General features: G+C 43.1%; 1 protein-coding gene and 1 pseudogene across 5 annotated transcripts; both read right to left on the reverse strand.

Annotated features, from left to right (window-relative positions):
• Window positions 1–6,398: 6,398 nt before the first annotated feature.
• On the reverse strand, window positions 6,399–233,366 carry LOC144504557 (unconventional myosin-VI). Of its 5 annotated transcripts, none has more exons than XM_078230065.1 (35): window positions 233,240–233,366; window positions 148,162–148,307; window positions 128,980–129,049; window positions 119,093–119,166; window positions 110,284–110,413; window positions 107,155–107,260; window positions 105,827–105,882; window positions 105,191–105,288; window positions 104,928–105,092; window positions 99,335–99,415; window positions 94,738–94,918; window positions 93,307–93,451; window positions 83,389–83,546; window positions 82,819–82,910; window positions 77,155–77,227; window positions 76,131–76,258; window positions 70,269–70,364; window positions 67,312–67,482; window positions 59,424–59,462; window positions 57,572–57,665; window positions 54,006–54,136; window positions 52,892–52,969; window positions 46,872–47,001; window positions 43,998–44,088; window positions 43,297–43,447; window positions 41,572–41,780; window positions 40,896–40,974; window positions 37,119–37,279; window positions 36,974–37,015; window positions 36,621–36,650; window positions 27,989–28,027; window positions 24,693–24,796; window positions 15,163–15,294; window positions 12,948–13,163; window positions 6,399–8,234 (listed from the first exon to the last, which is right to left on the reverse strand). In XM_078230065.1, the coding sequence occupies exons 2-35, from the start codon at window positions 148,276–148,278 to the stop codon at window positions 8,035–8,037; spliced, it is 3,867 nt and encodes a 1,288-aa protein (XP_078086191.1). In that variant the 5' UTR covers window positions 148,279–148,307; window positions 233,240–233,366; the 3' UTR covers window positions 6,399–8,034. The 5 variants fall into 5 exon arrangements, 4 of the variants coding, with proteins under 4 accessions (XP_078086191.1, XP_078086192.1, XP_078086193.1 ...); XM_078230066.1 differs by lacking the exon at window positions 233,240–233,366 and adding an exon at window positions 163,583–163,694; XM_078230067.1 differs by lacking the exons at window positions 36,621–36,650; window positions 36,974–37,015.
• On the reverse strand, window positions 152,802–152,987 carry LOC144504834 (large ribosomal subunit protein bL33m pseudogene; annotated as a pseudogene).
• Window positions 233,367–272,044: the final 38,678 nt, after the last annotated feature.

The raw sequence follows: 272,044 nt of genomic DNA on the forward strand, positions 1-272,044 counted from the left end.
TGTAAAAAAACTTACCTTGCACATCTCCTCTAAACTTTTCCCAATGCACCCTAAACCTATGTCCCCTAGTACTCAACTTTTCTACCCTAGGAAAGCGTATCTGATTATCCACTTTGTCCATGCCACTCAATCTTGTAGACCTCTATCAGGTCACCCCTCAACCTCCATCCAGAGAGAACAAACCGAGTTTATCCAACCTCTCTTCATAGCTAATACCATCCAGACCAGGCAACAACCTGGTAAACCTCTTATTTACCCTCTTCAAAGCATCCACATCCTTCTGGTAGTATGGCGAGCAGAATTGTACACAATATTCTAAATGAGGCTTAACTAAGGTTCTGTACAGCTGCAGCATGACCCACAAATTTTTATACTCGGTGCCCCGACCGATGAAGGCAAGCATGCAGTATGCTTTCTTGACTACCTTATCCACCTGCGTTGCCACTTTGTGATCGGTGGACATGTACACCAAAATCTCTCTGCCTGTCAATACTTCTAAGGGTTCTACCATTTATTGTATAATTCCTAAATGCATTGGACCTTCCAAAATGCATTATCTCACACTTGTCCGGATTAAACTCCATTTGCCATTTCTCCGCCCAAGTGTCCAACCGGTATATATCTTGCTGTATCCTCTGACAATCCTCTTCATTATCTGCAACTCCACCAATTTTTGTGTCGTTTGCGAACTTACAAATCAGACCAGCTACATTTTCCTCCAAATCATTTATATATACTACGAACAACAAAAGGTCCCAGAATGGATTCCCGCTAGTCACAGCCTTCCATTCAGAAAAATGCCCCTCTACTGCTACCCTCTGTCTTCTATGGCCATTTATTAGGGTTGCTGAAGTCCCCAGCTATCACTGCCCTATTGTTTATGCATTCAGAAATGTGCTTACGTATTTGCTCTTCTATCTCCCACTCACTTCTTGGGGTCTATCGTACACTCCTGTGGTGTTGCTGCCTCTTTTGTATTTCTGACCTCAAACCATCTCGCCTCATTTGATGATTAATTTAGTATATCATCGCAGCTGCAATCGATTCCAGTAATGCTGCACCTCCACCTTTTTATCCCCCTCCCTATCCTGCCCGATTTATCCAGGGATGTTGAGCTGCCATTTAGCCCCTCCTTAAGTCAAGTTTCCGTTATAGTAATGATATCCTGCTGCCATGCATCTCTGTGCCCTCAGCTCATCGCTTTGTTTGCAATATTCTCTAAGTTTAAATAAACACCGTTGAACTCATCTGGAATGGTGCAGGATCAAGAGGTAAGAGGAGGAAGGGGGAGATGATGCCGAACAGAGAGGTTCCTCTGCTGAGAGACAGGGTGACCCTCCTCCTGCCACCCTCTCCTCTGCCTCGTGCTACATGTCCTGTGGCATCTCGCTTCCCACTGGAGAAGTGGAAGGTTTTAGCGTAAACACAGATCTGTCCCTCAGGACCAGCCTCGGTGACGGATGTTGTGAGGTCTCTGAGTCCCACACTTGAACTGACCCATTTCTATTGCCGGCCCCAGTGGCTCTGATTGGACAGGAAATCTATTCTCACATCAACTATAAGGAGTCAGCCAGCTGAGAATGTGCTTCCCATCAGAGGCAGGTTGTTGACCGCAGACCCAGCTCCTGTTTCTCATGTCCACTGTGAAAGACCAGCCCTCTATGTTAAGTAAACATTTCCAAGATTTCCCTCTCCCACCTTTTATAAACAGCAGAGAAACACGAGCAATTTTCTAATCTAAGGAAACAGTTCCCAACTCGAGAAAACTTTGGAAGGTTATGGTTAGTATGTCTGCAGTGTTCTCACCTACTTGTAGTACCTGGTGTAAGTCAATGTTCTCTGCAGAAGGCTTTCAGTCAGCAACTACATCCAAGTGAGTCTTTGGTCAAAATGGCTCAGTCCATTTCTCATCTTAAGCTCTAGGGAACATGAAGCTAGGAGAACCTGTTTAAGGTCATTTTTCTCTTACTCAAGAGTGAGATTTTTTAAAAATTATTTTTCGATGCAAGGAGATCACTATTCATATCCACGATCATCCCCAATTTTTTTTCAGTCTTAACCTCGCCAGGAAGAAAGGGCTTGTGCTTAGTGGTGACCTCACCCCACCCCCACCCCACAACGATGGTCCTTCATCATTCTTCCTGCGCCGCTCCCCCCCATCCCTCCAAACCTAAACCATTCCTGTAGATGTCACCTCAGACAACCACATGCACCAGCATTTCCTTCTTGCATGGGAGAGGCAGAGTAGTGTTGGTGGGTGTGGGGGAGGCTTCACATCTATATTGCCACAGCAAGGTCCCAGGTCATCTACTCTGCTTTTGAAGACAGCATAATACACCTACCTGCTGTTCACAGATTTATGCCTGAAGCTGTTGGACTTTAGCTCATCACAGGACATGGTCTTCAGGAGAGTTTGGGAGTGGTGGGTACAAGAAAGAAGTAATCAGAAAAAGGATTGAGAGATAAAGCAGCAAATTATTTATAATGGAATAGAAGAGGAAAGAGACTATCCTTTTTCTCAGTTACAAGTTGGAGAAGTTATTGTGTGTTCAACCTATTTCTTTAAAAAGATTGAATATTTCAGAGCCCAAAAGCTGTGGGCAGGTGAGTCATCATCTTCCACAGTTTATTTCACAGACAACAAAACTATATTTTTCTTCAGTTATAGTCAGCATTTTAGTCATGTAGTCAGTTATCTGAAGGAAATAAGCAATTTACTGTTCTTGTTTTTTAAGCATATGCTATTTTGATTGGTTATGCATTGTGTTTAGTTGATAAAATATTGGTCTGAATTAACTTACATCCAGGGGGTAGCATGCTATTAACTAAAGAAAACTTGTCCTTCATTGCAGCCAGAGTGACATTCTGATTGTTTTTCCAGATGAGAGGCTATCGCATAAATGAATGGCATTTTAGAATGCCAAGTACTCAATGAGCTGAAGCCCTTCTGATTGCTTAATCATTTTGCCAGTTTTAGAACTTTTGACCAGAGAATAAAAGGAGTGACAATTGTCATCAAGCACAATGACAACAGTGTGAAGGTATCTTGTGTTCCATTACAGAATTGTTTCACTGAATGTCACAGTGTAAAGGGTTTAGCAGGGGTGGATTTCTTGAAATGTATCCAGGGGAGTTTCTTGTATCAATATTTAGAAGAGCCAACAAGGCATAGAGCAGTGCTGGATCTGGTTCTGGGGAACATAGCCGGACAATTGTTCAATGTGACAGTGGGGGAGCATTTTAGTGATAGTGACCACAACACAGTATGGTTCAGGTTCGTTATGGACAAGGAGAAAGATGGCCTGCAAAAGATGGCTTTGGATTGGGGGACGGCAGATTTTATTATAATAAGGTAGGATCTGGCCAAAGTTGACTGGAAAAGGCTTCTTGTGTGCAAGTCTACAGCAGAACAGTGGGGGGTATTCAAAAAGGAAATGGGGAGAGTACATGTCCAACACGTTCCTATAAAGGGGAAATGTAGGAGCAATAAGTTCAGGAAACCCTGGGTATCTCGGACTAAGTAAGAAGTTTAACAACACCAGGTTAAAGTCCAACAGGTTTATTTGGTAGCAAAAGCCACACAAGCTTTCGGAGCTGCAAGCCCCTTCTTCAGGTGAGTGGGAATTCTGTTCACAAGCAGAGCATATAAAGACACAAACTCAATTTACATGAATAATGGTTGGAATGCGAATACTTACAACTAATCAAGTCTTTAAGAAACAAAACAATGTGAGTGGAGAGAGCAATATACCTTTATATGCTCTGTTTGTGAACAGAATTCCCACTCACCTGAAGAAGGGGCTTGCAGCTCCGAAAGCTTGTGTGGCTTTTGCTACCAAATAAACCTGTTGGACTTTAACCTGGCGTTGTTAAACTTCTTACTGTGTTTACCCCAGTCCAACGCCGGCATCTCCACATCATATCTCGGACTACTCAGCTCTGGATGAGGAAGATGATAAATGCTTTTAGCAAGTCCAAAGGCAGCAATTCAGCTGCGGACCCCAAGAAATAGAGGAAGTGTACAAAGGAACTTAAAAAAACAATTAGAAGAGAAAAAGGGGGCATGAAAAATGACTTGTGAACAAGATTAGGGAGAATCCTAAAAATACTCCATAAATACATTGAGAATAAATTAACAAGGGAAAGAGTAGAACCCGCTCACAGCAATGTATGTGTGAAGCCACAGGAAATTTGAAGGGGGTTAAATGAATATTCCTCATCAGTAGTCACTCAGGTAAGGGAGAAAATAGGTAGAGAACTCAGGAAAAGGGACTGTGGGAACCTTGAGCAGTTTAACATAGGAAATGAGGAGGTATTGGAGGCTTTGATTAACTTAAAAATGGACAAATCCCCTGGCCCAGGTTGATTCCCCAGGCTGCTGTGGGAGGCAAAGCAGGAAATTGCAGGCACTCTGACACAAATTTTTAATTCTTCTCTGGCCATGGAGAAAGTCATGATGTGGAGATGCCGGCGTTGAACTGGGGTGATCACAGTAAGAAGTCTCACAACACCAGGTTAAAGTGTCAGAGGACTGGAGGACAGCTAATGTGGTTCCACTTTTCAAGAAGGGTGGTAGAGATGAGCCAGGGAATTAGACCGGTGAGTTTCACGTCAGTGGTAGGAAAACTACTGGAGAAAATTCCAAAGGAGAGAATTGATATCCACTTGGAATAGCACGGGTTGATTAAGGATGGGTTCATCAAATGGGCAAAGCATTGGCAGATGGTATTTAACCTTGATAAGTATGGGGTGATGCACATTGGAAGAAGGAACAAGACAAGGAAGTATTCAACGAATGGCAGGACTCTAGTAAGCTCATGGGAACATATGGATCTTGGGGTACTTATTCACTAATCCCTGAAGATGGCAGAACAGGTGAATAAGATAGTTAAGAAGGCACATGGGACACTTGCTTTTATCAATCGTGGCATAAAGTATAAGAGCATGGAGGTTATGTGGAGCTGTACACATTATTGGTTAAGTCACAGCTGGAGTACTGCGTGCAGTTCTGGTCACCTCACTATAGGAAAGATGTGATTGCACCAGAGGGGATACAGAGGAGATTCATCAGGATGTTGCCTGGGATGGAGCATTTGAGTTACAAGGAGATATTGGATAGGCTTGGATTGTTTTATTTAGAGCAGAGAACGCTGAAGGGTGAATAGGAAGCAACTGTTTCCCTTGGTTCAGGGGGCAATCACAAGGGGCAGAGTTTTAGGGTGAGGGGCAGGAGATTCAGAGGGGATTTGCGAAAAGGATTTTTCACTCAAAGGGTGGTGGGTATCTGGAATGCATTGCCTGGGAAGGTAGTGGAGGCCGGAAACCTTACAACCTTTACAAAGAATTTGGTCGAGGACTTGAAATATCATAACATTCAGGGAAATGAGACAAGTGGTGGAAAATGGGATTCGCACGACTTTAGTGGTAGCTATTGGTGGTGTAGGCTCAATGGGCCAAAGGGCCTTTTCTGCGCTATATGACTATGAATCTATAAGAAACAAAAGGTCCTCTAAAGTAAAATAGGAAAATTACACCAAATGGGATTTTTTCTAAAAATCATTGTTTTCCCCAAGTGGTAATAAATTGTAATAAATCACACAACAACAATTCAATCGAAGGTTATCGAGAGAGGCAGAATGTGAAGTTGAGGCCACAATCAGGTCAGTCATTATCCCATCTGATGGCCGGGAAGCTGGAGGAGTTGAATGGTCTTCTCCTGCTCCTCATTTAAATGTTGGTAAATGAAATATATTAATCCAAAATCAATGTACTGAAGTTAGAAAGGTGCAGTTAATAATCAATTCATAGCCTTCTCTTGTCTACATTGAACAACAAGGAAAGCATATCTGTTAGCTTGGAAACTACCTGAGACATAAGGATTATGCAGAGAGAGAGAGACAGGAGAGCAAAGATCCCCCAATACCCCTGATCCTTTGATAAGATCACCGGAAAGACAAGAATGGCTTGAATCAGATATCATGTGTGGAATGATATCACAATGCTGGTGGAAAAATAGATATCAACTACAGCACAACATGAAATGGTTAAGGCTCTGGTACAGTGAGAGATCTTCTCAAATCAAGGCACTGACACATACTCCAGAGAAACTGACTTTGAAACGACGAGTTAGAGTTAAACACAATGGTACTTTTTTGTGCTACACATGTGATTACCCAATAATGAATTAAGCAATTTGAATTATTAATAGATATAGACCTGCATGGAGCCAAGTTATCCACTGAGTGATGCTATCAAAACAGCACGCATTGACAGAAAAGTGTACGGTGTGTTATCTATTCAAACCTTCTTAGCTTCATAAGAGGATGCAATAAACATTTGACCAGAAGAGCTGGCACCATTAACAAAGAGATGAAAGCATAAAGATGCCCCAAAACATTAGATAAGGAATGTGTTTATTTTCTGCATCTCACCAGTTGAAAACAGATAATTCAAAATCAAATGGTAAAACTGTAAATCCTAAGAGGTTTGGTCGGAGTGGTTTAGGAAGTATCATGAAAACATCAACTGCTTCCAGGTGGGACTTGCAGATCAGATTATTAGAGAATCACGTGCACATTTGAAATTATAAATAAATAACCAGTCTACTTACAGCAACTTCCACATCACATTCAGTTATCAAGTTAGATTTTGTCAAATATAGGCTGGGATAATACGGGTCCCACAAAATTGACACCTGTCAGGCAGTGCAGGACTACTCAGGTCAACTTTTTGAGGCTGACCTTTTTCTCACTCCCCTGTCCAAGTCTGCTCAACACAAATCCCTTCTGCACACATTCTGTGTTTTCTTTTAGCAGTTATGAAAGGATAAAAATTGTACACAAAAAGAGCCAAAAGGTTCTATCTTTCAGACCTGAAAGTTGGTTTTATCCAAAAGCCAATCGGTCACCATTAACCTCACCAGGAAGGAATTTCTAAGTATGGCTTTAAGTCAGCTGGATGGTGAGAGGAGTGAGATCAGGGTGTACTGGCAGATATTAGGAAAAAGCTGTACAACTGCTCAATCCTCAAGGAGCATGCTTCCTTCAGGAGAAGCTGGAAAAGATGCACCCCAACATGTTAAATAACCAATGTTAATGCACGGTCCACAAAATGTTTCCAGGAACTGATTGTTTGAATTGGTGACAGTGTCACAATTCCAGTTTTAAGACACAATTTCACTGCAAAAACAGTGTTTACAGATGGTGCGAGTATTCAGTTATCAGAGTGCACAAAAAAAGGACTTCACTGCACAAAGGTAACGTCATAGAAATTAGGAATGAACAAAACAAAGCTCTACAATTAACAAAATCCATTTATGTCAAATAGGTACAACATGATTATATTTATTTGAAACTGCAGGGCTTGAAATAATCTTCTGCAATAACCCAATATTGGGTCCCACTAGGGTGAAAGTATCTAAGCAGGGTCGCAGGTTATTTCATAGTTCCTGAAAGTAAAACTTTACAATCCAGTTGCAAAATGCTATATCAGTGTTTTAACCTGTTGATTTGGGGTTTGTAAAATGTTGGGTCTGGGGAATGGTAACTGCTCAGATTAAGGACTTTCACCAAGCAATAATTAAATAACATCCAACTATTCAATCCAAGGTGATAATTTGCAAGTTCTGAAACTACTCCAGGGTGATGCCGTATGTTTCCTAACAGATGTTATTTTGAAAAAACTAACACCATGCAAAACAGCCACCTTCACTCTTTACCTAAGTAATGTCATGGTGGCTCCTTCGCCTAAACTATGATTCACTTTAAATCTTTTATATTTGATTGTTTACCACACAATTTTAATGAAATAGGGACAATCTCACTAAATATTATTCCTAATTTTACTCCATTGGTTTTACTAATTACTGTTGCATAGCATAGTGCTCATGAGTTCTGGAAGTTAAAAAAAAACATTTATTTCAAGCTCTGAGATATTTAGTTTTTGTCAGGGAGGAGCATTCTTCCCTTTGTTCCAGTTACCAGTCTTTTTTTTCTACACAACTCTCTCTAGTTAGGACAGAAACTATAACACATTCTAATGTAGAAGGTTCTGCAGCATTGCTGTGGCATAGGTGGGCCTGGCCTGCTTGCTCTCGATTGCGTTGCGCAGATACGTGACTCCACCACAGCGCTCCCACACCTCTTCAAACTGCCGCGGCAGGATCTCAGCTCCACGCTTTCGAGTGAGGCCCGTCTCATCCAGGTTTAGCTCACACATCTCCATATCATCCTTACCTAAAATAGAAATCAGAAGACATCAAGTAAGTCAGCAGGAAAGGAATAAAGCCTTTCCCTCTACTACAGGGATGTCAGATGCTGACAGTAAATATTAAGAACAGTAACGCACAAGGCTCTCGAGGCCTTGAACATATTATCATTTGACAATAAATCACCATATGCAAAAGCCTCTCCATTGGCCAAGCGCCAGCATCTCAATAAAGTAGCCAGGGATAATCATCTTACATCTAGTGTTTAATAGTGAACCCTGACCTTGTATCAGGCCTCCATGTGGGAGAATATCTGGGCAATAATGATCATAAGATTCAATTGGTTGGGGCAACTAAAGGCATTGAAAACAAGAGGTTAGTTTGCTAACCTGACTGGATGATGATGACACTAGCAGAATTGGAAAGCTTCTGAAGGATATTAAAAAATGTGGAAAATAGACATGTACTGAAAGTTAAAAGGTACAGTAACGCTCCATTTTAAGTAATTTTGCTTTAACATTGGTCAGTAAATGATGCCCACCTTTGCGTTTAGCACTGCAACTTTGGTTTTAAAGTCACTTCAAGCCAAATCTGACACTGGGCCATGTGATCAGATTGGTTCCATTTTGGAGCAGTTACTACCACTCTATGACCCCCCCCTCTTGCTGCCAACCCTCCAGTTCACTGTCACTGCCACTCCCTGACCGTTCCTCCAGCTTAACTCTTGCAAGTCCAAGTTGCTATTCCAGATTCTCACCACTCATCTCCAGGGCCCTCGCTATGATGAGAGTTCAGGAGCGGAAAGTGTGAATGAGAGAGGTGAGGAACAGGAGGTTTGGCAAGAGGAAGAGTTCAGTGACTCTGAGGGTCATGGAACGGCAAAAGCTATGATCTGCGGAGGATCCCCAGTGACAGGGAGGATCAGGAAGCAACAGACACTGTGAACCAGAGGGTCAGCAGACAGAGGGAGGGTCAGGGAGTGCAAGCTGGGGAGTTTAAGGTAGGAAGGGTTCACAGCAATAAGGAGGGTTAGGGAGTGGGATGTGTGGCAGGTGGGAGGTTTGACAAAGGTTCATCCAGACTCGAAATGTTAGCTCTATTCTCTCTCCACAGATGCTGTCAGACCTGCTGAGATTTTCCAGCATTTTCTGTTTTGATTTCAGATTCCAGCATCCACAGTAATTTGCTTTTATCTTGATGGTTTTATGGGCTTCATTAGACTTCCAGTTCCAGATTGTTTTGAATCCAAATTTCAAATCCCAATTTAAAGCAGGAATTTCTGGAGCTGGGCTGGAAGCTGAGAGCCAAGACGAAACATGTGGTCATCTCTGGTACGTTGCCGGTACCACGTGATAGCGAGTTGAGGAACAGGGAGAGAGTGCAGTTAAATATGTGGTTGCAGGGATGGTGTAGGAGGGAGGGTTTCAGATACGTGGATAATTGGAACACGTTCTGGGGAAGGTGGGACCTGTACAAACAGGACGGGGTGCACCTGAACCAGAGGGGCACCAATATCCTCGGAGGGAAATTTGTTACGGCTCTTCAGGGGGGTTTAAACTAATTTGTCAGGGGAGTGGGAAAGGGAGTTGTAGTCCAGAAGTCAGTGAGGGTGGTGAGGTATTGGGGAAGGTATCAGGGTCAAGGGTGGGTACTGGTAGACAGGAAGGTGGGTTGAAGTGTGTCTACTTCAATGCAAGGAGCATCCGGAACAAGGTAGATGAACTTGGGGCGTGGATTGGTACTTGGGACTACGATGTTGTGGCCATTACGGAGACGTGGGTAGAACAAGGACAGGAATGGTTGTTGGACGTTCCGGGGTATAGATGTTTCACTAAGTGTAGGGAAGCTGGTAAAAGAGGTGGAGGAGTGGCATTGTTAATCAAGGATAGTTTAACGGCTGCGGAAAGGCACTTCGTGGGGGATCTGCACACTGAGGTAATATGGGCTGAAGTTAGAAATAGGAAAGGAGCGGTCACGTTGCTAGGAGTTTACTATAGGCCCCCAAATAGTAATAGAGATGTGGAGGAAGAAATTGCTAAGCAGATTATGGATATGTGTGGGGGTCACAGGGTAGTTGTCATGGGGGACTTTAACTTTCCAAATATTGATTGGAACCTTTGTAGGTCAAATAGTTTGGATGGGGCAGTTTTTGTGCAGTGTGTGCGGGAGGGTTTCCTGACGCAATATGTGGATGGGCCGACTAGAGGTGAGGCCACATTGGATTTGGTACTGGGAAATGAACCGGGCCAAGTGTTAGATTTGGTTGTGGGAGAGCAATTTGGAGATAGTGACCACAATTCGGTGTCTTTTGTTATTGCAATGGAGAGGGATAGGGCCGTACGGCAGGGCAAGGTTTACAATTGGGGGAGGGGTAATTATGATGCGATTAGGCAAGAATTAGGGGGCATAAGTTGGGAACAGAAACTGTCAGAGAAAGGAACTAATGAAAAGTGGAACTTTTTCAAGGAACAAATACTGGATGTCCTTGATAGGTATGTTCCTGTCAGGCAGGGAGGAAATGGCCGAGTGAGGGAACCATGGTTCACAAAAGAGGTGGAATGTCTTGTGAAAAGGAAGAGGGAAGCTTATGTAGGGATGAGGAAACAAGGTTCAGATGGCTCGATTGAGGGTTACACGTTAGCAAGGAATGAGCTGAAAAAGGGGCTTAGGAGAGGACATGAGAAGTCCTTGGCGGGTCGGATCAAGGAAAACCCCAAGGCTTTTTACTCTTATGTGAGGAATAAAAGAATGACCAGGGTGAGGTTAGGGCCGGTCAAGGACAGTAGTGGGAACTTGTGTATGGAGTCAGTAGAGATAGGCGAGGTGATGAATGAATACTTTTCTTCAGTGTTCACCAAGGAGAGGGGCCATGTTTTTGAGGAAGAGAAGGTGTTACAGGCTAATAGGCTGGAGGAAATAGATGTTCGGAGGGAGGATGTCTTGGCAGTTTTGAATAAACTGAAGGTCGATAAGTCCCCTGGGCCTGATGAAATGTATCCTAGGATTCTGTGGGAGGCAAGGGATGAGATTGCAGAGCCTTTGGCGTTGATCTTTGGGTCCTCGCTGTCCACGGGGATGGTGCCAGAGGACTGGAGAATGGCGAATGTTGTTCCTCTGTTTAAGAAAGGGAATAGAAATGACCCTGGTAATTATAGACCGGTTAGTCTTACTTCGGTGGTTGGTAAATTGATGGAAAGGGTCCTTAGGGATGGGATTTACGACCATTTAGAAAGATGCGGATTAATCCGAGATAGTCAGCACGCATTCGTGAAGGGCAAGTCGTGCCTCACAAATTTGATAGAATTTTTTGAGGAGGTAACTAAGTGTGTTGATGAAGGTAGGGCAGTTGATGTCATATAGATGGATTTTAGTAAGGCGTTTGATAAGGTCCCCCATGGTCGGCTTATGATGAAAGTGAGGAGGTGTGGGATAGAGGGAAAGTTGGCCGATTGGATAGGTAACTGGCTGTCTGACCGAAGACAGAGGGTGGTGGTCGATGGAAAATTTTCGGATTGGAGGCAGGTTGCTAGCGGTGTGCTGCAGGGATCAGTGCTTGGTCCTCTGCTCTTTGTGATTTTTATTAATGACTTAGAGGAGGGGGCTGAAGGGTGGATCAGTAAATTTGCTGATGACACCAAGATTAGTGGAGTAGTGGATGAGGTGGAGGGGTGTTGTAGGCTGCAAAGAGACATAGATAGGATGCAAAGCTGGGCTGAAAAATGGCAAATGGAGTTTAACCCTGATAAATGTGAGGTGATTCATTTTGGTAGGACAAATTTAAATGTGGATTACAGGGTCAAAGGTAGGGTTCTGAAGACTGTGGAGGAACAGAGAGATCTTGGGGTCCATATCCACAGATCTCTAAAGGTTGCCAGTCAAGTGGATAGAGCTGTGAAGAAGGCCTATAGTGTGTTAGCTTTTATTAACAGGGGGTTGGAGTTTAAGAGCCGTGGGGTTATGCTGCAACTGTACAGGACCTTGGTGAGACCACATTTGGAATATTGTGTGCAGTTCTGGTCACCTCACTATAAGAAGGATGTGGAAGCGCTGGAAAGAGTGCAGAGGAGATTTACCAGGATGCTGCCTGGTTTGGAGGGTAGGTCATATGAGGAAAGGTTGAGGGAGCTAGGGCTGTTCTCTCTGGAGCGGAGGAGGCTGAGGGGAGACTTAATAGAGGTGTATAAAATGATGAAGGGGATAGATAGAGTGAACGTTCAAAGACTATTTCCTCGGGTGGATGGAGCTATTACAAGGGGGCATAACTATAGGGTTCGTGGTGGGAGATACAGGACGGATATCAGAGGTAGGTTCTTTACGCAAAGAGTGGTTGGGGTGTGGAATGGACTGCCTGCAGTGATAGTGGAGTCAGACACTTTAGAAACATTTAAGCGGTTATTGGATAGGCACATGGAGCACACCAGGATGATAGGGAGTGGGATAGCTTGATCTTGGTTTCAGATAAAGCTCGGCACAACATCGTGGGCCGAAGGGCCTGTTCTGTGCTGTACTGTTCTATGTTCTATCTGCCATGGTGGAATTCGAACCCAGGTCCCCAGAGCACTTCTCTGGTCTCTGGAATTCTAGTCCAGTGAAAATACCGCTCTGCCATAAACTTCAATATGTCAAATGGATTAGTGATGAGGTTTCACCATGAAAAGATCAAAGGCGTGCAATACATAATGCTCATGCACATAACTCTCAGAAGAACACAGCAGGAAGTGTTAACAGGAGGTGCACCTACCAGCTACCAGTAGTATAGGCGCTTTGTCTGGGTGGAGTTCCATTTGACGTGCAATCCATGGTCCATCAAAATGGGCGTACCACCAGCCTTTTTTCTTGTTCTGGGGGTCCTTGTACTGGTCAGCCGGGCGAATGAATGGGATGCGGAAATAGCGCTGTGCCCGATTCTGAGCAATCTCCTGCTGTCTAGCCTGTAACTGCGGGGGGTTCTGCTGAGCTATTGCAAATCAATAAGAATCTTTCATGAGGATATGAATCAGACATAGCTTTCAGAATTAAACAGGCAGCTGTAACCAAGTGAGCAGAATCTTCAATAATGTAGTCGTCAGGCTTCCCTGCCTTCACAAACAATACCAAATGCATGCTTTTCAAAAGTTAAATTAACATATTTTTTATAGTGTCTGCATGGCAAAACTGTCCCAAACTGCTTTACAGAAAAGAGTGGACCAACAACAGGTATGAAAACCAGTCATTTTCTATATGAAAAGTTAACACAATAAATAAAATTCCACTTCCTATTCTTTTCATGATCTTCCAAAGTCAAAGTTTTCCAGTCAATTAATTTATTTCAAAGTGCAGTCACTGCTGTAGTGTGGGAAACACCAAGTGACAATTTTACAGGGTGGCACGGTGATACAGTGGTTAGCACTGCTGCCCCTCAGCTCCAGGGACCTGGGTTCAATTCCAGCCTTGGTCACTGTGTGTGTGGAGTTTGCATGCTCTCCACATGTCTGCGTGGATGTCCTCCGGGTGCTCAGATTTCCTCCCACAGTCCAAAGATGTGCAGGTTAGGTTGATTGGCCATGCTAAATTGTCCCTTAGTGCCAGGGGGACCAGAAGGGTAAATACATGGGGTTAAGGGGGTAGGGCCTGGGTGGGATTGTGCTTGGAGCAGACTCGATGGGCCGACTGGGCTCCTTCTGCAATGCAGGGATTCGATGATTTACACCCGACAAACAACAATGAGCAGATATTTGTTCTCTCTTTAAAGTGATATTTATTGAGAAATAAATGTTGGCCAGGGGACTGGGGAAAACTTCCCTGATCCAGATCCAAAGTAGGAACAAGAACGGGGAGAATGGGAAGCAAAGAGATTGGGAAATCCAAAAACGGACAGGGTCACGTCCGGAAGATATACAAACTAATAATCAAAAAGCCACATGTGCTAACATAACCTGCATACTGATAAATTCAGATCTCTTACCACTATCGTTTGTTCTGTTACTCTAAATCACAGACCACAATCAGTAAAGATAAGCAACAACACCACCTCCACGATCATCCTCAACACCAGTGCCCCACAAGGCTGTGTTCTCAGCCCCCTACTATACTCTTCACACACCTATGACTGAGACACCAAATTCCCCTCCAATTCGATTTTCAAGTTTGCTGACGACACCACCGTAGTGGGTTGGATCTCAAACAATGACGAGACAGAGTACAGGAATGAGATACAGAATCTGGTGAACTGGTACGGCAACAATAACCTCTCCCTCAATGTCAACAAAACGAAGGAGGTTGTCATCGACTTTAGGAAGCGTAAAGGAGAACATGCCCCTGTCTACATCAATGGGGACGAAGTAGAAAGGGTTGAGAGCTTCAAGTTTTTAGATGTCCAGATCACCAACAACCTGTCTTGGTCCCCCCATGCCGACACTATAGTTAAGAAAGCCCACCAATGCCTCTACTTTCTCAGAAGACTAAGGAAATTTGGCATGTCAGCTACGATTCTCACCAACTTTTACAGATGCACCATAGAAAGCATTCTTTCTGGTTGTATGGCTCCTGCTCTGCCCAAGACAGCAAGGTCGTGAATGTAGCCCAATCCATCACGCAAACCTCCCATCCATTGACTCTGTCTACACTTCCCGCTGCCTTAGCAAAGCAGCCAGCATAATTAAGGCCCCCGCGCACCCCAGACGTTCTCTCTTCCACCTTTTTCCTTCGGGAAGAAGATGCAAAAGTCTGAGGACAGTACCAGCCGACTCGAGAACAGCTTCTTCCCTGCTGCTGTCAGACTTTTGAATGGACTTAGCTCGCATTAAATCGATCTTTCTTTACACCCTAGCTATGACTGTAACACTACATTCTGCACTCTCTCATTTCCTGCTCTATGAACGGTATGCTTTGTCTGTATAGTGTGCAAGAAACAATACTTTTCACTGTATGTTAATACATGGGACAATAATAAATCAATTCAAAAATCTTGTTCCTACCATAATCAGTGATTGATTTGGGAGCACGTTGGTCTGCTTCAGCGTTACGCTTTTTGTTCCTGGATTTCCAGGCATGGTAAACTTTCAGTCGCCGATGGAACTCCTCCCTGCAGGCTGCCAGCAGTTCAATATCTGCAGTAATACAACACAACTGAGTAGAGTAGAGTAGAGTAGAGTCAGCTTCTTCTAGGAAGGACTCAGGACCTGTGTCTTCAGTGAATCCCTCATTCTTCAAGGAAGATTTCTCTTGTTAGTCATTTCCAGAAGGCGTAATAATCAAAGAGAAATTTTCCCAAAAATGAGGAGGCTGATCGCACTTGCCTAACCTAATCACATTGCGTAAATAAAATTTCACGATTACTGCCCATCCTCTCAGGCAGGAACACTTTGTGACTGTGATTTAGGAGAAAACATTTACAGAAAGTAGATTAAATAAGCAATAGCTGAGACACTGCCACAGTTATGGATATCAACGCAAGTTATTCCTCCTACACCCACCCACCCCCCCGCCCCTCCCAATTATTCTTCCTCTTCTCATGACATCCACACATGCCTCAACAATGTTGGCTGCCCTCTGTCACTTTGTCCAAGTCTCTATTCTTTATTTACAAACTCAGGTGTTAGAAGTTGGAAATCTGTTTAGTCCCAGCTGGGCCTCACCATGTGCTCACTGATAATCACATTCACACATTTTCCAGGGGATTATATCAGGCGCAGAAAACTTCTCTTTTTTTGCTTTATTCTTTCATGGGACGTGGGTATCACCGACTGGGCCAGCATTTGTTGCCCATCCCTAATTGCCCTTCAACTGTGGCCATTTCGGGGCAGTTAAGAGTTGCTGTGGGTCTGGAGACGTATGTAGGCCTGACCAGGTAAGGGTGGCAGATTTCTATTGTGAAAGAGGTGCATTTTTACAATTGATGATAGCTGTCACGGTTACCGTTACTGAGATATATTCCAGATTTATTAATAGAATTAAAATTTCACCAGCAGCCACGGCTGAATCTGAACTCATGTCTTCAGAGCCTTAGCCTGGGCCTCTAGATTACTAATCCAGTGATATTACCACTATGCCACCATTTCCCCCAGTTTATGTTCCATAGACCGGACAGATAATGCTAATTATAACAGCCTTAAAGTAGACAAACTTTCCAGCAGTATCAGACAGAAATACACCGACAGACAACGAATGAGGGATTAATAGGGATGCCTAAAAATTTGATCAAATAAATGAGTCTTAAAGGGCGAAAGGGAGATGGTGAGGTGCAGCAGCTTAGGGATGAAATCTCAGCACATACGACCTAGATAGTTGAAGGCACAATTGCTAACGGTGGGGCAAAACAAGGTACGTGGGATGCACCAGTGGTCAGATATGGAAAGTTTGGGGGTTGGTAATTTGCAGAACTGGACAGGGTTACAACAAGATGGAGGGCACGGCCATGAAGGAATGCAAACACAACAAGGCTTCTAACACAAAAACTGAAAATATTCATCAGGCCTGGCAGCATATGTGGAGAGAGATACTATCAGACCAGCTGAACATTTCCAGCATTTTCTGCTTTTATTTTAGAGAAGAATTTTAAATTTGAGACAATGAGGAATTGGGAAACCACATAGAGCAGTGAGAGGGGTGGTGGGTGAGTGGGACTTGGTGCGAGATATACAGAAAGTGGGGAATAAGATACTAGCCTGGAGAGCATAGCAATAGTTGAAACTTGAGGGAATAAAATACAGATGAGGACATAAGCCTCGGATAAAATGCAGCCGTGGTTGAAGTGAGTGATGTTATCGGAAGGAGGTGACTTATTTAATGAAGAGGGAATTTCAGTTTGGATGCCGAGATTGTGAACAGTATAGTTCAGCATGAGAATAGAGTGTGGAGGGAACAGAATCAGCAGCGAGTGCACTGAGAGAGAGGAGCCAGGCCTCAGTTCTCCCAATGAAACTGAAGCTCATCCAAGATTGCACGTATGAATCTGATAGAGCAGAAACCGTGGAGGTGGTCAGAAAAATGGGTGGAAGTGGCTGTCAACAGACCTGTGGAACTTAATCCCATGTAGAATCATAGAAGAATCATAGAATCCCTACAGTACAGAAACAGTACTGTTGGGGGGGACAGCCCGTCTGGGGGAAGCAGCAGTGGCCGTGTCTCCGGGGTGGAGTCCGGCCCTGTAACTCAGAGGGCTAAAGAAAAGAGGAGGAAGGCAGTATTAATCGGGGACAGTCAGGGGGACGGACAGGCGATTTTGCGGGGGCAGGCGGGAGTCTCGCATGGTGGTCTGCCTCCCTGGGGCTGGGATCCAGGATGTCGCTGGGCGAGTCCCAGAAATCCTGAGGTGGGAGGGAGAGGAGCCGGAGGTAGCTGTACATATTGGTACCGCTGATGTGGGTAGGAAGGGGGAAGGGGTCATGAAAAGAGAGTATAGGGAATTAGGGAGACAGCTGAGAAAGAGGAAAGCAAAGGTAGTAATCTCAGGATTGCTGCCGGTGCCACGGGAGGGTGAGGGCAGGAATGGAGTGAGGTGGAGGATGAATATGTGGCTGAGGGACTGGTGCAGGGGGCAGGGATTCAGGTTCCTGGACCATTGGGACCTCTTCAGAAACAAATGTGACCTGTACACAAAAAACAGGTGGCACTTGAATCCCAGGAGGACCAATATCCTGGCAGGAAGGTTGGCTAAGGCTACTGGGGAGAGTTTAAACTAGATAGGTTGGGGGGAGGGGATCAAAATGAGGTGACAGAGTGAGGAAGGTAGCTCGCAAACAGAGAAGGGTTATAGGCAGTGCAAGAGGGCGGATGGACAGGGAATAGAGAAGGGGAGAACTCAGACCAAAGGATTGAGATTTGTTTACTTTAATGTTAGGAGTATAGTGAATAAAGGGGATGAGCTCAGAGCGTGGATCGATGCCTGGAAGTATGATATGGTGGCCATTACGGAGACTTGGATGTCTCAGGGACAGGACTGGATACTCCAGGTGCTGGGATTCAGATGTTTCAGGAAGGACAGAGAGGGAGGCAAGAGAGGGGGTGGAGTGGCACTGCTGATCAGGGATAGTGTCACAGCTGTAGAGAAGGTGTGTGCTGTGGAGGGATTGTCCACCGAGTCTCTGTGGGTGGAAGTTCGGAGTGGGAAGGGGCTGGTCACTTTGCTGGGAGTTTTCTATAGGCTGCCCAATAGTAACAGGGAGGTGGAGGAGCAGATAGGGAAACAGATCCTGGAGAGATGCAGTAATAGCAGAGTTGTTGTGATGGGAGACTTTAATTTCCCAAACATAGATTGGAATATCCCTAGGGTAAGGGGATTGGATGGGGACGGGTTCGTTAGGTGTGTTCAGGGGGGTTTCCTGACACAGCATGTGGACAAGCCTACAAGAGGAGAGGCTGCACTTGATCTGATACTGACCAAGGAACCTGGACAGGTGTCAGATCTCTCAGTGGGAGAGCATCTTGGGGATAGCGATCATAACTCTATCTCCTTTAGGCTTGCATTGGAAAAAGAGAGGATCAGGCAAGCGAGGAAAGTGTTTATATGGAGTCAGGGGAAATATGAAGACATTAGACAGCAAATTAGAGGAGTAAATTGGAAGGAGGTATTCTCGTGGAAATGTACTAAAGAGAGGTGACAGTTTTTCAAGGAATGTCTGTCTAGAGTTCTACAGGACAATGTTCCGAGCAGACAGGGAGGTGTTGGTCGGTTAAAGGAACCGTGGTGCACGAAAGCCGTGCGGGACCGAGTCGAGAAGAAAAGGAAAGCGTACAAAAGGTTCAGAGAGCTTGGCGAAGATAGGGATTTAGAAGAGTATACGGCTTGTAGGAAGGGACTAAAGAAGGAAATTAGGAGAGCCAGAAGGGGTCACGAGAAGGCCCTGGCAGGTAGGATTAAGGAGAGCCCTAAGGCGTTCTATAAATATGTGAAGGGTAAAAGGATGAGACGTGATGGAATAGGGCCTATAAAAGGTGAAGGCGGGAAAGTCTGTACGGAACCAGTAGAAATGGCAGAGGTGCTTAATGAGTATTTTGCCTCGGTTTTCACAGAGAAGGACCTGGGTGGATGTACTGCGGGCTTGCGGTGGACTGAAAGGATCGAGTATGTGGACTTTAACAAAGAGGTTGTGCTGGAATCTTTGAATGGCATCAAGATAGATAAGTCGCCTGGTCCGGATGGGATGTACCCCAGGTTACTGTGGGAGGCGAGGGAGGAGATTGCAGAGCCTCTGGCGATGATCTTTGCGTCGTCGATGGAGACGGGAGAGGTGCCGGAGGATTGGAGGATTGCGGATGTGGTTCCTATTTTCAAGGGGAATAGGGATAGCCCAGGTAATTACCGACCGGTGAGTCTAACCTCAGTGGTTGGTAAACTGATGGAGAAGATCCTGAGGGACAGGATATATGAGCATTTAGAGAGGTTTAGTATGCTCAAGAATACTCAGCATGGCTTTGTCAAGGGCAGATCGTGCCTTACGAGCCTGGTGGAGTTCTTCAAAAATGTGACTAAACACATTGACGAAGGGAAGGCGGTAGATGTGGTTTATATGGATTTTAACAAGGCGTTCGATAAGGTCCCCCATGCAAGGCTTCTAGAAAAAGTGAGAGGGCATGGGATCCAAGTGAGAGGGCATGCTGTCCGGTGGATCCAGAACTGGCTTGCCCAAAGGAAGCAGAGAGTGGGTATAGATGGGTCTTTTTCTAAATGGAGGTCGGTCACCAGTGGTGTGCCCCAGGGATCTGTTCTGGGACCCTTGCTGTTTGTCATTTTCATAAATGACCAGGATGAGGAAGCGGAGGGATGGGTTGGTAAGTTTGCCGACGACACGAAGGTTGGTGGGTTGTGGATAGTCTGGAGGGATGTCAGAGGTTACAGAGGGACACAGATAGGATGCAAGACTGGGCGGACAAGTGGCAGATGGACTTCAATCCAGATAAATGCGTCGTGGTCCATTTTGGTAGGACAAATGGGATGAAGGAGTACAATATAAAGGGAAAGACTCTTAGTACGGCAGAGGATCAGAAGGACCTTGGGGTCCGGGTCCATAGGACTCTAAAATCGGCCCCGCAGGTGGAGGAGGTGGTTAGGAAGGCGTATGGTGTGCTGGCCTTTATCAATCAAGGGGATTGAGTTTAGGAGTCCGGGGATAATGATGCAGCTATATAAGACCCTCGTCAGACCCCACGTGGAGTACTGTGCTCAGTTCTGGTCGCCTCACTATAGGAAGGATGTGGAAAAGATTGAAAGGGTGCAGGGGGGATTTACAAGGATGTTGCCAAGATTGAGTGGCATGCCTTATGAGGATAGGCTGAGGGAGCTCGGTCTTTTCTCCTTGGAGAGACGAAGGATGAGAGGAGACCTAATAGAGGTGTATAAGATGTTGAGAGGCATAGATCGGGTGGACTCTTAGAGGCTTTTTCCCAGGGTGGAAATGTCTGCTACGAGAGGACACAGGTTTAAGGTGCTGGGGGGTAGGTACAGGGGAGATGTTAGGGGTACGTTTTTCACACTGAGGGTGGTGGGCGAGTGGAATCGGCTGCCGTCAGGGGTGGTGGAGGCGAACTCAATAGGGTCTTTTAAGAGACTCCTGGATGAGTACATGGAGCTTAATAGGATGGAGGGTTATAGGTAGGTCTAGAAGGTAGGGATGTGTTCGGCACAACTTGTGGGCCGAAGGGCCTGTTTGTGCTGTAGTTTTTCTATGTTTCTAGGTTTCTACAGTGGCCATTCAGCCCATTGAGTCTGCACCGACCACAATCCCACCTAGGCCCTACCCCCACATCCCTACATATTTATCCACTAATCCCTCTAACCTACACATCTCAGGACATTAAGGGCAATTTTTTAGCATGGCCAATCAACCTAACCCGCACATCTTTGGACTGTGGGAGGAAACCGGAGCACCCGGAGGAAACCCACGCAGACACGAGGAGAATGTGCAAACTCCACACAGACAGTGACCCAAGCCAGGAATCGAACCCAGGTCCCTGGAGCTGTGAAGCAGCAGTGCTAACCACTGTGCTACCGGGCCGCCCCTGCAGATCTCATCACAAAGGAGCACCTTGTAAATGGGGAAGAGGAAGGAGGCCAAAAGACAGATCCTTGTGGGACCCAGGAGACAATGGGGAAGCTGTGGCTCTGTCTGGACAGTTGACAGTGGAACCAAACAAGGAGTAGTCAGTTCCATTTATCCAGACAGGAGGTGGAAGATGATGTAGTGGCTGCAGAGAGGATGAAATGAGGGTGGAGAATGCTCCCCTCAGTCACAGGCCTCATTTGTCACTTCCATTAGGGCCACTTGGATGCTGTTGCAGAGATGGAAATGTGATTGGTGAGACTGAAACAAAATGATGGAAAAGGTGGGCATGGTTTTGGGGCATTTCACAGAAGGACTTGAGGGGAAAGGGAGATTGGAGGTGGGGCAGTAGTTTCCAAGAACAAGGGTTTTTGAGGAGATTGAAGTTTTAAAGTTTATTTATTAGTGTCACAAGTAGGCTTGCATTAACACTGCAGTGACGTTACTGTGTGAAAATCCCCTAGTTGCCACACTCCGGTACCTGTTCGGGTACACTGAGGGAGAATTTAGCATGGCCAACGCACCTAACCAGCACGACTTTCGGACTGTAGGAGGAAACTGGAACACCCGAAGGAAACCCCATGCAAACACGGGGAGAACATGCAGACTCCACACAGTCAGTGACCCAAGCCGGGAATTGAACCCAGGTCCCCGGTGCTATGAAGCAGCATTGCTAACCACTGTGCTGCCCCAAGTTGGGTTGATGACGATGGTTTTGAAAGCAAGGAACAGTACCAGAAAGAAGTGGGAAGGTCAGAATAGATTTGAGTAGGTGGTGCATCTCGTGGGTAAAATGAGCTTAGTGAGGACATGAACGTAAATAGAGGAGAAACTGGAGAAAAGCAAATTCTGATCTAGAGTGAGGGGAGTCTTTGGGAGTGTTAAAGAAGCTCTTCACATTTGGTGCTGGAGGTTAAGATAGGTTGGGAGCAGGAAAATGGAGGGCAGGAGAATGGAGCTTAAGGCAGCAGGGAGAGCAAAGCCTTTGCTCATCATGACAACTTGAGTAGTGTGCAGATTTCACAAAGGACAACGCGGCCTAATACCAGATCTTGTGATGTTGTGTGTCAGATACCTTCAAGGGTGCACCCCTTGCACATGAAGATGATATGGTGGAGAAGCATCCAGGAGCTCGATTGGGGCAGAGGCATCAAACATGGGCACGATTATACTGATTAAGCAGACTGACAGCTGCATCCACATTGTGGCAAATAGAGGGTCAAAAGATATTGGGAATCTAGAAAGTGCTAGTGTACAAAATTTAGAACAGTTTTTTTTTGCAGGGATAAACAGAAGAACACAAGTGAAGAGGGGATTCAGTAAAGTGCAGACTTCCGTCATACACTTCCTTGAGGTTTTTGACTACCTGGTTGATGCTCGGTGACTACATAGTTGAAAAAATACATCTTTTTTATTAACAGTATCCATCTCATTGAGGGGGCTTCAAGACAATCTACATCCAACAACCTGCTGTGAAAACTCCGCTCACATATTGACAGCTTTGACAAATTTTACCATAGCAGCTGAGACAATCCATAACCTTCTAAAACAGCCAACAATGTTCTAAATAAAACTGACAACATTCTAGAAGAAAAAGTGAATCCACTCTATCTCCCAATGGTAAATGATCCTGCCCTCCATTTACTTGCTCCCAATCTATTTTAACCTTGTATTATTGAAATCCACCTATTATTTTTGGATATATATTGCTTACAAACAAACAGGAGAGAGTAAATATATTATCTCCGAATGAGGGAACTAAATGTATTATCTCCATAATCTGCAGATGATACAAAGTTGGGAGGGTGAGCTGCGAGGAGGATGCACAGATACTTCAGAGTGATTTGGACAGGCTGTGTGTGTGGGCATTTGCACGGCAGATGCAATTTAATGTGGAAAAATGTGAGGTTATCCACTTAAGTAGCAATAATAGGGAGACAGATTATTACTTGAATGGGTGTAAATTGAGAGAGGTAGATACTCAGCGAGACTTTGGTGTCCTTGTGCATCAGTTGCTGAAAGTAAGTACGCAGGTACAGCAGACAATGAAGGCGGCAAATGGCATGTTGGCCTTCATAGCGAGAGGAGTTGAGTATAGGGATAGGGATGTTTTGCTGCAATTGTACAGGACATTGGTGAGGCCACACCTGGAGTATTGTGTGTAGTGTTGGTGTTCTTATCTGAGGAAGGATGTCCTTGCTATAGAGGGAGTACAGCGAAGGTTTACCAGGCTGATTCCTGGGATGGTAGGTCTGCCATTTGAGGAGAGAGTAAGTCGGTTAGGATTATATTCACTGGAGTTTAGAAGAATGAGAGGGGATCTCATAGAAGGTTATAAAATTCTAACAGGATTAGACAGGATAGATTCAGAAAGAATGTTCCCATCATTGGTGGGAAGTCCAGAACTAGGGGTCATAGTTTGAGGATAAGGGGTAAACCTTTTAGAATTGAGGTGAGGAGAAATTTCTTCACCCAGAGAGTGGTGAATGTGTGGAATTCACTACCACAGAAAGTAGTTGAGGCCAAAACATTGTGTGATTTCAAGAAGAAATTAGATATAGCTCTTGGGGCTAAAGGGATCAAGGGATATGGGGGAGGGGGAATCAGGATATTGAATTTGAAACCATGATCAAAATGAATGGCGGAGCAGGCTCTCGAAGGGCCGAATGGCCTCCTTCTGCTTCTAGTTTCTACGTTTCAATATTACCTCCGCCTGCCTTCACTGGTGGATCAAACGATATAACAATATTATGTAGGGTGGAGATGACAAACTGCAATCGTAGGAAGGAGAGATGAAACGGAGGGAGATTTGGTGAAGCCAGCCAGTAAATAAGACAAAGAAAACAGAGGGGAAAATGAAGTCATTGCCCAACCTTATGAATTAGCATTTTTTAAATTTGTGAATTTGAGAGTATTTCTTTGTGGACAGTAATGAAGTCTGGAGTTCTCAACGGGATCATTCTGTCTGCAGCTAGATACAGATCCTCTACAGTATGTTTGGCTTGTCTTTAGTCAAACTCTCCTCTCTCAAAGACCATCTTACCGTATGAAATTAGTGATCTGTGCACACCAGATTTTCTGGCTTCTGCACATGATCATTGCATCTGCCCTCTAATAGACCTGCCCATTCCATCACATCATTCAACCATACTCTTCTCTTTTAATCTATTACCATCAATGGTTTCAGACTGAAACAACACAAACTGTGACTCCTGAAGAATAAGCCCCCAGTATATTATTCTACAACCTAGATGACTGAACCAAGCTAAGCTCAAGCTATGTTTCAGATACTATATAATACTGACTAAATAACGATCCATATCAACATTAAATAAACAGAAAGACATAATTCTATCTTTAGGTGGACACCACTCTCACAAATGAAAAGACTTGAATCTATTTTGAACAGGCTTGCGCCATGAATCAAAGCCAGTAGGGTAACTTTGTCAGATTGAACGGCTTCTTACCACAGGAGGTATTGATGACGTCTCGCAGTTCAGCATATTTCCATTTGCCGAGATCATATTTCTTTGTGCCAGCAGCAGCCTTGGTTGCCTGGACTTCAGGGCTTCTGTTGGAAAGAGGAAGGGCAGTGAGATAACTTGGCAGAGGAGCCAATCTAGCACCACCTATTGGCATATAATCCATAGATAATGGGGAAAGGCATGAAAACTTAATCTCAAAGGGAATTTGTGCGTGTGGCACGGCTAGACAATCTGCAACCAAACATCGAGATACGTCTCCAACCAGAGCTGATGATCTTACTCTCTATACCTGTTAATGATTTATTAAACATAGGAAATAAAGAAAATGTGTACCAAATTTGTTCATGACATAGCTCATGTAAATGGATCTCCAACATCCACAATTCTCAATATTTACTGAAGTCAGTCTAACAAGAGCTAACCAATTATAGAATCCTTACAGTACAGAAGGAGGCCATTCGGCCCATCAAGTCCACACCAACCATAATGCCACCCAGGCTCTATTCCCATAACCTCATGTATTGACCCTGTTAATCTCCCTGACACTAAGGGACAATTTAGCATGACCAATCCACCTAACCTGCACATCCTTGGATTGAGGGGGGAAACCGGAGAACCCAGAGAGCAGACATGGGGAGAATGTGCAAATTCCACACAGACAGTGACTAGAGGCCAGAATTGAACCCGGGTCCCTGGCGCTGTGAGGCAGCAGTGCTAACTACTGTGCCACCGTGCCGTCCAAACTCAATGTCTTGCGTGTGGATATAGACATGTCTATTGATCTGACAGAAAGTACAACCAGATATTAGAGAAATTCTGCCTCCACTAACACATCACAATCACACGACAGTCCTCCTCAATGAATCCACCATAAGCCAGATACAAAGTAAGAACACAAGTGAAAGGTACCAAAGATGATCCGAATCCACCTAAAAACAAGAATGCTAAAGAAACAAATCTGTGCTGCATAGTCTTACATACATTACAAAGGTAAACCTTGGCCTCTTCATTAGAGAGAAAGGTTAGAACTATCTCAAAAGCAGTTCCAAAAAGTTATTACGCAATGCTATGACTGCCCACACAACAGGATTTCATGAATGTCCATGAGATGAACGGCCAGTTATTCTTCTTGGGTGGCTGCTATTTAAGAGATGAATGTTGCCGAGGACAGCTCCCCACTCCCTCCCACAGCCTTTAAATTCTCCGTAGGATTCATAATAGCCAGCTGAACCAGGCTAGCAGGCTCTGGTTCAATGCCAAATCCATTCCGCGGTAGTAATACTTGCAGTAAACAGGATTTCTCCATTTTAATGCGAAGCTGTGCTCTGTTTTCAGGACAGTTAACACAAATAAATAGCAACTAGAGAGGCTTTACCAAATGCTTAAATGAATTTAACTAGGAGCGCTGACAGTAAAGAGATTTGTCCCAACAAAGATTATCCCATTCTAACCTTATTCTGTTTAAATCCTCGGGAGTTGCTTAAATTAGCTCCTCTGTTCTCAACTTTCAAAATTAAGGCTCAGACTGTCCGAACAATCTATGGCAATTAAGTCTATTTCCCACACAATGTCAACAGCATTGTAGCAATCCGCTTGACAGATTTACGTGATCCACTGCATTAGCTCTGTGTTGCTCATTTCTCAACAATGAGACAGCTGGCATACTTCGACACCTCACTTTCAAGAGCACCATGTTTAATTCCCATTGTGCAACATTTGCTCAGATTACACTGCGAGCAGATTTGGCAACAGTGGAATATCTTCACATGTGCAAGGTTTTCCAGGTCTTATTGTGGAAACTGGATGTCAGGAGAGCTTGAAATTCTGCCCTGCCTTTCCTCAATTTAACTTCGGAGCAGCAGACAGGAGGCAAACTCATATTTTCCACAGATAAGCAATGCTCTGTATACCCAGTAAAACTGGAAAGAGAAAAGCACCACCCACTCTACCAACTCAAATGAGGGAAGAATCAATCCAATATTCCTTAAACCCAGACCTACGTAGAAACTTTTTTTCTCAAATTCACTTCCTGGTAGTTGAACTTCTAACATTCAATAAACACACAAAAAGCAAAGTGAGTTGAGTACCTGCTCCAATTTCACCATCAAATCAAGTTCTCACTCAGTAAGGAAACTCAATCTTTGATTGAAATTTGAAAATGAAAAAGAATTGCTGTGGGGAAGAAACGGGGGAGTGGGGGTAATTGTGTAGCTCTTTCAAAGAGCTGCCACATGCACAATGGACACGTATTGTAAGATTCTATGAAATCACTGGATCAAACAGCAGACTCATGACTCATTCCAGCTCCAGACCTGAAGATGCAACAACCTCAACAGAAGAGGTCAGCAGTTCCAATAAGATCAGCTCCAGTAACATTTGTATCCATTATAAACGAGCAATAGCAGTTGGTTGCACAATTTTAAAATTGCACCAAGACAAATTCTTCAATGAGGATATAACATCTTGCTTGATAACCTCTGGGGCAATTACAAATTCAGATTATTTTTAAATTGCAAACTGATCATTCTGTCTCCACGTAAACTAATTATTCAACTGCTTCTCCCCATCCAAATGCCAGGAAAGGGTCAGGGGCTCAAGCACTTGCTCTGGCAACGCATCGCAGTATCCTTCATGAGTAGCAATGGACAGAAGTATAAAGCTGCACAATTAAGTCGGCTGCTGTGTTCTGTGGTGCAATGGTAAGCACTCTAGGTTGTGAATCCAGCCATCGGACTTCAAATCTTGCTGGGACCTTACTTGTAAGGGCGACACGGTGGTACAATGGCAAGCACTGCTGCCTCACAGCACCAGGGACCTGGGCTCAATTCTGGCCTCTGGTCACTGTGTGGAGTCTGCACATTCTCCTCGTGTCTGCGTGGGTTTCCTCCGGATGCTCCGGTTTCCTCCCACACGCCAAAGATGTGCGGGTTAGGTTGATTGACCATGTTAAATTGCCCGTTAGTGTTAGGGGGATGTCAGGGAGATTAGGAGGGTAGATATATGGGGTAACTGGGATAGGGCCTGAGTGGCATTGTTGTCGGGGCAAGTTCAATGGGCCAAATGGCCTCCTTCTACACTGTAGGGATTCTATGATTCTATCTCATCAGTAAAATTTTATTTGCACTTTCAGTAAATAGCCCCAGGCCAGGAATAGGTTTACCTCAATTATATAGTCGGTTAACTAAAATTTACCGTGTGTTAATGCACAAATCTAAATAAGTAATTGAGTGAGCTGTTGATATTTCAATGCACATTTCAAGCAGTAATGTGTTACCTACCTAGCCAGATAGTCCGACATTTCTTTGGCCATTTCTTCCCTGTAACATAACAAGTATGCGCATAAGTAATCGGTGGTATGATTATTGTGTATCAAAATATTTCAGGCAAGTACACAAGGTTTGACAATAACAGCAGGTAAGAAGTGAAAAGTGCATTTAGTTCAAAGATAATATTTAGTAATACACAAAAGCAAAAAGTGATCATTCACTCAGACAGGTAGCTCAGGGAAGTCCGGAACACAAACGCTGTGAATCAAGAAAATGGAAACCCAATATGTTTGCAGAAACAATGATATTTGAAAGCTGGCAGCAGAATTCTCAGTATTTCCGCAGCATTTTAACAAGGTGTAGCAGTGGTACACTGTACCACTGTGTAGCTGTAGAGCAACTGTGACACAAGTACCCTTCGATGCTCAGACCATTGTCAGCTCTTACATCTTCTGGACTGTCGCTGAATTCTAAAACAGAGCTAGAAATATAGAAGGAATGTAAAAAGGTAATGTATTATGGGGAACAAAAGTTAATTTGAATAAGAATTTTAAAAGAAACATGTTTCAATTAATCAAATCAGTGCCATTCTGTCTGCCACCCTAACAGCCCTTTAAAAAAGGGGCTGAATTTCTTTAGAGTTGTATTTTTTATAATGAACGCTGGCAATATGAAACTCCATTGAATCCCAACCCTCAGAGCTACACACAAAGTATACTAATTAGCAGCAACCCTTCCAGGTTCAGATGTGTGGATGCAAACAGTTTGGTATTTACAATCTGGATTCCGATTGGCTGGAAATCGTCCTTGTTAGCTAATGAAACAACACCCCACCCCCCCCTCCCCCACACCACCTCCCAAGGAAGGACAGAGGAAACAAGATGATAAATTAAAAGGAAATTTATGTGAAGAGAAACAAATGTAGTTAACATAGAATACATTAAACAGAAGGAAAGAAAATTCGAGGATAAAAAAAACATTAATGGAAAAGAACAGGACACAGAATCAGGGCAGAAGGGCAAGGTGAGGTGAAAGGTTTATCTGATTTCATTTTTAGTATTTATTCTGCAATTCTACAACTAGTACTAGAGTGATAAAGGTACTCTTGGCATGTGGAAAGTTTGATAATTGTAACGTTCTTGGAAATTAGGTTTTATAAGATGGGTTTTGGGACTGTCTTAATTTAGGGTAAAATGATGAAGGTTTTGTGACCTTTGCTGAAGTCTTCCTCAGAACAGGTTTGGGTGACGGGGTTGTTAAAGGCTAAAGTAAGGCCCAGTTTGTTTTGCTGGGAAGGAAGTGTAAGACTTGGAGACAGTGGCGGTAGTATCTCTGTTTACAATGGCTAACAGGTTTATTTGGTAGCACAAGCCACTAGCTTTCGGAGCGCTGCTCCTTCGTCAGGTGAGTGGGAGTTCTGTTCACAAACAGGGCATATAAAGACACAAACTCAATTTACAAAATAATGATTGGAATGCGAGTCTTTACAGGTAATCAAGTCTTAAAGGTCCAGACAATGTGAGTGGAGAGTGTTAAGCACAGGTTAAAGAGATGTGTATTGTCTCTAGACAGGACAGTTAGTGAGGTTTTGCAACCCCAGGCAAGTCGTGGGGGTTACAGATAGTGTGACATGAGTCCAAGATCCCGGTTGAGGCTGTCCTCATGTGTGCGGAGCTTGGCTATCAGTCTCTGCTCAGCAACTCTGCGCTATCGTGTGTCGTGAAGGCCTGAGACGAACATCTCGCCAAGGCCATCCCCACACCCCCACTTCTTGCCTTCAAACAAGCGCACAACCTCAAACAGACCATTGTCCGCAGCAAACTACCCAGCCTTCAGGAGAACAGTGACCACGACATCACACAACCCTGCCACAGCAACCTTTGCAAGACGTGCCAGATCATCGACATGGATGCCATCATCTCACATGAGAACACCATCCACCAGGTACACGGTACATACACTTGCAACTCGGCCAACATTGTCCACCTGATACGCTGCAGGAAAGGATGTCCCGAGGCCTTTACATTGGTACATCGGGGAGACCATGCAGACGCTATGACAACGGATGAATGAACACCACTCGACAATCACCAGGCAAGAGTGTTCTCTTCCTGTTGGGGAACACTTCAGCAGTCATGGGCATTCGGCCTCTGATCTTCGGGTAAGCGTTCTCCAAGGCGGCCTTCATGACACACGACAACGCAGTCGCTGAGCAGAGACTGATAGCCAAGTTCCGCACACATGAGGACGGCCTCAACCGGCATCTTGGGTTTATGCCACACTATCTGTAACCCCCTCGACTTGCCTGGGCTTGCAAAATCTCACTAACAGTCCTGGCTGGAGACAATACACATCTCTTTAACCCGTGCTTAACCCTTTTTCCACTCACGTTGTCTGTACCTTTAAGACTTGATTAAGTGTAAAGACTCGCATTCCAACCATTATTTTGTAAAGTGAGTTTGTGTCTTTATATGCCCTGTTTGTGAACAGAACTCCCACTCACCTGATGAAGGGGCAGCGCTCCGAAAGCTTGTGGCTTGTGCTACCAAATATTCCAGTTGGTCTTTAACCTGGTGTTGAGACACTTCTTACTGTGTTTATCCTAGTCCAACATCGGCATCTCCACATCATACAATGGCTAGATCAGCAGTTTCTGGAGTGCCAGGAAGATGTTGAGAATATTGGGTTGTAAACTTTTATGCTTTAACATGTCCATTTGCTTCCAACATAGAATAGAGTTGGGGTTCTCAAAGATAACTAATCAGCATTCCTACCTGGTTACAAGACCAATGTGATTCACGTCATAGAGATATGTTTTGAGTGGTGTAGAACCCTTCAGAAATCATTGAGAGATCAGATCCGAGAGAGAGTTGGAGGTCAAACACATCAATGGTACACCATGCAGGGATGTGGGTGGGAGCTCACACTCAGATTGGAAAGACTAAATTTGTGAGGATTTAAAATAAGACTGGAAGATTTGGCCAGCTTGTGCTAGAGGAAGAATCTCCAGGGAAAAGAACTTCAGTGAAAGGCAGTTCTGAGATTAAAAGTTACAATGCTGAGAAAATAAAAAAGCAGTAGTAAACTCTCAGAAATTAAGATTCACTTTAGACTGGCTCCAGGAGAACTGAATATCTACTTTAAGGACAGTGGAAAGAATGCTTTGAAATGTCTTTTTGCTTGTGCTAAAAGTAAATGGGGGAAGTTCTATTCTGTGGTTTAAAGTACAAGTGGTTTACACATAGTTAGTGTTTAATCTTTTGTTACAGTATAAGTCTTAAGAACACAAACTCTTGCCATGTTATCCTTGAGGTTTTAACTGGAAGTTCTCATTTCTTTTTAAAGGTCATCAGCCTCCACAATGATCGTAACAATATTAGCACTTCATTATCTAAGTGAGTACTAATAGAACAGTTAGCTGAACAAGATTGCTATTTCCTGAGAATCTATCAAAGTGTAAGGATTAATAAAGGAGACTGTGCTTGGAAACCAGATCCATTATGTGGTTCATAAATTTGCAAAAAAAAAAATGCCACGCAAGTATCCCTGCGAGTTCAGTAACTCTGCTACAAAATTATTTTGCTTAGATGGTATGTTTTGTGACTTTACAGACTACAGGCATCAGTATTTAAATATGGAGTGCTCTTCATTAAATAGAAGAGTTAGTATTTATGTTACTCATCTCTTTTCAGTGGGCTAGGATTAGATTGACAATTATAAATATCCTTAATGTTGATCAATGCCGTGTGTTATAGGTGTTGAGCCATACTTAATGGTGAAATGTTTGATTAGTTACCCAATGTATTGATCTTTTACAAACATGAATAGTTAACCTCCTGCGCTGTCTCATGTGCAAAGTTAAGACCAAGTGTAAACTTCACACGAAATGTATAAAGTTGACAGGCAACACATTTTTATCACAAGGTAAACAATCAGTACTGTATACTTTTAAAAAAATACAGCAGACCAACGCAACAGAATCACACAGGGGTTCAAGTTTGGATTTTACCCAATGCAAGGTCATAGAGAGTTAACATTTCAGGTCTTTCTCTCTCTGGAGGTGCTGCCAGACCCTGCTGAGTACTTCCAGACTTTTCTGTTTATACTTTAGTTTTCTAGCATCCACAGTGTTTTACTTTTGTTTCAGTTTTACTCTGAGCAGGTCAAAGGATTGCAAATTGACTCTTTGTCTGCAAAGTCTTATGGGGAGGTGACGGCCTAGTGGTATTATCGCTAGAGTTTTAATCCAGAAACTAAGCTGATGTTTTGGGGACCCGGTTTTAGAACATAGAACATTACAGCGCAGTAGAGGCCCTTCGGCCCTCGATGTTGCGCCGACCAGTGAAACCAATCTAAAGCCCATCTAACCTACACTATTCCAATATCATCCATATGTTTATCCAATGACCATTTAAATGCCCTTAAAGTTGGCGAGTCCACCACTGCTGCAGGCAGGGCATTCCACGCCCTTACTACTCTCTGAGTGAAGAACCTACCTCTGACATCTGTCCTATATCTATCACCCCTCAATTTAAAGCTATGTCCCCTCGTGCTAGCTATCACCATCCGAGGAAAAAGGCTCTCACTATCCACCCTATCTAATCCTCTGATCATCTTGTATGCCTCTATTAAGTCACCTCTTAACCTTCTTCTCTCTAACGAAAACAACCTCAAGTCCCTCAGCCTTTCCTCATAAGACCTTCCCACCATACCAGGCAACATCCTGGTAAATCTCCTCTGCACCCTTTCCAATGCTTCCACATCCTTCCTATAATGCGGCGACCAGAACTGTACGCAATACTCCAAGTGCAGCCACACCAGAGTTTTGTACAGCTGCAACATGACCTCCTGGCTCCGAAACTCAATCCCTCTACCAATAAAAGCTAACACTCCGTACGCCTTCTTAACAACCCTATCAACCTGGGTGCCAACTTTCAGGGATCTATGCACATGGACACCGAGATCTCTCTGCTCATCCACACTACCAAGTATCTTACCATTAGCCCAGTACTCTGTATTCCTGTTACTCCTTCCAAAGTGAATCACCTCACACTTTTCCGCATTAAACTCCATTTGCCACCTCTCAGCCCAGCTCTGCAGCTTATCTATGTCCCTCTGTAACCTGCAACAACCTTCCGCACTGTCCACAACTCCACCGACTTTAGTGTCATCCGCAAATTTACTAACCCATCCTGCTACGCCCTTATAAAAATGTCAAACAGTAGTGACCCCAAAACAGGTCCTTGTGGTACACCACTAGTAACTGAACTCCAGGATGAACATTTCCCATCAACCACCACCCTCTGTCCTCTTACAGCTAGCCAATTCCTGACCAAACCGCTAAATCACCCTCAATCCCATGCGTCCGTATTTTCTGCAATAGCTTACCACGGGGAACATTATCAAATGCTTTACTGAAATCCATATACACCACATCAACTGTTTTTCCCTCATTCACCTCTTTGGTCACCTTCTCAAAGAACTCAATAAGGTTTGTGAGGCACGACCTACCCTTCACAAAACCGTGTTGACTATCCCTAATCAAATTATTCCTTTCCAGATGATTATAAATCCTATCTCTTATAATCCTTTCCAAAACTTTGCCCACAACAGAAGTAAGGCTCACTGGTCTATAATTACCAGGGTTGTCTCTACTCCCCTTCTTGAACAAGGGGACAACATTTGCTATCCTCCAGTCTTCTGGCACTATTCCTGTAGACAATGACGACATAAAAATCAATACCAAAGGCTCTGCAATCTCCTCCCTAGCCTCCCAGAGAATCCTAGCATAAATCCCATCCAGCCCAGAGGACTTATCTATTTTCACACTTTCCAGAATTGCTAACACCTCCTCCTTATGAACCTCAATCCCGTGTAGTCCAATAGCCTGTATCTCAGTATTCTCCTCGACAACATTGTCTTTTTCCTGCGTGAATACTGACGAAAAATATTCATTAGCGCCTCTCCTATCTCTTCAGACTCCATGCACAACTTCCCACTACTGTCCTTGACTGGCCCTAATCTTACCCGAGTCATTCTTTTATTCCTGACATACCAATAGAAAGCTTTAGGGTTTTCCTTGATCCTACCTGCCAAAGACTTCTCATGTCCCCTCATGCTCTTCTTAGCTCTCTCTTTAGGTCCTTCCTGGCTAACTTGTAACTCTCAAGCACCCTAACTGAGCCTTCACGTCTCATCTTTACATAAGTCTCCTTCTTCCTCTTCACAAGAGATTCAACTTCTTTAGTAAACCACGGTTCCCTTGCTCGACCACTTCCTCCCTGCCTGACAGGTACATACTTATCAAGGACACGCAGTAGCTGTTCCTTGAACAAGCTCCACATTTCAATTGTGCCCATCCCCTGCAGTTTCCTTCTCCAACCTATGCCACCTAAATCTCGCCTAATTGCATCATAATTTCCTTTCCCCCCTATAACTCTTGCCCTTCGGTATATACCTATCCCTTTCCATTTCTAAAGTAAACGTAACCGAATTGTGGTCACTATCACCAAAGTGCTCACCTACCTCCAAATCTAACACCTGGTCTAGTTCATTACCCAGTACCAAATCCAATGTGGCCTCGCCTCTTGTTGGCCTATCTACATACTGTGTCAGGAAACCCTCCTGCACACATTGGACAAAAACTGACCCCTCTAAAGTACTCGAACTATAGCTTTTCCAGTCAATATTTGTAAAGTTAAAGTCCCCCATAACAACTACCCTGTTACTTTCACTCCTATCCAGAATCATCTTTGCAATCCTTTCCCCTACATCTCTGGAACTTTTCGGAGGCCTATAGAAAACTCCCAACAGGGTGACCTCCTTTCCTGTTTCTAACCTCAGCCCATACTACCTCAGTAGACGAGTCCTCATCAAATGTCCTTTCTGCCACCGTAATACTGTCCTTGACTAAGAATGTCACACCTCCCCCTCTTTTACCACCTTCCCTGCTCTTACTGAAACAGCTAAACCCTGGAACCTGCAACAACCATTCCTGTCCCTGCTCTATCCATGTCTCCGAGATGGCCACAACATCGAAGTCCCAGGTACCAACCCATGCTGCAAGTTCACCCACCTTATTCCGGATGCTCCTGGCATTGAAGTATGCACACTTCAAACCACCTTCCTGCCTGCCGGTACACTCCTGCGACCTTGAAACCTTATCCATGACCTCACTACTCTCAACCTCCTGTACACTGGAGCTACAATTCAGGTACCCTTCCCCTGCTGAATTAGTTGAAACACTCCCGAAGAGCATTAGCAAATTTCACCCCCCCCCCCCCCCCCCCAGGATATTGGTACCCCTCTGGTTCAGGTGTAGACCATCCCATTTGTAGAGATCTCACCTACCCCAGAATGAGCCCCAATTGTCCAGGTATTGGAATCCTTCCCTCCTGCACCATCCCTGTAGCCACATGTTCAACTGCTCTCTCTCCCTATTCCTCTCCTCACTATCACGTGGCACGGGTAACAAACCAGAGATAACAATCTGGTTTTGAATCCTACCACAGTAGGTGGTGGAATTTAAAATCAATAAAAATATTTTGAATTAAGAATCTACTGTTGACCATTGTTGATTGTCAGGAAAAACCCACCTGGTTCGCTAATGTCTTTTAGGGAAGGAAATCTGCCGTCCTTACTTGGTCCGGCCTACATGTGACTCCAGAGCCACAGCAATGTGATTGACCCGTGACTGAAATGGCCTAGCATGCCACTCAGTTCAAGGGCAACTAGGGATGGACAATAAATGCTGACCAGCTAGCGACGCCCATGCCCCACGAATAAATAAAAGGGGCTGCAGAGGTCTTTTTGAAGTGTGAAGGACTGGAGCCATTAGTGACAATTCTCGGAACCGGAGCAGGGGAGGGGGCATGTAACCCATGATAAAAATATCTGAGGTAACACATTTTCACTCTTCTCTTCACCAATCCCTTTATTTGTTGTACCCATGGAACAGAGCATAAAGCAGATAATATCAAGATAGAAATAAACTGTGATCTAAAAGTTTGTGATACAATTTGTAGGATGGGGGGGGGGGGGGGGGGGGGGGGGTGCGCGGAGATGCTTTTCATTTCAGATGTTCATATCAGCACCAAGCAGTCCAAAGGTTAGTTATAGCAGCTTGATGCAGGGTAAACTTTCCTTCATTCAGTCTCAATAATATACTGCAACCCAACTCTCATTACAGCAGAGTGGTGCACTGGCATGATACTTCTCCATTTCTCACACATGCCATCATGCATCTTCCCAGTCTAAATTTAGTGCCGGTTAGCGTATATATCCATGTTTTGGCCTCACTCTCAGAACTGAATTGAAGCCACCTAAACTCACAGCCAGCAAGTAGATAGGTAGGCAGGCAATCCACCAATCTGGGTTGGAGACTTGATAGTTATAAACCATTGTCATTCCCACTGATATAGCAAGCAAAGAGGAACAACTCTCAAGGCTAGCAATAATCAATGAAAATGTGTTGAATTGGAACAGTCAGGTTAAGAACAGTTAAGTGTAGTTTTAACTTTGTTTTTCTTTAAAAGGCCAGGGGAAGACAAATGTACCATCACCAATATCAAAGTCAATAATATCCGCCGCGTCACCAATGCCCAATAGTGTTAATAAAAGAAATGAAATAACAGAAAACTCATACATTGTCATTTTGGATTGTGGTCCACCAGATCTGGAAATAGAACACACTTTAGTTAGATTCTGCTTAGCACATAAACCCCACATCTCTCCACAAGCAGACAGCTTGCGGTAACTCTGTGCATGCATTTAATTGGAGTTCCATTAATTTTATTCTTTTCAGACAAAAAATAATCTGAATTCATGCAAAAATGATGATTAGAAAGTCTCAGCATAAAATCATCTTGATTATTAATTTGTGCAATTCTTTGCACGGGAATCTGTGTGGGAATTCTAGAATTAATATAGTATAATTATTATACAGAGGGGGTGATTTACTAAAGGTGTAAGACAGAAGTGCAGGTTATGTATCCATACTTAGCAGCAGCTGCAACTGGACGGATGTGTTTAACTTCAACACTGTGGAAGAAAAGACATTTATTATTAAGCTTCCAGCACAAAACGTCAGAGGAATTGGGGACAAAGACAATAGAATGAACTTTCAAACGCTTTTCGCCCCCACCTCTTGATTCCTGCATCCATTGGCGATTCATCATTGATGAGCTCAGACTCACTCCGCGCGATCCTCATGGCAAGCTCCCGGTCACGTCGCTCTTGCTCAAGCAACGTCTGTTTATGAGCTTCCTCCTCACGCTCCAAAGCAAGCTGAGCCTCCATTGCAGCCTGAAAACACAAAAGGTGTATAAACCGAGGCAACTATTTAGTTAGCTCTTGATATTGGTGAGGCTATTCACTGCCATTACAGACAAGCAAATGGGCAATATCTCCTGGACACACACAGTTCATTATTTTAAAGATTTTATAATTGATTATATTGACAAAGGTAGATTGCCAGACCAGCATTCTTGAATGTCTGACAGAAAGCAAATTCACTTCATCTACTAACTTCATCAAGTTTTTCCTGCAGTGTTAAAGCTAACAGTATGAAAAAGTTGATGGAGATGTTGAAAGATTGGGGCCATACCAGAGCAAATGACTGAGATAGGAGACAGTGAAAACTTTATTGAGGATAAGCACTCAAAAGTGGAAGAGAGAAAGGTGTTGTGCAAATCAACAGCTATTTATTGATGGTGGGGACGGGTGGCCAAAGGTCAGGCAGTTGGTAATTTGGAAAGTACTGCTGGTAAACAAGTGAAGGATGGCTTTTGTCTTAGTTTGTTCAGAATGGGCCACAAGAACAGTTGATCAAGAGGTTCAAACTAAGAGTGAAAAGAAAACGAGGTAAGCTAAAGTTCAGGAAATTGCATTGAATTCAGTGATAGAATTTTTTTCAGTATGGATTGTTGCTAAATTATCAGACTGCTTATCTGATATCCAGGCTGGACGAGCAGAAATTTCCTCCAATTAAACACTGGGTCAACTGAAACCATGTCTTTGTTCCTGTTCCAGACTCTGTTCCCTTGTGACTAGCTCTGTCCTTCTTCCTGGCAACTGTTTAAGACTGAATCAGACTCTGCACATCACTGGTGTCATATCTTATCCCAAGATGAGTTTCCAGCCTCATTTCTGTGTAATTACTAAGAGAGTCTTTTCCATTTCCAAACACTGCCTGACTTCATCACTGCCTGAGCTCACCTGGTGCTAAAATGCTCATTCATGATTTGTTACTGCGACATTCAAATATTCAATGCCCTCCGACACTCTAAATGCCATGACCTCGAGGTTATCCAAAACCCTCCCACACCGAGTCCTGTTCACCTGTCACCCGTGATTGCTACCCTACTTGGGTTTCTGGGTAAGCATCCCTTCACTTTTAAAATACTCATCTTATTTTCAAATCCCTCACCTCTCTTTATCTCCGTAATTTCCTCCAGCCCCCATAACCACTGAGATATCCACACTCATCTAATTCTGGTCTCGACTCAACTCTGCTTTCAATTGCTCCTGATGTGGAGATGCCGGCGTTGGACTGGGGTAAACACAGTAAGAAGTTTAACAACACCAGGTTAAAGTCCAACAGGTTTATTTGGTAGCAGAAGCTTGTGTGGCTTTTGCTACCAAATAAACCTGTTGGACTTTAACCTGGTGTTGTTAAACTTCTTACTGTATTCAATTGCTCCACCATTGGTGGCTGTACCTTCAGCTGCCTAGGCCCTAAAAGCTCCGGACTTTCCTCCCTGAACTTCCCATTTCTTCCTTTAAGATCTATCTCTTTGACCAAGATTTTTGCCATCATAATATCTCCTAAATTGGCTTAGTGTGAAATTTTGCTTCAAAATCCTCCTAAGACAGTCTGGGAAGGTCTATGCTCAATGCGCTATATAAATTATTGCTGTTCACTACAAATTCAAAAGGTGTAAATGAATGTGTGGGAAGAATAAATTAGGAGTGAGAAGACACGCCAGATGTAGCAGAAGACATTGGCAATTATGTAGGACTTGAGATGCACACCTTAAATGTCACAGTTAATTCATCCAAGGGGATGAAGCCAGATCAACATAAGTGAAAAATCAGCTTTAGCCCAACTACAACCCCTTTCTGGGAATAGGGAGGCACAAGTCCAATCACGACTACCTGACTTCAATTGTAAGCACACAATTGTTATCAAGTTACAAGTTATGCTACAATAGCAAAGTGTCATCATCGTGATTGTAACTCTGAAACTGAACTACAAGTTATGGTAAATTAAGCTGAACCCATCTAAGGCTGCTGCAAGTCTGCACCACGAAAGAAGTCCACACAAAGTTGAATGAAACCATTTAAACCTATTGTTCTTCTACATCCAAATTATTTTACTATTACAAAAAACATGTTCTTTCCAAAAGTAGGACTAGGAAGATGATACTCTATTGCTTTTCACTTAATCATATCTGGTGAGACAAGAATCAAATAATTTCCAAACTGATATTGATTTGATTTATATGATGAAACAGAGTATTTTTCTATTCAGTGGGACAATGGAATGCTATACAAATTCAGCACTTGAATAAGATCAAGATAATTCCTTGTGCAGCTCCCAGACACATTGCAGTGTCAGATGTTTGCACCTATTACTCCCTTTGTGTTTGAAACATGCAAAACCTGGACAACACACCCACTGTTTATTCAGCATGTTCCACTGATTCAGTCTATGTCAGGACGTTCAGCATCAGAACCTGTCTTATCTACATTCAGACTGTGGGAACTGTCCTTCAGACAGACCACATTCTCTCTCAGTCACTGCAAATTATCAGAGATATGTAGTTTCACTCAGCCCTGCAAAGCTAGCTGAAGAAAGAAGGATTTTCCATTTATTAGCACCCATGCCTAGCAGCAATAAAACTTCAAAAGAAATGCTGTGAAGGAGAGTACTTAATGGGTCTCTGGATGATAAAGACTCTACACACTTTCTCGAAAAGCCTGAAGTAACACTGTTCTAATAATTCAGATCAAAATACAAACATTAGGAACAAGAAATAGGACATTCAGCACCTCCAGCCTTCTCCACCATTTTATTAGATAATAAACTCTATTTTTCTGGCCAAGTTGTCTACCCTTGGATACGCTTATCTGACAAGAATCTATTGATCCAAGTTCCAAACCTTTGACTTAATCAGTACACCCAGCTGTTGGAAATAAATTCCAGATTTTTACTACCCTGAGAGTGAGATAAAATTCTTTTCCATTAGACTCCTAAGTGACCTAGCTCTAATTTTGATATCATAATCTCTTTGCAATCCATCAGAGAAAATAGCTTCTCTGTATCTCACCTACCAAATCCTTTTAACATTTTGCACACTTCCATAGAATCTCTACAGTGCAGGAGGACAACATTCGGCCCATCGAGTCTGCACCGACAACAATCTCACCCAAGCCCTTTCCCCGTAACCCTGCTTATATACACAGCTAATTCCTCTAACTTACGCATCTCAGGACACTAAGGGGCAATTTAGCATGGCCAATGCACCTAACCCGCACATCTTTGGAGTGTTTTAGGAAACCGGTGCATCCGGAGCAAACCCACTCAGACACGGGGAGGATGTGTAGACTTGACACAGACAGTGATTGAAGCTGGGAATCAAACCCGGGTCCCTGGCGCTGTGGGCAGCAGTGCTAACCACTGTACCGCCCTTTCTCAGATCATTGCTCAAACCTTCTAAACTCACTCTTCTATAACTCAATAGATTCTATCCTGTCAAGTAAAACTTAAACATTGCTCATTATCTAACATTGTCCATGGAGAAAAAGTTGAACTAGCATTCGTTTTTGTTGAACCTCCAGATCAACTCAACAGAATCGCTCTGAGGCCTTTACCGCGACTGACGAACACCATTTTACACATATCTTGAAAAATTCAAACCTGCAGTCGTCGCTTTTCTTCCTCCCCTTTCTTCCTCTCCTCCTCCTCCTGTTTCCTCTTCAACTCCATTTCAGCTTTCCTAGTGAAAACAGGAGAGGGTGATGAGTAAGTTAAAGGCCTCATCGCTGCATGAGGAGCTAGAGCAAGATCATTAAAAATGCAGCAAGGAATTCTGTTAGAACGAGTTACTATTGGAGAAATTCCTGCAAGAAATGTTTTAGGGCATCATAACACAAATCGGGTACTTTGTAGATTCATTATTGAAAAGCCACATGCACCTAATTCAATCAACGTTAAATGCGCATCCAACATATCAGCATTCATAAAATCAAGTGGTCGCAAACTATTCTGATATAATCAGGTCACTTCGGGTTTCCTTTAACTTGACAGACACAGCAAGAAATAGCCCATAATTATTGGTATTCACAATGCCCGAGTGAGTGAGCAAGGTGGACATGCCAGCGGGTGAACATGGTGGCAAGGTTGGGGGTGGGGGGGGGTGATCAATGATTTTTTTTTCCCGAATGCACACAAGAACCATTCTTATTGCCTCAGGAAGACTGGCGATTAAAAACAATTCTCAGTCACATGCTGTGACGTTAAACCTGTACAGATTCAAATACACAGATAATTGTGTACACTGATAGAATACACACACTCTCGCACACAGACTTACAGCCGGCGTTCTTCCTCCTCTTGCTTGCGGCGTCGCTCCTCCTCCTCATGCTGCTTCTGTTCTCTCTCCATTTCTTCTTGGATGACTCGCAGCCGCTCAGCTTCCTCCTCCTCTTGTTTCTTCTTCTGGAGCGTGCTGAGAAGCTGCTCTGATCGTTTCACCAGAGCAGCATACTCCTTATCAATCTGATCCCTGGTCATTATAACGTTCTACGATGGAAAGCAAAGACCGAGGAAGAGACTATCACAAGTCAACTAGTTTTTCTCAGAGTGTTCAGAACCAGTACCCCAGCAATGCATGTTTCTGCACCCTCTCCTTTCCTTCTCCCCTATGGACTCTATGAACGGTATGTTTTGGCTGTATAGTGCGCAAGAAACAATACTTTTCACTGTATCCCAATACATGTGACAATAATAAATCAATTCAATTCATTCAAAACAAGGGCAGGATGTCCATCTTCTCATGACCCTAATATCTTTGGCTTGTTTTTATTCCGCCATTTCTAGCAAAGTGATTTGCTGAAACTCCATCGTTCTAGGAGTGACTGGGGAAAAGCAAAAGGGAACAAAGAAAGCCTGACACTTCTCAGCTGTTCCTAAGTGGAATATGGGGAGAGCCAAAGCACTGCAGGATGGTCAGGTGGACAGGTCTGCAGTCCATCATTCCATCCTCCTACCTACAAACAGTGACAAGTTATTAAAATAGAAAATAAAGTGAGGATGGGATTTTGATGCATTCCCATTATTCAACAGCCTTCCAGTAATCACTGGACAGAATCACAGGTAAAGAATAATCTCGTCAGCAAGATACCGATACTCTAATAACACTAGGACTTCAACAAAGAAAATAAGTCAGAAAATGGCATTTGCCATTATTTTTGTACAATGAGGAAGACGATTCCTGTGATAGACAAACTAATATGGTCATTTTCTTTTTATTTGGTGCAACTTGATATTTGGATTTTTTGCCTCAAATTTCAAAATTTGAAGCAGTTTCTGAGGGGAGTCATTAGTGATACCTCAAATATGTTTGTTGCCCCAGATGGGGGATGCAGAAGGGAGGGATAAGAGCAGAAGAAATAGGTGGCAAAATAACTCAAACTGTTTTTTTGTGATATTCACACTCCACATATTCATTTTGAAGACATTCAAGTATGTACACAAGATGGCGGCATGGTGACACAGTAGTTAGCACTGCTACCTCACAGCGCCAGGGACCCAGGTTCAATTCTGGCCTCAGGTGACTGACTGTGTGGAGTTTGCACGTTCCGCCCTTCCTCCCCCCCCCCCCCCCCCCGAGTCTGCGTGGGTTTCCTCCAGGTGCTCCGGTTTCCTCCCACACTCCAAAGATGTGCAGTTAGGTGGATTGGCTATATTAATGTCCAAAGAAGTGTACATCAGATGGATTATTCATGGTAATCGTGTGGGGTTATGGGGGTGGACCTGGATAAGATGCTATCTCAGAGAGTCGGTGCATTCTCGATGGGCTGAATGGCCCCCTTCTGCACTGTAGGGACTCTGTGATTTTATGAAGCTTCAGCAGGAGTATTGGAAATGTTCCATTCAGTGGCACGTGACAAGAGCATCAATGTTTTATTCACAAAGAGCTGCCATTCTCCCGCTTCGGTATAATTAGAGTGAAAAGTTATCACACTGAATTTTGAGCATTAGGAGAAAAATTAAAACTGTTATAAGTTTGTTCAAACCTGCTTAGCCTCACACGTACCTTAATTTTGGTCACAAGAGCATTAATTGATGAATCCAGATCCTGGACTTGCTTACTCATTTCAGCCTTTCCCTCCCTTAGGGCCTTCACCACCTCAGTCATTCTGTTCACTCGCTGCTTGAGTGATTTCACTTTCACCAGACCATCAATGCTGTGGGGAAGGAAACTCGATTACAATCAGCAAAGATATTCTCAATTATGTATAAAGGAGCATGTGCATCAGCTGGGAAAATAGAGGAGTCAGTCAGGATGAACACGAAAACTGAGCAAAACCAGACTCAGAAGCAACAGCTATGCGGTAAGCCATTCATAAATGGATTTTGCCTTTGGAGAGCAAATAAATCTTGAGTGAGATATAACAATTATGATTCCATCAGCACCACGATCCAGCCTGAAATAACATACGTTGAACAAGATCCAACCTTTTCCAATTGTGCTGCCACAGAGGCCTGGGAGGCAGCAGCAAGACTGTGGCCTCCTGTCTTACATTAGTTATTTCAAGAAAGCTGTGCTGAGCTCCATTACAGACATATTTCCTTTTTCCCCAAGGGACATGGCATTCAGGAGGAATACTGATGGACCTGGATATCAGAATGGCTCCACAAACAATCCGGCACAGTTCACCTATCAGGAGCCACGTGCAACTGGTCACTGCCATTGCCAGAACTACTTAAAGAGTGACCAACATCCGCACCACTCACCGTGGTTTATGTTTCTTCTTGCATAACCACATGCGGACAGTCTTCTGCATCTTGATACAAGCAGCAGCTCGGTACTTCATCTTGTTCTTCACTGTGGAAATAAATTATGGAAACAGTTCTCAACATATCATGCTTTTGTTCTTTTATTTATGAGGAGAGAGTAAAGAATCACAACGGTCAACATATTATAGCTTGGATTTTACCCAATTGTAACCAGCCAAAGCATGAATATTGACATTTCTCACAACATAATCACACAATATAGGGATGGGTAACACAGCAAAATAAACATCAACCCTTTAATGTCAGTGTTACAAACCAAAGCAGATTGATGAGTAAAAATGTTCTTTGTTCACCGATCTCAAATATTCTATGCAAAACGAATCTGGGAAGGTGCAAACGCGCTCCTGCGATCAGTGGTTCTCAAGGTGAGATAGCGTTACCCCAGGGCATACGGGAGATGTCTCAAGGGGTACGTTTCTCCAAATTCTGCAATGGTGGATTTTTCAGCCTCCACCTCTCCATAGTGCGGGGATTCCCGAATGCAAGCGTCTCTGGCATTCAGACTAACGTCCACACTCCTGCATGCTGTTCCTTCATTTACACTTTGTTTCTCTCCCGCATTTGCGGCAGACAGACACAACACTGAAATGCAGGCAAAACTATAAGCAGCAAACACAGAATAGAATCACTCTGTGATTGGTAGAGCAGACAGCAGCAGGGTAACTGAGACACGTGGAGGGAGCAGGCGACAGCAGCGGCTGACGGCAGGGGCGGGTAGCGGGGGGCAGGGGCGGGGGCGGCGGGGACGGGGGCAGGCGGCGGGGGCGATGGAGGGCAGGGGAGGGTGGCGGGGGGCAGGGGCAGAGGGATGGGGGCAGGGGCGGGCGGCGGTGGGCAGGGGCAGGGGCGCAGCGGAGGGCAGGGGCAGGGGCGCAGCGGGGGCGGGCGAGGGTAGGTAGGGGCGCAGTGGGAGCGGGCGAGGGTAGGGTAGGGGTGCGGCGCAGCGGGGGCGGTCGAGGGTAGGGTCGGGACGCAGTGGAAGTGGACGAGGGTAGAGGCTCAGCGGGAGCGGGCGAAAGTAGGGTGGGGTCGCAGCGGGGGCGGGTGAGGAGAGGGTAGGGGCGCAGTGGGGGTGGGCGAGGAGAGGATAGGGTAGGGGCGCAGTGGGGGCAGGCAAGGGTAGGGTAGAGGCGCAGCGGGGCACAGTGGGGGCGGGCGAGGAGAGGGTAGGTAGGGGCACAGCGGGGGCGGGCGAGGGGAGGTAGGGTAGGGGCGCAGCGGGGGCGGGCGAGGGGAGGGTGGGGTGCAGCGGAGGCGGACGAGGGGAGGGAGGGTAGGGACGTAGTGGGGGGGGCGAGGGGAGGGTAGGGGGGCAAGCGAGGGGAGGGGAGGGTAGGGGCGCACTGGGGGTGGGCGAGGGGAGGGACTGCGGCAGGAACGTATGAGGGAGGAGGCATGGCAGGAGAGGGCAAGGGAAAGGTAGCGGTTGGAGGAGACAAGAGGAGGCACAACGAGAGTGGGCGAGGGAAAGTGGGCGAGGATAGGGGCGCAGCATGACTGGGCAAGGGAGGGGGCGAGGGAGATGTTGCAGTGGGATTGGACGAGGGAGACAGCGCGGCAGAAGTGTGTGAGGGAGGAGGCGTGGCGAGAGGGGGTGAGGGAGATTCCTCATGGTACAACATGGATGATAGTCTGTGGTGTTGTGAAAGCAGCTGCTGTTTGAATGGTTCTCTGCGGGCAATGTAAAGCGATCATTGATGAGTTTCTTTGAATGTTGTGCTTATGCCTCATCAAACAAAATCATCCATCAAATTAATGCTAAATAAAACACTATAGACATATTGATTTGTAATGTGTAATTCTAAGGACTTACAAAACATATGGTCAATAGAATGGTTACAAAAGAAACCACCTGTAAGGATACACAAAATGTTGGTAAAGTAGAGTCCGCTCACACACCAAACAGAGTTTGAGAACCACTGCCCTGGCTGTTCTGGCACAGAACCTCTTTCAGTTGGGCACTAATGGGAATCTTACTGAAACAAATCATACAGTGACCTGCATGAGAAAGGGAAAATATTCCAACGTGCAGCAGGCAAATTGTTATTTCAAGCTTAGGGAAAAAGGGAACCTTACTCTGTACCTAACCAGAGTTAGGAATGCCCAAGCTTCTGTCCAATACGGCAATGGCTTACTCACCAACACTAATATTCCTCTGTCTCACTGGGAGCTTTAGAAAAATAACCGGCTGTATAATATTTTGAAGAGCAGGAGAGCAATGTTGCTGCTAATAAATTAATAAAACTTTATAAATTCTTACAGATTGGTAAGAATGAGAATGATGCACAAATCCTGTGTGTATTGGAATAATCTGCACTTGCCTGAGGAGTGCATCTGCAACATCATTCAAAAAGCTCGATAACATTCAGGACAAAGTAACCCAACTCAATTGGCATCCCATCCATCAGCTTAAATATTCACTCCCTGCGCCACTAGCACAATGTAGCTGAGGAATGTAGTGCAGCAATTTCCAAACAGAATAGAACAAGGGCAGCAAGTACTTGGGAACACCAACATTGGGAACTGAACATAGTGCCATTCCTTCATCACTGCTGGGTCAAATTTGTGGAGCACTTTCAGCACCCAAAACTGCAATGGTTTAAGAGGAAGCCACATCACCACCTTCCCAAGGACAAATCGGGATGACAATAAACGTCAGCCTTCATCACGACACCCCAGAACAACATATTCATATCAATTGCATGGATTATTACGATACAATTTATCAACAAACTCATTTTAAAGGTGATGCGGAGAAATAGTATAAAGCACTCATTCTACAACAAGCACAACCATCGCACTCTAACTTACATTTAATAACAGACAGCGAACACCACTGAACCTTCTTCCATCGGCTGCAAATGAGCCAGTGATTCACGCGTTGCATCAACACCGACAGATGCTCTGGGTCAGACTTCATGATCTGATCAAACTCTGCAAACTGAACAACAAACACAATTCAGACAAAGTGGTCTCCAAGGCTGTAGGGTGGGACCGGAGTTGTGATGAAAAGTCAGGCCCACTCCATCAGTCTTTCTTGCTCTGTCGGATCCTGGCTGACCTTGTGTGCAATGACATGGGGCTCTTTTTAACCACAGTGTCCCATAATGCCAATCACAGCAATGTCACAAACACTTGGGTAAAACAAATGATGATATCAGAGATAATCATTCAACAGAATCATTTCATTGAAAAATACAGGAGGTAGCCATTGACCCATCATGTCAGTGCTGGCTCTTTCAAACAGCTATGCAACTCGACCCACCCACCTAATTTGTGCCCACATTCCTGTAAATCTCCTCCCTATTAAGATTTTAGACAATCCTTTCTGAAAGCTACTTTGGCATTTGCTTTCACAATCCTACCAGGCCACATACTCCAGATCATAATTCACTGTGTGTATGTACTCTTTCTGATCACAACTTTTCTCTTAGCCGTAGAAAACAATTGTTTATGCTAAACTGGTCTATACCACAGTAGGTGAAATGCAGTTTAAATCCGTGCTCACAAGTGTGGATCCTGGGAGCTCCAGGTATCAAATAGTAATGTGCAGGAATTATTCATTCATGGGATGTGGACATTGCTGGGAAGGCCGGCATTTACTTCCAATCCCAAATTGCCCATTGGACAGTAGTGGTGAGCTGTATTGCAGGCACTGTCATGCGGTTATGAAGAAAGTTCCTTATTTTCTGATGCTCTGGGGCCGAGATGATTGGCCTCTAACAACTGCAACCATCTTCCTTTGTTTTAGATATGAATCCAGCCACGGAAAATTCCCCCCCACACCCTCCCCCCCGCCCCCGGCCAATTCCTATTGATTTCAATATTACGAGGGCTCCTTGATGCCATGCTCTGCCAAATGCTGCCTTGATGTTAATTCATGTCACTTCTAGAATTTTTTGTCTGTTGTTGGACCAAGGCTGTAGGGAGGCCTTCAGGAGGTGGTCTTGGTGGATCTCTAATTACCCTCGAGAAGGTGGTGCTGAACTTTTCTGAAACCTAGCACTCCCTCTAGTGTCGGTGCACCCAAATTGCTGTTAAGCAGCGAGTTCCAGGATTTTTACTCAGCAACATTCTCGGAATAGTGATATGGACCCGGTCAGAATGACTAAGAGGGAAACTTGCAGGTGACAGTGCTCCCATGCATCTGCTGCCCCTGTCCTTCTCAGTGGTCGAGGTCACAGGTTTGGAAGGTGATGCTGAAGGAGCCTTGGTGAGTTCCTGCAGTGCATTTTGGAGATGGTACACATTGCCGCCACTGTGCATCGATGATGGAGGGAGTGAATTTTTAAAGTGGTGGATAGTGTGCCAATCAAGCAGGTTCTTTGCCCTAAATGGTGCTCAGTTTTGAGTGTTGGAGCTGCAATCATCTATGCAAGAGGAGAATAATCCATCACACTCCTCTCTTGTGCCTAGTCGACGGTGGACAGACTTCAGGAGTTTGTGCTGTATTTATCCTATGCAAGCACTTAACGAAGTCATTTGAAATAATTTCCTGTACTGTATCAATGGGGACATGAATCACCAAATAAACAGGTAATTTCAGATAGACAGGTTATTGACCTTTGCCAAAATAGTGCACGGCAAAATTTCAAATGCACGCTCATGTTTAGTGCTGTAATTTCCTGGTGTTTGTCCAAACACATTAGACAAATACATGACTTTCATTTCCCATTCTCCCCCAGCAACCATAAAAACATATAAATTAGGACTTTTAAAGCAAAAATGTTTAGGGGAAAAGAAAGATCACATTAATTCGCATGGCAATCAACTCGTCACTATTTCACACTGGTCCACTCAACTGAAAGCAGCTCTCTGACTTTTTCTTAGCTTCAGCTGGACGAAAGAGCAATGAGTCACTTTATCTCCTGTCGTTGTTCTCTGCTGCTCTGTGGTCTCTCAAAGAGAGCAGGACTTCCAGCTTTTCAGCTCCATGATCCTGGCCAATTAACTCTGATCCAAGTTAAATGGTTGGATCTAACAACTATTTTTAATTAAAAATAATTACACCATTCGGCCCATTCTCTGTTGTCTGAAAGACAGTTATCCAGCTTATTTCCTGTTTTCCACTTCTTGGTCCATAGACCTGCAGGTCATGTACAGCTCAAGTATGTATCCAACTCCTTTACTTTGTAAATGCAATTATACCAGAGAGCTCCAGAACCCACCACCCTCCGGGTGAAATGGTTCAATTTTCCCCTAATCCTTTCACCAATTCCTTTAAATCTCTGCCCCCTGGTTATGTACCTCTCTGCCAGCAGAAATAGACCCTCTCACTAGGCTCCTCATAATTTTACACACCTCAATTAATTCTGCTCTTAGCCTCTGTTCCAAAGAAAACAATTCCAGCGTCTCTAATCTTACCTCATATTTACAAATCTTTATTCCTGATAACAACCTTGCAAATTTACTCTCTACCCTTTCTAGTCCATCACATACTTCCTGTAATGCAGCGGCAAAAACTGTACTGCAGCTGTGGCACACCCAGTGTTTTATACAGTTCTAACCTATATTACCTGTCCTTATATTCGATGCCTTGGCTAATAAAGAAAAGTCTTCTTGACTATCTATATTTTACCTGTCCTGCTACCTTCAGGGATCTTTGAACATACATGCCATATGAACAACGAGCGAGCAACAGTAGGCCATTCAGCCCCTCGAGCCTGCTCTGCCATTTAATATCATGGCTGATCTCATAATAACCTCAAATCTGCATTAGAATCATAGAATCATAACAGTACAGAAGGAGACCACTCGACCCATTGAGTTTGCACTGGCTCTCTAACAGAGCATCATACCCAGACCCTGTCCCTGGAAACCCAAGCATTTATCATGATAACCCACCAAACTTACACATCTTGGGACACTATCAGGCAATTTAGCATGGTCAATCCACTTAACCCGCACATCTTTGGATTGTGGGAGGAAACCGGAGCATTCGAAGGAAACCCAAGCAGACACGGGGAGAATTTGCAAACTCCCCACACACAGTCAGCCAAGGCCAGAATCGAACCCGGGTCCATGGCACTGAGGCAGCAGTGCTGACCACAGTGCCACTGTGCTGCCCACTACTTGCATTCCGCCTACTCCTGATAACCTACCACTGCCTTGCTTACCAATAATCTATCCACGTCTGCCTTAGAAATATTCAAAGACTCTGTTTCCACAACCTTTGCAGGAAGAATTCCAAAATCTTGTTAGGGGGACTATACATGACGCCCACCAGTGACTTCTTGCCTTTAGCATTTCTCACCTCTACCCTTTTCCACATGCTGGTTTCTTGAATTTAGGTCATCCCTGTTATTGTGCTAATGCCAACATTAATTAACAGAGCCAGCCCCCCACCTTTTCCTTGCTTGCCGTCCTTCCTAAATATTCCATACCTTTCAATGTTCAGGTCACAACCATGTCCTCCTGCAGACATGTCTCTGTAATGGCTATCAAATCACGTTTATTTATTTTTATCGGCACTCTCAGTTCATCTATTCTGTTTAGAATGCGACATAGATTCAGAAACAGAGCTTTTAGTTTTATCCTATTTTTGTTTTTATAACCTCAAGCCTCATCCACTGATTTACCGTTAGATTTGTACTCTTCACCCCTTCCTGTCAGTCTGCTTTTCATTTCCCGTACCTTCTCAAAATCCTCTGTTCCTGTATGCTCCTCAGAACCATACTGTTGTATAATCCGTCTTGTATTTCCTCTCCAAATGCATTACCTCACTTCACCGGATTGAATTCCATTTGCCACTTTCCACTTGACCAGTCCATTGATATCTTCCACAGGCTACAGCTTTCTCCCTTGCTACCAAGCACACAGCCAATTTTCATTTAATCCGCAAATCTCTTAATTAAACCTCCTACATTTAAGTGTAAATCATTGATGCGCACCATGAACAGCATGGGACCTTTACTGAGCCCTGTCGAACTGTACTGGATGTGGAGATGTAAATTGAGTCTGTGTCTTTATAAGCTCTGTTTGTGAACAGAATTCCCACTCACCTGAAGAAGGGGCTTGCAGCTCCGAAAGCTTGTGTGGCTTTTGCTACCAAATAAACCTGTTGGACTTTAACCTGGTGTTGTTAAACTTCTAACTGTACTGGAAACAGCCTTCCAGTCATAAAAACACCTGTCAACCAATATCCTGCAATTGAATCCATTTTGGATGTCATGAGCTTTTTGTTTTCAGTTTGTTATGTGGCATCTTGTGAAAATTTACGTATATGACACCAAATAGTGTTATCCTCATTGATCTTTCTTGTTAGTTCCTCAAAAAAACTCAATCACTTTCGTCAGACACAAGCTTTTCTTAACAAATCTGCACTTAATGTCCATGATTAATCTGTGCCTTTCTAAATGACAATTTATATTGTCTCAAAATGCTTTCCAATAACGTGTCCATTACTGAGGCTTGGTAGCTGGTGATAGACACTCAGGCTATGCCATCCGACCTTTTTCAACAATGGCATAATGTCATTTGGCACCACACCTACAACCAGAGAAAATGGAAAATAATGGACTTCTGCTAATTCCTTTGGTTTCCTTTAGCACTCTGGGATAATTCCTTTAGGATCCATTTATTTACCTACTTTCAAAGATACTTTAATAATTATCCCTCATTATGTTTATGCCACTTTTTTAACTACAATGTCTGCCTCACTCCCTCCTTTATTGTGAAAACAGATTAAAAGTATTCATTAAGAACCATGACCACATCTGGCACCGCCACAAACAAGTTACTTGTTTAGTCTTTGATCAGCCCTACTCTTCACTGAGTTTCCCTTGCTCTTAATGCATTTATAAAACATCTTTGGATCGCCTGTGATTTTACTTGCCAATATTCTATCAGGTCCTCTCTGCTTTCCTAATTTCCCTTTTAGTTCTTATACTTGTCGTTGCTTTCTGTAGTATTGACCTTTAGGTATTTTGACATGAGGGTTTTTTTGCCTTATCCTACACTTGACACTCTTTGACATCCAGGGACCCTCTATTTGTGAGTCCCGTTCTTTTTTGTGTGAATAGTATTTATTCTGATTTAACTCCTTGAATGTCTCCCAATGCTCTGACACCAATTTATCTTAAAGGACCTGTTCTCTAGTCTATTTTTGCCAGATCGCATCAAAACTTGGTAAAATTGGTCTTTCTCCAGAATAAAACTTTCACTCTTGGTCCATCTTCATCCATTTCCACAATCACGATAAATCTAACTAAATTATGTTCATGACAATCAAATTTAGTTTCCTTAAAACCAAGTTCTGATTCGCCCCTTTACTTGCCACGCATTGGCCATATGGGCTCTCCTGAAGGTAATTTTAAGAATGTTGCACCCTGTATACGTTTTACATGGAACTGATCCTAGGTGATATTAGGGTGGTTGAAATCCCCTTTTGGTGTCCTTTTGTTTCTGCACATTTTGGCAATTTGCTTACATAATGGCTCGGCTATCTCCCTGAAACTGCTGGAGGATCTTTGGTATAATCCCAGCAGTGTGATTGCTCCATTTTTCCCCCCTTCAGTGCAACTCATGCTGTTTAATTTGATGTTCCTTCTAGCATAACATCCCTCCTCATTGCTGCGATTGCTTATTTAACCAATATTACAACAACCACTCTTTTTTAAAATCGCCTTCCTTAACCCATCTGAAAACGCTCCAACCATAAATGCTTGGGCGTGGTTCCTGTCCTTCTTTAAGCCACAGAATTTCTGATGGATTTATTTTTGGTCCCACAGTCTTTAATTATAATGTAGGCCTTCTCATTTGGTGTTTGGAAGCAGGAAATAGATCCCAAAAGCTGAGCATTGAGAAAATTTGGGGGAAGTGGATGTCATTACCTTGCCAGGTCTGAAAAAGACTTTGGTGAGACCAAACTTGTAATCATTCTCATTGAGGCCCAAGGCTTTGAACAGTGCCTGGAAAGAAAATAGAAAGGGAAATGAATTAAAGGATGTGTAACTTGTTAAACAATGTGCAAGTTACTAAAGAACAATTGCTCCTTAATGCCTCCTAATTATTATTTCGTGATTAGTGACCTATTCATTTCAGCTTGGTTTTTCAAATAAAAAGTATAGAATGCTGCCAAATAAAAGCCAAGTTTGTGTGGAATATATTTACGTCAGTGTCTAATTTAATCAACGGCTTCTATTTCATGTCCTCAGAAAACCCAAAAGCATTTCACAATGCATTGTTTCCAAAATGTAATCACTGATGTAGCAACCGCAGTGACCAATTTGCACACAAACAATGAAGCAAATTAGGCCAATTAGTCTTGTTTTGTTTTTGTGATATTGATTAGGGATGAATGTTGGCTGAGAAACAAGAACATCTTTGATCTTTACAAATTGTACCATGGAATGCTTTACATCCATCTAAACAGATGAGGAAGCCTCAATTTAACATGTCTTCCAAAAGACGGCACCTGACATAATGCTGCGTTGAGCTGCTTCAAGTGTCATGCTGGATTATGTGCTCAAGTCCCCGGAGAGAGCTCAAAGCCACAACCTTCTGTCTCTGTATTGCTTGTTGACAGGCAAGACTTAGAGAATCAGGCTACTTCTATGTATACACTAGAGAGGATGGAAGTCATATTTCACTGATGTACCTCCATCACCCTTTTGTGGGCCTAGACAAAAATGATTAAAAGCATAGGAATGGCATCAAGCCCAACCTTGCCTTGTCAAACATTCACACAAGCACATGCTCGAGTAGTCAGGGGCAGGAGCTCTGGCTGATTTGCTCCCCTGCCTCAATTCAAGAAAACAAAGGCCCACTGGCACACCCCTATCACTTGTCCAACTGAGATCATCTAATTCATGTAGATCAGGGTCAAATTTATAACCTTCCTAATCCGCAAGGCTGCAGTCAGGCAACACAGTAGCAAATCATTCAGCAGGACGTTGCTTCATGAAACTTACTGAAAGAAATTCGAAGTTTTAGTCTAGTCAGTACCTTGCAGAAGAGCCTTGGGTCCAACCTGCAGAGTTTTGGAGGCATGTACTTCTGGTACATGTTGTAAAGTTCATGGAATGGAGCACGTGATGGAAATCCACCCTGCATGAGGTCGAGCACAGACACCATACCTACACAATAAAGCAACCATTGAAAGCAATGCTGTTCGCATGCACAGTATAATCTTTCAATCAGTATGGGAAACAACATAAATTTTAATGTTATGGGAGACAAACATGGAATTTGAAGCCTGTAAAGGATGTGGAGATGGGATCACAGAATGAGAAGTAAGGAGGCCGGATTGTGAGAAAACTTGAATCGCCAGATGATAAAGGGGCAGGCTAGGGTTTTGATGATGGAGGCAATGCCATAGAGAAAAACTGATGGAGATGAAATGCAGGGGGCATGCTGAGCTCGAGGTCAAGTATGATGTCAAGGTTTTACACCTACTAGCTTAGGTGATAAGGGATGATTTGGTGGAGTCAAAGACGGAGGCAAGAAGGTGTCAGTGGGAAACAAAACAATGGACTCACTTTTTCTCAATATAAATAGGAAGATGATTTTGGCTCATTGATATCTTAATGCTTGACATGCAGAAAGGATGGGAAAATACAGATACTGGGTCGATGGAGGAGGCAAAGGGGTAAATTTAAATATCAATATGATGCAGTGTAAGCTCTTGGGTTATAAGAACAGAAGAACTAGGAGCAGGAGTAGGTCATTTGGCCGCTCGAGCCTGCTCCACCATTCAATAAGATCATGGCTGACCTTTTCGTGAACTCAGCTCCACTTACCTGCCCGCTCACCATAATCCTTAATTCCTGTTCAAAAATATGTCTTTGCCTTACAAACATTCAATGAGGAAACCTCAACTGCTTCACTGGGCATGGAATCCCACAGATTCACAACCTTTTGTGTGAAGAAGTTCCTCTTCAACTCAGTCCTAAATCTGCTCCCCCTTATTCTGAGGCTATGTTGTTCTGGTTTCACCCGCCAGTGGAAACAACCTCCCTGCTTCTATCCTATCTATTCCCTTCATAATTTTATATGATTATATAAGATCTCCCCTCATTCTTCTGAATTCCAATGAGTATAGCCCCAGTCTACTCAGTCTCTCCTCATAAGCCAACGCTCTCAACTCCGGAATCAACCTAGTGAATCTCCTCTGCAGCCCCGCCAGTGCCAGTATATCCTTTCTCAAGTAAGGAGACCAAACCTGTACACAGTACTCTAGGTGTGGCCTCACCAGCACCTTATACAGCTGCAACATAACCTCCCTGTTTTTAAACTCCATCCCTCTAGCAATGAAGAACAAAATTCCATTTGCTTTCTTAATTACCTGCTGCACCTGCAAACCAACTTTTTACAATTCATGCACAAGGACACCAGGTCCCTCTGCACAGCAGCATGCTGCAATTTTTTACCATTTAAATAATAGTCCATTTTGCTGTTATTCCTACCAAAATGGATGACCTCACATTTACCAACATTGTACTCCATCTGCCAGACCCTTGCCCACTCACTTAAACTATCTATATTCCTCTGCAGATGTTCAGTGTCCTCTGCACACTTTGCTCTACCACTCATCTTAGTGTCATATGCGAACTTTGACACACTACACTCGGTCCCCAACTCCAAGTCATCTATACAAATTGTAAACAATTGCAGACCCAACACTGATCCTTGAGGCACACCACTAGTCACTGACCGCCAACAAAAAAAACACCCATTTATCCCTACTCTTTGCTTTCTGTTAGTTAACCAATCCTCTATCCATGCTAATACATTACCTGTAATGCCATGCACCTTCATCTTATGCAGTAGCCTTTTGTGCGGCACCTTGTCGAATGCCTTCTGGAAATCCAGATACACCACATCCACTGGTTCCCCATTGTCCACTGCACTTGTAATGTCCTCAAAGAATTCCACTAAATTAGTTAAACATAACCTGCCTTTCATGAAACCATGCTGTGTCTTCCACAGCATGACAATTTCTATCCAGATGTCTCGCTTTTTCTTCGTTGATGATAGATTTGAGCATTTTCCCCACTATAGAAGTTAAGCTAACTGGCCTATAGTTACCTGCCTTTTGTCAACCTTCTTTTTTTAAACAGTGGCATCACATTTGCTGTTTTCTAATCTGCTGGAACCACCCCAGAATCCAGCGAATTTTGGTAAATTACCACGAGTACATTTGCTATTTCCCCGGTCATTTCTTTTAGTACCCTGGGATGCATTCCATCAGGACGAGGAGACTTGTCTACCTTTAGCCCCATTAGCTTGCCCAACACTACCTCTTTAGTGATTATAGTTTCTAGGTCCTCACCCGTCGTAGCCTTCCTGTCATCAATTTTTGGCATGTTATTTGTGTCTTCCACCATGAAGACCAACATAAAAAAGCTATTCAATGTCTCGGCCATTTCCTCATTTCCCATTATTAAATCCCCCTTTTCATCCTTTAAAAGGACCAATATTTATCTTAACCACTCTTTCTTGTTTTATATATTTGTAGAAACTTTTGCTATCGGTTTTTATATTCTGAGCTAGTTTACTCTCATTATCTTACTTTTCTTTATAGCTTTTTTCATGGCTTTCAGTTGACCTTTAAAGATTTCCCAATCCTCTAGTTTCCCACTAATCTCTGCCACTTAGTAGGCATTTTCTTTCAATTTGATACCCTTCTTTATTTCCTTCGCCAACCATGGCTAATGATCCCTTTTTCTACAGTCCTTCCTTATCATTGGTATTATACTTTTGCTGAGCATTATGAAAAATCACTTTGAAAGTCTTCCACTGTTCCTCAATTGTCCCACCATAAACCTTTTGCTCCCAGTCTACCTCAGCCAATTCCTCCCTCATCCCATTGTTTAAGCACAGAACACTGATATTGGAATTTACTTTCTCACGCTCCATCTGTAATTTAAATTCAACCATACTGTGATCGCTTCTTCCGAGAGGACCCCTAACCGAGAGATAATTAATGTCTCATAAAACAGGACCAGATCTAGGATAGCTTGCTCCCTTGTAGGTTCCATTACATACTGTTCGAGGAAACTATCGCGAATACATTCTATGAACTCCTCCTCAAGGCTGCCTTGACCGACCTGGTTTGACCAATTGACATATAGATTAAAGTCCCCCATGATAATTGCCGTACCATTTTTACATGCATCAGTTATTTTCTTGTTAATTGTTCGCCCCACCATGATGTTATTATTTGGCAGCCTATCGACTACGCCCATCAGTGACTTTTTATGGAACGGCAACTTACGAAGAACAGCAGAAAGGATGCGCTGTACCAAAGGTAATCATGTGGACGAGGGAGAGAGAGACTGCGGTGATCAGGTGGCGGAACAGGAGAGGATGAAGGAAGCATATACAAGACCTCCTGGATAAGAGGAACATACCGAGAGCTGAAGCAGAGTTGGAGCACAAATGGGAGAGAATGAAATGTGCAAGGGCTTGGTTGGGTGGTGCACTGGAGGGAAGAGCTTAACATGAGTGAAACATATTGACAAATATATATTGAAGACATGGCGAGTATACTACCATTAAAAAAATCTCACCTGAACACTGAAGCTGTGACAAAATTTGTGCCCCTTCAAACTGATGACTTGTCATTTTGAGATTAGGTTTGATGCATCGAATAAAGCTGGATCCCTAATGAAAAGCATGCAGTGAGTGACACACATCATTTGTGCTAAATTAATCAAGTTTCACTCCAGCAAAAGTATTTCCTCCACGATGCTTTATAATTTCCATTACCGGTTTTAGGATAAAGATTTTTTTTAAATCTGCAGCCAGAATTGAAATACAGTTTCCATACCAAGGAGCAGCATCACTTGCATTGATGTTATTGTCTGTGTGTTCATTAATCATCATAGAAATCATAGAAGCCCTACAGTGCAGGAGGCCGCCATTTGGCCCATCGAGTCTGCACCGACCACAATCCCACCCAGGCCCTACCCCCACATATTTACCCGCTAATCCCTCTAACCTACGCATCTCAGGACTCTAAGGGGCAATTTTTAACCTGGCCAATCAACCTAACCTGCACATCTTTGGACTGTGGGAAGAAACTGGAGCACCCGTAGGAAACCCACGCAGACACGAGGAGAATGTGCAAACTCCACACAGACAGTGACCCGAGCCGGGAATCGAACCCGGGACCCTGGAGCTGTGAAACAGCAGTGCTAACCACTGTGCTACCGTGCCACCCTGTGTTTGCTGCACATAAATCAAATGGAACACGAGGGAGTTGGTAAATTAAAGAGTGGATGCTTTCCAACAGGGACATGGGAAAAGCAATGTGGGAGTCATCCTCTGCTGCTCTCATGAACCTACACCTGGTCACTTATCAAATAAAAGAGCACAAGAGGTGGTTATTTGATCATACTCTTGATCCAAGAGGAGCAGTGGGACACCACAGTGAAAAAATATATACTTTCCATGTACTTTCTGTAAATGACGTCAAGGGGTACGGGAAGAGCATGGGAGAATGACGTTGAGGATCAGCCATGATCTATTGAATGGCAGAACAGGCTTGAAGGGCTGAATAGCCTACTCTTCCTCCTATTGTCTGTTTCTAATTTTCTTAGATTTTCCCCAAATGCAAGCTGTGGCTCAGTGGCAATGCCCTCAACCCCCTAGTCAGGGGTTAAGGTCCTGCCAGAGGCTGGAACACAATCTAGCATAGTACTGAGGAAGTGCCAAATCTGTTGTCTGCTGCATGAGATGTTGCATTCTCATAAAATCATAGAATCCCTACAGTGCAGAAGGAGGCCATTCAGTCCATTGAGCCTGCACCGACAACAATTCCACCCAGGTTCTATCCCCATAACCCCAAGTATTTACCCCGCTAACTCTAAGGGGCAATTCAGCATGGCTAATCCATTTAACCAGCACATCTTTGTGACCGTGGGAGGAAACTGGAGCACCTGGAGGAAACCCATGCAGACACGCGGAGAACGCGCAACACAGATAGTCACCCAAGGCTGGAATTGAACCCGGGTCCCTGGCGCCGTGAGGCAGCAGTGCTAACCACTGTGCCACCATGCCGCAGGTGGATGCAAAAGAAAAAGCAGGGGAGTTCTCCAATATTTTCACTTAATCAACATTACTAAATAGGTTGCCTGCTTAACTCATTCTGATAAGGGGAGCTTATGCAACTTGGCTGTCATGTTCCCTACATTGCAACAGTCATTTACAGAACATGACATCCACTTCAAAAGCACTTCATTAGCTGTGAAGCACTTTAGGTTATCCTGTGGTTATGAACAGCTTTTTAATGCAGGTTCATTCTTTCTTTAATCTCTAGAAATTCACATTAAGGCATTGTTCTCTCCCCCAATCTGCAGACAAATTATAGAATGCATTCTCAGTTTTATGTAACATTTTAATATGATTATTAGTACTCACTGTGCTGCGTAATTTATCAAGCAACAGATTCAACTGAGTCTGTGGAGAGAAAAAAGGTGGACAAGAAAGTTAATGATCTGCATTCCGTGGTTGAATACCTGCAAGTGCATCAGTTAGTTAACTAAGCTTAGCACTATTTGTGCAAAACAGACTGGCAAAACATTGTATACCGTGAAAACACAATTTATTGCATGCATTCGATGAGCTGTACATTAGTGAGAAAATCCTCTTAAGATCCACACAATTATAAGTAGCAAAAAAAAATGTCGCGATGCACATTAAGATGTGTGTTGACGTGGTGAAGACAGAGGTGGAGCATGCAGCCAAACACCCTCTGTCTCATGAAGCAGCACTGATGAATGAAATGATTCCCAACAGAAACCATGCATGGCACGGCCCAACCTTAACTTTAACCCTTTCCACATCCAGCCCACGAAGTTGGTTGGTGTAGACAAGTTGCTCAAAACAGTGGCTCTGGATACATCTCCCACCCACCCCAGAAAAAACAACAGAAAATGGCAAGAGCCAAATATAGCAAGAAGTCTAACAACACCAGGTTAATATGAACAGCGCTCGACAATCACCAGGCAAGACTGTTCTCTTCCTGTTGGGGAGCACTTCAGCGGTCACGGGCATTCGGCCTCTGATCTCCGGGTAAGCGTTCTCCAACGCGGCCTTCACAACACACGACAGCGCAGAGTCGCTGAGCAGAGACTGATAGCCAGGTTCTACACACGAGGACGGCCTCAACCGGGATATTGGATTCATGTCACACTATCTGTAACCCCCCACAACTTGCCTGGATGTGCAAAATCTCACTAGCTGTCCTGTCTGGAATCAATACACATCTCTTTAACCCTGTGCTTAATGTTCCCTCCACTCACATTGTCTGTACCTTTAAGACTCACATTCCAATCATTATTCATGTAAATTGAGTTTGTGTCTTTGTGCCCTGTTTGTGATCAGAACTCCCACTCACCTGATGAAGGAACAGCCTGTTCTGAAAGCTAGTGGCTTTTGCCACCAAATAAACCTGTTGGACTTTAACCTGGTGTTGTGAGACTTCTTACTGTGTTTACCCCAGTCCAACACCGGCATCTCCACATCATAAGAGCCAAATACAACAGGAGATGGTCCCTCTCATGGTCCATTGGCTAAATACACGGCATCGTATTGTTATGAGCCATGCAGAGCAAGAAGCTCCCACACTCAATCTTATTGTCCATGCTGAGCAATGGGAGCGCTGCAATCACCTCAATTTGCCTGGACTTGTGGGGAGAGGTGGAACATCATTTAGGTTTCACTCCGCTCAGTGACTCCTGCTGGAAAGGTGTACATGTGGAGAATGAGTGAAGGCAGCATTAGTCTTAGCCATGATGATCCCAATAGCTCATTGACCACGATCCAGGATAATACATGAAAAATTTGAGTAAGTGCTGGGCCTGAGGAACCTTCCCCCTATATTGGTCAATGACATGATAGGACATGGTTAAGATTGGAAATATAAGCAGAACATTTAAAGATTCATAAGATATCTGAACTAGTCTCAGTTCAGTATCATTGGTTATTTGATTTCAGTACAAGATTTATTTGCATTAATGTTTCTCTCTCAAGTGACGGTGCTTTATTGCAGTGAATTTGAATGTGATGATGCATACACTGGAAAAATAAATACCTTAGTTTACAAAATTGCCTGCAAAGGCTTACAAATCAAATATATTGCATGGTGTTAATGGTGCATTTTCATTTGAGAGAATGCTCACCCACCCTCCTTCAAGACGAGCTGAACGCTTTTATTTGGGACAAGGCTGGGAGAAAGGTGAGGTTAATGATATCAAGTGGAATTCTGAAAATAAAAGCCAATTTTTGGAATCTCTGCTGTATCCATTAGGTCAGGTGCACAAAACCAGATTGTCATAAAAACAGCATTACTGATGGTGTAACAAGCCAGACTGTAATTAGTTGGCAATGTTGCATTTCATGAAAATGTCATAAGGATTGAATGTGTGTAAATTTAGTGATTGATGACTGTGTCATAATAAAACAGTATTCAAAAGGGCTGCTGGAACCATTCACAATATTACAATGGATATGCCAGGTTTGTAAGGGCTATAGTCAGATGCATAGTAATTTAAAAACCAATTGTTATTACAAATAGCTAGCTCTCGAGCTTGTTAAAGTTTTGTTCCAGGATCAGCCTTGCTGCTGAAAAGGGTTAAAATGCCATTTTTATCAACCAGCCAGGACCAGTTAAGTCAGTATGCTAAGCAGGCACATTACTGCTGTGTGATTGCTTGGGTAAAGATTTACCTGCTGTTGGCTACTTTTCCTTTCCCAACCTCCCTATAGTTTTCTCTACTCATCCTGAACTGGAGCATCTCAGATCAAGGCACTACCTGAGGAAAAGGAGCAGGAAACAGATGGGAAAGACAAGGCCTGAAAGACGGCTTACTATAAGTAGAAGACAGGTGATTAGGAGAATGCATTGGAAATTGTGGCAATGGAAAATAGGAAGAATGTGAGGATTATAAATGTCTTACTTAGAACTTTTAACATCAATTCATATTTTCTCTTCTCTTGAACCTGAAATGTTCAAGTCAATTATCTTCAAGAATGTAATGAAAAAGCAGAGAAAAACATCCTTACATTGAAATGGTTATTAATTGAAAATTTAGTTATTCAAAACACAATTAGTTAAGCTGTTTTCTGGTTTGACATTAACTGCTGTCGTATTCAGTGATGTACATTCCAATTTACACACAATTGGTTTGCAATGACTGAATAAAATCTTCAGCTATCGACAACAAAAATCACACTTCTGATGCACAGAAATTCAAATTACTAAAGTATGTTTTCCAAAGACATTTTATAAACCTCAATTGAAAAGGCAAGGAGAATAGAAATATTGACAAGAAAGCAGTTAAGAACAGAACATTACTTAGACCTAGAAATATCAGGGGCAGGTAAGATCTGACAACAGGGCTCATTGCATGGTTTTGAATGCTAACTACAAAGGAAAAAACTCAACTGACATCATGGCCATGTCAGATGCAGAGTAACTAACCAGAGCTCAAGTAAGAATGTATTTCATGTTAGCTAGCATAACACAAGATAACGCACTTACAACAGGGCTAATAAAGAATAGCATGTCATCCTAAGATCTTAAAAACTCAAGAATGGCATTGGACTGCAGAATTCAACCAATGCTGAATGAAATACTCTCTGCCAGAAGTGCACTATTTGCCTTGACCCTTATCAATGACCAACTTGCATTAGTCAAGTTCCTGAAGATGCCAGTGCTTACATTGACTCTTGCCCTGCTGCCAGTTTCAATAGTATGAATTTCAAGGTATGGCTGATAAACAATTGGCTCCAACCTAAACCAGAACCTACAGAAATGGTTTACATCAATCATCAAAACTCATCACAGTTTCAAGCTAAATGTTGGGTTTTTGCCAAAAATAGGAAGAGTTATCATAGGTGATGAGTTCTAACTTTTCACATTTCTTTGTGACAGTTGCCAGTTTTGGTTCAGTTGGAAGCACTCTCACTGAGTTCAAGCCCCACTCCAACAGCTTGAGTGCAGTACGTAGGGAGTTGGAGGTGCTGTCTTTCAGATGAGATGCTAAACTGAGGTGCTACCTGCCCTCTCAGGTGGAAGTAGCCATTTCAGGCAAGTATAAGGGCGTTCTTCTGAAATGGCCTCAATCAACATCTACATCAGATGACCTAGCCATTCATTTCATTGCTGTTTATGGAAACTAGCTGTGAGCTTCCTACATTATAGCAGTAACTACATTTCCAAAGTATTTATTGGCTGTAAAGTGTTCTGCAACATGCTGAGGTTGTGAAGTTGCTATGTACATTACAGTAAGTCCCGGGATTAGAATAGGTAGATGCTTGATGGCCAGCATAGACACGATGGGCCAAAGGGCCTCTTTCGGTGTTGTATGTCTCTACAACTCTATGACTTGATTGAGTTCCTGGAAAGTTCAACTTTAAGTGAAACAAAGTAAAGCAACTTTAAACAAATCAGATTTTCCCATGAAAACCAAGAGCAAAGCTGTAGTTAGCTTCTGTAGGACCATGCTCATCAGAAAAAAAACATTAAAACATCAGACCCTGTAAGATTAAATATCTATATTGTTAAATTCTGATATTGGTGAATGAAACAATCTTAAAATAAGCATAACCTTAAAAATATAAAAGAAATATGCTAACTTCCCACTCATTGCCTTTCTTGCTTGTTGAACATCCAGCTTACCACACAATCCACTCGTTCCCTCACTCACTGGTCACTGCAGGCCTTTCCACCTGACCCTTGGGCACCTGGCCTTTGCCACTCTCTCGCTCTCCCTCACATTGCTGATCTTCTAGTTCACAGCTTCTGCAACTCCAACCATCCGGGTCGCTGGGGACCCTTCCTTCCACAAAACCGCTCACTCCTTACCTCCCTCTCCTAACCCTCACTGTTAATGAGGGCAAGAAGAGCAGCTATGACTTTCAGGAAGTAAGCCTGGAGTTGGAGGAGGGGAATCATCTGGGAGCAGCAGAGGCCGCACAGCAGAGAGTTAGAACCATACAATGCTACAGTGCAGAAGGAGGCCATTCAGCCCATCGAGCCTGCACCAACAGCAATCTCACCCAGGCCCTATTCCCTTAACCTCATGCAGTTACCCTGCTAATCACCCTGACACTAAGGGTCAATTTAGCATGGTCAATCAACCTAACCCACATCTTTGGAGTGTGGGAGGAAACTGGAGCACCCGGAGGAAACCCATGCAGACACGGGGAGAATGTGCAAACTCCACACAGGCAGTCATCCAAGGCCAGAATCAAACCCGGGTCCCTGGCGCTGTGAGGCAGCAGTGCTAACCACCGTGTCACCGTACCGCCCAGCAAGGGGAGGATGGGGGAGATCAGGGGTGACAGAGGCCACTCCAAAATGACACTGATCAGGTCATAAGAACATAATAGGTGGAGTAGGCCATCTAGCCCCTCAAGCCTGCTCCGCCATTCAATAAGATCATGGCTGATCTGATAGTGGGTTCAGTTCCACTTACCCGCCCGCTCCCCATAACCCTTAATTCCCTTAATGGTTAAAAATCTATCGATCTGTGATTTAAACACATTTAACGAGGTAGCCTCTACTGCTTCACTGGGCAGAGAATTCCAAAGATTCACTACCCTCTGGGAGAAGTTGTTCCACCTCAACTCTGTTCTAAATTGACTCCCCCGTATTTTGAGGCTATGCCCCTTAGTTCTTGTTTCCATTGTAAGTGGAAATAACCTCGCTGCTTCTACCCTGTCTAGCCCCTTCATTATCTTATATGTCTCTATAAGATCTCCCCTCAACCTTCTAAACTCCAGTGAGTACAGGCCCAGTCTACTCAATCTCTCCTCATAAGCTAACCCCCTCATCTCCAGAATCAACCTGGTGAACCTTCTCTGTACCCTCTCCAAAGCTAATATATCCTTTCTTAAATAGGGGACCAAAATTGTACACAGTACTCTAGGTGCGGCCCCACCAATGTAGGCCACATGACCCTACATTAAAATTAATGCGAAACAACTTTGAAATAAAACTGGCAATTCAAAAGTTGATACCAACCCCATTAATGGATCGATTTTAAAGTGAAAGGAACAGTAAGTCAAGTCTTGCTTTATATAAAAATATGACTTCAAAGCAATATGCAAATACTGCCCAGTAACTGATGGATATTCCTACACTGCTGAAAAACACATCATACCAATAGCACCACACGTTGCAACATTTGCTTATTTATTATTGCAGGACACCAGGATGGAGAGTTAAGAATTCAGAACTGGTCTCTGTTTTAAATGGAACACATTTACAGATCAAAAGAGGTTTCAGCATTGTTACAACTTGCATCGTTCTCTGGAGGAACTGAACTGAGCCTGACTGAATTTTACTTTACAACTAAAAAAATTCCATTTGACCCCATGGACTTTGGCAAGACTTTTGTAATCAGAGCCCACAAAGAGTGGACTGGTCATTCAATTGTCCTTCCTGTGGATTGGGAGGGGGAATTGGTAACAAAGGAGGAAAGAAGTTCCAAGACTCCACTCCAGGATTCCTGCTGATGCCCAAGATCCATCACTTGGACTAAAACATAGGCCAAGTCCTCTGAGATGTTTCTAAACTTGTAGGGAATAGAACATCATGATTATTTTTATAGGTTAATAATCTAGCAGCCTGGATTGAGGATTTGGAGACATCAATTCAAATCCCACCACCACAGCTGGGGAAGTTAAATTCAGCTAATAAATCGATCAAGATTAAAAAGGCAGTTCAGTGATGGTGACCATGAAACTACTCAATCATCGTAAAGACCCATCTGCTTCACTAATATCCTTCACGGAAGGAGTTTTGCCATCTGGCCTGTATGTCATAGAATCATAGAAACCCTACAGTGCAGAAAGTGGCCATTCGGCCCTTCGAGTCTGCACCGACCACAATCCCACCCAGGCCCCACCCCCATATCCCTACACATTTACCCACTAATCCCTCTAACCTACGCATCTCACGACACTAAGGGGCAATTTTAGCACAGCCAATCAACCTAACCCGCACATCTTTGGACTGTCATCCCAGTCCCACCTAGCTGAATCTTAACTGTCCTCTGAAATGGTCTCGCAAGCCGCTCAGTTAACAGCTATAAGGAGTGGGAAAATAAACTCGCCAGCTGATGCCCATACCCCATAAAAGAATAAAGAAAAATACGCACAGCAAATAAGCCAATTAGTTTATTAGGTACAAATATATCCAAGAACTGGATAAATTACTGCAAGAGCAAGGCAGGCTAATGTCAAGGGTGAGTTAGAATGGTTTTAAAATGCTTTTAGGAGTTATCTTTTAACACATTCTCTTTGCAATCATACATAATAATGTGAAGACTTTAATAAAGTATAAACTACCAATCCCTTTCGAGCTATTCAGGAAACATTCAGTTAGAGAAATTTCAAATTTCAAACAATTTCAAATTTCAAACAATACCAATGTACAAACCTACAAACATACAAATTAGGAACAGGGTCAGGCCACTCAGCCCCTCAAACCTGTTCCACTGCTCAATAAGATCATGGCTGATCTGATTGTACCCTCAGCTCCACATCTCCACTTACCCCTGATAAACTTTCACCCCTTTGCGTACCAAGAATCTATTTCAGTACAGGAAAAGACCATTCGACCCATCGAGCCTGTACCAACAGCAATCCCACCCAACCCCTATCCCCATATATTTACCCTGCTAATCCCCCTGACACTAAGGGGCAATTTATCATGTCCAAATAACCTTACCCCGCACATCTTTGGACTATGGGAGGAAACCAAAGCACCCGGAGGAAACCTACACAGACACGGGAGAACGTGAAAACTCCACACCGTCACCCGAGGACAGAATTGAACCTGGGTCCCTGGCGCTAAGAGGCAGCAATGCTAACCGCTGTGCCACCAAAAATATTCAAAGGCTCTGCTTCCACTGGACTTGAGGAAGAAAGTTCCAAAGACTCACGACCCTCTGAAAGAAATAGAACCTCCTCTGCTCAGACTTCGATCAGCAACCCTTTACTTTAAAACAGTACCCCCTTAATATGTCACAGCAATGGTCAAAAATGCTAAAGTAGATCCAAAAGAGTAAAAATTACTAACATGCTACAGGTTGAAAGAAAATGAACCAGGATATTCGCTATTATAATCTTGATGCCAAATCAGGATGCGTTATAAAAAGCATCAATTTCCACTCCATAAATCTCCTTTCAATAACAAGAAAAGCTTATTAAATCTTATAGGAGAAGACTGCAGATTTCATATTTACTAATAGAATTACACAATTTTACAACGCAGGAATTTTTCAAATGAATCTACCTTGAATTTATTCCCAACGCTGATGAAGCTCAGTTTTCCTGCCTTCTGTTTCGTGTCCTTATTGTTGTTGGTTCCTTCAAAAAGTTTCCGGACAAATGGGTCTTTAGATTCCGATACCAGCGATTCCAAGGACATGTGTAAGGCATCGTTATTCTTTTCCACAAATTTAGCCTGTAAGGGAGAATGTCACACTGAGCAGTTCCCAGATGGAGGATGAAACTCCTTCAATGATGAGAGAAAATACAACGAGAGGTAAGCAAGCCATGAAGGTTTTTATAGGTAGAATTGAGAAATAGAAAAAGATCCAAAACCGCAGTGGGAATTTTGTATAGGCTCCAGGATGACAGAAGTGGCAGAATCTAAAAATGCAGTACCCTATTTAGCCAAGAATGTGGCAATGTCCAGTAGATTTAGTAGGGGATTTCAGCTTTTATAAAGATTGAGGTAAGCAGGCTAGCACAAAATAAACAATAAATTCCTTGACTATGTTCATCATCATTTTCTGTAACAATATGTCCTCAAACGAACAACAGAACAGACTATGTCAGGTTCCATGAGTAACGGGACAGATTTAGTTAACAACCTAATGTAGTGTGAACAATTACCTAACGGTGCAGGAACCTAAGAGCAACCATCAAACAGCTGATGGTTGCTCTTAGGTTCCTGCACCGTTAGGTAATATCACTCTACGAGATAAGAAATATGAGTAAGGGCAACTGGGGATTTATAGACCAGTTTACCTTATGTCAGCAATCAGGACTGGAGTATATAATTAACATTAAGGATAGGAACATAGGTGCAGGGGTAGGCCATTCAGCCCATCAAGCCTGCTCTACCATTCAATACGATCATGGCTGATCATCCACTTCAATGCCTCCGTTGAAGATTTTTAGAAATCTGTCAATCTCTGCTTTAAACAGAATCAATGACTGAGCTTCCGTAGCCCTTTGGGGTAGAGAATTCCAAAGATTCCTCGGAGAAAAAATATTTCTTCTCATCTCGGTCCTAAGTGGCCTCACCCTTATTTTGAAATTGTGCCCCCTGGTTAAGGACTCCCCAACTAGGGGAAACATCTTACCTGCATCTACCCTGTCCATCCCTTTAACTGTTTTGTAGGTTTCAGTAAGATCACCTCTCATCCTTCAAAACTCTGGAGAATACAGGCCCAGTTTCCTTAATCTCTCTACGTAGGAGTCCCATCACCCCAGGAACAAGTGGTAAAGTGACTGAATAGCTTGAAAATTTTCAGCTGATCATAGAGAACCAACATGGATTTGTAAAGGTACGTCATGCCTGACAAAACTGATCAATTAAAATAATAGACAGCAGAATGTCTATGTAAGTTATTCACATGGACTTCTGAGAGGCATTTAATAAAATCCCTCATGTGAGGCTGTTAACTAAAGCTCATGGAATTGAAGGTAAATTATTGACCTGATTAGGAAACTGGCTGAGTAGCAGCAGATAGAGGGTAAGGAGAATGGATGTTTGTTGGGATCTCAACTATTCACTGTATTTATTAACCACTCAGATGGGATAGGGAGCTATATGTCCGCATTTGCTGATGACATAAAGATAGAATGCATTGCAAGGAATGTAGTGGAATGCATCAAATTACACAGATAAATTATAAATTTAGTGAATTAGTAAACTGTGGGGCAAATGGATTCAATATATACTATTTTGGACCCCAGATAATCAGAGAGCATTGTCTAAATGTTGAAAAGCTAGAAACAACAGCAGTCTGACTGATGATAGGTTATCAACCCGACACATTAACTGTTTCTCTTCACAGATGCTGCCTGTCCTGCTGACTATTTTCAGAATTTTCTGCTTTTATTTCAGATTTCTAGCATCTGCAGTATTTTACCTTGGGCACCGACGAGGGTTTGGCCCCCGAGAACTTAACACAATGAACGGTTAACTTAATTGATATTTTCAAGATATTAAGCGGGCCAGATAAGGCAGAGAAATCAATGTTTCTGCTGATTGGGGAGTGAAGGAGGGAAGTATTTCTACACCCAATGCATGATAGGAGCTTGGATTTCTCTTCCACAAAGTGCAGCTTTGACAGATCAATTGTTAATTTTAAATGTGAGACCAATAAGCTTTTGTCAACCAAAGGTATGAAGGGAAAGTGGCAGAAAGATGGGTAAATGGAATTAAGTCACATACGAGCAAGTCACACTGAAAATGGAACTCAGATGAGAGGTTAAATGGCCTACTCCTGTTCCCAAATTGCAGGTACTTAACTAAGTGAAGCCAATCATAACCACAACTATAAGTAAAAAATTAAATACACCACCAAATAAATGGGAAAATTTATCTTCTCAAACATTGAAAACATAAATGACGTTCTTCACACTTGCAAGTGATTCATGAAGACATTAAAATATCTTTTAATTAAGAAAAATATCATTGTACTATAGAAAAGAGGATTCTAAATGGCAAGGAAAATTTGTGGAAATACTGCTGAGAACTGAAGGCCCAGACAGCGTCTTTTGAGCGCATCAACTTTTGTTCAGTCAGATGGTTGCAGGTCCCACATAAGACAATTGAGTGCATCATCTAGACTCGCACTTCAGTGCAGTGGTGGGAGGCTGCTGCACTGTTGAAGGTACAATCCTTCAGATGAAATGCTAAGTTCCTCAGGGGTTTTGCAAAGATTCCACGGCACTATCTGAAGAAGAATGAGAGTTTTCTCTGGTGTCCTGGCCAATATTGATCACTAAACAGATATCTGGTCACTATTTGGTTGTTGTTTTGGGACCTTGCTTTGCACAATGTGATTGCTGAGTTTCTGACATTCCAAGTGACTGCATTTCAAAAGAATCTCATTGGCAGTGAACCACTTTTGAAGTTCCTGAGATTGGGAAAAGCACATCTGGTCTTTCTTATATTCTTTTGCTTATTCGATTCTTAAGGGCTATGTAAAACCCATTTGAGACAAAACTTACCGTTTCATAGCAAACCGCTCCAGCAAAGTGCCTGACGATAAACCCTTCGTCATCACGGACGTTCCTGTGAACTGTCAGCTTGGACTTTCTAGGAATCTGAACAATGAGAAGAAGTGCACTCTGGTTCACAGGCATCACAACGGCAATGCTTCAACATTTCCCATTCTTGAAATGGTTGGAAAAAGCAGATCAAACACACCATTCATGACTTTTTTTTTCCAAAAAGAGGTCTGTTTTTTTTTCCATCCTCCTCTTTCTATTACAAATACCATAAAACTTCATAGTCCCAGAATTTGAGTTAGTAACAATGGTCATTACAACTGTGAAACTGACAGCGATTTCTGTTATCCACACAAGCACAACTAAATGTAGGGATGCTGTCAGCAATTCCATGTTCCTCCATTGAAACGTGATTGAATCCACGCAGCTGTAAATTTTAAGAAATCACGTGAATTGATAGGAACTTCAAATTTTTATGCCATCAAAAAATAAAAGCTGCAACTTTGGAATTAGAATTTTGGCAGTGTACAAAATCATAGAGGATGATTCTCCCAAAAAAGTTGCAAGTGCTGAATTTGCAGGAAAACTGATATAAATCACAATTGTTTTTCCAGTGGGAGTTCACACTAGAATCTCCCACACTCTGTGCAATGCAGAGGTCACAATCGTGAATATCATTAAAAGCTTGGAGGGTGGGGGGGGGGGGGGGAGGGTATTCACGCCAGAATCTGACAATCCTGCAATGGCCCCGAACTGTTAGCCTGCAGTTTGCTGGCCAGCTCGATCGTTTGCCAGCCTGGGACCCTGCAGTGCCACCCCTCCACGGCCCAATCGTGGCCCCCACAACCATTCCTGGATCAGTCCCGACCCCCCTCCCATCCCAGGGATCTCCAGCCCCCCTCCCCACCAGCAGTGATGATCCCCCCCAGCAGAACTCCCACCCCCACGGGAGACGGACCCCCCCCCCCCCCCCCCCCCCCCCCACCCCGAGCAGACAGACCCCCCGGCAGACCACCCCACCCCGATCGCTGGCCTCCATCCCATCCCGACCAATCCCCTTGCAAAGTGGCAACAGTAACCCCCACCCCACGGATCAGCCCGAAGCCCCTCCCACTAGGCCCAGCCCTCTTCGCGCTGCCCCATGCCTGATGGGCAGTGCCAAGGGCACGGGCATTTTGCCCCGTGGGCACTACCAGGGGGCACAGGCTGGCATTCCCAGGGAGCCCATTCCCAGGGGGTACCACACCCCGCCACCCAACCCCCGGGGGCTCCGACTGCCCCCTGCTTCACTCCAGTGGGATCATCCCGCTAGTTCCCTGAAAGCGGGGATCCAGCCTGAACCCTGCCGGAGTGAAATTGCTCTGACGGGGTGGAAGAATCTAGTGGTCCCTGGGACATTAAAATAAAATTAAAAATAGATTAAAATCACTTATCTGCTGTTCCTGCCGTTTCCAGTGTAGTCCCGACAATGCCGGGTATCTGGCGCTCAGCGAATATTGCAAATGGACCCACACGTGATTCCCACAGCCTGCCGTGCTAAACAATTAGCGTGTCGGGATGGGAAAATCATCCCCATAATTACTAAACAACCTCTCTGGCCCTGATAAAATAACTTTACATTTGTAAAATATTGTGCGTTTCCATGATGATAATAAAAGCCATAGGCTTTTTTTGAAGTTTATGATATTTCAGCTTCTACCTTAATCGTATTTCTTCAGAACGTAAGAAACAGGAGGAGTAGATCATACCAGCCATCACACTTGCTCCACCATTCAATATGATCATGACTGATCTCCAGCTTCAACACCACTTTCTCACCCATTCCCCATATCCCTCTATTCTGAGAAACTTAAAAATGCCTATCTCAGCCTCAAATATATTCAACAATGCAGCATCCACAATCCTCTGGGACACAGAATTTTAAAAATTCACATCCCTTTGACTGAAGAAATTTCTGATCTGTCCTAAACGATCAGCCCCTTATCCGAAGGCTTGTGCCCGTGTTTTAGAATCTCCAGGAAACATCCTCTCTGTCTATCCTGTCAAGTACCTTCAAACTTTTCATAGAATTATAGACTGGTTACAGTACAGGAGGTGGCCATTTGATCCATTACGTCTGTGCTGATCCTCTGAAGGGACAATTCACCTACTGCCACTCCCTACCATTCCACTGCAGCTCTGCAAATTCTTCCTTTTCAGGTAACGATCCAATTCTCTTCTGAAAGCTTCAACTGGCCCTGCCTGCAGCACAAACACAGGCAGTGTATTCCAGACCTTGTATGCTTCATTGTGATCACCTCTCAATTTTCGAGTCTCCAGAGAATACTGACCCAATTTACTTAGCCTCTCATTATAGGAACACCCGCTGGTCCCAATCTAATGAATCTTCCCTGTACCACCTCCAATGCAAGTCTCCTTCCTTAAATAGAGACCAAAACTGCTTACAAGTGTGGTGTCACCAAAGCCTGTACATTGGAGCAAGACTTCTTTATTCCTGCCCTCCAATCCACTTGCAATGAAGGCCAACATGCCACTTGCCTTCCTAAATGCTTGCTGTATCTATAATGCTAATTTTGTGTTGTACAAGCACAGCACAGTCCCTCTGAACACCAATATTTACAAGCTCCCTGCCTTTTAAAAAATATTATGCTTACCACCAGAGTCAATAATCTCACATTTCACCATATTATACTCCATCAGCCAGTTTACAGCATTCACCTAGTCTACCTATATTCCTTTGCAACCTTTTTGTGTGCTCCTCACAGCTTGTATTTAATCAGCTCTCTATTTTTTTTAATTAAGTTAATTCGTGCATTTTACTTCCTGGTTCACTGAGTATGAGAATTCTTCAATCTGATTGGCTATTTATGTGTTAACAACATGTCTGTTACTGGACCCCAGAGACCTGCTATACATGGGGATGGAATTAACATGTAGAAAGGTGAAATTCACACCATAGTCGATGGCAAGCATCATCACTCACCACTGGCCACAATATCCAGACCATTATCAACTCATGCCAATATAAAATGGAAAATTATTTCCTGAAATGAAGGTCAGTGTAAAAACCTAAACTTCTGTTACATCAACTAAAAGACTGACTCTCATTAAAGACACTGGGGTTCGCTGTCACTGGACTTAAGAGTGGCTCCCAACAGCCAAACACTTGTGCATGATCTAAACTCCTCGGACTGTGGCTAAGATCAAGTGTAGTATGGATTGGATGCTGCGCTTGGTTGAGGTCATTAGGTTGCATTTAAGCTTCATTTTCATATGAAGCAATTTTTAAAAGCGGCATCTCGGCCTTTTGGCTAAGATGCAAATGAGATCAAGCCTTGGAGGAGGAAACCTCCCCCTCCTCCAATCAGCTTGGCTCATGTAGATCAGGCCTAAGACAGGTGTGAAGGCTCTGTCTTGTCAGCTTGGATCGGAAATGTCTCAACTTGTTGAGACTCTGAATTGGACTTGATTTGATTGAATTGGAAAAGTATAAAAATTAAAAAAAACTCCTCGGACTGTGGGCGGAATGTTTTGGCTATGCTCACCTCAAGACCGGAAAATTCCGCCCGAGGTCAACGGACGTATGCTTGGTCCATGTCCCACCTGCTGCGATTCCTGTGGCGGGTGGGACGGAAAATTCCTGTCGTGTGTTTTTAATTCTAACTGCGTGTAACTTTACTGAAGCATCGCCGAGTGCAACATGACAATGTATATAGTTTTGCACTGTGTAATGAAAATATTGAAATATATGTAATGTTCTCAAACTGAACGGAAGCACCTCAGAGTACATTAGATCACTGGAGAAAAAGTAAATTTCATTGTACTTTGCTGTTATAATTGGAAATGTTGAGAACTGATACATACAGTTTGTAAAATTCTCTGTAATGAAAATACTGAAATGTTTGTAGTGTTCTCATTACTGAACTGAAGCAGAGTGAGTCTTGATCTCTGGAGAAAATGTGAATATCATTGCACTTTATTGTTATAACAATTTGAATTGTTTTATAATGTGTCTTTAGATTTTATGAATAAAGTATATTTTTGCAAAAAAATCATTCCCATCCCGGCAACCTTTATAGTTTGTAATTTGTGTTATGTGTAATAATGATATAGAACAAAGAACAATACAGCACAGGAACAGGCCCTTCGGCCCTCCAAGCCCGTGCCGCTCCCTGGTCCAAACTAGATCATTCTTTTGTATCCCTCCATTCCCACTCCGTTCATATGGCTATCGAGATAAGTCTTAAACGTTCCCAGTGTGTCCGCCTCCACCACCTTGCCTGGCAGCGCATTCCAGGCCCCCACCACCCTGTGTGTAAAATATGTCCTTCTGATATCTGTGTTAAACTTCCCCCCCTTCAGCTTGAACCTATGACCCCTCGTGAACGTCACCACCGACCTGGGGAAAAGCTTCCCACCGTTCATCCTATCTATGCCTTTCATAATTTTATACACCTCTATTAAGTCTCCCCTCATCCTCCGTCTTTCCAGGGAGAACAACCCTAGTTTACCCAATCTCTCCTCATAACTAAGCCCCTCCATACCAGGCAACATCCTGGTAAACCTCCTCTGTACTCTCTCCAAAGCCTCCACGTCCTTCTGGTAGTGTGGCGACCAGAACTGGACGAAGTATTCCAAATGCGGCCGAACCAACGTTCTATACATCTGCAACATCAGACCCCAACTTTTATACTCTATGCCCCGTCCTATAAAGGCAAGCATGCCATATGCCTTCTTCACCACCTTCTCCACCTGTGACGTCACCTTCAAGGATCTGTGGACTTGCACACCCAGGTCCCTCTGCGTATCTACACCCTTTATGGTTCTGCCATTTATCGTATAGCTCCTCCCTACATTATTTCTACCAAAATGCATCATTTCACATTCATCAGGATTGAACTCCATCTGCTATTTCTGCCATATGTTGCTGTTTCTGGTTGGTTGTACTGATTGAGGGCTTGTGACCCACAAAAGTACCTGCGAGGAAGTCAGCCAACATGAGCACAGCGCACAAGCAAAACTGTGCAAACACCAATCTTTGTTTCCTCATTCAGCTAACAAGAAAAATATTTAATTCAGATTTCTATGCAAGTTTCTACATGGCTAAAGCAGTCAGGGTTGATATGCAATACTTGGATATATTTAAGGAGGATGTGCTTCCCATAATTAGTTAACTGTATTAATTATATGGGATGCAATTTAATCAACTTTACATTTAATTTTTGGCATCTGATTTTTTTCCATTCCTGTCCAAACTGCCTGGGGATGAACAGCCCCCTGCACCATGACAGATTATCAAATCTTTCCTACGAGTTTTTTTTAATATATCCAATTCAATCCAATCAAAGTCCAATTCAGAGTCTCAGCAAGTGAGACATTCCAGATCCAAGCTGACAAGACAGGCCTCCCACTTCCTGTCTTGGGCCTGATCTACATGATCCAAGCTGATTGGAGCAGGTATTGCACCTCCTCCAAGGCTTGATCTCATTTGCATCTTAGCCAAAAGGCCGAGATGCTGCTTTAAAAAATTGCTTCAAATGAAGCCTCAGTATAACCTCATGACTTCAACCAAGTGCAGGAGGTCAATACTACACTTGATCTTAGCCAAAAGGAGTTGGCTTTTTTGAGCAGTACTCACTACTCTGGGGTCATTGCAGCCAAACCCACTCCTGCCCTCACCCAACATCCACACAGTGTGACTGGACAGTAAGCAGAAGCTCAAATGATTTCCAGGAACACCGAGACAAACTCCAGCTGAGATCAGTGACCTCTCAGCACAGAGGGCAGGAGTGTGGGTGGGGTGGAGGCTGTACTTTGCAGCTTATTTGTAAATGCCCTACTGCTCAGCAGACAGTAACTCACTGTGAGTCGGAAGTGATTCTTATGCTTCTGGTGTATCACGGCAGTAAAATGTTGGTCGCTGGCTTGAGGCAAACGGTTTTCTTCATCCAGAATGTCCAGGATTCCCACCAATTTAGCTTCAATTAAATCTGTTTATTGGCAAAACAAAAACATAAATTTGCATGAACATTAAACACTTGTGTACAGTCATATCGATGACACTGGTTCCTGGATGTCGCATTTCTAATGTTGTAAGTCCCTTGTGTGCTTCACAAGTTTTTTTATTCATTCGTGGGACATGGGCATCACTTGGTGGCCAGTATTCATTGCCCATCATTAGTTGCCCTTGGAGGGCAGTTGAGAGTCAACCACATTGCTGTGGCTCTGGACTCATGTAGGCCAGACCAGGTAAGGACAGCAGATTTTCTCCGTAGAGGACATTAGTGAACCAGATAGGTTTTTCCAACAATCGACAATGGTCATCAGTAGATTCTTAATTCCAGATATTTTAATTGAATTCAAATTCCACCATCTGCCGTGCCGTGATTCGAACCTGTGCCCTCAGAACATTAACTAGAGTTTCTGGATCAAGAGTCTAGTGATAATACCACTAGGCCATCACCTCCCCAAGTTACTTGTGTGTGTTGTGATCTTCAGGTTATAAACTCCAGCGATCTGAACCCAGCCAGCAATATGACACTTTAACAGCAATGATATTCTAAGTGCCCTGCTACCTCTTCATAATAATGTATTGCAGCATATCCCAATGATGAATACTAGGCAATCCAGCCTGTAGTTTTCTGTGTTTTCTCTACTTCCTTAGTTGAACAGTAATGCTACCGTTCAAACCACAGGGATATTCCCAAAATCTAAGGGATTTTGAAAGATCACAACCAACTGTCTCTGCAACCACCCCTATTTTGAACCCTTGGGTATCAGGTCCTTACGGGATCTTAAGCAGCAAATGACACCATTACATTAAAATATACATCAGCAAAAACTGCAAGAAATTGAATCTTTTTATGCGGGTTCTTTTGATACATACCAATGCAGTCTTGATTATCAACATAGTGCACTTCATTCACGCCAAGCCCTTCTTTCTGATATAACTCTTGTTCCTAAAGATGCAGAGGTCAGGTCAGTATAACTATGTCAAGGATGTGAAATGAACATTGTTTGGAGCTTTCACAACATGAAAGTAGCAGGGCCAGCTTACCCACACTGTCATGGGAGGTCTTCCAGTAAAATAAAATTAAAAGGCTTGCATTATGACACATGCATCCTGTTTGCCCTCATCATTTTCAGCTTCTAATATAGCTCCCTCTCTCCCCTCAATGAGAGAAAGGCATGGCGACCTTCTTTTTGGATTTTGCTGTTTGAATTAATATGTTCTTAAGCATTTTCTACTAAAATTGATGGAAGCAATTTTAATAAAAACTAAACCAGTATTATTGGAAACCAGCCAGATTACTTAAGGAAACAGCCTTAATTGTGAGACAATTAAAGAATAAGGAATTCATTACTAGATGTGTTAGAAAGGCTGGAAATGTGATTTGGAACGCAAATGTTTCCAACTTTTGTAATTGTAAATATATTAACACTTGATGATTAATGCAGACTTTTAAAGTGCTGTGAGATAAAGATTATTGCGTGCTTCTCAGGCCACAGAATAAAGAAATAACATGAATGTTAACCTTGACTAGGAGGATTGAATAGACCATTGTCTAACGGATCGGAACTCCACATGACAGGTAGCCAAGTTGACCAAATATTGCTCAACACTCAAGCCGATCTCAAGATGTGATATAATTTGAGAAAAAGCATTGCCTTAAAGCTGAAACAACGTGGGCAATTACCAAACACCCAACTGGCTAATTCTTATTTCATTATTGACAAGTTATAGACCAATTGCCTGTTTTCCAATAGCTGACTAAAGTGGGTTTTCAATTTGTAAGGTATAAAAAAAAAGGTCAGAGAAAGGCAAAGGGAGATGTAAAGAGAAAGATGTGGGTAGCGAGGGAGAGAAAGAGAGAGAGAGATGTTTACAAGACACAATGATATTGTGCCCTGCTACCTCTTCATAATAATGGATTGCAGCATATCTCAATGATGAATACTAGGGAATCCAGCCTATAGTTTTCTGTGTTTTCTCTACTTCCTTGTTTACCTTAAATGATTTACAATGGGGGGGGGGGGGGGAGGAGCAGTTATTGAAAACAAGTGACCCTCATAAATCCTAGCTGAATCAAATAAAACAAACTTATATGCTGCTACCATCTTAGCCAATAAAAGATTTTAGCAGTAGTGCCACAGAGATTACAAAGAGATCTGCTTCAGAAATAGCTCCAGAAATAGAGGTAATTCAACTGATACGACATATAATGAAGGACATCAAAACATACCCAAGTCCCAGCAATCCAGCTTGAATCCCTTAGCCTCAGATGTCTTTATTTTTGTTAGTTCTTGGAATTTTCAGAGCCTTGTGCGTTGGCATAATGTAGGCTGTCCCTTCAGTGCAGTACTAATAGAACCAAACAGCTTGCTTCATCTTGTAATTTTTATGCATCATATAGTTAAAAGTAAAGGGATTTTGAATTTCACCTCAAAACATCTACATAGCCACCTAAGTGCAGTCTCAGATATTCATCCTTCCTTATCTTATAAGCTAATTGAGAATTCTTGAGACAAAACATCCCGAGGCCTTGTTCATCGTGGCTGGGGACTTCAATCAGGCCAAGCTCAAGAGTGTATTACCAAGTTACCATCAACATGTCTCCTGTTCCACCATCCTAGACCACTGCTACACAAATATCAAACATGCCTACCGCTCTATCGCTCGCCCACACTTTGGCAAATCAGACACAAGGCTGTACTCCTGCTCCCGGCTTACAAGCAAAAACTGAAGCAGGAGAATCCATCAAAGAAAGTCGTGCAATGTTGGTCTGAGGAATCGGATGATCACCTACAGGGCTGCTTGGAGTCAATGGACTGGTCCGTATTTAAAAACTCTGTGACCAGCCTGAACAAGTGTGCCACTACAGTAACTGACTTCATTAGTAAGTGTGTAGAAAACTGGGTGCCAAAGAAGCAAATCCTTGTGTTCCCCAACCGGAAACCAAGGATGAACAGGGATATCCACTGCTTGCTGAAGTCCAGGTCTGGGGCACTCAAGTCAGGTGGCACTGACCTATACAAGAAAGCCAGATACGATCTAAGGAGATCCATCAAAGATGCCAAAAGACAGTAACGGACCAAGCTAGAGTCCCAGGCTATCCACACCGACCCCCGCTGGCTATGGCAAGATCTGCAAGACATAACGGGCTACAAGATGAAGGCATGTAAAATCGCCGGCTCCAACGCACTCTTCCCTGATGAGCTCAATGCATTCTAGGCCCGTTTTGAGCAAGAGGTCAGTGAGAGCACGCCACCCTGGAAACCCTGAATGAACCTGTATCTGGGGTCAATATTGCAGATGTAAAAGCAGCTTTCTCAAAGGTCAACCCACGAAAAGTTACTGGCCTGGATGGGTACCCGGACAAGCATTCAGATCCTGCACGGATCAGCTGGCGAGGGTATTCACAGACATCTTTAAGCTCTCTTTACAACAACTCTATCTGCTTCAAGAAGACGACCATCATCCCGGTACCTAAGAAAAACCAAGCAGCGTGTCTTAATGACTATCAGCCGGTGGCTCTGACATCCATCATTATGAAGTGCTTCGAAAGGAGAGTCATGGCATGAATCAATTCCAGCCTCCTGGACTACCTGGATCCACTACAGTTTGCCTATGACCGCAACAGGTCCACAGCAGATACCATTTCCCTGGCCCTACACTCAACCCTGAAACCCCACAGATAACAAGGACACCTATGTCAGACTCCTATTTATTGACTGCAGCTCAGCCTTCAACACCATTATTCCCACAAAACTCATCTCCAAACTCCGTGGCCTCAGCCTCGGCATCTCCTTCTGCAACTGGATCCTGAATTTCCTAACTCACAGACCACAATCAGTAAGAATAGGCAACAACATCACCTCCATGATCATCCTCAACACCGGTGCCCCACAAGGCTGAGTTCTCAGTCCCCTACTATACTCCTTATACACCTATGACTACGTGGCCACATTCCCCTCCAATTCAATTTTCAAGTTTGCTGACGACACCACCGTAGTGGGTCAGATCTCAAACAATGAGACAGAGTACAGGAATGAGATAGAGAATCTGGTGAACTGGTGCGGCAACAATAATCTCTCCCTCAATGTCAAAAAAACAAAGGAGATCGTCATCGACTTCAGGAAGCATAAAGGAGAACATGCCCCTGTCTACATCAACGGGGATGAAGTAGAAAGTGTCGAGAATTTCAAGTTTTTAGGTGTCCAGATCACCAACATGTCCTGGTCAACCCATGCCGACACTATAGTTAAGCCCACCAATGCCTCTACTTTCTCAGGAGACTAAGGAAATTTGGCATGTCAGCTACGACTCTCACCAACCTTTACAGATGCACCATAGAAAGCATTCTTTCTGGTTGTATCACAGCTTGGTATGGCTCCTGCTCTGCCCAAGACTGCAAGGAACTACAAAAGGTCGTGAATATAGCCCAATCCATCACGCAAACCAGCCTCCCATCCATTGGCTTTGTCTACACTTCCCGCTGCCTTGACAAAGCAGCCAGCATAATTAAGGACCCCACGCACCCCGGACGTTCTCTCTTCCACCTTCTTCCGTCGGGAAAAAGATACAAAAGTCTGAGGTCACGTATCAACAGACTCAAGAACAGCTTCTTCCCTCCTGCTGTCAGACTTTTGAATGGATTTACCTTGCATTAAGTTGATCTTTCTCTACACCCTAGCTATGACTGTAACACTACATTCTGCACTCTCTCATTTCCTTCTTTATGAACAATATGCTTTGTCTATATAGCGCACAAGAAACAATACTTTTCACTGTATGTTAATACATGTGACAATAATAAATCAAATCAAAATCAATTGGCTTTTTAACACCAATTCCCAACTACATCTCTGATCCTGAGCTAGGCTTGAGCATTGAGCAATAATTGTTAAAAGTCTGCATAATAGAACATAAGAACTAGGAGCAATAGTAGGCCATCTGGCCCCTCGAGCCTGCCCCGCCATTCAATAAGATCATGGCTCAAATTTTCGTGGACCCAGCTCCACTTACCCGCCCGCTCACCGTAGCCCTTAATTCCTTTACTGTTCAAAAATTTATCTATCCTTGCCTTCAAAACATTCAATGAGGTAGCCTCAACTGCTTCGCTGGGCAGGGAATTCCACAGATTCACAACCCTTTGTGTGAAGAAATTCCTCCTCAACTCAGTCCTAAATCTGCTCCCCCTTATTTTGAGGCCATGACCCCTGGTTCTAAATTCACAGTAAGAAGTTTAACAACACCAGGTTAAAGTCCAACAGGTTTATTTGGTAGCAAAAGCCACACAAGCTTTCGAGGCTCTGAGCCCTGAAGAAGGGGCTCAGAGCCTCGAAAGCTTGTGTGGCTTTTGCTACCAAATAAACCTGTTGGACTTTAACCTGGTGTTGTTAAACTTCTTACTGTGTTTACCCCAGTCCAACGCCGGCATCTCCACATCATGACTAAATTCACCTGCCAGTGGAAACATCTTCCCTGCTTCTATCTGATCTATTCCCTTCATAATCCTATATGTTTCCATAAGATCTCCCCTCATTCTTCTGAATTCCAATGAGTATAACCCCAGTCTACTTGGTCTCTCCTCATAAGCCAACCCTCTCAATCCAGAATCAACCTAGCGAATCTCCCCTGTAGCCCCTCCAGTGCCAGTATTAATAATCTAGCGTCAATATGTAGCTTCACATAGTAAACTGGTATAGCTCTATTGTCAAAAGGGCACAGGCAGCAATTTCTAAATTAAAGCCACCATGCTTCAGGTTCCCTTCCTTCTTCTTTAGCCTAATATTGATGGTGATACAATTATCAGGGACAAAACAAACTCATTTGGAAAGTCATGGATTAATTGAGAGACAGAATGAATTGGATAAACATACATAGACTTGGATGTCAGGAGCAGCATTATAAAGTCTGCAGATGATATGAAACTTTGCAAAGTATAAGATCATGAGGAGGATAAAGATAGGTTTCAGTGTGGTGAAATGGGCAGAAGCACAGAGAATGGAGTTTAAGATGGAGACGTGATGGACTTTGGGACACGTGGAATGATTCCATAAATGGACCAATTTTGAGAAGGGATGAGCAGAGGTATCTTGGTGTTCATATCAAAGGTGAAGGGGCAAGTTAATATACTAGACAATCAAAGACAAAGTAAACCACAATTCAGAGAGACATGGGATAATTAAGGAAAGCCAGCAGGTTTTTAAATGGGGAATGTCAAAAAAACAAAAATGGCACATAGAGGGATAGAAAATAAAAGCAAAGAAATAGTGTTAGAATTTTAGAAATCATTGGTTAGACCTCAACTGAAGAATAGTAGACAATTCTGAGCACCACATTTCAGAAAGATATAAAGAGTGTAGAGGTGGTTTATCAGGATTTTACAAGAACCACAATAACCTGAAATAGCACTGCCAGCCAGTGAAATACACTATTAAAAAGGGCAATCTAATAATGGTCTCCATGGCAACATATGGCCCTGAATTTCTCTAACATCAGTTTTAATCTAGGTTGACAGAGGCACAAGCTAAGCCCATGTCTTACCTCTTTCAGGATCCTTTCATTGAAAAACTGCTGAAGCTTCTCATTGCAGTAGTTAATGCAGAACTGTTCAAAGCTATTGTGCTCAAAATATTCTGTGAAATACAAATTGGAAAAGGTTAGTATCCACAGCACAGCCTCCAGACCCGTTTGTAATTGCTAAAACTCTTCTCAACAATCTTGAGGACTGTGAACTAAATATAAAACAACCTTATGAACTAAACTAGTGCGGGATGGTCACTTGCATGAGAGTCTTGCATCTCATAGCTTTAAGGCGGGGCGGGCCAGGGGGGCAGAGGGGGGCCGGGGGGGGCCCAGAGGGGGGCAGGGCAGGCCAGAGGGGCCAGGGCGGGTGGAGGGGGGGGGGGGCGGCGGGGCGAGAGCGGGGGCGGGATGCTGGAGATGGACAAGGGAGTGAGAGTACGGAGGGGAGACCGATATAATTTAGGGTGTATTCAAGGCTCAATAGCAGTTTGCACTCAGCGAGTTCTGCCATTTTTAATTCAAATATTGGATGAAAGTTATTAAAAATGACAATTAAATATTGAAAGGCATGAACGAATAGAAACTCACCAAAGCCAGCAATGTCCAGAACCCCAATGAAGAAACTGGAACTCTCGAAGGGGAAACACTGATTGACTCGCTTCACAACATGGTCAAATAGATGGCTATAAACTGCCTTCGCCAGAGCTTCCCGTGCGTTGTTTGCCTGCTCCACCTTTAAGGGCACCCTGAGGAACAGTAGAGCAGGTTTTAGTTGGAGCGATTGATCAGCTTTCATTATGAAATTAGTTTGTGTGCAGTGAAAGCTCCAACTTTCGAATGCTTTTGTGTCAATAAAGTAGTACGAGTGTTGCTTTGTTCATGGTTCTTTGTGATTAGTCCATGATTAGCACAAATGTTGTCAATTGGCAAGATAACACTGATTTGAACTTAGAACCACCAAGAAGAAAGCCATCATGACTTATCGTGTCTACACTATTCAGTTTTGCTCTTACTCAGTAAACGGATGAGAGGTTGTAGTTCCATTCCACCACCACCCCATAACTTCAGTCTGACCCAGCGTGCCAAACCACTATGCATCCCAACACAATCCGAGAAGCAATGTGCAATATCATAGGGCAAAGAAAAGAAAATTGTTCATCAAGTCCATAAATCTGCACAAACATACATGTACTGCAAGGAGGATTTGTGGCAACCATATTACACTGCATAAAATGCAAAGTGGTATTTCAATCAGACATTGTTCCTGGATGAATTGTAACTGCACAGTAAAGTAATTTCTTTCCACTTACGATTAGAGGCGTTTGCTTTATCGGAGCAATTTCAATCAGCATCAGAATAAGATATTTAAGTCCCTCATCAACTCATCTTTTCAGATTAGTAGAACGGGAATAATGGGAAGTACTATCACTGTCTAGGACCAATGAGATGAATGTGTCCCTTTTAAACCAGAAGGTAACGACATTTAAATTGAAAGCACACTTCTCCACATTATTTACAGAAGATGAAGATGAACCTTGTGTTTGTCCCTCCTTTCCCATTTTAATACTTCATTTGAACAATGAGCAGGAATGATAGTGCATTGCTTGGAGCTGTCATGCAACAAAATTATCAGAAACAAAGCCAAGGGTGAGTCACCATCAACTGGATACTTCAACTGAGTCCCTCGTATTCTCAAATTCTGTGATGTCTCCAAGCACACATCATCCGCACTAACTGATTACAAAACAAAGAATAAACCTTTCATGTTAATCAGAGCTCATTTCCAATTGTGATGCTTATAAAGGGTTGCTGTTACCACTGATCTGCTGTCCTGCATTTAGAATATTCTTTTATCTTATTGCATAAATTCAACAAGAGGAAGAATGTTGTTCATGACATTGCTGTCATGTATTCTGAACAGTTTTATAACCCCCCATGAAGTGACTTGAATTATGAAACAGGAGAGCAATGTTTGGTGAATGTTCGAGCAGCCTTTGGAAACATACCAGCACTTATCCAAAATGTTCAGAAATTGTGATTTCTGACAGCTTTGAATTTTGTGAAATCAGTTGCAATCGCTACAAATGGAAGCAGGAATCCAAACAGCACAAAGAAATATTTCTCAGATAATTTTTTAAACGAACAACTTGTTTTCATAAAGAATCTTTACTATAGTAAAACATCCCAAGGCTTTTCACAGGGGTGCTTACCAAATGAAAATCTAACACAGGAAAGGCGAGTACAATTTTGTCTTTTAAAAAGCATTTAGACAGTTACATGTGTAAAATGGCTATAGAGGGATATGGGTCAAATGCGGGCAATTGGGACTAGCTTAGTGGTTTTTAAAAAAGGGGCGGTATGAACAAGTTGGGCCGAAGGGCCTGTTTCCAAGCTGTAAACCTCTATGACTCTATGACATCAAGGGATATCAGGACAGGTGATCACGAAGCTTGGCCAAGCAGGAAGATTAAAGGAGGGAAGAGTAGTAGACAAGTGGAAAGGTTTGAAGACAACATTCCACAGCTTATGCCCTTGGCACCCACTTTTCAGCCTTTTGGCTAAGATCAAGCCTGAGACCAGGTGCAATGCCTGGTCTTATCAGCTTTATGTCTCACTTGTGAAGGCCATGAATTGGATTCAATTTGAATTTCAATTGGTTTTTGGAGCAAGCAAGGAGATGGATTAAGGGCTTGCCCTGTGCACTCTGCACATTGGCTTTGTAACTTTAAGAAAGTTATTTAAAAAATCAATGGCACAGTGATCAAACTCGGGGATGTGCAAGTGTCCAGAATTGGAGGAGCACAGATATCCCAGATGGTTTTAGACTGGTGAGGTTACAGGGAAAGGGAGCAATGAGATCAGAGGGGACTTTGGAAAGTAGGGGATTTTAAATTCATAATTAAGATAAAACAGTTTCCTGATATTATGAATATCAAAGGAAAGATTCAGAATGTATTCCCACACAATTAGTACAAGAGCCACTGATCATGTAAACAAGAATTTAAGAGACTTAAACTTCCATTAATCAAAAGACACAGAAGATAAAAACGAGGGACTAATGTTTAACCTACACAAGACCTTAGACAGGTTATGCTTGGAGAATTGCAGAGAGCTTTGGACACCCCATTATAGAGAAAGAATAATGGACACTCGGCTACCTCATTGAATATTTTTAAGGCAAGGATAGATAAATTTTTGAACAGTAAAGGAATTCAGGGTTATGGTGAGCGGGCGGGAAAGTGGAGCTGAGTCAACGAAAAGATCAGCCACGATCTTATTGAATGGCGGAGCAGGCTCGAGGGGCCAGATGGCCTACTCCTGCTCCTAGTTCTTATGTTCTTATAGTGAGACATTAGCAGGGGTGAATATGGGGTTATGAAGAGAATATTGATGTAGTCTGTTAGAGCTCGTTTTACTAGAGATGAGAAGGTTAATTTGATTGTAATAGCTAGGCACAAATTTAGAATAAATCACCAAAGGGATGTTGGAATCTTTTTCTGTTTTTAATACAAAGGGTGCTTAAAATTTGAAACAACATAATTGTTTTAGAAGATAATTAAATAGAAGTTTGAAAGAGGCATATTAAAGGATTTCAGGAGTGAGAATGTGAGTTGGATTAAACTGGCCCCAGTGGGAATAAACATTGGCACAGACAGTGGGACCAATGCTTACTTTTGCGTGTAACACTATGATTCAATCTAAGAGAACTGTCCAATCTCGGTTTAATAGTATGTATTGCCAGTTACACAGTCTACGGAATGTCAGACATAAGAACATGAAAGTCCTGGAGTGGGTGGAGTGGCTACAAACATACTACAATATTAGATATTAGGAACACTCACTGCACAAAATCGCAATTTGTACCACAGGTCTACAATTTCCCAAGAAAATGGCACAGAAAACCTATTATGAACCTTTTAGGCATCAACCGAGGTGGCACGAAAGCAGGAGCCTGAGAGTTAAAACTCTGTTCCAGAGGCTGAATTCATGGCTAAACGAAATCTAGGCTAATGTCTCCGTGCAGTTCTGAACGAGTGCTGCCCTTGGACTCAATGCTTCAAAGAGCGGTGGAAGCAGATTCATTAGTAACTTTGAAAAGGAAATTGTGTGTATTTGGAAAGGAAAACTATGTTGTGGGGGGGGGGGGTTCACAGGAAAAAGGTCAGGGGGAGTGGAACTAACTAAATCGCTCGACCTAGAGAGCCATCAGAGGTATCATGGGCTGAATGGATTTTATGACAGATTTACTGAAAGAAAATCAAGTGGAATATAGAAAATGGAGGAGAAGCAATAAAACATTAGAGAGGCTAAAGGGGAGGATGGAAAATATTTCAAAGTAACAAAGGAAAATATCTGAAATAAAAACTAAAAGGGCTGATTAGAAATACAACAACAACTTAGATTTATATAGTCCCTTTAATGTCATGAAAGATGCCAATGCGTTTCATGGGAGCATTATAAATCAATGAGAGTGAATCACATAAAGGTGTGTGTCAGGTGGCCAAAAGATTAGTCCAAAAAGTAGCTTTTAAGGAGTGTCTTAAAGGAGGAAAATGAGGTGGAGATGGGAGAGTTGTAGGGAGGGAATTCCAGATCTTACGGTCTATCCAGCTGAAGGCACAGCCACCAATAATGGAATTATAATTCGGAATGCACAATAGGCCAGAACCAGAAGAATGGAGATATCTGGGAGGGGTGTGGGATAAGGGAAGATTACAAAGCTAGGATGGCACAAAACTTAATGGAGAGCAAATGAACATTTGTCTTCAGTTATCATGGAAGAGTGAAACAAGCAGGAGGAGAGAATAACTACAGGTAATATGTAACACGGCAACAGCTGGTAGAACTCGATGCAGAGAAGACACACAGGCCTGACAACATACATCCTGGAATTTTGAAGCAGGTCAAAAAGAATCAAGAGAGACTCTACACTCAGCCTTGCAAATATTCTTGGATATGAACCTGCGGCAGAGGACAAAATGAAAAAGCTGATTCAATTAGCCTCAAGTCAAAACTACACAAGTTTCAGAAGGTTACATTATAAAATAAAGCTAATAATTTACAATTAAAAATTTGAAGTCATGTGCACTATATTCACTGCATTTCTTTAATCATTGCATTCCACTGTTCCCTCAGAGTTTCTAAACTTGAGATGAGAACTTTCTTGTTCAAATCTCTGGATGTCCGCCACAGAGATTGGACACGAAAGCTCTCATCTCAAATTTAGTAGCTCCTTAAGGGAACAGTGGAACGCAACGATCAAAGAAATGCATTGAATACGGTGCACATGACTTCCACAGTTGTTTTTAGACAATTAACTTGTAAAAGATGAAAGGGAAATGACAGCATGAAGAGAATGTCAATTAAAAGATTTTTTAAAAAGTGTTTTATTCCAGACTTGGCTATAATTGCCTCAATCTTTTACAGCATACAGACATTGCTGATCAGGTTAACATTTGTTGCCCATCACTAATTGCCCTTAGGAAGGTAGCGATGAGCCACTTGCGTGAATCTCAGCAGTCCATCTGGCTCCTATGCAATGCTGCCAGAAAGGAGGTTCCAGGATTTTGACCCAGTGACAGTGAAGGAGCAATGATATAGTTCCAAATCAGGATGGTGTGTGGCTTGAAGATGTGGTGTTGCCATGCACCTGCTGCCCTTGTATTTTTCGGTGCAAGAGGTTGCAGGTTTGGGAGGTGCTGTCAAAGGAGCCTTGAATGCATTTTGTATATCGTACACGCTGGTGCTACTGTGTATTAGTGGGGGAGGGAGGGAGCGAATATTTGAGATGATGGACAGGATGCAAAGCTTCTGGAGTGTTGTAGGAGCTGCGCTCATCTAAAAGTAGAGAGTATTCCATCACACTCCTGATTTGTGTCTTGTAGATTGTGGACAGGTAATGCCCTTCGATATCAAATGGTAGATGGTTAGATTCACTCTTGGGGATGGTTACTGCCTGGCACTTGAGTAATGTGAATATTACTTGCTACTTTGAATGTAATCCAAGTCTTGCTGCAGATGGAAATGGACTGCTCCAGTATCTGAGGAATTGTAAATAGAGCTGAACATTGCAAAAACCATCAGTGAACATCCCCACTTCTGACCTTATGATGGAAAGAAGGTCATTGATGAAGCTGCTGAAGATGGCTGGGCCTAGGACACTACCTTAAGGAATTCCTGCAGTGATGTCCTTGGACTAAGATGATTAACCTCCAAGAACCTGCATAGGATAGGCACATGGAGCACACCAGGATGATAGGGAGTGGGATAGCTTGATCTTGGTTTCAGATTAAGCTCGGCACAACATCGTGGGCCGAAGGATCTGTTCTGTGCTGTACTGTTCTATGAACCACAACCATCTTCCTTTGTGCCAGGTATGATTCCAACCAGTGGAGAGTGTTCCCCCTGATTCCCATCAACTCCAAATACTGCCTTGACATCAAGGACAGTAATTCTCACCATGTTTCGAGAAAGGCTGTAAAGAGGTCAGGAGCTGAGTGACTCTGGTGGAACAACCATTGAGTGTCAGCGAAGTTATTGAGGTTATCACTATCGAAAACACCATCTGCCACTTTGTTGATGGTTGAGTATAGACCAACGGGACAGTAAATGGTCGGGGTAAATTTGTCCTTTTTGTGTAGAGGACATACCTTGGCAATTTTCCATATTGTCGGATAGCTGTCAGTGTTGTAGTTGTACTGGAACCGCTTGGCTAGGAGCGTGGCAGGTTCTGGAGCACAAGTCCTATTTCTGGAGCATAATGGGCAACAAATGTACTAATAGCAGAATATTGTCAGTGCCCGTAGCCTTTGCAGTATCTGGTGCCTTCAGCTGCTTTGATTCACTCCACGTGATGTTAAATTACATGAGGACTGGCATCTGTAAGGCTGGGGATGTCTGGGGAAGGCCAAGATTAATCATTCAGGACTGCAGAACTTTGATCTGCATCTTTGGCTTTGGCATAGCTTAGCTCTGTCTATCGCATGCTGTTTCCAATGTTTGGCATACAAGTAGGCCTGTGTTGCAGCTTCACCAGGTTGACACCTCATTTTTAGGTATGCCTGGTGCCGCTCTGGGCATGCCCTCCTGCACTCGCCATTGAACCAGGGTTGATCCTTGACTTGGTGGCAATGATAAAGTGGGGAGAGGGTATATGCATAATTATGTGATTGCAGGTTGTGCAATTAGTAGATTGTGCAATTTTGCTGATGGCCTAAAACGTCTCATGGATGCGCAGGTTTCAGTTGCTAGATCTGTTCAAAATCTATCTCATTTAGCCTGATGGAGGTGTTACACTACACTTGTAGTGTAGTTTCTCAGAGGACATTTCATGTCTTAAACTTTCCCTTTTCTCTTTCAGGGTTGACCTTCCTGTGGGAATAATTTTCATTTGCCTTATTAAAAATTGAGAATTTCAACCCCTTTTAAGGAAAGTAAAACAGGTCTCTGAAATTCCTCTTCACAAAGACCCACCCAGCTCGCTTCCCTGCCCACCCCATCCTTCCTTACCTATTTCACTATCTCTAGTAAGGTCTCACAAGAACTTCCTTCCACATTCTATTACTGATAGATGCAACCTCACATCATCACCCCCTTGGAACAAGCACACTCTTTACTCAAACTAACTTTGAAACTGATCAGCTCTATTGATTATGGAAAACGTATTACCCATATGTAGCCATTTCTAAAGTAGAATCAATAAAACTTTTCATGTGCAGGTTTATGCTGCAGCATCACCATGGTGATTACATAATCTATAAAGTGACTTAAAAACAATCAAACCAAACTTTTAGGGATTGTGGGGATCAGCTCTGAAGCATAGAACTGCCATATCTGTTATTTTTTCATGATACCATGATGCAGGAACAATTTAAAAGCATTCCATCTTTTAAACAGAACGTTTTGACTTTTCCTTGCTGTTGACAGGCTATACTAATAGAAACAATTCACACAATTCACCAGTAACAAGAGATTAGGATGCAGGGGCTATGGTCATTCAATTACACACTAAAAATAAACAAGCGTCAAAAGTTACAACAATATGACTTTGCAGTATGCTCAAAAAACTTCCACAAACTATACAATTTACTATGTGGAAATATTCCTCTGCAGAGCTCTGAGGTACAGAGGGATCTGGCTGTCCTAGTGCATGAATCACAAAAGATTAGTATACAGGTACAGCAAGTAATCATGTTACCTTTCATGCAAATACAAAAATAGGGAGGTTATACTTCAGTTGTGCAAGGCACTAGTGGGACCACGTTTGAAGCAGGGTGAGTATTGGTCACCTTATTTAATGAAAGATGTAAGTGTATTGGAAGCAATTCAGAGAAGGTTTACCAGACTGATACCCGAAATACCTTTTCCTTATGAGGAAAGGTTGGACAGGCACGGCTTGTATCCGCTGGAGTTTAGAAGAATAAGATTTCAACATAAACGATTCTGAGAGGTCTAGACAAGAGTGGACGTGGAGAGGTTGTTTCCTATTGAGAGAGAATCTAGAACTGGGAGTCAGCATTTAAAAATGAGTCGCCCACTTAAAACGGAGATGAGGTGAAACGTGAGTCTTTGAAACTCTCTTCTTGAAAAGGCAGTGGAAACAGAGTCTTTGAATTTTTTTTAAAGACAGAAGCGGATAGATTCTTGGTAAGAAGGCAGTGATAGGTTATCAGGGGTAGGCAGGATGCAGATTTGAGGTTACTATCAGATCAGCCATGACTTTATCAAATGGCAGAGCAGGTTTGAGGGGCTGAATGGCCTACTCCTTGTTCATATGTTCCTAAAATCGTGTTCCCTCACATCTGCACGTTATAGATTTTTCTCATACATACAAATTACTGAAAAAAAAATGATCACGATTCAGCTAACTTGTCTTCCATCGACCTGATTGTCTCACGAACTAATTCACAAAACAGCAATTAGTCTACAACACACCTAGGAATTACACGAGGAAAAGCCCAGTGGTGGCAACTTTGGGACAGTCACCATGTTTCTCTTATGCATGCTGCAGTTACTATGTTAAATCTCAAAATACATGCTGTTTTATTAGAAATTGACTGATGCATTAAATGTACACAATCCAGTGCTAACCACGAGCAGCTTTCATGTGGTACAAAGCCATTGCATTAAAATTTTGTAATGAGTCGATGTACCTCGCAATATGCAACAAAACACAATCGCTCACCTAACAACAAGCAGCGAGACAAACTTTCTAAATTTCACGCCATGTTCAGTTCATTAACTACATTTTCCAGAAGTCCCATTTCAGAACAACGTTGACTTTGCTAATCATCAGTACATTTGTAGTTATTATAAAGTTAATGGAACATTTTATCTCATTCATTTAGGACTTAATTTACTCCGTGTGTGCAATGAGAAGTTAGACAAACTATTTCAAAGCTATTTTACTCTAGATTATGATTTAGAAGCTTTATGACTTCAGCACTTTTAGTGCTTTGTAAACACTTTGTAAACACTGTAAACGAGTAGCACTCAAACACGATACCACCAACTCATTGCTTGGAAAGAGGTGCACTTGTCTTATAAACTGTAATTAGGCCCAGGCATTGTTTTCAAAAGTCCCGAACACATATAATTACTACTCAACAAAACCACCGAGTGACCTTCAGATCTTTCAGGTTCTTTTTCTCAACAGCGTTATACCTTCAGAAAGCGCAACACATATCTATTGGCAGTAACTGAGTCCTGCATGACATTTGCTCATGGATTTTCAACAGCTCCAAACCCATCCGTTGAAGAAGATATAATTCATCTCACACAAACATGTTCTGTTGTTTTCGTTATATTTCAAGAACTAACTTTTCAACATTAAAGATCTATAAAAAGTACATCCTGCTTTGAAGTGAACTTGTAACCTGACTGAAAGCAAATAAGCATTCCAGTCAAAAGTAGCACTGAATGCTTCCCTTATTTTCAATATCTTAAAACATTTAAACGTCGGGAAAGTCAGCTGTAATATAACCAATTGAAACTATTGACAAATAACTTGCAATTCAGACATCAGTTTGCAATATTGCCTGTGGTCTCAATAAACACTTGGGACATTTCAGCTAAGAAATCCAAACTACTGGGGGGGCGGAAGCCAGGGCTTCATGGTGGCAGTGTTTAGCACTGCTGCCTCATACCAGGGACTCAGGTTCAATTCCGGCCTTCGGTGACTGTGAGGAGTTTGCACGTTCTTCCTGTGCCTGCGTGACTTTTCTCTGGGTGCTCCGGTTTCCTCCCACAGCCTAAAGATGTGCAGGTTAGGTGGATTGGCCATACTCCATTGTCTCTTAGTGTCAGGGGGATTAACAGAGTGAATAGGTGTGGTTACGGGGATTGTTGTCGGTACAGGCTGGATGGGCAAAATGGCCTCCTTCTGCACCGTAGAGATTCTATTAATCTATGAAATCTGCAAAGTATATATAACAATCCCAGGACAGAAGAAAACATTTCTCACAACATCCAGATACCCAATCACATAGTACAGAGGAGTTTGCCTACTTGATAACTGTGCCTTTGACACCTCCAGCAGTCGTCAGCATTATTCTAGTGGTCAGACTAACACGCAAGTCATCTCCATCCAGCCCCAGCAGTTCAGCACAGTGGTCCAGCGACTGACTTGATTTATTCTTCAGGACACATCCACCTAACAGTTGACAAAATCGATTTCGATTACTAAGTGCTCGAAGACTGAAAATTACTAATGTTAACTGCATGCAAATGTAAATGATGATAACTCATAACAGATTAAATGATTTTTAGAAGTTGTAAAGAACCTATCCTGTACAATAATACAAGTCACGCAGTTAAATACCATAATCAAAAAACATGCAAGAAACATTTCTTGAATGTGTACAATACAGCAAGTACACTAAAACCGGCTGCAGGTTGAAAGTAGGATCTATTATTGATCGTAAATTGCTTGAAGAAAGCACAGATTCATATTTTGCAGCATCTTGCATGACCTGAGGATATTCTACATCACTTTGCAACCAATCCAGTATCTTTCGAATCTGAACACATTGTTGTGATGCGACCAAATAATCAGCTTTTCAAAGGTAAAGATTGAACAGAATTCCCCAGCTTTTCATCAAATAGGATCATAGGAATGGGATCTTTCATGCCTAGCTGAGCAAGTGGATGGATTCTCCATTTAATATTCCCTCCTAAACTCCCCATGTGTTGCACTGAATTATTATCCTAGATAATGCACATTCAAGGCTCTGCAGTGGGGTTTGAACCCACAACCTCCTAATTCAGAGACGGGAGTTCTACCATTGAGTCAAGACATTAGTCCCGGCTGTGAAATAAACTGCAACTGAATTACTGTTGCTACAGCTATGCATGGAATACAGGAGAAAGAAGAAGAAACAGAGGTTCATGAGGGGCTTTGCAGAGGAGGTGTGACCACCTCCTATTGTGAAGACTGTACCACCTGCCCACTCTAAATTCCAATAAATCAGCATTTCAAACAAGTGTTTCTGCCACCAGCAATGAAAAGCATCATTTAGGTTTGGGTGGCTGATGCCGCTTCAGAGATTTTAAAATGAAGAGCAAGAGGTGGGGCATCAATCATGCAACCTGAATCAGTTAATTTATGGAAACATCAATCACCATTCAGCTCTACAAAAATTCAGCAATAATCAACTGAAATTAGAAACTGGCACAAAAACAATTGATGCAATTAATGGCATGTGACTTATAAACGACCTCTTCAATTCAGGCTAATGAAACCATGTTTGTCAAAGTACATCATTCCAGTGTTTTTCCAACATCCTATCGGACCTAGACATGCATCTCTCTCTCTGAATAATTTACTGTTTGACTGTGGCAAGCCTGCTAAATAACAATACCCAATAAGCTTCAGAGAACTGGATGAGAATTATACGAGCATGCATTGCGTCCATAGTGAAGAGACAGCCAGTTCTGTACCTGAGGTGCTTCCAGCTTCTTCAAAGTCAACATTTCCAAGGTGCAGAACACCTGCAACTACACGGAACAGGTCAAGCTTCTCCGCATCATCCAGCCCTATTTTCTTCATAGCGACACACATGCGGTTAAAATCACCGTGGTCGTCCAGCAAGGGGTCCTTCAGAGAGCCTTCTTTAAGGCACTGGAAGGCGACAATGATAAAGATCCAATATATCAGCTTGTGTCAAACAGTATCAAGGTTATGCTATAAAAAGGAACATGCACTGTCAGTCCAAACAATAAAGGCTAAAATTATAATACGCATGCAAAACTACCACATCAATTTCTCATGCACATACCATGAATGAAAAAATATATTTGCCCAAACTGACAGTCTTTAAAATGCTATATTCACTGACCATTAGGTGTAATGTTCCTCATTCTCTAATATTCTACGTGCTACGGACAATTTTACTTTGGACACCTGTTCCTTCAAAGCTTTATTCCTGTGTTTCTAATTCTCTTCCCACAATTTATGGTCCCAGTATAGGTCAGTTTCAAATAAAAAAAACAGGTTGATGTACAATTGTATGAGGAAATCCAGAACAAGAAGTCTACCTTTCCTATTCACCTCATGATCTTTCTGCAAGGCATTAAAGAACTTGTTACAAACTGCCCTTGTCCATCTATCATTGAATCTGTAAAGGCTACAAGTATCCTGGACATCAAGTATACAACTAGTTTAAGAGTTTATCTCCATGAGAACAATGGAGCAGAAGTGGCCCCTAGACTCTTGTCATATTTTCAACTGCAACTAATCTGTGCCTGTTGAAGTGACCCAAAACTCAAATTCATGACATTTAATGAAAAGAGAGCAGGATTGCAGGTTGAAGTAGAAGATATCAAAATATGTTTCCTTACAAAGAAAAACATGGTTCAGCATTGCTCTTCACACTTAATTTAATATGCAAAGTCAACAAATTATCATGCATCTCCCTTGAACTCTCGACTGTCTTAAACAACATAGACCACTGCATCTCCTCCCAATGCCTCTACACTGCTATTCATCTCAATGTAAATGCTGTGAGATGTTACATCTGCACCAATGATTCCTCCCGTTTGCCCAGATAATCCAAAAATGCATAAAAACAAATTTTATGTCTCTCTCCCCATTCCGTCACTCACCAGCACCTCCTCCCACCCCTGCCACCCCAACTGTGTTTCTCTCATGAACAAAAGCAGTTGCTACTCTTCTAAATGATCAGTCTACCCGACTTGAATGGAGCCAATTCTCTTCAGTTCCCATCCATCCCAATTTGCATGTTCTTTCCTAACTTCCATCTCAAGTGAAGTTCCAAACCTTAACTCTCTGCTGAGCTTCATATTCCATTAACCAGTTATTCAGACAGCTTCCTGTTACCTCTACAAGAACAGGGGCTTCTACCCTCAAGGTATGTTCATACACAAGGAGTGCAAATCTAATGCAAGTTTATTTTCAATTAGGAAACAAAATATATTCCAGATTGAATATCAACACTGCATAAACCTTCCTGCATTTCTATCAAGAAGCTGTTTTGAAAGAGAAACAAGATCGGTGTCAGTGAATTTGAGGAATGTGTGCTGGAAAATACTCCTAGCTGCACTCTCCTTTGCCAGAGAAAAAAAAAATTGGATTTATAGAGAGCTTTAGATGACCACTGGGCTGCTCAAAATCTTACGGTCAATGAAGTACTTTTGAAGTGTAGTCACTGTTGTAAAAAAAGGAAATGTGGCAGCCAAGCTGCGCACAGCAAACTCCCACAAGAAATGATGGCCAGATAATCTGTTCTTTTGGGATGTTGATTGAGGAATAAATATTGACCAGGACACGGAGGATAACTCCCTTGCTCTTCTTTGAATTAGTGCCATGGGATCATTTACATCTAATGGCACGTCGGTTTAATATCTCATTTGAAAGACGGCAACACTCCCTCAGTACTGCATTACCTGGAATATGAGACTCAAACCATGAAACCTTGTGACTTAGAGGTGAGAGTGCCATCAAATAAGCCATGGTCAACATTTGCATGTGTGCTTCATGCAAATTCTCCCTCGATTCACAATATAGATCTGTACACTTCCTTTCAAATTCCAATTACAAAACAAATGTACCAATTATGATCATTTGGATTTCTGGACATATCCCAACAGGAATAAGTCTTTCCATGACTAAAAATACTCTCCGAACCCATGCAGCTGAAAAAGCAAGTAAAGCCACAATAATATTTACAGTGGCACAAAGCACTATATTGACAGCAATGGAACCACATGCAACTACATAATTAAAATAGAATTCACTACAGCTGATGTTTAGTGCATCACAAGCAGATTATCTTTCCTGTTTCCATCTCCAACAAAAAAACAAACCAACTCCACTACTAAACAAGGAAATAAAATAAAAAGGACTTCATTAAATTTGCCCCATTGCGAGATCAGAATTCTACCCTTTGCCTTGTTGGCATAAACTATGCAGAAAAAAACATAACTACTTCAGTGGAAATACTGATGCATGCAACTACAAATACACCACACAAGAGTGATGTAAGCATCTGCAAACATAATTACTGACAGACAGTTACATCATACAAACTTCATCTATTGGAGAAAAAAAACACTGATCACCTCTTCCTCCTGATATTAAATAAAAGGGGAAAGAAAATAAGATGGTTTTACTTTAATGATACTGGGCCTTTTTAGAATTAATTCATGCCATTTACATGTGAGTTTACTACAGTGAATTATAATACACAGACTGCTATCAACTCCAAGAAACTGTTTATCCCGTGGAGATGGCAGCAGCCCAGACATGTGAGGGGAAGTTAAAATAAGGATGTCAACCAAACCAGTCTGCAAATCACATCTGGATTCAATTGCCATCAAAAATTAAATCGTCATTTTCACAAAGTATAAACACCATACGTTATGAAGTCAGAAAGTTTTCAATCCATTTGCAAACCCAAGTTAAGATTTCAAAATCAACAGCAATTACAAAGAAACACAGCCTCCTAAAACTGGTCCCACATTGAGCAAAATTGATGCATGACAATCTGGTAAAGTTATTTACTTGAATGGATGATTAAAGGTTATGACAGTAATAGACAATAGAAATTGCAAAAGGGATTTTAATATAGAAATGATTTTGGGCAACTAAAATCAAGCTAGTGGATAAACAGATTTTTTCCACATTATAATTTGCCAATGGCATTGTACATTTTGATGGGCGAGGTGGGGGTATTTAAGTAATGGAGCTACAGGAGCACATTCAATCTTAACTGGATAAGAAGAGAGACTAATGAGAGGATCCTTAAAGCAGCACAAGGAGACTTGCTGAGGTCCAGCATCGAGGGGAAAAACACAGCGAGAAAATTATTGAAGAGTTACAAGGGGAGGTGTTGAGCTTGGGTTGCTGTCTGTAATAATTGCAGGTAATAAAACAAGAGACAGATATCACCCGACACTATACTCCCGGCTACACTCTTGTACAATGCTACATTCATCAAAACGTCAGAAAATACATGAGATGTTTCCAGGTACTAATAAGATTCAGTTTTATATCAATGGAATGGTTTCCAAATATCACTGTGATTTTTGTACTGCAGATTCATAGCAAAAACAGACCACTGGATATAACCTTTCCAGATTCCTGTCCAGATAAAACCATTTCAATTCTCTTTGGAATCAGACATGATAATGAAGAAACAACTGGTTTTCATATACCCAAACATTGCTGAATCCCATTCCGTGGACCTGTGGGAGTCAACTGCTCCCAGTGTTCTTTTCCCACCAACTGTCTCTTTCAGGTCATGCAGCTCGAATGCTGCAATCTACAACAGACTAATTCAATGGTTCTCCTTCAGTGGTGGGGGGAGGTAACCCTTTCCCCTCCCTCAACATTAGGTCAAGGCTGACAAAATGTAGCGAGAGGAGAATTCCCTTCCAGAGAGCTTCAATGAAATTGGGAATTGATCTCTGATCTGCGATCATGAAATCCAACAATCCTTTATTACAGTGAGCAATCTCCTCCACCTGTAATATGTTCCTGTTTGAAGTGAATTTATCAACATGGGAACAGTTGGAGGCCATTCGGCCCCTCAAACCTATTCCACCATTCAATTCGATCATGGCTGTTCTATCCTTCCACTCCCTTTACCTACCTGGATTCCACACTAACAACTTTATCTAACAAATCTGTAATTCGTGGATCAATTCATCTCAACACTTTGCATTCTTACTTTACATGTTCCATTTCTGCTCAACAGCATCCCCAAAGAGATCAAGACTTTACCTTTAATTTGGCATCGACATACTTTTCAGAAGCTTAATAAATGTTATCCATTAAATCAAAGAGTTTCATCAAAGATTAAAACTAATATATGCACTGTCTGAAAAGCTCATGCCCTTGAACGCTTGAAACTTCTCCAGCGATGAATTGTTTGCATTCAGAGATCAAACCAATGTGGGAATTTTGCAGCACCCCCACCCCTCCATCTCATTTTGGAAACATTCATGCAGTCTTAGGCATGGACTGTGGATAATCCTGTTGGAGCAGGCTCAGACTCTGCAACATTATGCACTTTACCTCTGGACTCTTGCGATTCTGTAGAATCCGTTTGTCCGATTCCTTGTTGGCAAAGTACCTGGTACATCCTCGACTCAGATACTGGTGAAGAGATGAATTTAGCACAAGAGACAGAAGTTTTATTGCGGTAAATGAACAGTAAAACAAAACACACTCATCCACTATAATACTTACAAGGAGAAGGAAAACTCCAGTTGATCTGTCTAATCACCATTAGACTAAGCTTTCGTGGTACCATCTCATTCAAAAGAAAACAATCATTTATTCTTTAATAAAACCCTCTGTCGTGCTACATTAACCCTCAATTTAATTCTGATCAGTTCAGGTTGCAGCACAAAGCTGTCACCATGTCTCCTCCTTTCAGTAGTTGTTGCCGCAATAATCCTGTGTTCCTGTTGAAAGGAGGCTGAGCAAGCATTTCTAAGACTATCTTCACCACATTAATGGTGGTCAATTCCACACCAAAAGGTGGGGAGGAAATGGGGCACAAAAAATTAGGATGACCACAAAACAAATTTGAGGTTTTCAAAAAGGTTTACACAACAGGCAGAATTCTCTGCTACAAACCATTAATGCAACTGAATTATTTCAAATAGGCTTAGAGGCATGATTTTAAAAGTATATTTGAGAATGCAGGGAGTGAGGAGAGTGGGTTAGAAACCTTTGAAACTGGAGTCTGCTTTTTCCTATATTTGTCGGTTTAGCTCAGTAGGCTGGATGACTGGTTAGTGATGCAGAGCAATGCCAACTGAGGTTATTCATGAAGGCCTGCCTTCTCAACCTTGCCCTTCGCCCGAGGTGTGGTGACCCTCAGGTTAAATCACCACCCGTCAATCACCAGCAGCCTATGGTCAACTAGGACTATGGTGACTTTACCTTTACAGCTGTAGCAGATGACAGCAAGACGACCCCCGCTGGTGAAACAAAATCACCTTATTAACTAAAGGTTGGAGGGATTTGTTAATAAAACAGTTCGATGGATGAATTTCTCTCAAATATTATTTGTACATCCGAATCATTCCACAAACACCAGCCGAAAATTTAAACTGGCTTTTTGTAGAATTCTCAAACTTACAGCAGAGAAACACTTTTCCTGCTCATTAAAATCCATTTCAGTGTTTCTCTCCACAGTCAACTGGAGTCCAATTCCACGCTCCCGCTCGCTCCCTATATTTCCCAGTATACTTTGTAAAGAATGCATCCAATTACTAATTTAAAAGAATTCAGCTCCAATAATAGTTTGTGTCAGAAAATTCTGCCTTGTGTAATTTGTTTTTGAACCTCTAATTCTTTTTGCAATTATCTTAAAATATTTTGGCTTGTCCCTCCTCCCTGGTCAGATGTGAAATTGCCTCACAAAGTGGTTCCAGTTGAAAGGCCATCCTTATTATGTTCAGCAGACAGGACACCTTACCAGTGCAAGTGTCACAAGTTAGACAAACGGAGACAACATTTCAACTGAGAGAACTTTACTGAGAGCGCGTTGATTCCTTTAAGAGCTCCTAAAAAAAACTCTGTGCCAAAAATCCCATGAAAAGCTTTCTTACCTGACCAAAAAAAAACCTAAATTCCAACCAATTCAGAAAGTTTACTTACTTTAATCAATGGAAGTTTCAGCAATTGGTCTGGGTGTAGAGGTTAGACATTTTTAAAAGAATTTTGAAGAAGATTGAGAATCTGATTTGGGCAGGTTCAGTGAAGGCTACACTAAACAAATAAACACCTGATAAAAAATGCTGCTTCCATAAAACATGTGTCATGGATACTTTAATGTACAACAGAATATATACTTGCGAACTTAATTTCCTGAAGTTTCCAATAAACTGTTGAAGAAAAGTGGTAATAAGCAGGTGTCGACCCCATGAGTGTCCATGCTAAATCTAAAGAGATATAGACTTGATATAAAATGCATTATAAATAATGGACTGTCCAATCACCTATATAAGCTCAGGTTTCTTTACTTCTTTGCACACTGAAGATTCGCTGTCACTCTGAACTATCTTTTGTATTTCAGTCACATATCAGTTTCGCCTGCAGGTGAACGAGGTCCAAAATAAGAAACCCAAAGACATGGAAGTCCTTCAACATCAATGAGATACTGCTGAATTGTGCACTCAGACAGCAAGCTTCCCCTTAATTGCACAAAATGAATACTTGGAAAATAATTAAACATCATATCCAATTAGGAAGAAGATTATTCACATGTAAATCTGTAACCCAATGAAAACTGAAAAGGTACATTTGCAACGATGCAGAAAATGAACACATCTTCTAAAATATGACATGTATACAATGAAAGTTGTCTTGTCACTTGCAGTCTCAAGATATCATAACAAACTTAGTAATTCATTTTCTCTCTGGAATGAGCGCACACACTCCCCCCACCCCCCTCCTCCCCCCGACGTGGAGAGGAAGATTACATGCCATCAACACCCTTCCACTCCCAGGATTGAATGAGGCCCGCTCCCACCTGGCCAGTCCCTGAATGGAGCAAGGTCTCATGCCCCCTTCGTATTGCCATAAGGTAGAACATTAATGCAAGTGACAATGTATTTCAAAAGTGACAAATGATTTTCATTATTCAAAGGGTTACAACATCTACCATATAAACCAGGTTTGTATCTACTATTACCTGCATTGCTCAGCTACGGTTACAAAGAGTACCTACAAAAAGGCCCAGGCCTAGTCTGTCTTTGTTGCTTGTCAGAGTTAGAGTTGCATCAAGACAGGCTGGGTTTTAGGAGGCCAAGTTTGTAGCGATACCTACAGCGGGGTCTGTGACGGCAGGTACAACCTGCAAGAATTAGGCAAATAGAATTCACTTTGATCTCTGTTGTCCACATGGTGAGTGGTTGCCACACTATATCCCAAGGAGACATCAATGAAGATAGGCAGCAGATGTGCGTTTTGCTGCCAATCACCACTCAGGGAAAAAGTGAGGTTTGGGTCTGGAGCAAGAAATGGCAGCACTGTCCACGTTAAAGGAAACTAAGCCTGTGATACTCTGAACCAAAGCGTTTCCTTGATAACTGACCACACTCACCCATCTTCTAGAAAGAGATGAGAAGAGGGGTCTAGCACAATGTTCTTTCAACCCTTCACCTAGCTGGACAATTTCACAAGATGAAAATCAAAACACAGAAAAATGAAAATCCAAAACCGAAAGAAAAAATAGCTGGGAATATACAGCAGGATGGTTGGCATCGTCAGGAGAAAGTTAAGATTTTATGTGGGACTTTGCATCTCATCTAGCATTCGGTGACTTTAATTTTAGATGTCCCTTAAAGCTTCTGGAACATAAATATAGCCAGCTCTCTTTACCCATTATAACAATTGTAACTAAGTGATTATAATATGCCAACCTATAATGGGTAGGATGAAAAGGTTAAATCAGAATTTTAATCTTTACGAAATAGAACTAACCCTTCTCGAATTAATCAGTGTAAAACGCAAGATTGTTTTTTTATTACCAATTTTTCTAAGCTGGGTATCAAACTCAAGATCTTGCCCAATTCTGAGAGTTTGGAACAACTACAGTATTTACAAAACAACTAGCATGTGAGAAGGGCAAAGAACAAACCATTCCTCAGTTACACTCATGGGGAATTGTTCAGATGCTGAATCAATTACAATTAAAACTACTGCTATATAAGGGATTCTGGTTTGCTGAACTCATTCCCACATTGCCCTCTAGTGCTCAAGGTCTTCATTGCCTTTTTCTTAAGGAATCATACTTCAGTTCACAGTATCGCACGCACTTTACCCATCACCAACATAATGATTCTTTTGGCAGGGACATTGGGTGGTGGTAGTAGGAGGGGAGAAGGTTGATGGCAAAGGCTTTATTTTTCTGTTTTTAACTCAACTTTTAATTGATGATTATAGATCACACGTAACCCAAGCACCATGTCTTACCATTACCATAGAAATTCTTAGAACCATGAAGACATTCATTTGTTGTTATAATCTACATTACAGAACTGGAACACTTCAAAGGCTGAGATGTCCTCTTCATAAAACACGACTGGATTAAATAAGGAATTACAGTCAGGATACCTACAATGTCAACCTGTGTCCAATCAAACTTCCAAAACATTTGGAGGTCCCCCAATAACTTTAGTTACATAAAAGGACAGGATAATTATAAACACTGGAAGCTGACCCTGTGTCTGACCAGAGCCTCTGAAATATTCTTTTTGGGATAAACGCAACGGTGTCAATGCTGTTTGGTGACACTCCAGTGAAGTGCATTGTGACATTTCACTACGTCAAAAGCATTATAGAAATGCAAGCTGATGTTAATCTTGGGAGGGTGGGACTTTTTGTTTTAGTTTGGAGTTTGCACCGGTTGAATTTTATGTTTTTAGCTAAGAATAAAGCATGGACTCGACGTTGAATCAATAAATGCTCCTGGTCAGCAACTACACATTAACCACTTAGCAACGAGTGGACATTCTCCTCAAGGACTTCCACATGAAGTGTTGGTTAGTGTGGGTCAAAGAGACAAATCTTCAATAGATGATAGATTTGAGCCATCTCCAGTCTCCATTATAAACCAGAGTGACTGGCAAAACAAAGTATTTTACAGCGAGAGCATTTCCCCAGTAACATCTTGCAATGTAAGAGACCTTTAAGATGTCAACCACATTCACATATAAAACTCCGGATGTAGCTGACATTTAAGGGCACTGATCTGCAGCCTTTTCAGACAAGTATTCCATGTTCCATAAATAGCAGTGTAACAATTTAGTTATGTGTACAGATGGCAACCTTGATATAGTGGAATTAAATTAATTCCTTAACTTAAATGAATGCTATGAAAATTGGCATCCCAAACGCATACAAAAACCTAGCCTGGACTGAAATTAAGGAGACTCTTCCTCCCTCCCACCCACAGCCCCAGCTGCAAATTTCTGCTGTGCCAGCATTTTGTTGCGGCACTGATGTGTATGTTGCACAGTAATAAATTGATTAATCTGTAGGATATACTGTTCATTTCCCACTTCAGAATCATTCTTCCATCTCTCCAGCTCACATGGCCAAACAGAGCATAGAGAGAGTCTAAATCAAGTTGCCACCTACTCCTTCCTTACAGCTCCCGGAGTCTAGGCACACAGTAGAACCCAATGAATCAAGATAAAGACAGCAATGAGTATTCCAGATAACATTAGAGAGCTTGTTACAGTTCAGCATCAAAAAGGAGAGAAGGGCACAGGTTTGAGCAGCTGTAAATTGAGTATCAACATGTCTGAAATAATCCACCAACATGAATGTGAAGGAGCAGAAACGCCACCAAAACCCTTGCATATAAAGAATGAGAGAGGAGGTGTGGGGGTTGGGGGTGGCAGAGTGAGGTGGTGGGGGGGGTGTTGCGGAGCGAGGGAGCAGGTGGGGCCAAGAGAGGAGCGGACAGGGCCAAGGGGGCAGGGTCTGGGAGGTGGGGGGGGGGGGGGTGTGTGTGTGTGTTCAGGGCAGAGGGAGAGGGTGTGCAAAGCACAGAGATAATGCGAGTGTGTCAGAGAGAAAGCAAGCAAGAGAGAAAGAATATGAGAGGGGGCAGAATCTGACTTGAACCCTATGGCATAGAACTCACCCGGAAGTTATCAGGGGAGGTCAAGTGAAACTTTTGCCTAATCTCTTCAGGAGCACCTGCGCACAGCCTATAAAAGATATGGTAATTTCTTTCTTCTGTGCTCTGTGTACAGATTCGTGATTTTTCCAACAGGTAATGAGATACAAATCCTCCAACGACAGCATTCTGCATGAGGAAAGGGGAAAAAAAGACAAGGAGACATTTTGGGAACTGGAATGCCAAGTCATATCTAGAAATATTTTTTGTTCAAATGTTTAAGATACCTTCTCATTGAAATGGATCTCTACAAACTTCCCAAATCGACTACTATTGTTATTTCGTACAGTCTTGGCATTTCCGAAGGCCTCAAGTAAGGGATTAGCTGTTTTGGAAATGAATGATGAAAATAAGTCTTCTGCAGTCAGTGGGGTTACAGAATGGTGCAGCACAGAAGAATACCAGCACATCAGCTTGATTAAAACAACAAATCTCTGGACATGTTTCATTGCAGTACAATAGTCAGTTTCATAGTAAATGAATAGGTGTGAATATGAAGGACATGCCTGCAATACCTGTGCGCTGAATAAAATGAGTGCAGTATGAAAACTCATCCCGGGCCAACGCAATTAACCAAACCTTGCAACTGCGACCCAGTGTGACCAGTTTCGAGTGCAGGGCCTGAATTACACCAATGGAACCTTGCAGCAATAATGCATCACAAGTGTTTTTGGGTGTAACTCATTTAAAATTCCCCTTTTTTTTTTAACACTAGGTCAGCCAATTTCACTCAGAACGCACTGAAAATTTGCTTAAACAAATGTCTAACCTCATAACTTCTCTTATTTGCTAAAAGTCAAATGTACAGATTGTTATTTTTCAACAGTGTACATGCAAGTTAACATTTCACAGAAACTGTGTACCTTCTACAATCCTTTCATCAATGTCTTGACCTGTTCCATATGATTCAGTTAAATACCTAGAGAATGGGATCAGGAATAAAGTAAGTTTCTGCTTCGTTATAAAATCTGAAAAATGTCAAACATAGAAAAAGAGACAGAGAGCTCCAATAAGCATTGTGCAAATCCCAGTAAACTGACCATAACACACAAGACATGAAGTAGTTAACAGAAAGAAAGGGGCACAGAGATAGTAGGGGGGGGGATGCCGAGCGGGGGGGCGAGGGGGCGCCGAGCGTGGAGGGCGAGGGGGATGCCCCACCGAGTGTGGGGGGTGAGGGGGGGGCCCCACCAAGCGTCGGGGCGAGGGGGATGCCCTGCCGAGCGTCGGAGCGAGGGGGGGGGCGCCGCCGAGCATCAGGGCGAGGGGGGGACGCCGCCGAGCGTCGGGGCGAGGGGGGGACGCCGCCGAGCGTCGGGGCGAGGGGGGACGCTGCCGAGCGTCGGGGCGAGGGGGGGGACGCCGCCGAGCGTCAGGGCGAGGGGGGGACGCCGCCGAGCGTCGGGGCGAGGGGGGGACGCCGCCGAGCGTCGGGGCGAGGGGGGGACGCTGCCGAGCGTCGGGGCGAGGGGGGGGACGCCGCCGAGCGTCAGGGCGAGGGGGATGCCCCGCCGAGCGTCGGAGCAAAGGGGGGGCGCCGCCGAGCGTGGAGGGCGAGGGGGATGCCCCGCCGAGCGTCGGGGCGAGGGGGATGCCCCGCTGAGCGTCGGGGCGAGGGGGATGCCCCGCCGAGCGTCGGAGCAAAGGGGGGGCGCCGCCGAGCGTGGAGGGCGAGGGGGATGCCCCGCCGAGCGTCGGGGCGAGGGGGATGCCCCGCCGAGCGTCGGAGCAAAGGGGGGGCGCCGCCGAGCGTGGAGGGCGAGGGGGATGCCCCGCCGAGCGTCGGGGCGAGGGGGATGCCCCGCCGAGCGTCGGAGCAAAGGGGGGGCGCCGCCGAGTGTGGAGGGCGAGGGGGATGCCCCGCCGAGCGTGGAGGGCGAGGGGGATGCCCCGCCGAGCGTGGAGGGCGAGGGGGATGCCCCGCCGAGTGTGGAGGGCGAGGGGGATGCCCCGCCGAGTGTGGAGGGCGAGGGGGATGCCCCGCCGAGTGTGGAGGGCGAGGGGGATGCCCCGCCGAGTGTGGAGGGCGAGGGGGATGCCCCGCCGAGCGTCGGGGCAAGGGGGGGGGTGGTGTAGCCCAGAAGTTTGGAATGGAGGGCACCCCCACAGATGTTGGAGGTGAGAAGGGAGAACGAGAAAGAGGAAGGTTGAGGAATCATTCGGTGAAGTCTGCTTTAGGAATTACACTTACCGAAGAACAAACTTGGTATTTTCTGTTTTCCCAGCTCCTGATTCCCCTGATACAATGATAGACTGGCTTAATTTATGCACCTTCATGTCACGGTAGGCTTTATCAGCTAAAAGTTGGGATTAAAGAGAGAGTTAAATACATGTAAAGATAGTATTTAGAGAAATCAGAGATTATTTTCTAAGAAAATGTTTTAACCTGTTTTAACAAGATTGCCAATTCCACAGAGCAAAACAACATAGAACATAGAATAGTACAGCACAGAACAGGCCCTTCGGCCCACGATGTTGTGCCGACCTTCATCTGAAACCAAGATCAAGCTATCCCACTCCCTACCATCCTGGTGTGCTCCATGTGCCTATCCAATAACCGCTTAAATGTTCCTAAAGTGTCTGACTCCACTATCACTGCAGGCAGTCCATTCCACACCCCAACCACTCTCTGCGTGAAGAACCTACCTCTGATATCCTTCCTATATCTCCCACCACGAATCCTATAGTTATGCCCCCTCGTAATAGCTCCATCCACCCGAGGAAATAGTCTTTGAACGTTCACTCGATCTATCCCCTTCATCATTATATAAACCTCTATTAAGTCTCCCCTCAATCTCCTCCGCTCCAGAGAGAACAGCCCCAGCTCCCTCAACCTTTCCTCATAAGACCAACACTCCAAACCAGGCAGCATCCTGGTAAATCTCCTCTGCACTCTTTCCAGCGCTTCCACATCCTTCTTATAGTGAGGTGACCAGAACTGCACGCAATATTCCAAATGCGGTCTCACCAAGGTCCTGTACAGTTGCAGCATAACCCCACGGCTCTTAAACTCCAACCCCCTGTTAATAAAAGCTAACACACTATATGCCTTCTTCACAGCTCTATCCACTTGAGTGGCAACCTTTAGAGATCTGTGGATATGGACCCCAAGATCTCTCTGTTCCTCCACAGTCTTCAGAACCCTACCTTTGACCCTGTAATCCACATTTAAATTAGTCCTACCAAAATGAATCACCTCACATTTATCAGGGTTAAACTCCATTTGCCATTTTTCAGCCCAGCTTTGCATCCTATCTATGTCTCTTTGCAGCCTACAACAGCCCTCCACCTCATCCACTACTCCACCAATCTTGGTGTCATCAGCAAATTTACTGATCCACCCTTCAGCCCCCTCCTCTAAGTCATTAATAAAAATCACAAAGAGCAGAGGACCAAGCACCGATCCCTGCGGCACTCCGCTAGCAACCTGCCTCCAGTCCGAAAATTTTCCATCCACCACCACCCTCTGTCTTCGATCAGACAGCCAGTTACCTATCCAATCGGCCAACTTTCCCTCTATCCCACACCTCCTTACTTTCATCATAAGCCGACCATGGGGGACCTTATCAAACGCCTTACTAAAATCCATGTATATGACATCAACCGCCCTACCTTCATCAACACACCTAGTTACCTCCTCAAAAAATTCTATCAAATTTGTGAGGCACGATTTGCCCTTCACAAATCCGTGCTGACTATCCCGGATTAATCCGCATCTTTCTAAATGGTCGTAAATCCCATCCCTAAGGACCTTTTCCATCAATTTACCAACCACCGAAGTCAGACTAACCGGTCTATAATTACCAGGGTCATTTCTACATCACACTGTAGTGAATTATTTCCACTAAGTAAAAATTCAGGATTGTGCAAAAATTTAAAAATTAGCTTTCAGGAGTCTCATTTTAAAGACGAGTCCCAAAATAATTATTTTTTGGTAAAATTGCCATGCTGCAACACATTGCCTTTCAATTGCAACAAAGCTGAGTTCTGTAAACCCTTTGTTAAGTTGATTTTATCTGCAACAAAATAGAGACTTCTTTTAGTTATGGACATCATTTGGGGGAGTTCCCAGACTTAAAACTTAATGGATCTAACTGCACATTCACACACCATAAGAGTGGGAGAGGTGCAGAGGCAAAACCATTCGTGCCAATGCTGCTGTGGTACTGTAAATGCACCAAGTGTTTAGTTATCCTTCTGACTTTGCAAGGTATGCACTATAAAATTATCCTGGTCAATTCAACATTCACAATAAAATATACACTCAAAGCAAATTGTAATACAGCTGAATGTTTGGACAGATAGTGTAGCGGTTAACGCATTGTGCTCCAGGAATATTTAACTGTTTATTTTTAAAGGGTGACGTTTTATGAAGGTAGTACAACATTGTGAGACACCAGCGTGCTATTGGATCACCAACTCGAGGTTCCTGTGTTTAAGTTCCTGTGTCATCAGTGGAGGGACTAAAAGGAGGGAAAAACCTCAACATCCTTCTCAAAGGGAGAAAAGGAAAACCAGTGAAGACTTATTCACAAATGATCTTTCAATTACAAGACATGGACACGGGGCAGCACGGTGGCACAATGGTTAGCACTGCTGCCTCACAGTGCCAGGGACCCAGGTTCGATTCCTGGCTTGGGTCACTGTCTGTGTGGAGTTTGCACATTCTCCCATGTCTGCGTGGGATTCCTCCGGGTGCTCCTGTTTCCTCCCAGTCTGAAAGACATGGTGGTTAGGTAAATTGGCCATGCTAAACTCTCCCTCAGTGTACCCGAACAGATGTCAGAGTGTGGCCACTCGGGGATTTTCACAGTAATTTCATTGCAGTGTTAATGTAGGCCTACTTGTGACTAATAAAGAAACTTTTAAAATTTTAAACTTTTATCCTTTTATGTTACAAATATTGTTACTGTATCCTCATGTGTTATATAATTTCGGCGGCACGGCAGAACAAGCGGTTAGCACTGCTGCCTCACAGTGCCAGGGACCTGGGTTCGATTCTGGCCTCGGGTGACTGTGTGTAGAGTTTGCATGTTCTGCCCATGTCTGCGTGGGTTTCCTCCATGTGCTCCGGTTTCCTCCCACAGTCCGAAAGACTGGTTAGGTTGATTAGCCATGATAAATTGCCCCTTAGTGTTCCAAGATGTGTAGGTTAGGGGGATTAGCAGGGTAAATACAGGGGGCTACGGGAATCGGGCCTGCCTGGGCTGCTGTGTTGGAATGTCGGTGCAGACTCGATGGGACAAATGGCCTCCTTCTGCACTGCAGGGATTCTATGATTATGCCAACGTGTGATCAGGTGATACATAAAAACACTCACCAATAGCATAGACATGTGGTGGCAGAGTGCCTAAGGACTTCCCTTTGTACTTCTGAATGGACTCTGAGGAGTATAATTTAGGTATGTCGAAGTATGGGTTCACTGCTATAAGGATGTTAGCTACACATGTCTGCAAAGGAAACACAAAATAAGGCATGTGAACCATGCTGAAAATTCACTCAAGCTTTCAGCTTACAGAACTCAATCCAGCTGTGTCAAAAACATGTTAAAACTCCTACAAAACTATGGGCGGGAATGTCCAGCCTCCCAGCCACATGTTTCTTGGCGGTGGGAGACCATGACATTTGCTGGTGGCAAGACAGGCACCCCTGTCGCTATCACCGGGAAACCTGCGGACAGGGGTGCACTGCTGGCTGGAATCCCGCTAACATGAGTGACCAGAGAATGCTGCCCATTATTTTCTAATACTTCAAACAAAGATTCACAGTTCCAAAAAAAATTGCTATATGAGTGCGACTTTTTTTGTTTTTGAAAGGAAAACACCTGCCACTTGGTTGAACCATAATCTCTCAATATTATTACAGGAGTTATCTCCAAGCTTGCTGGAATCTTTCAACCTCACAAAACCCACTGCTCCCCCATCACCCTTTGTTACCATGTTATACTGCTTGTTAAAGAAGCCAGCTAGTAGACATTTTGTCTAGAGTCCCTCCCCCCCATCACATGCCACATGGTGGCATAAAGAAGAGGTACTGTCCTCAGCAAAAAGGAGGCATTCACTTTGCTGGGAGTGTATGAAAGGTTCCCAAACAGTCTGGGAGAGATAGAAGAGCAGATATGTAGGCAAATCTCAGATAAGTGTAGAAATAATAGGGTGATAATAGTAGGGGATTCCAACTTCCCCAATATTAATTGGGATGGTTAAAATGTGAAAGGCAAAGAGAGGGCGGAATTCTCAATGTGCATCCAGGAGAGCTTTCGGAGCCTGCATGTCGAAAGTCCAACAAGGGAGGGGGAGCATTTCGGTGATAGTGACCATAATTTGGTAAGATTTAAGGTAGGAAAGGGACAAAGATGGACCGGAAAAAAAGGCTAATTTTAATAGGATAAAATGGGATTTGTTCAAAATGGGAACAGCTACTTGTGGGAAAATCCACATCAGAGCAATGGGAATCACTCAAAAAGAAAGTAGAGAGTGTACATGGCGAACATGTTCCCTGTAAAGGTAAAGCGTGGGACCAACAAGCCCAGAGAACTCTGGATGTCAAGGGATTTACAGGACTTGATAAGGAAAATACAGCAGATACAGGGGCTCAAAACAGTGGAAGCCCTAGAAGAATATACAAAGTGCGGGGGGGGGGGGGGGGGGTACTTAAAGAATTAGGAGAGTGAAGAGGAGGCATGAAAAACACCAGATAAAAAGCCAGTACCACAACATGTGATGTCTTCTCACAATACACTGAAAGCATGGTTCAATGACAAACGATTAGTTACAGCTCAAGGAGAATGCATTTGTTATTTGGCTTCAGAACTGGACTGAAAAACTCGGAATAAATTGGGACACTAGTATCATTCCTAGTAAACTTTCAACATTCATACTAGCAGTGACATACATACACTGGCTCCAAAATATCAATTATTTTAAACAACATACACACCAGCACAATTAGCCACCTCAGCTCTGGATTTCAGATCTTAGCCCCTTCATGTTTTAAATTTCAGGCTTTAAATCTGAAGCAAGCACAGACAAAAATGTCTTCTCGGCTGAAATATAGGATTTAACAAAAACGCTAGCAGTGAACGTGTTGACATCCGAAAATGCAGCTTTTTGCTCGGATACAATTATAGCTCTCTTTTTACACCAGCACTAAATTGTCTCCAGTAGGCTTTGCACACAAGCGAGTTAAATGGGACATTAACGCAAAACATTTTGCAGTATCCACAAGTCAGTGCTGCCAACATCACACCCCCTTTAAATGAAAACTTTAGAGAGTCACATTTAATATGAAAATTTATACTAAAAACGTAGTAGTGCTGAAACCTTGCCACAAGTAATAATTTGAAGCACTACTTTAGAACTAGACATAAATGCTACCCACCTGCCATCTAACAATAGAGAAATCCACTTGGCTCCTATTAATTTATTTGATCAGTTATTTGTTAACGGTGACTAACTTGCTCAGCTCGCTTCTTAATTTTAAAAGAACATTTTGTCAATCAATGCATTTTTAAAAAGAAATGCTCTCAAGTTGTCATGCCCAGTGAAGTGGCCTAGTGCTGCACAACAACAACTAGAGACTGGTATGAACATTATATGAAAGAGCTGCGTGACTGACTATAACCTCAAATGGTGGATGACTAGAAAATCACATGGAGCCAAACAGGATACAATAAAAAAGTGCAGAGGCTGTAGGCCCCCAAATCCCATGGTTGGGGGCACAGGGGAAGGAGTGGGGGCGGGACAGGGAAAGGGGTGAAACAGTAGCCATGAAGCTCTTGGGTTTCTTCTGCTCTCCAGCTGTCATTTGTTGATGCAGAATAAAGGATTTCCCTGCAAGTCCGAGAGACCTAATTAGGCATAATTAAGTAACATGATACCAGGACAAGAACTTAATGAAGTCCTCTGAACAAGGGGTTTATTAAAAGCAGCAGCCACTTTGTGCGTTTGACATAACAAACAGATGAATTATAGGGGCAATAGATCTTTTAGCAATCCATTAATTATAAAGTTGCACCCAGTATTATGCACAAATGCATGCCAGCCATCTGTGTTTTACACAAAGCACTCAGCAGCTTTGGAGATCTGGTCAGTGTGTCAGCATTTATGGATGAAATTCAGTACAGAAAGATGTGTTTCGAGTTCTGGTGTCCCAACTTAAGAAAATTATTAGTAAATAAATTGCACTGGAGGGTAAAAGGGTAATCCACAGTGTTAGATGTATCAGTTGGGACCTCCAGAACTCCTAAGACTTTACAACAGTCCTCAAGGATTTGTAGAAAATGCAACCTCATTATTCAAGAAAGGAGAGAGAAAGAAAACAGGGAACAAGGCGCCAGTTAGCCTGACATCAGGAGCAGGGAAAGTGCTACAATCTATTATGAGGGAAGTGGTAAGGGAGCATTTAGAAAATCTAAAAATGATTAGACAGGTCCAGCATGTATTTATTAAAGGGCAACAGTGTTTGGCAATTACGTGAAGAGCTTTTTGGGGATGTATCTACTAGGATAAGAGGGAACCAGTGAATGTAGTCTGTGCAGATTTTCAAAAAAGTATTAAATAAGTTATCACAAGAGGCACTCTCACAAAATTAGAACTCAAAGGAGAGTTAATATATATTAGTAGGAATTGAAGATTGGTTAAAGAACAGAAGAGAGTATAGGAATAAACAAATCATTGGCAATCAGTAACTGCTGCAGTACCGCAAGGATCGGGACTTTGGCCTCCACTATTTACAATCTATCTCAATGGCTTAGGTGAGGGAACCAAGTGTAATTTATCCAATCATTCTGACAACACAAAGTTAGCAAACTTGAGGAAAAATGTGAAGTCCCTTTGGAAGGGACAAAAGGGAAAGCACAATATTTTTAAATGGAGACAGGAAAATGCAGTTATTCAGAGTGACATGGGTGCCCTTATATCTGAACCACAGAAAGTTAACGTGCAGGTACAGCAGGGAATTAGGAAAGCAAAATATGTGTTAGCCTTTTTTACTACTAAGGGGATGGAGCATAACAGTTAAGCAGTTGTCCTGCAAGTGTACAAGGCCTTGATGGGATCACACCTGGACTGTGTAGAGTTCCAACCACCTCACCTAAGGAGAGGTATATTAACCATGGAGGGAGTGGTTCAGCAGGCTGATTCATTAGATAAGGGGATTGTCCTATGAGGAGAGACTGAATGGATCTGTACTCCATGGAATTCAGAAGAACAAGAGCTGATCTCATTGAAATATTTAAAATTCTTAAGAGGCGTGGCTGGATAGAAGCTGCAAGGATACCTCACATACCTGAGGAATCTAGAACCAGGAATCACAGCCAAAGAATAAGGGGTCAGCCATTTAATCTGAAATGCGAAGAAATTTGATGAAAGAGTTGCAAATCTTTGGAATTCTCTATTCCAAAGGGGTGTAAGTGTTGAGTCTTTGTACATATTCAAGACAGAGATCAATAAGTTATGGGGTAATATGGGAACCTTATGATATGGCAATAGTGCAGGAAGGTGGAGTTGAGGAGGAAATCAGCAATAATCTTACTGAATGGCAGAGCAAGCTCAAAGAAGCGAATGGCTTACTCCAGATCCCATTTTTTATCTTATTAACTTACGGAGCAACCCTTGCCCTCTGTACCAGGAAAGATTAACCAGAGAAAATGCTGGGGAAAGCCTGTTTCTAATGAGATTCAACAGTCTCTCTCCCTCCACAACACTCAATCCTTGATCTCATTTCTATTTGAAGTAATTCTTCCACTGCATTTGAGTAGTCATTCCCCTTCCCGTTTGTCTGGGAGTCTCCAGGAATCAACTGCTTATATCCCCAAAAAGCTGCTGCTGGTGACCAAAGGAGTGTTGTATTTTTTTTATGCACAGTTAATGTCTTCCCTTCTTCTCCATAGCCCCTAGCCTCTTAGTCCTTTCTCATATCCATGGCCCCATTATTGGTAGCTATGTCACCAGTTACCAAGGTCTCAAAGTTGAATGAAGGATTCCCTCACCTAAACCATTGAGATGGATTGTAAATAGTGGAGGCCAAAGTCCTGATCCTTGCGGTACTACAGCAGTTACTGTCTACCAATTTTGTTTAATTCTACATTCTCTTCTGTTCTTTAACCAATCCTCAATTCCTACTAATATATATTAACTCCAATCCTTTGAGTTCTAACGAAACTTGTACTGACATGCAGGCAGGTGCCAAGATGTCAAGTTGGGGGTAACATATCAGCATGGATAGAAGATGGACTAAATAACAGGGAACAGGGAGAAAGAAGAAATGGGTCATTTTCAAGTAGGAAAACTAACAAATGAAGTGCCACAGAGATCAGTGCTGGGACCTCAACTATTTAAAATCTACAATTAATGACTTGGGCAAAGGCACCAACTATTTTGTAGCCAAATTTGCTGACTATACAAAGATAGGAAAGCAAGTTGTAAAGAGGGCACCAAGAGTCTGCAGAGGAAAATAGACAGGTTAAGTGGGTGGTCTAAAATTTGGCATTTAGAGTAAATGGGAAAATGTGAGGCTGTCTACTTTGGTGGGAAAATTGAAAAGCTGAATATCATTTAGATGGAGAGATTGCAAAATCCTGCAGTAGAGATCAGAGTACCCCCTCATACATGAATCACAAAAAAGTTAGCACGCAGGTACAGTAATTAGACAAATCACTGTTGGCATTTATTGCAATGAGGAGAGAGCATAAAGGAGGGAAATCTTGCTACAACTGCACATAGCATTGGTAAGACCACAGGTAGAGCACTGTGGACAGTGTGGTCACCTTATTTAAGGAGTATATTGTATTGAAGATAGTTCAGAGAAGGTTCACTAGGTTGATACCTGGGTTGAAATAGTTGTCTCATAAGCAAAGGTTAGGCCTATACTCATTGCAATTTTGATCCTCCCACGGCCACTCCCGCGCCCCTCTCATGGCCACTCCCATAGGATTCTGGGTCTCTCTCCAACTGCCAGCTTCTTGGGGGATATTTAAATTCTCTACCCCAGAAAGCAATCTGTTCAAGGCTGAGTTATACAGATTTTTAATGTGCAAGGGAGTTATGGCAGGTAGGCGAAGTTAATGCTGCAATCAGATCAGATACGATCTTGTTTGAATGGTCGAGCAGACTCAATGGGCCAAATGGCCTCCTCTTCTATTCATGTTTTTAAGGCATGTTCTTGCATTTACACATGATATTTTGTCCATTGCGTACAAATAGCCACAGGACAAAAAATCAAATAACAGGTGAGAAAGGAAGAGAAAGTGCATTTTTGTTAGCCTTTAGCAATCTAGACAAGCTTAAATCTTCTGAAGACAAATATAGCATTTTAATTCTAGAAAGAGATGATTACAACTTTTCTCTCAATATATTTCAATGTTATAGACCCAGTGACTCTGCAAATTAGTATGTTGGGTTACAAGTATACCACAAAAATAAACCACTTGTCTGAACCAACTCACCACACTGTATTTAAAACCCCCAAGAAAAAGCAGAAATCAACATCATGCATAGATACTACCATCCCTGGTAACACCCAGAGCAAGTGAGCAGCCACGCTAACAGTGGCCAGAAGACAATATTGAGAGATACAATGGACTTTTAAATGCTAACATTTCTTCAGAGACTGAAGAAAAATCCCATTAACAACTTGCAACACTGCTCCAAATGGTTTCTCTCTCACCAGGAAGAAATGTTGAAATTAGCTCTGATTATGTATCTATATTTCAATCTCCATTGATGCCAGAACTTTGTGGTTAAGTCTATAATTACTAACACAGTTACCTTTGTCTCATCACAGGTCCCAAAAGACAACATACTACATTCATAACATTGTAGAAACAACAAAACTACTGCTGTCTCCTTTCCCAAACACATACCCCCCTCAATCCAGCAGAGGCATCTTGCAATAGACAAAATTTAGCAATCCCACAGACAACGGATCAGATCTAAGCTCTGCAGTCCTGCCACATCGAGTCCTGAATGGTGGAGGGCAACTAAACAACCTACCAGAGGCGGGGATTCCACAAATATCTCCATCCTCAGTGATGGAGAAGCCCAGCACATCAGTACAAAAGACATTTGCAACAATCTTCAGCCAGAACTGCAGCATGGATAATCCATCTCAGCCACATCTGGAGATCCCTAGCATCACAAACACCAGTCTTCAGCCAATTTGATTCATTCCATATGATATCAAGAAATAACTGAAGACACTGAACACAGCAAAGGCTATGGGCCTCGACAACATTCCAGCAATAGTATTGAAAACTTATGCTCCACACTAGCCACTGCATTAACCAAGCTGTTCCAGTACAGCTACAACACTAGCATCTATCTAGCAAGATGGAAAATCAACCAAGTATGTGTCCTGTGCACAAAAAGCAGGACAAATACAACCCAGACAATTACCACCCAATCAACCTACTGTTGATCATCAGAAAAATGAATGGAAGGAATTGTTAACAGTGCTATCAAGTGGCACTTATTCAGCAATAATCTGCTCACAGATACTTGGTTACGCCAGGTTCACTCAGCTCCAGACCTCATGACAGCCTTGGTCCAAACATGGACAAAAGAACGGAACCTGTGAGAATGACTGCCCTTGACACCAAGGCAGCATATGAATAACTGTGTCATCAAGAACACCAAGCAAAACTGAAGTCAATGGGAATCAGCTAGAAAAACTCTCCATTTGTTGGAGTCATAGCTAGTACAAAAGGAAGGGTTTTTTCACAAAAATACATTTTATTCAATGGGAGTAGCATGAATCGTAAATGCACAAAGCCAGAATAGGAGGAGCACAGAGATTGAAGAGGGTAATTATAGGGCTGGAAGATAAAGGATGGGGTGAAGCTGAGGAATTTGAAGACAAGTTTGAGGCTACTGGATCATAAGCCGCTGTAAGGTTTGGAAGCATGAAGATGATGGGTGAAAGGACTTGGTGAGAGTTAGAATATGGGTTACAGAGGTTCGATGAGCTCAAGGAAAGAGGAAAGTTTTAAGCCAACCAAGAGAAAGAGGGTGAGAGGGTGGAGAATAGTCGGGTCTGGAAGTTACAAAGGTGCAGGTGAGTAAGTTAAGCACTCCACCTGATGCATCTGCAGTAATATCAAACACCACGGGATCACTTGGACAGAGTCTTACCTCACTTTCTCCGAGATGCAATATGGTGCAATAACCCACTTTTTAATTTGAGGATTTACTTAAAAGTTTAAATCAAGTTTCAGTCACAGAGACCCGATGAAGGGTTCAGTATATCACTGCAGTGCAGCATTTGGCAGAACAATAAGATTTTACAAAACAAAACCTGAACAATTCTCATAGCTCAAACTTCAGATTCCCCATTCTGCATTTGTATTGGTCAAGTGGGCATCTTCAAACCAAATCTTCCAGTTTATTGCATCAGATTCGCACAACTGTGGAATCTGCACCACAATTACAGGCCAGATTACATTGGTGCTGAAATCAGTGTCCAAAAGGTGTGAACTCTACGGTTTAAACCAGGAATAAATCATCCAGAGATCTTCATAGTGAGAAGATTCGAGTATAGGAGCAGGGATGTCTTGCTGCAGTTATACAGGCCTTGGTGAGATCACACCTGGATTATTATGTGCCGCTTTGGTTTCTTTATCCGAGGAAGGATGTTCTTGCTATGGAGTGCAGAGAAGGTTTACCAGACTGATTCCAGGGATGGCAAGACTGATGTATGAGGGGAGATTGAGTCAGTTGGGATTATATTCACTGGAGCTTAGAAGAATGAGATCCAATTGTACAATGAAACAAATGAAGCAATACTAAAAAAAGCTGAAGGATATAGTTTATACAATCGCACTAAAAGGGTAGCAAAAATCTGAAACTCTTTTCTTCTCCCCTCTTCTCTCCAAAGACAAATGGACTTACTAAGATGGACAATTGTTTTGTTAGCCAAGGACATCAGAGATATGGAGTAAAGACAGAAAAATTGAATCGAGGTGGACAGCAGACTTGAAAAGCTGAAAGTCCTACCCCAGCTGTCATGCAAGTGGCTGCAATAAGCTGTGTGTGTCATAGTACAGTGATATCATGACATTCGATTGTGTGGTACACTTCTAAATGCATTACACATTAGAAACTTTTGAGTTTGGATAAGCTTACATTACTCACATATATTTTGTCTTTGCTATATCGAACTCGGATATTATTCAGGAGTGTAGCTTCATTTAAATACATAAGGCCACCTGGAGCAAAATACAAAAAGAAATTGATGAGTTAAAGCAAAGTAGTGCCTTATGACAGGTCAGCTGCAGGTCTTAGTCAGTACATGCTGCAATTCAGTGCTTCAGGAACTGGTTCTTGCACATCCTTCCCTTCGAACAACTCTACTTCAAATTCTTTAGAGTATTAATTCTCACCACTGTGTTACACCAAAGATTTGGCTCAAGTTGCCAATTACACAGATTGTATTAATAAGTCTTCACATTAACTTGAATGTCTTTAAGTTGCGAAAAATCACCAAACCCGTTTTTCATATTTGCAGTTATACATTGTTAAGGAGACAGGTTTCCATGTAGTTTTCAGGCATTCTTGCCATTTGGAGGCAACTAAAAGCCAATGAATGATGTTCCTGATTTGGTTTGAGAAAACTCATCCTTAAAAGTTATAATCACAAGAGAAATGATTCTGACTTCTGCTTCAAAAAGACAAACTTTGAAGGGATTTTCTCAGACTAAATACAACAGAGAAAAAAATGCGTCAATAGAAATTCATGCATGAATATGGCAAGCAAAACTTAGAAAATGTCCATCCTGAAGACAAACATAGTGAAATAGTCACCAATCACGTGTTAGAATATTGCATGTGTTGGCAAATAACAGGAAACAAATCTCAAAAATCTAAACTCAAATTGTAATTCTTAGTCCCTCAGTGTTTGTTACCTCATGGCCAGAATTTGTCAGCATCTACACAGAGCTTAAAAGAAAATTGCCCAGGCACCATAGATTGCAGCACATAAATCAACCTTTGAAGCCTCAAAAAATCCTTGCAAAAACAGGGTCAACTTATGCAGTGAATATAAAGTGTAAACTGATAGTGTTGGCACAGGTGGTTTCATATTTGGAAATGTGAAAAAACACCGGTAATTCAAATGAAATCAATGTGACATGTTTTACTGAGTGAATCAATTCTACAAGTTTACCTTTAACCACAATCAAAACATTTTAAAGACTGTCAAATTCACTGTCTTCAGCATCTGACACAAAGTTTTCATCACATTCACTCTGGGTCACTTTGGCTATGGCAACATCATCCACGATCACACTCTGGATCAGATTTCAGTTTCAGGATCAACCCTCCACAACAAATCATCTTCCTCTCCATCTATTGAATTCAATGTTGATGTTTTTTTGAGCAATCTGATTATGGTATGTGTATTAATAGCATCTCACGATTTGATGGCAAAACCACAAAACATCAAGCAGAGCAGCATGCACATTTCCACTCTTTGTAAAGGTGTTTTCTCCATCAACCATCCAGCCCACTCCATTCCGAGTGAACATGTTCACTGTATGGCTTGTTGATGCATACATCCAACGGTTCAACTGTGGACCCTCCGGTATAACTGCAAGGTGGGTGTTATTTTGTCACAGATGCCTCTTGATCAGTTTGGTTATTTGGATCTGAATAGTCCCACACTAATAAGCTGCATTCTTCCCATTGGCCAATAGGGCACCAATTCCACACACAACTGATTCACAACTTCATTCCATCCTCATTTATCTAACCATCACCATGGACATGTACAAAGAATCTGCAGGGAACTTGAATTTCAGCATGGTTTTACATTTGAAATTTACGATAGGCTTTAATTTTGTTCTGTCAGCCATGCAGGCTAGAATTACCATGAATCTGGTCTTCCCAGGCCTGTAGCTTTCACAAGTAGTATTTTTGAACCTTTCCACTCTGTAGTTCAGCTGCTGGGTATATCAAACTTCATGAGTGTTTCATCCATGCTACCCATATGGCACAATGGGTATTTGTGATTTTGCCACTGCCGGATGAAGAATCACTGGAAACTGGGAATTCTGGCATTGAGGGATTCTGGTAGACCGAGTGTTCTTGCTCTTCTGCCACAACACTAGATACTTTCATTCCATAAAATGGATGTGCCAACTCGCTGTTACTCTGAAATCTTTGCTGGACTCAGGGTTTGTATTTGGTCCATTTAAGTGTATATACACATAGTATTTTTGGTGACCATGTAACCATGCTGACAATTTGAGGACCCATTCTGATGCATGTCTCTCAGAATCAGGCTGGTGACTGGTCCCTGTTCTCATGACACATTTGAACTTGGACATCATCTTCAGAGTGGATTATTTCATCTTCCATTCTCACACCAGTTTTTCACTGCTGTGGCACAGTTATTTGACATGTTAGCAAACGTTACGACTGTTAACTTGGAACCAGCTTCATACCTTTTGCTGGGTAACCCTTTGTTCACTATACGCAGTCTACTCTGTGCGTCTTAAACTCCTCCACATCTTCTGGGCTGCTTGATCTCATGTACTGACTTACATGATTAAAATATGTATTTCTGATGTGAAAAGTTGAAGTAAATTCATAATGCAACTACAGCATTTCTTGGCAAAAATGGGGTGGGTCAACTTACCTGCTGAGTATATGCTCAAACATGACTTTGGCACCATAAAAATGGGGTTGTCTTACAAGCGAAAAAACACATTAAATCCACTTCAATGACTGCCCCATCAGTCAACACGCAATGATCAGCAAAGTGCTGCAAGATGCAAAGTGTCGTCAATAGTGCTATCAAGTGGCTCAGCAACAACATGCTCACTGATGGGATTTGCCAAGGCCACTTGGCTCCAGGCCTCATTATGGCCTTGGTCCAAAGGAACTGAACTCGAGAGAGATGCGAGTGACTACATGAATGACACCATTTGGTGTATGGTATCAAGGAGACCTGGAAAAAAAACACCAATGGGTATCAGGGGAGTAATCTCTCTGCAGGTAGAGTCATATCTAGCGTGAACGAATATGTTATGGTTGTTGGAAAACAATCTTAACCTCCAGAATTACTGCACGAGTTCTTCAGGTTAATATCCTCAATCAAACCATCTTCGACTGCTTCATCAATGACCTTCCTTCAATGACAAGGTCAGAAGAGAGGGATGTTCATTGATGATCACACAGTGCTCAGCACCACTGATTCAGTGTCTGCAAAGTTATGTGCATCTGCAACAAGATCTGGGCAACAATTGGGCTAATGAGTAGCAAGTAACATTCGCACCACACAAGTGTTAGACAATAGAATCCCCGACAGTGCTGGAAGAGGACAAAAGAGCATTCCACCAAAGCTACACCATCATTGCACAGCACACATTTACCATGACTAATCCACCTAACTTAAAAATCTTTAGACACTAAGGGGCAATTTAGCACATCTTTGAACTATGGGAGAAAACTGGAGCATTCGGAGGAAACCCACGCAGACACGAGAACATTCCATCAACACAAGAATCTTGACACCATCTGGGACAAAGATGTTTATTGGATCGACACCCATCCACTTCCTTAAACATCCATTTTCTCCACTACCGGCTAACATAACCAGCGGTGTGCACCATCTATTAGATGTACTACCACCGCCTTCAACAGCATCCTTCAAATGGTGACCTCTACCACCAAGGACATGGACAGCAGAGGCACGGGAACACCACCGCCCTGACTTGGAACATATTGCTGTACCTTCTCTGTCGCTGGGTAAAAAACCTGGAACTCCCTCACCACCTGCATGTGGGTGCATGCGCACAGATGGACCCCAGCAGCTCAAGGCAGAGGATCACCACCACCACCACCTCAAAGTTAATTAAATGCTAGCCTATAAGCAATGTTCATATTCCCCAAGAATAAAATTTTTAAAAGCTCAAAAATTTGGAATTCCAGTATTTCCCATAGCAAATTGTCCATGTTGAGCCAACAATATCTTTGAACTTCTGCAACCAAGGGAGAGCTCAAATGAAGACTATTGGGGAGATACTGGACATGTGTTTAAAAGGTTTACTACATTGATCATTTCATATAATTTTGGATTGACATGGTATGCCATGCTACTGCCCCAATAACCCTCAGCCTTTGCGGGCGAGAGGGCCTGGGTAAATCACTCTGTTAGAGAGTCAGTGCAGAGTCATTGGGCCAAATGGCCTCCTTCTGCACTGTAGGGATTCTCTGATTCACAGAAACACGCATCTTTTGCCTCCTGCCAATGAATCAATTTTGGGTCTAGTTACCACTTAGATCCCATGAAATCTTTACTTTCTGGCCAGCCTGAAAGCAGGACCTTGTCAAAGGCCTTGCTAAAATTCATTCCGACTACATCAAATGTGCTACCCTCATCAACCCATGTTGTTACCTCCTCAAAATTTCTAATCAAGTTAGTCAAATATGAGCCTTAACAAATCCATGCTGACCATTCTTTCTCAATCTGTGATGCTCTGAATAACTATTTATACTGTGGACTCAAACTTTGCCATTGATTTTCCCACCACTGTGTTTGCCTTTAGTTACTTAGGATATAACTTCCTTCCTTTTTAAACAGGTATAAAACTATTGGTCCTCGAGGATAATGCCTGCAGACAGAGGGGATTGGAAAGGACAGTCAGAACCTCTGCTAGTTTTTCACCTGCTTCCCTTCGCAGCCTTCAGATACATTCCTTCCTTGAGGGCTACCAGGACTCCTTAATCTCTCTGATACTATGGAGGTTAGATTCAACAGCACCTCCCAAACCTCTGGTTCTCGCAACCTACAACAATAAGCACAGCGGGTGCATGGGATCACCATGTCCGCCCAAGTTCCCCTTCAGTCACTTACTAGCCCAACAAATTATTTTCATCATTAAAATTCCTGGAACATTCTCTCTAACTGCACTGTCAAAGTACTTCATTGACAACAAGGGTTCAAAAAGGCAAAAAACTGACTTTCCAAAAGCAATTAGGGATGGGCAAGAAATACTGACCTTGCTAGCAACACCCATAGCATAAGAATTAACGAACAACATTTTTAACAAAATGAGCTATAGAAGATTTAAACTAGGGCGGCACGGTAGCACAGTGGTTAGCACTGCTGCTTCACAGCTCCAGGGACCTGAGTTCGATTCCCGGCTTGGGTCACTGTCTGTGTGGAGTTTGCACATTCTCCTCGTGTCTGCGTGGGTTTCCTCCCACAGTCCAAAGATGTGCGGTTAGGTTGATTGGCCATGCTAAAATTGCCCCTTAGTGTCCTGAGATGTGTAGGTTAGAGGGATTAGTGGGTAAAATATGTAGGGATATGGGGGTAGGGTCTGGGTGGGATTGCGGTCGGTGCAGACTCGATGGGCCGAATGGCTTCTTTCTGTACTGTAGGGATTCTATGATTCTATGATTCTACTAATCTTGATCAACAAGGTCAAAGTTTCCCAAGCAGGCTTAGCCTTTCACCAGCTTTTTAAGTTATTCTTGAATGTATAACAATATTATAAATAAAAACTGTAAAAGTAGCTTGGCAACTTAAACCAAAAGAGAAAATGCTGGAAAATCTCAACAGGTCTGCCAGCATCTGTAAGGAGAGAAAAGAGCTGACATTTCAAGTCCAGAGGACCCTTTGTCAAAGCTAAACAGCATAGAAAGTGGGAGATAGTTATACTGCAGGGTGAGGGAATGAAAGATGAGTCATAGCCACAGAAACCAGGGGAAAAGACTGCTAATGACAGTCCACAGAGAGAATAAAGGGTGTGAATGGCCAAACAGCAGATAAGCTAAAATGAGAGGGTAACCTTGGGGGGGGGTTGTTAAATTCGATGTTGAGACCAGAAGGCTGTAAAGTGCCTAGCCGGAAGATGAGATGCTGTTCCTCCAGTTTGTGTTGAGCTTCACTGGAACAGTGAAGGCAGCAGGCCAAGGACAAACATGTGGGGATGGGAGCAGGATCGTGTGTTAAAATGGCAAGCAACTGGAAGGCCAGGATCCTGATTGCGCACGGACCAAAGGTGCTCAGCAAAGCGATCACCCAGTCTGTGCTTGGTCTCTCCGATATAGAGGAGACCACATTGGGAGCAGCGAATGCAATAGATCAAATTGAAAGAGGTGCAAGTGAAATACTGCTTAACCTGGAATGAGTGCTTTGGATCTTGGACGGTGAGCATAGAAGAAGTAAAGGGACTGGTGTTACCCCTTTTTGTGATTGCATGGGAAGGTGCCATGAGTGACGGGAGAGGTGTTGGAGGAGTGGACTAGGTTATCCCAGAGGGAATGGTCTCTGCAGAATGCTGACAGAGGGAGTGAAGGGAAAAAGTATTTGATGGTGGCATCACACTGGAGTTGGCATAAACAGTGGAGGATTATGCTTTGCATGCGGAGGCTGGTGGGGTGAAATGTGAGAACAAGGGGGACTCTATCCTTGTTCTAGGAGGGGGGGGGGGGGGTGGGGGTGGGGAAAGAGAGTCGTGGTGCGGGGGATGGACTGCACGCTGTTGAGGGCCCTGTCGACAACTGTAGATGGGAATCCACAGTTGAGGAAAAAGGAGCACATTTTGAAGCACCACTTTGGAAAGTGGTATCATCAGAACAAATGCGATGGAGGCGAAGGAGTTGAGAGAAAGGGATGGAGTTCTTACAGGATGTAGGTGTGAAGAGCTGTCGTCCAGATAGCTGTAGAAGTCAGTTGGCTTGTAATGGATATTGATAGATAGTCTATTGCCGGAAATGGAGACAGAAAGGTCAAGGAAGGGAAGGGAAGTGTCTGAGATGGTTCAGGTGATGGAGGAGTGGAAACTGGAAGCGAAGTTGATGAATTTTTCGAGGTCTGGATGATAGCGTGAAGTGGCACCAAAATAGTCATCAATGTACTGGTAAAGGAGTTGTAGGAGGGGACCTGGCTAGGCCTGGAACAAGGAATGTTCCATATACCCCAGAAAAAGACAAGCTTAGGACCCAGGCGGGTACCCATTGCTACACCTTTGATTTGGAGAAAGTGGGATGAGTTAACGGAGTTGTTGTTGACAGGTAGAACAAATTCAGCCAGGCGGAGGAGAGTGGTGGTGGTTGGGAATTGTTCAGACGTCTTTTCAAGAAAGAAGCGAAGAGCTCTCAGGCCGTCCTGGTGTGGGATGAAGGTGTAGAGAGATTGCACATCCATGGTGAATAGGAGGCTGTTAGGACCTGCGAACTGGAAACTGTCAATATTACGCAGGGCATCAGAGGAATCCCGGATGTAGGTGGGGAGGGAATGGACCAGGGGAGTGAGGTAAGAGGAAATATGTTCAGTGGGACAGGAGCATGCTTGACACAATGGGCCTACCAGGACAGTCCTTTTTGTGGATTTTGGGAAGTAGGTAGAAGCGAGCTGTCACTCAGCCTCTGAGACGTAGAGGTCAGTACGCCAGACGACAACAGCACCCCCTTTGTCGACAGGTTTGATGACAATGTTAGGGTTGGACCTGAGGGAGCGAAGGGCGGAAAGTTCAGAAGGAGAGAGGTTGGAATGGGTGAGGGGGGGGGGGGGGGGACAGAAAAATTGAGGCGGCCAATGTCCCATCAACAGTTCCCAATGAAAAGATCGAGGGCAGGTAATTGTCCCAGTGGGGGTGTCCAATTGGAGGCAGAATGTTGAAGGCACATGAGAGGATCTGTGGAACAGGGGGAGGACTCTTGCCCAAAGAAGTGGTCACGGAGGCGAAGGCGGCGAAAGAAGAGTTCAACATCACGTCGAGCCCGGAACTCATTGAGGTGGGGGCGTAAGGGTACAAAGCTGAGTCCTTTGCTGAGAACAACATGCTCAGCCTCAGAGAGGGGAAGGTCGGAGGGTGTGGTGAAGACACGGCAAGGGCTGGGGCTGGAAGAGATGGTGTTTGAGGGATTGGGACTGGTGGAGGGCCTGGGATGGGCAGTGGTGTTGATGAGTTGTTGAAGCTTGCATTCCATAACATCTGCAAGAAACGGGAAAAGTTTTTTGTTAAGACGTCAAATGATGCAGAGGATGAAATGGAACTGGGGACAGGGACAGCTTTGAGAGAGTAAGATGGTGTTGCTGGAGAGAAATGTCGAGTGTCTTCATGTGGCGGCGCATGGAACTGAGTGTGGCTTTCAGGATGCAGCGAGATCAGTAGTTCAAAGAATTTTGTATATCCTGGAAGTACCTGTAATCCCGGAGGTTTCATGCGGAGTGGAATTTGAATTGAAATCCACGTGGGGTAAATCAGAGATGAAGACAGTCACTGAGGAAGGAAATATGGCAGTGGACGCGAATCTTGGTAAATACCTTGTCCAATGACGGGGGTGGTGGTGGGAGATGGATGGGACAGAGGCAAAATTTAGAAAAGGGGGAGAACAGGTAAGGGAAGGGGGATGAAGTAGTGGGAAAGAGTGGGGGGGGGGGGGGGGAGGGGAAGAAAAATGAAGAAAGACAATAAAGAAATAAAAGGTAGAGAACAGTAAAAAATTAAGTAAAATAGAATGAAGACAAAGGAGTCGAGATGGGGTAGAGCAACTTGGCAACTTAAACTGTTCACTGTGATTTTCTGTGATTAAACATTAAATGCATAAAGTGGAAATCCAGCATTAAAGTTCCTCCTTTTAAAGGAACAAGAGTCTCTCTTCCAATCCAATGATGTGGAGATGCCGGTGTTGGACTGGGTTGGACAAGATGAGAGGTCACACGACACCAGGTTTGGTTCAACAGGTTTATTTGAAATCACAAGCTTTTGGAGCACTGCTCCTTCACTCTGAAAGCTTGTGATTTCACATAAACCTGTTGGACTATAACCTGGTGTCGTGTGACCTCTCATTTTGTCCAATCCAGTGAAACACCAATTACAGCAAAAATCTGTGAGCAACAAGTACAAATCTGATTGATATATCTTCACCAAGAACTTCCTATCAGTTAGAGCTTAGTCAGGGAAAAGCTGAAGCCTGCTAAACCTTAACGTTTTAAAGTTTAAAGTTTATTTATTAGTGTCACAAAAGGCTAACACTACTGCAATTAAGTTGCTGTGAAAATCCCCTAGTTGCCACACTCTGGCATCTGTTCAGGTACACTGAGGGAGAGTTTAACATGGCCAATGCACCTAACCTGCATGTCTTTCGGACTGTGGGAGGAAACTGGAGCACCCGAGGAAACCCACGCAGACACGGGAAGAACATGCAGACTCCACACAGGTAGTGACCCAAGCCAGGGATCGAACCGGATCCCTGGCACTGTGAGGCAGCAGTGCTGACCACTGTACCACCATGCAAACCTTGATCAATGGGAATTAGGCTTGTACCTTTATGGATTTGACTGTGCAGTCACAAGAGGGCAGAAACATCATTCATCCTTCCTAATACCATTACATAACAAAAATACACAACATGTACCATGCGGCAGTCTGGTAGCCATGACGAATCTTTAAAAAATTCACTATGATGCACTTCCTCTTTTTAAAACAAAAGTGCAGAGTAAAATATTCAGAATATTTCACACATTGATGTGGTAAGCACGGAATATACATGGCCATTATTAGCGTGCCGCAAGCAAGATACAGTTTCACATCTTCTATTCTCTATCCTAAGGCCCTGATCCCAGTCTGAGCCAGTGAAGCACTCATCTCAGTTAGGCATGTTTCGTCTGTTTCTGGAGTTGAAGTATGGGAAAGAAATTACAATCCTTTGCAATAAAAAGGGACCTAATAAGGAGTTGCATTTTCTGGAAAAATTGTCCAAGCTGTAAATTAGATAAGTATTAATTCAGAATCAATCTCTCCTCATCACAAAGATGCCCGGCAGTGTTCGTTAGAAAACCTAAACAAACAGATGCGATTGCTTCCATGCTATGCAAGATGTGAAGGTCATCAAGTGTTGTGTAATTGTAGAATGGTTTACTAAACATTTTACTCTGGGTTAAGAGTTCAAACTGTTCAAAGTCAGTGTGAATCCTGCACTCAAGTGCTTTGACAGCAGACACTTCAGGCAGTTAATAATGTGCACATGTTAACCATGTCCCAGGATGCTCATGTCCTACTTACAGTTATCTTCTACATCCTTTTTATTGTCTTCTTCTGCAGGAAAAACTTGGTTGACAGGTGCTAGAAAAGTCTGTAAAAAAAAAAGAAAAATATTAGTGTTAATGCAATTCTGGGCAGTGCACAACATTGGTTGTAAACAGTATGATACCGATAATTCCAAAAAGAACAAATGGAAAGGTTATGATTCATTCTGTAGGTGTCCTCCTCCCTCAAGCACTCGACTCTAAACAGGGAAGTTGTAATGAACACAGAAGAAAATTACACTAAGTAAAGATATTAATAACCTTGCAGGATCAGGGTTCATTTGGCAACTAAACTTCAATACAGATGAATGCAAGATGGTGCAATTCAGCAGGAAGAATGAGATCATATCTTCTTGGAAATATGTTTAAAACAGAGTAGAGGAGCAGAAGGATCTGAAGATGCAGATAAACACATTACAATGTAGCAGCCCAGGTTATTACACCAGAAAAAAGCCAACCAAGAATAGGACTCATTTCTAATGGGATAGAATCAAAAAGCTGGGAAATTATGTTCAACCTGTATACCAATGGATTAGATCACATTTGGGAGCACTGTACACTATTCTGGGGCAGGATTTTACTCTTTGGGTTGGAACTCCAATGTCAGGGTGAAATGGGGATCACGCAGAGAGTGGTTGGGGTGTGGAATGGACTGCCTGCAGTGATCGTGGAGTCAGACACTTTAGGAACATTTAAGCGGTTATTGGATAGGCACGTGGAGCACACCAGGATGATAGGGAGTGGGATAGCTTGATCTTGGTTTCAGATAAAGCTCGGCACAACATCGTGGGCCAAAGGGCCTGTTCTGTGCTGTACTGTTCTATGTTCTATGTACACTGTGTGGGGAACAGTCACCCAACAATAATTTTCTCCAAATTGGCCAATTATGGTGGTTAGAGATTGGACCTGCTGTCCAATTACCGTAAGAAGTTTAACAACACCAGGTTAAAGTCCAACAGGTTTATTTGGTAGCAAAAGCCACACAAGCTTTCGAAGCTCTAAGCCCCTTCTTCAGGTGAGTGGCAATTTGGGCAATTACCAACAGCAGTTGGGCTTTCAAAGCCGATAGGGTGCCCTGCAGCATGGAAGGGGCAGAAACTTGCAGTTCAGGTAAGAGGCACCCCTTTGAACTTTTACATCTTTATATTGAAAAATGTCTTCATCAGCCAGGTCACTAGTGTGACCGGGTATCTCTCTATAAGGCAATCCTGCAGCCACAGCTGAGGCCAAACAGGTGTGTAAGGCCTTAAAGCATATCTAAGCATGTGTAGAGACATGCTTTAAAAAACCCTAAAAAACACCCTGGTCTTCCAGTGTGGACAGAGAAGGAATGGCTGCGACAATAATTTAACAGCAATAATGGCAATAGTGGCTTTAAAATGGCTATCCTGATTGAGAGCTAAGCATGCTGGGAATTTTGGTCAACTTATAGATTAAAACCAGATGCAGGTCGTAAAGTTGCTCTGGTCTGGGATCTGTGATCTGAAGCTTCTCAGATAAGGGAAGTTGTTTACATTAACTGAGACACTGCGTCTCTGATTTATATGGCTGCTTTGTATGGACATGTCATATGAACTAGGTATAATGGCACCATTCAAAAGTAATTTCACTGGATGTTCAAGCCATGTGATCAGCTTCTGATCAATTCATTGGCTGGATGACAGAGAAGCTTCTGGAAGCCCAAGTGGAGAATTGTGAACAAAGAGACATGTCAGCCTTTGTTTGCCAGTGATAACTTGAACAGACCAACCATCGCAAGACGACGACTTGTGCCCTGAAGGAAGCTTCAGAGAAGGAGAAGATAGATTCTACATCGAGGATATTTCTTGGCCAAGGTTTTCCTAAACTTGGTAGAATCTATTTTCAGGTAAACAGTTCAAGTTGATGTTCAGTTAAAGTTAAAGTGCAGTTTAAGAGTTAAAGTTCAGTAAAGAGTTAGAATTGCAACTGTTTATGCTCGAGTTGGTACTAAAAGTGTTAAATAAAGAAACAATTGAATTACTGCCCTTGTTTGTCTCATTAAATTGGAATGCTTGGAAGGGGTTTGAATTAAAGCTGTATAACATCCAGGAAACTGGCCTAGTCCCCAGCGCCTTCCAGAGAGGCAGAGAGTGACTGGAAAATTCCAGTCAGCTTCTGACTATAGGCCTTTGACCAGTTCAACTTGATTCTCGCTACTTACGGATGGTTAGCCCTGCCATTCCCCATTCTCTAGGAAAATGGCCCAGGAGTGGCCGGTGTTAGCAAACAGGTTCCTTGGCCAGTAACAGGAGTGCGCCTCAACACTCACTCCAGCAGGACCTAAAAATCCTATACCACCTGTTTCACTAGTTCTACCATAACCACCTTGCTCTTATGTTTGAGGCCTCGGACTAAAAGGGCAAGTATCCCACATGCCTTCATACGTTTTGCTACTTTCTTGTTCCTCCACACCTGTTCAAATCCTACCATTTATTGTGTATCCTTTTGACTACTGCTTCCTCACACTTCTCTGGATTGAATGCCATTTTCCCACTTTTCTGCCTACTCCATTGATTTTTTTTTCCAAGGTTCCAGCTTTCTTTAGCATTATCTACATTCAAGTCTAAATGATTGATATATGCCACAAACAACAAGGGAACCAGTACCGGGCCCTGTTAACCCCAGTGGTAACAGTAGAGACATTCTGTATGTGCACTGTACAATGTGAAGTTCTTCCTTTATGACTGATGATTAACTAGTGGGACATTACAGATTCTCCAAGTGTGCATAGTCAGTATGCATTTAACAGTACATTCAGATAAGATTCTCACTCAATTCAGGTTGCAAAAAGAAAGATTGCCACGGTTGGAGTGTCATCTTACAGACAGGTAACAGCATTACACAACAGATCAAAAATGTAAACAGTTCATTACGCAAAGAACAAAGAAAATTACAGCGCAGGAACAGGCCCTTTGGCCTTCCAAGCCTGCACCGACCATGCTGCCCGACTGAACTAAAACCCCTTACCCATCCGAGGACCGTATCCTTCTATTGCCATCCTATTTATGTATTTGCCAAGACACCCCTTAAATGTTACTACCGTATCTGCTTCCACTACCTCCCCCACGATCAGTTTACACAGTCTTGTGATGGACAAGAGCACCTGATGAACTTCCTTGGTCATGGGGTCGATGAAGCAAAAGAATAAGAATTGTTAGAAAGTTTAAATTTTCATTTGAAGAAACCATCAAACTGGGTGCTTTTTAAAAATTCATACTGTGCCTTTGCCACAATAGCTATTTCAACTTTCAATTCCTAAATGAGTTATGCACTCACCAAAGTACAATTTGGGATGATGAAACATGTTGAGCCTAGATGTCCCATGAAACCTTTGCTACTATGAACCTTGATTTTTTTGCGATTATGCATTGCCATTTACTAAGTAGCTAAGTACAAAAACATTGTTTACATTTATGCTTCAATCAGCACTTTCCGAGGATAGGAAACGGAATGGACGTCTTAGAGCAACGTGATGTGATCTCACAAGGAAATAATACGAAGCTCACAATGTTTAATGAAGTAGTGACCATGCATTAGTTGTTGAAAAGTGCTATTACCTGACTAAGTTAAAGATGTTCTTAAAATCTGAAGAAGTGGCTCACATTCAGGCAATGAACTCTATTCTGATCACAGTTCATTTAACTGCTGTGGATTAAGTGGATTCTTGTAGAATTTTTACTTTGGGATGTGGGTTTCCTCCCACACTCCAAAGATGTGCTGTATAGGCTGATTGGCCATGCTAAATTGACCCTAGTGTCAGGGGAATTAGGAGAGTAAATATGTGGGGTTACAGGAATAGGGCCTGGGTGGGATTGTGGTTGGTGCAGACTCGATGTGCCAAATGGCCTCCTTCTGCACTGTAGGGATTCTATGATTCTAAGTCATGGTGTGATCATTGACAAGATCATTGCAAAAGTGATTGCCCCTGCAGTCAGCACAGTAAATATTCAGTATTTCTCGGTGAATCTTGGGAACAGCAGCATGCAAAGTGCTACGTTCAAAAATGCATCTGATTGAATTTTGCGATTCTACACGAATGCTGATTTCCGTTCTTTAAGCATTGGCAGTGTATAAACGGGTAAAACTTTAATTATGATCTATGAATGTTAGACCTATTGGCATCACAAAGATTAGGAACTTCATTCAAATCAGCCAACATGATACTGTGCATTGCGCTAAAAAATAAAACTGTTTATAAAATATCACGTGCTTGCAGCGGAAATGTGAATTTCCACCAATATTGTGCGATTTTTAGATAATCAGGATAAATCCAAAGAGAAAATAGTGGCACTGGGGCTGGCAAATTCATTCAGCTTAAGTTAAGTGACCAACAATGGGCCACATGAAGCTAGACCTCATTACCACATAGTGGAAAGCTCATGCTAAATGGGTTCCTGGTTCCAGTTCAGGCCAACTACACAATGCAGGCTTGTCCAACGTGCAACCCAAGGGCCGAAGCCCCTTTCTGAGCCTTCTTTTATGATGCCATTCGGGGACAGACTGAAGGAAAAAGGAAGGGGCAGCCCGAGGGGATGGCAAATGAGTGTGGACAAATATGTCCATAAGTCTAGCGCACTCTCAAAATCAGGGTTCTCATTCGCCCTTAGGCATACCCACCATTATGCACACTTGTTACCTCACACAGTGGGTGAAGGTAGTCAGCCTGGGAATGAGTCGGAAACACATACTCTAGCCCAGGGGTCTCCAAACTACGGCTCGCGGGCCACATCCGGCCTACAGCAGGCTACATCTGGCCCGCAGCCAGTGGGGCGGGACGGGATTCCTGATGCCGAAAACACTCCCGCATCCGGAACCCCGCCACTGACTCAGGATCCGGACGCGGGGATGGAAGCCACAGGCCGGACATTTGCTCCCGCTCCGCGCGGTGTCTGATGGACCCATGGGAATCCCCGCCCTCCTTGCCGGCCTATTGTCCAATCAGAGCTGCTGTCCTGTGACTGACAGTTCATTAAACGAATCAGCAATTGAGACATCTGTTATCCAATTGCCGCTCTGCATTGACTGAGTGACAGCTGCTTTATCCAATCCGTAAGCTCCATCTGTCTGAAATGAGCGAGAACAATGACAATGATGGCGGCAATTCAGACCAATTCAGTTATGGAAGGAAAAAAGAAAAGAAAAGTGGACAGTGAGTGCCACCTGTTTAATGAAGAATGGGGTGTAAAGTACTTCTTTGTACAAGCAGGTGATAAAGCCTTGTGTGTCATATGCAGCGAAACTGTTGCAGTTTTGAAGGAGTACAATGTACGTCGGCACTATGAGACCAAACATGAACCAAGTTATTCCCAATTCACAGGAACACAGCGTTTGGAAAAATTTGAATCAATGCAACGCAGGTTGCTTTCCCAACAAGCTTTTTTTAAACGCAGAAGATAACTGAAGATGAAGCTTTAACCAGGGCCAGTTACAAACTAGCTTATGTGTTGGCTACAAGAGGAAAGCCATTCACCGATGGAGATCTCATCAAAGAGTGTATAATGGAAACAGTTAAAGAGTTATGCCCAGAAAAAGCAAATCTGTTCAAAATCATCAGTCTTGCGCCAAATACTGTTGCTCGTAGAATTGAGGATATAGGAAGTAATATATTTCATCAAATTGCAGACAAAGCAAGAAATTTTTAGTTGTATTCTCTCGCACTTGATGAATCGACTGATGTGAGTGACACATCGCAACTCCTAGTATTCATCCGTGGCGTCGACAGTGAATTTAATGTGACACAAGAATTAGCATCAGTGCATAGCATGCACAGCACAGTAACTGGAGAAGACATCTTCAAAGAATTGCAAAAAACTGTGTTAGAATATAACCTGGAGTGGAATAAACGGCAATGCGTGACAATTGATGGAGGAAGTGTTTTCATGTTGTGAAAAATTTCGTGAAGAAAGTGAAGCAGAATTTCCTTCTTCATTTGCAACAGAAATCATTAAGGACTTGCAAAAGCAATTTCAGGAACGATTTTCTGATCTTGATGGAAACACAGGTGAAATAAAGCTGTTTCAAAATCCATTTGGCTGCAATATTGAAACACTCCCAATTCAGTTTCAAATGGAAATTATTGATCTCCAATCAGATGACATGCTGAAAGACAAGTATAAAGAAGGAAATCTGTTCCAATTTTATAAATCTTTGCAGCCTGAGCAGTTTCCAAATTTGAAGCGATTTGCTTGTGGATTTGTATCAGTTTTTGGTACAACGTACCTGTGTGAACAAACATTTTCAAAAATGAAGTATGTCAAGTCCAAATATCGAGCAAATTTATCTGATGAGCATTTGAAGTCCATTCTAATAATTGGCTCCTCAAGCTTGAAACCTCAGTTCATCAATATTTTGAAATTAAAAAAGCAGTTCCATCATTCCCATTAATCTTGTGCAAAACTTCATGATTTGTTGGTTACGATTGAAAACTCCAATTGCCAGAATTGTGTAGAAAGGTGCCGACTGAATTTATTTTTGTTTGACCTTTATTAATGATTCAAGTTTATTTTGAATTTCTTTGCTTTGTTTTACTGAAGTTCTCTCTTGGGGCGTGTTTATTTTTCTTATTGTGTCTCACAAAATTGGGCAAATTCTCATTGAAGTAAACATTTGTAAAATTTCAGTAAATAAAATTAATTTAAAAATGAGTAGCCTGCTTTTCTCATCTGCAGTTAAGTAATTGATTATTTTGTCAGAGCATTTGCTAATGTTGGACATTTTTACTCATTATATATCATTTCTCAGTGTAAGCACGGCATTGTTTCTTTGTAATTGTCACATTTCTCTTTTGTTCTGAATCATATCATGCTGATTACAAAGATGATCCAAATAAAACTTATTCATTCATTTAAATTTTATTCATTCATTTATAAAACCAATTTTTTTTTTGGCCCCCGAAAATGTGTAAAATATACGATGTGGCCCTCGTACTGAAAAGTTTGGAGACCCCTGCTCTAGCCTACTTACCTTCATTTAATTATTTTTTGCTGAGCAACTGGTTTCTTTTTATACTCAGTTTTTAAAAAAATAATTTTTAATATTGTGCCAAACTTTATCTTTTCAAAATTTGCTCCTCAGCCTTTTGAGTGAGAAGTGTTTCGGAATGCCCCCTGTCCCCTCCTCCATGTAAAATGGTTGAAAAGCCTGGCATATAGCAGAATATATTGTTTGCATCCATTGCTCTTGCTAATAGCTGCTTCATAGTGCAACATTCTCTTACAAGGTGGCAAGTCTAACTGGGGAATGTCAACACCAAGATGAGACGCAGTTCATGACTCATTAGTCCAATGCTTACAAAGAAAGGCATTTGCGCATAGCTTATTAAGAATAATCTTCAAAAAGATGTTTTTACATGAAAGGCATCTCGCCCAAAGTCCCTCTCTCAGTCTTCAATCGGTGGAATAGTGAGCGATTATCTAACGTAGCCAATCAGATTGTTACATAGATTATTCTATAAGGAGCTGCAGGCAGATTGAAGTCACTTTTTATACTGCTTTAAACAGTCAAAATAGTTAATATATTCATTAAATGTGGTTACTGTTCTCTTTTATTGTGTCTTGTGTTGTTTCTGAGTTTCAACATTATTTTGTTCAGACATATAGTGAACAGTTGAGGCTACCTCATTGAATGTTTTTAAGGGAAGGATAGATAAATTTTTGAACAGTAAAGGAATTAAGGGTTATGGTGAGCGGGCGGGCAAGTGGAGCTGTGTCCACAAAAAGATCAGCCGTGATCTTATTGAATGGCGGAGCAGGCTCGAGGGGCCAGATGGCCTACTCCTGCTCCTAGTTCTTATGTTATGCTCTTATATTTACTAATAGAGTGTGTAGCCTGTACACAGAGGTCCGAGATGATGCAGAGCTATCCAGAGCCATGAAGCAATGTCATGCAATCTTGCATTCATTCTTAATGTCCAGGTTCTGCATATAGACAACAGCAAAATACTGCAGATGCTGGCCATTTGAAATAAACAGAGTAAATGCTGAAAACAACCAGCGAGAGAGAGGGTCAGGTTAAGTTTGTTAAAGATTAATTTTGCTTATGAAAATACTAGTGCCAATCCATACAGGAAAGATGTTGGGGAAGTCGGAATGGTTGTGTTCACAGAAATGTACCAAAGGATTTGCTTACAAAATGTAGTGAGTTGTCAATGGTGCTAAAAACAACAACGGGTGGCTTTGTAAAAAGAAAAACAAGTGCGATGTGAGTCTTATGCTGAGCAGCATGTGCAATCCCCAGGAGAGAGGAAGATATTTTAATGCAGTGAAGTCAGCTGTGAATTATCCTGGTTCTCCTTGGGCAACAAACAACTTGTATTCCATTACATTAACCATTCTACGTGTAAAATATCCACATTTAAAATATCTCAATGGTTTTATTTTCTAAATTTTTCAGCAGAGAGCTGAACAAAACCTTGCAATTCACAACAATGCACTGAAAACCAGTTAGAAGCCACCTCAGGCTGCTAGCTAAACCTTGGTAAGTGAGGTTTTCTCAAGTTGCCTGCACCAGAATTAAGAATGGACCAATCACACTGTTCCCATTTCCCCATGTGGAATTGGCCTCACTCCTCAACAGCTTATTTGCAACATATAAACCAAAAACCCAGCAGATTTCTCCCACCCTGGATCAAGTACACAGAATGTTATCACACTATTTGAGATTTTAATATGTATATATATATATATATTTGCATGTCATAGAGATATATTTCAAATAACGAAAAGCTTTTGCGCTCAGAATTACTTTCAATTGGACTGTCAGCACAAAGACAAACATTCTTTAACCACTCTCACACAATAATAAGCTAATCTGTACTCATTGCCTGCACCTGCACGAGAACAAATCCCAAAGAAATACAATTCATTATGAAAATTATCCTTTTCCATGTCCATCCAATTAAATGTACTTAATTCCTTACCTAATTCATTTCAGCACATAGTAAAAATGCAATACATTAAAAGGAGCTTTTGTGACAGAGCACTTAACATGGACTTGGCAACCGAAAGCTTCCAGTTATACAGTTCCTTTCAAATCCGTAGCTCATTACAAAGTGCTTTTATTGTCAAGGAGTCACCTTTATTGTGCAGTCAGATGCAGCATTCTCAGATAGCAATGAAACAAATGGTCAGGCAATCAGTTTTTGATGGTAATTGAAAGAAAAACATTAGTTTGGCCACTTGGGAAATAGCATCATGGAATTGTTTCTGATTATCTGAGTGTATCAGAACGATCGTACCTCCAACAATGCAGCACTCCCTGGTGTCAGTCTAAATCCAGTGCTCAAATCCCAAGTGGGACATGAAACCTCCAGACACAGAAAAATAGAGTGCCACTCATATTGTCACCATTGTGTCATAATTTAACTTGCTTTTTGTAAAGTAGAGCTTTGTTTGCAGTCACTCTCGAATGATTCAGTGGGTGGTGCATCACAACTCCCTTTAAGGTGGAGAAACGTGTTTGGAGCTGATGCGTGAGAAACCATAATGGTGGCCGACACACCCTTTCCTTTCTCCACATTTTCACGGTTGAACAGGAAAAAGTAGAGGAAGCAGTAAGCTGCAGCGGAACTTGCATATTTTGTGCCCAGGGACAGAAAGTGCTATTTTACCTGAATCTTTTAAATATCACACATAGAAACTCCACTGTGGAAGCTGTTTGCAATTGACAAACTGAGTTATTTCATGGCTGCATTCACGAGCTGGAAAGCAATAACATTTCCCAGAGTTATACACTGGCAAACTTTGAATGTCAGAACTATACATCTCAAAAGGGGGGGCAGCGGCATTGTGGTATTATCACTGGGCTAGCAATCCAGAGACCCAGGGTAATGCTCTGGGGCCCAGGTTCGAATCCCGCCACTACAGATGGTGAAATTAAAAGTCTAATGATGACCATGAAGCCATTCTCAATTGTCAAAAAAAAAACCCCACCGGGAAAAAAATCTGTCGTCCTTACCTGGTTGGGCCTACAATATGGGTGATGGGCAATAAACGCTGGCCCTGTCAGCGACACCTACATCCCATGAATGAATAAAAATAGTATAAAAACCAAAACTATTGTTAACTCTGCCTTGCTGCAAGATTCTGAATGGTTAAAAAGTCCCAATTCTTGAGTGATAGATTTCATCACAGATGCGATAGGCATATATTCGTAGCAGATGAAGCATCCCAGTGTTCGCATATGAACCTGCATTGTTTCCTCTTTGATCTTTTCTTCCCTCTCTCTCAACCACCTCTCTTCAGCCTTTTGGGCTGCTTGATGTACCTCATTCCCTGAGGGACACTTGTTGTCAGCCATATCATCTATTGATGTTAAATGTTTTCAAGTCCTGCTTTCAAATGTCTGCAAATTAACACCCTCACTGGCCCAATGGTTTTAAAGCATCAGTAAACTCTTTAAACAAAAGATTCTTGAGAAAATTCGCAACTTTCTCCAACATTAGTTACTAGGCAACCAGAGGCATCATTATTTAGGAAAAGTTATTAGACTTGGTAACTTATTCAAGTACTTTGATGTAAAAATTTAGTCTTCCACCTGATATCTAGAATACAGTCAAGACAGGAGTTGTGGAAATAGTTTTGTCTCTCCCACCTCTGTTATAGATAGTCCAGGTTTCACTGCTATCGAGAAGCATGGTCATAAAATCCATTCAGTCAACACATACATTGGTGCTCAATGTGAATTGCCTATTATTCAACACACACTTAGTTAATTGGCCTAATTTAGCTGCTGTCCTTCCAATGTGAGAGTTAGCTCACCATCCATAGAACCATAGAAACCATAGAAAATTACAGCTCAGAAACAGGCCTTTTGGCCCTTCTTGTCTGTGCCGAACCATTTTATGCCTAGTCCCACTGACCTGCACTTGGACCATATCCCTCCACACCCCTCTCATCCATGAACCCGTCCAAGTTTTTCTTAAATGTTAAAAGTGACCCCGCATTTACCACTTTATCTGGCAGCTCATTCCACACCCCCACCACTCTCTGTGTGAAGAAGCCCCCCCTAATATTCCCTTTAAACTTTTCTCCTTTCACCCTTAACCCATGCCCTCTGGTTTTTTTCTCCCCTAGCCTCAGCGGAAAAAGCCTGCTTGCATTCACTCTATCTATACCCATCAAAATCTTATACACCTCTATCAAATCTCCCCTCAATCTTCTACGCTCCAGGGAATAAAGTCCCAACCTATTCAATCTCTCTCTGTAACTCAGCTTCTCAAGTCCCGGCAACATCCTTGTGAACCTTCTCTGCACTCTTTCAATCTTATTTACATCCTTCCTGTAACTAGGTGACCAAAACTGTACACAATACTCCAAATTCGGCCTCACCAATGCCTTATATAACCTTACCATAACACTCCAACTTTTATACTCGATACTCCGATTTATAAAGGCCAATGTACCAAAGGCACTCTTTACGACCCTATCCACCTGTGACGTCACTTTTAGGGAATTCTGTACCTGTATTCCCAGATCCCTCTGTTCAACTGCACTCTTCAGAGTCCTACCATTTACCCTGTACGTTCTACTTTGATTTGTCCTTCCAAAGTGCAATATCTCACACTTGTCTGCGTTAAATTCCATTTGCCATTTTTCAGCCCATTTTTCTAGTTGGTCCAAATCCCTCTGCAAGCTTTGAAAACCTTCCTCACTGTCCACTACACCTCCAATCTTTGTATCATCAGCAAACCTGCTGATCCAATTGACCACATTATCATCCAGATCATTGATATAGATGACAAACAACAATGGACCCAACACCGATCCCTGCGGCACACCACTAGTCACAGGCCTCCACTCAGAGAAGCAATTCTCCACAACCACTCTCTGGCTTCTTCCATCGAGCCAGTGTCTTATCCAATTTACTACCTCCCCATGTATCCCTAGTTAAGTTATCCAGTACTGTTGATCCCACGTAGTAGAACTTGTGCACAATTTCTAATGTGATATTATGAACACTTCTGGAGCAATAAACACACCCACACTCAAAATCACCATCTCCTGCAGACTGATGATTAGCTCAAATTCGATTTGAAATCCTCAGTAGAAAATGAATATTTATTTGACTCATGTTTGCCTTTAGGGAACCTTGGTGTGATGTTACTGTTGATTAGAATGCTGAATGTAACTGTGAATATCAATAGTATTTGCTGGTTCCTTACCAAGGTCCATAAATGGCTCAGATATAGAAATGAACTGCTGAGTACTTTCCACGTTACAGGGTGTGCAGGCGGGATAGGAGGGGAGAGGGGATTAAAACTAAGTTTGCAATATTGGTTAAAGTCAAGAAACAATCATAGCTGTAAAGCCAGATGATAAACTGGGCAATCGTCATGAGGTCATATGGGTTGAAGTGAAGAACAAAGTAAGGGGACAATCACACTGCTGAGAGTATGAGGAAAATGGAAGGGCAAATATGCTGACAAGCTGCTGAGAAGCACAGCAACAAAAAGGCAGAAACAGTAGGAGGTTTCAAATCTGAATATTAAACTACTATAATAACAGGGTAAAAGGTATAGAGGGCACAAAATTCCTAAAGTGCTTTCATTAAACTTTTTATAGCCAGTACTTAACACACCCAATAAGAAAAGGGGCAGTTCTGGATTCAATTTCAGGGAATGAGTCTGGGCAGGTGGAAGGGATGTTAGTAGAAGTGCACTTGTCCGGCTTTAATTGTAATTCAGGTAGATTTGGTGTACGATAGAATCCCAATAGTACTATTCAGCCCATCAAGTCTGCACCAGCTCTCTGAAAGAACATCTTCCCCAGGCCCACATAGTCACCCAAGGCCGGAATCAAACCCAGATCCCTGGTGCTGTGAGGCAGCAGTGCTAACCACTGTGCCACCGTGTCGTCCGTGAAGTTATGGGAAAGGGTGAAGGATAAAGATAGACCAGAAGGAAAAGTGTGAAATTGGGGGAAGCCCAAACCAAAATGTAATTTGGTAAAGGTAGATAGGAAACAGCTACTTGTCGGCAAATCAATGTTAGATCAGCAGAAGGTATTCAGGGAGGACAGTGTGTGTTCAGAATAAATATTTCCCAGAAAGGAAAAAATCCAGAGTCCCCGATGTCAAAGAGCATAAAGTCTACTGTCCTTTTGGGAAGGAAATTTGTAGTCCTCACCTGGTCCAGACTACATGTGACTCCAGACATATCATTTTAGAGTTAACTATATTGCAATGTGGTTAACTCTAAAATGCCCTCTGAAATGGTCTACCAAGCCACTCAGTTGTACCAAACCACTAAAAATTCAATAAAATCCAATGAAACCGGACGGGGCATACAGCATTAACCGAGGGACTGGAACAACCGACAAACCCAGTTCTGTCAAGCTTGATCTCCTTACTAACATCTGGGGTCTTGTGGCAAAATTGGGAGAGCTGTCTAAGACTAATCAAGGAACAGTCTGATATATGTACACTCATGGAACCACATCTTACAGATAATGTCCCGGACATCGCCTTCTCCATCTCGAGGTATGTCCTGTTCCAACTGCAGGATAGACCCAGATCCAGCTAAGTGGTGTACAGTTGGAAGGGATTTGTCCTGGAAGCCCTCAATATTGAATCTGGACCCCATTAAGCCTCATGGCATCAGGTCAAACACGAACGAAACCTCTTGCTGATAACCACATCTACTCCCCCCCTCAACTGATGAATCAGTTCTCCTCTACGTTGAACAGCACCCAGAGGAAGCACCAAGGGTGCAGAATGTACCCTGGATGGGAGACTTCAATGTCAATTACCAAGAGTGTCTCAGTAACACTACCATTGATCGAGGAGGTCAGGTCTTAAAGGACATAGCTGCTAGACTGGGACTGTGGCAGTTGGTGAGGGAACAAACGAGAGAGAAAAACATTCTTGACTTCATCCTCACCAACCTGCCTGCCGCAGATGTATCTGTCCATGACAGTATTGGTAAGAGTTATCACCGCACAGTCCTTGAGGATACCTCCTTCATGTTGTGTGGTACTACCACCATGCTCAATGCGATAGACTTCGAACAGATCTAGCAACTCAAAACTGAGCATCCATGAGGTACTGTGGACCATCAGCAGCAGAATTGTACTCAACTACAATCTAACCTCATGGCCCCCCACTCTACTATTACCACCAAGCCAGGGGATCAACACTGATTCAATGAAGAGTGTAGGATGGCATGCCAGGAGCAACATCAGGCATACTTAAACATGAGATGTCAATCTGATGAAGCTACAACACAGGACTACTTGCATTGTCAAACAGCATAAACAGCAAGTGATAGACAGAACTAAGTGATCGACAGAGCTAAGTGATCCCACAACCAATGGATCAGATCTAAGCTCTGCAATCCTGCTGCATCCAGTCGTGAATTGTGGTGGACAATTAAACAACTCACTGAAGGAGAAGGCTCCACTAATATCCTCATTCACAATGATGGAAAACGCAGCACATCAGTACAAAAGATAAGACTATAACATTCACAAAAATCTTCAGCCAGACATGCCAAGTGGAAGGTCCATCTTGGCTTCCTCCAGAGGCTCCCAGCATCATTGATGTCAGTTCCACCTAAGTCAATTCATTTAACATGATGTCAAGAAATGGCTGAAGGCATTGGATGCTGCAAAGGCTTTGGGGCCCTGACAATATTCTGGCAACAGTACTGAAGACTTCTGTTCCAGAAGTTGCTACACCCAGCCAGGCTGTTTCAGTACAGCTACAACACTGGCATCTATCCACCAATGTGGAAAATTGCTCAGGTACGTCCCGCACACAAAAAGGACAAATCCATCCGAACCAATCACCGCCCCATCGGTCTACTCTTCTTCAGCAGTGAATTGATGGAAAGGGTTAACACCAGCACTATCAAGCGTCACTTGCTTTGGCAATAACCTGCTCACCTGCGCGCAGTGTGGATTCTACCAGGGTCACTCAGCTCCTGACATCATTATAGCCTTGGAACAAATACGGACCAAAGAGCTGAATGCCAGTGGTGAGGAGAGAGTGACAAACCTTGGTATCAAGTCAGCATTTGACTGAGGTGTGGCACCAAGGAGCCCTAGCAAAACTGGAGCCAATGGGAATCAGCGAGCAAACACTCTGCTGGTTGGAGTCATACCTGGTACAAAGGAAGATGGTTGTGGTTGTCTGAGCTCAATCATCTCAGCTCCGGGACATCTCTGCAAGGGCCCCTCAGGGCAGTGTCCTAGGCTCAACCATCTTTAGCTGCTTCATCAATGACCTTCCTTCCATCATAAGGACAGAAGTGGAGATGATTGCACAATGTTCAGCACCATTCACAACTCCTCAGATATGATGCATCTATGTCCAAATGCAGCAAGAACTAGACAATATCCAGGCTTGGGCTGACAAGTGGAAAGTAACATTCACACCACACAAGTGCCAAGCAATGACTATCCCCCACAAGAGAAGATCTAACCATTGCTCATGACATTCAATTGCATTACCATCGCTGAATCCCCCACTATCAACATCCTGGGGGTTACCATTGACCAGAAATTGAACCGGATTAGCCATATAAATATTGTGGCTACCAGGTAAGGCCATAGGCTAGAGATTCTGCAGCGAGAAACTTGCCTCCTAACTCCTCAAAGCCTGTCCACCACCTAAAAGACACAATTCAGGAGTGTAATGGAATACACGCCACTTCCCTGGATGAGTGCAGCTCCAAAACCACTCATGAAATTGGATACCATGAAAGACAAAGCAGCCTGCTTGATTGGCATCCCATCCACAAACATTCACTCCTTCCACCACCAATGAACAGTGGCAGCAATTTGGACCATCATCAAGATACTGCAGGAACTCACCAAGACTCCTTAAATAGCACCTTCCAACGTCACAGCTGCTACAATCTAGTAGGACAAGAGGAGCAGACACATGGGAATACTACTAACTGGAAGTTCTCCTCCAAGTCACTCAACGTCCTCACTCACCATTTCTATGTAAGGTAGCTCACCACCACCTTCTCAAGGGCAATTAGGGATAGGCAGTAAATGCTGGCTAGACAGGATGCCCACATCCCATAAATGAATTTTTAAAAAGGGAGCTGATGTCAGATACAGAGAGCTCAATACTGTAGAAAGCTGAGGGCATAAAAAAGTGCAGGTGAGAATTTTATTTTAAATTAGGAATGCAAAAAGACATAGAAAATTGCCAAGCTAAATCAAGGGAAACCCACAGTGATTTTATAAATGCATGATGTGCAAGAAGATAACTAAGGAAAGAGTTTGGCCAGAGACCAAAAAGAGAACCAGTGTGTGATGGCAAAAGACATGGACATGGCTCTTAATGAATACTTTGTGTGCCTTTTCAAAAGAAGCGAACAAAGCAGATACAGTAACTGAGGAGCAGTATAACATATCGGATGAAATAAAGGATGAGAGGAGAAAGACTACATATTCAAAATCTTTGTAAATAGATAAATTTATCAGATGAAATGCATCGCAGACTGATAAGAGAAGCAAGGAAGGAAATAATAGAAGCTCTGAACAAAATTTTTCAATCGCCTCTGGCTAGGGTATGGTGTCAGAAAATTAGCGGACCACTAACATTGTATCATAGAATTCCTACAGTGCAGAAAGAGGCCATTTGGCCCATCGAGTCTTCACCGACAACAATCCCACCCAGACCCGCTAATGCTCCTAATCTACACATCCCAGGACACTAAGGGGCAATTTAGCATGGCCAATCAACCTATCCCGTACATCTTTGGCATGTAGGAGGAAATCAGAGCACCCGGAGGAAACCCATGCAGACATGGGGAGAAAGTGCAAACTCCGCACAGACAGTGACCCCAGCTGGGAATCAAACCCCAGGTCCCTGGAGCTGTGAGGCAGCAGTGCTAACCACTGTGCCACCCCTGCAAACTCCACACAGTCACCCAAGGCCAGAACCGAATCCAAGTCCCTGGCACTATGAGACAGCAGTGCTAATCACTGTGCACCCCTTTAAAGACATCAGTGAACCAGATTTCTTTTTTTAAACAACAGTCGACAATCATCAGAGTTTTAATTCCGGATTTTTAAAATTTTATTTTATTTTCAGCATCTACCAAGATGGGATTTGAACCCGGGTCCCCAGATTACTACTCCAGTGACAATACCACTACGCCACCACCGACCCCATTGTTTTAAAAAATGTAGAAAGGTATAGATCAAGTAATTACAGATCAATCAGCCTGACCTCAGTGGTGGGAAAATTGTTGGAAAAATTTCTGAGGAATGATATAAATTATTTAGAAAGTCATGGATTAATAAAGGGGAGTTAGCATAAGTTTGTTGAGGGAAGTCACGTCTGATTAGGCTGACTGAATTGATGCCGACTAGAAGGAATTTGGCAAGGTTTCTGACAAGACAGACGAGTCAGGAAAGTACAAGTATATGGGACCGGAGGGAAAATGGCAAGTTAGATCGACAATTGGCTCAGCGCCAAGAAGCAACGGTCAAAGGGTGTTTTTGTGATTGGAAGGCTGTTTCCAATAGGGTTCCACAGGCTCAGCACTGGGTCCCTTGTTTTTTGTGGTATATGTAAATGATTTAGGCTTAAATGTGGAGATATGTTTAAAGCGTTTACAGATCATAGAAAAATTAGCTATATATTGACAGTGAGGAAGAAAGCAGTAGACTGCCGGAAGGCATCAATAGATGGTCAGGTGGGAAGGAATATACCAAATGGCGTTTCATCCAGCTAAGTTTCAGGTAATGCATTTCGGGATGGAAAACAGGACAAGGATATTAATATTAAATGGTAGGATATTGAAAAGTATAGAGGAGCAGAGGGGCCTTGAAGCACATATTCACAGATCCCTTTTGGAGCAGGACAGATGGATGAGGTGTCAAGGTAGCATATAGGATACTTTTAATAAACAAGGTACAGAATAAAATAGGTCACACTAGAATGGTATAAAGCACTAGCTTGAACACAGCAAGAGTTGCGTACACAGATCTGATCACCACATTAAAATAAGGATGTGGTCATACTAGAGGGTGCAGAAGAAATTTCTGACGATATTGCCAGGAATGGGGAATTTTAGCTATGAGTAAAGGATGGATCAGCAGAGCTACTTTGGAGCAGAGGAAGCGGACAGGAGATTTAATTGAGGTGTATAAAATCATGAGAGGCCTAGATAAAGTGGATAGGAAGGACATATTTTCCTTAGCAAAAAAGGTCAATAAACAGGAGGAATAGATTTCAAACCATTGACAGAAGGACCACAGGGGAGTTGAGAATTTTTTTCATCCATTATGATGTGTATTTGAATTCACTACCTGAAGATGCAGAAACTCTCATTACATTTAAAGAATACTAGGAGAGGAATCTACAGGTCATGAACCATGAGCTCAAAAGTAGGGCAAGCTTGGACAATTCCTCTTTTTGGCTGGCACCAGCCTGATAGGTTGATTGGCCTCCTGATGTGTTATAGAACATAGAACAGTACAGCACAGAACAGGCCCTTCGGCCCACGATGTTGTGCCGAGCTTTATCTGAAACCAAGATCAAGCTATCCCACTCCCTATCATCCTGGTGTGCTCCATGTGCCTATCCAATAACCGCTTAAATGTTCCGCTTAAATGTTCCTAAAGTTTCTGACTCCACTATCACTGCAGGTTGTAGATTTTTCTTTCATGTGTGTTTCTCAATGGTGTCAACTTTCTGAGGAACTCTTTTCCATAAAACTTTACCTGCGTAGAATTGACATGTGATTAACATCTTCAAGTTAGTTCCCAGGGGATAATGCTTACGGCTACTTCCAGTACTTGACAGAAAAATAACATCTCAACTATTTTCCACTTCTGAAAAGATCTATAACTCAATTAAATGTGGATAAAACTTGTAACTCACTAATCTATGTCACTCAATGTGCCGCACACTGAACATGCAATAAAATTCACCATATACTATTAGATCCCGCAGGTACAAATCAGTATAAATTTTACATATTGTCTTCCATATACTCAGGATATCCAAAAACACTTCAAAGCTAATGAATTGCTTTTCTTTTGAAGTACAGTCAATGTTATGTAGACAATTTACTCAAGCCATAGGAGTTAAATGCAGAATCGCTTTTTGTTTTAAAGAAAACTCATCATGAGCAGTTCAGACATAGCCAATATAAACGACTTTTCAGTATATTTACCTTGCTCTTTTGATTCAAAGGTTCAATCGTTAATGAATCAACACCAATGTCAATGATAGAACCCAACTGGAATCCATCCAGGGGGTGTGGGGCCCAGACAGGCTTTCCGTCATCCATGGTCACTTTTCAAAACTGATCACAATTCCCTGGTTAAAAAAACAAAAGAGCAAGACTGAGTTTACATATTTTATAAACACATGACATACAATTCAAAAACACCACAGTGGCAATTTAAATGGTGCCGATCAAGTATATACCTTGCAATTCTCTAGCACATCTCATGTGTGAAATGACACCTTAGAGCTTCTGGCACATGACCGCGAAGGATAAAAAGAAAACACACGAGGGAAAATGCAACAGGTTGCAAGGGACATGGCAAAGGTGGTATGTGGAGTTAGGTCGTAGATCAGTCATGGTCTCATTGAAAGGTGGTGGAACAGGCTCGAGGAACTGAATGGCCAACTCCTGTTACTGTGCTCCTACCCTGTAAATTTAAGGCAATCCTCTTTTTATTCAGTTTATAAATTTCTGTAAGAAATAGCCAAATCCATTACCATCAAATCATCACTATTTTTAACAAGTCAATTTTCATCCCATTGGGAGAAATTAATGACTCTCTTTGGCAAACCTGACACACAAGACAAGAAAAATCATCTTGATTCCATGGGTCAAGGGCCTGACTGTTAGACTTCTACTGCCTCGGGTACACAAAACGTCTCATCGAGGCTTAGTACAACACTATAGGTCTACACACAATTTAATTTACCTTTATTATAAATTGTACCAAGATCCTTCCATGGTAAAATAGTTAGAAATCTTTAATTGGGCGAATACATTGTTAGGCAAGACTTTACAACATATTAATAGCATATAATCAACATTAACTTATTTTCTAATAGCGCCTACAAATGTATCAAACCATCTCAAGGTGCTTCACAGGAGCATAATAAAAGTAAAATTACCACACAAGGGAGATATTATGTCAAATGACCAAAAGCTTGGTCAAAGAGATAGATTTTAAGGAGTATCTTAAAGGCGGTAAACAAGGTAGTGAAAAGTAGGGAGGGAATTTCAGAGCTTGGGGCCGAGACAACTGAAGGTAAAGCCACCAATGGTGCAGCGATTAAAATCAGGGATGGTCGAGAAGCCAGAATTAAATAACACATATAACTCAGTATTCCAAGGGCTGGGGGAGATTACAAAGATAGGGAGGGCAAGGCTATGGAGAGAATGAGAATCTTTAAAATCAAGATGTGGTTTGACTAGGAGCTAATGTAGGCCAGCGAGCACACGGCTGATAAGACTTGGAGAGAGTAAGAACATGGGCAGCTGAGTTTAGAATGGCAAGTTCAAAGAGGGTAAAATCGAAGTGGGCTGGAGAGCACAAGTCTTAAAACAACTAAGGCATGAATGAGGATTTCAGCTCCCAATGACCTGAGATGGGGTGAAGTTAGGCAATATTGTGGAGGCGGAAGTAGGCAGTCTTAGTGATAGCATAGTTGTGTAGACAGAAATTCATCTCGGGATCAGGTGTGACACAAAGTTGTGAACAAACTGGCTTAAATCTCAGACTGTTGCCGGGGAGTAGCAGTTTCAGAAGAGTGCTTGGAGTGGGAACACAGAAGAGAGTGACTACCCTTGACATCAAGACAGTATTTGACTGAGTGTGGAAATCGGGGTAAAACTCTCCACTGGTTGGAGTCATACCCAGCACAAACTTAAGTTGATAAGTGTTATCCCTTTGTATTGTACATTTGTTTGAGTGTACGAAAGTAAATTGAATTGATAAAGGTATGTGTACCTGTTGTAGCTTGCTCCCCACTGAAGTTCTCTCTGATAGGCACTCCTCGAGTACTAAATATTTTTGTTCTTTATAAGTACATATTAGGTCACATTCAGCGTGTTTTTTCTCTTTTCAAGAACAAAGGAAGATGGCTGTGATTGTTGGAGGTCAATCATCTCACCTCCAGGACATCACTGCAGGAGTTCCTCAGGGTAGTTCCCTTTTCCCAACCTACACCACATGATGTGTAGAGGTTCAAGGCAACAGCTCCAAAAAACCTTTTCAAGATCAATTAGGGATGGGCAATAATTGTTGCCTAGCCAGTTATGCCCACATCAAATGAATGAATAAAAAAGATGACCAAATCCAAATATTCTTCATTTCTAAACTGCACAAGAGAGAGGAGTCTGAAATAACCAGTTTAACTTTTACTGAACTATACAGAATGTTAATCCTTTGTAAGGTCTGTATTGTCCTTATTGTTCTTGGAAAGAGAAAAAAGGCACTGAATTTGACCCAACATGTTCTTGTAAAGAACAAAAACATTTAGTACTCAAGGAGTGCTTATCAGAGAGGACTTCAGCAGGGAGCAAGCTACAACAGGTACACATACCTTTATCAATTCAATTTACTCTCGTACACTCAAACAAGTGCACAATACAAAGGGATAACACTCATCAACTTAAAAGTTGATCAAATATCTGGATCAATTGCAGACTTTTATTTGTTTTTGCGTAATGGAATTTAAACTACTATCTCTGGAGCATTAGGCCCAGCCTCAGAATCACCAGTCCAGTAACATTACTATAATGCTACCACCTATGTAACACTGCAGTTGCACCAGCCCAATCTTGCCAGCACATTCCCAACATTTCTTGGGAGTCAAAGTTAAGATTTAAGCTGGAAAGCTAGAGGACTGCAAAATGCGAATAGAAAGATAAAATGCTGTTACTTGGAACTTCCTGTGAGCTTCACTGACAGAGAATTGAAGGCAAGAAAAGTTAGAGTGAAAGTGGGGCACAAAATTGAAATCATAACTAAAGCTTGGGGTTGCATTTGTAGAAAGAATGAGGATATTCAACAAAGCAATCTGTGCTTGACTTCCCCAAATGTAGGAGAGACTGCACAATGAACAGAAAATACATATACTTGTTTGGAGGATAGACTTGCAAATTATCGCTTGGGGCCATGGATAGTCTGTGGATGATAAATAGGCAAGCTTAATTGGGAAGGTGCCAGAGGAGGAAGATAGTTGGAATGATCATAGTGATTCAGGGTGTTGTGTAGGGAATGATCACTTCATAGAGTTCAGGTAGGAGCGAAGATGTGTTTGGTGGTGGGATCATTCTACGCATGATGAAAACGGCAAATGATCTTTTAAATAAGGTGACAGACTAAGGGAGACCCAACCTTGGTCTGGGAGGAGTCAAACCAAAGTGCTGGAAATAGAGGTAGACTTGCTCGAGGGTCTGTCTGCCATGGTAAAGAGAATCCTTAGACAAGTTAAAAAAGGTAACATTTTGGTAACTCTGATGTGGAAGGTGGCATCACCAGAGCACTGGGAAACTAGGAGAAGGGAATAAGTTCCTTACAGCAAGCGATACAGGGAGAACTATAATCTTAGTAGATGTGCAATTTGTTTCCAAAAAGCAAAATATGTTTTCTGGAGGAAACAGAGTTGAAGGAAAAGTATTTCAAAATTAGAAGCAGATACGAGGGGGATTTGGAAGGTGGTTTATCTGGATTGGTCAAGCCACTGTCAAGGAAGAAACAGAGAACCTGCCGACCAGCCCAGTGAGAGACGGGTGCAAAGGGATGGCACATAGAGTGGGCTGCACGGTGGTACAGTGCTTAGCACTACTGCCTCACAGCGCCAGAGACCAGAATTCAATTCCCGGCTTGGGTCACTGTCTGTACGGAGTCTGCACGTTCTCTCCATGTCTGTGTGGGTTTCCTTCGGGTGCTCCGGTTTCCTCCCACGGTCCAAAGGATGTGCTGGTTAGGTGCATTGGCCATGCTAAATTCTCCCACAGGTGCCGGCGTGTGGCAGCTAGGGGATTTTCACAGTAACTTCATTGTAGTGTTAATGTAAACCTACTTGTGACACTAATAAAATCAATCAATTAGGGGAGACATTTAGGGCAAGAAAAGTAGAATCTTCAATTTCAGAGGTTCATAAGATATAGGAGCAGAATTAGATCATTCAGCCCATCGAGTCTGAGGTTATTAGGAGACTTGTGAATGTAGGTGAATAGGGATTGAACAAATGGGAAAACAATGAGTTGAGAAAATAAATGGTACAAGAGCAGGCTGAAATAATCCATCTAATAAGGCAGCCCAGTTGTCAATCTTGGAGAGGAGGTAGAAGCAGGCTGAGAATCAGGTGTCGACATGTACACATATAGGGAGAGAGATCATCTCCAGAGGTGCTGAGATCAGCAACTATCGGGGAAGCCATGGCTTTCTGTTCAGTAGTGGGGCAATGCTCCAGCAGGAGATGGGGGTTGTCAGAGAAGGCATGACAAATCAGGAAAAGGTGTACAGATCCATCAAGACTCTCACTTGATGATACTTGGAACATCATGACTAGATGCTTCTTACCCCCACCCTGCAGTCATGTAACCTCAGTTTCTTTTTAAACTTTATTGATTTTTTTATTAAAATAACTCACAACAATTTGTCAATAAAAATGCAAAAGTGACATTTCCCACTTGTCATGTTATTGTCTCCTTTGGAAATGTCACCATCGCCTTTTGCGTCATCCCAAAGCTACAGATGTGTTAATTCTACTTCAAGGAAATTGCGTTCAGTTTCTAAACTGTTCTTGTAGAAAGTCAGTCCATTTAAGCTCCCTGCATTAGATTGACCTAATTTTCTTCTTTTCAAAGAAGTTCACTATAGGATCGTGTTTTCTCAGGATTAGGATTTCCCGTAGCCGGCTCTTTTTTGCACTGAAGCAGGAGCCACTTCCAGCTGCACTCGCCGTCCTCACAAGGATGGACTTGGATTTGCTCATGGCAAGGTTCACTGTTGTCAGCAGCATTTTCCCTCTGCCTGGTGACCGAAGGAAACTACTGCTAGACAACCCCTTTTCAACTGGTTTGATAATGAGACCAGGAATGCATTGAAGAGATTGAGTTTCTGCAGATTCACAGGGAAATAGAACAGACTGTGCAATGGAAATGAAAAATCTAATATACCCACCATCCAAAAGATGGGCTGGTTAGGTGCACTGGCCATGCTAAATTCTCCCTCAGTGTACCCAAGCTGTCACCAAAGTGTAGTGATTAGGGGATTTTCACAGTAACTTCATTGCAGTATTAATGTAAGTCTATTTGTGACAATTAAATAAACTTTACTGCTCATCTCCACAGTTCTCAATGAAAAGATCCAGAATGTAGGAAGGAAGGCTCCAGGTGGTTTTAAGAAACTGACGACAAGTGACAAGTTCAGAGAGTTAGAGGTGCTGGGGGTGTGCAAGGAGCACTCTTAGTCAAAAAGATAAGCATAATCTTTTTAAATGGTTATATTGTGAAGGGCGTATTTCAGAGCAACTTGTCACAAGTGGATGAAAGCAATAGCAGTCAACAGCTTTTAATGACGTATGTAATCATCTGGTTAAGTATTTCAGCCATTAGTTCTTAATTTGACATTCCATATTGCGCTGATCTCTCAAGCAGATTATATATTTTTTAAAACATTATAAAGTGCATTCCGTATACAAGATAAGGCACTCACTGAGATTGGCCTTGCCATTGGGAATGCTCTAATTATTACGGAGAAAATTAATTGGGATTTTGATTAATTTTCTACAATAGATTTGTCAGTCTTTCCATTTAAACTGTCAACATATTATTTAGCAGTGGCAAGTTCATTAAAAGTATATTCATGGCACTACTTCAGTGCAAGGACTTTGTGTAATTGGGATGCAACATGCATGCCAACCGAGGGACAAAGGAACGAAGCAGCTTGCCTTTATAGAGCAGTTTTCATTATCTCAGAACGTCCCAAAGTGCTGCACAACCAACCAGGTATTTCTAAGTGTAGTCACAGTTGTAATTGAAGAATGTGGCAACCATTTTGTATACAGCAAGATCCCATAAACAGCACTGTGATAACGATCAGATAATGAACTATGCAATCATCTTATTCGATGTTTACCTAGACTTTCCTGCACTGGCTTCACAATGTTGACCGAGAGACAGAGATTGGTCAAGACAAGAACTTCCATGCTCATCTTTGATTAGTGTCATGGAATCTTCTGCATTATCTGGAAGCCTCAATTTATCATGTCCAGCAATGCAGTGCAGTCTCAGTATTGCACCGAAACACCAACATGGAACATGCACTGAAGTCCATGGAGTGGGACACAAGCCCACAAAAACTTTTGACAAGAGGTATAGAGTACTGTCCTGAGCCACGGCTGACAACAGCTAATAAACTTTCGCTGCCACAGTTGGCCTACCTTCACTGTGCTGGGAATTCCTGTACTTGAGCACAACATTTACTGTTTGTACATTTCCACGTGCAGCAGTTTGTTTTGTAATTTCACTATTTCCTTACCAGAATATATTACCATTCAATTCCTGCCCTGAGATCTGAGCAGTTGTAGTTACTAAGGACCAAATTCACTTTGCATCTTTTAAAGAGCAAGCAACATAGCCAAAAAAAACTTTATCAGGTCTGAACAGAGGAAACAATGCTTCATTTCAATGAATCTCAAGTATTGAATGCCCATTGCTAGTAGAAATACCAGTAGTATTGCTACATGTATTACACACTAAAACAGGACTCTGCCTGGTTCATAGACTTAATGCATCAGTTCACCTTTTTATTCTTCAACATTTTACTTTTTTTTAAACTTGAAAACTTATTTTAAACTCATCAAAAGTGAGGCCCCAAAATGCAACTGCATTAAAAAAGCCAGTTTTACCTTATAGTGGCAAGGAAAGCATTAAATGGGCACATGATTTGGCTCTTCTTCATGAATGTAATCTACAGTGATTGAAATGAATGGGCAGTATTAATGAAGTCCACTGTTCCAGTGGATCTGTAAAACTTACTGACATAAATAATGGCTGGCCCTGCCACCAGAAACTTGCAGCTAAAAACAATGGCTGCTGGGTGGATCAGCAACAAAGCAAAGCACTGATTTATGGACCTGATAAACAAAGAACAAATTTACAAAATGTATCAGTCTTCAAGTTTTGCCTAGTACAGCGACTACAGCTTTAATTGCAGTGTAAAAATCAGCTGCAAACAGCCCAAGAATCAGACATAGAATGTTTGCATTTTGTTATTAAAATTAAACTGAATTGGACTAGCTCCATTCAAGGAACAAGAACATTTGTAATCGCTCCAAAGGCTTAGATTACGTCAGCTTGCCCCAACTGTTAGAACAGCGTCTTTCAAGTCAAAAGACTGCGGAATCAAGTTCCACATCTGCATGTGAGTATATAATCTGAGTGTACAAAAGCATAGTGGTTATATTACTGGGCAAGTAATTCCCTAATGGCAACTTGAGAATGAGTTCAGATATTTTTTTTGACTGCAGCAATTGCGGAAGGCAGCTTACCAAGCACAACTAGGGATGGGCAATAAATGCTGCCCTTCTTGATAACGTCAAGACCTCAAAAGTTAATTTTAAAAAAACAAATTCCACTTAGCTCCATGTTGGAGATGCCATGAATTCTTGGCACAGTCTACCTGCGCAGGTGGTTCAAATAGATGCAGGGGGCTCTCCTCGTGCCAGTCCTCCCTCAAACAATTAAAAACAAATCAACAGCTTACTGTTCTCAACATGGCTTCTGGGGTTTTACTACTTGAAAAATGGTTGCCAATTTTCATCTGACATTTTTTTTTAATTCAGCCAAGTGTTTGAAGTACAGAAGCATATCACAATGTTTAAGAATTTCCAAAGGAAGCTATTGAGAAATTCATACAAAGGGATTCTGTTTCCCACTCTATCTTCATGGGCAAGAACTCACTAATCTCAGGCTCAACAACCTCAAATTCAGAAAGACTGGAGTTTGATCAGTTAAAACATTGTCGCTTACCAGTGCAGAACTCTGATGCACTTCCTGCTACTATACCAAGCAGGGCCACACTAACCTGAAGGACGTCAGCCTGTCAAAGAGTATTCGTTGCCATGTACGAACAATCCCATTGACAGACCTATTAATGATGGAGTCGTGTTGATTGGTCAGTCACTAACACTGTGCCTTTGAATACTGGAGTACCATGGCTCAAGCATCGGGTTACCAAGTTTTTTTACAAAGCATGTTTCAAACATGGCTCTCTGACAGCCTCTGCATTTGAAAGTAATCATGTAAGCACTCAGATCTTTGTCAGACCCACTTGAAAAGCCTATATATAAATTCCATTGTCACATAATTCTTCTTGTAAAATTAAACTATAACTGGACAAATTAAAATATGGCACAAATGAACTAGTGAGTTAAATTTCTGAAACTCACATTCTTGCCTTGAGAAACAAGCTAATGGCATTTCAACCTCAGGATTTTGTTCAACAATTTCAGGATTTGGAGTGAATAGAAGACTGTGGTTACGCTCTGGCCAAATTGTTTGGTGTTGAAGTTCACACTCAGCTCATCAATTGCACATTGTTAGGTGTCAGCCTTGGCTCAGTAGTACTTAGTCCTGTCTCCGAGTCAGAAGGTGTTGGGTTCAACCACCAATCCAGCATATAATGAAGAGCGACACTCTTGTACTTCACTGAGGAAATGCTGCAAGTCAGATGAGACATTAAAAATCAAGATTTGGCTACTCTCTCAGGTGGACATAAAAGACCTGAGAGGATTATTTCAGAAGAGATTGCCACAGAGTCCAAACTACATTAACCCCTCAACCAACATCATCAAAACAATGTCATAATCACTACCTTTAGTCCAGCCTTGCATGGCGCACAAATTAGCTGTCATCAATCTGACACTACAACACGGACTACATCTCAAAAATACTTCTTCAGCTGTGAAGCAATTTGGGATGTTCTGAGGCCATGTAAATTTGAGTTCTTTATTTCCTTCCTTTACTGAACAGCATGACACTTGATGGTAATTTTAAAGGAAGCAATAGCAGATCTTTATAGAGTGCTGCAGCGCATCCAAAAGTCAGGAGCTCTGCCTTTGCTTCATTTCTACATTTGGTTCAACTATTTGGTTCTATTTGGCACTTAAAACAAAAGCGCAGATTTGTTCTGTTGCTCACCCACTGACTGGTTAGATTCCAAGTCATGATGTGGAGATGCCGGCGTTGGACTGAGGTAAACACAGTAAGAAGTCTCACAACACCAGGTTAAAGTCCAACAGGTTTATTTGGTAGCAAAATCCACTAGCTTTCGGAGCGCTGCCCCTTCGTCAGGTGACGGCAGCGCTCCGAAAGCTAGTGGATTTTGCTACCAAATATACCCGTTGGACTTTAACCTGGTGTTGTGAGACTTCTTACTGTAGATTTTAAGTAAACAGTGGGAAACTAAAACATTCATTGATGCCTGAGCAAGCTTCATACAAGGATACGTGCCACCTCATCTCTTCAACTTGGAAAGATTCGTCTCACTTCATCAATATAGGAAGACATGATGTGAGACAAAGTGAAGATGAAGAGTTGACCATGGACAATGGAATATAGAGAAGGGCGAGAAGTAGTAATTGTGGTTTCTGGATTTTTTCATTATAGACGCACACAAGCAAATAACACACCAAGGGAGTCCTAGAATCATACAGCACAAAAAGGAGGCCATTTGGTCTATCACACTTGTGATGGCTCACACAGGTACCACTTAGTCCCACACTACCACTACTCTCTCATCTTTTGAAAGTTACTGAGTCTGCTTCCACCAGCCTTTCAGGTTATGTATTCAAGAGCACAACACGAGTGTCTAAAACATTTCTCAACTCCCCTGGCCACTTTGTCAATTATTTTAAATGTGTCCTCCAGTTAACTGACACTTCTGCCAACAGAAACCATATCCCCATATCTACCCTATCAAAACTCCTTGATGGAAAAGATCCTGCTCTATTAAGAATGACTGAATTGGTTAAATAAACAGCTTTGACCTCAAAGGGAACAATAATCTGAAATTAGTAACGCAGGAAGCACAAAAACTAAACTGCTTGGCAATAATAAAGTTACTGCATTAGCATTGAGTACACTACACTAACAATGCAACACAAACAGAAAGCAATGACTATTGGATTCCATCCAAGCCTTTCACATGGGTCGACACATGGAGATTACGAGACAGTCTCTCTCCAAATAATGCTCATGCAATCTTTTTCCCATCATAGCACAAAGATAGAATCAGACAATGTTGACAGAACAGAAGAAATCCATTTGGTCTGGAGTGCCTGTTACAACTCTCTGAAAAAGCAATCTAATAGTCCCACTCCCCACCTTGACCCCATTACTCAGCAAATCTTTCCCATTCAGATAATTATCCAATTCCATTTTGAAAGCCACAAATGAGTCTGCCTCCGCCACACACTCAGGCAGTACATTCCAGGTCCTGACCACTCACCACATAATAGTTTTGCTCCATGCCACCTGGGTTCTTTATTGCCATTCACAGTACATTTGTGTCCACTGGTTCTCGACCCTTCCGCCAATGAGAACAGATTCTCTCTCTCAATTCTGTCCAGACCCTTCATGATCAAATCTCCTCTTGACCTTCTGTACTCCAAGGAGAACAGACTCAGCTTCTCCAATTTATACACATAATTGAAATCCTTCATCCCTAGAACCATTCTTGTGATTATTTTTCTGTAATGCCTTCACATCCTTCCTAAAGTGTGGTACTCAGAAATGGACATAATGCTCCAGTACAGGCCAAGCCTGTGTTTTATTAAGGTTCACTATCTCCCTACCTCAATTAATGAAGTCCAGGGTTCCATTTGATTGCAGGTCTCTCTGTTCCCAAATGAATGTTCTGGTTTCTTGTCATTCTTCCCACCAAATCATATTGCTTCAAACTACTCTGTTACATGTCTGCCATTCCACCAGCCTATGGCTGTAAGTCCATCATTGCCCTGCACAAATTTCACAAGACTTCAAAGTTTTGTGTCAGCTGCAAATTTTAAATCACGTTCTGCACACCCAAATCAACATTATTAAGACACAATCAAAAAAAGCAGTGGTGCCGATACCAATACCTCAGGAACATCACTTTCTTCCAGTCTGAAAACAACCATTCACAAATTCTCTCAGTTTCCTGTCTACTGCCACCATTCCTTTTATTCATAGAATCCCTACAGTGCAGGAGGCCATTTGGCCCATCGAGTCTGTACCAACCACGCTCCCACCCAGGCCCTATTCCCGTAACCCCACACATTTACGCTGCTAATCTCCCTGATCCATTTAGCATGACCAATCAACCTAACCAGCACATCTTTGCCCACAGGTTTTCATTCTGACAACCAGCCTGATATGTGGCATCTTAATAATGGTCTTTTGGAAATCCACGTACACCACACTGACATTACCCTAATCAACCCTGTTACCTAGCAAAGTTTGACACGACTTGCCTTTAACAAATCCTTTCTGGCTTTCCTTAATTAACACATACTGGTCCAGGTGAGTATTAATTTAGTCCTGGATTGTTTCTAAAAGCTTGCCCACCACCAAGGTGAAATGCACAAGTCTGTAGTTACTGGGCTTTTCCTTGCACACATCTTTTGAAGAGTATTTGCAATTCTCTAGTCCTCTGGCACCATCCCTGTATCAGAGGAAGATTATGGAAGATGGAAGACTATGGCCAGCATCATTGCAGTTTCCACTCTTACCTCCTTCCGTATCTTCAGATGCATCTGATCTGGTCCTGGTAACTCATCAACTTTCAAGCACAGACACCTTTCTAATATCTTCTCTATCAATTTTTAGCCTATCCAACTTTTCAACTAGGCGGCACGGTAGCACAGTGGTTAGGGGCGGCACGGTAGCACAGTGGTTAGCACTGCTGCTTCACAGCTCCAGGGACCTGGGTTCGATTCCCGGCTTGGGTCACTGTCTGTGTGGAGTTTGCACATTCTCCTCGTGTCTGCGTGGGTTTCCTCCGGGTGCTCCGGTTTCCTCCCACAGTCCAAAGATGTGCATGTTAGGTTGAGTGGCCATGCTAAAATTGCCCCTTAGTGTCCTGAGATGCGTAGGTTAGAGGGATTAGTGGGTAAAATATGGAGGGGTATGGGGGTAGGGCCTGGGTGGGATTGTGGTCGGTGCAGACCTGATGGGCCGAATGGCCTCTTTCTGTGCTGTAGGGTTTCTATGATTCTATGAACTACTTCCTCTTTCATTGTGACATGGGCAACATTGTCTTCTTTAAAAGACAATTATAAGACTAAATAAGTAAATCTCTTTCTAAAAATGAGTAATTGTGGACATGTGGCAGGACTGCAACACCTTGAAACACAACAGCAAGTTGTTTATCTCAACAACGCTACAAAAATGTTCCTCCATCCCTAATGCCCCTTTCAAAGTTTCTACATAAATAAAACACAGGGACATCATCACTGCACAAGAAACAAAAACGGCCAACACCATTGGTGCTGAAACCAGCAAGACTTCACTCAGAGAAGAAAAATGCCATGCAATTCTTCAGATTTCACTCGCATCGTGGCAACCAAGACAGTGCACCTTCCAATGTTCCGACCACAAATCTGAACATGACTTTCTTTTTTCAAATTCTGTCTGACTGACTGCTTGTGCAACTCCAACAGTTTATTTTATTCAGAAGTTCATCTATTGCTTTCTCTTCCTCAGAATAACTTGAGGATTTGTTATGCCTCCAAAGTCAGATATGGAGTGACCTGGTATAGTTCCTTTACAGCTCTATTTGAGTATAGGCTTTGATAATCAACATTTTTATTTTAAAAATCTGACAGGTTTTTCTAGAGACCTAAAATCTTGTAGGAGTTGGTTATGTTATGTAAGAAATGATTAATTATATAGGAGCAAACAAACACTTACATTTATATTGCATTTTTCAAAATCATCTCAAAGAACTTTGCAAATAATGAAGTACTTTTAAAGTGCTTTAAATGTAGGTAATGGGCAATCAATATACACACCACAAACAGCAATGTGATAATGACCACATAATCTGTAATGTTGACTGAGGGATAATTATTGCCCTGGATACCAGGGATAATCCTGCTTTTATTTGAAATAATGCCAAGGGATCTTCTACATCCATCCAAACAGGCATAATGGGACCTCAGTTCAACATCTCACTCCACAAGCCGTGGGGTATTTGTGATTTATTTTTGTTTTCACATCAGGGCACCATTTTATCTCAGCAGCCAAGGTTGCTGACAGGGCAGGCTCCAGTGGGACTTTACAGGACCCCATTCCTGGATTTTGTTTTGACTGTGTCGTCAAAAGATGTGGTGGGAAAAGTCGGTAGTGCAGCCAGTGGGATACACCCCACTTTTTCCACCCGAGTTGACATTTGCCAAAAAAAATCAGAAAATTCCATCCTGGAATGGGACTAGAACCTGAAACCTTGTGACTCAAGAGATGAGAATGCGACCAACTGAGCCACCACCAACACAGTTGTTCAATACAGTTTTAGTGTATTATTTAATCAGTATTACAACCTTTAGCAATGACCTGCACCTTAAAAACTTGTTACAATCTTGATTTATGATGGATGTATAAATTAGACTGATGATGACATGCGACCAAGCTGGAACCAGACAGCTCCGAGCCTTGAGACCACTAACAGGTGCAAACATTCTGCTGGTCATCAGTAACCAAACTCACCACCAGAACCGTACTATTTGCCCAACCAAAGCTGTGTGTCCTGTGATGGAAAAATTAATGGTTTAAAGGAGGATTTCTCTCAGGTTTGAACTGTCCGCTGGTAAGAACTGCACTGATAACATTTTTTGATGTGTAGCACGAGGAATAAAACATTTTTCTCAGGTGCAAACCTGTTCAAAGGCAACATAAAAAGCAAAAGATTCCTACAATTGAAAGAACTCTGGGTAAATAAAGAGATTGAAGTTAGCTAAAGACATCCGTAGAGTGATTACAAAAAAAGACACATGACACAAGGTAAACCAATTCAAAGTGAGCAAAGGCCACAGCTCACTTCAGGCAATGCCACTCAAAAATTACACCAAATTCTCCCCTACTCTGGGTTTCTGGCGCTTACTGATAGAGTTACTCCATGGCAGCACTGCCATGGTGAAGGGAGGGGCACATCAGCACACAATCCGATGTTGTGACTGTTGGTGGCCCCAACACTTCCTTGTTCAAAGTGAGCTACTTGACAAGCATGTAAAGATCTGAAGTCAAGTCGGGGAAAAAGGTATGATCAAACAAAGCAAAAAGCTGGAGAGAAATTAGAAACTTCAAACAGAACAATGCTGGTTAAAAATAAGGACAATAATATAACAAGTCACATGGTGCGGGCCCTGGGAAAATGTCATTTGTTCAATGATACCAGTCTGGCCCAGTTAGCATCAGTTCTTTTCCATGTGAGCATGCATTTAGTTTACAGAAACAGAATTAGATTTAATTATCATGGGGCCAATTTGTTAAAGCTTTCTTTTTGCAAATACAAGAAAGGTAAGATAAGATGCATCTAATATGGAGGCATCAACATAGCTTACAACATTGTTGAATGCTGTCAGAATGGAACAGCCCTGCAGCTTTATTTTTTAAAACAAACAAGCCCTTCAAAGAGCTAAAGAAACAAAGGATGGATGGAGATTCCCACAGAGTTTCTTTTATAGGAGTGGCAGCAATTAGCAGCACAATTTTTTTTACTCTTTTATGGGATGTGGGTATCGCTGGCAAGGTCAGCATTTATTATTCATCCCCAACTGTCCATGAAAGGTCTGACATTCGGTCTGATATAATGGGTATTTTCCTGTTTGAGGTGACAGTTTGCTGTAATCGTATACAGCAGAACGTTTTTAAAAAGGGCTCTCTAATTATTCACACTTACCTGCTTCTTCCACAAAGCTCTCAAAATATGTCCTTTCAAAAAGTACATTGCCAACTCTCTTATGAAAGTTCCTACTGAAATCTGCTCCCAACAGCCTTTCAAGCAGAGCATTCCTGGTCATAACTCAATACATACAAACATTACTCATCTCTCCCCCTCTAATTCCATTGCCAGCTGAATCTGGAACCTCTAGTTACTGATCTTTCTGCTCAATAAAACATTTATCCTTATCTACTATGTCAAAAACACTTAACGAAAAATGAGTTGATCTTACATGACAACAGAAATCAGACACCCAGAAATCAGCCAATAACTTATTTCCACAATATTAAGTCACTTGCACAGATTTAACACCCTTACATCACCTGCGAAACTGAACAAATTAAAACCTTGGCCCTATACATCATTAAACAGAATCCTAACCCTAAAAAACAGAATATTTTGGAAACAAGTTGTTTGTCTAAAAAAAATAAGGCGTGGAGTTCAGCTGGAACCCAATCAGATGCAATTACACCCAAAATCTTAAACTTTGCCCTTCAATACTGACTGCTCAACTCTCAGTTGCTAACACTTGGCTTTTATCCCAGGTTTCAAATTGTTACAGCATTTCTTTGTACATTTGAGGTCTCGTTTTATCTTTAACTTTTTTAAAAAAGTCTTTAAAATGCCATTTACCTAACAATCTGGGTGTAGCTGGGTGTTAGTACATCGTGTGTTCACTCCTGGAATCTGGATTACAATGCAATGGAGATGCAGCATATTTAAGTCTTTTTTCTCTCTCTCTCTCTCTCACACAGAGTTGTTGAATTTCCACACACAGTCAGCCGGCTTCAATCCAGTTCCCAATGATCGCAAGGTCTCCAATCTACCGCTAAACCTGAAGCCGTTCAAAAAAGGGAATCATTCAGGAAGTCAGGAGAGCAAACCTCTGCTCCAGTTATAGTGCTTCCTGGTTACAAGTGCAAAGTGGAAAAATATTCCACACCCTTTCTCCTTTTGATAAACATACAGTAATTAGTGACGGCTCAGATTTCAAGCTAGCCATCCCATTACATCATTAAAGGTCATCTCTCATTCTTACTTCAACAGGTTCACTGTCATTCTGAGCATTTTTGGCTCATTCATTTCCTAAACTTTTAGCAAGTAGCCACTATGGATACGACAGTGAGAATTGACAGTGACTTGAGGATTTAAGAGTTTTTGCAACATGAACAGCCATGCTGCTAGTTGCAAGGCACAAGAAATTCTGCATTATTTTTAAACCTCACCGACACGAGACAAACCCGGAGAGCTGGAGGCTGAGGGGAGACCTAATCATAGAAATCATAGAAATCATAGAAACCCTACAGTGCAGAAGGAGGCCATTCAGCCCATCGAGTCTGCACCGACCACAATCCCACCCAGGCCCTATCCCCACATATTTATCCGCTAATCCCTCTAACCTACACATCTCAGGACTCTAAGGGGCAATTTTTAACCTGTCCAATCAACCTAACCCGCACATCTTTGGACTGTGGGAGGAAACCGGAGCACCCGGAGGAAACCCACGCAGACACGAAGAGAATGTGCAAACTCCACACAGACAGTGACCCGAGCCGGGAATTGAACCCAGGACCCTGGAGCTGTGAAGCAGCAGTGCTAATCACTGTGCTACCGTGCCGCCATAGACTAATGGAAGTCTATAAAATGATGAGAGGCATAGATAGGGTTGACAGTCAGAATCTTTTTCCCCCAGAGTTGAAATGTCTAATACTAGGAGGGATATGCACTTAAGGTGAGAGGGGGAAGTTCAAAGATGTGAGGGGCAAGTTTTTTTTAAAACACAGAGTGGTAGGTACCTGGAATGCACTGCCAGGGGTGGTGGTGCAGGCAGATATGATAGGGGTGTTTGAGGGGCTTTTAGATAAGCGCATGAATATGCAAGGAATAGAGGGATATGGACCAACGGCAGGCAGAAGGGATTAGTCTAATTTGGTGTCATGTTCGACACAACATCATGGGCTGAAGGGCCTGTTCCTGTGCTGTACTGTTCTATGTAGCAGCCAATTTGTTCAATATGCTGTAGACAGCATCGTTAATTATTCAGGGTTCATGTTAAGCTTCCAGAAATATTTTGCCAAGAATCGCTACTAACCCAGTACAGAAGGAGCATTTTAATTTACTTGTATGGTTTTAGAAAGTATGATTCAATTACATTTGGCTACATTTAAAAAAGGTTGATTTAAATTCAATTAGCCATTCCACTTGTCAACCATAAACTAGGGAGGTAATGGCCGAGTGGTATTAGCACTAGACTATTAATCCAGAAACTCAACTAATGTTCTGAGGATCTGGGAATAAATCCCACCACAGCAGATGGTGCAATTTGAATTCAATAAAATGATCTGGAATTACTGATGACCACGAAACCATTGTCAATTGTCCGAAAAACCCACCTGGTTCACTTTAGGGAAGGAAATCTGCCGACCTTACTTGGTTTGGCCTACATGTGACTCCAGAGCCACAGCAACACCATCTGAAATAATACTCAGTTGTACCAATTGCTCACCATCATCTTCTCAATGGCAACTAGGGATGGGCAATAAATGCTGGCCATCCGCTGGTGACACCCTTGTCCCACAAATGAATAAAAAAAACTGCTCCACCCCTTCCCCAATGACTCTACATTGACAAAGTTAGAATAAAATGGAGAATGACCAACCTGGAAACCATGGGTCAATCATAATTCCAATGTATAAAAGTGTCTATATATCTTAAATTGTAAACCACTTGAAAGGACTAAACAAGTCTGTGAGAGAGAATGTGATTATGCAAAAGAGGAAAAAAATACTTATGTAGGGAGGAGTTTATAAATGTGGATGATTTAATTTGTTTCATTCTTCAATAAATCCCATGCAACTATTAATTTTAGCACAATATCCCCAGTGTTCCAAGATATTTGGGGTAGTCAGTATTTTTATTCCACTATTTAAGTTACGTGGCATCACTGGGTAGAGTTTTAGAACAATACTAAAAAAGGTATGTGAAAAATGATATAGACTTGGCCCAACTAATCAGTGTCTGGAGCAAGGCTAGTTAAAGGTATTGAATGCAATAGTCAGCAGCCAACACCTAAACCTGTTCCACTGATCCATTCTGGTACACTCATCAATCCGGGGTTTACCATTTCAGAAGGCTAACAAAGCTAAACTCAGGTGAGAGGAAAATCAAGATTTCAATTCAGCCCAAATCAGCAGAATCTAAATCACCTCTGTATGAGTTTTGTGTGAAAAAGCTTGGGTAGGTTCAATCTAAATCCTAGTGGGAAAAAGACTATAGCAAAACATTACTCTCAATCCAACACAAAGTGACAGCTTCACTTGTTTAGATGCAGAAAAGCTGGTGTGGCAAGTGGGGGGAAAAGTCATGCTTGTACAGACTGGTATGCCTTCATTTAAATATTAGAAGAAAGAAATATTAATGTAAGAGTCAAATATAATTCATTCTGATTTGACCACATGGAACAAAAGGGGGCAGCACAGTGGTTAGCACTGCTGCCTCACAGCGCCAGGGACGTGGGTTCAATTCCCACTTGGGTCACTGTCTGTGTGGAGTTTGCGCGTGCTTCCCGAATCTGCGAGGTCCTCCGGGTGCTCCGGTTTCCTCCCACAGTCCAAAGATGTGCGGGTTAGGTTGATTGGTCACGCTAAATTGCCCCTTAGTGTCAGGGGGTTAGTAGGGTAAATAAGTAGGGTTATGAGGATAGGGCCGGGGTGGGATTGTGATCGGTGCAGACTCAATGGGCCGAATGGCCTCCTGCACTGTAGGGATTCTATGATTCTATGAAGGGCAAAAAACCTATTATTAACATACCTTTAGCTACAAAGGAAATTTTAAAAGATTTAATATAAACTTCAGAGTTATTATGTTATAGATTTTTGATTCGATTTATTGTCACATGTATTAGCACAGTGAAAAGTGTTGTTTCTTGCACGCTATACAGACAAGGCATACCGTTCATAGAGAAAGAAATGAGAGAGTGCAGAATATAGTGTTGCAGTCATAGCTAGGGTGAAGAGAAAGATCAACTCAATACAAGGTAGGTCCATTCAAAAGTCTGATGGCAGCAGGGAAGAAGCTGTTCTTGAGTCAGTTGGTACGTGACCTCAGACTTTTGTATCTTTTTCCCGACAGAAGGTGGTAGAAGAGGGAACATCCGGGATGCGTGGGGTCCTTAATTATGCTGGCTGCTTTGCTAAGGCAGCGGGAAGTGTAGACAGAGATAGATGAAAAGAACAGGAAAATTTAAAATCTTAAATTGTTTTGTGAGATTTAGCTCAGTCATAGCATTCTTGCCAAATCACATTCAGAATGTAATCTTAGTCGTCATTTCAGTGAAGTAATGAATGAATGCTGCACAACTGGAAGTGCCGATTTACGGATGAGACATATGGATAAGGGTTTCAGCAGCTATTATAAGGAGAGACAATATTACGGAGGTGGAGCAGACAGCCTTTGTAATGTAGAGGACATGGAGTCAGAGTGACCTAGAGTAGAAAAGGCCATTCGGTTCATTGGTTCTGCACTGACAATATCTACCACTCAAGGCGCGCCAATCCCATTTTCCTGCACTTGCCCCATATCCTTGAATGTTATGATATTTCAAGTGCACATCCAAATTTTTTTTTAATAGGTTGTAAGGTTTCCGGCCACTGCTACTTTCCCAGACAGTGCATTCCAGATTCCCAAGACCCTGGGTGGGAAAGTTTTTTCTCAAATCCCCTCTGAATCTCCTGCCCCTCACCCTAAAACTATGCCTCCTCGTGATTGACCCCTCGACCAAGGGGAAAAGCAGCTACCTCCTCACCCTGTCCATACCCCTCAATCTTATACACTTCAATCATGTCCCTCCTTAGCCTTCTCTGTTCTAAAGAAAACAATCCAAGCCTAAATAGGGTCTCCTTATAGCTCAAATGCTCCATCCCAGCCAACATCCTGATGAACCTCCTCTGAACCCCCTCTAATGCTAACACATCCTTCCTATAGTGAGGTAACCAAACTGCACACAGTACTCCAGCAGTGGCCTAACCAACACACTGCACAACTGCAAATTACCTCCTTGCTCTTATACTCTACACCACGATTGATGAAAACAAGTGTCTCATATGCTTTATTGACTATTCTATTCACGTGCCCCACTGACTTAAGGGATCTGTGAGTCATTACCCCAAGGTCATTTGCTTCCTCTGAGCTTCCCAGTGTCCTGCCATTAAATATTCTCTTGTCTGGTTTCTTCTTCCAAAGTGCTTCACCTTGCACTTATCAGGGTCAAGTATCACTGCTCTGCCCAACCCATCCATTTCTTCCTGTAACCTACAACCATCTTATTCACTATTAACCACCCTACCAATCTTGGTGTCATCTGCAAACTTGCTCATCAATCCCCACATATTTTCATCTTTATCGTTTACATATAGAACAAACATTAAAGGTCCCAGTGCTGAATCTTGTGCTACACCGCTGGGCACAGGCATCCAGTCAAACAGTCTTCTACCACCACCCTTTGTTTCCTATTACTAAGCCAGTTTCTGATCCATCTCACCAAGTTTCTCTGAATTCCATGTGCTTTAACCTTCTCAATCAGTCTCCCTGTGGGACCTTGTCAAAAACTTTTCTAAAATCCATATAAACTGCATCAACTGAACTTCCCTTATCCACACAAATTACATTTTCAAAAAATTCTAACAAATTTGTTAGGCATGACTTCCCTCTGTCAAAGCTACGCTGACTATCTCTATCTCTACCCATGCCTTTCCAAGTTTTTTAAAGTTTATTTATTCGTGTCACAGTAGGTTTATGTTAACACTGCAATGAAGTTAGTGAAAATCCCCCAGTTGCCACAGTCTGGCGCCTGTTTGGGTACACAGAGGGAGAATTTAGCATGATCAATGCACCTAACCAGCATATCTTTTGAATTGTGGGAGGAAACCAGAGCACCCGGAGGAAACCCACACAGACACGGAGAGATTGTGCGGAGTCTGCACGGTCACCCAAGCCTGGAATCAAATCCGGGTTCCTGGCACTGTGAGGCAGCAGTGCTAACCACTGTGCCACCAAAGTGAAAATTAATCCTCTCTTTCAGAATTTTCTCCAATAGTTTCCCTACCACTAACTTGAGACTCACCAGTCTGTAATTTCTTGATTAATCTCTACCATCTTTTTTGATGTGGAGATGCCAGCATTGGACTGGGGTGGGCACAAGTAAGTCGTCTCACAACACCAGGTTGAAGTCCAACACGTTTATTTGGAATCACGAGCTTTTGGAGCACTGCTCCTTCATCAGGTGAGTGGAAAGCAAGTGAAAAGCAGAACCACATTAGCCGTCCTCCAGCACTTCCCCCATGGACAGGGAGGAAATAAAAATTAGCATCAGAGCCCCTGTGATATCCTGCCTTGCCTCCCACAACAGCCTGGGATGCTGTTCATCCGTGCCAGGGAATTTGCCATTTTTAAGCCATCAAAGCCTCCAATACCTCCACATTTCTTTTGTCAATCGGTGCAAATTCCTCACAATCCTTCTTCCTGAATTTAGCACCTACATTCTCCTTTCCCTGAATGAAGACCGAAGCAAAGTATTCATTTAACACCCTTCCAATGTCCTGCAACTTCACACACAGATTTCCCCCTTGGAGTCAGGAACTCAACCCAAGGTCGAAGAGGCCACTGAGGGTGCAAATAGACTAGTTAAATATGAGAGGCGCCAAAATAGTGTTTGAAACAGGAGCCAAAGACAATGGCGCACTTTTCAAATGGTTAACTGGAAGAAGGGGGCAAGCCGTCCTAGACTGGTTCACAGATAAGCAGTCTGGCTGCACAGAGGCACGGAAGGGATCAATACGGAAGTTGACCTTGTGTCTGTAGATATGTTTATTTATTAGCCACAAATAGGCTTACATTCACATTGCAATGAAGTTAGTGAAAATCCCCTAGTCGCCACACTCCAGCGCCTGTTCGGGTACCTAGAGAGAGAATTTAGCATGGCCAATTCAACTAACCAGCACATATTTGGACTGTGGGAGGAAACCGGAGCACCCGGAGGAAACCCACGCAGACACGGGGAGAACGTGCAAACTCCACACTGACAGTGACCCAAGCCGGAAATCAAACCCAGGCCTGTGAGGCAGCAGTGCTAACCACTGTGCCACCGTGCTGCTCAATGATGTCACCAAGAAAGAGAACGTAGCTAAGGAATAGACAGTGGTCAAGTATAGATCTTTACAAGACTACAGAAATGGTGCGAGGGCTGGAATAGAAGAGAAACCATTGATTGTGATGTTCTGGCAATATATGGGGTTGGTAAGAGGAAATAAGCAAGGGCAATCTCATCAGGGTGGACAATGGAGAAAGATGGTGTACGACTGACCAAATCAAAGGCATGATGTGGAGATGCCGGCGTTGGACTGGGGTAAACACAGTAAGAGTTTTAACAACACCAGGTTAAAATCCAACAGGTTTATTTGGTAGCAAATGCCATTAGCTTTCGGAGCGCTGCTCCTTCGTCAGATGGAGTGGATATCTGCTCTCAAACAGGGCACAGAGACACAAAATCAAGTTACAGAATACTGATTAGAATGCGAATCTTTACAGCTACATTTAAAGATACAGACAATGTGAATGGAGGGAGCATTAGGCACAGGTTAAAGAAATGTGTATTGTCTCCAGACAAGACAGCCAGTGAGATTCTGCAAATCAAAGGCTGCAGAGAAGTCAAGGTGAACTAAAAATAAAAATGCAAATTATTTACCAATTTATTATCTAAAGAGCAACATAAAGGGAACTCAAAAGTGCCACAACAACTTCCGCATACTGAATTTTAAATGCTAGAATTTTTAAATCAAGGCATTTCTTGATCAGGAGCCAACAGAGGTTAACGGGACTTGGTACATGCACGGACGAAGGTGGCAGAATTTTGTATGAATGTGAAGACTGGCCAGGAATGTGACAGAAAAGCCACGTCGAAAGGTATCGAATGCTTGAATGAGGGTTTCAGAAGATGAGTTGAGGCAACAGAATGGAGGTGGTAATAGTGGACTTAATGATGGGACTTCAATATGATCAACTCAGGGTTAAATATGACACTCTGGTTGCATACAGTTAAGTTCAACTTCAGACACAGAAACATAAAGATGTAAAAAATAGGAGCAGGCATACGGCATTCAGCAGTTTGGAGCTTGCTCCGCCATTCAAAATGATGATGGATCCTCTATCTCAATGCTATTCCCCAGCACTTGCTGCAAACCCAACACCTTTACAGTCTAGAAATCAATTTCTTTCTTAAATATATTTATTGACTTGGCCTCTTCAGCATTCCGTGGGAGAGAATTCCACATTCGCCATCCGCTTAGTGAAGAAGTTTCTCATCTCAGTCCTAAATGGTTTACCCCTTTTCTGAGAGTGACTCCTGGTTCTAGATTCCCTAATGTGGAAATGCCGACGTTAGACTGGGGTAAGCACAGTAAGAAGTCTCACAGCACCAGGTTAAAGTCCAGCAGGATTATTTAGCTGCACAAGCTTTCGGAGTCTTGCTCCATCATCAGGTGAGTGAGGACTTGTGTTCACAAACAGGGCATATACAGACACAAACTCAATTTACAAGATAATGGTTGGAATGCGAGTCTTTACAGGTAATCAAGTCTTAAAAGGTACAGACAATGTGAGTGGAGGAAGGGCCAAGCACAGGTTAAAGAGATGTGTATTGTCTCCAGCCAGGACAGTTAGTGAAATTTTGCAAGCCCAGGCAAGACATGGGGGTTACAGGTAGTGTGACATGAACCCAAGATCCTGGTTGAGGCCGTCCTCATATGTGCGGAACTTGGCTATCAGTTTCTGCTCAGCGATTCTGCATTGTCGTGTGTCGTGAAGGCCGCCTTGGAGAACGCTTACCCGAAGATCAGAGGCCGAATGCCCGTGACTGCTGAAGTGTTCCCCGACTGGAAGGGAACACTCCTGCCTGGTGATTGTCGAGCGGTGTTCATTCATCCGTTGTCGTAGCGTCTGCATGGTCTCTCCAATGTACCATGCCTCGGGACATCCTTTCCTGCAGCGTATCAGGTAGACAACGTTGGCCGAGTTGCAAGAGTAGGTACCGTGTATCTGGTAGATGGTGTTCTCACGTGAGATGATAGCATCCGTGTCGATGATCCGGCACGTCTTGCGGAGGTTGCTGTGGCAGGGTTGTGTGGTGTCGTGGTCACTGTTCTCCTGAAGGTTGGGTAGTTTCCTGCGGTCAATAGTGTGTTTGAGGTTGTGCGGTTGTTTGAAGGCAAGAAGTGGGGGTGTGGGGATGGCTTTGGCGAGATGTTCGTCTTCATCAATGACATGTTGAAGGCTCCGGAGAAAATGTTGTAGCTTCTCCGCTGTGGGGAAGTACTGGACGACGAAGGGTACTCTGTCCGCTAGATTCCCTAGCCAGACTAAAAAAAATCCTTGCCAAAATTTTATACATTTTAATGAGATCCCTCTCATTCTTTTAAACTCCAGTGAGAACAGGCCAAGTCAACCCAATCGCTCCTCATTCGACAATCCTGCCATCCTAAGGATCAATCTGGTGAACCTTTGCTGCACTCCCTCTATGGCAAGTATACATTTTCTTTGGTAAGGAAACCAAAACAGCACGCAATACTCCACCTGTGGTCTCATAACATTTAGCAGGAGAAAAATGCCATCAGTAGCTAAGGAACCGCGTTTGGAGCAGCAACCGAAGGCAATAACTCAAGTTTTCCCAATGTTTAACTGAAGGAAATTTCTATTTATCCAGTACTGGGTGTCAGATCAACTGTCTGATAATTTTGCAACAATGGAGGAGTGAGAGAGGTGGTGCTGAGGTAGAGCTGGGTGTCATCAGTGTACATATGGAAACTAATGCTTTGTTTTCAGATGATACCGCCATGTGGATGAGAAATGGGAGGGAGCCAAGAATAGTTCCTTAGGGAACAGCAGAGGTAACAGGGAAGGGAAGTCACTACAAGAAATGCTTTGGTTATGATTAGAACGACATCAATGGAGCCAAGCAGATGGAGTCCAACCCAGCTAGACAACAGTGGAGGTGAATGGTGTGATGAAAGATATCAAAGGCTGTAGGCTGGGAAAGCAAAGAAGTTTGCCTTCACAAGTCATATAGGAACTTATTGGTAACTTTAATGAGAGCTATTTTAGTCCTGTGGTTGGGTGCAAGCTTGATTGGAATATATTTTGGTGAGAACATTGTGTTATTTGATTCAGAAAATGAAAAATTCACAGCAAATAAAAGCAAGGCTTGCATCCTTGGTCGTCTATATGGATTTCAGTAAGGCATTTGACAAAGTCCCACATGGCAGGTTGGTTAAGAAGGTTAAGGCTCATGGGATACAAGGAGAAGTGGCTAGATGGGTGGAGAACTGGCTTGGCCATAGGACAGTAAGAAGTCTCACAACACCAGGTTAAAGTCCAACAGGTTTATTTGGTAGCAAATACCATAAGCTTTGCTACCAAATAAACCTGTTGGACTTTAACCTGGTGTTGTGAGACTTCTTACTGTGCTTACCCCAGTCCAACGCCGGCATCTCCACATCTTGGCCATAGGAGACAGAGGGTAGTGGTCGAAGGGTCTTTTTCCGGCTGGAGGTCTGTGACCAGTGGTGTTCCGCAGGGCTCTGTACTAGGACCTCTGCTATTTGTGATATATATAAATGATTTGGAAGAAGGTGTAACTGGTGTAATCAGCAAGTTTGCGGATGACACGAAGATGGCTGGAATTGCGGATAGCGAAGAGCATTGTCAGGCAATACAGCAGGATATAGATAGGCTGGAAAATTGGGCGGAGAGGTGGCAGATGGAATTTAATCCGGATAAATGCGAAGTGATGCATTTTGGAAGAAATAATGTAGGGAGGAGTTATACAATAAATGGCAGAGTCATCAGGAGTATAGAAACACAGAGGGACCTAGGTGTGCAAGTCCACAAATCCTTGAAGGTGGCAACACAGGTGGAGAAGGTGGTGAAGAAGGCATATGGTATGCTTGCCTTTATAGGACGGGGTATAGAGTATAAAAGCTGGAGTCTGATGATGCAGCTGTATAGAACGCTGGTTAGGCCACATTTGGAGTACTGCATCCAGTTCTGGTCACCGCACTACCAGAAGGACGTGGAGGCGTTAGAGAGAGTGCAGAGAAGGTTTACCAGGATGTTGCCTGGTATGGAGGGTCTTAGCTATGAGGAGAGATTGGGTAGACTGGGGTTGTTCTCCTTGGAAAGACGGAGAATGAGGGGAGATCTAATAGAGGTATACAAGATTATGAAGGGTATAGATAGGGTGAACAGTGGGGAGCTTTTTCCCAGGTCGGAGGTGACGATCACGAGGGGTCACGGGCTCAAGCTGAGAGGGGCGAAGTGTAACTCAGACATCAGAGGGACTTTTTTACACAGAGGGTGGTGGGGGCCTGGAATGCGCTGCCAAGTAGGGTGGTGGAGGCAGGCACGCTGACATCGTTTAAGACTTACCTGGATAGTCACATGAGCAGCCTGGGAATGGAGGGATACAAACGATTGGTCTAGTTGGACCAAGGAGCGGCACAGGCTTGGAGGCCGAAGGGCCTGTTTCCTGTGCTGTACTGTTCTTTGTTCTTTGATACAAAGGCTGAAATCCTGTCAGACATTCTCTGAACAACTGCTAGTCCTCCATTACCAAATTCATCAAGCTCAAACCTTTCAACTCCAACCTTTGAGAACTGACCTTTACCTATTAAAGCTGTATAAGGTGCTGGTGAGGCCACACCTGGAGTACCGTGTACAGTTTTGGTCTCCTTACTTGAGAAAGGATATACTGGCACTGGAGGGGATGCAGAGCAGATTCACTAGGCCAATTCCAGAGTTGAGAGGGTTGGCTTATGAGGAGAGACTGAGTAGACTGGGACTATACTCATTGGGTTCAGAATTCAGAAAAATGAGAGGAGATCTTATAGAAACATATGAGATTATGAACGGAATAGACTAGAAGCAGGGAGGTTGTTTGCGCTGGCAGGTGAAACTAGAACTAGGGAGCATGGCCTCAAAATAAGGGGGAGCAGATTTAGGACTGAGTTGAGGAGGAACTTCTTCACCCAAAGGGTTGTGAATCTGTGGAGCAGTTGAGGCTACCTATCGTTTAAGGCAAAGATTTTTGATCAGTAGAGGATTTAAGAGTTATGGTGAGTGAGTGGGTAAGTGGAGCTGAGTCCACAAAAAGATCAGCCCATAATCTTATTGAATGGCAGAGCAGGCTTGAGGGGCCAAAGGTCCAACTCCTGCTACTAGTTCTTACGTTTCTTTTAAAGCATTCTCTATCTCTATCTTTTACAGATTTACTTCTAATATCCAGTAGAATTCATGCTATTTAACTGGAGGTCATTGTGACTTTAATGTTACAACCATAGCAATGTGATTTATGATCAATTCAAAGATGATTCAAGAGCTTATTTATAATTGAATAAATCATTCCATTTTGAACTGCAATAAACCAGGCATTCTCAGTAAATAGAAACAGTAATGCAAGATTGTGTTTTTTAGTAAAATTCTAGTGACAGAAATTGGCATTAATCAGCGTACAGATTTAACATCCTGTTGGCAACTTAATACATTAATTTTTTTGGCAAGGGACATAGAGAAAAGGCTGCACTCAGCCAGGTGTGAGGCTATTTTGGGAGAAAGAAAAACTTTCCATTTAACATTTCTAGTGAAAGGATCAAGTACTCTCAGGGCACCATTAGCGTGTGCTTTATAAAGAGTGAAACTCTCTCCGCTCTGATAATCATCTTCAAAAGCTGGAAGGACTTGTATTTGCATGTCTTATCAAGTCCTCGAAGAAATCCCAAAGCTCTTTGGATCTAATAAATTATATCTGATATGCAGTCATTGTTGTCATGCAAGCAAAGACAGCAGCCATTTTGTGCACATCAAGATCACTCGAATGAGATAAATAGCAGTTTTTCTTATGTTATTTGAGGGAAAGATTTTGGCCAAGACATTGGAAGAACCTCCTGCTCTCCTTCAAATAATGCCACAGGGTATTCTACATCCACCCAAGCTTTGCCTCAGTTAAAACTCTAATCTGAAAGATAAAACCTTCAATAACACAACACTCAATGTCAGCTGAGATCTTACTGCTGGAAGCACATACATTGCCGACTGAGCCAAGTTGTCACTTAGACCAACTTCAATGCCTATTGCAACAGTCGGGATTTTCATTCCCCATTCCCTCTGTATAATTGCAAATTTAGTGCCAGTTATGTGCAGTTAAAACAAAGGTGGAATAAAGAAAAGAGCATTGGTCCCTACACAATTATATATAAAATTACTTCTGTGCTCCCTACACCGCCGTCATTCAATTCAGATAAAGCGAGAAATGCAATGGTGGAAGAGGTACTGCTTCAGAACCGCTTACAATGCTCAAATTGGCAGAAGGAACATATAAGTGCAGCTGCTCACCTGCAGATTGAAAAGGAGCCCTGCACCTGACACTGTTGTGTTGTTTTTCCAATTTAAATGTGAGGTAGAATGACAATATGAAAAAAAAAAATTTTTTTAAGTTGGCTTTCAAAGTAATCAGCAACAGAATGACCATTAACAACCATCAACAGTGAAATTCCTTGGTGCATTGCAGACATGACATTTCATAGAACTGTTTTGGATTTAAAGTCAACAATTCTTGAGAATTGCATGATCAAAAAGCTTTTATTTCAGGATGCATATTGACTAATAAAATCAGCTGTGTTAAAGTAATGACAAAAATCATTCTTAAATCAACGACTTTGATCAACAAATATAATCACAGAGGTCTTATACACAAGGTTCTTGTATAACAGGAGCCTACAGAAGCTATAAAGATGTAGCCAGAAACATTTCATTTTCCTATCATTTACACAACAGGTAAATATAGACGAAATATACATTTTTAAAAATCCTCCCAGCTCTAGATCAATCGTTTTCTTTAGAGATTAACAGCAAATATTAAAACACACCCAGGGACCCACACAAATATTGACACAACTTCAGGGATCCTGCATTCTATCTTACAAAAAGTTACCTCAGCGAACTTAATTTGTGCTTGTTGCAAGAGGGAAACTTACATTTCTAGGAAGTGAAACATTTTACCCTTTTCCCACTGGCTTACACTGAATATGGGAGTCAATTAGTTCAGTTGGCTGGAAGGCTGGTTTGTGGTGCAGAGTGACTCCAACAGCATGGTAGCACAGTGGTTAGCACTGCTGCTTCACAGCTCCAGGGACCTGGGTTCGATTCCCGGCTTGGGTCACTGTCTGTGTGGAGTTTGCACATTCTCCTCGTGTCTGCGTGGGTTTTCTCCGGATGCTCCAGTTTCCTCCCAAAGATGTGCGGGTTAGGTTAATTGGCCATGCTAAAATTGCCCCTTAATGTCCTGAGATGAGTAGGTGAGAGGGATTAGTGGGTAAATATGTAGGAATATGGGGGTAGGGCCTGGGTGGGATTGTGGTCGGTGCAGACTCGATGGGCCGAATGGCCTCTTTCTGTACTGTAGGGTTTCTATGATTTCTATGGGTTCAATTCCCATACTGGCTGAAGGCCCGCCTTCTCAACCTTGTCCCTCGCCTGAGGTGTGGTGATCCTCTGGTTAAATCACCAGTCAGCTTTCCCTCTCCAAGGGGAGAGCAGCCTATGGTTATCTGGGACTGTGGCAACTTTACTTTTACACTGAATAAAAATGGTTTTCCCATTGGAGACTTCAGTTATTGCAAATTGACAGAAAAGGCCTGAGCTACACAGTCTATTAAAATAAATTGTTTGCACAGCAGCAAGTTAAGTCAGCAGAGTAAATAGTGATTCAAAACTAAACTGTCATTCACTTCCTACATTGCAACAGTGGCCACATTTCCAAAGTACCTTTGATATTAAAGGACCTTGAGATGTCTGGTGGCCGCTATATAACTGAAAGTTTTTCTTTCTTTCAATATACTTAGAACTGTTTCAAAACAATAGAAGCTCCCTAATCTCAGAGCTTCTCCTGAGTAACGTTTGAATAGAACATGAGATGAGAATCTCTCGGAGACCCGAATTGAAGCGTTGTGGTAATTTCAGAAATTTGGGACACAATCCAGCTCATACATCTCTCTATTCCTTCATGTTCATTCTGACAAAATGAGCAGGAGAAAGAGACCATTCACAAACAAAACTGTCCCATTTCAAATTACTTCCTATGGTGGCAGGCCAGAGAGAAGAAGAAATTGCAGATGTAAGCAGCAGCTTCAACGAATAAAGCTTGCCAGACAGAATTCCACCCACCCCTTCCCAGTTATTTAGAATTTGTCTTCACTTGCACACTAGTCAAGATAAAAATACTGAGCAAGCAGAATGCAGACTCCAAATTATTTATTAAACAGGAAAGCATAAAGACAATAAACACAATTGCATCATGGCCTTGCTACAATATCATACAAAATACACAACACAGAATTTTTCAGTAGCTGAATCCCAGGTGGCTCTCTTCTGCTCTCAATTTGTCTGCAGCCTTTGTCGTAGTTGACATGCTATTATTCCCTTCCTCCGCCTTTCCATCATTATCCAGCTGGATGGAACTACACTCACCCGATTCCAATCTTATCTATCCAGTCATAGCCAGAGAATTTCTTCCTGCCTGGGTATTATTCCCCCGAAGATCCACTATTAGTCCTCTCGTATTTCTCACCGACGTGCTGCTCTTCAGCAACATCATCCAAACATACAGCCACTTCCACAAGTACACAGACAACACCCAGCTCTACCTCGCCACCATTTCTCTCAACTCCTCCACTGTCTCTAACTTGTCACATTACTTGTCCAATTTCCACTACTGGAGGAGCAGAAATTTCTTCCAACTGTTACAAATGCAGAACTTATACAAGACAATTGTGTTTGGAAAATGTTTCTTTTAAGGTGATATAGAATGTTTTGAAAAGAGGGATGGCAATCCCACTAACTTTGTCCAGAAACAGGCCCATGTGATTTGATTGTCATGGGGAAAAGAAACCCAAAGCAAAACCTACTGAAAATCAAAAGTGAGAGTTTTCATACCTCGAGACGGCAAAGGGAAGCTATTTGTTGGTCACAGAGGTAGACATCAAGTGAAAGATACAGGATTTATTGCTGGGTGGAGAAGCAGCAGCTACTACTGTGAAGACTAGGGTAAACTGTGTTTGCATTAACTAAGCAGAATGCTTGCAAAGGTCAGCTTCCTGTTTGAGGAAAGAGGACTTAAGTGACTTTAAGATTTAAGGAACAAGGAGTTGCTGAGGTGAGTCCTTGCTTGTGGAAGTCCCATTCTGGAATACTCAGTCTGATTGGAATTATTTTCAAAGGGCACTGGATAATTCAACCTGGTGTAACAGGGAGAAGATAGCGCAATGGAAGCTGGGAACACCTTGGCACATAATCTTGTATTACTACCCTGGCAAGTTAGATCCAAAACTGGCTTAGTGGTCAGAGACAGAGAGTGGTGATAGAAGGCTGTTTGAGTGACTGGAGTCCGGTGTCCAGTGGCATCCCACTGGGATCAGTGCTAAGTCCCTTATTGTTTGTGATATATATAAACAATGTAGGTGAGAATGTGGGGGGTAGGGGAGGATATGATAAATAAAGTGTGCGGATAACACAGATTGGCAGGGTGGTTAATAGAGAAGGTGGTCTTAGGTTGCAGGAAAATGTAGATGACTGATGAGTTGGTCAGATGGACAGGTCAGTGGTAGATGGAATTTAACCCTGAAAGGTGCAAGGTGATGCACTTTTGAAGGAGTAACAAGACAAGGGAGTATTCAATGTATGGCAGGACACTAGGAAGCTCAGAAGAATAGAGATATCTCGGGGTGCTTGTCCACAGATCCCTGAAGGCAGCAGGACAGGTTAACAAGGTAGTTTAAGAAGTTATCGCTTTATCAGTTACGGCATAGATTATTAGAGCAGGAGGTTATGTTGTCGCTGTACAAAACTTTGGTTAGGTCACAGCTGGAGAACTGTGTGCAGTTCTGGTTGCCACACTATAGGACTCCTGACCAGCCTCCCACTTTCTATAGTCTGCACTCTGGAGGTCATTCAAAACTCTGCTATCCATATCATAGCTCACACCAAGTTTCATTCATCCAACAGACTGACACTTGCTTACCTGTACTGGCTTCCAGTTAAATAGCACCTCACTTTTAAAATTTTCATGTTTTCAAATCCCTCCATAACCTTGCCCTATCTCTTTAATCTCCAGTCCTACAGCACTCATATGTACTCCTCCAATTCTGACCCCTTGAGCATTCACAATTTCCTTTAGTGGTTTGGTGTTAAATGTTGTTTGCGAACACCCATGTGAAGCAGCTTGCAATATTTTACTACATTAAAGGTGCTCTATAAATACAAATTGTTGTCACAATAACATTGCATAAAGATGAATTCTAGTATTTTTCCCCTTCGGCGCCGATATAGTTTCAAATTCTCACATCTTTACATTTCCAAATTTCAAAGCAAACAAGCCAGGCCAAGGATCATAACAAACGGTACTGAATATACAGGCATTTACAAGCAATCCGAGGGTCTCCAGGGTTAGTTTTGCTGAGGAATGACAAGCCCACTTCTGAATTTAAAATTAAAGGCCTTAACATGTATATTTTCAAAATTAGTCACGAGTAGGCTTACATTAACACTGCATGAAGTTATTGCGAAAATCCCCTAGTCGCCACACTCTGACATCTGTTCGGGTACACTGAGGGAGAATTTAGCATGGCCAATGCACCTAACCAGCACGTCTTTCGGACTGTGGGAGGAAACCAGAGCACCCAAAGGAAACCCACGCAGACACGGGGAGAACATGCAGACTCCACACAAAAAATGACCCAAGCCAGGAATTGAACCCGGGTCCCTGGCACTGTGAGGCAGCAGTGTTAACCACTGTGCCGATAACAATTCATAAGATTAGTTCTGTATATAATGCTTTCATATAAAACTGCATCTTACAATTGCATGTGTGATGCGCATCAATTTGACACGAGGCACAAAGCTTCGGTAAAAGAAGGCTTTTATTAACTAACAATGGAACTATCAGAACTTTAACACACTATCCCAGACTGAAGAGGTCCCGCCCGAGCAGGGGGTCTTATACCTCTCCCAGGAGGCGGAGCCCGACTGGGATGTGCCACAACAGTTACAACCACAGGTGTATCAATCCCACCCTAGCCCAACAACAACATTAGAACAATCCCACAGTGGGAACCAACGATGGTTCACCACATTCACCCCTCCTTTGAGAACAAAGGCTGGCGGGGTACGAAAACAGACTAAAATGTCAACAGATTATAAGTTCAGACGGTCTGGAGGACCGCACCGTCGTTGTGACCTCCTCAATACCGGCGGTGACACCGGAGTAGGTGCTTGCGGTGGCGTTCTCCCCAAAACAGCGTCCGGCTGTCCTCTCGCGGACTCACAGGCCGGTTGACCCTGATGAAACGGTAGTGCAGGGGATCCTGATACATTCTGCGATGGCGACGATCTTCGGGGCTCAGGCAAGCTGTGCATTGGAGTAAAACTGTTAAGCATTGGTCCCGATGCTGTCCGCGCCACGTCCGGGGGAGAAATAAGGGATAAGGGATTCGTCACTGGGGGTATGGGAGCGACAGGGGTTGCTACGTCCCCTGCGAGCGCCAGGTCTCGGATCGAGACTGTGTCCTCTCGCTCGTCAGGATATGCCACATAGGCATACTGAGGGTTGGCGTGGAGGAGGTGGACCTGTTTGACCAAGGGGTCGGACTTGCGGGCCCATACATGTCGCCGCAGGAGGACGGGTCCTGGGTACGTCAACCAGGCTGGTAAAGATATCCCCGAGGACGACTTCCGAGGGAATGAGAACATCCTCTCGTGGGGAGTAGCATTGGTTGCCGTACACAGGAGGGAGCGAATGGAGTGAAGCGCATCAGGGAGGACCTCCTGCCAACGGGAGACTGGAAGGCCTTTGGACTTCAACGCCAATAGGACAGCCTTCCAGACTGTAGCATTCTCTCGTTCCACCTGTCCATTACCCCTAGGGTTGTAACTCGTGGTCCTACTAGAGGCAATCCCGTATGAGAGCAGGAATTGCCTCAAGTCATTACTCATGAACGACGAGCCCCTGTCGCTATGGATATAGCTGGGGTACCCGAACAGGGTAAAAAGATCACGGAATGCCTTGATCACCGTGGCAGCCGACGTGTCCGCGCAGGGGACAACAAACGGGAACCGGGAGTACTCATCTATTATGTTCAGAAAGTACACGTGCCGATCTGTTGAGGGAAGGGGGCCCTTAAAATCCACACACAGCCTCTCGAAGGGGCGAGTGGCCTTGACCAAATGTGCCCGGTCAGGTCGGTAAAAGTGCGGTTTGCATTCCGCGCAAATCCGACAGCTCCTTGTCACCGACCTGACGTCCTCCACCGAGTAAGGCAGGTTGCGGGCTTTGACAAAGTGGTAGAGCCGAGTGACCCCAGGATGGCACAGGTCATTATGGAGGGCGTTCAAGCGATCCTCCGGCGTAGTAGCGCATGTTCCGCGCGAGAGGGCATCTGAGGGCTCATTGAGTTTCCCTGGACGATACATGATATCGTAGTTATAGGTGGAGAGTTCAATTCTCCACCGCAAGATCTTGTCATTCTTGATCTTGCCCCTCTGCGTGTTGTTGAACATGAACGCCACGGACCGCTGGTCCGTGATCAGGGTGAACCGCTTTCCCGCCAGGTAATGGCGCCAGTGTCTGACGGCCTCCACAATGGCCTGGGCCTCCTTTTCCACCGCTGAATGCCGAATTTCGGGGCCTTGGAGGGTGCGGGAAAAAAACGCGACGGGCCTGCCTGCCTGGTTTAGTGTGGCGGCCAGGGCGAAATCAGATGCATCGCTTTCCACCTGAAAAGGGAAGAATTCATCTACCGCGTGCATCGTGGCTTTCGCGATGTCGTGTTTCAATTCCTTGAAGGCCAATTGGGCCTCTGGCGTGAGTGGAAAAGTCGTGGACTTAATAAGCGGACGGGCTTTGTCCGCGTAGTTGGGGACCCACTGCGCATAATAGGAGAAGAAGCCTAGGCATCTTCTCAGTGCTTTTGCGCTAGCGGGCAAGGGAAGTTCAGCAAGGGGGCGCATACGGTCTGGATCAGGGCCAATGACCCCGTTTTCCACCACGTATCCCAGGATGGCTAAACGGCGCGTACGGAATACACACTTCTCCCTGTTGTAGGTCAAGTTCAGGTGAGATGCAGTGCGTAAAAAGTTCTGGAGATTTGTGTCATGGTCCTGCTGATCACGGCCGCAGATGGTGACATTATCCAGGTACGGGAAGGTAGCCCGCAGCCTGTTCTGGTCCACCATTCGGTCCATAGCACGCTGGAAGACCGAGACCCCATTGGTGACACCAAATGGAACCCTAAGGAAATGATACAGACGACCATCCGCCTCAAAGGCCGTGTAATGTCGGTCCTCTGGGCGAACGGGGAGTTGGTGGTAGGCGGACTTAAGGTCTATGGTGGAGAACACCCGGTACTGCGCAATCTGATTGACCATATCAGATATGCGCGGGAGGGGATACGCATCCAGCTGCGTATATCGATTAATGGTCTGACTGTAATCAATGACCATCCGGGGTTTGTTCCCGCTCTTGACCACCACAACCTGTGCTCTCCACGGACTAACACTGGGCTGTATGATCCCTTCTTTGAGGAGTCGCTGAACCTCAGATCTGATGAAGATCCGATCTTCAGTGCTGTAACGCCTACTTTTAGTATCGATGGGCTTGCAGCCTGGTACCAGATTCTGAAATAAAGAGGGTGTGGTGATCTTTAACGTAGAAAGATTGCAGGCGGGGCGCTTTGGACAATTTGGAGACTGCAGCTGTTCCCCCACTGTCAGCGAAGGGAGTGGCCCACCGTACTGTAGGATCACACTCTTCATGTGGACCATAAAGTTTAGTCCGAGGAGAATTGGTGCGCAAAGATGCGGCAACACAAGGAGCCTGAATCGCTCGTAAATTGTGCCTTGCACTTTCAAAGTTACCACACAACGTCCTAGCACAGCGACAGACCGGGACCTTGATGCCATAGAAATTGTCTGTTTGGCAGGTTGAATCTGGAGTCCACACCTCTTCACAGTGTCAGGGTGAATAAAGCTCTCAGTGCTCCCGCTGTCAAACAGACAATAAATTGCACGACCATTTACCTGTATATCCATCATCGAACAATCAAGCCTGTGATGCTTAGCCTGGTCCAGGGTGATCGACGCCACCGTTGGTCCGTGAACGTCACTGCAGGCAGCTGAGGTCGATGCTGAGGACCCCTGCTGGTCGCTCATGGTCATCGTCGACCAAAATGGCCGCCCCCATGAATCGCACATGGGTGAGGGCGCCAAACGTAGCGACCCCTGGTGGTCATCCTCCTCCGACTCCATCGACCGCAATGGCGTCGTCCTGGACTCGCACGTGGACGAACCCCGTGAGTACTTCGACGACGATGGTGATGATCCCCGTTCCGAAGGGTCACAGGCCGCACTGCCGTTCTTGGGCTTTGATCTGCACACCTTCGCATAATGCCCCTTTTTACCGCATGAGGTACAGACCAACGCTTTAGCGGGACACTTTTGTCGTGGATGTTTGGCTCCTCCGCAGAAGTAGCACCGCGGGCCGCATGGGGCTGCAGCGTCGTCTGGTCCACATGGGAGCATGCCATAACACTGCACTTCAAGCCCGTGGGGCGAGGAGGGATTTGCGACTGCTCCTTCCACGTTGTCTCCACGTGGTCCTCTGGATACAGGACCAAGCTCTTCGAAGCCGCCTCAAGCATTTCAGCTAATTCCATAGCTTGGGTCAGGTTGAGATTTCCCTTTTCTAGCAGCTTGAGATGGATGTATGAAGACCCGACCCCGGCCACAAACGCATCTCGGGCGAGGTCGTACATGCTCTGCTCAGCCGACACAGCTTTGCAGTCACAGCCCCTGGCTAGCTGCAAGAGCTCATTGGCGTAGTCCTCCATGGTTTCGCCCGACTGCCGACGTCGTGTAGCGAGGAGGTAACGAGCGTGGATCTCGTTAGGAGGTTTCGTATAGCGCTTTTTTAAAAGCTCGAGGGCCCTCGGGTAAGTGGTGGCCGCACGGATCGTGAGGTAGACTGTGTCGCTTACCCTCGCATGGAGGACCCGGAGTCTGTCATCGTCTGTGGTGACCGCTGCGGAGGCTGCTAGGTAATCTTCAAAACACTTCAGCCAGTGGCCGAAGGTGTTAGAAGCGCCCACCGCACGTGGATCTAGCGTCAGACGTTCTGGCTTTAGGATTTGCTCCATACTCTCCTTTCTTTTTTTTTCCTCCGTCGAGAGTTTAATGTTAGTTAATAAAATTGATGCGCATCAATTTGACACGAGGCACAAAGCTTCGGTAAAAGGCGGCTTTTATTAACTAACAATGGAACTATCAGAACTTTAACACACTATCCCAGACTGAAGAGGTCCCGCCCGAGCAGGGGGTCTTGTACCTCTCCCAGGAGGCGGAGCCCGACTGGGATGTGCCACAACAGTTACAACCACAGGTGTATCAATCCCACCCTAGCCCAACAACAACATTAGAACAATTCCACAGTGGGAACCAACGATGGTTCACCACAATGTGTTAAGCAAAAAATGGTAACTGGCAGATTGGTGACAAATGGGTAAAGGTTTGACATTGCATTAATATATTAAGGAAATGAAATGTTACTAAAATGTTCACACTTTCACAAACTATGTGATGAGAGATATATTATGAACCACTAAACATTATTCAATCATTTCATACCTATGTGAAATTTTAAAGACCAGAAACAGAACTTAGGATAAGAAATCCATGTTAGCATGAATATGGCCAATTAACAAATTTCCTGCTTCCCACCTTGGCTCCTAGCTTATACCAGTCTATAAATATCAAACAGTAAAATTTGAATAAAGATAAGAAATTTCTCGAGTATTTAACGTTTTTCAGAAATGCATCTTTCTGAGAAAAGCATTGATTCATATTTATAGGAACATGCATTGAATTAACCCTCCTTTCTCTGAGACTATGAGACACTACAATAAAGAACACACAGATTCCCCTGAGTGCCTTTTCAAAAGCTGAAAATTTGGCTTTATTCAATATGAGAAAATGTTACTATTCTAGCTAAAGATTTGATATCGAAAAGAGGGTTAAGAAATCATTCTTCCCAGTACATTAAACAAAGAAAGCTTCCTCCACTGAGATTCAGCCATACCATTGCTGGTATGTACAAGAAAACCACAAAAACCATTATGGTAATTCGAGGACGCTAAAAGGGAAGTGGTTTCTCTAAGTGCTACAGAGCACCTGCTCCAATAGGTCATTGGTGGAACAGGGCAACAAAAGGGAAACCTCATTGGGCTATGTACCAAAGAGAAAATATTTATGAATTAAAATCCATGCTATTAATATCAATACTACACACACCCAGTGAAACCCAAAAATGTTCACAAGCAACCAGATAAATAAACTACTGCACAAACAATTGTGAACTGTAAATAAGTCTGCCGTGAAAGAGGAGGCAGTTAGATGGATGGGCTAAAAATTAACAATAGCAGAGATTGCTTGTACTTCAATATTCCTCCAATGTTGTTGGATCAAAAACCTGGAATTCCCATCCTAACAGCATTTTGGGTGTAACAATACTAGAGGGACTACAGTGGTTCAAGATGACAGCTCATCATTATCTTCTCATCGGTAATTATCAACGGGCAATTAATACTGACTTTGCCAGCAATGTCCACATCTCATGAAAAAAAATTAAAAATTCAAGTTGATAAATCACCAGGGCCATATTGGGGAGGTGATGGCCTGGTGGTATTATCGCTAGACTGTTAACTCAGAAACTCAGCTAATGCTCTGGGGATCTGGGTTCAAATCCACCAGGGCAGATGGTGGAATTTGAATTCAATTAAAAAAAAGAAAATCGGGAATTAAGAATCTGCTGATGACCATGAAACCATTGTCGATTGTTGGAAAAACCCATCTGGTTCACTGATGCTCTTTCGGGAAGGAAAACTTCTGTCCTTACCTGGTCTGGCCTACATGCAACTTCGGAGTCAGAGCAATGTGGTTGACTCTCAACTGCCCTCTGAACAAGTGCAACTAGGGATGGGCAATAAATGCTGACCAGCCAGCGACACTCATGACCCATAATGGAATAGATCATATAACATGCATCTAAGAATGCGAAGGGAAGAAAAGGTGGGAATTACAAAGGTCCAGGTCACTATCTCCCAAATCTTGCTTAGATACGAGGTGGGGAAGGGCACAGGTTGCTTCCAAAGGACTGGAGAATTGCACATATTTTACCCTTGTTCAAATAAAGAAACACCCAGCAATCACAGACCAGTCAGTTTAACCTCAGTGGTGGGAAACCTTTAGGATCTGAACTGCACTGTTAGGCAGCTTATAGCTTTTCAGACTCAATATTGAGTCCAACAATTTCAGATCATAACCTCGGCTTCCATTGGTAATGATTCTGCGGGTCCCTTTTATTGCATCGCTTAACCTATCCTTTGATTCATTTTTTTGTCTCATTACCATCTGCTTTTGCAGTTCACCATCATCCCTTTTGCAATTTAATCATTCCTGTTTTCCATGGTATCGTAGACTCTCTCTTTTGTTCTTTCCTCCTCCCCTTTTTCCCTCCCTCTGTATTTGCTTAAAAGCTCATATCTCTCACGCTTTCCAGTTCTGGTGAAAAGTCATAAACGTGAAATATTAATCCTGTTTCCCTCTCCACAGATGATGCCTGGCTCAAGTATTTCCAGCATTTGCTGTTTTTCTGTTTAGTCCAGGTCTTGCTGCATATGGACACTGACTGCTTCAGTATCTGAGTTAAGATTGGCTTTGAAGAGTGTATAATTATTAGCAAATGTGCCCACTTCTGATTTTATTTTGGAGGGCAGGAATTGACGAAGCAGTTGAAGATCTTTGTTTGGGCCTAGTGCACAATCGAGGAACTCCAGCAATGATGCCCTAGGACTAGCCTCCAACAACAATCTTACTTTTCACTGTGCGATCATCAGCGAGTATTCCCACATCTGACCTTATTATACCTCAGTCTCAGCCAACATACCAACAATGCCACCCAGTCTCAGCCAACAGACCAACAATGCCACCCAGTCTCAGCCAACAGACCAACAATGCCACCCAGTCTCAGCCAACAACTAACACTAGTGCCCGCAATATCATTGAATCATATTGTAATGTACTAAATAGGGGTCGTTTCACTGTCATATACTAACAAGGACACCTCAGTCTCAGTCTAATGGTTGAACAATATCAATCTTACTTGAATGTACTAAATTGTTTTACCACAAATATATCTTTGAAACTTCATATAAATAATGGGTCTTTTGACTCAACATACACTGCATCATCTTCTAGTTCTAGTCCTTTGTGCAGCTGCACGTAAAATGATAGGCTCCCTTTCTAAAATTTTCTACATTAGAGATCAGTCAATGTACCTGCAGATTTAGGGAATATGTCTCAAAGTTAATTTTAAAAAGGCAAGTGCATAAAATGCAGCAGAACAAACTCTTCCTCGGTTACATAATGTACAGTAGCAAAACTAATAGCTGTGATTCAGTGCATTTAAGTCATAAAATTGGAAACTATTTTTGGAAATGGAGGCAAATCTAATTGTGCATTTGACCAGACCAATGAGTGAGGAGTATTTTGTCACATTCACCAAAGCAGCTTTAACCATGTTCCAACAGTCACAACTAATTTATTCAACCCACTAATAAGTTGTCCAATTTTCTGCTTTCAAATTACTCTTTTAAAGTAATGTTGGACGAACACCGCCGTTGGGTATCTGGTTATTAGATAGACCTACATCATGAAAGTTATATAAATGGCAGGTTCAATCTCTAGTTTGGGTGAGTTAACCATTGTTTGTTTGCACTACAATTAACAACAATGACCAGTACTTTTGTTAACAGCATCAGTTTTATCTGGGCACCTTGGTGCACTCGGTCCAATACTGCCTTGATGTGCAATAGCTAATCTGAAAATATCCATGTTAGTGTATCTGCATTTTAAATTAAATACATCTTAGACACAGAGGATGCCTTGAATCACATGTGTCATTCTCTGTATAGCACAGGCAATAAAGCATTAATAAGCCCAACTACACAGCAGCATCAATCCACTTCTGGAGCTGTTTTGCTGAGATTGAAATAGGTTGGCCTTATTATACCTACTATTGAAATGGCTTGGCTTTTTTCATCAGATAAACCATTCATTCTGCTGCATTTAGATTTGGAAGGTTTATCATGTCCCACACTTAGTCTTAAAAAAAACCAAAATGACCTTTTGTTTCACTTTTGCCCAGAAGCAGAATGAGGAAAGTGGCAAGAGATTTGCAAAGCACAGAATGTCATCTCAAAGATCAGTACTAGCAGGTGGGAACCAGACCAAGATGATGCCTATTTTCAAAAAGAGAGGTATACATATACAAAATAATGGAATTACTTACTAGGAGTAAACTGTTGAATTATCAGTATCATAATTGATGCCAGCAGGGAAGAGATGGCACTCACCTTGCTAAGTAAGAAGTTTAACAACACCAGGTTAAAGTCCAACAGGTTTATTTGGTAGCAAAAGCCACACAAGCTTTCGGAGCTCCAAGCCCCTTCTTCAGGTGACTCACCTTGCTGCCAGCAGGGAAGAGATGGCACTCACCTTGCTGCCAGCAGGGAAGAGATGGCACTCACCTTGCTGCCAGCAGGGAAGAGATGGCACTCACCTTGCTGCCAGCAGGGAAGAGATGGCACTCACCTTGCTGCCAGCAGGGAAGAGATGGCACTCACCTTGCTGCCAGCAGGGAAGAGATGGCACTCACCTTGCTGCCAGCAGCCACAGAATTTTCATGGACGTCAACCAAGATTTCCACCTATCGGCACCTGTTCCAGTGCAGCGCCCTCTTCAGGGGGTCTGTGTGTAGTGCAGGAAATGGTGGAAGCCGATTCTTCACTGGGGCACACAGAGCTCAAACCAGGAAGTTTCACCCTGTCAATTTACTAGACTAGTACTGATGGGAAGGCACAATTCCCAACATGAACAAAACACTCTCCAGCACTAAGCTCTCAACATACCAAAGTCCAGGAGCACCAGATATTCACATTATTGTGGGTTCCTAGGAGTTATATTTCAGCATTAAGCCCTGCTTCTCAAAAGCAGTTTATTAACCAATAGGACAGCACACAGTTTTCAGGTCTTTAATCAAGATCTGCTGTCCCAGAATACCACCATGCAACCATACCTTGAGTAATTGATCAGTATTTATTAAAAACATGTCTTAGACAGAACAAATCTGTTACAGTTCTCAGTACTCATTTCAACACCCCGAGGTTTCACCCTTCGATCAATGGTCATGTTCTGACTTAGAGGCGAGAAGGTTGTGGTTCCAGTTCGACCCCAGAATCTGAACACAAATTTAGGCGGAGGGGGAGCTGCATTTTCCGAGGTAAGACATTAAACCAAGGCTGCCTTCCAGGTTGGTGCAAAATACCCCATGGTATTATTTCAAGTAATTGAGCTCTCCTGGTGTCCTGGCCAATATTAATCCCTCAACCAGCATCACCAAAAACAGATTCACTGGCTATCACATGGCTCTTTGCTGGGCACTGCTGTGAGAAAATTGGTATTTTCTATATCACAACATTTCAAAAGTTCTGCTTTGGCAGTAATGAGTTTTGGATGACCTAAGCTGAGGACAGGCACCATGTGGGTGCAAGACTTCCTTTCACTAAAAGAACTAGAGTCACAGAGGTTTACAGCATGGAAACAGGCCCTTCAGCCCAACTTGTCCATGCTGCCCCTTTTTTAAAAAAAAAATCCCCTAAGCTAGTTCCAATTGCCCGCATTTGGCCCAAATCCCTCTATACCCATCTTACCCATGTAACTGTCTAACTAACTGCTCATGCAAAATATCACGTGAACATAATGGAGAAACAGCAACAGATTAGTGCTAGCCCAAACTAAGGCATGTCACAGAGGACAATTCCTTTAAAGGCACTGTGCTCTCATTTACTGTGCAACTTGGTTAAATCACAGAAACAGGACATTCAGTCCAAGTTTGCACCTGTGATTTTTGCCCCAAGCCATCTGAACTAATCATATACTTGTGTTAGCTTTTCTTACTTACATTCATGGTCAAGTCACGAGTTCTAATTTTCTCAGAAGAATTTTGCAATCTTGTTCCAAATCCCTCTTTGCGGCAGAGAATTCCACATTCTAACCATCCTCTACATTTGTCGCCCAGTCACCCCCTTTAATTCTTTTTGTAATTACCTTAAATTTGTGTCCTCCTGTTACCGGACTACCAGTGAAAACAATCATGGTTTAATTTATTGGAAACTTCCATATCCTTGAAGACCTTAATTCAAGTCGTTCCTTTACCTTATCAAGTCTAAATAAAGCATCAACTTATCAATATGTTCCACATAACTGCAACCATTCATCTGTGACAACATCTCAATCGCACCTTCACCATTATTCTTAGAATCTTCCACAATATTTACATAGCACATTAAAACGTAGTAAAAATGTCCCGAGGTGCTTCAAGGAGTGTCATTTACCAAAACTTGACACTGGGCCACATAAAAGTGAACAAAAAACTTATTCAAAGGTAGGTTTTAAAGAGTGTAAATGAGGAAAGAGAGAGGGGTACAGGAGGTTTAGGGACTGAATTCAAGGGCCGAGATGGCAGAAAGCCAGCGATGATAGAGTGAAGGAAATCAGATATGCACAAAAGGTTAGCGTTGGATGAACACAGAAGTTCGCAGAAGGGCTGGAGGTGATGACGGAAGTACAGATGGGCGATGCCATGGAGGGATTTGAACACAGACTCTGAACTTTAAATTTGAGGTATTGCTGAATCTGGAACCAGTCAATGGACACACAGACAATGGGAGAGCTGCGGTTCACAGACACTGGAAAATGATGGGCCAAACAGTAAACCATTGGTGCCCAATACATTACACACCATATTCCAAGTATGACTTTCAATCATGGATAATTTCAACATTACCTCTATGTGTTTGTATTGATGTTGATATTGAATACAAACTCCAAGATTTGCCTTCTTCTATGGTTTTACACATCTGCAATGCAATCTTTAACATCTTGCATACTGATGCATGGAAGACCCCCTGCATCATTACTCTATTTAGTTTGCTGTCTTTCAAAATAATTTCTCCTAATTTCAAAAGGTATTTCTTCACATTTCCTTTTGAATGCAACTGCAAGAATGAATAGAAATGGGAATCTGGACAGCGAGGTCAACTGTAGACCTGATTAAGATCAATGACCTCAGCACAGACCAGGATATAAATCTGGGACTTTCCAGATCTTTCAAACTCATTTATTCATTAACTTAGTCACATCACACCACTTCTAATGGCACTATTTTGCAATGATACATTTCTAAATTAAAATCCAACGAAGAAACAGCATCAAAATAAGAGGATTATTGAAATAAATCATAAGAAATTAATGAGACACTGACCTCCTATTATGGCACAATTAACAATGAAATTTCACAGAGTTGCATTGCACGAGAGGAGGCAGTTGTCAAGACTATTACAGATTTACCTTCACAAATGAAAGAAACTCTCCCTTCAATGTGGGTGTGGCATGAACTTAGAAATAGACCTGAGAGACACATTCATAAGAGGCCTAAAGAACAATAAAATCCAGGTCAAGCTTTTGAACAAAGGCATGAAACTGGTATAGAAGGAGACCTATGATGAGGCCACAGCCTCAGAAATGGTAGAGAGATAGTTACACATTGCAAGGGGGCTCTTTTCCTGACAGGCAGGGGAAGCAATGTATTCTCCTGCTGAGATAAAAGACAAGCATAAGTTACCTTTCCTTATGCAAAGCTAGTGTAAATTATTGCAATAATCATTTTACAATGTTAGGTGAAGTTAGTGCTAGAGTGGAATATGGTGATAATACTACCAATGGCAATAGGATGGAAGGGCCTTTAGGGGAAGGAATTGACTTAAGAAAATACAGTTAAAGTGGGCCGAGTTTACAGCAGGGATCAGTAAGAATGTGCCTGACATTGAGGAAATGTCAAGGAAACACAGTGGTCTTTCAGCAAGGAGCACAGAGTTATAGTTTAGGTATCACAAGGCCGAAGTCAAAATAAAAAGACACCATGCAACTGACGTTTTACAAGACTAAGATAGAGCCTTATGCACACTTAGAATTTGTAAGTAAAGGGTGGAATAGATTAGAAAGAACAGAGTCAATTAAGGCGGCGAAGATCAATGAATGAGCAGGCACTGTGGTCATTCAAAAAGCAGAAGGGTTCATTCGGATGTGTGGATGATCGGATAATCGAGAATGACACTTATCCACTGCCTACCAGTGAAGATTTATATTCTAATTTAGCCAATGAAGACATGTTCAAATAAGATAGATTTATCCAATGCATAACACACACACACCACACATACACAACATCAACTGTAACATACCTGGATCACCAAAGAGATGTTGACGGTATACAACCAATGCAAAAGGTTGATGGAATGTTTAAAGCAAAGAGCGCAGAGAACAAAGAACTTAGAATAATGTACAACACACCCCATGAACGCTCAATGTTCTCAACTTAGCTAATACATTCACTTTACTGTGTTAACTGTTCAAAGATGGAATAGATTGAAAGTGGTTTGTTAAGTGCTAGAAAGCATTTGGAGTAGTACTGGTCAGTGATGCAGTTTTGACACACCATCATCCCAAGGAAAATAAATTGGAGTTAGCCTGCGGTGTATCCCCACAGGGGTTTAAGATGTGGTATAATCTCACATAATGGATGATAGTGTGAAGAAGCCTGTAGCATATGCTTCACGTACTTGAATGAAGCCAAAGCAAAATTACTCATTAGCTGAGAGAGGCATCAGCAATCATGTATGGTGTTCCACAAATACACTTACATTAGGAGGCTCATTTTGTTAACTGGCCACCAAGCCCTTACAAACATAGATGGTGGTACCATTCCTCACAGCAGCACAGCTGATCTTACTGGCCCATCAGTACAATATTAAATATCAGAAATAAGCTGATCTTGCAAATGCAGACATTCTATCCAGGTCTCTCATGAAGACAAATTCATTTCTAGCCAGAATCACTGTGAATGACTTCACAAGCACAAATCACATGCCAGAGAAATTAGTGAAGAAACTCAAGGATCTGAAGCTGAGTAAAATGCTCAATTATTTCACGAATGGCTGGTCTAAAAAGAGTACGACGAGAGAATTTGCAGGAATATCTCATGTAGAATTGAGCTGAGTGTGGATCAAGACTAACTCCCATGGGGTTCAAGAGTCATTATTCCATCAAGGTTTGGCCCAACAAGAGACTCCAATACACAGCAATCAATATTAATCCTGTCATATGGCCTCAACTCAGCACATTAATCTTTTATTAATAAAGTAGCTTTAAATATTAATTACATGCTGCATGATCTAAACAGTAATGTATTCTGGTTCTGCAACCATATGCCTTTGTGGTGATCATGTTACTGAGCGAAGGATAAAATCCACTCTCGAAGTCTTCTCTTTTTAAAAAAAAACCTACTTTAACGTGCAAAACAGAACCATCATCAATTCAGTTGAAACTTAGTTTCTCTGGTTACTTATCTCTGCAACTACTGACGCAGGGCAAAAATATCGGATTCCAATTCCTAATAAGTATTTAAATTTATGAACAGTTTTAACAAAATAAATAATTAGAAGCTGTTTCAAGTTACAGAAAGATGAGAAAACTTTAATTTTAGCGAGTTATGAGTATCTGGAATGCATTGCCTGAAAGTAATAACTCCACTTTCACCATTTCAACTTTCAAAAGGGAATTGGATAAATATTTCAAGGGAAAGAAATGACAGGGCAATGGGAAAAGCATGAGAGTGAGTGAGATTAATTAGATTACTCTCCCAATGAGGTGGGAATGGATACATGGCTTCCTTCCGGACTGTTGACCCTATAACAGAGTGAAGAGACTGGGCTAACTAGTTGGTCTTCACGCCATTTGTCTCACACACTAATAGTGGCTATGGATCTGGGATGAGAATAATTCATTTAGGAAATTTACGCTTTTAAGCAGAAGGTCAGTAGGTCATAGATGCTGTAAACTCAGAAATGCTTTAACACAATTGAGAAACACATTAGCCTTAGAGTTTTCAAAAATTATTTATTCATGGATTGAGCACGTCGCTGACAAGGCCTGCATTTATCGTCCATCTTTGCTCGAGGAGGTGGTGTAAATACACCCATCTTAGGGAGAGACTACCAGCACTTTGACCCAGTGAACAAAAGTTATAGTTAAGCTTTTGCCAATTTCATTATAGAGCTAGATTTCTGAAATAGTACACAAGCAGATGGCAGGAAATGATGAAGCACAGATCCTTAACTGATGAAGAAAAGCAATAGCATAAGAGTGTTCATTGATTATAAATCTAGCAATCTTCTGATGTACATGAACCCAGGGTGCAGGAGCAGAAATCAAAACCAAGTGCAATAGAAGCAGTTGAGCAAATGAAATGTTTCATTATACTAGTGTCGAGGGAGGTTGTTATACATCACATACTGACTCCATCTCTCCCGTTCATCAAACAGCACAGAAGCCCACCCAAAAGACTAATTACAACATCTCTCAATGCCAGCAGACTGTTAGTTGGCATTAGTGAGGGCTGGCAGGGAGAACATACCACTGTGAAAACGGCATCATGGAAAAATAATTAGATTATTCATCTCAAATATACATCCACAGCTCATTCCACGCCACCCACCCCAGCATTGCACAATTATTCAAATCACTGTGTTGAATAGGGACTTTGTGACATGAAATTGAAACACTTCGAACAAGCATAAAGCACATGGGGACACTTGGAACATATCAAAACAAATAGGCAAAACTTGGAGGCACATCACAAAATCATACATCACAAAGGAGTCAGATGCTATTGGGAACGTGGTACACATTTTAGGATGAAGTTGCGATGCAGAACTGATCGTTATAGCATCACAAGTGTCAAGTGATAAATACCATGCAGACATACCTTTTATGCCCATCTAAACGTCAAGGTCTAAGATCACATTTTTAGGCTAAAAGTAGGGGTTCAATATTTACATGAGTATTAGTTTTTAGAGGTTGAAATCCATCCTTTCCCAAAGTCTGGCTGTTGCAGAGGTATCAGGTTGGAGTCTGCTCCCATCAACACCGCCCCAAATGTAGCACAAAAGGAGCCAAACAGTATCTTTGTTATTGAATAATTTACAATAACCTCCATGAAGATAGACATGAAATTATGTGCACTAAATTAGGCAAATTCATCAAAAAATAAAAGCCATCTACACAAATTTATACAATTTAATTTTTTTTCATGGCCAGTTGTTGTTACTGCATTCACTCCAACTTTACTTGGCTGGTGTGTCAAAATTCATAGGAGTCTCACCCACCTTCCCACTACAGGCTAATCTGGAGCTATTCTTTTGTCGATGTTTGACTATAAACCACTGAAATGTGATAAGCCTGCCACTGCATTCTGTTGGGGACGTGCTCCTGAATCTTGGGTCTTCTGCCGCAGTACAAAATTATTTCTCTTCACAAACCTGGTTCACCTTCCGGGGCTGGCTTGGAACTTTGCAATGCCTAATGTTCTTACTTGCTTCAGTGTGAAGATTCAGATTGATCGTCAAGAAACGGAGAGGCCACTCCGGTGATTTTCACTGACGCATTTTGTAACTTTGTCTTCCAACTGTGGTCACATGCTAGACTTTCCTCTGTTTGCACATTTATTCTTAAGCATCTGCCTAAGTAGTGCAGAGTTTCCTCCAATCTCTGGCGTTCTGCTCTGATATCCTGAATTCTCTAGTTGCTGCACAATAATTTCTCTGCTCTGCAATTTCAACAGTTTTATGTTTGACGTAGGCTGCATATCTGTCGTTCCTTCTTGATACCATGTTGTCACATTAGAGGGTGGGATCAGTGGGACTGCAGCACTCACCAGTGAGGAGGCAGCCTTGACATCATGTTGATGTACACAGACACAAGGAGCTGGACCTTCGTAACAAACTGTAAATCCCTTTGACTGTTTGTAACAAAGTACCAGCCCATGCTTACAAAACTCAAAACAATATCTAGCATTAGATATGATTCCACGATTGGACAGCACTTGCTAAATAATCCCAATTGTGTTAAGAATTACACAGATTATCAGTCAGGCTTAAGGTGTGGTTCACCTATGCAAGCTAGAAGCTACATGGGCGGCACGGTAGCACAGTGGTTAGCACTGCTGCTTCACAGCTCCAGGGTCCCGGGTTCGATTCCTGGCTCGGGTCACTGCCTGTGTGGAGTTTGCACATTCTCCTCGTGTCTGCGTGGGTTTCCTCCGGGTGCTCCGGTTTCCTCCCACAGTCCAAAGATGTGCGGGTTAGGTTGATTGGCCAGGTTAAAAATTGCCCCTTAGAGTCCTGAGATGCGTAGGTTAGCGGGATTAGTGGGTATATATGTGGGGGTAGGGCCTGGGTGGGATTGTGGTCGGTGCAGACTCGATGGGCCGAATGGCCTCCTTCTGCACTGTAGGGTTTCTATGATTTCTATGATTTCTACATACATTCACACACAGGGCTCTGTCCTTTGCAGACAAAAGGAGCACATCCAAGCACTGCACCTTTTCCAATTAAGCAAAAACTTGGAGACAGGAGTTTCCTGAATAATCCCCCAGAGCAATGTCTTGATCAGAGCTGATCTGCTAGGTTTGAATTTTAACAAAGGTTTGGCAGTTAACTGTTCCCTGGTGCATTCTCGACAACAATGCCTCTACCAATCAGAGTCTACTGACAACCAATCAGCACTTTCTTCTCATGCAGTGTAAATTGTTGTTCCCTTTATATTCCTGCAAATCTGTATAGATGAGCATCAGACAAAAAGCTTCAACATCATGTCTATTTTTAAGCAATATATAATTCTGTACTACCAAATGAGTAATTATGCTGTGTTACACCTATCCATCTCTCTGACCCCATTCCTTCTTCAAATCCTTGCGTTATGTTCCCTATACCCTCTGACCTGCTCCTCTCTGATGCTACATGTTCTGTGTTCAGCAAAGGATTCAGCTTCATTCCCTTACATCCTCACCTCAATGAATCCCGGGCTTGGCACGATGCTGAGCTCTTCTTCCGTCACTTCCCTCTCTTCTTTGTGCAGCAGTCTTTCTCCCACCACCCTCTGGCCTCCCAGCTGCTCTTCATCTTTCATTGAGAACAGCCAGCATGACATTGGCCGTCTCAATTTCTCTGTCCCTCTCACCCACTCTAATCTGTCTTCCTCTGAATTTGCTGCATTCCGTTCTCTTCGGTCCAACCCTGAGTTTGCTGACAAGAGTGGTGCCACTATTGTCTGGTGTACTGACCTTTATCTCACAGGCTGAGTGCCAACTCTCAGGCACTTCCTCCTACCGCCACCACCACCGCTGCCACCCCAAACCATGACCCCACCACCGAAAATCAAGCCATCGTTTCCAAGACTGTCACTAACATTGACTCTGGTGATCTTCCCTCCAAAGCTTTCAACCTCAATCCACTTCTACCCCCTTCCCAAAACATACAAACAAGGCTGCCCTGGTAGACCCATCATCATCAGCCTGTTCCTGCCCCACGGCACTCATTTCTTCCCATCCAACACATTTTGACTTTGTCCGCTCTCCCCTTGTCTAGTCCCTGCCTGCATTCATGATTCCTCCAATGCCCCACGTCACATCAATAATTTCCAGTTTCCTCGTCCTCACTGCCTCCTCTTCACTGTGGGTGTCCAATCCCTCTACACCTCCATCCCCCACCAGGAGGGTCTCAGGACTCTCCGCTTCTTCCTTGAGCAGAGACTTGAACAATTTCCATTCACCACCACTCTCCTCCATCTGTCTATAAATTAGCAAAAGGAAGTTTGAGTTTCTGACCATGGAGTTTTATTTATGGACATTGCTGGCTGGGCTGCCCAGCATTTATTGGGTGGCACGATGGCTAGCACTGCTGCCTCACAGCGCCAGGGACCCGGGTTCAATTCCGGCCTTGGGTCACTGTCTCAGTGGAGTTTGCATGTTCTCCCCATGTTTGTGTGGGTTTCCTCCGGGTGCTCCGGTTTCCTCCCACAGTCCAAAGATGTGCAGATTAGGTTGATTGGCTATGCTAAATTGACCCTAGTGTTGGGGGATGAGCAGGCTAAATGTGTAGGGTCACGGGAATAGGGCCTGGGTGGGATTGTGGTTGGTACAGACCCGATGGGCTGTATGGCCTCCTTCTGAACTGTAGGGATTCTATGATTTGGTCAAACTCATTCTGTCACTAAATAATTTCTCGTTTCACTTCCAGCAAATAAAAGGTGTGGCTGAGTACCCACATGGGCCTCAGTTACACCTATCTTTTTATGAGTTATGTGAAACTTTCCTTGTTCCAGTCCTACTCAGGCCCACTCCACAACTCTGTTACCTCGATGGCTATAACAGTGTCGCTTCATGCTCTCGTCTGGACCTGGAAAAATTCAAAGATTTTGCTTCCAATTTCCACCCCCCTCCCTCCTTCACATGATCCATCTCCGACACTTCCCTTCCCTGAATTGTCTGGTGATTTCTGGTGATAGACTGACCACCAATATTTATTACAAACTCACCGACTCCCACAGCTCCCTTGACTACAGCTCCTCACACCCCACTCCCTGTAAGGACTCCACTCCATTCTCCCAGTTTCTCTGCCTCCGTCACATCTGTTCTGATGATGTCATCTTCAAAAGTGGTGCTTCTGACATGTCTGCTTCTTTCCTTAACTGGGGTTGCACCACTGCGCCCCCCACTCCCCCCCAGCACCGCACTGTGCCCCCCCCCCCCCCCCCCCACCCCACCGACTTAGTGGTTAACACGGACTCAACTGGGTTCGATCCATTTTCCACACCTCTGCCACCATTCCTTCCCCTCCCTCCCAGAACCATGATAAGGTCCTCCTTGTCCTCTCATTCCATCCCACCAGTTTCCCTATTCAAAGGATCATCCTTCACCATTTTTAACTCAATCAAAACACATCTCCCACTGCCCTCACCCCCTCCCCTCATCTGCATTCCACAAGGACCGCTCCTTCTGTGACACCCTGGTCCACTCCTCTATCATGTTCAACTCCTCATTCTCTTCCACAGCTCCTTCCTTTGCAATTGCAAAAGGTGCAACACGTGCCCATTTACCTCCCCACTGTTCAAGACCCCAAATAATCCTTTCAGGTGAAGCAGTGTTCCACTTGCATCACCTTCAATTTGGTTTAGCATATTTGCTGCTCCCAATGCAGTCTCCTCTATGTTGAGGAGATGAACCCAGAATGGGTGACTCAACATTGAGTTGGCAGCTTTAGATTCTGACCTTTCTCCTTCACCTTAAATCCCTTATTTTTAATACCCCATATATGTATTGCCTCAATGCAACCCCAACCCCTCCCACACCAGGCTATCTGACTTTTGTTCTTAAAGTTGCGAGTTCTGTTGCAATCACTCACAGCTCTCACGCATTGTCCCTCCCTTCAGTTCTAACAAAGATCCAAAGGGCTCAAAATGTTAACTCTGCTTTCTCTCCATACAGAAACTGCCAAACCTGAGTTTTTCCAGCATCCTCTTCTTGTGAAAATTATACTACTAGTTTCCTTTATCTATCCTACCAGTTACATCCTCAAAGAATTTGAATAAATTTGTCAAACAGAATTTTCTTGTCATTAAACCATGTTGCCTTGTTCTAATCACACAATGTCTTTCTAAGTGTCATGTTAAGACTTGCTTAATAATAGATTCCAGCACTTTCCTGATGACTGATGTCAGACTAACATGTGTTACAACTGCTACGACTGTCCCAGAATCTAAGGAACTTTTGTGCATCTTAGTAGGTGCATTTCTTATCTCTGCAGCTATCCCCACAATAGCACTGCTGCCTCTCAGTGCCAGGGACCCGGGTTGAATTCCGGCTGCGGGTCACTGTCTGTGTGGAGTTTGCACGTTCGCCCTGTGTCTGCATGGGTTTCCTCCAAATGCTCCAGTTTCCTGCCACTGTCCAAAATACGTGCTGGTTAGGTGCACTGGCCATGCTAAATTCTCCCTCAGTGTACCTGACAGGCACCGGAGTGTGGCGACGAGGGAATTTTTAAATAAACTTTAAACAAGAGACAGGCCATCAGGTTGTGGGGATTTGGTGGATTTTAGACCTTTGAGTTTCTCCGGTACTTTTTCTCTGCTGATATTAATTACCTGAAGTTATTTGCTCTTATTAGCCCTGAGGTTACCCTCTATTTCTGGTACATAACTCACACCTATCACTGAAGACAGACAGAAAATATCTGTTCAATGTCTCTGCCATTTCCTCATTCTCCATTATAATTTCTCCTGTTCTCTGTTCCTAAGGGACCAGTGTGTATTTTAGCTACTCTCCTTTTTATATACTCCTAGAAGTTCTTGCAATCTTTTTTATATTCCTGTCCTGTTCACTTGTATTTTTTTTACCTCATCAACTCTTTGAAGGCCCTTTTGCTCATTTCTAAAATATTCTCAATTCCCAGAGTTACTAGCATGCCTTGCAACATTTTATAACATTCTCTTTTAGTCTAATATTGTTCTTAATATCCCTACTAAGCCACAGATGGATCTTTCTTGCTGACTTTTTATTCTTTAATGAGTTGTATTTTCCTGAATATTCTGAATTGCTTCTCCCAATATCTCACTGTTAATTTACAGTCATACCTTTTATTATATTTACCCAATCAATCTCAGCCAGCTCTCCCTTTGCACATTTGCTGGTGATCAGGGATAGTGATAATGTACCTTAAATCATGGCCTATCGGTCCAACACGGTAAAGGGTTTGGCATTCTGCTCATGGTGCAGTCACTTTTTCAGTGGATTACCAGCAACAACAACCCACATTTATATAGCATCCTTAACAGATGAAATGTCCCAGGGTGCTTCACAGGGCTATTATAGTACAAAGTATGACACTAAGCCATAAAAGGGGACATTAGATCAGGTGACCAAAAACTTGATGAGGTACGTTTTAAAAAGTGTCTTAGAGGAGGAAAGCAGGGTAGAGAGGCAGAGGTAGAGGAAGGGAATTCCAGAACTTAGAACCTAGGCAACTGAAGACACAGCCAATAGTGGAGTATTTATAATTGGCCACGCACAAAAGGGCAGAAACAAAGGAATGCATATCTGAGGTTCAAGGAGATTACAGAGAAAGAATGAGTCGAGGGATTTGAAAACAAGGATTGAGAAATTTAAAATCATCCTAACTCTGACCAGCAACCAATGTCAGTCAGTGGGCACGGGGTGATAAGTGAATGGGACTGACTGAGAGTTAAGGACATGAGCAGCAGAGTTTTAATTACTTCAATTTTACAGAGGGTAGAATGTGAGAGATCAGACAGGATTCCTGATGCGTCTGGAGGTAATAAAGGCATGGGTGAAAGTTTCAGAGGCAGATAAGCGGAGACAGGGTGACGCTGGGTAATGTGAAAGAGGTGGAAATGAGCAGTCTTAGTGATGGCATGGATGAGCTCAGAAGCTCATCTCAGGATCAAATGCACCACCAGCATTACAAACAAACTAGCTTACTCTCAGACTGTTGCCAGGGAAATGCATGGAGTTAATAGTTACGTAATTAAGCGTGGAGCAGGCACCAAAAACTATGGCTTCAGTATTCCCAATATTTAATTGAGGGTAATTTCTGCTCACCTAGCACTGGGTGCCATATAAGTAGTCTGATAACTTAGCAAGAGTGGAGTTCAGAGGTTTTGGTGAGGTAGAGCTGTGTGTCGTCAGCATATATGAGAGTACTAACACTGTGCTTTCAGATGCTGCTGAGATGCATCATTTGGTAAGAAAGAGGAGGAAACACAACATAAAATTCACTTAATGGGGCAGGGGAAGTTATAATGCTGGAATTTTCCCAGAAGTTCTTGCCAGCAATCTTAATGAGTTCACGCAGTTTTATATTAGGTTTGCAGCTGACCCATGCTGGTGACACTGGCACAAGCTTAGTGCAATACAAAATGTAGAAATATCTTTATTTCTTGCAAGTCATTAGTAATGATCACATGTGGATCTTCTGAAGTTGATCATTCTAAGCAAAGGCCACTGCTTAATCTCAAAAACTGTCCATTAACATTACAGATGGAAAAGGCTGTTAATTGGCTGTCTGTAAAACTAGCCTAAAGCAAGACATTATATAAAAATACTTTAAAAAGCCATCTGGTGCAAACCATCTGAATTCAACAATAATATACGTTTGAATGTTTTAACAACATTTGCAAGTCTACTCGGAACATTCCTTCAAATCAATTTATGTGGAAAAAGTGCAATCACCTATAGAACCACACAGCACAGGAGGTTGCCATTTGGCCCATCATGACAGTGCTGGCTCTTGGAAAAAGACTATTTAATTAGCCACACATCTTGCAAGTAGAGACAAAAAAGACAGATAAATGTAATGCCCTCCATTGTTGAATAGCCAAGTTCACATGTGATTGCTAACAGTTGGATGAAGTGCCAGAGGGAGCCGAGCACTCATGGAACAATAATCGAGAAAAGAGTCAGCAGTGTAAGACTGGGGAAGAACAAAAAACAAAATGCAGTGTACTACACTCGAGCATGAGTATGACTGGCTACATACAGCCCATAACCCTAAGGCCACATCCTCTGCCCAGCAATTTGTACCTACAATTTACACTGCTGAGCAGGCAGGCGAAGTGACAACAGATGAAGACTTGGGCCCCTCCACCAGAAAACAGTACCCCAATACAGCATTCCGCAGTCCTTTCAATGGAAGGCAGAATGATGCAATATCAGAAGCATGGCCTTTTATAGAACGGCTGTGGATACAGATTGATACCATCTTTCAGAAGCAATCCCGACTGTTAACTTCCCCACACACCTGTCATTCTCTTGGATTAGACGTCTAAAAAAACAAATTGAGCAACAAAATTGCAATAGGTGAAAAATCTCTTTGCAAATTATCCGATTGAAATTTCAATCCATGAAGTTGAGATCAGGACTCAATGGCAGGCAGGAAGTTACAAGACACTAATCCTAAACCGAGTGTGGGCCATAAACCACAACAGCTAAACTCAACGAAACAGCCTCAAGAGTCTGTGTTGAGTTGGCTGATCTCAGTCGGATGACAAGGAAATCAGCAATAGCTACCAGTCTGAATCCAAAACCAGAACAGTTGAAAGACCACATCGGCTACGGCTGAAGATTGGATCAGCTGCTACCAGACCCAACTTTCCAAACCTTGAATTCCAAAATTCAAGCAGGACATGGTAACAAACAGAAATAAAATCAGTGTTGTTCGTGACTGGGTCTCATTAACGATAGTCAACATGGTTTTGTGAGAGGGAGGTCATGCCTCACGAACCTGGTGGTGTTTTTTGAAGAAGTGACCAAAATGGTTGACGAAGGAAGGGCCGTGGATGTTGTCTATATGGACTTTAGTAAAGCGTTTGACAAAGTCCCTCATGGTAGGCTAGTGAAAAAGGTTGGATCCCATGGGATAAAGGGGGAGGTGGCTAGATGGGTGGAGAACTGGCTTGGTCATAGAAGACAGAGGGTGGTAGTGGAAGGGTCTTTTTCCGGCTGGAGGCCTGTGACTAGTGGTGTACCGCAGGGCTCTGTATTGGGACCTCTGCTGTTTGTGATTTATATAAATGATCTGGAAGAAGGAGTAACTGGGGTGATCAGTAAGTTTGCGGACGACACAAAACTGGCAGGACTTGCAGATAGTGAGGAACATTGTCAGAGGCTACAGAAGGATATAGATAGGCTGGAAATTTGGGCAAGGAAATGGCAGATGGAGTTCAATCCTGATAAATGCGAAGTGATGCATTTTGGTGGGAATAATGTAGGGAGGAGCTACACGATAAATGGAAGAACCATAAAGGGTGTAGAGACGCAGAGGGACCTGGGTGTGCAAGTCCACAGATCTTTGAAGGTGACGTCACAGGTGGAGAAGGTGGTGAAGAAGGCATATGGCATGCTTGCCTTTATAGGACGGGGCATAGAGTATAAAAGTTGGGGTCTGATGTTGCAGATGTATAGAACGTTGGTTCGGCCGCATTTGGAATACTGCGTCCAGTTCTGGTCGCCACACTACCAGAAGGACGTGGAGGCTTTGGAGAGAGTACAGAGGAGGTTTACCAGGATGTTGCCTGGTATGGAGGGGCTTGGTTATGAGGAGAGATTGGGGAAACTGGGGTTGTTCTCCTTGGAAAGACGGAGGATGAGGGGAGACTTAATAGAGGTGTATAAAATTATGAAAGGCATAGATAGGGTGAACGGTGGGAAGCTTTTCCCCGGGTCGGTGGTGACGTTCACGAGGGGTCATAGGTTCAAGGTGAAGGGGGGGAGGTTTAACACAGATATCAGAAGGACATATTTCACACAGAGGGTCGTGGGGGCCTGGAATGTGTTGCCGGGCAAGGTGGTGGAGGCGGACACACTGGGAACGTTTAAGACTTATCTAGACAGCTATATGAACGGAGTGGGAATGGAGGGATACAAAAGAGTGATCTAGTTTGGACCAGGGAGCGGCGCGGGCTAATTGTTCCTGGTTTCTCGTTTCAAGGCTTCATTCTACGATCATCTTGCTGGTGCCAGTACAGAGTGAGACTGCGGATAGTTGGGAACCTGTCTCGGGGGCAGGGGATTCATATGGTGTTCGTGGGAGTGGAAATGACTAGGGTTGGGAAGCATTTTCCGATCGGGGCCATTGTGATCTCCTGGACTCGTTTCGATCGCCTCAGGGGGTCGGAGAGGAATTTCCCAGATTTTTTTTTCCCCATATTGGCCCTGGGGTTTTTCACTCTGGGTTTTCGCCTCTCCCTGGAGATCACATGGTCTGGAATGGGGGGGTGGGGGTAAGTTAATAGGTTGTAATGAACAAAGCATCGTAGCTGTGAGGGACAGCTCGGTGGATAGGATATTGGTATGTAGATAGGCTGGAAAATTGGGTGGGGATCCTGGATTCAGGATTCAATCCTGGACCGGGGAGCGGCGCGGGCTTGGAGGGCCGAAGGGCCTGTTCCTGTGCTGTACTGTTCTTTGTTCTTTGTTCTTTGTAACACTATAGACTCAATGTCACCACTCGGCCTTTTGCCATTGGTCGGTGAGCACACCCACACTCATGATGAACCACCTTCTCAGCTAATTGGAAAGCAAACAGGCTTTTCATTACCCAGCTGGACCATTCTTGACTGTCAGCCATTTCCACTGCTCCCCCCCCCCCCCCCACACCCACCCACCCAATCACCAACCCCACTCCTGCCATGTCCAAATATTTTAATAACAAGTGAACAGAAATGTTGAGAGATTTTTTAAAATTATTGCCCCTATGATTTTTTCCTCCGAGCTTGTTGCAGCAGTGTCCTCAAGATTAGTCTTTACTTTCTGGAGACTGAAGAGCAATCTGAGGCACGAACCAGTTTGAATGCCCTGATTCAGTCAGAAAGAAAATAAAACATAGCGACCTTGCACAAAATTACTCACCAGGCAAAGTCCAAAATAATTTGCATAAAGCTGCGCATTGCAGGATCATGTCATCCTGGTGCAGAGTCGGTATTGCAAGAAAAATAAGACAGACTGGAAACACTTCCTTGAGCAAAGAATAATGCATCTTGCAAGTGAGGCATGGGGCAGGTTTTACATGAACATTCCTCTCTCTACAATCCATTTGGTTTGTATGAAAGCTCAACCAAGAGTTTACACTAATTACAGGATGCATTTGCAGCAGTTAGGATTGCACTATTAATTTAGTGAATCCCCCAAAATTAATCTCACTCTGTGCATCAAGAGGTGATTTGAGCATTCCCAAAATGAATCACTGGTTTATAACAACAATGTAGACCGACATAGCACCCTTACATGGTAAAACATCCCACAGAGCTTCATTGGAGTGCTATCAGTCAATATTTGACACAAAGCGGATATTAGGTCAGGTGACCAAAAGGCTTCCTTAAAACCTCTCTCTTTGAGGAATGTCTTAAAGGAGCAGTGAGGAGAGAGATGGAGAGGCTTGTGAATGGAGTTTGAGAATGTGGGGCCACGGCAGCTGAAGGCACAATCATCAATGGCGTGGCTAAGGAAATGAAGAATGTACAACTTAAATTTTATAACTTTTAAAACAAAAAGTTTGTCTGTCATTGTGATCTTTCCTGCGGACACTCCATTAAAGTTTGAAGAGGTTTAAAAGCATGCTGCAAGAAACAACTCAGCTAATGTTCTGGGGACCCTGGTTCGAATCCCACCATGGCAGATGGTGGAATTTGAATTCAATAAAAAATATCTGGAATTAAGAATCTACTGATGACCATGAATCCATTGTTGGAAATACCCGTCTGGTTCACTAATATCCTTTAGGAAAGGAAATCTGCCATCCTTACCTGGTTTGGTCTACATGTGACTCCAGAGCCACAGCAATGCGGTTGACTCTTAACTATCCTCAGACAACTAGGGATGGGTAATTAATGCTGGCCATCCAGCAATGCTAAAGTCCCATGAGTGAATTTTAAAAAGTCCTCTGCGCACAGTACAATTTGGTCACAATCTACACAATCAAACCTAAAGATGTTCTACTCGCAAGATAAAAAAAACTAAAACCTGAGGAGAATTAAATAATCACAAGCTGATAATGGCAAACTCAACTGTGAGAGCTGATAAAAACTGCTCTAGAGCAATTAGGAATGGGCAATAAATGTTGACTTTGCAGTGATGCTCCCATCCCAACAAAAAATCGGAACAAAAGTTAACAAGCTCAAAACTAATCAAATTTCTCAAAGGTGGTTCTCAGTTTTAATGTCCAATCACAAGATTCATTCACATGCTAATGGTTTGTGCTGACCTCGCCCAAATCAATTATTGCCTCATACTGTGTTGTGCTACAGTGGCCAATCTTTACAGATAGCTTTCATAAAACTATTACTGTCTGAACATCTTTACAAAACCATGACGGCAGCAGCAACGTCTCTGAAGAATTCTCTGTTAAAACATTTCATCAATAGCTACAAATGTGTCAACTTCTCTGGTTTGCCATCCGTTTCTGTTGATTAATCAATGCATGGGAAGGTTTACCGTCTTGGTCTATTTGCTCCAGATGTGACTCCTTGGGTTGAATATATGGAGGGCAGACTCCCCACGTCCCAGCAGAAATTTTGAAGGCAAGTCTGCCTCCGAATGGTCACCCACCCCACTTCAATTTTTCAAGTGACAGGGCTTTAATTGGCATGAGGCTGGACGGCCACCGGAGGTTTCCGATGGACACAATGATTTGTGAAATGAGCGCACCCACCCCCCCCGCCCCCCAATCCTTTCCACTGACCAGCAGCTTGCTGGGTTAAACCAGACAGGCTACATATTAGCCCCAGACCCCTCCCGCTGTCTGGAGGAGCAATGGGATAAAACCCTTAAATTGGGTGTTAATTGCCCCTTAACAGCCTCAATTAGGCCATAGGCAGGCAGCCCACATGACACTTGCCCAGCTGTCTATAAAATTGTGACAAGGCAGGCGAGCTGGCAGCGGGCATACTGTCGATGGCATGACACCATAATTTAGGGGTCCACCCATCTCTTTCCTCACACAGGATGACTAAAAAACTCAGCCCATTACACACACACAGTTGAAGCCAAAGGAGGTTAGCTTTGTATACATAGCTTCAAATGTTATGGGTGATGTTGCTTGCATGTTTTGTGAAAAATCTTTGAAGCATGACTCACTTTTTACATTCAAAAATTAATCTGGGACTCGTTCAGCAAGTTTATCCAGTGAGCAGATGAGTCACAGAGACCTTGAAGATCCAGATTAATCCCAAGGCAATAAGAATGGTACTGCATTTGGTCTCAATGCCCTGCACAGTCTCAATTAGTAATCAGCAATACCTGCTGAAAATGTGCGTGTAATTTACGATCAATCTTAGCCATGATTCACTTTCATGCCCTTGTCCTGAACAACTCACCAATACTCCCTGTTGACGTTCACACATACACTTGTCCATGAACCCTATGCCAGTGAGGACTCAGAAACCACAGCAGGTGGTGATGGGCTGATGCCAAGACCAAGAGTTGCGGAAGAAAGCAAAGCTACATCTTATTAGGTGAAAATCAAGACTTCACAAAAGTGCAAACAGCACATTTTCCTCCCAAACAGAAAGTTGCAGATCAAGTTCTAGAACGCACATCTTCCTTAAACACCCTGAAGGGCTTCAATCGATTTTAGCTTGGTCACAAGGTGAATAAACTTATGTTTAATCGTATATCTGAACAATCTCCTTCCCAGTGTGGAAGGTGGATTGAGAAGTGGTGTTTGACATCAAGGCCTTTGAGAAACAATTACCCCTCAAGTTACAGAACTAACTTCAATTGAGCTTTGCTAACAAAGTTTAAGCTATTTTGATCATTAAGCTCCAAAATCCATAACCAGAATTAAATGTCTACATAATATCTACACCTCTACTGAAGATTGGTGAATAAAACAACACTTACGTTAAATTTAAGACGAAAGAACTGTGACATTGACAAAAGATATCCAAGTTAAGATTTGAAATGGATGCTTGAATCTCCATTTTCTTGAGCAATCATTATATATAGAGTTAATCAGTCAGACATCAATTTTCTAATCAACGCAAGTCCTCTCCCTCCAAGCCACTGTCTCATTTCAGGTCATTCTATTGGCTTTGCAAGCTGATTCAGGAGTGTAGCAGAAACAAGCAAGCCACTTATTAACTCACTCAAGTTCACTGAATTTCGACTGGGTACACAGGGAGCCTGAACTATAGACACTGTACAAAGTAAGCATTCACTTTGTGATCAGGAAAAGTGGAAGCCCACACACTAAGATAAACAACTTCCTTCCACGAAAACCTCCTGCAGTGAAAGGAGGGGAACACAACAAGGCCTTCTGAAAATAAAGCATGATATAATTGTTTCAGGGAACATACTTTGTAATGAACTTTCCTTCATTAAACAATGCACCAGTTGAAATTGAGTAATTGAAAATAGCATCATAGAAACTGTTAAGATCTACATTCTTAATACATGTGTCATTCTTAACTGTGCTTTATCAGAAGTTAAGCAGATTCTCATCTGAAACAAGAAATAAATTAAACAGCACCATTCCTTTAATAATTTACAAGAGAGTAGTCATTTACATCTCAACAGCCCGGCTGCTCGAGTTAGTTTCATTAGAATTAGTACAATAGTAAGGAGGTGACACAACCTGGAATGGATACTGCTATCAGAACCAACAAGGACACTGATATCCAGCATCAGAACGCAAGCTAACCTGCATTAATGGCTTCTTTCAGAGAAAAGAAAACTTCTTAAACAACATTCATTGCAGAGTCAACATTGTTCAGCACTGCTTTGACAAAAACAAACTCATGGCTTCATACACTGCAGCTGTTCCATTTGTACAGATACTGTTTACTGCTATGACTCTTAAATATGAGAGATTGTAAATGAGTCTTACAGGAACACTAATCACAACTCTCCAGGATTTTAATACATTGGTCCCTTATAACCAATGCAGCATGAAGCACGCATAACAATTCTGTCCTGTCCTTCTGCTCTTATATTTGTTTCTAATCATGGCTAAAGCTCTTCACATTAACTGAGGCCACTTAAATGAAGAGGAAAGCATTTATATAGTGCCTTCTCCAGTCACAGAATGCTAAAAAGAGTGTTTTACAGCTAATTAAGCACTTTTTAACTGCAGTTACTCATCTAATACAGGAACTGCAGTAGCCAATTCGGACACAGCAACAGTCCATGAACAGTGATCTATTTAGTGATGTTGGTTGAGGGATAAGGATTGTCAGGCTACTGGAGGGACCTCCTCCACTCTTGTCAAAATAGTGCCATGACACCTTTTATGAGTACCTGAAAGTCCAGATGGGATTAATTTAACATGATCTCAAAGATGCCCTCAGTGTTCCACTGAAGTTTAAGCTTTAATCAGATGGTCAAAAGTGGGACATGAACCAACAACATGAGTCAGAGACAAGAGTGCAACCACTGAACCATTGCTGACAAGGCTATGCCAAAGCAAAATACTACTGTTTAAAAGTAGAAAATGCTATTAAATACTCAGCAGGTCAGGCAACATCTCTGGAGAGAGAAAGAAAGAGAGTTAACAGTTCAGGTCGATGATCTTTCATCACCACTCAACATTATTTTGATTCCCTGGTAACTTAGTAGTAAGTCTACATTCAGCCAAGCGCAAGTCTCAGACTTCATATTCATAATCTCAACAAAGTACAAGCACAGACAACACATTAAAGGAACTAAAATGAGCAAAATGAAGCATTATGTTTTGCATGTAGCTCCATGATTTGCAAAGTAATATTTACTTCCAGGTCTCAAATGAAAATGAAACAAAGATGAACTTTAGTTATGTCAGGAGAGATACAAAGATAATATTTCCTGGATAACGTGGCACACCCCATTAGTCAATCACACTCTAAAGCCACAGTGCCCACAGCCTCAAATCTTGTTACTGGAAACAGTCATTTCACTGGCAACCTCAGGTGGCATTTGCAAGCCTGCGACTGTAACATTACATTTTGCACTCTCTCTCATTTCCTTCTCTATGAATGGTATGCTTTGTCTGTATAGCACGCAAGAAACAAGATTTTTCACTGTAAGTGTGACAATAATAAAACAAATAAAATCAAAAGCTTCACCAGAAAGTCTTGCGTTCAAGATCAACATGCAACTGAGCCTGGGCCAGACATTGGCATGTCCTTTCATCAGGTGTCCTGCCCATCAGAAACCCTTCCTGCAGTTGACACAAACAACAGCAAAGACATCATGTGCAACGTTTAAAAATCAAAACATCCCAACTTCCAGTGTTAAGATGACATTTGGAGAAATCTTGGTTACAAAACATATCAATAGTTAAACTGGGAAACAACGGCAAGGACAATTGACATTTCACAATTTCTAAAATGAAATATTTACGGTTGCCACAATTAACTTGATGATGTAGTTAAGACATTTGCAATCAGAGTTAATTACTCAAACACCTTTTATAAAAGAACACACACACCTTCCCCTTGATGCAAAGGCCTCAAACAAATCAATTGATACGGAATCTTTCTGAATAAATTTAAACTTACTCGTGCATGAAGGGGCGGCACGGTAGCACAGTGGTTAGCACTGCTGCTTCACAGCTCCAGGGACCTGGGTTCAATTCCCGGCTTGGGTCACTGTCTGTGTGGAGTTTGCACATTCTCCTCGTGTCTGCGTGGGTTTCCTCCGGGTGGCACGGTAGCACAGTGGTTAGCACTGCTGCTTCACAGCTCCAGGGACCTGGGTTCGATTCCCGGCTTGGGTCGCTGTCTGTGTGAAGTTTGCACATTCTCCTCGTGTCTGCGTGGGTTTCCTCCCACAGTCCAAAGCTGTGCGGGTTAGGTTGATTGGCCATGCTAAAAACAAAATGCCCCTTAGTGTCCTGAGATGCGTAGGTTAGAGGGGTTAGTGGGTAAATATGTACGGATATGGGGTAGGGCCTGGGTGGGTTTGTGGTCGGTGCAGACTCGATGGGCCGAATGGCCTCTTTCTGTACTGTAGGGTTTCTATGATTCTATTCTATGAACCAGACCAATTATTTAACATTTCCTGGCACACAAACTCAGAATTAGCCATCAATTCAACTTTGGTGAGAAACTATTTTCAATTCAGTATATCACAACTGAAATCAAGTGCTCCAATACAGGCGCCCAATACAAATGGACATTTGAACATAGAATTCTGCCACACAAGAATACTTGTTCAGCAACTAGACAGTTTCTCAGACTAAGTGGCATGCCATATAAGGCGAATGTTTTCAAAAGGTGGTGGAATCTTTGGAATTCTCTATCCCAGAGGGCTATGGAAACTCAACCATCAAGCATGTTCACGTGGATACTAATGGCAAGAAGGGATATGAGGATGGTGCAGGAAGGTGGCATTGAGGTAGATGATCAACCTAGATCTGATTCAATGGGGGAGCAGGCTCAATGGGCTGAATGGTGTATTCTTGATCTCCGACATTCCTACGTTTTACAGTCACTAGATTATAGCATCATTTTCCCATAAATATGTTCACTGTGCTCAGTTAGTTCCGATAAAATTGCATTTTATAGATAAAATGTCACTTTTCAGTTCAAAAAATGACCTGTTGGTGCAATTAAATATTGAGCCATGCCCCACCTTTTAGCAACTGGGTCATATTTCCAAAATTAAGTAAATATTTAAGATTGCATTCCATTTCTGGAAATGTAGCCTCTCCCATGTCTGACACATTTGATAAAGCTTTTGGAAAATTAAAATGCCACACCTTACTCATTTTGTATCCTCCCAATAATAAAAGTGTTTTTTCATCAGACTTCAGGAAAATCCTGTAATACAGCAGCCGCGCATGTACTGCTGTCACCTCTTACTTCGACTAGATATCATTGACATTTAAGAAGCATGCCTTTCTCAAACATTCTGATCAAAGAAACAAACATGTTGGATGCATGGTGTTCAACGAATAAGTGAGCTTTGATTTATATTCAGGTACCATTGCAATTATTTTTTTTAAAAAGCAGAGTCACCCTTGCTCTCAGGTTGAGAAAGCAGAAAGAACACCAGAAATATCTTCAGAGCTGACAACTGCACTCTGCCATAATCCAAAAATGAGCTACCAAAAGTTAATAATGCTGTATAAATCTTTCTGCTGTAAACCAGTAGTGCAATCATAAAGCTAATGAAAAATCACAAGTGTGGCATCCCTGACAACATATGAAGGCCCTTTTTCACCTTCAAACCAAGCGTCAGCAGTTACCATTAAACTAACCTACTGGTACCAATCGCCCATATTTCTACTGCCTTCTGAGTCTACTCGCCTTCCAAGTTGACTCCAAGGTTAGACAGTCCCTCCCCGTTTTATCCAGACAACATACAACACAGCACATATATTAGGCTTGCCCAGAAATGTGACACTGAATTATGTGGATCAGGGTCCTGGTATTATTTTATGTCACTTTGAACTAGCATGGTGTATTTAGCATAATATCAAAGGTTTATGCTGCTGAGACAGATTGCAAGTAAGTCTCCATTACCATCCACTGTATGGAGGTCAGGTTATTTATTCCTGCAAATGCCAACAATGATGAAAGAACCATGTAGTCGATGGCACATAAAGCAAGTACCTTGAGATGTGAATTGTATACAACGATGGGAATCAGCATCCTACTATCGACATTTGCATGTTAAAGTTCAAATCAGATATAGAGCAAGGTATGCACAGTTCACAGGAAAAGAACATGTGCTAAAATTATAAATTTCTAAAATTGAATTCTGTTCTTAAAAATTCATTCAGTTACACTCAGATTGTAAATACTGATCAGAGCACGCAAGTTTAACAACAACTTTGCTCTTTCCCAAAATCTGCATATTCCACATGATTCTGGTAACATTTAAGTGAATAGCATTGATACTGGATTGTACACATGCAAATGTGTTGAATTAATTAGGGAAATATGAAGTTCAATTGCACAACTCCTCTGAAAATTGTTAATCCAATTACACAAATGCAAAATTATTGCAGGAAAACATGCAATTTAAGTATTTTATCTCTTGCTATTGGTGCACTATTCATAAAGTTGAGAGATTACGAGTATACATAACGTGCTGTGCAATCACTGGGAACACAGAACAGTACAGCACAGAACAGGCCCTTCGGCCCACGATGTTGTGCCGACCTTCATCTGAAACCAAGATCAAGCTATCACAGTCCCTATCATCCTGGTGTGCTCCATGTGCCTATCCAATAACCGCTTAAATGTTCCTAAAGTGTCTGACTCCACTATCACTGCAGGCAGTCCATTCCACACCCCAACCACTCTCTGCGTAAAGAACCTACCTCTGATATCCGTCCTGTATCTCCCACCACGAACCCTATAGTTATGCCCCCTTGTAATAGCTCCATCCACCCAAGGAAATAGTCTTTGAACGTTCACTCTATCTATCCCCTTCATCATTTTATAAACCTCTATTAAGTCTCCCCTCAGCCTCCTCCGCTCCAGAGAGAACAGCCCTAGCTCCCTCAACCTTTCCTCATAAGACCTACCCTCCAAACCAGGCAGCATCCTGGTAAATCTCCTCCGCACTCTTTCCAGCGCTTCCACATCCTTCTTAGAGTGAGGTGACCAGAACTGCACACAATATTCCAAATGTGGTCTCACCAAGGTCCTGTACAGTTGCAGCATAACCCCACGGCTCTTAAACTCCAACCCCCTGTTAATAAAAGCTAACACACTATAGGCCTTCTTCACAGCTCTATTCACTTGAGTGGCAACCTTTAGAGATCTGTGGATATGGACCCCAAGATCTCTCTGTTCCTCCACAGTCTTCAGAACCCTACCTTTGACCCTGTAATCCACATTTAAATTAGTCCTACCAAAATGAATCACCTCACATTTATCAGGGTTAAACTCCATTTGCCATTTTTCAGCCCAGCTTTGCATCCTATCTATGTCTCTTTGCAGCCTACAACACCCCTCCACCTCATCCACTACTCCACCAATCTTGGTGTCATCAGCAAATTTACTGATCCACCCTTCAGCCGCCTCCTCTCAGTCATTAATAAAAATCACAAAGAGCAGAGGACCAAGCACTGATCCCTGTGGCATTCCGCTAGCAACCTGCCTCAAATCCGAAAATTTTCCATCCACCACCACCCTCTGTCTTCGATCAGACAGCCAGTTACCTATCCAATCGGCCAACTTCCCCTCTATCCCACACCTCCTCACTTTCATCATAAGCTGACCATGGGGGACCTTATCAAACGCCTTACTAAAATCCATGTATATGACATCAACTGCCCTACCTTCATCAACACATTTAGTTACCTCCTCAAAAAATTCAATCAAATTTGTGAGGCACAACTTGCCCTTCACGAATCTGTGCTGACTATCCCGGATTAATCCGCATCTTTCTAAATGGTCGTAAATCCCATCCCTAAGGATTTTTTCCATCAATTTACCAACCACCGAAGTAAGACTAACCGGTCTATAATTACCAGGGTCATTTCTATTCCCTTTCTTAAACAGAGGAACAACATTCGCCATTCTCCAGTCCTCTGGCACCATCCCCGTGGACAGCGAGGACCCAAAGATCAAAGCCAAAGGCTCTGCAATCTCATCCCTTGCCTCCCAAAGAATACTAGGATATATTTCATCAGGCCCAGGGGACCTATCGACCTTCAGTTTATTCAAAACTGCCAGGACATCCTCCCTCCGAACATCTACTTCCTCCAGCCTATTAGCCTCTAACACCTTCTTTTCCTCAAAAGGAACCAATGCATAAGGAACACCAAATGATGTCGCCAAAATTAGACTTTCAATAGACCATTCCTTGAGTTTTGTAGCCAGTACATGCAACCCATACAGCACAAGCTTTTAGGGAACTACTGAAGAGTGCATGGTACAACATTCTTCAGAATACATACTGTTTGTGGAAATGCAGGCTAAAAGCAGAGAACAGAATTTAGATGGATAGTTAAAAACTACAAATGTTGAATGACTGAAAGAAAAAATGCTGCACAAACTGAATGCCAGTTCAGCTGCTTCCCCTGTGATCCTACATCGGTGTTCAGTGATTGCTGCCAATTGAATCACACCAAAAAAAACCGGCACTCTCAGAAATATATTTCCAGGACTATTTATAGAATTGCTTTAAAATTTGACGTCATATCTTCAACTCTTATGTCCTCTAACTGTAGGAGGAAAGTATACCTAGATCCATTAAACATCAAAACAATTAACTTTTTTTAAAAATATGTAGATTTTTAGGATTCAAGTGAAAGGAATAATTTGAAATCACCAGCAAGTGCGTACTTTCCCCAAGTTAAAAATAATGGAATATGCCCAATGAAGTAGTTTCGGTTTAAACAACAACGAGCATTTGTATGGCGCTTTTAAAGTAAAAAATAACAAAGTGCTTCACAGAGATATGGACAAAAAATAAATGTCAAGCTAATGGAGAAAATAAGAGCAGGGATGGACAAACGTTTGGCTAAATAAATTGCTTTTAAGGAGGGTGTTAGAGAAGGAAATGTGGATGGGTATCGGGATGAAATTCCAATGTATGGAATCTAGGCAGCTGACAGAATAGTCACTGTCACAAACCGCACGGACGTTATCTGCAAGGGCATCTTAACTTGAAACACTGGCTCGTGGTGTATAGTTTTGTTTTGGAATGGTGTGAAGAGTCACGTGTAGCCCCCAGTGAGAATAACCAGCCCTGTCGTAACACTATTCATTAAATTAAAGACAAATACACTTGAAATACACTACGACGACAATTAGATAGATGAACTCCTAAACACACACACCATTTATATCGAAATTACCTCTTGTTCCAACATATATAAATCTGTGATGCCTGAACTCAAGACTTTCCCATTCCCAAACAGCATCCAATTTAAATCTGTAAGTCAAATCCAGTTTATAGTTACCATACAATACAAAGCGGACCATCGAGTCTGGGAAATATCTTTTCCTGATCCAGCGAAAATGTTTAAACTGCAAAGGTTCCTGCACCACCTTGGCTCTAAGACTTCTTAGATGTTAAGCTCTTTGAATGCTGGTTACTGCTGGCACTAGGCAGATCCATGATTGTCACCAATTGTGGGGGAAAAGGATGGATAAGAGGTCAGTGTCAGAGAAGCAGAGTTTCGAAGGGGATTAGAGCAGATTACAAGGAGAGAAAGGTGAGGCCATGAAGGGGTTGATACACAAGGATAACAGTTTTACATCAGAAGCACTGAGGTAACTTGAGTCCATGTAAATGAGTGAAGATAGGCGAAGAGTTTTCAGAGAGTGAAAAATATAAGGACTGGCATGGAAATAGTCAATTCTGGAGATGACAAAGTCATGATAGGGATTAGATGGATTAGCCAATGTAAATGTGTGGGCTTATGGGGATGGGGGGCCTGGGTAAGATACCCTGTCAGAAAGTCGGTACAGGCTTGATGGGCCGAATGTCCTCTTTCTGCACTGTAGGGATTCTATGATTGTTCCAACATTTCACTGGAGAAAATTGTGGCGCAAAGACGACTGGAATTCAGACAGTTGTCCGATTGTTCAGGTACAATTGAGGGGGTGCCAGAGGTGGTGGTGAAGTAGAGTTGGGTATCACGAGTGTACATGTGGAGGTTGATCCAGTGTCTTGAGGATGATGAACCCCAAGTCCAGCATAGAATCATAGAATACCTGCAGTGCAGGAGGCCGCTATTTGGCCCATCAAGCCTGCACCAACAACAATCCCACCTAGGCCCTATCCCCATAACCCCACGTATTTACCCTGCTAGTCACCCTGACACTAAGGGGAAATTTAGCACGGCTGATTAACCTAATCTGCACATTTTTGGACCGGATAACCTGGAGGAAATCCATGGACAAGGAAGAGAAAAGGAGAGTAGGTAGGTTAAGGAATACCGAAGAGCTGATCTAGGGATTTGGGAGGACAGACTACCTGAGAGGGGAGAAATGCAAGAAGACAAGGTGACAGAGGAGGGGTCAAGAAGGGAAAAAGGATAGGAAAATGTGGAGTTATAGCTTCTTAGCCCCTGACATCATTCCTTGCCCTGGCAACTGAGGCTGAACCAGGCTGTTTGCAACCTTTATACCACATTTGATCCTGAAATGAGCTTCCAACCGGATATCTGTGACATCAAGAATAATGCTCATTTCCACATCCAAAACATTATTGCTGCTGAAACCCTAATCCATGTTTTTGTTACCTTTGCAATTGACTATTCCAACACATTGCTGGCCCAACTCCCATCTTCAACTCTCCATAAAGATAAGTTCATACACAATTCTACTGCGTGTGTGAGGTTTTAATGTGAAATCTTAAGTTTTATTTCCAATAAGTTTAGTTAGTACTTTAATAGGCAAAGCATGGCAGGGCACCTCAGTCCAATGGAATGCACATCTTGATGCATGTGAGAACTCCAGGGCACTTCTGTTGTGGACAACCACATGTGCAGGAAGTGTCACCAGCTGGAGAAGCTCTGGGTTCAGGAGGTGGCTATCTGCAGTTTAAGGGTGTACAGGCAGAGACAGAATGGGTGACCACCATTCAGAAAAGCAGTACCAAGGTAGATGAATCTCTGATGTTGACTGCATAGGTAAGAATAAAGTCAGATAAGTGTAGTCCCATCCAGCTAACCATAGTGCAGAAGACTCCCAAGTGCATCACATGCTCCAATGGTATTCAGTTCTGAATAGTAGTGGGAACAATAGTTCCTCTGTGGAGTGCAGCCAAGTCTATGGCACCACAGGTAGCTCAATTGTGCAGGGGGTGTGTAGAACATTGGGAAGCTAACAGTGAAAGGAGATAGTGTTGTTGGGGGAAGAGACATGGAATGGCCAAGTTGCTTTATGAGTACTTTGTATTTGTCTCTACCAAGGAAGACCATGCTGAAGTCATAGTGAAATAAGAGTCTGTTGAGCCGCTAGATGGACTAATAACTGATAAAGAGGTGGCAGAAAGGCTGGCTATCCTTAGTTGATATGGCACTTGGACCAGATGGGATGCATTCAGCAGTACTGAAGGAAATCAGGGTGGAAATTGTGGAGAGACTGGCCATAATGTTCCAATCCTCCTTATATACAGGGGTGGGCACCGAGAACTGGAGAACAGCAAATGTTACAACCATATTCAGAAAGAATGTTAAGCTACGCCCACCTATTCATATGGACACATCTTCTCCTGAAAAAATGCAGCAAGTTTCAGTTTCTGTTTTAGTTACATTCATCCCTCACCCACCATCAAAACTGTTTAACTGGTCAACCCATTGCTATTTGTGGGAACATGCTGTACACAAACTGATTAACATTCGTTAACAAAACAACAGTGTTTACACATAAACTGTTAAGCTTCCTTCAAGAGTTAAGGCCAAGAAATACACTATATACTTACAAGCAATTTTTCTTAAATATTACATTCCCCATTCTCTTCACCTCCTCCCACACCAAAAATGGGACATGTACTTCCCACAATACAGAAGATAGGGAGGTGGCTTGCTGCCATGACACCAACATCCATTAAGTAAAAATGTCCGCCTCACTGTGTGATAAATCAATTGTCCCTGTACCATCTAAGCAATGTCCACCTTCCCACACAAGTCTGAGATTGAAACCAACAGTGGGAGTCTTGAATGTGCCACTCCTGCTTCAACATATACCATTTCTTTAAAATCTATGTTTTAGAATTAGGCAAAAAAAATTACATTAACAATAAAAGGAAAAAAGGCAGACATGCATTTTTATGACTTATGGGTGTCCCAAAGCATTTTACAGCAAATGGAGTGCCTTTGAAATGTACACTGTTGTGCATGGTAGTCAATTTCCACAAAGCAAGAGCCCGCAATGAGACAATGACCAGATCATTTGAATTACTGACGTTGGTTGAAGGATACGTATTGGCCAGGACATTAGGTAGAACATCCCTGCTCTTCTTCAGGACTTTTTAATGTTGACTCTAGAAGGAAGACTTGGCCTCAGGTTAACAACTCATCTAAAAGATGGCACCCCAGATAGTGCGCACTCCCTCAATGCTGCACTGAAACGGCAACCTAGATTTCGTCCCCAATCTCTGGAGTGGAACTCGGGTTGCAAGTGTACTAGGTACTATGGCTGACATGTTATAGTGATTACCATTCTCAGGCTTCACTGGTTTTCCCTCAGCTCATAACCCATTCATGCGCATCGCATCTGCAAACAATTCAACAGGAGCTGCATGCACAATACCCACACACTAAGTATTTCAAACTATTCTAAGTATGGCAGCACTGCTAACAAACTATATATTCTGTATTTTATAAAATGAACGGTGATATTGCTAGGAAATTCATAATAAATCTTATTTGCACCAGATCACAACCCCAACAAGCAAGTAAAATGCAGCAATAAAAACAACATCTGTGGAGAGAGAAACAGAGTTAACTTGTCAATTCCAATATGTTCGGAAATAGATAGTTTTTAGTAATTTATGTTTGTATGTGTGTTTGTTGGGCATAAGCTATAGCTTTACATTTATGTTTAAGTTTAATTTTAAACCAGTTATATTTCTGCAGTTAAAAGTAAAAAAAAGTTTATTAGTCACAAGTAAGGCTTACATTAACACTGCAAAGAAGTTACCGTGAAATTTCCCTAGTCGCCATAGTCCAGTGCCTGTTCGGGTCAATGCACTAACCAGCAGGTCTTTCAGAATGTGGGAGGAAACCAGAGCACCCGGAAGAAACCAACGCAGGCACGGGGAGAATATGCAAACTCCACACAGACAGTGACCCAAGCCGGGAATCGAACCTGGGTCCCTGGCACTGAGGCAGCAGTGCTAACCACTGTGGCACCGTGCTGCCCATTGTACTAGATGCTTGAGATTTAGTTTCACTTTAAAAGATGCCTGCATTGTCATGAGGTTTTACGAATTCTAAAGAAGGGAAACTATGTTGTTGCCTAACAACAAAAGGACCCACAGAGGCAGCAAAAGCAGTCTTAGTTCAGTTAGAAGCAACATTCCACAGAAAATGCCAGGAATAGGCTGCACATGCAAAAGGGACAGAAACTAAGTTCCAAACTAAGGAACAGAAAGATCCCAAAACCAGGGCGAGGAACAGAAGAAAGTTCCAAGAAAACCTTACAGTTAAGGGGAAAGAACAGGAATCTGGAAAAAAGTCCTCTTTAGTGGGTTAAGATTGAGAAGCAGGGGCTGTAAGTTAGCAAGGGAAACAAGTCCCTGGTGGGAGTAATCTATAGGTTCCCCAATAATGGTTGACAGTAGGACACGGTATAAACCAAGAAATACTAGGGGCTTGTAAGAAAAGTACAATAGTCATTGGTGATTTTAACATGCATCTAGACTGGATTAATCAAATTGGCAAGGGTAGCCTCGAGGGGAGTTCAGAGAGTGTATTCTTGGAACACTATGTTATTAAGCCAACCAAGCTATTTTGGATTTAGCATTGTGTAATGAGATAGGATTAATTAATAATCTTGTAGTAAAGGATCCTCTAGAGAAGAGTGATCATTGCATGCTTGAATTTCAAATTCAAACCAGAGGGTCACAGCACAAGGACAGATTTGACCTTAGTGGACTGGGCAGTTGATGAACAGTGGCAGAAATTTAAGGAGATATTCAATTCTTCACAACTAAAATATATTCCAGAGAGGAAGAAAAATTGTAAGAGGTGGAAATGCATTCGTGACTAAGCAAGGAGGTTCTGCAAAGGTCAGTGGCAGGTTAGAGGATTGGGAAACTTTCAAAGGCCAAAAAAGGTTTACGAAAAATGTCATAAAAAGAGCAAAGGTATATTGTGAAAGAAATCTAGCACAAACTATAAAAATTGATAGCAAAAGAAAAAGAAAGAGTAGCTAAAGTCGTTGGGCCCTTCAAGGACAAGACTGGGAAGTTAATAATGGGGAACACAAAAATGGCAAAGACATTAAATCAATATTTTGCCTCTGATTTCACAGCAGAGGACACTATAACCAAGCCAATAGTAAGCGGCAATGCAGAAGTTGTTGAAAAGGCAAAACTCAATACAACTGCCATCACAAGGGTAAAAGTACTAAAACTACTGGGGTTAAAGACAAACAAGTCCCCAGGGCCTGATGGCCTATATCCCCGAGTCTTAAAGAAAGTAGCAGCATAGATAATGGAGTTATTGGTTATAATATTCCAAAATTCCCTGGATTCTGGAATTGGAAAAAGGTAATTTAACGCCCTTGCTTAAAAAGGGAGAAAGGCAGAAAGTAGCAAACTAGAGACCAATTAGTTTGACACCTACGTTGGACAGTTGTTGAAATCCATTATTAAGGAACTAGTAACGGGAAAGTCAAAACGCAATCCATCAGAATCAACATGGTTTAATGAAATGCAAATCTTGTTTGACTAATTTATTGGAATTCTTCAAAGATGTAACAAGCAAAGTGGATAATGGGGTCCTGTAGATGTAGTATATCTGGACTTCAAGGCAGCATTTGATAAGGTGCCACACAAAAGGTTAACACACAAGGTAAGATCCTGAGAGTTTAGGGGTAATATATTAACTTGGATAGAGGATTGTCAACCAACAGAGAGCAGAGAGTGGAGATAAATGAGTTTTTTTCTGGTTGACAAGCTGTAACTAGTGGGGTGCCACAGGGTTTGGTCCTCAGGCTCCAACTATTCACAACCTATATTAATGACTTAGATGCAGGGATAGAGCGTATTATAGCCAAATTTGCAAATGACACTAAAAAAAGTGGGAAAGCAAGCTGCAATGAGGAAACAAGAAATTTACAAATGAATATGGAGTAGGCCAAAATTTAGCAGATGGAATTTAACTTGGATAAGCATCAGGTTATCTAATTTGGTCAGAGGAATAAAAAAGCAAATGATTTAAATGGTGAGAAATGGCAAAATGCTTTACTGCAGAGGGATCTGGATGTCCTTATGCATAAATTGTAGAATGTTAGTATGAAGGTGCAGCAGGTAATAGGGAAGGCAAATGGGATTTTGGCATTCATGGCTAATGGAATAGAGTATAAAAGTAGGGAAGTGCTGTTGCAACTGTGTAGGGCATTGGTGAGACCACATCTGGAGTACTGCGCACAGCTTTGGTCCCCTCACTCGAGGAATGCTTCAAACGCAGTTCAGAGAAGGTTCAATGGATTGATTCCAAGGATGAAGGATTTGTCTTAAGAAGAAAGATTGAGCAGTTTATGTAATTGAGTTATATATGATAAAGGGAATTGGCAGGGTAGATGTAGTGCAGATGTTTCTCCTTATTTGATATTCTAGAACAAGGGGCCATAGTTTTAAGCTAAGTGGTGGCAGATTTACAACAGAAATGAGGAGGAATTACTTCATTCCACTTTAAGAGACTCACATTGTTTCGTCTCTTAAAGACTTGATTAGTTGTAAGTATTTGCATTCCAACCATTATTCATGTAAATTGAGGCTGTGTCTTTATAAGCTCTGTTTGTGAACAGAATTCCCACTCACCTGAAGAAGGGGCTAAGAGCTCCGAAAGCTTGTGTGGCTTTTGCTACCAAATAAACCTGTTGGACTTTAACCTGGTGTTGTTAAACTTCTTACTATGTTCATGAAAGACAGGGCTGCAGCGTGCATATCTGGAATGACATGGGCTTGCGAGAAGCCAGAGATCCAAAGAGACCTAAAGGTTGGTGACTCCTTACTCTGGGCCTGTGAAGCAATGGTGTTCTGTTGGCATCGCTGGGTATCTGAGAGATTGCATGGAAGGCAAAGCTTAAATGCATGCGGCACTCCAGGGCAGAGGGATGCCAAAGGGGAGGTTGAAACCCTGTAGATAGATTCTTGATGAAGGCATCCAAGAGAAAGCATTGTTTCGGAGGAGATTCCAAGGTGTGTTTTTCAAGAGTGGAGATTGGAATTGTATGACAGACGGAGCTCCATTGAGACCAGTTGACTCAGTGTGACAAACATCTGGGGATAATTGATGAGAAATGAATCAAAGTTGTTTTGCTTTTAAAGAAACACTTTTATTTTAAATCAACCCGAGAAATATTCCAAACGTTAAGAGCCAGAATGAGATGTGTACACTAGTGCCACCGGGACTTCAATTATCCAATGACAAGCTACAAGCTTGGTTTACTGGGGAATGATAAGAAGCACAACCTGATTAACATTTTTGGCACTTAGTTACTTAATTAATACATTGGGGAACCCACCAAGTTATATAGGAAGCATCCTGTAAGGATTTTTTTTTAGCACTCTGTTTCTGTAGGGGCTTTGTAACATGAAACGGGGTTAATTCAAAGTTCAACAGAGGAAACGTTTCTCATCCAAGTCATAGGCAGCATTTGTGGGAGCTATTAACATGATTAGGACTCCCCATCATATATTATTCGGGGATTGCACAATATACATTAAAATGTGTTGCAGTCAACCCCCCTTTTTTTTTAAACTGACCAAAGCTAAATTAATTACCATGCAGGGATGAGGTTTAGCACTTTATTACACTGCCATAGACATTTTCTTCTCTAAAACTGCCCCAAGGTTAAGACTGCAGCACACAATAGGAATTAACTGTAAACAAATGCTGGTTTGCTTTACAAAACAGAGACACCAGCACATTATCAAAGCAACAGGCAGATGTTTTAAGGAAAGAATTTGAAAATCATTAGCCAGATCATTCATTTCATTTGAAAGTCTCTCTTCCTGAGGATGTCATTATCAGCAAATCCTCCCCATTGACTTGCGCTTTTGGACCAAATCAGCACAGTATCTATTGATGCATCTGGGGTTAAAGAGCAAATCTCACCCATTATTGATGTGGGCTTGCAAATGAAGAACAGGTCCCAAGTGGCATTAGACGTGATAATGTGAAGGTTTCTCACAGATACTTTTCATATTGATACCTTCCCACTCTCTACTGAACAAAAATGTAGGTACCACAGGAGAAACATTTACCTTTCTAAAATAGATTATTTTAGAAAGGTAAATGGTTTGGATTTAAAAGATCATGCCCAACACACACAACATCCCCACATATAAGTGAATGGTTACAGAGATGCTCAAATTATTTACATCAAATAATCTCCAAATGTTTCAGCCTGAAGCAGAAATACAGCGTGGCTTTACGTGAACACAATAAACTGCAATGCACATCTGTTTCAAAACGAGTCTTTGATTATTGCAGTAAAATTGCCTTCACTTTCACACTCCCTTTGGGCACGAAAGCTCAATCCAAAATATTCCTTACTTTCATGCTAAACACATTCCAGATTTCTATTGCATGCTGGTATTCAACAAATGTTGCACTTCATATTGTGGCTTGAGCTTCAACGCTAAGTTTTCCATGTGACTTCTGTCACAGGCCAACACCCACAAGTGCAGCACTGTCCCATATTATATATACACAGGTACACCGATAACACTCGGCACGCTGAACTGAGGTGCCTCACTGTGTTTTACTCCAACAATATATACTTCTGTAATCCACAGGTTAGTCAATTGGTTTTATCTACTCCATGTGCAATGTCACACCTCACAGTTGGGAAAAGTCTCTGTGGACCAAAAGCAAAAAAATATTTTGAGTGTAAACAGCAATCTAATTCACTCAGGACACTCTTCAAATTCCTTGATCTTTGATCCCTAGAGGCTGCAACATGAACAGAGTAAATAACCAATGTAACAGCCTGCATTCATATAGCATTCTTAGTGGTAAAACCGCCAAATATATCCAAGGATGCCGGTGGGGTGGGGGGGGGTGGGGGTGGGGGGGTGGAAATTAGGGGTTGCAACTAAATAAAACAGATCATAAAATCCCTACAGTGAAGAGGTCATTCGACCTCGAGTCTGCACCAACTCTCTGACAGTATCTTACACAGGCCTTCTCCCCTGTCTTATCTCCGCGACCCCACACACTTAGCATGGTTAATCCACCTAACCTCCACATCTTTTGACTGTGGAAGGAAACCCACAGACATGGAGAGAACATGCAAACTCCACAAAGTCACCCAAGGCTGGATTTGAACCTGGGTTCCTGGCGCTGTGAGGTATTAGTGATAAATGAACTAAATGATGAGCCATGGTGGGAGAATTGGTCCAGATGGCTGAAACCTCAAAGGATGGATGGCAAGAAGGTTAGGGTCTCTTCCTTTCCAGCGTTTTTTGGTGAATTTTGTACTCTAGCAACTGATGGAAGATTATTCAGTTCACCCAACCCTGCCTCAGGATGGTCCATGGTGGGATTTGAGTTTGGAATCCCAGAACATTGCCCTAGATTTGTGGATTACCAGTTCAGCGATCTATACCATTAGGCCACAGGGGGAACTGATTTCCCCATTCTAAATATCAGCTTCAAGGGTTCTCAGCTCAGACATGTGACATGGCAGAAAGGCAGTTGACGAAGAATGAGACCGTAGCTAACACTTACTCAATTTTACATTTATTCAGAGTGAAACTCAACCGCACCAAAGTATCAGTGTCTCTGCTCATGGGGAAACCCCAATTAATGCCCTCTGTCTGTGTGTAATTAAACACAATTGTATACAATTAATAAAGTATATTATAGGTTAAATGCACTATAAAGCTCTCTGGTATTTTTAAACAATAATGTGTCTTTATCCTCACTCTCTGATGATCATAATCCACAGAATTTCTTCACTTCCCACAGCCAATTTTGTGGTTTAGGTAAAATGACTAGTTTAGTGGCAATTAGTGTTCTGTATCCGCGCTTAATGGGAATAGGGTTGAGTGCTAAAACATGCTCCACACAGGCCTCTTAAACTGATTCTATATTGCTCTCTATGTCCGGTTCCGGAAGCCTGCTGTTCCATGAGACAACTTCCACATTTATGCTTTTAAATCTGGTTTCCAAGGGACTGACAAGTCTGCCACCAGTCAACTGAAAGCAGGCTTAACAGCAAAAGCAACAGGAGATGGCTCCCAGATGCTTGGTTTCTAGAATAAGACATCAAAAACAGAAAATGTTCTTTATAAAAAGTAGAGAACTTCCTTCTCAAAACCTGCTTTTGAATGCGGGTCACCCTGGTGAAAGAACACTGTACTAACCCACTGCTGTGCACTAGCCCGGCTCCAGTTTCTTCACTGCTTGTCTTTTTTGAACATTACAAAAGGAGATAAAGAACGAAGTATAACATTCGTCCTGATGTAGTGCAAAGAACACAAAAGCCTCACCCACTCACCTCAGGCAGTGACTTTGCCTGGGACTGGCATACTTGAAAAGGCTAACTGACTGTCTCCTACATTAGTGTTTCTTGAAATTCATTCCTTTTCCTGAAACAGAATTCAGAGGATACACCTCACAGCGTTCTAACACAGAAAACAGCAATGATGGCAAATTCACTGCAAACGATGAAAGATGAATAAGTTCCATTCTACTTTGTCTATCCATTGGGTAGTTCAGGGAGAGATGGCTATGGCATTTCTACATGATCAGTTGATTGTAAACTTTAACCACAGAGTGAAAAAATTACACTTCTATTTAATTGTATTCTTGAACTAATCTAAAAGCTATGATTGTTTCCAAAGTCTTTATATTCGTAAGCACATGAAAACTTTTGTAAGTTCACATTATAGTCACAGTTACAAAATTTACAATAGCTCATGAACGCAAAAGAGCAAAGTGATTTTTTTCACACTGCATCGATTTTTTTAAAGAAACGCAACACTTGTGCAGAAATACTGTAGCCACCTCTCCCCGTACACACAGACAAATTGACAGCACAGGATCAATCAGCTCTTTGTAATGAACTTAACACCAGTAGATGTTTAATGTTTTCTGTGGAAAAACAAAATGAAGAACATCCCCTGAGTGATGTTGCTGTGAACACATTTAAATATCAAGAGGGAGGGTAATTTCAGTGCATCGACACTGCCAATTTAGCAGCAGCAAAAAGCTGCTTTGGCTTTACAATGTCATACCTGTGGAGTGTGAATCAGCAGTGAAGGTCTGACTGAAGCAAAGTGGAGTGAGACCACCACCACCTTCACTCCTGTATCAGATAAGTGAGGAAGTGGAGATGCCGGCGTTGGACTGGGGTAAACACAGTAAGGAGTCTAACAACACCAGGTTAAAGTCCAACAGGTTTATTTGGTAGCAAACGCCACTAGCTTTCAGAGCGCTGCTCCTTCGTCAGCGCTCCGAAAGCTAGTGGCGTTTGCTACCAAATAAACCTGTTGGACTTTAACCTGGTGTTGTTAGACTCCTCACTCAGATAAGTGAGTACAGATTGAGGCTGTATTTACAGGACAACTGCAGGAAGTGTGTTAAATATTTGCATCTTTACTCCAGTTTTAGTATGAATAATAGTACATCAACCATAGTTCAATTGGCATCGTCCTTACCTTCGGTTTAGAAGATTGATCAATTGCTGGAAGAGACGTTAAATCTAGGGCCAATCTTTTGTTTCAGGTGGACACAAGATCCCATAGCATTAATTGATGTGCAGGAAAGTTCTCCCAAAAACATGATCAGCATTTACCCATCATTTGTTTCATTGTGGGACTTTGCACACAAACTGGCTGTCGTGTTACATGGTTTATTGTATATCAAAGCGCATTTGGAAATCTTGAGATTGTGGAATTTACAACATAACTGCAAGCCTTTCTTTCTTGAATACATCCTTAGATGGGCAAAGGTTAATTGAAACAATTTATCCAATTAGCTGAAAACATACTTTCGCATTAAACTATTACAACCAGTTTGCTACTGACAAAAGGAGGTAAAAACCAACATGTAGTAAATAGGATCACATAGTTCTAGTTCTTTGTTCATTATTTCAGATACCACCGTCATGACTATGAGTGCTTTAACCTCATGTTACAAAGGTCACAATACAACGCAAGAAGAACAAAATCTATCACTGTTGCCACTGAGTGTTCGCTACAGTTCAAGTGGATAAGACGCAAAACTTTCACTTGTCTGCACTTCCTTTGACACTTGCCTTTATCAACTGAGGCATAGATTACAAAAGCAGGGAAGTCATGTTGGAGTTATTTGGAACTTTAGTGAGGCCACAGCTAGAGTGGGCAATTCTGGTCACATTATAGAAGGATGTGATTGCACTGGAGGGGGTGCAGAGAAGATTCACCAGGATGCTGCCTAGGATGGAATATTGAAGTTATGAAGAGAGGGTGGATAGGCTTGGGTTGTTTTCATTGGAGCAGAGAAGACTGAAGGGCATCGAGATGTACAAGATTATGAGAGGCATGGACAGAGTGGATAGGAAGCAACTGCTCCCCTTCTTTGAAGGGTCAGTCACAAGGGGACATAGGCTCATGGTGAGGGGCAGGAGGTATGGGGGGGGATTACTCAGAGGGTGGTGACAGCCTGGATGCTCTGCTTGGAAGGGTGGTAGAGGTGAGCTACCTCACATCCTTTAAAAAGTACCTGGATGAACACTTGGCATGTCATAACATTCAAGGCTATGGTTAAGTGCTGGTAAATGGGATTAGGTGGGAGTTCGGGTGTTTCTCATGTGTCAGTGCAGACTTGATGGGCCAAAGGGCCTCTTCTACACTGTATGATTCTATGGTTCTAATGACCAGCATAACAAATAATCATGTCTTTACAGTTGTGACATGAAAACATCTGCATTTCAATTTTTAAGGACATCAGCAAAAGCTTCCTCCAGGAACCAAATTGAAACTTACTCATCACTTTTAACTTGATATAATGAATCCATTGATATGTCATACATAGGAAGAGGGGAAACTTTTAGTATGAACTACAGGAAGACATCAGTTTTCAGCTTCCAAGTCAGTGGCAATCAGACTGCAACGTATTATAATAATATACCAGTTCCATCATTTTCAATAAATCCATTATTGTGTCTTTTATTCAGGGTCAATATATTTTAAATTGCATCTGTTTTGCAGCTATAAAAATCAGAATCTCACTTATGAACATTAAACTTCCTAAAAATTTTCTGATCATACACTTATAATATTTGTAGTCATTGCACGATGCTTCTCCTTTCATCTTCCCCTTCCATTATCTTTCTCAATGTATTAATAAATTATCCATTCTTTTAATGACATTAGTGAATGCCTCCATGGTACTGTGAAAGGCGGCTTGTAAAGAACCTTTGTACAAGAATTCTACAGTTCAAACAAAGCATGCATAAATGAACAACTCTGGAATTATCTTCTTTCAATTTCACACTGATACTTATTTTCAACTGAGAACACTGCACAGCACATCCTCCGACAGATTCCACCGCACATCTGAGTGCAAAGGTGACCATTTGACATTTTACACCTGCTCAGGGACACCTTGACTTAATGGAAGTATAATATCGAACGGTAAAGGATCCTTCAATTGTACTTTGTACAGTACACCGTTACACTAGCTTCAGATTTACGCCTGAGTCGGGTCACTGAACTGTCTTCAGAGCGCATCTCCCTTACTGAACAAAATGTATCAATACATCGTGTCCACATTTGATACAAGTTACTCTGATCCTTAACTTTACAAGATGATGGTGCGAAGTGTACACATGCTGGGAAATTACTACTGTACCTAATCGGAGACAAAATAAATGAAACCAACAGCTGTTAACCAGAAATGTGCAAGCTGATAAATCAATACCTGCAATAGGTACTAGTTTAATATCAATTAAAAAAGATAATTTCTGCTTATAGAATATAGACAAACCCATTCACAGCAGTGGTGCTTTAATTAAAATGAGCTTTTATCAAAACAGAACTGACCACAATTCAGAATTTCCTGTGCCCTGAGAAAACTGAGTTTCATAACTCCTTGGAGTGAGAGCACAAAATATCCAAGCAATTACATTGGTCTTCTGCTTTTCTGAAAGCTTTCACTTCTCGAAGGGCAATCCACAACTAAAACAGGTCAGATATTAGAACCAAATCCCTCACAAGAGTAAAGTATGAATGGTTAACATGCCAAGGATTAAACTAGCACTTTGCAAGAATAAATGTTCTTAAAAGTCTTTGCAATGAATAATATTAGGGGACAAATTTTAGGGGTAGTCCAATCATGTATTCCCAAACAAAAACCAGGTTTACATTCTAAAGACTGAGGCAGTTTTTGTCAGGCTCCTAGGCAGTACAAACTGTCGGGAGTTCAGGAAGAACAGCAGTCTCATGAGATATTCAAAAACATTTTGCTTGAAGCTGTGCATTGAGAAGTGATGTGGAGATAGCGGCGTTGGACTGGGGTAAACACAGTAAGAGTTTTAACTACACCAGGTTAAAGTCCAACAGGTTTATTTGGTAGCAAATGCCATTAGCTTTCGGAGTGCTGCTCCTGTATGTCTCTGTATGCCCTGTTTGAGAGCAGATATCCACTCCATCTGACGAAGGAGCAGCGCTCCGAAAGCTAATGGCATTTGCAACCAAATAAACCTGTTGGACTTTAACCTGGTGTTGTTAAAACTCTTACATTGAGAAGTTGACAGCCTACTTAACATAAAATGTAGAAAAATACCCTGTTTTCACTTGGTCAACTAATCCACTATCACTCAATTTATATATCACCATTCAGAATGCTTTGTCGGGACTGCCTAAAACAACTGTAGATATAAACAAGACAGTTTTTCCAGTGCAAATAAAGGAAAAAAAGTCAGCTTAAAGGATTTAAAGGCAAAACTGTTTGATACATCCATGAGGTTTGAACATGAACATGCACAGGAATTGGAACAGCTGATAGCTTTCAACTGGGACAGTCAAGCACCACAGCTGCAGATCTTCCAACACAGCAAAGAGCCACACAGGATTCCCACCCTGTCATTTTCCCTTGGGGGAGGCGGGGAGGGAGGGAAGACTTCAGTTTCCTGTACAAACCAGGATACACTCTGTAAAGGGCTGTGGGAGAGGTCACAAATCAGTCAGCCGCAGCTAGTCCTGGGGATCTGGGAGAGCCAGAATGCACAGGCAGCTCAGTGCAATCAATTTCCTCCTTCCCTCGGCAGCAAGAATCTGCCTGAAGTTAAAGAGAACCTTAAACAGGATGCCCCAACAGGAAAAGGAACCCCCCACATCCCTAACACCCCGACAGGGACAAGTACAGTAACCCCCCCCCCCCTCCCCTCCCCTCCCCACATCCCCAGCCCCCCCACCCACATCCCCAACCAGGACAGGGGCAGTAACCCCCACACATTCCCAACCTCCAACAGGGACATTAACACCCCCACATCCCCAACCCACCCCCCCCAACGGGGACAGGGACAGTAACTCCCCTCCCCACATCCCCAACCACCCTCTCCCCCCATCCCCAACCACCCACTCCCCCACCAGGGACAGTAACCACCCCCCCCCCCGACATCCCCAACCAGGACAGGGACAGTAACCCCTACACATCCCAACCCCCAACAGGGACAGGTACATTAACATCCCTAACCCACCCCCCCCCCAAACAGGGACAGGGCCAGTAATCCCCCCCCCCCAAACAGGGACATTAACACCCCCACACATCCCCAACCCAACAGGAACAGTAACCACCGCCCCCCCCCCCCAATCCCATCCCTCCCGACAGGGACCCAAACTCCGACCCCCCACCCCCTTCGGTAGGGACAGCGACATGAATCCCCACCCACAGACAAGAGAGTGATGGGGCCGGGGAAGGCAGGGACTCTGGGCCAGGCTGGGCTGTGCAGCGCCCAGGCACGGAGAGGAGAGCCCTCAGTGTCACACTCAACCCGCACTCTCACCTCAACTCCCCACCGGGGCCGCCCGTCCTCCGAGCCGCTGCTCCCCCTCCGGGTGCCGGTGTTCCCGGTCTGGGTGCTCCGGGTGCCGGTGTTCCCGGTCTGGGTGCTCCGGGTGCCGGTGTTCCCGGTCTGGGTGCTCCGGGTGCCGCCGCGATCCCGAGTGTGCGGCCCTGGGACGGCGTGACGTCACTGTGCTGGGCTGGGGAGGGCCAGAGAGAATACACAGAGATAGAGAGAGAGAATACACAGAGATAGAGAGAGAGAATACACAGAGAGAGAGAGAGAGAGAATACACAGAGAGAGAGAGAGAGAATACACAGAGATAGAGAGAGAGAATACACAGAGAGAGAGAGAGAGAGAATACACAGAGATAGAGAGAGAGAATACACAGAGATAGAGAGAGAGAATACACAGAGAGAGAGAGAGAGAGAATACACAGAGATAGAGAGAGAGAATACACAGAGAGAGAGAGAGAGAATACACAGAGATAGAGAGAGAGAGAATACACAGAGAGAGAGAGAGAGAATACACAGAGATAGAGAGAGAGAATACACAGAGAGAGAGAGAATACACAGAGATAGAGAGAGAGAATACACAGAGAGAGAGAGAATACACAGAGAGATAGAGAGAATACACAGAGATAGAGAGAGAGAATACACAGAGAGAGAGAGAGAGAATACACAGAGAGAGAGAGAGAGAATACACAGAGATAGAGAGAGAGAATACACAGAGATAGAGAGAGAGAATACACAGAGAGAGAGAGAGAGAATACACAGAGATAGAGAGAGAGAATACACAGAGATAGAGAGAGAGAATACACAGAGAGAGAGAGAGAGAGAATACACAGAGATAGAGAGAGAGAATACACAGAGATAGAGAGAGAGAATACACAGAGAGAGAGAGAGAGAGAATACACAGAGATAGAGAGAGAGAATACACAGAGAGAGAGAGAGAGAGAATACACAGAGATAGAGAGAGAGAATACACAGAGATAGAGAGAGAGAATACACAGAGAGAGAGAGAGAGAATACACAGAGATAGAGAGAGAGAATACACAGAGAGAGAGAGAGAGAGAATACACAGAGATAGAGAGAGAGAATACACAGAGATAGAGAGAGAGAATACACAGAGAGAGAGAGAGAGAATACACAGAGATAGAGAGAGAGAATACACAGAGATAGAGAGAGAGAATACACAGAGAGAGAGAGAGAGAGAATACACAGAGATAGAGAGAGAGAATACACAGAGAGAGAGAGAGAGAGAATACACAGAGATAGAGAGAGAGAATACACAGAGATAGAGAGAGAGAATACACAGAGAGAGAGAGAGAGAATACACAGAGATAGAGAGAGAGAATACACAGAGAGAGAGAGAGAGAATACACAGAGATAGAGAGAGAGAGAATACACAGAGAGAGAGAGAGAGAATACACAGAGATAGAGAGAGAGAATACACAGAGAGAGAGAGAGAGAATACACAGAGATAGAGAGAGAGAATACACAGAGAGAGAGAGAATACACAGAGAGATAGAGAGAGAGAATACACAGAGATAGAGAGAGAGAATACACAGAGAGAGAGAATACACAGAGATAGAGAGAGAGAATACACAGAGAGAGAGAGAATACACAGAGATAGAGAGAGAGAGAGAATACACAGAGATAGAGAGAGAGAATACACAGAGAGAGAGAATACACAGAGATAGAGAGAGCGAGAGAATACACAGAGATAGAGAGAGAGAATACACAGAGAGAGAGAGAATACACAGAGAGAGAGAGAGAGAGAGAATACACAGAGAGAGAGAGAGAATACACAGAGATAGAGAGAGAGAATACAGAGAGAGAGAGAGAGAGAATACACAGAGATAGAGAGAGAGAATACACAGAGAGAGAGAGAATACACAGAGATAGAGAGAGAGAATACACAGAGAGAGAGAGAGAGAATACACAGAGATAGAGAGAGAGAATACACAGAGAGAGAGAGAATACACAGAGAGAGAGAGAGAGAGAGAATACACAGAGAGAGAGAATACACAGAGATAGAGAGAGAGAATACACAGAGAGAGAGAGAGAGAATACACAGAGATAGAGAGAGAGAATACACAGAGAGAGAGAGAATACACAGAGATAGAGAGAATACACAGAGATAGAGAGAGAATACACAGAGATAGAGAGAGAATACACAGAGAGAGAGAGAATACACAGAGAGATAGAGAGAATACACAGAGAGATAGAGAGAGAATACACAGAGAGATAGAGAGAGAATACACAGAGAGAGAGAGAATACACAGAGAGATAGAGAGAGAATACACAGAGATAGAGAGAATACACAGAGAGAGAGAGAGAATACACAGAGATAGAGAGAGAGAATACACAGAGAGAGAGAGAGAGAGAGAATACACAGAGATAGAGAGAGAGAATACACAGAGAGATAGAGAGAATACACAGAGAGATAGAGAGAGAATACACAGAGAGAGAGAGAATACACAGAGAGATAGAGAGAGAATACACAGAGATAGAGAGAATACACAGAGAGATAGAGAGAGAATACACAGAGATAGAGAGAGAATACACAGAGATCGAGAGAGAATACACAGAGATAGAGAGAATACACAGAGATAGAGAGAATACACAGAGAGATAGAGAGAGAATACACAGAGATAGAGAGAGAATACACAGAGATAGAGAGAGAATACACAGAAATAGAGAGAATACACAGAGAGATAGAGAGAGAATACACAGAGAGATAGAGAGAGAATACACAGAGATAGAGAGAGAATACATAGAGAGAGAGAGAGAATACACAGAGAGAGAGAGAGAATACACAGAGATAGAGAGAATACACAGAGAGATAGAGAGAGAATACACAGATAGAGAGAGAATACACAGAGAGAGAGAGAATACACAGAGAGATAGAGAGAGAATACACAGAGAGATAGAGAGAGAATACACAGAGAGATAGAGAGAGAATACACAGAGATAGAGAGAATACACTGAGAGAGAGAGAGAATACACAGAGATAGAGAGAGAATACAGAGAGAGAGAGAGAATACACAGAGATAGAGAGAGAATACACAGAGATAGAGAGAGAGAATACACAGAGAGATAGACAGAATACACAGAGATAGAGAGAGAATACACAGAGATAGAGAGAATACACAGAGAGAGAGAGAGAATACCCAGCGATAGAGAGAATACACAGAGAGATAGAGAGAGAATACACAGAGATAGAGAGAGAATACACAGAGAGAGAGAGAATACACAGAGAGATAGAGAGAGAATACACAGAGATAGAGAGAGAATACACAGAGATAGAGAGAATACACAGAGAGAGAGAGAGAATACCCAGCGATAGAGAGAATACACAGAGAGATAGAGAGAGAATACACAGAGATAGAGAGAGAATACACAGAGAGAGAGAGAATACACAGAGAGATAGAGAGAGAATACACAGAGATAGAGAGAGAATACACAGAGATAGAGAGAGAGAGAGAATACACAGAGATAGAGAGAGAGAATACACAGAGAGAGAGAATACACAGAGATAGAGAGAGAGAGAGAATACACAGAGATAGAGAGAGAGAATACACAGAGAGAGAGAGAATACACAGAGAGAGAGAGAGAGAATACACAGACAGAGAGAGAGAATACACAGAGATAAGAGAGAGAATACAGAGAGAGAGAGAGAGAGAGAGAGAATACACAGAGATAGAGAGAGAGAATACACAGAGAGAGAGAGAATACACAGAGATAGAGAGAGAGAATACACAGAGAGAGAGAGAGAGAGAGAATACACAGAGATAGAGAGAGAGAATACACAGAGAGAGAGAGAATACACACAGAGAGAGAGAGAGAGAATACACAGAGAGAGAGAATACACAGAGATAGAGAGAGAGAATACACAGAGAGAGAGAGAGAGAATACACAGAGATAGAGAGAGAGAATACACAGAGAGAGAGAGAATACACAGAGATAGAGAGAATACACAGAGATAGAGAGAGAATACACAGAGATAGAGAGAGAATACACAGAGAGAGAGAGAATGCACAGAGAGATAGAGAGAATACACAGAGAGATAGAGAGAGAATACACAGAGAGATAGAGAGAGAATACACAGAGAGAGAGAGAATACACAGAGAGATAGAGAGAGAATACACAGAGATAGAGAGAATACACAGAGAGAGAGAGAATACACAGAGATAGAGAGAGAGAATACACAGAGAGAGAGAGAGAGAATACACAGAGAGATAGAGAGAGAATACACAGAGAGAGAGAGAATACACAGAGAGATAGAGAGAGAATACACAGAGATAGAGAGAGAATACACAGAGATAGAGAGAGAGAGAGAATACACAGAGATAGAGAGAGAGAATACACAGAGAGAGAGAGAATACACAGAGATAGAGAGAGAGAGAGAATACACAGAGATAGAGAGAGAGAATACACAGAGAGAGAGAGAATACACAGAGAGAGAGAGAGAGAGAATACACAGAGAGAGAGAGAGAATACACAGAGATAGAGAGAGAGAATACAGAGAGAGAGAGAGAGAATACACAGAGATAGAGAGAGAGAATACACAGAGAGAGAGAGAATACACAGAGATAGAGAGAGAGAATACACAGAGAGAGAGAGAGAGAGAGAATACACAGAGATAGAGAGAGAGAATACACAGAGAGAGAGAGAATACACAGAGAGAGAGAGAGCGAGAGAGAATACACAGAGAGAGAGAATACACAGAGATAGAGAGAGAGAATACACAGAGAGAGAGAGAGAGAGAATACACAGAGATAGAGAGAGAGAATACACAGAGAGAGAGAGAATACACAGAGATAGAGAGAATACACAGAGATAGAGAGAGAATACACAGAGATAGAGAGAGAATACACAGAGAGAGATAGAATACACAGAGAGATAGAGAGAATACACAGAGAGATAGAGAGAGAATACACAGAGAGATAGAGAGAGAATACACAGAGAGAGAGAGAATACACAGAGAGATAGAGAGAGAATACACAGAGATAGAGAGAATACACAGAGAGAGAGAGAGAGAATACACAGAGATAGAGAGAGAGAATACACAGAGAGAGAGAGAGAGAGAGAGAGAATACACAGAGATAGAGAGAGAGAATACACAGAGAGATAGAGAGAATACACAGAGAGATAGAGAGAGAATACACAGAGAGATAGAGAGAGAATACACAGAGAGAGAGAGAATACACGGAGAGATAGAGAGAGAATACACAGAGATAGAGAGAATACACAGAGAGATAGAGAGAGAATACACAGAGATAGAGAGAGAATACACAGAGATCGAGAGAGAATACACAGAGATAGAGAGAATACACAGAGAGATAGAGAGAGAATACACAGAGATAGAGAGAGAATACACAGAGATAGAGAGAGAATACACAGAAATAGAGAGAATACACAGAGAGATAGAGAGAGAATACACAGAGAGATAGAGAGAGAATACACAGAGATAGAGAGAGAATACACAGAGAGAGAGAGAGAATACACAGAGAGAGAGAGAGAATACACAGAGATAGAGAGAATACACACAGAGATAGAGAGAGAATACACAGATAGAGAGAGAATACACAGAGAGATAGAGAGAGAATACACAGAGAGATAGAGAGAGAATACACAGAGATAGAGAGAATACACTGAGAGAGAGAGAGAATACACAGAGATAGAGAGAGAATACAGAGAGAGAGAGAGAATACACAGAGATAGAGAGAGAATACACAGAGATAGAGAGAGAGAATACACAGAGAGATAGACAGAATACACAGAGATAGAGAGAGAATACACAGAGATAGAGAGAATACACAGAGAGAGGGAGAGAATACCCAGCGATAGAGAGAATACACAGAGAGATAGAGAGAGAATACACAGAGATAGAGAGAGAATACACAGAGAGAGAGAGAATACACAGAGAGATAGAGAGAGAATACACAGAGAGATAGAGAGAGAATACACAGAGAGAGAGAGAGAATACACAGAGAGATAGAGAGAGAATACACAGAGATAGAGAGAATACACAGAGATGGAGAGAATACACAGAGATAGAGAGAATACACAGAGATAGAGAGAGAATACACAGAGATAGAGAGAGAATACACACAGAGAGAGAGAATACACAGAGAGATAGAGAGAATACACAGAGAGATAGAGAGAGAATACACAGAGATAGAGAGAATACACAGAGAGATAGAGAGAGAATACACAGAGATAGAGAGAGAGAATACACAGAGAGAGAGAGAGAGAGAATACACAGAGATAGAGAGAGAATACACAGAGATAGAGAGAGAATACACAGAGATAGAGAGAATACACAGAGAGATAGAGAGAGAATACACAGAGATAGAGAGAGAATACACAGAGATAGAGAGAGAATACACAGAGAGAGAGAGAGAATACACAGAGAGAGAGAGAGAATACACAGAGATAGAGAGAATACACAGAGAGATAGAGAGAGAATACACAGAGATAGAGAGAATACACAGAGAGATAGAGAGAGAATACACAGATAGAGAGAGAATACACAGAGGGAGAGAGAATACACAGAGAGATAGAGAGAGAATACACAGAGAGATAGAGAGAGAATACACAGAGAGAGAGAATACACAGAGAGATAGAGAGATAATACACAGAGATAGAGAGAATACACAGAGATAGAGAGAATACACAGAGATAGAGAGAATAGAGAGAGAGAGAGAGAGAGAGAGAATACACAGAGATAGAGAGAGAATACACAGAGATAGAGAGAATACACAGAGATAGAGAGAATACACAGAGATAGAGAGAATACACAGAGAGATAGAGAGAATACACTGAGAGAGAGAGAGAATACACAGAGAGATAGAGAGAATACACAGAGAGAGAGAGAGAGAATACACAGAGATAGAGAGAGAATACACAGAGATAGAGAGAGAGAATACACAGAGAGATAGACAGAATACACAGAGATAGAGAGAGAATACACAGAGATAGAGAGAATACACAGAGAGATAGAGAGAGAATACACAGAGATAGAGAGAATACACTGAGAGAGAGAAAGAATACACAGAGATAGAGAGAGAATACAGAGAGAGAGAGAGAGAATACACAGAGATAGAGAGAGAGAATACACAGAGAGATAGACAGAATACACAGAGATAGAGAGAGAATACACAGAGATAGAGAGAATACACAGAGATAGAGAGAATACACAGAGATAGAGAGAATACACAGAGAGATAGAGAGAGAATACACAGAGATAGAGAGAGAATACACAGAGAGATAGAGAGAGAATACACAGAGAGATAGAGAGAGAATACACAGAGAGAGAGAGAATACACAGAGAGATAGAGAGAGAATACACAGAGATAGAGAGAATACACAGAGAGATAGAGAGAGAATACACAGAGATAGAGAGAGAATACACAGAGATCGAGAGAGAATACACAGAGATAGAGAGAATACACAGAGAGATAGAGAGAGAATACACAGAGATAGAGAGAGAATACACAGAGATAGAGAGAGAATACACAGAAATAGAGAGAATACACAGAGAGATAGAGAGAGAATACACAGAGAGATAGAGAGAGAATACACAGAGATAGAGAGAGAATACACAGAGAGAGAGAGAGAATACACAGAGAGAGAGAGAGAATACACAGAGATAGAGAGAATACACACAGAGATAGAGAGAGAATACACAGATAGAGAGAGAATACACAGAGAGATAGAGAGAGAATACACAGAGAGATAGAGAGAGAATACACAGAGATAGAGAGAATACACTGAGAGAGAGAGAGAATACACAGAGATAGAGAGAGAATACAGAGAGAGAGAGAGAATACACAGAGATAGAGAGAGAATACACAGAGATAGAGAGAGAGAATACACAGAGAGATAGACAGAATACACAGAGATAGAGAGAGAATACACAGAGATAGAGAGAATACACAGAGAGAGGGAGAGAATACCCAGCGATAGAGAGAATACACAGAGAGATAGAGAGAGAATACACAGAGATAGAGAGAGAATACACAGAGAGAGAGAGAATACACAGAGAGATAGAGAGAGAATACACAGAGAGATAGAGAGAGAATACACAGAGAGAGAGAGAATACACAGAGAGATAGAGAGAGAATACACAGAGATAGAGAGAATACACAGAGATGGAGAGAATACACAGAGATAGAGAGAATACACAGAGATAGAGAGAGAATACACAGAGATAGAGAGAGAATACACACAGAGAGAGAGAATACACAGAGAGATAGAGAGAATACACAGAGAGATAGAGAGAGAATACACAGAGATAGAGAGAATACACAGAGAGATAGAGAGAGAATACACAGAGATAGAGAGAGAGAATACACAGAGAGAGAGAGAGAGAGAATACACAGAGATAGAGAGAGAATACACAGAGATAGAGAGAGAATACACAGAGATAGAGAGAATACACAGAGAGATAGAGAGAGAATACACAGAGATAGAGAGAGAATACACAGAGATAGAGAGAGAATACACAGAGAGAGAGAGAGAATACACAGAGAGAGAGAGAGAATACACAGAGATAGAGAGAATACACAGAGAGATAGAGAGAGAATACACAGAGATAGAGAGAATACACAGAGAGATAGAGAGAGAATACACAGATAGAGAGAGAATACACAGAGGGAGAGAGAATACACAGAGAGATAGAGAGAGAATACACAGAGAGATAGAGAGAGAATACACAGAGAGAGAGAATACACAGAGAGATAGAGAGATAATACACAGAGATAGAGAGAATACACAGAGATAGAGAGAATACACAGAGATAGAGAGAATACACAGAGAGAGAGAGAGAGAGAGAGAATACACAGAGATAGAGAGAGAATACACAGAGATAGAGAGAATACACAGAGATAGAGAGAATACACAGAGATAGAGAGAATACACAGAGAGATAGAGAGAATACACTGAGAGAGAGAGAGAATACACAGAGAGATAGAGAGAATACACAGAGAGAGAGAGAGAGAATACACAGAGATAGAGAGAGAATACACAGAGATAGAGAGAGAGAATACACAGAGAGATAGACAGAATACACAGAGATAGAGAGAGAATACACAGAGATAGAGAGAATACACAGAGAGATAGAGAGAGAATACACAGAGATAGAGAGAATACACTGAGAGAGAGAAAGAATACACAGAGATAGAGAGAGAATACAGAGAGAGAGAGAGAGAATACACAGAGATAGAGAGAGAGAATACACAGAGAGATAGACAGAATACACAGAGATAGAGAGAGAATACACAGAGATAGAGAGAATACACAGAGATAGAGAGAATACACAGAGATAGAGAGAATACACAGAGAGATAGAGAGAGAATACACAGAGATAGAGAGAGAATACACAGAGAGATAGAGAGAGAATACACAGAGAGATAGAGAGAGAATACACAGAGAGAGAGAGAATACACAGAGAGATAGAGAGAGAATACACAGAGATAGAGAGAATACACAGAGAGATAGAGAGAGAATACACAGAGATAGAGAGAGAATACACAGAGATAGAGAGAGAATACACAGAGTGAGAGAGAGAATACACAGAGATAGAGAGAATACACAGAGAGATAGAGAGAGAATACGCAGAGATAGAGAGAATACACAGAGAGATAGAGAGAGAATACACAGAGATAGAGAGAGAATACACAGAGATAGAGAGAATACACAGAGATAGAGAGAGAATACACAGAGAGAGAGAGAGAATACACACAGATAGAGAGAGAATACACAGAGATAGAGAGAATACACAGAGAGATAGAGAGAGAATACACAGAGATAGAGAGAGAATACACAGAGAGATAGAGAGAGAATACACAGAGAGATAGAGAGAGAATACACAGAGAGATAGAGAGAGAATACACAGAGAGAGAGAATACACAGAGAGATAGAGAGAGAATACACAGAGATAGAGAGAATACACAGAGATAGAGGGAATACACAGAGATAGAGAGAATACACAGAGAGAGAGAGAGAGAATACACAGAGATAGAGAGAGAATACACAGAGATAGAGAGAATACACAGAGATAGAGAGAATACACAGAGAGATAGAGAGAGAATACACAGATAGAGAGAATACACAGAGATAGAGAGAATACACTGAGAGAGAGAGAGAGAATACACTGAGAGAGAGAGAGAGAATACACAGAGAGATAGAGAGAGAATACACAGAGAGAGAGAGAATACACAGAGAGATAGAGAGAGAATACACAGAGATAGAGAGAATACACAGAGATAGAGAGAATACACAGAGAGATAGAGAGAGAATACACAGAGATAGAGAGAATACACAGAGATAGAGAGAATACACAGAGATAGAGAGAATACACAGAGAGATAGAGAGAGAATACACAGAGATAGAGAGAATACACAGAGATAGAGAGAATACCCAGAGATAGAGAGAATACACAGAGAGATAGAGAGAGAATACACAGAATTAGAGAGAATACACAGAGAGATAGAGAGAGAATACACAGAGATAGAGAGAATACACAGAGATAGAGAGAATACACTGAGAGAGAGAGAGAATACACAGAGAGAGAGAGAGAATACACAGAGATAGAGAGAGAATACACAGAGATAGAGAGAGAGAATACACAGAGAGATAGACAGAATACACAGAGATAGAGAGAGAATACACAGAGATAGAGAGAATACACAGAGAGATAGAGAGAGAATACACAGAGATAGAGAGAATACACTGAGAGAGAGAGAGAGAATACACAGAGATAGAGAGAGAATACACAGAGATAGAGAGAGAGAATACACAGAGAGATAGACAGAATACACAGAGATAGAGAGAGAATACACAGAGATAGAGAGAATACACAGAGAGATAGAGAGAGAATACACAGAGATAGAGAGAGGATACACAGATACACAATCCACACACAGAATACACTGTGATAGAGAGAATACACAGAGATAGAGAGAGGATGCACAGATACACAATCCACACACAGGATACACTGTGATAGAGAGAATTCACAGAGATAGAAAGAGAATACACAGATACACAACCCACACACAGAATACACTGTGATAGAGAGAATACACAGAGATAGAGAGAGAATACACAGATACACAATCCACACACAGAATACACTGTGATAGAGAGAATACACAGAGATAGAGAGAGGTTACACAGATACACAATCCACACACAGAATACACTGTGATAGAGAGAATACACAGAGATAGAGAGAGAATACACAGATACACAATCCACACACAGAGAATACACTGTGATAGAGAGAATACACAGAGATAGAGAGAGGATACACAGATACACAATCCACACACAGAGAATACACTGTGATAGAGAGAATACACAGAGATAGAGAGAGGATACACAGATACACAATCCACACATCAAGAATACACTGTGATAGAGAGAATACACAGAGATAGAGAGAGGATACACAGATACACAATCCACACACAGAATACACTGTGATAGAGAGAATATGTTACGAAGGAGCATTGCTCCGAAAGCTTATGGTATTTGCTACCAAATAAACCTGTTGGACTTTATCCTGGTGTTGTGAGACTTCTTATAGAGAGAATACACAGAGATAGAGAGAGAATACACAGAGATAGAGAGAGAATACACAGAGAGAGAGAGAATACACAGAGAGATAGAGAGAATACACAGAGAGATAGAGAGAGAATACACAGAGAGATAGAGAGAGAATACACAGAGAGAGAGAGAATACACAGAGAGATAGAGAGAGAATACACAGAGATAGAGAGAATACACAGAGAGATAGAGAGAGAATACACAGAGATAGAGAGAGAATACACAGAGATAGAGAGAGAATACACAGAGTGAAAGAGAGAATACACAGAGATAGAGAGAATACACAGAGAGATAGAGAGAGAATACGCAGAGATAGAGAGAATACACAGAGAGATAGAGAGAGAATACACAGAGATAGAGAGAGAATACACAGAGATAGAGAGAGAATACACAGAGATAGACAGAATACACAGAGAGATAGAGAGAATACACTGAGAGAGAGAGAGAATACACAGAGAGATAGAGAGAATACACAGAGAGAGAGAGAGAGAATACACAGAGTGAAAGAGAGAATACACAGAGATAGAGAGAATACACAGAGAGATAGAGAGAGAATACGCAGAGATAGAGAGAATACACAGAGAGATAGAGAGAGAATACACAGAGATAGAGAGAGAATACACAGAGATAGAGAGAATGTCAGATACGCTGCAAGAAAGGATGTCCCGAGGCATGGTACATTGGGGAGACCATGCAGACGCTGCGACAACGGATGAATGAACACCGCTCGACAATCACCAGGCAAGACTGTTCTCTTCCTGTTGGGGAGCACTTCAGCGGTCACGGGCATTCGGCCTCTGATATTCGGGTAAGCGTTCTCCAAGGCGGCCTTCGCGACACACGACAGCGCAGAGTCGCTGAGCAGAAACTGATAGCCAAGTTCCGCACACACGCGGACGGCCTCAACCGGGATATTGGGTTCATGTCACACTATTTGTAACGCCCACAGTTGCGTGGACCTGCAGAGTTTCACTGGCTGTCTTGTCTGGAGACAATACACATCTTTTTAGCCTGTCTTGATGCTCTCTCCACTCCCATTGTTTTGTTTCTTAAAGACTTGATTAGTTGTAAGTATTCGCATTCCAACCATTATTCATGTAAATTGAGTCTGTGTCTTTATAAACTCTGTTTGTGAACAGAATTCCCACTCACCTGAAGAAGGGGCTTAGAGCTTCGAAAGCTTGTGTGGCTTTTGCTACCAAATAAACCTGTTGGACTTTAACCTGGTGTTGTTAAACTTCTTACTGTGTTTACCCCAGTCCAACGCCGGCATCTCCACATAGTGACAATACACAGAGATACACAATCCACACAGAGTCAGAGAGAATACACTGTGATAGAGAGAGAATACACAGTGATACACAATCCACACAGAGTCAGAGAGAATACTTTCCACTGTAATAGAGAGAATCCAGTAAGAAGTTTAACAACACCAGGTTAAAGTCCAACAGGTTTATTTGGTAGCAAAAGCCACACAAGCTTTCGGAGCTGCAAGCCCCTTCTTCAGGTGAGTGAGAATTCTGTTCACAAACAGAGCATATAAAGACACAGACTCAATTTACATGAATAATGGTTGGAATGCGAATACTTACAACTAATCAAGTCTTTAAGAAACAAAACAATGTGAGTGGAGAGAGCATCAAGACAGGCTAAAAAGATGTGTATTGTCTTCAGACAAGACAGCCAGTGAAACTCTGTGGGGGTTACAGATAGTGTGACATGAACCCAATATCCCGGTTGAGGCCGTCCTCGTGTGTGCGGAACTTGGCTATCAGTTTCTGCTCAGCGACTCTGCGCCGTCATGTGTCGCGAAGGCCGCCTTGGAGAACGCTTACCCGAATATCAGAGGCCGAATGCCCGTGACCGCTGAAGTGTTCCCCAACAGGAAGAGAACACTCTTGCCTGGGTGATTGTCGAGCAGTGTTCATTCATCCATTGTCGTGGCGTCTGCATCGTCTCCCCAATGTACCATGCCTCGGGACATCCTTTCCTGCAGCGTATCAGGTAGACAACTTTGGCCGAGTTGCCAGAGTATGTACCGTGTACCTGGTGGATGGTGTTCTCACGTGAGATGATGGTGTTCTCATGTGAGATGATGACACTGAAAGATGCCCTCATAGAACAGGATATGGCGCTCGACTCACTGATCGACAGTTCCGACGCGCCACAGCGAAAAACCACACCGACCTCCTCAGAAGACAAATACGGGACATGGTGGACAGAGTACCCTTCGTCATCCAGTACTTCCCCGGAGCGGAGAAGCTATGACATCTTCTCCGGAGCCTTCAACATGGCATTGATGAAGACAAACATCTCCCCACACCCCCACTTCTTGCCTTCAAACAACCGCACAACCTCAAACAGACCATTGTCCGCAGCAAACTACCCAGCCTTCAGGAGAACAGTGACCACGACACCACACAACCCTGCCACAGCAACCTCTGCAAGACGTGCCGGATCATCGATACGGATGCCATCATCTCACGTGAGAACACCATCCACCAGGTACACGGTACATACTCTTGCAACTCGGCCAAGATTGTCTACCTGATACGCTGCAGGAAAGGATGTCCCGCACACATGAGGACGGCCTCAACCGGGATCTTGGGTTCATGTCACACTGTCTGTAACCCCCATAATGACTTGCCTGGGCTTGCAAAATATCCCTAACTGTCCTGTCTGGAGACAATACACATCTCTTTAACCTGTGCTTAACTCTCTCTCCACTCACATTGTCTGGACCTTTAAGACTTGATTACCTGTAAAGACTCACATTCCAATCATTATTTTGTAAATTGAGTTTGTGTCTTTATATGTCCTGTTTGTGAACAGAACTCCCACTCACCAGATGAAGGGGCAGCACTCCGAAAGCTAGTGGATTTTGCTACCAAATAAACCTGTTGGACTTTAACCTGGTGTTGTGAGACTTCTTACCGTGTTTACCCCAGTCCAACACCAGCACCTCCACATAGGGAGGGAATACACAGAGGTACACAATCCACACAGAGTCAGAGAGGGCTCAGAGTCATACTCATCTATGATATCTTCTCCAGAGCCTTCAACATGTCATCGATGAAGACAAACATCTCACCAAGGCCATCCCCACACCCCCACTTCTTGCCTTCAAACAACCGCACAACCTCAAATAGACCATTGTCCGCAGCAAACTACCCAGCCTTCAGGAGAACAGTGACCACGACACCACACAACCCTGTCACAGCAACCTCTGCAAGACGTGCTGGATCATCGACACGGATACCATCATCTCACGTGAGAACACCATCCACCAGGTACACGGTACATACTCTTGCGACTCGGCCAACGTCTCCTGAAGAAGGAGCAAGACTCTGAAAACTTGTGCTGCCAAATAAACAAGTTGGGCTTTAATCTGATTTTGTGAGACTCCTTACTGTGCTTACCCCAGTCCAACGCTGGCATCTCCATATCAGAGAGAGAGTACACAGAGATACAAAATCCATACAGAGTCGGAGAGAGAGAGTACTTTACACTGTGATAGAGAGAGAATACATCGATACACAATCCACTCAGAATCAGAAAGAATAATTTACACTGTGATAGAGAGAGAATGCACAGATACACAATCCACACAGAATCAGAGACAGAGAGAATACACTGTGATAGAGAGAGAATACACAGAGATACACACTCCACACAGAGTCAGAGAGAGAGAGTATTTTCCACTGTGATAGATTTGATTTGATTTGAATTATAATTGGCACATGTATTAACATATAGTGAAAAGTATTGTTTCTTGCACGCTATACAGACAAAGCATACTGTTCATAGAGAAGGAAACGAGAGAGTGCAGAATGTAGTGTTACAGTCCTAGCTAGGGAGTAGAGAATGATCAACTTAATGCAAGGTAAGTCCATTCAAAAGTCTGACAGCAGCAGGGAAGAAGCTGTTCTTGAGTCGGTTGGTATGGGACCTCAGACTTTTGTATCTTTTTCCTGATGGAAGAAGGTGGAAGAGACAATGTCCGGGGTGCGTGGGATCCTTAATTATGCTGGCTGCTTTGCCAAGGCACGACAAGTGTAGACAGAGTAAATGGACGGGAGGCTGGTTTGCGTGATGGATTGGGCTGCATTCACGACCTTTTGTAGTTCCTTGCAATCTTGGGCAAAGCAGAAGCCATACCAGCTGTGATACAACCAGAAAGAATGCTTTCTATGGTGCATCTGTAAAAGTTGGTGAGAGTCGTAGCTGACATGCCAAATTTCCTTAGTCTTCTGAGAAAATAGAGGCATTGCTAGGTTTTCTTAACCATAGTGTCAGCATGGGAGACCAGGGCAGGTTGTTGGTGATCTGGACACCTAAAAACTTGAAGCTCTCGACCCTTTCTACTTCATCTCTGTTGATGTAGACAGGGGCATGTTCTCCTTTACGCTTCCTGAAGTTGATAACAATCTCCTTCATTTTGTAGACATTGAGGGAGAGATTATTGTTGCTGCACCAATTCCCCAGATTCTCTATCTCATTCCTCTACTCTGTCTCATCATTGCTTGAGATCCTACCCACTACGGTGGTGTCATCAGCAAACTTGAAAATCGAATTGGAGTGGAATTTGGCCACACAGTCATAGGTGTACAAGGAGTATGGTAGGGAGCTGGGAACACAGCCTTGTGGGGCACCTGTATTGAGGATCATTGTGCAGGAGGTGTTGTTGCCTATCCTTACTGAATGTAGTCTTTGAGTTAGGAAGTTCAGGATCCAGTCGCAGAGAGAAGTGCCAAGGCCCAGGCCACGGAGTTTGGAGATAGGTTTCGTAGGAATAATGGTGTTGAAGGCTGAGCTGTAGTCAATAAATAGGAGTCTGATATAGGTATCCTTGTTATTTAGGTGTTCCAGGGTTGAGTGCAGGGTCAGGGAGTTGGCGTCTGCTGTGGACCTTTTGCGGTGATAGGCAAATTGTAGTGGATCCAGGTAGTCCGGGAGGCTGGAATTGATTCGTGCCGTGACTAGCCTTTCGAAGCACTTCATATGATGTTTGTCAGAGCTACCGGCCGATAGTCATTAAGGCACGCTGCTTGGTTTTCCTTTGGTACCGGGATGATGGTCATCTTCTTGAAGCAGATAGGGACCTCAGATTGTTGTAAAGATGTCTGTGAATTCACAGAAGATGTCTGTGAATACACCCGCCAGCTGATCCGTGCAGGATCTGAGTGCACATCCAGGTACTCCATCCGGGCCAATTGCTCTCTGTGGGTTGACCTTTGAGAAAGCTGCTTTGACATCTGCAATGGTGACCCCAGATACAGGTTCATCCAGGGCTTCCAGGGTGGAGGACATGCTCTCGCTGACCTCTTGCTCAAAACAGGCGGCGAATGCATTGAGCTCATCAAGGAGAGGTGCGTTGGAGCCGGCGATTTTACATGCCTTCATCTTGTAGCCTTTTATGTCTTGCAGACCTTGCTATAGTCGGCGGGGGTCAGTGTGGATAGCCTGGGACTCTAGCTTGGTCCGGTATTGTCTTTTGGCATCTTTGATGGATCTCCTTAGATCGTATCTGGCTTTATTGTATAGTCAGTGTCACCTGACTTGAGCGCCTCAAACCTGATCTTCAGCAAGCAGTGGGTATCCCTGTTCATCCATGGTTTCCAGTTGGGGATTTGCTTTTTTGGCACAGTCTTCTACACACTTACTAATGAAGTCAGTCACTGCAGTGGCGTACTCGTTCAGGCTGGTTGCAGAGTTTTTAAATACTGACCAGTCCACTGACTCCAAGCAGCCCCGAAGGAGATCATCCGATTCCTCAGACCAACATTGCACGACTTTCTTTGATGGATTCTCCTGCTTCAGTTTTTGCTTGTAGGCTGGGAGCAGGAACACAGCCTTGTGGTCTGACTTGCCAAAGTGTGGGTGGGCGATAGAGCGGTAGGCATGTTTAATATTTGTGTAGCAGTGGTCTGGGATGTTTGGGTCTCTGGTGGAACAGGAGACGTGTTGGTGGTAACTTGGTAGTACGCTCTTGAGCTTGGCCTGATTGAAGTCCCCGGCCACGATGAACAAGGCCTCGGGAGGCTATTCATAGTGGTGTATATTTCATCCAGTGCGATCTTCACGTCCGCATGGGGTGGAATGTAAACTGCCATCAGGATAACGGAGGTGAACTCCCGGGGAAGGTAGTAGGGGCGGCATTTTAGCGTCAGGTATTCTAGGTCTGGGAAGCAGAAAGTTGCCAGCGTTGCCACATCTAGGCACCACGAGGTGTTGATTAGGAAGCAGACCCCACCTCCCCTAAGCCTTGCCTGAGGCCGCTGTATGGTCCATTCAATGGACTGAGAAGCCCTCTGGCTGTAGGGCACTGTCTGGTGAAGCAGGAGTGAGCCATGTCTCCGTGAAACAGAGTACACAGCAGTCCCTCAGTTCTCTTTGGAAAGTGAGTCCGGCTTTAAGTTCGTCTAGCTTGTTTTCCAAAGACTGAACATTTGCAAGCAGTGAGCTGGGGAGGGGGGGGCTTGGGACCGCGTTGTTTCACTCTCACCTGCAGGCCTGCACGTTTTCCACGCTTCCTGGAGTATCTGCTTTTTTTGAGTCTGGGAGACAGTGAGAGTGGTTTGCAGTGTTAAGGGTATGGCTGTGTCCAATGAAGTTCTTCGCTCCGGTCGATGTGTGGATGGAGGATTTGTTGCTTTGCCTGCAGTTCCTGCGTGTGTTTTACACTGTGGTAAAGAGAATACACAGAGATACACAATCCACACACAGTCAGAGAGAATACTTTACACTGTGACAGAGAGAGAATACACAGAGATACACAACCAACACAGTGTCAGAGAGGGAGAATACTTTACACAGTGATAGAGAATACACAGAGATACACAATCCACACAGAGTCAGAGAGAGAGAATACTTTACACTGACATAGAGAGAATACACAGAGAAACACAATCCACACAGCGTCAGAGAGAATACTTTACACTGTGATAGAGAGAGAATACACAGAGATACACAATCCACACAGAGTCAGAGAGAATACTTCACACTGTGATAGAGTGAATACACAGAGATACACAATCCACAGAGTCAGAGAGAATACCTTACACTGTGATAGTGAATACACAGAGATACACAATCCACACAGAGTCAGAGAGAATACTTCACACTGTGATAGTGAATACACAGAGATACACAATCCACAGAGTCAGAGAGAGATCTGCACATGCGCAATAGCGCCCTCTACTGTGAGCAGCCAGCTTTCTGGCGAGAATTGACTCCACCCTCTCCCTCTATTAGCGTAAATCATAATTTGTCTTTTTTTTGCACTAAATGCCACAAACTCGTGTCTGAACGCTCACGAAAAAAATGGGCACGATTCCCATTTTCATACTCGTCTGGCAATTAGAACTCGTTTGGTAAGCTCTTTTGACAGCACAGCAAGTGACCCTTCAGCCCATCTGCCTGCACCAGCTATCAAGCACCTATCTATTGGAATCCTATTGTCCAGCACTTAGTCTTTGGCTTTGTATGCTATGGCATTTCAAATCCTCATCTAAATGCTTCTTATGTTATGAGGGTTCCCACCTCTACAATACCAGACTTCAAATTGATATAGTGAAGGACAAGGTGTTGTAGGTCTTGGCAGGCTTAAAGTGGACAGATCTCTGGGTCCGAATGAATTGTGACCCATGGTGGGAGGTAAGGGTGAGATTGCAGGGGCTCAACCAACTTTTTAATTCCTCTCTGGCCAAGGGGGAGGTCATGATGTGGAGATGCCGGCGTTGGACTGGGGTTAGCACAGTCGGAAGTCTCACAGCACCAGGTTAAAGTCCAATAGGTTTATTTGATAGCACAAACCACAAGCTTTCGGAGCGCTGCTCCTTCATCAGGTGAGTGGGAGTTCTGTTCACAAACAAGGCATATAAAGACACAAACTCAATTTACAAAATAATGGTTGGAATGCAAGTCTTTACAGGTAATCAAGTCTTAAAGGTACAGACAATGTGAGTGGAGAGAGGGTTAAGCACGGGTTAAAGAGATGTGTATTGTCTCCAGCCAGGACAGTTAGTGAGATTTTGCAAGCCCAGGCAAGTCATGGGGGTTACAGATAGTGTGACATGAACCCAAGATCCCGGTTGAGGCCGTCCTCATGTGTGCGGGACTTGGCTATCAGTTTCTGCTCAGCGATTCTGCGTTGTCGTGTGTCGTGAAGGCCGCCTTGGAGAACGCTTATCTGAAGATCAGAGGCTGAATGCCAGGACCGCTGAAGTGTTCCCCGATAGGAAGAGAACACTCTTGCCTGGTGATTGTCGAGCGGTGTTCATTCACCCATTGTCATAGCGTCTGCATGGTCTCCCCAATGTACCATGCCTCGGGACATCCTTTCCTGAAGCGTATCAGGTAGACAACGTTGGCCGAGTTGCAAGAGCATGTACTGTGTACCTGGTGGATGGTGTTCTCATGTGAGATGATGGCATCCATGTCAATGATCCGGCATGTCTTGCAGGGTTGTGTGGTGTCATGGTCACTGTTCTCCTGAAGGCTGGGTAGTTTGCTGCAGACAATGGTCTGTTTGAGGTTGTGTGGTTGTTTGAAGGCAAGAAATGGGAGTATGGGGATGGCCTTGGCGAGATGTTCATCTTCATCGATGACAGCCGGAGAAGATGTCGTAGCTTCTCCGCTCCGAGGAACTACTGGACGACGAAGAGTACTTTGTCCGCCGTGTCCCGTGTTTGTCTTCTGAGGAGGTCGGTGCGGTTTTTCGCTGTGGCGCGTTGGAACTGTCGATCGATGAGTCGAGCGCCATGTCCTGTTCTTATGAGGGCATCTTTCAGCGTCTGGAGGTGTCTGTTGCGATCCTCCTCATCTGAGCAGATTCTGTGTATATGGAGGGCTTGTCCGTAGGGGATGGCTTCTTTAACATGGAAGCTAGAGAAGTGGAGCATCGTGAGGTTATCCGTGGGCTTGCGGTACAGTGAAGTGCTGAGGTGACCATCTTGATGGAGACGCGTGTGTCCAAGAATGCAACTGATTCCGGAGAGTAGTCCATGGTGAGTCTGATGGTGGGATGGAACTTGTTGATGTCATCATATAGTTGTTTCAGTGATTGTTCACCATGCGTCCAAAGGAAGAAAATGTCATCGAAGTATCTAGTGTATAGCGTCGGTTGAAGGTCCTGTGCGGTGAAGAGGTCTTGTTCGAACCTGTGCATGGTTGCCAGAGGACTGGAGAACAGCTAATGTGGTTCCACTATTTAAAAAGGGTTGCCGTGATAAGCCAGGGAATTACAGACCTTTGAGTCTCATGTCAGTGGTAAGGAAACTATCGGAGAAAAGGCAAGGCTTGATCAGGGATAATCAACATGGCTTTGTCAGAGGGAGGTCATGCCTAACAAATTTGAATTTTTTGAATAGGGTACCATGTGTGTAAATGAGGCTAGTGCAGTTGGTGTAGTGTATATGGATTTCAGCAAAGCCTTTGACAAGGTCCCACATGGGAGACTTATAAAGAAGGCAAATGCACATAGATACAATTTGGTGAAGTGGACTCAAAATTGGCTCAGTTGTAGGAAACAGAGGGTAATGTCAGAAGGCTGCTTTAGTGACTGGAAGCCAGTGTCCAGTGGCATACTGCAGGGATCTGTGTTGGGTCCCCTATTATTCAACATTTGCAGAAACGACATAGGTGACTATGTGGGGGTTGGATTAGTAAATTTACAGATGACACAAAGATTGGCTGGATGGTTAATGGTGAGGTTGAGTGTCTTGGGCTACAAGAAAACATAGAAGGGATGGTCAAATGGGGAGTTAAGTGGCAGATGGAATATAACCCTGAAAAGTGTGAGTGATACACTTTGGAAGGAGCAATTTGACAAGGAAGTTCTGTGGAACAAAGGGATCTTAGCGAGTTTGTCCATAGATCTCTGAAGATGGAAGTGCATGTTAGTCGGGTGATGAAAAAAGGCAAATGGAACATCTGCCTTTATCAATTGAGGCATAGATTGCAAAAGCAGGGAAGTCAAAATGGCAGCTCACCACCACCTTCTCAAGGGCAATTAGAGATGGGTAATAAATGCGAGCCAGGCTAGTGGAACTCACATCCCATGAAAGAATGGAAAAATGCACCATACAATTTGTGCACAGCAAAATTCCTCAGACAACAATGAAATCATGATCAGATAATCTGTTTTATTTATGTTGGTTGAGGGATAAATATCTGGAACTTGCCAAGGCACCTGGAGATCTCCCCTGTTCTTCTTTGAAATAGTGCCATGGAAACGTTTGATAGGGCAGCTGGAGCATTGATTAAATATTCCAGCAAGCAGACTGTACCTCTAAAAATGCAGCCCTCCCTCAGATTAGCCTGGATTATACACTCAAATCCCTGGAGCCCTGGAGTGGGACTTGAACCCACAACCTTCTCACTCAGAAACAAGTGTGCTATCACTGAGATGTAAATTGCAATACTGGGAGAAATGCACTGCATCCTGTAACATTATTCCTGTCACAGGAATAATGCCTTACCAAATGATGCAAAACCTGGACAACTATCAGAATTGTGTTGATCCTTGCAAGTAACATTTACATCGCACTAGTGCTGGGCAATGGCCATCTCCAACAAAATAAAATTTAACCATCTTCCCATACACATCATGCTATTGTCACAGTGTCCCCTCACCATCAACATGTAGTTACCACTGACCTAAAACTCAACCGAACCAACCACATAAATGCTGTGGCTTCAAGAACAGCTCACCGGCTGGGTAGTCTGCAACGAGTGGCTCACCTCCTGGCTTCACAAACTCTTTCCACCATCTGCAAAAAATAAGTCAAGAATGTGATGGAATAACACTTGCCAGGATAGGTGGGGCTAAAGAACATTCAAGAAGCTTGACAACATTTAGGACAAAGTAGCTCACTTTGATTGACGGTACATCCACAACCTTAAACGTTCAGTTCCTCCACTTCCGGGACACCATAGCTGCAGTAAAATTTACAAAATGCACTGCAGCAACTCGCCAAGGCACCTTTCACAGCATCTCCTCAACACATAGCCTCTATAACCTAGAATGACGAGGACAACAGGAGTGTAGAACACTACCACATGAAAGTTTCCCATCTTGTTGCACAATGTCCTGATTTGGAGCCTGTAACATTTGGAGCCATTCCTTCATTGGGTCAAAATGCTGAAACTACAACTCGACAGCATTGTACAGCCTTCACCACATGGATTATAATGTGGCAACGTATCACCAACATCTCAAGAGCAATTAGAGTTAAACAATAAATATTGGCTTGCCCACAATGCCCACGTGCAGGAATGTCACAGGGAGCAGTGTAGGACATTCTGAAATATCACGACTGCAAGTTTTATAACACTGGGAGTGTGATGACCCATGTGCTGGGCAAAGTCTGTATTTTCCTTTGTATGATGACCCTTCAAGGCCAAAGTGGGCTGGAGAGTATTCTGAAAGAAGGTTAATTGATTTCCTGATTAGGACACCATTAGGTTCCAAGAAATGTCCATATCATCTGAGGTTGCTATGGAGATGAACAGCTAAGAAGCAACGAGTAAATAGAAGACTAATTGCAGTGGGGTTGGGTCAACCACTGTTTTATGTTCGGCAGTTCAAAACACACTAAGAATTCATATAAAGACTAAACAAGCAACATTCTGACTAAATTGAATCGTCTTTTGTTTGGCAATCTTCAAACAGATCCTGGTGTTGAAACAGGTTTTTAAGAATGGAGCACAGACTGTGTTAGAGTGTGTATCATACAATTGGAAAGAGCAGAGAGCTGAAAACAGGAGGTACAATGGATTATGGATTGGCCAAGATCCATTGCCACTGTTTCAGTGTTGCCAGAGCCCACCAGACTGTTAAAAGGAGTTGGAGAAGGAAGCATCTGGGGATTCTGTGCCATCAAACTGCCGTGACCCAAATGAGAGAGTGTTTGTCAACATGTGCCTTGTTGGTGCCAACTTTATCTTGGGACTTTAGATAGAAAACGGCAGCTAGTGAATGCTGAAATGATTGAGTGGGAAGTGAGAATTCCTACATAGTGGAGGCTGTGTTGGAAAGACTATGAGATTGGACATCATCCCATATTTGTTCCAGATGTAATATGAGTGCTTGTAATAAGTTGAGGTGTAAGTTTGTTGTATCAACTATTTAACTTTCATTTGAAATATTATTCACCTGTTAGTTAATGTCTACATTATGTTGGCTTTAGGTGGTTTGTTAGAGTAAAATGTTTAAAAGGTGAAATCTTGTCCTTCAGTTTTCTTTCCATTGGCTTTGTGGTGTTTCCTTTCTTTTAAAGGTTATTGGTCTCTACAAGGATCATAACAAAACATGTATTATATGCTGTAACTCTATTACCAACATGTGGTGAACCATCGTTGGTTCCCACTAGATAGTACTGAGCCAGGGTCTGGCCAATACTACAAGTATGTATATAGAACATAGAAAGCCACAGCACAAACAGGCCCTTCGGCCCACAAGTTGCGCCGATCACATCCCCACCTCTAGGCCTATCTATAGCCCTCAATCCCATTAAATCCCATGTACTCATCCAGAAGTCTCTTAAAAGACCCCAACGAGTTTGCCTCCACCACCACCGACGTCAGCCGATTCCACTCACCCACCACCCTCTGAGTGAAAAACTTACCCCTGACATCCCCCCTGTACCTACCCCCCAGCACCTTAAACCTGTGTCCCCTCGTAGCAACCATTTCAGCCCTTGGAAATAGCCTCTGAGAGTCCACCCTATCCAGACCCCTCAACATCTTGTAAACCTCTATCAGGTCACCTCTCATCCTTCGTCTCTCCAGGGAGAAGAGACCAAGCTCCCTCAACCTATCCTCATAAGGCATGCCCCCCAATCCAGGCAACATCCTTGTAAATCTCCTCTGCACCCTTTCAATGGCTTCAACATCTTTCCTGTAATGAGGTGACCAGAACTGCGCGCAGTACTCCAAGTGGGGTCTAACCAGGGTCCTATAAAGCTGCAGCATTATCTCCCGACTCCTAAACTCAATCCCTCGATTAATGAAGGCCAGTACGCCATACGCCTTCTTGACCGCATCCTCCACCTGCGAGGCCGATTTAAGAGTCCTATGGACCCGGACCCCAAGGTCCTTCTGATCCTCTACACTGCTAAGAATGGTACCCTTCATTTTATACTGCTGCTCCATCCCATTGTTATATATATGTTGCTGCTGGGGTTAGGGATGGGTTGTTCTACTTGTTGCTGTTGGGGTTAGGGTTGGGTTGTTACACCTTTGTATTATAGTATTGTGGTACATCCCAGTCGGGCTCCGCCTCCTGGGAGAGGTATAAAGGTCTCTGCTCTGTCTGGGATCGCGTATATAATTAGTAGCTGCCTTGTTACAGCAAATAAAAGCCTTTATTTCCTGAGCATCAAGCCTCATGTGTGATAACGCGCATCAATTTTATTTGCTGTAAATAAACTCTCGCCGAAGAAAAAAAAGAGAGTATGGAGCAGATACTGAAGCCTGAACGCCTTACACTAGATCCACGTGCGGTGGGCGCCTCTAACACCTTCGACCACTGGTTGAAATGTTTTGAGGACTACCTGGCAGCCTCCGCAGCGGTCACCACAGATGATGACAGACTCCGGGTCCTCCATGCGAGGGTAAGCGACACCGTCTACCTCGCGATCCGTGTGGCCACCGATTACACAAAGGCCCTCGAGCTTCTGAAGAAGCGTTATATTAAACCGCCCAACGAAATACACGCTCGTTACCTCTTAGCCACTCGACGACGGCAGTCCGGCGAAACGATGGAGGAATACGCGAATGAGCTCCTACAGCTAGCCAGGGGCTGTAACTTCAAAGCAGTGTCGGCAGAGCAGAACATGAACAACCTCGCTCGAGACGCGTTTGTGGCAGGAGTCGGATCGTCGTACATCCGACTCAAACTACTGGAGAAAGGTAACCTTGACCTTACCCAGGCAATAGAACTAGCGGAGATGCTGGAGACGGCCTCCAAAAGCCTAGTATTGTATCCTGAAGACCACGTGGAGACAACGTGGCAGGGGCAGTTGCCAATCCCTCCTCGTCCCTCAGGTTCGAAATGCTGCGTAATGGCGTGCTCACACTCGGGCCAGACGACGGCAGCAGCTCCGGGCGGCCCGCGGTGTTACTTCTGTGGGGGAGCGAAGCATACTCGGCAACGGTGTCCCGCTAAAGCTGTGTTGTGCTCCGCCTGCGGTAAGAAGGGGCACTATTCGAAAGTGTGCCGATCTAAATCTGCTTCTCGGAACAGCAGTGCGGCCTGCGATTCCTCAGAGCCCGGTTCTTCGTCGTCGAAATCGTCGAGGGTTTCGTCCACGTGTGAGGCCAGGACGACGCCATTACGGTCGACGGAGTCGGAGATGTGTGACCACCAGGCGTCGCTGAGTTTGGCGCCATCACCCACGTGCGACCTATGGGAGCGGCCATGTTGGTCAGCACCGACCGCGAACGACCAGCAGGGGTCATCCTCGTCAATTTCAGCTGCCTGCAGTGGCGCTCATGAACCAACGGTGGCGTCGATCATCCTGGACCAGGCCAAGCCTCATAGACTTGACAAGTCTATGATGGACATTCAGGTAAACGACCACTTGATTTATTGTCTGTTTGACAGCGGGAGCACTGAGAGCTTTATCCACCCAGATGCTGTGAAGCGGTGTGGACTCCGGATTCAACCTGTCAAACAGATAATTTCTATGGCATCAAGGTCCCGGTCTGTCATCGTGCTAGGGAGTTGCGTGGTAACTTTAACGGTGCAAGGCACAGTTTACGAGCGTTTTAAGCTCCTAGTGTTGCCGCAGCTTTGTGCGCCAATACTTCTCGGACTAAACTTCATGGTCCACTTGAGGAGTGTAACCCTACAGTACGGTGGGCCACTCCCTTCGCTTTCAGTGGGAGAACAGCAGCCTCCAAATTGCCCAACGCCTGTAGCCTGTAGCCTGTAGCCTCTCGACGCTGAAGATCACCACACCCTCCCTGTTCCAGAATCTTGTGCCAGGCTGCAAGCCCATTGCGACTAAGAGTAGGCGTTACAGCGCTGAGGATCGGATCTTCATTCGATCTGAAGTTCAGCGGCTCCTCAAGGAAAGAATCATACAACCCAGCGCTAGTCCGTGGAGAGCGCAGGTCGTGGTGGTCAAGAGTGGGAACAAACCCCGGATGGTCATTGACTATAGTCAGACCATTAATAGATACACGCAGCTGGATGCGTATCCCCTCCCGCGCATATCTGACATGGTCAATCAGATTGCGCAGTACCGGGTGTTCTCCACCATAGACCTCAAGTCTGCCTACCACCAACTCCCCATTCGCCCAGAGGACCGACAATACACGGCTTTTGAGGCGGATGGTCGCTTGTATCACTTTTTCAGGGTTCCCTTTGGTGTCACCAATGGGGTCTCGGTCTTCCAGCGTGCTATGGACCGAATGGTGGACCAGACCGGGCTGCGGGCTACCTTCCCGTACCTGGATAATGTCACCATCTGCGGCCATGACCAGCAGGACCACGACACAAATCTCCTGAATTTCCTACGCACTGCATCTCGCCTGAACCTGACCTACAACAGGGAGAAGTGTGTGTTTCGTACGTGCCGTTTAGCCATCCTAGGATACGTGGTGGAAAACAGGGTCATTGGCCCTGATCCAGACCGTATGCGCCCCCTCTTTGAACTTCCCCTGCCCACTAGTGCAAAAGCACTGAGAAGATGCTTAGGCTTCTTCTCTTATTATGCGCAGTGGGTTCCCAATTACGCGGACAAAGCCCGTCCGCTCATTAAGTCCACTTCTTTTCCCCTAACACCAGAGGCCCGATTGGCCTTTGATAAATTAAAAGCCGACATCGCGAAAGCTGCGATGCACGCTGTTGATGAGTCCATCCCCTTTCAGGTGGAGAGCGATGCATCTGATTTCGCCCTGGCCGCCACACTTAACCAGGCGGGCAGGCCCGTCGCATTTTTTTCCCGCACCCTCTAAGGTCCCGAAATTCGGCATTCAGCGGTGGAAAAGGAGGCCCAGGCCATTGTGGAGGCCGTCAGGCACTGGCACCATTACTTGGCAGGAAAACAGTTCACCCTGATCACGGACCAGCGGTCCGTGGCGTTCATGTTCAATATCACGCTGAGGGGCAAGATCAAGAACGACAAGATCCTGCGGTGGAGAATTGAACTCTCCACCTATAACTATGACATCATGTATCGTCCAGGGAAACTCAATGAGCCCACGGATGCCCTCTCGCGTGGAACATGCGCCAGTATACAGGAGGACCATTTGCAGGCTCTCCATAATGACCTATGCCATCCTGGGGTCACTCAGCTCTACCACTTTATAAAAGCCCGCAATCTGCCCTACTCGGTGGAGGACATCAGGTCCATAACAAGAAGCTGTCGGCTATGCGCGGAATGCAAACCGCACTTTTACCGACCTGACCGGGCACATTTAGTCAAGGCCACCCGTCCCTTCGAGAGACCGAGTGTCGATTTTAAGGGCCCCCTTCCCTCAACAGATCGGAATGTGTACTTCCTCAACATCATTGACGAGTACTCTAGATTCCCTTTTGTTATTCCCTGCTCTGATACATCCGCTGCCACGGTTATCAAGGCATTCCGTGATCTTTTTACCCTGTTCGGGTACCCCAGCTACATTCACAGCGACAGGGGCTCGTCGTTCATGAGCGATGACTTGAGGCAATACCTGCTCTCGTACGGGATTGCCTCTAGTAGAACCACGAGCTACAACCCTTGGGGTAATGGACAGGTGGAACGTGAGAATGCTACAGTCTAGAAGGCTGTCTTACTGGCGTTGAAGTCAAAAAGCCTTCCAGTCTCCCGTTGGCAAGAGGTGCTCCCTGATGCGCTCCATTCCATACGCTCACTCCTGTGTACGGCAACCAACGCTACTCCCCATGAGAGGATGTTTTCATTCCCTCGGAAGTCTTCCTCTGGGACCTCATTACCGTCTTGGTTGACGTACTCAGGACCTGTCCTCCTGCGGCGACATGTAAGGGCCCGCAGGTCCGACCTGTTGGTCGAACAGGTCCATCTCCTCCACGCCAACCCTCAGTATGCCTATGTGGCATACCCTGACGGGCGAGAGGACACGGTCTCGATCCGAGACCTGGCGCCAGCAGGGGACGTAGCAACCCCTGTCACTCCCATACCCCCTGTTACAAACCCCATAACTCTTGTTTCCCCTCCGGACACGGCGCGGGCAGCATCGGGACCATTACTTAACCCTTTTACTCCCGTGTACAGCTTGCCTGAGTCCAGAGGATGGTCGCCACTCCAGGGCGTGTCGGAACTCCATGGATTACCGTCATCTCAGGGTCAACCGGCCCGTGTGTCTGTGGAGGAACAGTTGGACATCGCCTTGGGGAGAACGCCACTGCAAGTGCCTACTCCGGTGTCATCGCCGGTATTGAGGTCACAACGACGGTGCGGTCCCCCTGACCGTCTGAACTTATAGACTGATGACAAATTATTCTGTTTTTGTACCCCGCCGGCCTTTGTCTTCAAAGGAGGGGTGAATGTGGTGAACCATCGTTGGTTCCCACTAGATAGTACTGAGCCAGGGTCTGGCCAGTACTACAAGTATGTATATATGTTGCTGTTGGGGTTAGGGATGGGTTGTTCTACTTGTTGCTGTTGGGGTTACGGTTGGGTTGTTACACCTTTGTATTATAGTATTGTGGTACATCCCAGTCGGGCTCCGCCTCCTGGGAGAGGTATAAAGGTCTCTGCTCTGTCTGGGACCCCTCAATCTGGGATCGTGTATATAATTAGTAGCTGCCTTGTTACAGCAAATAAAAGCCTTTATTTCCTGAGCATCAAGCCTCATGTGTGATAACGCGCATCACAACAGCAATTAGATTCTTGGACACTTCCACAAGGAATCTTTCAATATATTTTCTAACTTTTTTCTTATTCATTCGTGAGACATGGGTGTCACTGGCTGGCCAGCATTTATTGCCCATCCCTAGTTGCCCTTGAGAAGGTGGTGGTGAGCTGCTTTCTTGAATCGCTGCAGTCCATATTTGGTGGGTTGATCCACAATGCCTTTAAGGAGGGAATTCCAGGATTTTGACCCAGCGATTGTGAAGGAATGGTGATATATTTCCAAGTTAGGATGGTGAGTGGCGTGGAGGGGAACTTGCAGGTAGTGATGTTCCCATTTATCTGCTGCCTTTGTCCTTCTAGATGGAAGTGGTCGTGGGTTTGGAAGGTGCTGTCTAAGGACCTTTGATGACTTACTGCAGTGCATCTTGTAGATAGTACACACTCCTGCTAGTGAGTGTCGGTGGTGAGGGATTGAATGTTTGTAGATGTGGTGCCAATCAAGCGGGCTGCTTTGTCCTGGATGGTGTCAAGCTTCATGAATGTTGTTGGAGGCAAGTGGGGAGTATTCCATCACATTCCTGACTTGTGCCTTGCAGATGATGGATAGGCTCTGGGGAGTCAGGAGGTGAGTTACTCGCCGCAGTATTCCTAGCCTCTGACCCGCTCTTGTAGCCACTGTGTTTATGTGGTGTTGAGTTTCTGATCAATGGTAACCCCAAGGATGTTGACAGTGGGGGAAGTCAGTGATGGTTACACCATTGAATGTCAGTATCTTTTATTGGTGATGGTCATTGTCTGGCATTTGTTTGGTGTGAATGTTACTCACCACTTGTCAGCCCAAGCCTGGATATTGTCCAGATTTGTTGCATTTGAACATGAACTGCTTCAGTATCTGAGGAGTCGCGAATGGTGCTGAACATTGTGCAATCATCGGCAAACATCCCCACTTCTGATCGTATCATAGAAATCATAGAAACCCTACAGTGCAGAAGGAGGCCATTCGGCCCATCGAGTCTGCACCGACCACAATCCCACCCAGGCCCTACTCCCACATATTTTACCCACTAATCCCTCTAACCTACGCATTTTTTAGGATTCTAAGGGGCAATTTTTAACCTGGCCAAACAACCTAACCCGCACATCTTTGGACTGTGGGAGGAAACCGGAGCACCCGGAGGAAACCCACGCAGACACGAGGAGAATGTGCAAACTCCACACAGACAGTGACCCGAGCCGGGAATCGAACCCGGGACCCTGGAGCTGTGAAGCAGCAGTGCTAACCACTGCGCTACCGTGCCGCCCTGATGGAGGGAAGGTCATTGATGAAGTAGCTGAAGATTGTTGGGCCTAGGACACTACCCTGAGGGACTCCTGCAGAGATGTCCTGGAGCTGAGATGACTGAACCTCCACAACCACAACCATCTCCCGTTGTCCTTCCAACCAGCGGAGAATTTGCTTCCTGATACCCATTGATTCCAGTTTCGCTCGGGCTCCTTGATGCTACACTTAGTCGAATGCGGCCTTGATGTCAAGGGCTGTCACTTGCACCTCACCTCTCGAATTCAGCTCTTTTCTCCATGTTTGAACCAAGGCTGTAATGAGGTCAGGAGCTGAGTGACCCTGGTGAAACCCAAACTGGGCGTCACTGAGCAGCTTATTGCTGAGCAGGTGCTGCTTGATAGCACTGTTAATGACCCCTTCCATCACTTTACTGATGATCGAGAGTAGACTTATTGGAGGGTATTTGGCCGGATTGGATTTGTCCTGCTTTTTGTGTACAGGACATACCTGGGCAATTTTCCACATTGTTGGGTATATGTCAATGATGTAACTGTACTGGAAGAGCTTGGCTAGGGGAGCAGCAAGGTCTGGAGCACAAGTCTTCAGTACTATTGCTGGAATGTTATCAGGGCCCATTGCCTTTGCAGTATCCAGTGCCTCCAAGCTTTCTTGATATCACGTGGAGTGAATCAAATTGGCTGGAGACTGGCATCTGAGATGCTGGGGACCACTGGAGGAGGCCGAGATGGATCATCCACTCGGCACTTCTGGCTGAAGATTGCTGCAAATGCTTCAGCCTTATCTTTTGCACTGATGTGCTGGGCTCCTCCATCATTGAGGATGGGATATTTGTGGAGCCTCCTCCTCCAGTGAGTTGTTTCATTGTCCACCACCATTCACGACTGGATGTGGAAGGACTGCAGAGCTTAGATCTGATTCGTTGGTTATGGGATCACTTAGCTCTGTCTATCACTTGGTGTTTTTGCCATTTGGCATGCAAGTAGTTCTGTTTGGTAGCTTCACCAGGTTGACACCTCATTTTTAGGTATGCCTGGTATTGCTCCTGGCATGCCCTCCTGCACTCTCCATTGAACCAGGGTTGATCCCCTGGCTTGAGGGTAATGGTTGAGCGGGGATATGCCGGGCATGTGGTTGCAGCTTGTGCTGGAGTACAGTTCCACTGCTGTTGATGGCCCACAGTGCTTCGTGGATGCCTAATCTTGAGTTGCTAGATCGGTTCGAAGTCTGTCCCATTTAACATGGTGATAGTGCCACACAACACGATGGAGGTTATTATCAATGTGAAGGCGGGGACTTCGTCTCCACAAGGACTGTGCAGTGGTCACTCTTACTGACACTGTCAAGGACAGATGCATCTGCAGCCGGCAGATTGGTAAGGATGAGGTCAAGTATGTTATTTCCTCTTGTTGATTCCTTCACCACCTGCTGTAGACCCAGTCTAGCAATTATATCCTTTAGGACTCGACCAGCTCGATCAGTAGTGCTGCTGCTGAGCCACTCTTGGTGGTGGACATTGAAATCCCCCATCCAGAGTACATTTAGCGCCCTTGCCACCCTCAGTACTTCCTCCAAGTATTGCTCAACATGGAGGAATACTGATTCATCAGCCAAAGGAGGATGGTACATAGTAACCAGTAAGAGGTTTCCTTGCCCATGTTTAACCTGAAGCCATGAGACTTCATGGGGTCCAGAGTCAATGTTAAGGACTCCCAGGGCAACTCCTCCCAACTGTAAACGACTGTGCTGCCACCTCTGCTGGGTCTGTCCTGCCGGTGGGACAGGACATATCCAGGGATGGTAATCGTGGTGTCTGGAGTGTTATCTGTAAGGTATGGTTCCGTGATAATGACTATGTCAGGCTGTTGCTTGACAAGTCGATGAGATCGCTCTCCCAGTTTTGGCACTAGCCCCCAGTTGTTAGTAAGGAGGATTTTGCAGTGTCGACAGAGCAGTTTGTTTTGCCGTTGTCTTTTCCAGTGCCTAGGTCGATGCCAGGTGGTCTGTCCGGTTTCATTCCTTGGTTGAGACTGTAGCGATTGATACAACTGAGTGGCTTGCTAGGCCATTTCAGAGGGCAGTTAAGAGTCAACCACATTGCTGTGGCTCTGGAGTCACATGTAGGCCAGACCAGGTAAGGGTGGCAGATTTCCTTCCCTAAAGGAGTCCAATTACTCAGCGTGTGGTTCTGACCAATTCTGACAATGTGAAGCCTTCACTTACACTTGACCACTCGGGTCAATTTTTTTTTACTCTTTCAGGGGATATGGGCATATGGACAAAGCCAGTGTTTATTGCTCCTCCATAATTGCCCTTGAGAAGATGATGAGCTCTTTCACCACTATAGTTCATTTGGTGTAGGTACACTGACAATGCTGTTAGGAAGGGAATTCTAGTTTTTTGACCCAGTGCCAGTGAAGGGGCGCCAAGTAAGATATAGCTCCAAGTAAGCATGGTGTGTGGCTTGAAGAGGAACTTTTAGGTGATGGTGTTCCATGTGTCTGCTGCCTTGTCACAAGTTTGGAAGGGGTTTCAAAGGAGCCTGGGCAAATTTTTGTAGTGCATCTTGTAGATGATACACATGCAACGGAGAGGATGCAGGTGAAATTCCATTTAAAGGGGATAAGTTCCAAGATCAGATAACAGAAGCCTGGACATTGTTGTCCAGAGAGATGTTCTCTATAGGAACAGACAGGCTCCCCTTTAAAAGCTTATGACTCAAGGGGGAGGTTGCCAATAATTCAACCCGATGAAACAGGGTAATTTATGAAATCACCCAATATCGCATATAGCCAGTCCCACCCTGGATGGTTAGGAGAGGACATCTGAGAAAAAGTGGTAGAGGCACAGTTAATAATTTTTATTATTGCCAAAGAAGCCCAAAAGATATGGATGTACGGTAGAGTCGAAGTTATGCTGAAATTGTGCTGGAACCTATAATGTGGAGGATAGGAGGATATGACTATTTGCTGTATCAAATATCCTTTTCATTTAAATTTCATCCTTCATTCATCCTTTACATTTTTTTATGATCTTATATCAATTTGTACCAGTGGTAAGAGAAATTAGGGAGAAGTCCTTCATTGCTATAAAGTTAGCAGAGGAATTAACATATAATTGCAGTCAGTTTTATAATTAGTAAAAGGATATGGCAATATATAATCTCAATTACATTTTTAGCATTGATACTATGGAAATTTCTAAACAAGCACATCATCTTAAAACTGAAGTCTCTCTTTCATGGTTGCCACATTGAAGAAAGTCAGGAAGAAATGTAATTTAAGCTAAACTTCATGAGGTAACAGCGAGGAAGGAGCCAGCAAAGTCCAACTGGGCTCATATATTTTTTAAACTGTGTAGTAATCCAAGCCTATTCATAGCAATTATTTTGCCGTTATTCTATCCAGGCAGGTAAAACGATACCGCAATTTTAATTAATAAGCCATTTGATAGCTTTGTACTTTGTAGCATAATGCTTTCTAAACAAAAAATATCAGTCTGAAGTTATCTGCCAAGGTGCCACCGGGGTAGTAAAGCATAATTTAATTATTCACATTTTTAATCTTATTAATTTGTAAATAAAATATAATTTGCAGCAGCTGCAAATTTATAACCCTGGCTTATTCTCCTCCATCCTCAGCTCTTGGGTAGTGAAGTTAACTGTAACAGTGCAATTGTTATCCCCACTTCAGATCAAGCTTCATTCAGGATTTGAGCCGAGAACGATCATATCATATCTGTTCTGACCAACCGTGCAGCAAAGTAAGCAATGCTGCCAGTAACCAAAAAGCTGCCGACGAGTATTAAACACAACGCTCACTAGGTTAAAGATAGTGTATGTTCAGTATTGGTATATCAAGGGATATGGAGTTAAGATGGGTGAAAGGAGTTAAGGTACACATAATTCATCAATGGTGCAGCTGGCCCAAGAGGCTGATTGGCAAATTTCTGCTGCTGTGTTCCTACGTCTCAGATTATGTGGCTCACACACATCAATAAAGCTACATGCTAAGTGGGATTAATGGCATCCTCATCGTATCATGGGAGTTGATACTTGAGAGTGGCTTCAGCTATATTGGTAATAAAAGAGGTGGTAATTACTTATGTAACATATGAATAAACAACTATGTAAATGGCATCATTCACCATTTTAAGGTATAAGTATCAGCTTAGCCTTTGCACTGGATACGTTATAGAGATAAATTCTTTTGACTTGGCGTTTCTGGCAAAGAGCCTCACCTACTGGCAGCATACAACATACATTCAGGGCGATATAGTGCACAAATTCAGGATCATACATCAGGCATGTGCTGCCCATCAGAATGTTCAGGATCTAAAATTCTGTCTCGAGCTTTAAGTAGCAAAAAGAAGAGGCTTGAAACGGGTTTGAAAAGATAAATGTAGTCCCGTGGTTCATGTTCAATGAAATGTGTTCCCCATTGTAATACGGTACTGCACTATATTGTGCTCCATTTGCACTGCTCTATCATACATTATAATGTAATTTGCCACTGCACTGTATCTTCAGTCAATAATGTCAAACATGTAAATGAAATATATGGCTGAAGAAGATGACAGAGAACAGCATGCACAGGGCAAACATAGTTTCTAGCACAGGATAAACGTGACTTAGACAATGGAGAATGAGTTCTAGGGGATTCTAGGCGTTTCATTGTTAAGATAAAAAGAATGCTGGAGATTGTAATATAAAGGTGTATGGGACTGGAGAATAGTGCTGCCCACAGTGTGATGTAAAGGGTCGCATGACAAGGGACCTGCAGCATCAAGAGAATGCAGAGACCTGTGTAGAGATTGTAGTCTGGGCCATACATTCCATATATCTGTGCATAGTTATGCGTTACCAGTAAACACTACTATTCAATCTTACAAACCTCTGAAATTCTTTGTGAGGTCTACTGAACAAATCCTTACAACAGAGATCTGAAATAAAATGGTTAATTGGACCAGAGTCTGAGGCCATCCACATTATTCATCCTATGACTGGGGCTCCTGAATACTAATAAACTTTAGAATGGTCAAATAATTGGAAAATGAAGTTCAACCCAGATAAACATGACACGGTATGATTTGAATAGGGAGGCTGCTTATTACTTGGAAGTTGTGAGTTTAGATGAGATTAGGAATAAAGGGATCTTAGAGTACAAATACATCAATCACTAAAAATTGAGCTACAGGTTAGCAAGGCCATAAATAAAGTAAAACAAGCACTAAGTTTTATTTCTAGCCAGAAAGAATTGAAAAGTAGAGGATTTATGCTAAACCTATTTTGAACATTGGTTATGCCACAGAGTATTAGAGTATTATGTGTAGTTCTGATTAACATATTATGAAAAGGATATGGAAGGACTGGAGAAGGTGCAGCAAAGATTTACAAGGCTGATACGAGGAACAGGTGAACATACAGATCAGGAAAGAATAGCCAAGTCTCTTGGGTCTCTTTTCTCTTGAAAAAAAAGGGTTGAGGGATAACCTAAGAGAGGTCTCCAAAATTATGAAATGTTTTCATAGAGCAGCTGGAGAAAGAATGTTTCCCGTGGGAAAGAGGTTATCAATATAAAAGAAATCAAACAGGGAATTCAGAAGAAACTTCTTTACTCAATAAGTGGTGAGAATGTGGAACTCACTACCACACAGTGTGGTTGAAGTAAATAGAACTGATGTATTTAAAGGGAAGGTTAACAAGCATATGAGGGAGAAGGGTTACGATATTGCATTTAGATCGGAAATATGGAAGGAGGCTCGATTGAAACATAAACACCAGCATGATCTGTTTGGGTCAAACTGACTGTTTAAGTCCTATATATATCCTATGTAATCCTCTGTAATCCTGTATCGTCTAAAGGGTGTGTCTGCTTCCCAGAAGGCTGTATTTTGCAGCAAGGCCCCAGGTCCTGATATTGGGACCAAAAGCTGGTGTCATTTTCGTTAGGGTGTTTGATAGCTGGCCAACTAACAGCGGGGAGGCATGAGTACCATCCATTCACACAGCAAGAAGAGGGAAATGAGGTGGTGGAAGCTGACAATGCAACATGTGCTGGAGTCATACTAAAGAGTTGCCAGGCTAGCATTCATTGTGGTCTGACTTTTAGAAACAGCAGCCAGCTTACCAGGTGATCAGAAAACTGAACAGAAAGCTGCAGCCACAATAGAGAAGGAAAATCCTGAGTGACCCATGGTTCAGCGATGCCTCCCTGAAGGTTCCCCTCCAGGCTGCAAGGGCAAGGCAGGAAGTCTGCTTCCCCAATGATGAGAGGAGAAGACCAACCTGCCTGACCAACCAAGCCTGGATGAAAATTGCAGAGGAGGACAACAGCCATGGTGTCACTCCCAGAACATGAATCCAGTGCTACAAGTGCATCAATTACCTCACTCAGTCCACCAAGGCAAGCACTGCATTACCAATTTTGCACTTTGAGATTTGTGGGAAAACAGTGGTGTAGTGGTAATTCAGAGGTCCAAGCAAATTCTTTGGAGACATGGGTTCAATCCCACCACGACTGCTGGTGGAATTCAAATTCAATAAATAAATCTGGAATTGAAAGGCCAGTCTCAGTAATTGTGGCCACAAAACCATCATTGATCTAGTTCATTACTGCCCTTTAGAGAAGGAAATCTGCAGTTCTTGTTTGGTCTACATGCAACAGCAAACCCATAGCAATGTGGTTGATATTTAACTGCCCACTGAAATGGCCGAGCAAATCACCAGGTTCATGGGAATTAGGAATGAGCAATCCAAGCCCACATCCCAAGAAAGAATAAAGAAAAAAATGTGGCAATGTGGGGTGTTGTGTTTAGCAGGGAGTGACCACCCAGTCAGTGGCAAACTCTACCAGAAGTGAGAGGTACCCATCTGTGATTGACAAATCCCATAAGCTCCCTCGAAAGTGGTCGCCATCAGGTAGCATTTGAGTGTTCCCATCGTGGATCACTGGGCTGTTGTGTTGTGCTTGTCTCTGTGGGGAAATGAACAGTGTTTGGTTTTGTGTTGCAGGAATAGACAGCTACAATGTGAAGGAAAAGGCCAAGACTGGAGGAAAGGCTGCCATATCCATCCATCCTGACCCCCATGGAGGAGGTGGCCTTGGAACTGGCAGTGCACCAGGACAGTCACTTGATCGTTGATGGTGAAGCAATAATGACAAGGTGAGAGGGTGAGTGATCGAATGCAGGGGTACAATGGCAGATCTGGCACATACACGAGGCAAACGATTTGATTTGATTTATTATTGTCACATGTATTAGCATACAGGGAAAAGTATTGTTTCTTGCGTGCATACAAAGCATACTGTTCAGAGAAGGAACCAAGAGTGCAGAATGTAGTGTTACAGTCATAGCTAGGGTGTCGAGAAAGATCAACTTAATGCAAGGTAGGTCCATTCAAAGGTCTGACAGCAGCAGGGAAGAAGCTATTCTTGAGTCGGTTGGTACGTGACCTCAGACTTTTGTATCTATTTCCCGATGGAAGAAGGTGGAAAAGAGAATGTCCAGGGTGTGCAGGGTCCTTAATTATGCTGGTTGCTTTGCCGAAGCAGTGAGAAGTGAGAAGTAAGAGTCAATGGATGGGAGGCTGGTTTGCGTGATGGGTTGGGCTACATTCACAACTTTTTGTAGTTCCTTGTGGTCTTGGGCAGAGCAGGAGCCATACCAAGCTGTGATACAACCAGAAAGAATGCTTTCTATGGTGCATCTGTAAAGGTTGGTGAGGGTCGTAGCTGACATGCCAAATTTTCTTAGTCTTCTGAGAAAGTAGGGGGGTTGGTGGGCTTTCTTAACTATAGTGTCAGCATGGGGGGACCAGGACAGGTGATCTGGACACCTAAAAACTTGAAGCTCTCGACCATTTATTTCTACTTCGTGCCCGTTGATGTAGACAGGGGCATGTTCTCCTTTACGCTTCCTGAAGTCGATGACAATCTCCTTCATTTTGTTGACATTGAGGGAGTCTTGATTGTCACCGCACCAGTTCACCAGATTCACTATTTCATTCCAATGGGCGACATGGTAACACAGTGGTTAGCACTGCTGCTTCACAGAGCAA

Source organism: Mustelus asterias, chromosome 15, assembly GCF_964213995.1.
Source record: "Mustelus asterias chromosome 15, sMusAst1.hap1.1, whole genome shotgun sequence".
NCBI classification, from domain to species: domain Eukaryota; kingdom Metazoa; phylum Chordata; class Chondrichthyes; order Carcharhiniformes; family Triakidae; genus Mustelus; species Mustelus asterias.

Excerpts from the sequence above, each read along its gene's own strand:
- LOC144504557 (XM_078230065.1), bottom strand. The coding sequence starts at position 148,278 with ATGGATGACGGAAAGCCTGTCTGGGCCCCACACCCCCTGGATGGATTC. Across the intron at positions 82,911-83,388 it reads TCTGGACATTGCTGGCTTTG|AATATTTTGAGCACAATAGC; the intron begins GTGAGTTTCTAT and ends TGTATTTCACAG. Across the intron at positions 40,975-41,571 it reads GAGGAGGAAGAACGCCGGCT|GAAAGCTGAAATGGAGTTGA; the intron begins GTAAGTCTGTGT and ends TGTTTTCACTAG.